General features: G+C 43.8%; 1 protein-coding gene and 1 non-coding gene across 2 annotated transcripts; one reads left to right on the top strand and one right to left on the bottom strand.

The window, feature by feature from the left end:
• Positions 1 to 96,923: 96,923 nt before the first annotated feature.
• LOC124775793 lies at positions 96,924 to 254,253 on the bottom strand. Its single transcript, XM_047250624.1, has 8 exons — positions 254,133 to 254,253; positions 223,756 to 226,032; positions 191,978 to 192,311; positions 188,627 to 188,805; positions 156,147 to 156,280; positions 153,995 to 154,102; positions 129,239 to 129,496; positions 96,924 to 98,278 (listed from the first exon to the last, which is right to left on the bottom strand). Exons 1-8 carry the CDS (start codon positions 254,251 to 254,253, stop codon positions 97,511 to 97,513), a joined length of 4,179 nt encoding a protein of 1,392 aa, XP_047106580.1. The 3' UTR covers positions 96,924 to 97,510.
• Positions 254,254 to 261,714: 7,461 nt separating this feature from the next.
• LOC124778100 lies at positions 261,715 to 261,869 on the top strand. The gene has a single exon (XR_007015832.1). It is a non-coding gene; the product is annotated as a 5.8S ribosomal RNA (ribosomal RNA).
• The last annotated feature ends 26,489 nt before the right edge of the window (positions 261,870 to 288,358 follow it).

The following is a 288,358-nucleotide window of genomic DNA, read 5'->3' as shown; positions in this document are numbered from 1 at the left end:
TATAATGTGATTTATGCTGCCTTTCTACAGGTTCTCTTCTGTATTCTTTCTTCATTAGGCCTTCAGGAAGGAATATGTATATTGTTAAAAATTATAGATTTTATTACAGTATTTGTTCTGCATTTGTGTTGGGCTTATTATAGAGGACACACTTTTAACACTTTAATTGAGCAGATGTTTCTCTCAATCTCAATATGACAGGTAATAATTGTGTACAAACATTTTCAGGTGACTAACCTCATGTGGAAGTGTTTGTCCTAATAGGTAAGGAGGCATTGTCGTGTGAGAAGTCCCCACATTTGTTTCAGACGTAGAAAACATCTTTTGTGGCATACCATGATCTATAATTTCCACAGACTCTGACTGAGTACTTTCCACAGGGATGTGTGTGGTACCGACTGGGAACATTTCAGTACTACTTTCTGATAGTATCAACATTTTGGTGGTCATGTTTGACAATACACTCTCTGAAGATGATTCATGTTCTCTTTTAACTGTAGAGACATATGGGTCATCAGTGCCATAAGAAACATCTGTGGTAGACAAAAGAGGAGCTACAGCACTTGAGTCATACCATATGTCTGAGGCAGTCTCTTGACCTGATGGTGTTGATATGGTGACTGGTATACTTTGATGTAAGTTCATTTCAGTTTCACTGATGTTCAGTGCACTATTAGATACAGCTTCAGCAGTTATTTTTCTGTCTTCCATTGGAACAGCAGATGTGAATAAAGCAGAATCAGGAAAGGTGGTTGGGATACTGAAAGTACTTGACATTATCCAGTCACTGTGCTCTGGCAAGAGTTGCTGAGAGTCTGGTCGAATGCCTGCAGCAGATACGTTGTGAAACTGCTGTTCGTGTTCAGTTTCTTGAATTATTTCACCAATGTGTTTGCTGTGAAACGATATTGTTGTGATAGTGCTTGGAAACTCTGAAGTTGTACTGTAACTGCTCACATCAGATGTAGTCATCCAAGTATTTTTTGAACTGTCTGTGGAAGTAAAGCCAGAAATATGCAACATCTCATTATCTAATGTAGATGTTTCTTGAAACATTTCAGAGGTTACTGTTGATTCATTAACAACAACATTGTAAGCCGTCATATTTAAAAACAATTCAGTTGTTACTTCTGTTTCTCCAGATTTGTATTCTGTCATTGATTCTGATGTCTCTAGAATACTAATTTCTGAATATTGGTTGTCAGATGTGCTTGACACATTATAAGAATCTTCATTTGTTGTGCTAAAATTTGTAATATTGTAATTTTCAAATAATGTCTCTGAGGATATAGGTTTTATGCTAGGCATTGGACTTGACTTAGTTCCTGTGTCACTACCTTCAGTACTGGACAAGAGATCCTCTGATGAAGTGTGGTCAGATGATACAGCCTTTTCAGTGTCTGTTATTGTAGACTGGAGGTCAGTTGTGCTTACTGCTGTGCTTTCTGTATTGCTTTCAGAAGATGAAATCGTCATTTTTGAAACGAAATCTTGAGAATCTGTCATCCATTGGTATGTGTAGTCTGTAGAACTGTCATGTGTGTGTGCGCTAGTGACAGGTAGTTCGCTTGAAGTAGTCTCATATGTTTCAGGAGTCTCAGTTATTGCACTTTCTGGATATGGGACAGAGCCAGAAACATCTACGAATGGTGTACTTGATTCAGTTGTAGAGAAATCAGACACAATTGGGCCTAAAGTAGTATGGTCAAAGCTCAGTGTTGCTCCTGTGTTCACAGAGGAAATTAATTCTATGCTATCAGTTATTGAAAGCAGAACAGTTGCTTCTAGTTGCCTGTCAGTTGTTGAACGTGGCACAGTTTCTTTTAATTGGCTGCCAGGTGTTGAAAGCAGACCAGTTTCTTCTAATTGGCTATCTGAAAGTATATGAGATGTTGCAGAATGTCCAGTTTCGTTTTCTGTGTACGACAGGCTTATTCCTGATTCAGTTACACTTCCATTCATTGAGTAAGATGACTCGTGCAAAGTTACATCATTGGAAGCTGACTGTAGTAGCATGTCAGGCGTTGTTTCTGTTGTAGCAGTAACATCAGTCGTGGAATCTAAATTTCCTTCCTCATTTGCTTCGATAGTTCTGTTTATCTCTGATTGATCCCCTTCTGTATATGCAAACACATCTGCTGTAGTTGTTGAAGGCTGACCCTCACTAGTCTGTTGGTCTCTTACTGTTGACAAGGAAGACAGTTCTCCACTCTCGGAATATTGTAGTACTTTTGCTGTAGTTACTTCCAATGCTGAAACACTAGCTGCTGACTCATCAGTCCCAAGTGTTTGACTTGGCTCTATTGTACTTTGAGCCATATTGTTTACTGTAATAGAGCTTGATGTTCTTATTGTGGAATGATGCCCAACAGTTGTGATCCCTTCTTTCTGTGAAGCAGTATAAGAGAAAACCTTTTCTGGAGTGTGGTCAAACTGGAATTTTTCACCTAGTCCTTTCATCATAGCCTGTACTTTCGGGGCATCCATCACAGATGTAGTCTCAGTGAGACTGCCAGTCAGATATGTAGATTCATCTGTAACATCTGTGGAATAACTAGTGATGGAAGGAGAGACTGTGGAAACGAAAGATATCCGAGACTGCGAAACAACATCAGTATCCATTTTTTCTACTTGTGAGACTTCTCTTGACTGGTCGGTTTTTGATGGAACAGTAGTGGCAACACTGTGGTTAATGCAGTCGTATTCGCTGATCAAAGATGGTGTTGTTCCGTGGGAGGCAGCACGAGCTGCCGAGTGCGTGTGGTTGGCTCGGGCACGCGCCGCCTTGAGCTGGCGGAGGTCTGTGATGTCAAGATCTGCACGCGCCAGTTCCACGGCCTGCTGGTAGACTGCCGAGCAGCCCAGTTCGTCCTCGGCGGCCAGGCAGTCGACGACGCGATCGCAGCGCTGGTGCATCGGCAGGCAGGTGCCCGAGCCCAGCTGGCACGTCATCCCGGGGCACTGCTGCAGCGGCCGTGTGGCCGGCAGCCGCCAGTCCTCTGCGGCAAAAAGGAACAGGGGACCACTCGGTTGATATGCATCATGACTTTCTGATACGAAAATATCTTACAACTGTTCCAGCAAAATCCTCACGGAGATAGTTCAAGAAACAGTAGTGTAGTATCATAGTGAGTAACTTGAAACTTTTTAATATATCCAATACCTTCTGTACTGCATTATATTTAAATTTACTTTCAAATGCACAAGTACTGCGGTAGCAATATCTTCATGTGAGTGACTGCCATCCAAAGAAATTGTATGCATTGATCAGCCAGAACATTATGACCACTGATGTATTATCGATATAAATCCATCCAGGTTATAGCTGCGTCCCCTGGCGAGGAATGACTGCTAGTCAGACACACACGGTACATGCAGTGTCAGTGAGCGTGCTGTTTGTTTGTAGAATGGGGAAGGCACATGATCCGTCTGAGTGTGATCGAGGGCAGGTTGTGAAGGCCTGGATGCTCGGCACGAACATTTAGAAAACTGCACGCTTTGCTGGGTATTCAACGAGTGCTCTGAGGAGTGTCTTCAACACATGGCGAAACCAAAGTGAAACCACATCCAGACTTTGTCGGGTTGGGCAGCCACCCCTAATTAAAGATGTTGGACATCGTAGGCTGGGCAGACTGGGAAAACAGGACAAGCGGCGAACTTTGCCGGAACTAACATTGGACTTTAATGCTAGGCAGAGTAAAGTGTATCTGAGCACAAAGTGCACTGAACACTCCTACCGATGGGCCCCTGCAGCCAACAATCCGTGCATGAGCCAATAGTAACACTACAAGATCAGAAACTACGATTGTAATGGACACGCGGCCACCAGAGCTGGATACTGACACAGTGGCAATGTGTTGCATGGTCTAATGAATCTCGATACCTACTTGGACACGCCAATGGGAGGCTGCGAATCCGTCGTCTCCCAGGTTCAAATGGCTCTGAGCACTATGGGACTTAACTTCTGAGGTCATCAGTCCCCTAGACTTAGAACTACTTAAACCTAACTAACCTAAGGACATCACACACATCCGTGCCCGAGGCAGGATTCGAACCTGCGACCGTAGCGGTCGCGCGGTTCCGAACTGTAGCACCTAGAACCACTCGGCCACTCCGGCCGGCCGTCTCCCAGGGAACAGTTCCTCGACTCCTGTACTGTGGGACAGAGACAAGCTGGCAGCGGCTCCGTTATGCACTGGGGAACATTCACGTGGGCATCCATGGGTAGAGTGGAGCTCGTGCAAGGCACCGTGATGGCCAAGAAGTATCATATGGTGGCTGCAGACCACATATACCCCTTCATGACAATCATGTTTTCTGCTGGCATTGGCACATTTCAGCAAGATAAAGTGCCATGGTACAAGGCCAAGATTGTAATGGAGTGGCGAGTTCCAATTGATGTGCTGCCCCCAAACTCGCCAGATCTGAACCTGATCAAATACATTTGTGATGTGATTGAACGTGGCGACAGAGCTCATCGCCTCCCTTCTCGGAATTTACGGGATTTAGGTGACCTGGGTGTGCAGGTTTGGTGCCAGCTCCCTCCAGCGATCTACCACGGGTCACCACTGTTATCTGTGCAAAGGCGGACATACCGGCTATTAGGTAGATGGTCATAGCATTCTAGCTGATCGGTGTATAATGACAATGATAAGTTTCATGCTGCTAATAGCGCGGACTCGCTGGTTCTTTACGTGTTATGAAATAACACCTATCAGGACGTGTGACCCCACTTCTCTTTCACGTCTTGTTGTAATCAGTTTTGTACTCACTTCTGAAAGAATACGATTGTGATTTTTCAGGTATGATATTTGAAATTATAGTAAAAAGTGTTGTCTCGTGTGCGTGTTCTTAGTAGAAAATGATATATCAACTTTAAATCATATTCTAAAAACTGAGCTGCAATATCATCTTCTGTAACAGATTAAAAATCTCCAGCTATCGGAATATAAATGAAGTAATGAACCTACAGCTCTATTTACAATTTCTTTTGTAGTATGCTTTGTTTCATACTTTTATCTGGTGCGCGTAATTGATAACTAAAGTCAGTTATCTGGGTGGTTTTTCCGACCCTGAATTGTTTGTTACGAAGTACGATTGTCAGACTTTAATTAATAATATTACAGCGAAGTGGAGCGACACTGTCACTTTCAGCTCAGGACGGGAGCAAGTACAGGAACTATGTGGCTCAAGCTTAAAAGAATAGTTTACCATGCACTGGATAGATATGTACCCAGTAGAACAGCTTGGCCGGCCGGTGTGGCCGAGCGGTTCTAGGCGCTTCAGTCTGGAACCGCGTGACCGCTACGGTCGCAGGTTCGAATCCTGCCTCGGGCGGCATGGGTGTGTGTGATGTCCTTAGGTTAGTTAGGTTTATGTAGTTCTAAGTTCAAGTCACTCTAAAGAAACTCCCAAAGGAACAGGCTACTGCACAACAGTTGTTGAAAAATGGTTCAAATGGCTCTGAGCACTATGGGACTTAACTTCTGAGGTCATCAGTCCCCTAGAACTTAGAACTACTTAAACCTTACTAACCTAAGGACATGACACACATCCATGCTCGAGGCAGGATTCGAACCTGCGACCATAGCGGGTGCGCGGTTCCAGACTGTAGCGCCTAGAACCGCATGGCCACCGCGGCCGGCGCAACAGTTGTAAAACAAAGCAGAGGGCCCTATCTATAGACCCGCTGAATGAAATGTTTGCCTGTTAATGGCAATGCCTACTGCTTCAATGCCTACTACCGTAGTAAAATATAGCTGAAAGGTCTTTCACAAACCCAAGAAAGTTCTGGTGGTACGTAAAGGCTGTTAGCGGCAACAAAGTTAGTGTCCAGGCACTCGCAGACGGGGAAGAAACTGAAACTGGAGGTAGCTAAGGAAAAGCAGAAATGCTTAACTCAGTTTCCAAATATACCTTTACAAAGACCTTTACACGAGACTAATGTCCCAGATTAATTCTCGTACCACTGAAAAGATGAGTGAAATAAATATTAGTGTGACGCTGAGAAACAATTGGAATCGTTAAATTGAACGAAGCTCAATGGCCCAATTGAATTGCTGTCAGATTCTATACCCAATTTTTGGCCGAGTTAGTCTCTCTTCTAACAATAATCTACCGTAGATCACCTGAAAAACAGAAGAAAACGTGCCCAATTGTTGAAAGACACCAAAGGTCACACCAGTCTACAAGGAGGATGGCTGAAGAGATCCACAGAACTACTGTCCAGTATCCTTGATACCCCATTTGTAGTAGAATCTTAGAGCCTATTCTGAGTTCAAACGCAATGAACAACTTTCTTCGTGCCAACCAGCATGGATTCCGAAAACATCGATCATGTAAAACGCAACTTGCATGGCGTCTTGAAAACCATGGATCATGGCAGTGAGGTAGATGCAATGTTACCCCATTTTCGGAAAAGTTCAAAAAAATGGCTCTGAGTACTATAGGACTTAACATCTGAGGTCGTCAGTCCCCTAGAACTTAGAACTACTTAAACCTAACTAACCTAAGGACATCACACACATCCATGCCTGAGGCAGGATTCGAACGTGTGACCAGAGTGGTCGAGCGGTTCCAGACCTAAGCGCCTAGAGCCGCTTGGCCACACCGGCCGGCTTTTCCGAAAAGCGTTAGACTGAGTACCACATCTACGCTTATTAACAAAATACGATCGTAAGGGGCAACAAGCGAAATTTGTGACTGGATTGAGGATCTAGCCGAGCGGTCTAAGGCGCTGCAGTGATGGACTGTGCGGCTGGTCCCGGCGGAGGTTCGAGTCCTCCCTCGGGCATGGGTGTGTGTGTTTGTCCTTAGGATAATTTAGGTTAAGTAGTGTGTAAGCTTAGGGACTGATGACCTTAGCAGTTAAGTTCCGTAAGATTTCACACACATTTGAACATTTTTGATTGAGGATCTTTTGCTCGGGAGGATGCAGCAAGTTATCTTGGATGGAGTGGCACCAAGAGAGGTGGAATTTCGGGTGTGCCCCAGGGAAGTGTATTAGGACCCTGTCTGTTCATGTTATATACTAATGAACTTTTGGCTAACATTAATAGTAGCCTCAAACTTTTTGCAGACGGCGCAGTTATCTACGATGACTCCCTTCTTTTCCCTGCTATAGCACGACATGCCACTCATATGAGAAGAACTTTACGGCTCAGTAAAATTTTGATTGTTTACTTATGTGAAGTTGATATTAGGCAAAACTAATTTTACATATCATACTGGACTGAAGGTGCACAAAAATTTTGCATTCGATTCAGTAGTGCAAAAAAGGAGTTCTCAGAATTCTTTTCATGATAACAGAGATACTTTACAGTATATTTCTCCGTGCTACGTCACTCCATTAAGAACGTTTTCGCTTCACGCTAGATTTCACGTGCGTATTTTACGTGTATAAATAGAATAACTTTGAACATCTGTATCTCGGAGGCGGATAAAGATATAAACAAAATTTTAAAGGTCCGACATCCGGATCTTAGGAATACTCATACATCGCAAAAATTTCAGCTATTTGCTGTGCATAGCCATCTTGGAATCCACTGCTCGGTTTTGATACCCAAAAACCATGTTTTTGCGATGTTTCTCGCTAAGTGCTAAAGATTTTTGAGAACAGGAAGATGGTACTTCTATGCCTAGAGAATATACCCTTAAAATTTGTGCAATTTTGTGCGGTTAGTTATTTAGATATCCGCTGCTGACGGCGAAAAAAATGGTGGATAACGCTTTTTTCGGATTTTCTCAGGAACTGCCCAAGGACTAAACAGTGCCTCCATAAACCACTTAAGACACACCGTCGATCACATCTAATGCAAAAAGAACCAACCGATTTGCTCCATTTCCCTAAGCTAGAAGAAGTATGTAATATTTAAACTTTGACCCTGCACCGTAGTGTAGTTACAGTAAGACGAACCTTCTATTGGGTATAAAACAGTCCCCAGCCCAAGGGCTACACAAAACACTTGACCCTATCTTTCTGTCACCAACAGAATTCCAAGTATGACTCCCGGAAAATTCCCGTTTTTCTGCGCGGCGTTTTGGAACGTATTGGTAGAGGATGCTGTCGTTTGCGTACCGATAGTTACTTATGGTTCACAGCTCGTTGGAAGTAATAACGTACGTGCTTGGCTACTTAAACTCATTATATTTCCTATAAGTCTATCTTTTATTTATCTTGACTCTATTTTCAGGCAGTTTCCATTGGGACGCTTGGGCCTTGGGCCTTGGTTTCGACGTCATTCCCGTATACTCATGTTTCCAATCAGCTATTATAACTTTCTTTAGAAGTCCTATATCGTTTTTGACTTCATTCAGCAATTCCTGACCAATGTCTATGCGACATCGTTTTTGGTCGAAATTCAGCAGTTTTGGGACAAACTTCGCTGCTAAATATTTCAAGCCGAAAACATTGCTTGGCATGAGCCAAAGGATATGTAGATATCATCAGTAGCCCCTTTGATAGGATTTGGCGATTTCCCAGAACTATTTTCTTCATTCCTTCCACATTGTCATCAGTGATTGATGTCCAGGGCGTCCAGGGCGGTTGTCAGCTTCAATGTCCTCTCGACCTTCTTTGAAACGCTTATACCACTCGTAAACTCTTGTCTTACTCATAGTAGGTTTGCCAAAAGCCGCAGTCAACAAATCGAATGCTGTGCTGCACTTTATGCCACTTCTCAAGCAGAATTAAATGCAACTTTTTGGATCCATCTTTTTCGAAAGTAAAAATGCGCCGAGCACTCGAAAAGACATACAGAACAATCTTTTCGACTGTTAACAACAAACTAAACATTCAAAACAGCTGAAATTGCAAATGTAAACCAGGAAAATGTGTGACAACGAGACGAAAAAAGTTGAAAATCGAGTGTATAAAGCCTCCGAAATTAAAAAATTCCCGTTATTCTTTGATCACATCTCATATTATAAAAATGTGTGTATGAATGTATGTCACACATCTCCTCCTAAACCACTGGACCGATTTCGTTCAAACTTGGTACACATATCACTCACTGTCTGGAAATCACTGCTGAGGGGATAAGAACCACCTACCTATCAAAGAGGCGGGGATGAAAAAGCAGTGAGCCCACGATGCCCAAATACCCATACTTTGGTCATCTAGTGTTGGTGAATGTGAGCACATACAACTTGCAAAAACTTTTGCACTTAATCGCATACCTCTACGACACATTTTCTCGCTGACGGCTCCCACAAAATGACGAAAGGATAAAAGTTTTCGATAACTGCATTTTCACTGTTCACGCAGGAAAACTTGTGTATTACTAACAGTATTCGCGCCAGATTTGGTAGACAATATTCATATATACTATTGAACATACCGGAAAAATTATACCATTGTACGGCACACAGTTCAAAAGATATGACGTCATAAACACGGCAACGCGTGAAAAGCTGCCGCATCACGCAAGACGTTTAAATTTATTACTTCTTTACTACTAACTCTGTTCACAAAACATTTCGCAAACAGGAGTTACGTAGACCACTGGAGTACTGTATCATCGTACAGTACGTAGTTCAGGAGAAACGACGTCATAAAAATTGAGCCGTGTGAAAATGAAACTGCAGGGCGAAATTCTCTAGAGACACAGGTGAACTATGTGTACAAATACATGTGATATATGATTAATATAAGTGAAATATAACTGCCATTATGCGTACGTGGTCAAGGCCACGGGTGAAAAGCTCATCCTAAACACCTGGAACGATTTCACCAAATTTGGTACACATATTAGTAACAATCTGGAAAGGAATAGTATGGGGGGAGGGGAGTTATGTAGTCTTTTTCGAAGGGCTGGTGTCTACAATTCCTTCAAATCTGTTGTCATGACACCATGTCGTCAGTAGTCGTTGCACTACTATCAACTACACTGAAGAAGCCAAGAAACTGGTGCTTCTTCCTAATATCGTGTAGGGTCCCCACGAGCATGCAGAAGTGCCGCAAAATGACGTGGCATGGACTCGACTAATGTATGTAGTACTGCGGAGGGTACTGACACCATGAATCCTGCAGGGCTGTCCATAAATCCATAAGAGCACGGGGGGGGGGGGGGGGGTGGAGATCTCTTCTCGACAGCACGTTGCAAGGCATATGCTCAATAATGTTCATGTCGGGGGAGTCTGGTGGCCAGCGGAAGTGTTTAAACTCAGAAGAGTTCCTGGAGCCACTCTATAGCAATTCTAGACCTGTGGGGTGTCGCATCGTACTGCTGGAATTACCCAAGTCTATCGGAATGCACAATGGACATGAATGGATGGAGGTGATCTGACAGGATGCTTACGTACGTGTCACCTATCAGAGTCGTATCTAGACTTATCAGAGGTCCCATATCATTCCAACTGCAGACGCCCCACACTATTACAGAGCCTCCAGCACCCTTAACAGTCCCCTGCTGACATGCAGGGTCCATGGATTCATGAGGTCGTCTCCATACTCGCACACGTCCAACCGCTCGATACAATTTGAAACGAGACTCGTCCGACCCCCAGGCAACAGGTTTCCAGTCATCGACAGTCGAATGCCGGTGTTGACGGCCCAGGCGAGGCGTAAAGCTTTGTGTCGTGCAGTCATCGAGGGTACACGACTGGACCTTCGGCTCCGAAAGCCAATATCGATTATGTTTCGTTGAACGGTTCGCATGCTGACACTTGTTGATGGCCCTGCATTGAAATCTACGGCAATTTGCGGAAGGGCTTCTGTCACGTTGAACGATTCTGTTCAGTCGTCGTTTGTCCCGTTCTTGCAAGATCTTTTTCCAGCAGCAGTGATGTCGAAAATTTGATGTTTTACCGGATTCCTGATATTCACGATACACTCGTGAAATGGTCTCACGGGAAAATCTCCACTTCATCGCTACTTCGAAGATGCTGTGTCCCATCGCTCTTGCGCCGACTATAGCACCACGTTCAAACTCACTTAAATCTTGATAACCTGCCATTGTAGCAGCAGTAACCGATCTAACACTGCGCCAGACTCTTGTCGTCTCATATGGGCGTTGCAGACCGCAGCGCCCTGCTTTTTTACATATCTCTGTATTTGAGTATGCATGCCTATACCAGTTTCTTTGGCGCTCAGTGTATCTGTGCGATCGATCAGTATGATGTCAATGATGCGAATCAACCGACCTTTCTCAAGAGTTTGAAAGATAATCTGTTCTCGGACACTATCTGGGCCTGTTGTGTATAATCTCTACCTTAAAACTTCCACTTATGTTAGACGCATGTAAAAGCCATCGTGGTTTTACCCATTATTCATGTGTAAGAACAGCTTTTTTGCATACTTCAAATAAGTTCCAGTAAGGATGAAAGTTTAAAAAATGTGTGCCACGGCCAAGGAAATACTGGAGTATCGGTTTGGTAATGTTTGGCCACAGGGAGCGAATATTTTCCATTCAAGGCCATATACTACTGACTGTATTTTCCTGGCAGAGACAGCGGGCCAGAATAAAAAAATCCTAAAAATACAATGTAATACTAATGATTGAGAGAATTTCACACTTTGTGAGTCCAATGTTCAGCAGCCAGAACGGTATGGTCCTTTGTTACAAACAAGCCAAAGAGTTCGCTCTGATTACTGAAAACGGAGAAGTGTTCATAGTCCTGCGTTGCTCCACACTCTAGAATCATCGTCACTGACATCCCACTTCTTCAAATTAGTCTTGAAACCTGTCGCTATTTCTGTTCTCAACTTGTTGAGGGTCTTCCCAAGTCTCGTATTTTACATGGCAACCTGGTGGTCAATAATCCTCCAGGAGACTTCGTTACCCACAGCTCAGTTCGGCGAGCCTTTGCTGCAGTCGAAATTTGTGCGGTTGTGAGGAGGAATCTTTTTTTGGATTTCAGTCGTGATGGACAAGCATGATTACCAAACAATGGATGCTTTGGATCTGTTTCTTGATTCTTCTATTCAATCTCTGCTGCTGCCTGTCTTCTTAGATCTGGAGGTGCTACTCGCATGGGTGGAAAGATCTTATTGACTAGAGTTGGTCTCAGGCACCCTGTGACTACGCAGCCTATCTCATGAAGAGCCACATCAACATGATTAGCATGTGCAGACTGGAGTGGCGTATTCCGCAGCAAACAAACATACAGCAAGGGAGGATACATGGAGGGCGCTGGGTGGAGCTCCTCGCGTGGTGGTGGTTGTTGGGATGTTTACGGGGGACTAAACAGCTAAGGTCATCAGTCCCCTCCTCACGTGGTGTTTGTCAATATGCAGCTGAGGTCGTTCCTGGTGCATACCTTCTGTCATGCGTCCGTAGTGTTATTTTTAAGTTAAGGTACAATCCAGTTTGAACCTGAGGTGTGTGTGATGGACACAGCGATTTAAATTGCGCCCTTTCTAGGTGATGTTCAGCTTTCTTTTTTCCTCCTTATTGCGTACCTGAAATGCACACCCTTGAGATCTGCCCCCCTCCCGCCGGAGGTTCGAGTCCTCCCTCGGGCGTGGGTGTATATGTTATATGTTGTTCTTAGCATAAGTTAGTTAAGTTAGTTTAAGTAGTGCGTAAGTCTAGGGACCGATTACCTAAGCAGTTTGGTCCCTTAGGAATTCAAACACATTTGAACATTTATGAGATCTGCCCATACTGGATTTCAAATGGTTGTCGTCATAGTAGATACTAAGTAGATGTTAGCTTGGAATCTAATTCTTGTAATGTCGCTCCTCAAGCAGCGGCATCTGTGTCACCTGCGTAGATGAGGGCCAGGTTCCAGTGATGATTGGCTGACCAGCGGTATATACTGGTGTATGTGGTAGTGGTACATATGTTGCATAATGCGAGTGACTGACCTGTGTTCTCGGTGATCCAGGAGAGGTAGGAGGCGACCCTGGTGTAGGCGCCCGGCTCTCCGGGCCTGGCGCAGCCCTCGCCGTGGCTCACGACGCCGCCCACGTACCAGCGGCGAGGGTCCTCCGGGCTCCTGTGGGCGAAGGCAAGCTTACTAACCAGTGATACGTGCTCACTGCTCAAACACTACTTGGCGCCAAAAATTTACACTTTAAATATACTCTCGGAAAAAAAACACTAATAGAAAAACAACTTTGTGTCACTCGTAAAGATATGAATGCAATTACGGTCATACATTAATTGGGTCCCAGAGCTGAGAGTGGGACAAGCAAATTCCCTGTTGTAATTGTTTGAGAGAAGCTTTCCAGTTCAAACGTCTTACAGCCAAGACAAACAGTTCGGAAACTGGTTGACGTTGGAACGGGAGGCGGATAGAGTTAATTTTAACCAGCGGAAGAAAAGGTGATATGCTCCTCTCCTCCCGTGTCACTGCAGTACCACGTTGGGCATATTTCTATAGGCGTGGGTGGTCATTATACAGAGAGAGTGCGTCATAAAGTTATATTAGTGAAAAAATACAGACTGAAAACATAGTTTGGTGACTTCAGAGCCCTTGCGATGACCCTACAGCCCTTGTCATGTGTTCACCACGTTAGTTAAAACTACACTACTGGCAATTAAAATTGCTACACCAGGAAGAAACGCAGATGATAAACGGGTATTCATTGGACAAATATATTATACTAGAACTGACATGTGATTACATTTTCACGCAGTTTGGGTGCAGAGATCCTGAGAAATCAGTACCCACAACAACCACCTCTGGCCGTAATAACGGCCTTGATACGCCTGGGCATTGAGTCCAACAGAACTTGCATGGCGTGTACAGGTACAGCTGCCCATGCAGCTTCAACACGATACAACAGTTCATCAAGAGTAGTGACTGGCATATTGTGACGAGCCAGTTGCTCGGCCACCATTGACCAGACGTTTCCAATTGGTCAGAAATCTGGAGAATGTGCTGGCCAGGGCAGCAGTCGAACATTTTCTGTATCCAGAAAGGCCCGTACAGGACCTGCAACATTCGGTCGTGCATTACCCTGCTGAAATGTAGGGTTTCACAGGGATCGAATGAAGGGTAGACCCACGGGTGGTAACACATCTGAAATGTAACGTCCTCTGTTCAAAGTGCCGTCAATGCGAACAAGAGGTGGCCGAGACGTGTAACCAATGTCACGCCATACCATCACGGCGGGTGATACGCCAGTATGGCTATGACGAATACACGCTTCCAATGTGCGTTCACCGCGATGTCGTCAAACACGGATGCGACCATCATGATGCTGTAAACAGAACTGGGATTCATCCGAAAAAATGACCTTTTTGCCATTCGAGCACACAGGTTTGTCGTTGAGTACACCATCGCAGGCGCTCCTGTCTGTGATGCAGCGTCAAGGGTAACCGCAGCCATGGTCTCCGAGCTGATAGTCCATGCTGCTGCAAACGTCGTCGAACTGTTCGTGCAGATGGATATGGTCTTGCAAACGTCCCCATCTGTTGACTGAGGGATCGAGACGTGCCTGCACGATCCGTACAGCCATGCTGATAAGATACGAGGCCGTTGGGATCCAGCACGGCGTTCCGTATTACCCTCCTGAACCCACCGATTCCATATTCTGCTAACAGTCATTGGATCTCGACCAACGCGAGCAGCAATGTCGCGATACGATAAACCGCAGTCGCGATAGGCTACAGCCCTACCTTTATCAACGTCGGAAACGTGATGATGCGCATTTCTCCTCCTTACACGAGGCATCACAACAGCGTTTCACCAGGCAACGCCGGTCAACTGCTGTTTGTGTATGAGAAATCGGTTGGAAACTTTCCTCATGTCAGCACGTTGTGGGTGTCACCACCGGCGCCAACCTTGTCGGTTAAATTTCGCGTCTGTGGCACGTCATCTTCGTGGTGTAGCAATTTTAATGGCCAGTAGTGGAAATTACGCCTCAGACCGGATATTACACGTATATTTTACGTGCGTTAGTATGGTTACTTTGAACCTCTGGGTCTCGGTAATGGGCAACGATACGATGCCGTCGAATATCGAGCCAAGAGTGGTGTACCGACCACCGCAGAACACTGCAGAGCAAAGCCATGACACGAAGCGTCAGCGAGATGCTAGGAAGAAGCCGTGCCTCCTGTAGTTCCGAGGCGCCACCGCCGCGCCTCTGCCGTGCAGCAGCGTCGCCAGACGCCAGAGAGCAGTTCTGTTCAGTATCGGATCCTGTCCACTTCCAGGAAGTTCCTGTCTGAGTAACGTCGTTGTGCTGCCTAGTCGCCGTGATGGAGCCCGTAACAATCGTCAGAAGGTGCGTTTGCACTTGTGCACCGTGCGACTATACTTACCCCACACCCGTGTGGGTTGCTTGCCTCTTCCTGAACACGTGCGTGCGTGTGATTCGATTCACACCTCTGTTCACGCCTGACGCCCTCGATTGAACTGTGACTATGCGCCAACACTATCAGAGCTGTGTCAAGTTTCCTCGTAACTGCAGTGAAGCCACAGTACGGCTATTCTGAATCTTTATCAATTCGCCACTCAGTGATCGTGGCTCATTTAGTGTGTTCTGAACTCTAAGTCCACATGTGCAGTTTCTTAGTTACAGCCGAGCTTAACGAGCAAAGATAAGTTTTGTTATAATTAATAAAGTATTACTTATTCATAGTGTTCTAATTGACTGAATTATTGCTAGCCACCTCAGTGTCCAAGAAGTCAGCCACAACAAGTGAAGTAACGCCGAGAATGCAGCTCACGATTTTCTCACTGTGGCATATTGTGCAACTAACCCTCTCTTGCAGCAGGGTTACTTTTCTGTTTGTGTTTGCTGTTATATTGACTGTTCACGAAGTCTCTTCCGGATGTGTCTCTAACGCAGGCTATACAGTTGCAGGAACAAAGGATTGAACAATTATGTTTGTTTACATTGTGCGATTGTATTGCGACGGTCCTGCCATATATTTCATGAGAGAAGACGAGAAGTTAGAAATTAATACTAAAAACAAAAATACGACTTGAATAACGCAGTGTGGAGATGGAAGGTGTAAATATAATAAGACTCTTGATTAGTGTATGGATTCCGCTGACGTAATAACCTCAAAACTGAACTTGTTAATTTTATAACACTTATTAATGAAAGAATATTTTAATATTTGTGATGAATAATTTTAATGAATATGATATAAACGTTAAATATAAATTACTATTTGTGACCAAATGTTGTTGGTCATAAACGGACTTTGACTAAGGTAGTTGGTCACGTGACTCGCTGAGCTGAGAGCATGCAGAGGTGTCGTCGGGGTCTTTTGCTGGAGGATGCCGATCTAGTAAGGTCATTCAGGCGGCGAAGCACCGCTCGGATATGTGACCTAAGTAAGGCATTTTGGGAGTCTGTTTTAACATTAGAACTGAAATACGTTTCAGTGCTTCTGAAATACCAGTAGTCAGCTATCTTTTGAGTAATACGTAAGGTTTTTTCGTACATAATTTGCCTGCAAGCTGCTTTTCATGCTCTGGTAGACACGTGGCCAATGCAACTTGTTCTTCAAATAATATCGTGTTGAATCTCCTGTTGACTCACCGCTCGATTGTGAAGTGCTGTCATTGTATCAAGTGTTTCAAAAGCGTTAACATGTTTGTCTTCATAATTCACTGACTGTGATTCATTGGCCACTTCATAAACTAAAACGTGCACGTAAGGGCGTAAATACAACGGTGCACAAGCGTTCCCCGTGGTAGCCGAACCATCTGCTAATTTTAGATTGCTCACTTGCCCATTCGGTGGGAAAGTAGTTTTGGTTCCTGTTATTGTAGTGTGACAGGTTCGACACGTGTTTATTAATGTACGATATTTCCCTTGTATGTTGCACTTCCATGTCCAAACTATACGGTGTTCAAGTGTCAGGTGCTTCACCCTCTATACGCAAATGTCAGCATTTGAGAGAAGACGTATTGTTGGGCTCAGAGAAGCGGTTGGAGTAATTGTGGATCGCTCGCCATTTGAATAAGAGCGATGCCGCTATTCGACTATGTCGGCAGGAATGGGTGAACCGTGGCCGAACATAGCATCAAGAAGGAAGTGGTCGACCGAGATAGACGACAGAAACTGAGGACCGTGCAGTCGTCAGAGAGACACTCAGAGCCCCAGATTCATCATTATCATCGATCCGACGTGCAACTGGTGCTTCACTGGCCACAAGGACCATAAACAGACGGCTCACACAAAGGCGACTGACCTCACGTCGCTTCTTGCGCCGACCTCCATTGGCCTCTGTACGCCATCATGCCCGTTTGTTGTGGTTTCGGGCACATTCGGGCTGGAATCTCATTGACTGTAGTAGAATTGTCTCCAGTGATAAGTCTCGCTTCGAATTGACCCCTGATAACCAGCGAAGACGTGTCTGGAGATGCCCCGAACAGCAGTGGGGTACTAAGCTGCCTTTCCCCCGCCATACGGCCCGACAACCAGAAATGATGCCACTTAATTTGATAGCAAGACCCCTTTGGTTGTCATCCGCTGCACCCTTACAGTACAGCGGTACTTCGGCGATATTTTACACTCGTTTTGTTGCCCTTCATGACAAGCCATCCTTGGCTTGCATTTCAGAATGATAATTCCCGACAGCACGTGGCGAGATTTTCTACTGATTCTCTTCGTGTTTGCCAACCCCTACCTTGGCCAACAAGGTCGTCGGATCTCTCCCCAAGTAAGAGCATATGAAGTTGTGAACAGGGCCCTCCAACCAGATCGGGATTTTGCTGATTAACGAGCCAATTGGACAGAATTTGGCACACTATCGCTCAATAGGGCATCTAACAGCTCTATCAATCAATGCCAAGCCGAATAACTGCTTGCATAAGGGCTAGAAGTTAACAAATGCGTTACTGAGTTGCTCAATTTGTGAAGCTATTTTTCTAAAATTGTAATCATTTGTTTGCCTGTACATGTACATCACGTCTACCAATTTCCGTTCCATTCTGATTTTTTTTTGTGTACTAGAGTAAAATGAACAAGCGGAATTTTACAATCTATTCACTGTGTAGGTGCATGTGGTTGTCAACAATGAGTAAAAGGCATAAATCTAGTTATTTCTGGGCCATTTTTCGGCAAGAGACGAAAGTAAAAAAATTGCACAGTGCGCTGTTTGTGGTCAATCATTATGTTTTACCTCACAGTTTAAGCACGGAAAGCGATCGAAGGAATTGGCGTTGAGAGCAGACACACCGGAGAAAGAAGTGACAGTGCTGACATAAAAGATGACTGATCGTGGAAGCAAAATTTTAAAGTTGAATAAACCAGCGGTGTGCAAATTATGCAACACAACTTCCAAAGGCGAAAACCGAATGTCGTAAACGAGTTAAAGCCTTAATCAATTTTGCAAATCCGGTCAGATATTGGTTTTCCGATCGTCAGTTGTTATATATGTGAAATCAGCTATTTTAATTTTCGATTTATTCACCACGATGGATGTTTCTGTTCAGCTAAATAGAGAAGGTAGATAACTTCTGGCCCAGTCTAATATTTCTTTCTCTTCTTCGCTGCACAAAAAGTCGCTCCGACCATTTGAAAACAAGACGGAATCTAAAAACTCTAGCACGTTTGAAAATATATAGGTCTTACATAAGAACGAACACGGATTGTTGAAGAGGAAATCCGGCAGCCACAACTGCATTCCCAGAATTGTTATTGATGTGTTTACTTGATCAAACTGAAGTAGTATTGGGAAATCGTTCAAGGTAACCAAATTTGGGGGTCGCCTTGCAAAAATAGTTCAAATGGCTCTGAGCACTATGGGACTTAACATCTGGGGTCATCAGTCCCCTAGAACTTAGAACTACTTAAACCTAACTAACCTAAGGACATCACACACATCCATGCCCGAGGCAGGATTCGAACCTGCGACCGTAGCGGTCGCGCGGTACCAGACTGATGCGCCTAGAACCGCTCGGCCACACCGGCCGGCTGCAAAAATAGTACCGAGCAGAATGAGATTCAAGTATCTACTTTTTTTTCTTCTTTGGGCTGAAGTGCTCACAAGAAGTGTCCCATTGACAGCATGGACAAATGGGTTATTAGCCAGTAATTTATGCAATAATATGATCAATTCAAAGAAATAGCATCTTTGCGAAAACTTCAGAGATCTTTGCCTTACAAACATGAACTTCAAGGCTAGCAAAGAAATGCTGAGAAAAATTGTTGTATCAGTAGGGTTCAGTTTTAAAAGGTGATAGTAAACGAATCGTCGTAACCTGCTAATCCAAAAAATTTCGAGGCTGAATGCACAGAACGTTCACACAATCATCTCATAGGTTATGTCCTTAAAGGATGACTCGTCATGTGGAATTCTGCACTTTATTGTTTTGTGGCAGGTTCGCATTGATAATCATCAAGTCTCGTCAACCGTGATGATTTTTTAGGGAAGAATTGTCCGCGCCTTGCATTTCAATCAAGTCGCGTAGGCGTCCACACATCTCCTGTTTGGGAGTCGGGGTGTGCGGGACAAACTTTGCAGACACTTTTATCCTCTTCAAAACATTCTGGAGATCGTCTTGAAGAGTTGATTTAGAGATGCTAGATGCTGCTCTATTGCGCTTTGTGACACAGAAACGCTGACAAACTACGTTCGCACGTCTACTACTTAACACTACCTGCTCGCAATTGGCTAGTTGAATAATCTATTGTTTACAATTGCTAGTTCAAGCTGCCACTGAAACGTCTGGGCTGACGTCGCTTGTACATCAGGAATAAAATTAGTCGCGGAACTTTTTGGACAGACTGTTTATGTAGACCGAGGACATAATTTCGTAAAAAGGTATATTACGTTATATTTCTTATGAAAAAATGGAATCTCAGAACTGAAGCGGCAGTTACTTTATTCAAACAGATTGCACTGTGAACAAACGTTGTTACAGTGGTAGTGCGAAGAATAAAAGAAAAGTGCCTGTCGATGTTTAATCGTTGTGCTATGCAGGTCATTGATGTGTAGACGTGTAAACGTGTAGCGAGAAGCAGAGGTCTCCTTGTAAGAATACAGGAGTGTAGGGCGTTACTGCATCCTCTAAATGTTTATAGGGCATAGGCACGACAGTGCTACCACCCTTCTTAGGTTCAAAATGGCTCTGAGCACTATGGGACTAAACTTCTGAGGTCATCAGTCCCCTAGAACTTAGAACTACTTAAACCTAACTAACCTTAGGACATCACACACATCCATGCCCGAGGCAGGATTCGAACCTGCGACCGTAGCGGCCGCACGGTTCCAGACTGAAGCGCCTAGAACCGCTCGGCCGCACCGGCCGGCACTCTGATTAGGTCTTCAGTTCGCAATATCGGATGATAACTAACATTATTTATAGGCGTCTCTGTACCTGTGATCAGGCAGATGCTTTCAACTGTAATAAAGAGTCCTTTTAAGCATTCATCCACTTTTCGTGTTTCGTAAATGTCAAGGTGATACATGATTCACGTTCACGGCATACGTGAAACCTACTAGATGAGGGGAAAAAAAAACAAACAGTGAAGCACCCAGAAGGGGATTGGAAACGAAATGAAACTTCAGGGGCTGAGAGGCGTGTGATATTATTCCAGTGTTACAAAATCGAGTTAAGTTTCTAAATTGTCAATATAACGTTGCATACCCCCTCTGGCTTGTATGCATGCACTGATTTAGTTTGAAGGGGAGTCATGAGACCGTTGTATTTTCTTCTTAAACAAGCTAGCCTACAACTGCTGCTAATGGTGATTGATATCCTGGTTATTGACGGTAGAATGAAGTTGACGGTTGAGCTGGTCCCACACGTTCTGTCAGGACAGATGTGGGGATCTTGCCGGCCACGACAGTACCCCAACGTCATGCAGACAATTTGTAGACACACGAGCAACGTCCTGTCGAAAAAATTCACGATAATGAAGCCACATGAGAGTAACACATGAGTGCGCAATATGTCAGTGATGTGCTTGTGTGATGTCAGAGTTCCTTCAATACCAGCGATGACCTGCAATCATACCCCATGGTTCCCCCAAGCCATTGCACCAGAAGCGAAATCACTTTGACTCTCCAAAACAGTCGAAGAATGGAACCTATTCCTATATCGCCACCACACTCGCTGACAATGGTCATCCAGGGTAGTGCAGAACCGCGGTTCATCGCTTAACACCATGTGACGCCAATGATCAACAGCTAGTGCTTCCCGGACACAGTACCGCTTTAAAACGCAAGCTTTATGTGTTGTGGTATTAACGGTAGCCTATGCGTGGCAACAGTAATTCCCTAGTCCGGCTACTGCTGAAGTCCTACCAATGGTGCGGGATGACAGAAAGTGTTTCAAAGAGTCCATTACTTGTTCGAGGATGGCAGGCGCACATATGAAGGGGCACAATGTGCTTGGTACACAACATGGCAATCATTGTGGTGATCAGATGTGGTCTAACGGAATCTCGCGTACCTGCCCTCACGTTCCGACGCAGTCAAACATCGGTCTACTATCACATCTGAATGCCCTAAATATCTGGATATTCCACGATTCCACCAGACGACGAAACGGAGATACAGAATGAGTTTCAAACCCTGTCAGATGCCAGTAAAGCTTCCTCTCCCGAGTACACGGCACAGCCGCGTCCTTCACAGTGATCGCTATACGCCCGACGCTGTTCATACCTAATGTGTAGGCTATTAGGCCTGGCAACAAAAGTAATCTCGAACAACACTAATGCACATCCGTGTCGCCGGCCGGAGTGACCGAGCGGTTCTAGGCGCTACAGTCTGGAACCGCGCGACGCTACGGTCGCAGGTTTGAATCCTGCCTCGGGCATGGATGTGTGTGATGTCGTTAGGTTAGTTAGGTTTAAGTAGTTCTAAGTTCTAGGGGACTGATGACCTCAGAAGTTAAGTCCCATACTGCTCAGAGCGATTTGAACCATTTTTGAACTCCCGTGGCAGAAAGTTGCAACTCTAATCGTTTATAAAACTCGCCGATGGTGTGTACATGTACGAAGTTTCATTGGGATTCGATCTTGTCTTCTGGCTGTTTCTCTCTTTTTGTCAGGTACCGTAATTAACAGTTGTCTGGAAGTTACGGGGGGAACTCAGTAGATAATGCAACACATTTTTTTTCCTCGACCAATTTTAGTTGACAAAATGTGGAATTTGTTGAGGGACACCGCCGAATAATACCGCATCAGCCCCATCATCTCATGAAGTTCCGATAGGTGGAGGCGCTATACGTAGTCTTCAAAATGTCGTCTGTAACGGAGGTGCGTTCCAAGCGGAGAGCAGTGGTTGAGTTTCTTTTGGCTGAAAACCAGATCATCGCAGATATTCATAGGTGCTTGCAGAATGTCTATGGAGGTCTGGCAGTGAACAACAGTACGTTGTCGTTGGGCGACGCGTCTGTCATCACAACGTCGCTACAGCTGTCCGATCTCCCTCGTGCTGGCTGGCTGCACACAGCTGTGACTCCTCGTTGCCAAAAAAGTGTAAACGAACTTCTTCTTCTCCATCCCAAAGCAAGACCTCACGCAAGTCTGCGCACTTGAGAGGAACTCACGAAACTTCACTGAACTGTTCTTCGGCATCCACCCTATAGCCCGCATGTCGCATCTTCCGACTTCCATCTCTTTGGTCCAATGAAGGATGCATTCAGCGGGAAACAGTACGTGGATGATGGGGAGGTTACTGATGCAGCAAGTCGTCGGCTCCGACGTCGACCAGTAGAGCGGTACCATGCGGGCATACAGGGCCTCACAGTAGGATGGTGTAAGGCCGCCCCATCACATTGATTGGAGATTATGTTAACAACTACAGTTTTGTAGCCAGAAGAGTTGGGAATAGTGTGGTGTATTACACTGAAGCGCCAAAGAAACTGGTACAGCCATGCTTATTCAAATACAGAGATATGTAAACAGGCAGAACAAGTGCCTTGTACAGTTGTTAGATCGGTTATGCTGCTACAATGACAGGTTATCAAGATTTATGTGAGTTCGAACGTGATGTTTTAGTTGGCGCACGAGCGATGGGACACAGGATCTCCTAGGTAGCGATGAAGTGGGGATTTTCCCTTACGACCATTTCATGAGTGTACCGTGAATATGAGGAATCCGGTGAAACATCAAAACTCCGACATCACTGCGGCCGGAAAAAGATGCTGCAAGAAGGGGACCAACGACGACTGAAGAGAATCGTTCAACATGACAGAAGTGCGACTCTTCCACAAATGGGTGCAGATTTCAATGCTGGGCCATCAACAAGTGTCAGCGTGCGTACCATTCAACGAAACATCATCGATATGGACTTTCGGAGACGAAGGTCTGCTCGTGTACCCTTGATGACTGCATGGCACAAGGTTTTACGCCTCTACTGGACCCGTCAACACCGACATTGGACTGTTGACGTCTGGATACATGTTGCCTAGACGGACGAGTCTCGTTTCAAATTGTATCGAGCGGATGGACGTGTACGTGTATGGAGACAACCTTATGAATCTATGGACCCTGCATGTCAGCAAGGGAGTGTTCAAGCTGGTGGAGGCTCTGTAATGGCTTGCAGCTTGTGCAGTTGGAGTGATGTGGGAAACCTGATACATCTAGATACGACTGTGACAGGTGACACGTACATAAGCATCATGTCTGACCACCTGCATCCATTCATGTCCATTGAGCATTCCGAAGGGACCTGGGCAATTCCAACAGGACAATGGGTCACCCCACAGGCCCAGAATTGCTACAGAGTGGCTCCAGGAACACTCTCCTGAGTTTAAAAACTTACGCTGGCCACCAAACTCCCCAGACATGAACATTATTCAGCATATCTGGTGCCTTGCGACGTGCTGTTCAGAAGAGATCTCCATCACGGCGTACTCTTACGGATTTATGGACAGTCCTGCAGGATTTATGGTATCAGGTCCCTCCATCACTACTTCAGACACTAGTTGAGTTCATGACATGTCGTGTTGTGGCACTTTTGCGTGCTCGCGAGGCCCCTAAACGATATTAGGCAGGCGTACCAGTTTCTTTGGCACTTTAGGGTACAATCGTGAATAAAACCATCATGTTGTTGTTGTGATCTTCAGTCCTGAGACTGGTTTGATGCAGCTCTCCATGCTACTCTATCCTGTGCAAGCTTCTTCATCTCCCAGTACTTACTGCAATCTACATCCTTCTGAATCTGCTTAGTGTATTCATCTCTTGGTCCCCCTCTACGATTTTTACCGTCCACGCTGCCCTCCAATGCTAAATTTGTGATCCCTTGATGCCTCAGAACATGTCCTACCAACCGGTCGTTTCTTCTTGTCAACTTGTGCCACAAACTCCTCTTCTCCCCAATTCTATTCAATACCTCCTCATTAGTTGTGTGATCTACTCATCTAATCTTCAAAATTCTTCTGTAGCACCACATTTCGAAAGCTTCTATTCTCTTCTTCTCTAAACTATTTATCGTCTATGTTTCACTTCCATACATGGCTAAACTGCATACAAATACTTTCAGAAACGAATTCCTGACACTAAAATCTATAGTCGATACTAACGAATTTCTGTTCTTCAGAAACGCTTTCCTTGCCATTGCCAGTCTACATTTTATATGCTCTGTACTTCGACCATCATCAGTTATTTTGCTCCCCAAATAGCAATAGTCATTTACTACTTTAAGTGTCTCATTTCCTAATCTAATTCCCTCAGCATCATCCGACTTAATTCGATTAAATTCCATTATTCTTGTTTTGCATTTGTTGATGTTCATCTTATATCCTCCTTTCAAGACACTGTCCATTCCGTTCAACTGTTCATCCAAGTCCTTTGCTGTCTCTGACAGAATTACTATGTCATCGGCGAATCTCAAAGTTTTTATTTCTTCTCCATGGATTTTAATTCTTATTCCGAATTTTTCTTTTGTTTCCTTTACTGCTTGCTCAATATACAGATTGAATAACATCGGGGAGAGGTTACTACCCTGTCTCACTCCCTTCCCAACCACTGCTTCCCTTTCGTGCCCCTCGACTCTTATAACTGCCATCTGGTTTCTGTACAAATTGTAAATAGCCTTTCGCTCCCTGTATTTTACCCCTGCCACCTTTAGAATTTCAAAGAGAGTATTCTAGTGAACATATTCAAAAGCCTTCTCTAAGTCTACAAATGCTAGAAACGTAGGTTTGCCTTTCCTTAATCTTTCTTCTAAGATAAGTCGTAGGGTCAGTATTGCCTCACGTGTTCCATTATTTCTACGGAATCAAAAACTGATCTTCCCCGAGGTCGGCTTCTACCAGTTTTTCCATTCGTCTGTAAAGAATTCGCGTTAGTATTTTGCAGCTGTGACTTATTAAACTGATAGTTCGGTAATTTTCACATCTGTCAATATCTGCTTTCTCTGGGATTGGAATTATTATATTCTTCTTGAAGTCTGAGGGTATTTCGCCTGTCTCATACATCTTGCTCACCAGATGGTAGAATTTTGTCAGGACTGGCTCTCCTAAGGCCGTCAGTAGTTCTAATGGAATGTTGTCCACTCCCGGGCCCTGTTTCGACTCAGGTCTTTCAGTGCCCTGCTTTCAGAAAAAAATTGTGTAGCATTATTTATTGAAGCTCCCTTGTATAACCTTGTTGGAAGTGGAGCGCTGTAAGCCGTTGCTGTTGGCTAATAGTGTTTTGCAATTATCTGTACTATGCCTGTTAAAAAAACATATCGATACATCGACGCATTTCCCATCGATATATCGATATACAAACAAGTTCTCCGATGTTTTCCAGAGTCAATAAGGATATGTTTTTGAATATCTACATATCGGACCCCCGACATCGACAGTGCCGGTGTGCGTGTACCTGCAGAGCAGCGGCCCCCCGCTGTCGCCCTGGCAGGCGTCGCGGCCGCCCTGGCGCAGCCCCGCGCACAGCTCCCCGCCGCGCTCGTCCTCCGCGTGTGTGCAGCGCTCCAGCACCGGCACCCTCACCTCGCGCAGGTGGTCCGCTGTAACACAACACCACACTCACACACACACACACACACGTCTCTTACACAACTGGCATCGTCGCGGCACAAGCAGTAGCAGCTGGCAGGCATGGCGCTACACCCAAAACTGACGTCGTTTGCCCACTTACCACACGTAGCTTGGACTCGGCCACTTACACTACTGGCCATTAAAATTGCTACACCAAGAAGAAATGCAGATGATAAACGGGTATTCGTCGGACAATTATATTATACTGGAACTGAAATGTGATTACATTTTCACGCAATTTGGGTGCACAGATACTGAGAAACCAGTACCCACAACAACCACCTCTGGCCCTAATAACGGCCTTGATAAACCTGGGCATTGAGTCAAACAGAGCTTGGATGGCATGTACAGGTACAGCTGCCCATGCAACTTCAACACGATACCACAGTTCATCAAGAGTAGTGACTGGCGTATTGTGACGAGCCAGTTGCTCGGCCACCATTGACCAGACGTTTTCAATTGCTGAGAGATCTGGAGAATGTGCTGGCCAGGGCAGCAGTCGAACATTTTCCGTATCCAGAAAGGCCCGTACAGGACCTGCAACATGCGGTCGTGCATTATCCTGCTGAAATGTAGGGTTTCGCAGGGATCGTGTGAAGGGTAGAGCCACGGGTCGTAACACATCTGAAATGTAACGTCCACTGTTCACAGTGCTGTCAGTGCGAACAAGAGGTGACCGAGACGTGTAACCGATGGCACCCCATAAATCACGCCGGGCGATGACGAATACACGCTTCCAACGTGCGTTTACCGCGATGTCGCCAAACACTTAAGCGACCATCATAATGCTGTAAACAGAACTTGGATTCATCCGAAAAAACGACGTTTTGCCATTCGTGCACTCAGGTTCGTCGTTGAGTACACCATCGCAGGCGCTCCTGACTGTGATGCAGCGTCAGGGGTAACCGCAGCCATGGTCTCCGAGCTGATAGTTTATGCTGCTGCAAACGTCGTCGAATTGTTCGTGCAGATGGTTGTTGTCTTGCAAACGTCCCCATCTGTTGACTCAGGGATCGAGACGTGGCTGCACGATCCGTTACAGCCATGCGGATAAGATGCCTGCCATCTCGAATGCTAGTGATACGAGGCCGTTGGGATCCAGCACGGCGATCCGTATTACCCTCCTGAATCCACCGATTTCATGTTCTGCAAACAGTAATTGGATCTCGACCAACGCGAGCAGCAGTGTCGCGATACGATAAACCGCAATCGCGATAGGCTACAATCCGACCTTTATCAAAGTCGGAAACGTGATGGTACGCATTTCTCCTTCTTACAAGAGGCATCACAACAACGTTTTACCAGGCAACGTCGGTCAACTGCTGTTTGCGTATGAGAAATCGGTTGGAAACTTTCCTCATGTCAGCACGTTGTAGGTATCGCCACCGGCGCCAACCTTGTGTGAATGCTCCGAAAAGCTAATCACTTGTATATCACAGCATCTTCTTCCTGTCGGTTACATTTCGCGTCTGTAGCAGGTCATCTTCGTGGTGTAGCAATTTTAATGGCCAGTAGTGTATATTGTGCATTTCCTAGTGCTAAAATTAAATAGCAGCACTGTCCTTGTTTTCCGCTTGAGAAACACCAGGTAAGGTATAATGTATGTTTTAAATATGTAAACTTATTTCTGTGATTTTTGTAGTGAAATGTTGGTATTTTCGGTTTGCTTCATGTTGCACGGAGGAGATCCTGACAAGTGATACGTCGGTGTTCCAACGGCGCAAGCAAGTCGGCAGTGCTTGTCACTATCCCGTGAGAGCCGACGGTCCGCGGTCTGCGTGAACATTGGGGCACCATTGTCAGCATCATCTCTGCGCTTTGTTAAAAATTGATTTTGAAATGAGTATACAAAAATGTATGTTATACATAAGGTCTTGAACTTGCATGACTGCTGTATGTTTTCAGCAATCGTAAAATAAGCTGAATGTAAACTTAATGTGTGTCAACTACGTCTACTGAAAATATACTGAAGTTAGTGAAGTTCGATTTCTTACAAGAAAATTCTAGAAGGCCTCAGACTGATGTTTCTTCGAAGGTTATCTCTTCTGTTTCAATCCGATAGTGACTGATGAAACCAATTTTGAAGTTGTTGATGGATAAGGTAATTTCGATAAAATACCGCTCGACGTGATATGGACCCTCCACGGTAGCCGAGAGCGCTAACGCGCTGCTTCCTGGACTAGGGTATGCGCGCGGGCCCCGGATCGAATCCGCCCGGCGGATTGACGACGAGGGCCGGTATGCCGGCCAGCCTGGATGTCGTTTTAGGTGGTTTTCCACATGCCACTAGGTGAATACCGGGCTGGTCACCCAGTTCCGCCTCAGTTACACGACTCACAGACATTTGAAAAACGTTCGCACTATTTCATGACTTACACTAGATGCAGACAGCTGGGGTACTCTATTTCCGTCCCGGGGGATTCGGGGTGGCGGCGGGAAGGTCATCCGGCCACCCTGTGCAACTAACACGGCCAAATCCGTCATAGCAAAGGAGACCCCGCGTTCGAGCGGGACAAAGGCCCGAGAAAGAAGGAAAGAAAGAAACTGCTCGACGGGATATAGGCAACAGTGAAGGGTTTCCTCATTGTGGAAAGTGCCCGACTTAAGTTTAGAAAGCGTTATATCACCGAAAACAGCTGCCTGCGTCTAGTGTAAGCCATGAAATAGTGCGAACGTTTTTCAAATGTCTGTGAGTCGTGTAACTGAGGCGGAACTGGGGTACCAGCCCGGTATCTGATCTCGGTGGTCATTTAAGTAATCGATATCGTTATGCAATGTTTACCTTCGTCTTAAAATCTGTGAGGCTTACTGACCAAAATTTTGGATTAAAGAGATATCTGACTGATAAGTGAACATAGGAACTTACACGAATAATAATTATTACTGTTTCCCGTCAGTTAATGAACAGTATTTAAGAAGAAAGTAATCGGAAGTGATATATTTTGACGTTAAGCATGAGAACTGTTAAATAATATCCCTAGTCAATCAGATTTTATCTAGTGGATGTGTCATTGTTTTAGCGCAGCGAAAGGCTATTCTTACACGACGAAGACAGTTTATTAAAAATCTGAAAAAATAGTCACTTCTCATCTGAGGAGATAAAACGAGCCTGATATCCATGGATTTAACGGGAAGTGGAATATATTTACGACAAAGGAAGATATAAAATCATTTATGAAGTCATTTTCTAATGTGGTGTAGTTCCGCCTATAAAGGTCATCTACAGCGTGGGGCAAATAAAAGTGGCACGGAGAACACAGCAGAGAGAAGGAAATAAAGTAGTAATCTGACAACAGCAGCTGTTGAAAGTGACCACCACTCCGCTCTCGAGTTATAAGACGATTTATGAAAAAGTCTCTCCGAAGACCATTCACAGCGGGAAAAAAAGTAATCGACACTGCCGCCAATTTGGTAGCATTTAACTTCAACGACTGCCTAAAAGGCATTATAGAAGTTACAAACGCTCTCGAACTAGAGATCGGTTAGCCTGTTACAATTTCTGCACAAAAGCTGACGAAAAGTATACCCAGCGAGCAGAGTAGCAGATGACAGAAACTGCCAAACAGGCCCACAGGACCACCATGGCAACGAAGAAGATGGAGGACCTTCTTTTGGATCTGGAAGGTTTATTGCATGCTCCAGGGATCGATGACTAGACGCATGTGTAACTTAGCTACAAAAAAAAAGTAACCCAAAATTTTAAAACTTTTTTCCCGAAGCTGTATTTTTCAAATTGGCTGGAAATGAAACTTGAGAGCGGTGCATACAATTTATTCGGAAATTAATGCCGGAAGCTAAACTCCATTCTCTTATCAGTGTACGTAGCCGTTTTGCGCTACCTTTAAAAGTCGACATTTTCAAAAGTTGACATTTTAGGTGCAAGCTTTTCTCTACATTTTATGGGCGAAGAAAATGACATTTTTTTGTTTTTGACAAATGACCTTCTTCTTATAACTTATTATTTTCAATTTCCATCTGACTGCTGACAGAAAATACATTGAAAATATCTTATACCAAATATTTTTGTTAAACGTCCAGTAGGAGTGCATCGGGAATTTCCGCCGATAACTAATGTTTAGGCTGCAAAGGTAAAAGATTTCATAAAGACAAAACTGTGCGGAATATAACTTTATAATCAGATTTAGCGTTTATTTTATATTTCACTTGAAAAAAACTCACGAAAATCACCTATTTTTCTTGGGTTAAAAGAAGGCTACCCTCACAAACGTGGTTTACACACAGGCGAACTTGCGTCAACGAACGAGAATTACCTCTTGTGTAAACGGTAGGCGAGTGCGAGCGAACTGAATTTGATTGTGTTCGGTTCGCATTCACTCGTGATTCACTGGCTGTCGGCCTGTTAGCGAAACATCAAAAGATGTTCTTGTCCTCTCCGCTTCGGCTCTAACTGTACAGAAAACTTCTGCCTGGTACCTTGCTACTTCTGTTGACGTGGGTTGCGTGAGCAATGCAGTGTTATGAAGAGAATGCAATCTTGCTGACAGAAAAATATAGATATCATAGGTACTATGGGAGGAGTCATAAGCACTATATTTCAGATTTCATTACTCGTACTTGATTGACAGTATTTTGCTTTTAGGTACTCAAACAAAATTCTTGAAGTGCTTTGCATATGTCACTGCAGACATCAGAAACTATACGTGATATAGCTGCTAGTGAAATGTGAAACCATCACTAACGTAAATGACTCCAGTTGCTAAAAACCACAGTGTAAACGTTAGCCTTTCTTCAAGTTATGTTGATCATAAAAAATTAACGTTCTACTTTTAAATATCCTCCTCAATTGCGACGGGAAGCTAGCGAAAAGCGCCCATTGACATATGCTCAGACTTTAGAATCAAGGAAACCAGGAGCTGCAATTCAGTGTTAAATGCATACCGTCCACGCATTTCACGCTTACTTACAAAGTCAGACACTTTATTCTTTCTTTTCCTGTTCCTCTTTGCTTATTCCCTCAATATCAGTGCGTTCGCCACGCAAAATAATCCTTTGTCAGTATCAAAGTTTTGCATTATCTCTCAATCTATAATATAATCCTGTGCGACGATTATTAGCGAGAAAAAACATTAATGAAGAGTTCATAGGCTATGCTTCGATCGTGTTGTCCGTTCTTTCTTCACAGATACAAGCGAATGGTAGTTAATACAAGCGAGTTGTTTCCGAATCCTCATTCGCTTCTGTTCGCTTCCATTCACTTCGGTGTAAACCAGGCATAAGCACGCCCCTTATCCCTTTGAGAGCCTCCACACAGGACAGACTGGTCGCAGCAATCCATCATCACGACACGTGCTCTATCCGCGAATCGCATATCGCAACGGTCGATCGCTGATTGCTCCTAATTCCCAAGCAATCTAATCAATCGCATACGATGTGTGGTAACATGTCTCCATGGCTAATACACGTTTGTCTACCTAATAAGTGAGATTTTGTCTTGTTTCGTTTCGTTATGCCCTCCTGGAGTACGAACTTATGTTGAAATTTATTGTTATTTAGGGAGCCCGAACCAGTCTTAGTCACGAAGCAGTTACCACTTAAGAAGGAAAACAAATGTTAATGCTGTTAGAATTTCCAGTTCTTAGCATATTCAAGCTTGTGCAGTAGAAGTAGCAAGTCACTGGAAGTTCATAGTACATACTGGACGCCAGATGACGATTTTGAATTATTTGTGAAACAATAGACGGATTATAAACGTTCTAAACTCCGAAACAGAACGAGGTAATGTTAAACCGACTCCCGCCCGGCTAGCCGCGCTGTCTAACGCGCTGATTCCCGAGCGGGAAGGAGCGCCTGGTCACCGGCACGAATCCGCCCGGCGGATTAGTGTCGAGGTCCGATGTGCCGGCCAGCCTGTGGATGGTTTTTAAGACGGTTTTCCATCTAGCTCGGAGAATGCGGGCTGGTTCCCCTTATTCCGCCTCAGTTACACTATGTCGGCGATTGCTGCGCGAACACTGTCTCCACGTACGCGTACGCCATAATTACTCTACCATGCAAACATTTGGGGTTACACTCGTCTGGTATGAGACGTCCCGGGGGAGGAGGGGGAGGGGAGAGGGGGTTCACTGGGGGCCGAACCCCACAATAACTTTGGGTTCAGTGTGGGGTGGCGGTGGGGTGGGTGGACTGCGGTGGCCTGTCTTCGGGTTGGGAACCACTGAGGGCTATGGCGGGACGACATTTTAATATAAATGTTTAGGACATACCTATTCTACGCCTACTTAAGTGACTCTTATTTCATATAATCTAATTCTCCCTCCTACAGTTTGCAACAAGAGTCACAGAAACCAGTAGTGCTGTTATCATTAAAATTTCTATACAAACAACGATATTGCAGTTCCATTTTACAGCTTATTATTTAAAATTAATTGAGATTTCCTCATTACAGGGTTTTTCCTTCAACATAAACATAAGCTTGTAAGTTTTAACATCTTAATACAAGTATTCAACAGTCTTCCTTAAAAATATTCTCACACAATTAACGGGTCACTTTTTGAAACAATGTAATTGTGTCCCATTGCGACGCAAAAGATTGAAATTTGGGTCAAAGGTGCCTATAACCTATCTCTGTAATGGGACAAAAGCGTGGCGTTCTGCAATGTTACTCTCGGACACGGCGACGCTTCAAACAGAAAGCTGACAACACACGCGAAGAAAAGGCCAGAGCTGAAAAGTTTATCTGGGGTGTAAGGTGGGTTAACGATGTCACACTGGCACCAAACTTCACCACAACTCTGTCCAACTGCACAGGGGACGTGTCACACGATGCGAAGACAGTCACCCCCGCTGTTGCCCACATTTCACCTCATCTTTTGACTCCTCTGTGATGGAGGTCAGAACTGCGACGCCCACGTTAAAATCACCCAGTTTTCTTATGGGTGGCCGACGGAAATATTTCACACACACTGCCGCTGAGAATCGACACGGAAAGGCCTCAGAAGGTGGCATAAAAAGCGTCAATGAAACAACCCCTTCGCTTGGAGCGTTGATTTGCACACATTCCGTGCTCGAAAACGAGTTTTCAGTGTCGCGAGCAACAGGACGACGTTCTCGACAACGTTTCGCACTGCTGGCACCACTTCCTCGCGAGGGTGTCTATCTTATACTTTCGGCGTCGTTTAAGAAGGGATTTTTCGAAAGTTCATCTCGGAGAGGGTGAAATATGGACTGAAAGGTTTTTTGAAAACATGTCGCTAGTAAGGCAATTTTGAAGCTAAACTACGAAAATCGGTATCTGGTTTCTCGGTCAGAAAAAAAGAAATGCTTGTTTCAGCATTTTTTGAAATTTAACCCCTGTGGAGAGACAACAGTGGTTGAAAGATTTTTTGAAAATAATTCATTACTAAAGAACTACTAATGTATTTCTAAAGCTGGATGGTATTTGAGTTCTCTGTAAGAAATAAAAAAAAGTGTAATAGTGTTTTTGGAAATTCAACCCCTACAGACAAGTTTTATGAAATATTTGATTAAGAACGTATTTTTAAAGCTACATCTATGAAAATTTGAATTTGGCGTATTGGTTGAAATGAAAAATACGTGTTTCACTTGTTTTAGAAATTGAACCCGTATGAGGGAATGGGGGTGAAAGAGAGGATGAAAGTTTTACAGTTTTAATGGAAGAATTTCATTATGGAAGCATTTTTGAAGCTACAGATGTGAAAATTTTTATTTGGCTTCTCTGTTAGAAATAAAAAAAATACGCTTTTCATTGTTTTTGGATACTCAACCCCTTAGGTGGTGAAATATGTTGTTGTTGTTGTTGTGGTCTTCAGTCCTGAGACTGGTTTGATGCAGCTCTCCATGCTACTCTATCCTGTGCAAGCTTTTTCATCTCCCCGTACCTACTGCAACCTACATCCATCTGAATCTGCTTAGTGTATTCATCTCTTGGTCTCCCTCTACGATTTTTACCCTCCACGCTGCCCTCCAATACTAAATTGGTGATCCCTTGATGCCTCAGAACATGTCCTACCAACCGATCCCTTCTTCTGGTCAAGTTGTGCCACAAACTTCTCTTCTCCCCAATCCTATTCAATACTTCCTCATTAGTTATGTGATCTACCCATCTAATCTTCAGCATTCTTCTGTAGCACCACATTTCGAAAGCTTCTGTTCTCTTCTTGTCCAAACTATTTATCGTCCATGTTTCACTTCCATACATGGCTACACTCCATACGAATACTTTCAGAAATGATTTCCTGACACTTAAATCAATACTGGATGTTAACAAATTTCTCTTCTTCAGAAACGCTTTCCTTGCCATTGCCAGCCTACATTTTATATCCTCTCTACTTCGACCATCATCAGTTATTTTGCTCCCCAAATAGCAAAACTCCTGTACTACTTTAAGTGCCTCATTTCCTAACCTAATTCCCTCAGCATCACCCGACTTAATTAGACTACATTCCATTATCCTTGTTTTGCTTTTGTTGATGTTCATCTTATATCCTCCTTTCAAGACACTGTCCATTCCATTCAACTGCTCTTCCAAGTCCTTTGCTGTCTCTGACAGAATTACAATGTCATCGGCGAACCTCAATGTTTTTATTTCTTCTCCATGAATTTTAATACCTACTCCGAATTTTTCTTTTGTTTCATTTACTGCTTGCTCAATATACAGATTGAACAACATCGGGGAGAGGCTACAACCCTGTCTTACTCCCTTCCCAACCACTGCTTCCCTTTCATGTCCCTCGACTCTTATAACTGCCATCTGGTTTCTGTACAAATTGTAAATAGCCTTTCGCTCCCTGTATTTTACCCCTGCCACCTTTAGAATTTGAAAGAGAGTATTCCAGTCAACATTGTCAAAAGCTTTCTCTAAGTCTACAAATGCTAGAAACGTAGGTTTGCCTTTCCTTAATCTTTCTTCTAAGATAAGTCGTAAGGTCAGTATTGCCTCACGTGTTCCAGTGTTTCCACGGAATCCAAACTGATCTTCCCCAAGGTTGGCTTCTACTAGTTTTTCCATTCGTCTGTAAAGAATTCGTGTTAGTATTTTGCAGCTGTGACTTATTAAGCTGATAGTTCGGTAATTTTCACATCTGTCAACACCTGCTTTCTTTGGGATTGGAATTATTATATTCTTCTTGAAGTCTGAGGGTATTTCGCCTGTTTCATACATCTTGCTCACCAGATGGTAGAGTTTTGTCAGGACTGGCTCTCCCACGGCCGTCAGTAGTTCCAATGGAATATTGTCTACTCCGGGGGCCTTGTTTCGACTCAGGTCTTTCAGTGCTCTGTCAAACTCTTCACGCAGTATCATATCTCCCATTTCATCTTCATCTACATCCTCTTCCATTTCCATAATATTGTCCTCAAGTACATCGCCCTTGTATAGACCCTCTATATACTCCTTCCACCTTTCTGCTTTCCCTTCTTTGCTTAGAACTGGGTTTCCATTTGAGCTCTAGATATTCATACAAGTCGTTCTCTTATCTCCAAAGGTCTCGTTAATTTTCCTGTAGGCGGTATCTATCTTACCCCTAGTGAGATAGGCCTCTACATCCTTACATTTGTCCTCTAGCCATCCCTGCTTAGCCATTTTGCACTTCCTGTCGATCTCATTTTTGAGACGTTTGTATTCCTTTTTGCCTGTTTCACTTACTGCATTTTTATATTTTCTCCTTTCATCAATTAAATTCAATATTTCTTCTGTTACCCAAGGATTTCTACTAGCCCTCGTCTTTTTACCTACTTGGTCCTCTGCTGCCTTCACTATTTCATTCCTCAAAGCTACCCATTCTTCTTCTACTGTATTTATTTCCCCCATTCCTGTCAATTGCTCCCTTATGCTCTCCCTGAATCTCTGTACAACCTCTGGTTCTTTTAGTTTATCCAGGTCCCATCTCCTTAAATTCCCACCTTTTTGCAGTTTCTTCAGTTTTAATCTACAGGTCATAACCAATAGATTGTGGTCAGAGTCCACATCTGCCCCTGGAAATGTCTTACAATTTAAAACCTGGTTCCTAAATCTCTGTCTTACCATTATATAATCTATCTGATACCTTTTAGTATCTCCAGGGTTCTTCCATGTATACAACCTTCTTTCATGATTCTTAAACCAAGTGTTAGTTATGATTATGTTGTGCTCTGTGCAAAATTCTACCAGGCGGCTTCCTCTTTCATTTCTGTCCCCCAATCCATTTTCACCTACTATGTTTCCTTCTCTCCCTTTTCCTACACTCGAATTCCAGTCACCCATGACTATCAAATTTTCGTCTCCCTTCACAATCTGAATAATTTCTTTTATTTCATCATACATTTCTTCAATTTCTTCGTCATCTGCAGAGCTAGTTGGCATATAAACTTGTACTACTGTAGTAGGTGTGGGCTTCGTATCTATCTTGGCCACAATAATGCGTTCACTATGCTGTTTGTAGTAGCTTACCCGCATTCCTATTTTCCAATTCAATATTAAACCTACTCCTGCATTACCCCTATTTGATTTTGTGTTTATAACCCTGTAGTCACCTGACCAGAAGTCTTGTTCCTCCTGCCACCGAACTTTACTAATAATGAAATAGAGGGTGGTGAAATGTTTTATGAAAATATTTCATTGTGAAAGCATTTTTAAAGCTATATCTATATATGACAACTGATATTTCGTTTCTCAGTTAGAAATGAAACAATACGTGTTTCAATGTCTTTGGAAATTCAGCCCCTAACGGGGTGGAATAGGGCCAGACTGAGGCCAGACTGATTCACTGACCCATCAGCGCCCAGCCCAAGCCCCTAAGAACAGAAACTTTAAATCTGCCGAAATACTGTAAGCATCTTTCAATAAGGGATTTTTCAAAATTATATTTCTTGCCCGATGAAATTGGAAATGATAGGCTTTTTGAAAATTTGTCGCTATTAAGGCAATTTTGAAACTAGAACTACGCTAATTGCTATTTGGTTTCTCAATCAGAAATAAAAAAATCCTTTTAAAGAAACCGGTATTTCACTTCTCGATTAGACACAAAGAACTATGTCTCAGAGGTGAAGTTTCTATGGGAACACCACCACAAGAACGCAGAAGGCGCGAATGATTAATAAAAACCTTGGACTCCAGCTGTCAGACGCGCTTCTTGGTCAGAATTACATTCGGCAAAAACCACACTTCTATGACCTTATTTAACGTGAAAAGTTTAGAAGATGTTGCAATTTGTGAAGGGCTTAAAAAATCGACGAACGAAAAAAAAGGTTGTGCAGACCATACAGTCTACGCGAGAGAAGCAGTGGGCGCTAAGCTTATATATATGTAATATTAAATAATGTTGGTGAAAGGACAGCGTTGTAACAGATCCTGGCTTATTGTAAATTTCTGCGAAAATATGCATCGATTTTAATTTGGCATGTGTCATCTTTATATTTTTCTTATATTATTTTAATCAAGAGGCCGTCTATATTTGCCACATATAATGCTTTCCAATCTAGATTCCTTGGAACAGTGTCACGTGCTTTTTTTTTTTTTTTTTTAAATGAAAGACCATCCACCTGAGGCCGAACAAATCTACGTTTCACCGGCTGTTGGGAAATGGCTGACTATGACACCCGGGCAGCTTGGAAACTTCGAAGGCATCAAATAATACGTGCAACTTCCTGTACGCCTCTTTATTATGGAGATTACCTCTGTTTTGTTAGTGTTTGGCTAATGTCTCCGTTTCCAAAAGTTCTCATTCAATAACGTGAAGTCACACACAGTCCTTGCTATCTTTGTTCTGTCACATTAATGCCAGGTTTCCTGTATAGGAGATTTTCTTTGAGCTAGTGGGCGGCATGTCACCCATACAGAAATTTAACAGAATGGGAACCAGGAGTGATCCTTGAGGCAGGGTATTGTTCAAGGTTCTCCGCATGTCCTTAATCCGTTTAGAAGCGACAAAACTGTTGTCAAAACTTGAGTAACAAATTCCACTTAGCCGTACCTGGGGGACATTTTTCTGTCGTTGTTAACACATCACCTATCGATGCTAAAGCATTTCTTCTTGCGCTAGTTGTTGAGGCATTTGATAGTACGCAGAATCCTAGGTATATTCGAATGTGTACAGAAATCCTTGTGATAGCGAGCAGAAGACTGCCCTCAGGCGGAAGGCCGCTACTTTCAGTAAAGCTTTGTAAACTATTCGTAAAATGTGGCAGAAGGTAAGCGCAATAAATATTTACTTCAGCTCACTACTGTGGATGATAGTCTCATAACAAGAAAAACAAGTGTTTTCGGCACCACGGTCATACTACTGCTTCTCTTGTCTGAGTAAAAGCGGGTAGCAGGAGTGGATGTATGTAACAACCGTCGCACAGTCCGTCTAGTATCACATCCATGAAAAATACAGGAATACGTTATCGGGAACTGGAAGGGAAAACGGAAATTCCATCTTTATATAGCACCTGTAAGTGCTTAAAATAGAAAAAAAGTATTATGCTTTACCTTAAAATCTTGTATGTTAGTAGAATAATACATTTAACAAAATATAAGAAGTGAATAGGGGCTCCGCAGTTCATGCGTTCTAAGGGCTTTGTGAGACGTCAAACCGGTTCTGCGGCGAGACGCTTTTGTACACTACCAAAACATATCTTCTTTAAGACAAAAGCAAAAACCACTATGAACACCTATAAAACACATGAGAGTGCAGGAAACGTAGGAAATGGTCATTGTTAAATGACCTTTTCGTGAAATACAGACCAGTGACCACTCTGAATAAAATGTTTTCGAACTTCCAGCCTCGTCAGGTGGTTAAAATACCACGAGCTTTCGACCAAGCTCTCCTTCGCCATTGTCAAGTGGAATGACTGCCGATTCTGGTACGGATAGACGACGATACAGCGCGAAGCCCTTTAGTTCCAGCTGTTGCAGACCTCTTTATGGACAGTTTTGAAGTATTACCTTACACGCGGCCCCATTAAAACCAGTTTGTTTCTTCCGACTGGTTGCCGAAAACTTCTCGAATTCTGAGAACATCTCAGCAGCATTAACAGTAACATCCAACACTCTACGAAAGTAGAGAAAGACAATGCACTGCCCTTCCTTGACGTCCTTGTCCGCCAGAAACGCAACAGATACCTTGGCCATAGCGCCTACAGATCGATCCCTGCACGCCAGCAACCATTATGACCCAGCATAGAAGCGCGTAACGTTACAAATATTGGTAATGATGCAAAAACGGTTGGTTGGTTAGTTGGTTGGTTGGTTTGGAGGAAGGAACCAAACAGCGAAGTCATCTGTCCCAACGGATTAGGAAAGGATGAGGAAGTAAGTTGGCCGTGCCTTTTAAAAGGAACCATCCCGGCAATTGCCTAAGCGATTTAGGGAAATCCCGGAAAACCTAAGTCAGGCGGGCCGGACACGGGTTTGATCCGTCGTCCTCCCGAATAAGAGTCCAGTATGCTAACCACTGCGCCACCTTGCTCGGTATGCAAGAACGATATCAGATGCCAACAGCTTACCCCATGAGCTGAATCACCTACGCAAGGTCTTCAGGAACAACGCCTACAATTTTCGCCGAATAAATGAAGTGATCTCAATCAAGAATCGCAGTAAGTGGGGCAGGAAAAGGAACCCCTTTTTTACCGTTCTGTAGTTTCGTGTCGGTCAGTATAAGCCACCTGTAGAAAAGAGACAAAATCAACCCTATATCTAGGCCCACATCAAAAATTTGGCAATTACTGGGATCATTTGAAGATGCGGCAGGTCTCAGAATACCTAGTGTCTACAAGATATCATATGAGTATGGCCAATCTCACGTCGGACAAACACTGCGCACTGTAGAACAATGTAGGGAAGAGAGTGCGAGATTTTATCGTATATGCTATCCCGAAAATCCGCTGTAGTTGAGCGTGGTCTAGAATACGTCGCCGAATCAAACTTGACGAAAACTCTGTCGTGGCTCGCAGTAGCGGCTTCTGCGTTTCTGGGTCTGTGTAAATAAAGAAGGCATAGAAATAAAAATCACTGACAACACCATTACAAGACACGGCGGATTGCAGCTCAGTGCAGTGTTTATCGACGGATGACGTGTTTGAAGCGGGCAAGTAGAGTGCAGAGTCAACGTATGCGCATACATGGCGACTCCGTGAGCATAGCCGGCAGCTAGAGTATGTAAGGGCAGCCCATCAGCGGTCATTCCACTTGACATTTTTTTTATTTTATTTGCTGCCACTTACAAATGACCTGCCACCTTGTTACTAAGACATCGTATTTTCACGATATGAAATTTTACATGCATTCTGTGTGTCGTATGTGATATTTATTATTTTTAATAAGGTTTCATAATGTTGTAGCTTTAAATACTTGCAGACTTGAAAGAAATTAAAAAAACAGAAAACGTTGAAATTGATGATTTATGTATAAAAGATAGGAATTTAATAAGAGTTTAGAAAGATAGAAAAGATGTTATCAAATTGTAACTTTATTACATATTATAAATTCGGAGAAATTTTCTAAAATACCAAGATTCTTGTATTTAAGAAGTCTGAATAAAAATAGTAAGAAAGTGCCTATATTTGTGCTATATATCCCACCACATATCTGCCTCGGATCTGAGGGCTCGGCAAAGCATGAAGCCTGTCACATTCGAGGTAGCGTACAAAATACATCTTTAATACTCATTTGAGACATTTATGTGTACAGATGTGCATTTTATTACTCTTATATTACATTTGTTACAGGTCGTATGTGCTTTTTGCAAGGCACAATCGGTACGTTATTTACGCTTTTTCGGCTTCCTTATTTCTACTCATTGCGTGCATTGTGTTTGTGTTCACTGTAAGGCAAAACTTTATCTAAGATTAATAACCATTTATGTCATTTGCACTACAGGTATTACTCTACCTAAGCTTAATAAACAATATCATCACTTACATCTATATACTAATCACACTGTCTGTATCTGTTTCAGGATCTGAGTCTGTTTCTGTGTTTGTGTCGGTGTCATTCCAAGAATGCTTTCCAGTGCTTGTGTGTTTGTCCTTATTTGTTTATATGATTGTTCTTGTTTATATATTTAATGTAAAGTTATGCCATTCAGTAGGTACCAATCGTCTGGCTGTCATAGAATTTGTCCTGTGTTGTGACACTCAGTTCGGGTTGTATGTGTGTGAGTCTGTCAGTGTAAAGTAATGTTTTCAAGAGTTCCTAATTCTCCACAAGAGCACCCGGCTGTTCGGCTGAAACCAAACTGATGAAGATGTTCTGGGTATGGACAGTGCTGTGTGCAGGATCTATATGTTTTAGCCTCATTGGTTTCTTCATGATTGGAAAAAAGGTATAGATGCAAGGTTCCTTTTCTGTCGAAACTCTCTCGGGCAGGTATCATTTCCCTAGTGTTGAGACCTTTCTGTGACAAATGCCAAGGAGTGCTTGGTTGAAAGGTGGTGGCATTTTAAACACTTGACGCAGCTAGAAGCCTGAGAACGCTTTTTGCAGTGTTACTACCGAGAGACAAGGAAATTTCCTTGGCTGTTCTGTAGTGTTCCCTGATCATGTTACCCGGATTCGTCTCCCTGATGAATATACCGTTTTCGCAGCGGAGCTCCACGCGATCCTGAAGGCACTGGAGCAGATGAATCGTGTTCGGGGCAATCGATTTCTCCTCTGCTTCGAATCTCTTAGTGTCTTACAATCATTGCAGAATCTGTGCCCAACTGAGGAGATGGTCTAGCTGATATATGACCAACTGTACTTGCTCCAACGGAGGGGTAAGGAGGTGTCCTTCTGCTGGGTACCTGGTCATGTAGGAATATGGGGCAATGAACAGGCCGACTGGGCTGCCAAGGACTCCTGCAGAGAGCAAGATGTGGTCCAGTGTCCTATTCCCTTGCAGTCTGTCATTTCTGCACTCCACAAGAAGTGCATGGAGTTGTGGGAGGAAGAATGGCTGGCGGTGCCAGACATTTTAACAGGCTGCATTTCATACCACGATGCAAGGGCAGAAGCACACGTTGATGGGGATCTGCCCTGTGTTTTAGCTAATGATGAGATGTGTGTATCAAAGGTTTTAAAGTTTTGTGGTGTGTCTGGACTCTGGCCTAAACTTTTAGGCTGGAGGTTTTAGTGTATTGGAGAGTGGCTGGCTCCTCCCTTTTTTTCCTTGCGGTCAGCCAGCCACTTCCATCTGCTAAATTGTTTTACCTCCCTCTGCCACTTTCTTCCTGTGTTGTCCATGTTTTACTGCTGACGGCATGCTTCGTCACACGCTTCGGTGTGGGTAGGCACATATTTTTCCAAGCTTGTTACCTGTGTTTTAGTTCTGTTTTATCTTACTGTTCTGAGTATTTTCTTGACACCCGTCTCAATCTGTACTGAGCGGGCGCTGGAGACCTTGCCGTCGTGCGCCCATACAACCCTTTCAATCTCTCTCCATCACTACCGAGAGTCTGCATTCTTACAGTGGCACTTCTGTTCGTTAGTTCTGAAACTCGGTATGTTGTTCTTTGTTGTTGTTGTGGTTTTCAGTCCTGAGACCGGTTTGCTGCAGCTCTCCATACTACTCTATCCTGTGTAAGCTTCTTCATCTCCCAGTACTTACTGCAACCTACATCCTTCTGAATCTGCTTAGTGTATTCATCTCTTGGTCTCCCTCTATGATTTTTACTCTCAAACCCCTCCTCCAGTACTAAATTGGTGATCCCTTGATGCCTCGGAACATGTCCTACCAACCGATCCCGTCTTCTAGTCAAGTTGTGCCACAAACTCCTCTTCTCCCCAATTCTATTCAGTACCTCCTCATTAGTTATGTGAACTACCCATCTAATCTTCAGCATTCTTCTGTAGCACCACATTTCGAAAGCTTCTATTCTCTTCTTGTCCAAACTATTAATCGTCCATGTTTCACTTCCATACATGGCTACACTCCATACAAATACTTTCAGAAACGACTTCATGGCACTTAAATCAATACTCGATGTTAACAAATTTCTCCTCTTCAGAAACACTTTCCTTGACATTGCCAATCTACATTTTATATCCTCTCTACTTAGACCATCATCAGTTATTTTGCTCGCCAAATAGCAAAACTCCTTTACTACTTTAAGTGTCTCATTTCCTAATGTAATTCCCTCATCATCACCCGACGTAATTCGACTACATTCCATTATCCTCGTTTTGCTTTTGTTGATGTTCATCTTATACCCTCCTTTCAAGACACTGTCCATTCTGTTCAACTGCTCTTCCAAGTCCTTTGCTATATCTGATAGAATTACAATGTCATATGCGAACCTCAAAGTTTTTATTTCTTCTCCATGGATTTTAATACCTACTCCGAACTTTTCTTTTCTTTCCTTTACTGCTTGCTCAATATACAGATTGAATAGCATCGGGGAGAGACTACAGCCCTGTCTCACTACCTTCCCAACCACTGCTTCCCTTTGATGCCCCTCGACTCTTATAACTGCCATCTGGTTTCTGTACAAATTGTAAATAACTTTTCGCTCCCTGTATTTTACCCCTGCCACCTTCAGAATTTGAAAGAAAGTATTCCAGTCAACATTGTCAAAAGCTTTCTCTAAGTCTACAAATGCTAGAAACGTAGGTTTGCCTTTCCTTAATCTAGCTTCTAAGATACGTCGTAGGGTCAGTATTGCCTCACGTGTTGCAATATTTCTACGGAATCCAAACTGATCTTCCCTGAGGTTGCCTTCTACCAATTTTTCCATTTGTCTGTAAAGAATTCGCGTTAGTATTTTGCAGCTGTGACTTATTAAACTGATAGTTCGGAGATTTTAAGATCTGTCAACACCTGCTTTCTTTGGGATTGGAATTATTATATTTTTCTTGAAGTCTGAGGGTATTTCGCCTATCTCGTACATCTTGCTCACCAGATGGTAGAGTTTTGTCAGGACTGGCTCTCCCAAGGCTGTCAGTAGTTCTAACGGAATATTGTCTACTCCCGGGGCCTTGTTGCGACTCAGGTCTTTCAGTGCTCTGTCAAACTCTTCACGCGGTATCGTATATCCCATTTCATCTTCATCTACATTATTTTCCATTTCCATAATATTGTCCTCAAGTACATCACCCTTGTATAGACCCTCTATATACTCCTTCCACCTTTCTGCTTTCCCTTTTTTGCTTAGAACTGCGTTTCCATCTGAACTCTTAATATTCATACAAGTGGTTCTCTTTTCTCCAAAGGTCTCTTAAATTTTCCTGTAGGCAATATCTATCTTACCCCTAGTGAGATAAGCCTCTACATCCTTACATTTGTCCTCTAGCCATCTCTGCTTAGCCATTTTGCACTTCCTGTCGATCTAATTTTTGAGACGTTTGTATTCCTTTTTGCCTGCTCCATTTACTGCATTTTTGTGTTGTCTCTTTCCATCAGTTAAATTCAGCATCTCTTCTGTTACGCATGGATTTCTACTAGCCCTCGTCTTTTTACTTACTTGATCCTCTGCTGCCATCACTATTTCATCCCTCAAAGCTACCCATTCTTCTTCTAGTGTATCTCTTTCCCCCATTCCTGTCAATTGTTCCATTGTGCTCTCCCTGAAACTCTGTACAACCTCTGGTTCTTTCAGTTTATCCAGGTCCCATCTTAAATTCCCACCTTTCTGCAGTTTCTCGGTAGACCGCCAAAAATACTTATTTTCAAAAAATTTCTGTCTCAGTATAGGTTACCTATCGCATCGGGAAAACCTGTGCAGGAGCTGCGTAAGAAATGAACATAGGGTGTAAGAGGGGAGAGGGCTGTGCTACTCACGGTCGGGCCCGTGCTCGCGCGTGGCGCCCCAGCCGACGACGGTGCAGGAGGTGCCGGGCAGGGGCCAGCCGGCGGCGTGGGCGTGGGCGTGGCCAAGGGCGGGGGCGGGCGCGGGCGCGGGCGGCCGCGGCAGGCAGGCGGGCCGCACCCAGCGGCTGAGGCGCAGCGCGGGCTCGAGCCGCAGCAGCGACAGGTCGCTGGTCATGGTGCGGCGCGCGTACCGCGGGTGCACCACCACCGCCGACACGCGCGCCGTCTGCTCGTGCGGCGAGAACGAGAAGCGCCGCAGCATGCCCGCCTGCACCTCGTAGAAGTGCCGCTCGTAGCTGCAACGATCCGTAACACTTCAGCACCAGTCCTATTCTCTATAGGAATGTACAATGAGTACAAAATAGCCTGGCCAGCAGCTTCGCAGTTGGCGTGGCAGAGATCGTGGGGCGAGGGGCAATTACAGTGGTCGGGGTTCCATTGTGAACGAACATTGGGAGGCTGGTGTGGGGCGTTTAGATGGCTGAAGCCTATGCACAAAGTTATACACTGAAGAGCCAAAGAAACTGGTACACCTGCCTAATATCGCGTAGGGCTCCCGCGAACACGCAGAAGTGCCGCAACACGACGTGGCATGGACTCGACTAATGTCTGAAGTAGTGCTTGTAATGGTACTTGAATGTAAGCATTATGGCACCTCACCTTAACCTCTCGATACCAGCAATATTCTACTGTGTTTCTGTAAAATAGTTAACATATTTCTGTGACAACACTCAAGATTTGATTTCATTAATGTAGAGTACCGAGCGAGGTGGCGCAGTGGTTAGCACACTGGACTCGCATTCGGGAGGACGACGGTTCAATCCCGTCTCCGGCCATCCTGATTTAGGTTTTCCGTGATTTCCCTAAATCGCTTCAGGGAAATGCCGGGATGGTTCCTTTGAAAGGGCACGGCCGATTTCCTTCCCCATCCTTCCCTCACCCGAGCTTGCGCTCCGTCTCTAATGACCTCGTTGTCGACGGGACGTTAAACACTAATCTCCTCCTCCTCCTCATTAATGTAGAGGTACTTCGATACATCGATATGTTTATATTACAATGATATTATTCTTATGTGTATTCTTTCTTTTGTCACTATGATCTTTGACGTACTTGTAACTCAGATTTTAGGGCGCGTAAGCGGTTATTAGAGAGTCAAGCATTGGTCGTCATGTTAAAAAGACGCAAATTGTAGTCAGTTTATGAAATGTGAACTTTAACAGTGAGGAAGATATTTTCAAGTATGTTTTATATTGTGAAGTGGTGTTTTGCAACGAGTTACGTGATATTGCAACAAAAGCAATAAAAAAAAAGAAGTGTAACTTAAATTCGGAGTGCTGATTACTTTGTTAGATCACCATTGTCCTAACTTGCAAAAGTTTCATCTTCAAGAATGATTTATGAAACACATCTATAACACTTTTGAATATCGCAGAATAACACCTAGACCTCTTTGCATCCGAGCTTGGAATCATCAATACCTAGATTTTCGACGATTGAGCCATGAGTTCACAACGAGACCAGTGTGGGAAACACGAAAAGATGAGTGACTAGTTTATCCATTATTTCAAGAAATGACTTTATTAACTGTGCTCTAATGACACCTGCCACATAATATAACATTGTTGTTGCCCGAAAATGCAATATTTAGCAGCGTGAGCAACACTACAATCATAATTAATTCTTGACCTTTGTTGTGGTAGGGTTGTTAGATGCCGGAGGGAATTGATGCCATGAATCCTACAGGGCTGTCCATAAATGCGTAAGAGCACGAGATCTTTTCTGAACAGTACGTTGCAAGCCATACCAGATATGTTCGATAATGTTCGTGTCTGGGGAGTTTGGTGGACAGCGGAAGTGTTTAAACTCAGAAAAGTGTTCCTGGAGCCACTCTGTAGCAATTCTGGACCTGTGGGGTGTCCTGCTTGAGTTGCCCTTGGAATGCACAATGGACATGAATGGATGCACGTGATCAGACAGGATACTTACTTACGTACTACCTGTCAGTCGTATCTAGACGTACCAGGGGTCCCATATCACTCCAACTGCACTCGCCTTACGCCATTACAGAGCCTCCACCAGCTTCAACAGTACCTTACTGAAATGCAGGACTCATGGACTCAGGGGGTTGTCTCCATACCCATACATGTTCATCCGCTCGATACAGTTTGAAACAAGACTCGTCCGACCAGGCAACATGTTTCCAGTCATCAACAATCCAATGTCGGTATTGATGGGCCCAGGCGAGGCGTAAAGCTTTGTGTCGTGCAGTCATCAAGGGTACATGAGTGAGCCCATATCAATGATGTTTCGTTGAATGTTTCGCATGCTGACACTTTTTGCTTGCCCAGCACTGAAATCTGCACCAATTTGCACAACGGTTGCACTTCTGTCACGTTGAACGATTCTCTTCAGTCGTCGTTGGTCCCGTTCTTGCAGGATATTTTTCCGGCCGCAGTGATGTCGGAGATTTGATGTTTTACCGGATTCCTGATATTCACGGTAGACCCGTGAAATACTCGTACGGGAAAATCCCCACTTCATCGCTACCTCGAAGATCCTGTGTTCCATCGCTCATGCGCCGACTATAACACCACGTTCAAACTCACTTAAATCTTGATAAACTGGCATTGTAACAGCAGTAACTGATCTAACAACAGCGCGAGACACTTGTTGACTTATATAGGCGCTGCCGACCTCAGCGCCGTATTCTGCCTGTTTACATATCTCTGTATTTGAATACGCATGCCTATACCAGTTTCTTTGGCGCTTCAGTGTACCTTACATGTACGCTACATCTAGTGAGTTTGCAAACGATCCTATTAGCAGGTTACGTCAGTATCTATCTTCTATTTGTACATAAATTAAAATTGCTCGCTGCATTTTCTGTCTGTATGTTCAAGCTAATATCAAGATTTACTGTACGGATTTTCTAATATATTCAGTCTCTCATGAAGAGGGTTTCTAGGCGGAGTGGGTAGCTGTAACGCCTGCAGGCTACACAGCCAGTTTGGTGCGAGCTAACGCTACTGGGAGTCTAGTGAGAGCCGCCACCAACTTCCTAAGCGACCTATGACAAAGGACGTATCAGGTTTTGAGCTTACAGAACAGATTTTTTCATATACGGTAAATGTTTAAGCGGACTGAAGGGAAATGGTTGAGAAGTTCAGACCTAAAATGCAGCTCGCGCCGGAATGACGCTGGAGTTGGGCTGTTAGGTGGTGGCCATAGCTTCTGCCAAACTGGCAATGCAGTCAGGTGGACCAGAGGGCCCATTAGCGCAACTCCTGTCATTTCTAACAAATGTAACGCCAAACACCAGTTAAATATGGAAAAAATAATATTCGTGCTTCCTGAGCGCTTTCCTGCCATTTGTTGCTTACATCTTTTAAGTTATATGAGAATGATTACATTCAGTTACCTAAAATTGTACTCGAAATTTTAATCTTAACTTTACGCTGTGGCCCCTAAATAAAATTATTGCTATGCCTGTCAAAGCCTCTGGTCGTAAATACTTAACGCTCCAAGTGCAAAGCCAGGGTTGCTTGCCAATTTACGCTAAAGGTAAGAAGATCAATGTATTCATCTCTTGTCACTTTGCCGCTTTACCCATTTACGTATTTACTTACTTATTTATTCTTCATAATTACAGCCTATTACCTGAAAAGCTAATATAGGCTGTACAAATCACATTCCCTTAGATAGTAATAAATTATGTATTAATTATTTATTTCTGCTTCTAATAATTATATATATATGTATATATATATGGGGTGGTCCATTGATAGTGACCGGGCCAAATATCTCACGAAATAAGCGTCAAACAAAAAAACTACAAAAAACGAATCTCGTCTAGCTTGAAGGGGGAAACCAGATGGCGCTATGGTTGGCCCGCTAGATGGCGCTGCCATAGGTCAAACGGATATCAACTGAGTTTTTTTTAAATAGGACCCCCATTTTTTATTACATATTCGTGTAGTACGTAAAGAAATATGAATGTTTTAGTTGGACCACTATTTTCGCTTTGTGATGGATGGCACTGTAATAGTCACAAACATATGGCTCACAATTTTAGACGAACAGTTGGTAACAGGAAGGTTTTAATTAACGTAGGTACGTTTGAACATTTTATTTCGGTTGTTACAATGTGATACATGTACCTGTGTGAACTTATCATTTCTGAGAACGCATGGTGTTACAGCGTGATTACCTGCAAATACCACATTAATGCAATAAATGCTCAAAATGATGTCCGTCAACCTCAATGCATTTGACAATACGTGTAACGACATTCCTCTCAACAGCGAGTGGTTCACCTTCCGTAATGTTCGCACATGCATTGACAATGCGCTGACGCATGTTGTCAGGCGTTGTCGGTGGTTCACGATAGCAAATATCCTTCAACTTTCCCCACAGAAGTCCGGGGGCGTCAGATCCGGTGAATGTGCGGGCCATGGTATGGTGCTTCGACGACGAAGCCACCTGTCATGAAACACGCTATTCAATACCGCTTCAACCGCACGCGAGCTATGTGCCGGACATCCATCATGTTGGAAGTACATCGCCATTCTGTCATGCAGTGAAACATCTTGTAGTAACATCGGTAGAACATTACGTAGGAAATCAGCATATACTGCACCATTTAGATTGCCATCGATAAAATGGGGGCCAATTATCCTTCCTCCCATAATGCCGCACCTTACATTAACCCGCCAAGGTCGCTGATGTTCCACTTGTCGCAGCCAACGTGGATTTTCCGTTGCCCAATAGTGCATATTCTGCCCGTTTACGTTACCGCTGTTGGTGAATGACGCTTCGTCGCTAAATAGAACGCGTGCAAAAAATCTGTCATCGTCCCGTAATTTCTCTTGTGCCCAGTGGCAGAACTGTACACGACGTTCAAAATCGGCACCATACAATTCCTGGTGCAGAGAAATATGGTACGGGTGCAATCGATGTTGATGTAGCATTCTCAACACCGACGTTTATGAGATTCCCGATTCTCGCGCAATTTGGTTGCTACTGATGTGCGGATTAGCCGCGACAGCAGCTAAAACACCTACTTGGGCATCATCATTTGTTGCAGGTCGTGGTTGACGTTTCACATGTGGCTGAACACTTCCTGTTTCCTTAAATAACGTAAGTAGCCGGCGAACGGTCCGGACACTTGGATGATGTCGTCCAGGATACCGACCAGCATACAAAGCACACGGTCGTTGGGCATTTTGATCACAAAAGCCATACATCAACACGATATCGACGTTTTCCGCAATAGTAAACGGTCCATTTTAACAAGGGTAATGTATCACGAAGCAAATACCGTCCGCACTGGCGGAATGTTAAGTGATACCACGTACTTAAACGTTTGTGACTATTACAGCGGCATCTATCACAAAGGGAAAAAAATGGTCCAACTAAAACATTCATATTTCTGTACGTACTACACGAATATGTAATAAAAAATTGGGGTTTCTATTTTAAAAAACGCAGTTGATATCCGTTTGACCTATGGCAGCGCCATCTATTGAGCCAACCATAGCGCCATCTGGTTTCCCCCTTCAAGCTAGACGAGTTTCGTTTCTTTGTAGTTTTTACGTTTGATTCTCATTTCGTGAGATGTTTGGCCCGGTCACTATCAATGGACCACGGTGTATATATACTTTAACTACTACAAAACTACGTTAAACATTTAACCAATTACCAGCTACTATCTACTACAAATAATAAAGAATTTGTTATCTTTTTGTTCATGTATATTGGTGCATTTCACTTGGATGTGGTTGTCTCTGCTACTGGATCCGCCATCACACTATCCCGGTCAACAGCCATAGTCTGCTGGATTCCTCGGGCGTCGGGCAGTACCTCAGCAGCGTTTCCACAATTGCAAGTAGTTCACCCATCACTGTTACTTCCTAAGGCCCACGTTTCCATGATCTCTTGCACCAATGCAATGTAGATTCTTCTGACAATATTTAACTCGGTGGTTGCCGATATCAGTTATGTTCTCTCCATCTACAGAGTTCGGTGTCTAGCCTGGACGGTAGCATGATGACTTATGGTCTAATGCCTCGTGAAGTCTTCCTTGACCTTCCTGGATACTGCGGCTGCAATATCGTCCGAGATGCGCCAGGTCCACTCACTCCATAGTGCTGCTTTGGGATCCGATATCCGTAATGCCTCACGTCTATTACCCGCTGCATCTTCATAGAGCGTGAAATCCCACAATGTGTGCTCTGGTGTGCCATAGTGCCGCAGGCGCAGCTGTCATTCATCTGTTTTCTGATTTTGTACAGACACGTGGCATAAGGGCCATGACCAGTCGGGTAATGCGTCAGTCCATTGGATGAGTTAAGGAATCTCGTTTTTAATCTCTCATTGATGTTAAGGAGAAATTCGTATGTTCTCCTGTTTGTGACTGAAGTGTCCCATTCATTTTGCCACAGTTGCAATATGCGATCTTTTATTGCCTTTTTGGAATTTGGCTCAGTTCCAAGCGCCCTTCGTACTTCCATTTGATTACCTTTCTTTAACCAGTAGAAGGCTCCCAATTTCCAAGTCCAGTGGGCATATTCCTAGAGTTACTAACAAAGCATCATCCGGGGTAGTGCAGAAGGCACCCGTTAAGATCAGTAGCACGCCTCGTTGAACTCTTCTCACTACTAGGTTGGCTTCATCAATTGCAATCCATGAGCCCAAACGCTCGCACCATGTCCTACGACTGATGCCGATATAGATTGGTGGTATACTCTGTGTTCAAAGGAAGCCGAAATTGCCTTTTTGCAATGGTTATAATTTTATTCAACAGGTTTGCACCTTTCCTACTTGCTACCTCCATATGATGTGGAAAGTTACGACGTTCGTCCAGAGATACCGTTAGATATCTCGTTACTACATTTCTCCCTAACGTTACAACATTTATTTTAATGTTTCCTATTAGATTCCCTTTCAAAAGGAGGTGCGCTGTTTTGTGAGCAGCCGCCACTGTTAACACTAGGCTTCTGGGATTTGGTCAGGTGTACTGGGCTTGGAACAAATCCACTTGGCGGGTTACTGTTGATGACCAGTGTGCCATTCAGCCTGGATATGGCTTTCAGGCAGTGTCAGCACATCTCACAAGGTGAATGCTAGATTGGTACCCGTGGCCCACATCAGGTACAGGATTTGCAAACATTTAGAGAACGTTTGCATTTTTTCAAATGGACAACACTGCACCACACAGACACTTAGTTTACACATATTCCCTATCGTGAAGGGAGGGTGGAGTTGTGGTGTGGTGACAGGGTGGCTATGGATGCGAGACATAGGTAAAAGAAAAGGAAGAAATCGGTTTGCCGCTTTCTGTGCTTTGACTTTTGTCTCCTTAGTCAACATTACGTAACTTGCCTTTTATATTTAAAAGTGAAACTGAGTGCGTAAGTTGAAGCTGAACGTGATCACCTTAAGTCGGGGATTAGCCAGAAACCCGACAAGTTTTAAATAAATTGCCTTCAGCTGAAATTGGTAGTAGGTTTTTTTCAAGATTCCCCTTTAATGCAGGCCTGACCAACAATTGCGCACCCAGAGCGTGCTGGTGCTCCGCGAGCGCAGTAGTCTGCCGAGTGCTGCAGCTTCACCACCACTGCACTACTCCGAGCAGTGTTTGAAACACAGTGCAGCTACTTTTAAGAGGCAAATACTACAGCACAACTTTATAAGAAAGAGTTTGTCACATGCGTCTGTTTTCAACTTTGCCTTTTTCTGCCAAAACGATAATTTGTATTGCTGATTGAATAAATACGTTAAATATGCTAATACAGTGAGCAGGACTACAAAAGGCATTACATACAGGCATTTAACATTATATTTTGATGTTTATAAACTTATACACATTTAGGTATTAGAATTTTTAATGTATCTGAACTATGGCTTGTGATGTAATCAAACACATATTGCTTGCGGAATAAAATTTTTTAAAAGTCTTGCAAATTCCTGGACTGGAAAAACAGATCGTGGAGATGGGTGCTCCATCGTACGTTCATCACCTCTTGTCGGATGTAATGAGGTACATTAGCAGTGAAAAGCCAAAGGGGCCTTACAAATACATCGAAATCCGTCTTCAGTCATATTATGTCTTGGAATCTCTTTGAGAACTCGTAATGAAATATCTCAACCACTGAAACGTATTCATTCATGTCTGATCCACAAATAAGTGCCTTGAATTATGGGAAATGTTTCACATTACGAACGTGAAAATGATTTTTTTTCAGGATTAATTTTTGTTTTATAGCATCAGTCTTGTCCACCACATATGTTACCAAATGATCCTTCCCTTGCGTTAAGACACTTAATGCAATGAAATAATTTGAGATGCCAGTAACTAAAGATTTTGCCGCCACTCTGCTTGCTCTGAACTCAATTTTATTCCGCAGTGGTCGCCTTCAATTCAGCCAGCATTCACCATCGTTCGCCAGAAAAAAAGCGCATCATATCAGCTTTCTTGCTGGTGTTGCAATGACGTTCCAATAAATGTTATTCCAGCTTATAATAGTGTGATAGTGCATTAAGTCCTTTTCTCAGCCTCTAAACGATGTGAAAAGTAAGACAATTACCATTTGGCATTGAGTGATTGGCTTCTCCATTTTTCCTTCTTAGAACAAGTTCGTAGACGCCATGGTTCTCCTAATACAGAACGTAAGTTTAATTTAAAGCAAGTAGTACTGTCAGCAGACTGCTTGGCGTCTGACAAGTCGACTGTCCAGCTGTTGCGGCGTCTGCCTGCAGCAGCGTAAATCGGACTCTTCCTCCTCCCCCTTCCCCTCCCGCCCACTCCTCCGCAGTAGCGCTCAGAGCGCTAGGCAGGAGCGCGGGTGGAACCCTTGTACTCGCGGAACGCTATTTGGCCAGGCCTGCTTTAAAACAATAGTAGATTTCATAATGGAGAGCAGTGTTTGGTGCAAAAATTCTAGAGGGAGGTAATAATGTCTGTGCACTAGGAACGTTCAGACACAAACTGCAGGGATGGATTCCTGGCTGGAAATGGAGGAAAGAAGATCCTATGAACATTTGTCCAGAAGTGCATCGTTGCCACAGTAGATGGTGCTAATGAACGAAAGTTCCTCTGACCAGATACCGTACTGTAAGCAGCAGAACAGTCCAGTATTCATGTCGGGAACAAGCCGAGATGGTGTCTGTGTACGGTCAAGCAGATGGAAACGGTCGAGAGTCAGCATGGCTATAGAAAAACAAGTACCCTCACAGATATCGACCACATCACACAACATTTGGAGCCTTTTTGGGAGTTTGTGTGATCATGGTTCCTTTCAGATAGACGAACATACAGGGAGACGGTGGACTGTGCGTTCACCAGATCTGGAGGACCTGGTTCTACAGGAAACTGAGAGGAACACTAGTACGAACTCTAGCAAGTGGCCCGACAACATGGCGTAAGTCAAAGTACAATTATATGTATCCTGCATGACAACTACTACGATCCCTATCACCTGCAACAAGAGCAAGGATTATCAACAGCGGGTTTCCCCCTACAGGAAGGATTTTGTCAATAGTTTTTGCACCAGACCATCGCAATTAAGGGATTTGTGTCACCAGTCCTGTTTACCGACGAAGCAACCTTTAACAGAACTGGCATCATAAATCTGCATTATCGTCATCTGTGGGCTACAGACAGTCCTCGGGGAACGGTTGCCGCATCTCATTAACATGAGTTAGCATCAGCGGGTGGGCAGGGATTCACGGTGACCATACGCTTGGACCGGTTATTATTCTGCAACTCCTCGACAGAGGAACGTACCTGGTCTTCCTGCAGAATATTCTGCCTGGGCTGCTTGAGAAGGTGCCTTTGGCAACACGAAAGATTGAGTGGTTTCTGCACGACTGAGCACCAGCCCGCTTTCACAGTACAGTACACCTAGACAACATCTTCCCCGGATGTTAGACAGGATGCAGTTGCCCTGAGGCATGGTCTGCTGGATCACTGGGCTTAAACCCCCTTGATGCTTACCTCTTGGGGCATTTGAAAAATACTGTGTATGCTGAACCAGATCATGATGTGCAGACCCTTCAATAGCTCACGACACCTGCCACGCTATTCGCAGAGAGGCTGGAACGTACGAAAGAGTGCTGCAATCCATGATGCAATATGCGAACGTGTGCACTGCTTCCCACGAAGGCCCCGTTGAACGTCTGTTGTGACGTGGATGTCATGCAGCTCTGTACTGTGTTCTGGGACGATTTGTTGTCGTCGCACGCACACTCTCTATTTCTCGACATGTGTTCCAGTCAGCAATCCGACCCCTACAACCTGTCGGTTTTATTAACGTTCATCCTGTATGTGTAGATTATAATAGCTATGCAGGAATCGAAATACTTGTGCTCTGATACGCTAGTGTGGAGAGATGCATGTAACCAGCCTTTGCACTAAGACTGCATAGTGAGCGGGCGACAGTAGTTGCTGTGGCTTTGCAATGGTGAGGAGAGCAGCTGCAACTGACCTGTCGACGCAGTGTGCGGCGGAAAGCGCCCAGGCGGGGTGTATGAGCGTGGCGCCGCAGTGGAAACTGCCGTCGCGGTACACGGCCAGCGCCCAGGGCCAAGCGCGCGGCCGACTAGGCGTGCCGCCCACCACGCGAGCCTCCTCCTCCTCCTCCCCCTCCCCCTCCAGGTAGGCGCTCTCGTCCTCCGGACCCTCCTTATCCCTCTCCACACCGTCGCCGTCAAGCCGGCGTGAGCCGCAGGCGGGCGGCGGGCACGTGACGTAGGTGGCCACGGAGTGGACGCCCATACACAGATGGCGCACCACTGCGCCCGACGGCGACGTCGACGACGGCACCAGGAACGGTGGACGCCGCTCGCCGCCCTCTCTCGCACCCTCCGGCAGGTTCAGTAGCAGCACGTCAGGATTGCTGTTCGTGGCAAAGAACAGCACTGCGTTTCATGTCCGACATCGTGGAGACGTGACAGAGCACAGCATTGCCTTTGCTGTCAGACTTCATTAATGTTAAATACACTGAAGCACCGAGGAATGTGATACAGGCGTGCGTATTCAAATACAGAGATATGTAAACAGGCAGAATACGGCGCTGCGGTCGGCGACGCCTATACAGGGTGTTACAAAAAGGTAAGGCCAAACTTTCAGGAAACATTCCTCACACACGAAGAAAGAAAATATGTTATGTGGACATGTGTCCGGAAACGCTTACTTTCCATGTTAGAGCTCATTTAATTACTTCTCTTCAAATCACATTAATCACGGAATGGAAAAACACAGCAACAGGAAATGTTCAAAATGTCCTCCGATAGCGAGGATACATGCATCCACCCTCCGTCGCATGGAATCCCTGATGCAGCCCTGGAGAATGGCGTATTGTATCACAGCCGTCCACAATACGAGCACGAAAATTGGTTGGTTGTTTTGGGGAAGAAGACCAGACAGCTAGGTCATCGGTCTCATCGGATTAGGGAAGGATGGGGAAGGAAGTCGGCCGTGCCCTTTGAAAGGAACCATCCCGGCATTTGCCTGGAGCGATTTAGGGAAATCACGGAAAACCTAAATCAGGATGGCCGGACGCGGGATTGAACCGTCGTCCTCCCGCGAGCACGAAGAGTCTCTAAATTTGGCACAGGGGTTGCGTAGACAAAAGCTTTCAAATGACCCCATAAATGAAAGTCAAGAGGGTTGAGGTCAGAAGAGCGTGGAGGCCATGGAATTGGTCCGCCTCTACCAATCCATTGGTCACCGAATCTGTTGTTGAGAAGCGTACGAACACTTCGACTGAAATGTGCAGGAGCTCCATCGTGCATCAACCACATGTTGTGTCGTACTTGTAAAGGCACATGTTCTAGCAGCACAGGTAGAGTATCCCGTATGAAATCCTGATAACGTGCTCCATTGAGCGTAGGTGGAAGAACATGGGGCCCAATCAAGACATCACCAACAATGCCTGCCCAAACGTTCTCAGAAAATCTGTGTTGATGACGTGATTGCACAACTGCATGCGGATTCTCGTCGGCCCACACATGTTGATTGTGAAAATTCACAATTTGATCACGTTGGAATGAAGCCATACTGACGAAACTAAAATGAGCTCTAACATGGAAATCAAGCGTTTCCGGACGCATGTCCACATAACATATTTTCTTTATTTGTGTGTGAGGAATGTTTCCTGAAAGTTTGGCCTTACCTTTTTGTAACACCCTGTATAAGGCAACAAGTGTCTGGCGCACGTGTTGGATCGGTTACTGCTGAGTGAGTTTGAACGTGGTGTTACAGTCGGCGCACAAGCGATGGGACACAGGATCTCCGAGGTAGCAAATGCTCAAATGTGTGTGAAATCTTATGGGACTTAACTGCTAAGGTCATCAGTCCCTAAGCGTACACACTACTTAACCTAAATTATCCTAAGGACAAACACACACACCCATGCCCGAGGGAGGACTCCATCCTCCGCCGGGACCAGCCGCACACTCCGAGGTAGCGATGCAGTGGAGATTTTCCCATACGACCACCATTTCACAAATGCACCGTGAACATCAAGAATCCGGTAAAACATCAAATCTCTGACATTTCTGCGGCTGGAAAAAGATTCTGCAAGAAGGGGACCATCGACGACTGAAGAGAATCGTTCAACATGACAGAAGTGCGACCCTTCCGCAAATTGCTGCAGATTTCAATGCTGATCCATCAACAAGTGTCATCGTGCGAACCGTTCAACGAAACTTCATCGATATGGGCTTTTGGAGCCGAAGGCCCACTCGTGTAACCTTGATGACTGCTCGAGGCATAGCTTTACGCCTCGCCTGAGCCCATCAACACCGACATTGGCCTGTTGATGACTGGAAACATGTTGCCTGGTCGAACGAGTCTCGTTTCAAACTGATCGAGCGGATGGAAGTGTACGAGTATTGAGATAACCTCATGAATCCATGGATTCTGTCTGTCAGCAGGGGACTGTTCAAGCTGGTGGAGGCTCTGTGATGGTGTGGGGCGTGTGCAGTTGGAGCGATATGGGACCCCTGACACGTCTAGATACGACTCTGATAGGTGACACTTACGTAAGCATCCTGTCTGATCACCTGCATCTACTCATGTCCATTGTGAATTCCGACGGACTTGGTCAATTCCAGCAGGACGATGCTACACCCCACACTTCTAGAATAGCTACAGAGTGAGTCCAGGAACACACTTCCACTGGCCACCAAACTCCCCAAACATGAACATTACTGAGCATATCTGGGATGCCTTGCAACGTGCTGTTCAGAAGAGATCTCCATCCCCTTGTATTCTTACGGATTTGTGGACAGCCCTGCAAGATTCATGGTGTCAGTTCCCTCCAGCACTACATGTCGTGCTGCGGCACTACCGCGTGTTCGCGGGAGCCCTACACGATATTAGGCAGGTGTACCGGATTCTTTGGATCATCCGTGTGTAAATTAACGCACATTACTTACCTCAGTTAGGTGCATTACCGAGGTGTAAGACCATCTGATGAAAAATATCTGGACGTCTATCAGCGGACATTCATATGGGGCGTATCAACGTTTCTACTTTATAATGGTTCGAGTTGTGCTGGGAACACTTTCAACGAGGTGTCTGAATGTCTGTCGAGGACTGGCAGCCCATTCTTCCTCTAGAGCCAACCAGAGAAACTAGTAATGTTGACGCAAGGTTCTGGAGAGAAGTCTATGTTCTAACTTACTCCAAAGGTATCCCATGGGGTTCAGGTCGGGACTCTGGCAGGACAGTCCATGTCAATAATGTTATTGTCCACAAACCATTGCCTTATACGTGCTCCTTCGTGACAGGCTGCATCGTCATATTGACACGATCTGTCACCTTTCGAACTGTTCCTCTATTGTACGCAATAGACAATGCTGTAAAATGTGTCATTTAGCGTCTTCGTAAGTGCAACACAGGAACCACACTCTAAACACGAAAAGCACTGCCATGCTTGACAAAAGCCGATTAAGACAAGATACAGGCTGCCAAAACGAGATTCTAAAGAACAGTAAAAGGATGAACGCTTTCAAATAATTCAAACGAAGAAATGAGGAAATAACTAGGAACAAAAGCTCTTTGGAAGAAAAGTTGTAAACTACCTAAATGACTAGAGAAAGCATGTTGATAGAACGTCAAAAGAGAGGCTCGTAAAAAGAGTGTTGTACTATAGGCCTAAGGGAAGAAGATATCTTGGAAGACCAAGGAGACGGTGGTAAGATACACTGAGGCGCCAAGGAAACTGGTACAGGCACGCGTATACAAATATAGAGATATGTAAACAGGCAGAATACGGCGCTGCGATCGGCAATGCCTATATAAGACAAGTATCTGAAGCAATTCTTAAATTGGTTACTACTGCTACGAGGGTTGACTGAAAAGTAATGCCTCCACCTTCGTAACTCTTCAACAGTTGGCAGCATTTGTATGCAGCAGGTACTGGCTTGTTCCGTAGCCTCTGCTCTGCAGCTCCAGCTGGCGGGGAGCCATAACACTGAACGATTGTGTCGTTACAGTGAAAGTATGGAACCCTGCGCAGACGGTCGATCAAAGTGATTTAAGCAACGTGCAGTCATTGAATTCTTGACACCAGAAGGTGTCACCCCATTCATCAGAGAATGCAAGCAGTTCATGGTGATTGTGTTGATGTTAGTACTGTGCGTCGTTGGGCGAGTATAAATATGTTGAGAAGGGAACATCTGACCTGCGTGACAAACAAAGAGTTGGACGTCTTGTGACAGCAGCCACCGATTTTCACAAGCAAAATGTTCACAGACTGATTCAGGACGATCGTCGTATCATTCAGGGAGAAATTGCAAGCACAGTCGGTATTCCACAAGAACGTGTGAGTCATTATTGGTTTGTTTGACTATCGGAAGATCTGTGCATGATGGGTACCCCGGGTGCTGACTCCTGAAATGAAAGTGCAGAGACTTGAAATTTGCCAGGAACTCATCTCGCGTTACGAGAATGAAGGTGACGCCTCTCTCCATTCAATTGTGACAAGAGACGAAACGTGGGTACGCCGTTACGACCCGGAGACGAAATGTCAGTCTATGGAATATCGACGCAAAGACTCGCCCCAGAAAAAGAAATTCAAGACGCAGCCCTCAGCTGGAAAAATCATGGCCACGGTGTTCTGGGAACAGATGGTGTCAACCATGTTGTATTCCTTGATCGTGAAACAAAAATAAATTCAGATCGTTACATCACAACGCTGCGAAATCTGAAGCGACGGCTAACAAGGGTCCGAAAGGAAAAGCGAAATGTTTTCCTGCAGCACGACAATGCCAAACGACACACTTCACGTGCCACCACAGCAGAACTTCGGAGACTGAATCTCACCACCGTACGGTATCCTCCATACAGTCCAATTTTAGCACCGTCTGGCTTCCATTTACTCCCGATGATGAAAGACGATCTGCGGGGACATCATTCGGCTTCTGATGAAGACGTTGAGAGAACTGTGAGGCTGTGGTCGCGGAAACAGAGTTTTGACTTCTTCCGTGACAGTTTCAAAACAATTGTTCATCGTTGGCAGAAATGTATCCAATTGGCTGGTGATTATATGGAAAAGTGAATATTGGTAATTAAAGATCACATTATAAGGATTATTTCTGCGTTTGATTTATTAATATATTACCATCCAAACCCAATTAACAAAGGTGGAGGCATTGCTTTTCGTTCAACCTTCGTACAATGGCAGATTATCAAGCATTAAGTGAGTCTGAACGTGGTGCTATAGTCGGTGCACGAGCGATGGGACACAACAGCTCCGAGGTATCGATGAAGTGGGGATTTTACCATACTATCATTTCACGAGTGTACCGTGAATATCAAGAATCCGGCATAACTTCAAATCTGCGACATCGCTGCGGCCAGGAAAAGATTATGCAAGAACGGGACCAACGATGACTGAAGAGAATCGTTCAACGTGACGGAAGTGCAACCCTTCCACATAATGCTGGGCTATCAGGGAGTGTCGGTGTACGAACCATTCAACGAAACATCATCGATATAGGCTTTTGGAACCGAAGGCCCACTCGTGTACCATTGATGACTGCACGACACAAAGTGTTACGCCTCACGTGGACGCATCAACACCGACATTGGACTGTTGATGACTGTAAACATGTTGCCTAGTTGGGCGAGTCTAGTTTCAGATTGTATGGAACGAGTGGACGTGCATGGGTACGGAGACAACCTCTTGAATCCATGGACTCTACATGTCATCAGGGGACTGTTCAAGCTGGTGGAGGCTCTGTAATGGTGTGGGGCGTGTGCAATGGGAGTGATATGGGACCCCTGATGCGTCTAGGTACGACTCTGATAGGTGACACTTACGTAAGCATCCTGTCTGATCACCTGCATCTACTCATGTCCATTGTGAATTCCGACGGACTTGGGCAATTCCAGCAGGACAATGCGACACCCCCACACTTGATACAGAGTGGTCCCAGGAACACTCTTCTGTGTTTAAACACTTCCGCTGAGCACCAAACTATCCAGACATGAACATAATTGAGCATATCTGGGATGCCTTGGAACGAGATGTTCAGAAGAGATCTCCACCCCTCGGACTCTTGTGGATTTATGGACAGCCCTACGGGATTCATGTAAGCCAATTCCCTCAAGCACTACTTCAGACATCAGTCGAGTCCGTGACACGTCGTGTTGCGCCGCTTCTGTGTGCTCGTGGGGACCCTACTCGATATTAAACAGGTGTACGACTTTCTTTGGTTCTTGAGTGTGTGTTATGAAGCCGGAACAGGCAACACTGCCTACTCCACTGAGTGCAGAAGAAGGAGGAAACACTTGTCCCTTGGTGTTGCACACTCCTTGGTTTGTGTACGTGCTCTGCTGACACGCACCTGGTGAGCACGCCCACCTCCTCCTCGCAGGCGCGCTTGGCCCACTCGAGCTCCGCCGTGCAGACCAGGTACCAGGTGCCGCGCCAGTTGCGGTGCAGGAAGCCGCTGTTGTACGACACCATCAACGTCTGCAACACACACAGCCTTCGTTAAAAGTGCATAAATGCAAGGTAACGCCCGTAACAAAGAAAAAGAACTGATAGTATCCGATTACATGATTAGTCGTCAGCATATTGAGAACTTCACATGTATAAGTATTTAGCGGTAATATTAAGAACGATATGAAATGAAATGATCTCGTAAAATCAGTATTTGCGAAGGGGAATGGAAGAATTAGATTTGTTGGAAGGGTTCTAGAAAAGGGCGGTGTATCTGTAAAGGAAGTGTTGTGCAGGATGCTGGTGGGACCAATTCTATTGTTCCAGTGTTTGAAGTGCTCTTCAAGCAGGCGTAACAACAGACGTTGTACCAATTCAAAGATGCGCTGTTAGGATCGCAACAGGTCGGTATGGGCCATACGAAATTGTAGCGGAAATGCTCAGGTAACTTAAAACGGACTGCCTAGAAGAAAGACGAGGTATGAAACTTCCTGGCAGATTAAAACTGTGTGCCCGACCGAGACTGGAACTCGGGACCTTTGCCTTTCGCGGGCAAGTGCTCTACCATCTGAGCTACCGAAGCACGACTCACGCCCAGTCCTCACAGCTTTACTTCTGCCAGTATCTCGTCTCCTACCTTCCAAACTTTGCAGAGCTTTGGAGAGCTTCTGCAAAGTTTGGAAGGTAGGAGACGAGATACTGGGAGAAGTAAAGCTGTGAGGACTGGGCGTGAGTCGTGCTTCGGTAGCTCAGATGGTTGAGCACTTGCCCGAGAAAGGAAAAGGTCCCGAGTTCGAGTCTCGGTCGGGCACGCAGTTTTAATCTGCCAGGAAGTTTCATATCAGCGCACACTCCGCTGCAGAGTGAAAATCTCATTCTGGAAAGACGAGGTAGCTCACGCGAAACTGGTATATTTCGAGAACATGTATTTGATGAAGGGTCTGCTACCATTACGCAGCGACCGACATCTATCTCGCTTAGGGATCATGAGAAATACGTAAAAGATTAGGGCTCGCACAGAGGAATACAGGCAGTAATTTCAATCTCATGCAATACGCTAATAGAAGAAAACTGGTCATATAGAAACCATGTAACCTCCGCCATGCACTGCACAGTAGCTTGTTGACAGACACCTGGTGATCCCCCGCAGCCATGGGCACACTCTTTCAGCTTAATCTGTAAAAACAGTGCGTGTTCCTCCAGATAAACTTCTTGGACGGTGATCATGATGGAAACATAAACGCAGATCATTTAGATGTGCTCAAACATTATGGTTGAGGTTCTCTTGCCATCTTTGGAAACGCAGAAATCAATAAGTTACCGTATGTTGCATACTCTCATTCCCCGATATTCAACTAGATAGTATTTTGGAATAATTCTTATCTGAAGAAAGGAGTATCCATTAAATTTTGTAGGTTTTCTGTTTAACCAGCTGCTAGAACTGACCACACATCCACAATGCATATATTTACTTATATTTTTTTCGAACAACCAGATTTTGAGAGGAATGGTTCAAATGGCTCTGAGCACTATGGGACTTAACTTCTAAGGTCATCAGTCCCCTAGAACGTAGAACTACTTAAACCTAACTAACCTCAGGACATCACACACATCCATGCCCGAGGGAGGATTCGAACCTGCGACCGTAGCGGTCGCACGGTTCCAGACTGTAGCGCCTAGAACCGCTCGGCCACCCCGGCCGGCTTGAGAGGAATGTTTACAATTGTAAAAGTAGAATGGAAAGTTCTCGCCTAGAGAGAAGCATGAAGCAGAGATTCTAACTTTGTGTTCTACATTTCGCAGTCTGTATATAGCCCAAAACCGCCTACAAATGTAATATTGCTCTTTCTGTTACACTGTATAAGCACGACAAGTAAAATTTCATTATTTACCATCCTTCCGGTCTTTCAATTATAATGGCCAGCTATGTGCTTTAGTTTAAATTATACCCAGATCTGAGTCCTGTTCCCGTGTATCAGACTGAGATAACAAGAATGGATACCGGATAACTAGCTACTAATACATAAATATCAGTGGAGCAAAGGCAATTTGTCGGCTTAAACACTATTTTACCACGAAGCAATGGAAGAACGGATTGAGATGTCAAATGGATAGTGAATATATTTAGGAATGAATGGACGCAGTGTGTGCAGCGGAAGCGACAATATATACCCAGACACTTATTAGTGGACTTTAATATGCGGTGTGACCGTCCTTTGCATTTATGACAGCGTGAATTCTGCTCGGGACACTTTCAATGAGGTGGCAGAACATCTGTTCCAAAGGTGTTCCACTGGTTTCAGTTCGGAATTCCAGGCAACCAGTCCACTTCAACCCCGTTACAGATAAAAAACCATTGCCCCGCGGGGTACAGCGTCATTCATCACTCCAAATTACTCGTTTTCAGCCGTCAACTCAACAGTGACACCACCTCAAGCGTCACTTAGCACTGTCTGCAGCAATGTGTGGCTTATGAGGAGCTGCTCCACCATTGTATTCCACTTCTTAACTATTCAGACGCAGCCATAATGCTAGCTGGATTGCTGGTAGTACTCGTGGGTGATTCCTTTATGTGATTTCTTGCTCGACGGTCTCTACCCGTCATGAGATGGAGTCTGCGTGGTCTCGGTTTAACTGGGATCGTTCTTTCGCGTTTCCATTTCACTGCCACATCACCAACAATCGACGGGGGCAGCGTGAGAAGGGTTATATGTCCCTGATAGATCTGTCATTCATGTGTCATTCAGTGACTAGTACACGTTCGAAGTCACCGAGCTCTATTAACCTACCACTTCTAGTGCTACTCCTTCTCTACTGAGAACACGATACTCTACACCTCCTTTTATATTGGCGGCGTGGCCTTTCGCGGCATGGAGCGATCAATTCCGCATTACACTGAGGTGATAAACGTCATAGGATAGCGATATGCACATATACATACAGCTGCCGGCCAGTGTGGCCGAGCGGTTCTAAGCGCTTCAGTCCGGAACCGCGCGACCGCTACGTCGCAGGTTCGAATCTTGCCTTGGGCATGGATGTGTGTGATGTCCTTAGGTTATTTAGGCTTAAGTAGTTCTAAGTTCTAGGGGACTGATGACTATGGGACTTAACATCAAGTCCCGTAGTGCTCAGAGCCATTTGAACCATTTATACAGACAGCGGTAGTAACGCGTGCGTAAGGTATTTAAAGGGCAGTGCAGTGGCGGAGCTGTCATTTGTGCTCAGGCGATTCATGTGAAAAGGTTTCCGACCTGATTATGGCCGCACTACGGGAATTAACAGACTTTGAACGCGGAATAGCAGTTGGTGCTAGACGCACGGGACATTCCATTTCGGAAATCGTTGGGGAATTCAATATTCCGAGATCCACAGTGTCAGGAGTGAGCCGAGAATATCAAATTTCGGGCATTAGCTCTCACCACGGGCAACTGAGTGGTCGACGGCTTCACTTAATGACCGGAAGCAGCGGCATTTGTGTAGTGTTGTCAATGGTAACCGTCAAGCAGTACTGCATGAAATAACAGCAGAAATCAATGTGGGAGGTACGACGAACTATCCGTTAACAGTGTGGCGAAATTTGTCGTTAATGGGCTACGGTTGCAGACAGCCGACGCGACTCCCTTTGCTAACAGCACACTGTCTCCAGCGTCTCTCCTGGACCCGTGATAATTTCGATTGGACCCTAGACGACTGGAAAACCGTGGTCACATGAGTCCGGATTTCGGTTGGTTAGAGCTGATGGTAGGGTTCGAGTGTGGCGCAGGTCCCAAGAAGCCATGGACCCAGTGTGTCAACAAGGCACCGTGCAGGTTGGTGGCGGCTCCCTAATGGTGTGGGCTGTCTTTACATGGAATGGACTGGGACCTCTAGGCAAACTGAACCGATCACTGATTGGAAATGGTTATGTCAGCTACTTGCAGGCCATTTACGGCCGTTCATGGACTTCAGGTTTCCAAGTAACGATGGATTTTTTACAGATGACAGTGCGTCATGTCACCAGGCCACAATTGTTCGCGATTAATGTGAAGAATGTTCTGGAAAATTCGAGAGAATCATTTGGCCATCCATCGAACATTTGTAGAACATAATCGAGAGGTCAGTTCACGCACAGAATCGTGCACCGGCAACATTTTCGCTGTTATGGACGGCTATAGAGACAGCATGGTTCAATATTTCTGCAGTGGGCTTCCAGCAACTCGTTCAATCTATGCCACGTCGGGTTGCTGCACTACGCCGACACGACATTAGGAGGTATGCCAGTACTTTTCTCAACTTGGTGTACATAGGGGTGCCGGGATGCTAAATGCTTTTGACGAGCCAGTGTACACAGTGGGTGGTGCTCACCTGGTTGTAGCGGGCGGGCTCCCCTATGAGGAGGCACTGCGTCTCGTCGGCGCCGCTGGGGCAGTCCCTGTGTCCGTCGCAGCGCCGCTCCATCGGCACGCAGCGCTCCTCGCAGCTCAGTTCGTCGTAACTGCAGCCTGCAACCACCGCAAACTCCACGTATCGCTATACGTTGCAGCTCACAGACGAAGCGGACAAGTACTCTTCCTTCTGTACACAAACTACGGAACAAGAAAAGTTCCAACTGCCAAATTGTAGGTTCCATATTTGTAGCTAAAACATTTCCTTATGGCAGCCCCGTTAGCAACTGTGATAGACTAAGATATTGCATGATCCGCCTCAGTTGCGCAAATTTTCCAGTCTTTACCAGGTTTCGGCTAGAATAATCCAGCCTTCTTCAGAAGCATAAAATTACTATAACATGCCAGAGTAAGGCACAGTCAACATTAAAAATTAAAACCTATAGTACCGTGGTACCATGTCGAATTAAAACTACTTAACTTAAGTCCAGCCCCGGCATCACTTCACCACGCGGTCGGTTGGCAGCGGCAACTGCCCTACTCTGGCTTCTGAAGGAGGCTGGATTATTCTAGCCGAAACGTGGGTAAAGACGACAAAATTTGCGCAACTGAAGCGAATTTTGCAATATCTTAAAACATTTGCACTTAGAAAGGCAGTCAAATATTCATTTTTACATAATTGGGAGAGTAATGAACTAAACAACCAATTCTGTTATCTTCCTGAAATTCCCCAAAATAGTAATAGCCAGCGACAAACAATGCGGTCTGAAATCAGTCAGTTACAGAAACTGGAACGACACAATAAGGTAATACATTCTGAACCTGGTAGATCAGTATCATCAGACGTAGAAGACTGCAGTATTCGTATAAATCAAAATTTGTACTGGCATTAAATACTACGAAACCGAGGATTAAGTCGTGAAAGGTGCAAACAGGAGTGGAAGACTCTTAGACATGAAACTCCCCTACACGGATAACTTTCTGAAAATCAGATTCTCTTGTGGCTATAAAACTCCAAAAACAAGATCTATAAGTACAACTTTGTGTTCTGCCTTACGGCAGATCTTGTCATGGGGGAAGCCTCGACAGAGAGGTCTATCGCATGAGCGTCTAGGGAAGCGATTCCAGTGGCGGTTTCCCGTTGCCTTCCACTGGTGATGATGAAATGATAATAAGGACAACACAACACCCAGTCACTGAGCGGAGAAAATCTCCAACCCAACCGAGAATCTAACCCGGGCCCCTTGGCGTGACAGACCGCCGCGCTGACCACTCAGCTATCGGGGCGGATTATGAGTACAAGGGATGGACAAAAATAAAGGGATCACCGTGCGAAGTGCGTACTTGCACATAAATGCAGATGCTGGTCAAGACTGCAGGTTGCACTGTTCTATTTGACCACGAACGTTACTTGCGCAGTGTCCTCAATACGTTGCAATTTTCTATTGTGCTCCGAACAGTATTCTGTATAGTGATGAGTCCATAATGTCGGAGCTCAGTGCATTCGAACGTGGGAATATTGTGGAGGAGTAGGAGGATGAGATTAGTGTTTAACGTCTCGCCGACAACGACGTCCTTAGATACGGAGCACAAGCTCGGATAGGGAAGGATGAGGAAGGTAATCGGCCGTGCCCTTTCAAAGGAACCACCCTGGCATTTACCTGAAGCCATTTAGGGAAACTACGGAAAACCTAAATCAGGATGGCCGGACGCGGGTTTGCACCGTCGTTCTTCCGAATGCGAGTGCAGTGTGCTAGCCACTGCGCCACCTCGCTCGGTAGCCAAGAAGCCCACATGCTTGAAACGATCGCTCCACACGGGACCATTTTCTCGTTAAACTTTGCTGCTAATGAATCATAAGTAAGTGACTGATTAACTATTACCCAGACTTGTGATTTCAAGTGAACTTCATATTTCTTCTTGGAACTCAGAGTGAGAAGAAAATTAATTTCTTGAGTAAATTAATTTTAAGTGGTGTGGATTTTGCATTCGACTAGTGGTCGTATTGTGATTAAGAGGAGACGGTTGACAAATGGGTTTCAAACATTCGATTTTTAGATTTTAGCATATTTGAAATGCCTGGTCTTTCCTGCGTGAAACAGTTTTTGTTTTATATAAATACGACAATTTTTTGGTGAGATATGATGGTTTTCCTGACTCTGTGCAATCTGGGGACAGTGACAGCAAGGCTTATGACCGGGTATGTGCAGAACAACCCTATGGTCCAAATGTCACAATTTCTAAATTAGAGTGCATTGGGAATGTCCAGAAAGAATGGGGTTCAGGTTGAGAAGATTATTGAAAGAAAAGTCAAAAATAGTATTGGAAGATGGTAAGAAGATGGGTGGTAAAGGTTGCCTGACAAATGTTGAAATAGATGGATTACAGAATTATTATGGCTTGGCCATAAGAAGAAATGTAGGGAATTTAGAAAAAGCTGTATCGGCTCTCTTTTTCGATAAGCTTTTCACAAATGAAAAAAAACTTTATGCAAGTACAGGAGAAGTGCCAGATATGACCATAAACATTCTTTATCTGCATCTGTAATGAATGAAATTAAACCCATGTTTAGAGACCTTTGTAAAGATAGCTTGTTGACGAAATGTCTTCATGGGAAAACCCAAAATTTAAATAAGTGTGTGAATTCTGTCATTTGTAACCGGTTACCGAAAACTGTATTTGTGCAGCTTACAACCCTCAAATTTGATGTTTATGATGCTATTTTATGCTTCAATGATGGTGTAATTAGAAAACTGGATGTTTTGGAGTTATTGGGCATAAAATCTAGTGGAAATACAGCAAAATCCTTAGTGCAAATAGATAAAGAGAGAATCCGCAAAGCAGGTATTGCTAATTTAAAATGCACAAAAGATGACACAGAAAATAAGAGGGACCAAGAGAAGAAAAGATCAGTATGATTCAGATGATACTCAGTATGGTGCAGGAAAATATTAGTGGTCAGTAATTCTCATCAATAACTATACTAGAATTGCAATATTAAACTTTAAATGGATTTTTCTCAAAACTACATTTTTTTAGTTTCAGGTACCATTATTTGATAAACTAATAGGGTTAGAAACATGAAATTTGGTCAATTTGTATTGCAGATAGTAATAAGTTATTACAAGTAAATTGAGAACCACCAAACAATCAGAAAATGTTTTATAATAATTAATGTACAAAAAAGTTAAATTTTACTAGTGAGAAAATAAATTTTTTTCTTCAAAACTATAAGAGGTATTATGTTCATTTTACTTGTAAATTGAGGCATATATGTTATTATATATATGCAGTAAAAATTTCATTGTTTAACACTTATACTTCTTTTGAAAAGTGAACCTATTCAAAGGGTAAAATAGAATTGGCAGAACAGGGGTAAAAATTGCCTTCCGTCTCCTCTTAACTGTACGTACAGTGACTTTAATAAAAGTGTTTTTTTTTACTTTTTTTTACTCGCTGCTGCAATATTAGTGCGTGTTGTTCCGCTTCCAGTCAGACCATCTTGCCTATGCTAGTAATTTGTAGTGAGGCAGTGTCGCCAGGTCTGGACTTCGTTGCCAGCATCAAAGGGTGCTCAGTCAGTTCGAGCCTGGCTCTGCAACTACCAACTGCTAGATTGGAACGTGAATGTCGGGATGCTTCTGTGAACACCGTAAGTTTTGCTGCTGTATCCATGGGATACTATGAAGAATCTTGTGGAAGTATTTTTATAGAAGAGAATTGGAACTTGTAATAATTTAAAAGTGCTGTTCCTAGAGGGATAGTGAGTGCGTGCACAACCATGAATTGTTGTAGAGGTATCTGTGGCGTTATTATTGGAGGAAAGCATGAGTACCAGTACTAAAATGATCTGTGCTTTAGGTGCAGGTACGAGTAAACTGACAGCACGCCTCCAGTACTTGTAGCATTTATTTACGAGATCGCAAAACATTAATAGTTTACGTGTTCAGTAATTAGTAATCAATAATATACCCTGGCCTTACACATGTCTACGGTAGGTGTAATTATATTTACATGAATCTTGAGGTTCATTAATTCTATTGTAGTTTTGTCAGGATATACTCAAGTATATTTCTGAACTTGAGGACTTTGTAATCCTTCAGGCTGGCTGGCTGGCTCTAAGCACTATGCGACTTAACTTCTGAGGTCATCAGTCACCTAGAACTTAGAACTAATTAAACCTAACTAACCTAAGGACATCACACACATCCATGCCCGAGGCAGGATTCGAACCTGCGACCGTAGCGGTCGCTCGGCTCCAGACTGTAGCGCCTAGAACCGCACGGCCACTCCGGCCGGCAATCCTTCAGGATTTGCCGGCGATCTGTTACCCATTCCAATCTACTTGCTGTCTCAGATAGCACCTGATGAAGACAAAGAGTCAAGCAGAACGATCCTGGAAGATTAAAATTGTGTGTGGAGCCGAGACTCGAACTCGGGACCTTTGCCTTTCACGTTTTCCAAATATTGTCCATGGATGACAGAATACCCGACACGTCAAGGTGGTGCTCTGAAATGTTATTCGAAATTTGCCCTACTGCATGTGTAGTTAGAAATGTCTCGCAAATAATTGTTACGTTCAGCGTTAAGGAAAACTTTAGTTGTAGGGCTGAACGATACATATCGTTTAAGAAACAGTGTGTGCTACATATTATTCGGCGGATAAAAATGGGAAAAATTAAAAGAAAATACACTCAGACCTGAAATCGAGCTCTCGGACTCGACTATCATAACGCAAAAACCTATCCAATATATAAACTGGGCAGCACAGTTGGATAGTACTGAAACAACATGTTTATTGTAGATGTGATTACACGTTGCTAAAATGCCTTCTTTTGTCGTACTTTTTCTACCGAAAATATTATCCGAGCGAAAGTTTGTTACACACATTTTTGTATTGTAAGTATCCAAGGAATCGCACTGTAGATTTCGACTGGGCTAATTTTGGATCAGTGAGCGAATTTTGGTTCACCCTATATAGATTCACCCCCTGTCCTCTCTCTCGTACACTACATCCGATTGAAGATCATGTGGGTCGCCCGCGCGCCAACTAGTGTGAACCAACCACCCCTCTTAAAAGCCGCACAGATCGTTTTACTCCTTCTGTGGCCAAAAACACTATTCCTCCCCCACCAGCGATCATGTGAACCACCGTTCAGACGATCCGATATGATATCTCCGTATGCAAACATCGAACTATTTCTACAGTGAAACTTCCTGGCAGATTAAAACTGTGTGCCGGACCGAGAGCCGGCCGGGATGGCCGAGCGATTCTAGGCGCTACAGTCTGGACCCGCGAGACCGATACGGTCGCAGGTTCGAATCCTGCCTCGGGCATGGATGTATGTGATATCCTTAGATTAGTTAGGTTTAAGTAGTTCTAAGTTTTAGGGGACTGATGACCTCAGAAGTGAAGTCCCAAAGTGCTCAGAGCCATTTGAACTATTTTGAACTGGACCGAGGCTCGAACTCGGGACCTTTGCCTTTCGCGGGCAAGTGCTCTACCAACTGAGCTACCCAAGCACGACTCACGTCCCGTCCTCACAGCTTTACTTCTGCCAGTACTTCGTCTCCTACCTTCCAAACTTTACAGAAGCTCTCCTGCGAACCTTGCAGAACTAGTCCTGCAAGTCTGTAAGATGAAGGTAAGATCCTCAGCAAAGAAGATACACCTATATTCATTCACTCTGCCGACTCCATAGTACTCGTCTACGTACTGCCAAAAGCGGGAGACGCATAGCCGTACGTCTGCAATAAAGGGCAACTATTCTCATCCCGCGAGACAACTTCTAAGGAAACTAAAATTCCAGAGGCAGCTGCAAGCAGTGCAGCCATCTTGCAGATGTATTTGGATTACATCGTGCAGCGAAGGCGTTGTTACTGTTGGTCGATATTTTATTAACCTATAGCAAACGTTTCCTTTTCAAACCCGTGAAACAATATTTCGTGGCACATTCGGCACTGTTGAGACTGGTCTACTAGTCATAACGACACAACCACAGTTCGAAGACGTTAACACTTTCCTTTCGGTACAGTGCACCGCTTTTCGTTACATATTGGCTGTACAGAGTATTCCTTTCTACACATGTGAAACCCGCTTTGTACGGAAAATCTTTGCGGTAATTTCCAGTCATTTCCACTATTTTCTACCCGTTTTAAGCTATCACATTGTGCTTAATTTTATCAGGATATTGTTGGTGAAGAAATGGAATTTGTGGTTAACCAGCGCTTAAATGCATAAAGCGCAAACATTTTTTTTTCTAAATGCCGAATGTTAATATCCTCTAAAGGATGTTAAGTTGTTGTATACAATATGAGATTCTGTTCGCAAAATTGTCGTTTTGCTCTGCAGAAGAAGAAAAAGCGCAACTCTGCTAAACGTAACAACTGGTTTAAATATGTATGAATATAATAAGAAATAGACCAGAGATCGAAAATTCTGAACCTTTTTTCTACGCAGCTGTCTCATGAGTCTGGGAGCCTGTGAGAAAAAAATGCAACTATTTTGTACTTCTTTGTGTTTTAACTTGTTGTCATTGACGACTTGACGAAAAAATCCTATTTCATATAGTTTGCTTTCTGGAACGCACGTTGAAACCTGTCGGAAAATGTAATGTCAGGAAACTACCTTATACTAGCAAAAACTTTTTTATGCATTATTAAATATTGTTGATAGAAAAGGGACTAAAGCTGTAAGCAACATTCCAAATATGTCGAAAGATGTATATGGTGCAACCATTTTATACTCTTTGAAACCTTTGTGTTTCACTTCGTTTCTCGTTACACAATTATGAAAATACGAGTATTTTAATATAGAACTTTTTTGGGACCCAGACAGTTAGCAAAACTGAAGGTGAAAATGCGTGCAATGTGCGTCGTGCCTAGGTTTTACTGATACTTATTCTAAAGTTTGTTACTTATATAGAACTTTTTCACAAAAATGAAAACTATAGTAGTACATATAACAATAAATAAACAATTTTTTGAGTTTATCTGTACAAAAACTTGAGAGAAGACAAATTACTCTCTCGCCTATTTTTCGCATACAGAAAATTATTAAAGATTTTATTACCATCTGACGCACCTTGAGCGAGACTCCAGAAAGTTAATGGCCTGAGCAGACGTTGATGGAGCCTGGTAGGGAACTAAAAGCATGAGGTATTTTTATGATTCTTAGCTCATAGAAATGGTTTGTTGGGAGTTGAAAGCAATTGGTCGAGCACATCCCTTAGTAAATCTTGCCGGACAGACCCACAGTCGTACAGGGCAGACAGGGCAGCCCCTCATCAAGACAGGTCTCCAGCAGAACAATGGCGCGATACCTGCTGCGGCGCCAGCAGAAGCCTGGGCTGGGGCGACGGTCTAAAGAATGCATCAACCCACTGGAGTTGTAAGCCAGGCATTGTGTGCAGAGCCACGTGTAATAAAAATTCACATGTCTTCGTGTTCACCGATAGTGGAAGTAGGCCAGTGAACCACTTCCCTCGACCGCCTCTGTTGTGTAAGATAACTTTGTCATCTGAGAAAGGTTGGAGATAGAATCTTTATTATACCTCATAGCTAGGGCTAACAAGCTCCAAGGCACAGGCAATTTAGATCAAGATCTTTGAGATTGTATCTGTTCGCTTGTTGCTGTGGGAAGAGAAACAACTTCGGAGATAATCATCTCTTCCCCCTCAGCGAAAACTTAAAAAAACCAGCAACTGGCGGTTTCTTTTATTTTCTTTTTTTTTTTTTTAGTGACACAGGTTTCTTAACTCTTGCCCTGGTTCAACATGAGTTTGTGCTGTCGTGTGGGAGGGGAGATTTATTGCCTCTAGGGCCTTGTGATTGGCTCAAGACGGGATGAAGGCGGTGTCGTTTGTGTGCTTTGCAGGAAAATGGAATTTTTTTTCCGGAGAGGTTCGAAGCACTGGCGTGTGGGACTTTGGTCTGGTAAGCCTCTGCCGCACGCATCTCGCCAACTGCAAGTCACGTCGGCACACGAAGTAAACAGGGTAACGTACTGCCGCTCCGGCATTGTCAGGGCGTACAGATCTCAATCGCCTCTTACTCTCAGCTGCATCTATGTAGAGAAACTTCAGTAGATTTGATCAATCAAAGTATGCTCAGCGTCAGATCAATTCAGTTTGTGTTATCCACATTTTTAGGGCCAGAGTACTTGACTCACTGATCACCTAGTTAAACCGTTTTGCCAACCAGGATCCACCCAGGGGAGCATTAAATCACTTGTTAGTTGCTTAGGGTATTCAATCTATAACTTTCTTAGTATAATTTATTTGTTTGGGAAAATAAATGTTGTTAGTATACTAAATTTTGCATACATTCTCAATCAATTAATTAGTCCAAACAAGTTTCCTTGCATTGTGGCGTCCCATGCCAGGATCCCTGATTGATGGCACCTTCTACGACCGTCAGATCGTGTTGCCTAGCGTAGTCATTCAATTTGACGACCCTTGCGCAAAATTTTGAACTGATGGCACCTTCTGTGACCGTCAGATCGTAGATAGTGTGGCCTAGTGAGGTTTCTGTTTCCCATGTTTAATGTGGTGCACTGGGTAGAGTAGATTCGCGTTGCTGGCGCCTAGACATAGTACTAATACTTAATTATTGTATATTTTCATGTTGTGGTTGTGACTTCTGTGTCACTTGATTGTTCGTTTCTGACGGCGAACGGATGTTAGGATGGATTGAGATTTTCGTTTGTTAGCGTAGACAAATGTGCTGTTATTTGAATTCGTTGTCAGGAACTAGGAACCAACAGCTCACGGGAGCGTAATTTAGAATAGAATCTGTGTGGCACAGGAGTGTGTAGTGTTTAAATTCGTTTGGGTCTGAATCAGAGTGCGTGCTTACAAGAAGCAAGGCACGCTTGCTACAGAGTAGCGGAAGGAATTGTGTTTTGTTAACCATGAATCGATGTCAGATTATTAGTGGTGATCAGACAGATATTACATGGGATTCTCAGGTAAATGCGGTTACAGACCGGGCAGAAATGTCGAACGTAGAACCTGCAGGGTATGACGACATGTCTCAGTCAGGTGACGAAAGTGAACGGGAGACTGCAGCAGAACGACTGTTGGTACGAGACGCACCATCAGTAGACCAGAATCACGAACGAAACGTCACAGAATGATGAAATGTCGTTCATCTAGTCCTGGAGGTGTTGGCGGTGGATCTCAGTTTGAGGCTCTCATGCAATTCATGCAAGAGGCAGAAAGGAAGAGGCAAGAGGCAGAAAGAAAGAGACAGGAAGTAGAAAAAAAACGGGAGGAAGAGGAGGAAAGACACAAATTAGTCATAAGAACGGCCACAGACGTTATAGATGGAGTCAAGAGAGAGATTGTAGGAATCCAAGAAGAGCTAGAAAATGTCAAGAAAACGTCAGCAGAAACGCGTGAGGTCCCTGGCCAGGCAAAGTGCGATGCCAAAACAGCGGGATTGGTAGCGCAAGTAGCACGAAAGGACGCATCAGTGGCCAAAGAACAAGAGGGGTGTAAGACAAGAAAGGCACTTGCAACTCTCCAAAAGCAAGGCAAAAAAATAGTCCAAGAAACGCAGGAAAAAATGAGTGAAGCTGCGAAGCGAATCGAACAGATAGAAATCAAACAGACCGAAATCTCTGAAGTTAGAGATCAGCAGAGCCGAGTCGCCGCGCAACAAAACGAGTTGGCTGAGGACGTTCGGCAGGCACATGAGGAGGTCGCGCAATTGCAAACAGAATTTCGTCCAGTAGAGCGCCATCGAGAGCACCACAGAAGTGAAGAAAATGTTTTGCGAATCTCCGAACCGCTATATGAGGACACAGCCCCTGCACATGGGCGAATGCAGGAGGAATATGCTCCTGCCGCGCAAAACGCGCAATACTGTAGAACACGCTCCGTCTGTAACACGCAGCATGTCCGAGGCCGAGCCGGAAAACAATTTTACATGCCTACGGAAGTCAGAAACGTTATTACGCGAATCTGACAACACGTGGGGATACTATAACAGTGCACGAGGCTCGTTTGGGCACGGATACGTGGAATCATGCGCTGCAGACGAGAGCGAAAATTCGTACGGCGGATACGCCGAAACTTTCGACCACAAACGTTTCTTGACCATCCAGAATTTTCAAGTCTACAAGGAGGCAAACAGTGCATTGCATCCAAAGACCTGGATAACACAGTACGATCACGTGATCACGTGGGCCATGGAACAGCGGTTGTGTTTCGCCAAGACTGTTGTCCACAGAATTGAGGAACAGGACCTTGATGTGAACATGGTTTGGTTTAGCAACGAAGCCCACTTTCATTTGGACGGGTTCGTCAATAAGCAGACTTGGCGCATTTGGGGACTGAAAATCCGCATTTCGCGATCGAGAAGTTTCTTCACCCTCAATTGGTGGTGTGCAATGTCCAGTCACGGAATAATCGGTACGATATTCCTTGGTGGCATGGTGACTACCAAATGGCGCGTGAAGGTTATGGAAGATGATTTCATCCCCATTACCCAAAGTGATCCTAATTTCGACAATATGTGGTTCATGCAAGACGGAGCTCGACCCCATCGAAGCAGGAGACTGTTTGAAGTGCTGGAAGAGCACTTTGGAACAGCATTCTGGTTCTGTGGTACCCAGATGCCACTGGCATTGGCCTCGACTGGCAGCTATACTCTTCGGATCTGAACACATGCGGCTACTTTTTTTGGGCTATATTAAAGACAATGTGTATAGCAATAATCCCAAAGCCATTGCTGAGCTGAAACCACCCATTCAACAGCACCGACGTTGAGACACTTCTGCACGTCATGCGGAATTTCGCTATTCGTCTGTGCCACATCATTGTAAATGAGGCCAGGCATATCGAACACGTCATAAACTAAAGCCGAATATCTGTAGTGACGTTTAAATGTTGAATAAAGTGTGTGCACGCTGTAGTTTGTAAGTAATTTGCGTTTCTTGTCATGCTGTTCAATAATTGTCACCCTATGAGAAATGTACCACAATCCAATTTCTAGATGATATTTCATATCCTACGGCTAATTTGTTTAAAAAATATTACATCATTAGATTCTTTTCCACCAATAACGTCACGAGATTCTCTTTGTACTTAATAAAAAGCCTCCAACTGACACATTTCCCAGTTCTGGGGTATAACAAATACAGTGTAACATATATCCGAGTTTTTATAGGACGCATTGGAAGGGCATTTAAGACCTGTCTCAACAAAGACGGTGAAAATTCAAGTAAGTCAACTTCCGCAGAACATCTCAAAATCGAGTTGAAAATGGCTATAAAATGAACTTTTTGGAAGAGTTTGAAATATATAAACATTTGTACCTAAAATTCCAGGGATTTGTTGAATGACCAGCTTGCAAAAGCTTGAAAAAGACACTATTTCGAATGTATATCACCTCTAATAAAATGATAAAAAGTAGTCCATATTATACATAGATTCCATTATACTGTATACCTTATGTACTTTTAAATATGTTCCTTGCTGCTACCACAGTTTTACTACATTCATAAAAGTGATACACTTTCTGTAAATTATCAATCTGTGGTTATGACTGTCACACACAATACCTACATTTTTGGACACGAAACGGTGTTAGGCGTATGTGGAGAAGATATTGACATCTGCTAAACCAATATTAATAAGTTTTTATAATACACTTCTTGCACTTCGCGTAAATGTATGCCCAATTCTGATAATCTATATTACACCAAATTTCGTAGGCTTCTGAACATGACAAATTGATCTGTCGGAACCAGCAAAGCAATTGGTGACTAAATTTTTTGTTCTGAAATATATAGCATAATACAGTTGCTGAGAAAACAATAGCTAGGAATAAAATCATGAAAGTACATTTGGCTCCACTAGAGTTCAAGAGATTGCACAGCCACTATGAGGGGAGGGAGGAGGGGGGGGGGGTGGAGGTGCAGTCCAAGTTAGGTAACTTTCATCTTCTCATGTGAAGGACGTCACACTTTTTATTGTTCGGGATCAATTGCTTCTCTTCGCACCATGTAGAGATATAGTCTGACTCACTTTGTAACTGGGTTTTATCTCACTTTTAATGTTTACCACTGCGCTGTTAGTTGGGTGACTCTTAAGTTAGCAGCAGAACTGCACGACAGGAGTGATTGAGGCTAAACCAGGCCGGTACAGCTCATGCACGATACGGTGGCTGATGCAGAGTGACCAGTTTTCGTCCAAAGCACTGATCGAGTTCATTCGTTTGTTCGGAAGGGGAGGCCGATAAGTGTTTTCCACCTTTCGGCTGGTCAGTGATGACAGAATCGAGGCGCGCACCTTGCAGTCTTTCTCAAACGATTTTACAGAAACTATTTGTTAAAAAAACTTTATTTTTGCTTCAATTATAATTTTATATGTCAGGTTCATGATGATGTGCCCATAATTTCGGTCATGTGATATTCATGTGAAAGTAAGAGAGTGCGTGTGCAATGAGAAATAGAGATCTCTATGATTTTGCGTTTGGTGCATGTTACATAATATGTTGTTGTGCATTAAGTTTTTCTAAGAGATTGAATTTTTCTTTAGACTTCAGTAGAGGTGTCCGTCACCAATCTAAAGAAAATTGTTCTGATGTAGCACACTCATTTGCGATCGCACTGCGCCAGCAATAAAGCCAGAGTGAAATATCTATAACATTCCTCAGTTTTCATAAATGATTTCAGATATCACAATGAGATTTTAGCAGATGGTAGCACACAAAGAGGAGAGTATTTTACCATATCGTTACTACGTAAAACTTCATTATTTACCGTGTTATTCAAACAACGACAGATTTTTCCGGTGAAAGAATGTAATTTTTAAGGGCCATCGATAGCTGGTAAAACGAGAAATGTTATGGGTTTTGGAACAACGTATGTGAAGACATTACACATTTTTTGTGCCAACAATGTTGCTTTTTCATAAGCTACTGACTTTACTTTTCCTCAGTTCCTCACTTAATAAACTTAATAAACCACTGTTTGTGAATTCTCTCGCAATTATGCCTGCACAAAAAAAGGTTCAAATGGCTCTAAGCACTATGGGACTTAACACCTGAGGTCATCAGTCCCCTAGACTTAGAACTACTTAAACCTAACTAACCTAAGGACATCACACACAGCCATGCCCGAGGCAGGATTCGAACCTGCGACCGTGGCAGCAGCGCGGTTCCAGACTGTAGCACCTAGAACCGATCGGCCACACGGCCGGCTCTGTACAACATGTTAGTGAGGTGAGACAGGGTAATCTCCTCTGTCTTTTGGAAAAAAGAAGCAAATTTTGACATGGCAACCAGAGAAATCTGTAGATTTTACTCCATCTTCGTCACCCATGGCGCTTCTCTGAAAGTCACAAATGGTTAACAAGCCAGGCGAAAATAAGCGAAGCACTCCGTCTTCAGGCCACGAGTGGCCTACCGGGACCATCCGACCGCCGTGTCATCCTCGGTGGAGGATGCGGATAGGAGGGGCGTGGGGTCAGCACACCGCTCTCCCGGTCGTTATGATGGTATTCTTGACCGAAGCCGCTACTATTCGGTCGAGTAGCTCCTCAATTGGCATTACGAGGCTGAGTGCACCCCGAAAAACGGCAACAGCGCATGGCGGCCTGGATGGTCACCCATCCAAGTACCGACCACGCCCGACAGCGCTCAACTTCGATGATCTCACCGGAACCGGTGTATCCACTGCGGCAAGGCCGTTGCCTATCAGGCGAAAATAAATCGCTACATTTTCGGGAATTCTTCTTAGATACTAACGAAAACAGAGACGACAGAAGGTCTTTTTGAATGGTCATCTTGCATGAGTGGGTGTGGAGGGGCCCCACTTAATATTTACAAAAAATGTGAGAGTAGGCTTCAGTTTAGAACGGCACTTCGCCTCCAGCGTTCGGCATTTCTCCTACAGCGATCCGCCCCACCACTGCCGCTCTCCCCGCACGTACTCACCGAAGCAGCCGAGCTCGTCCTCGCCGCGCGGGCAGTCGACGACGCCGTCGCAGACGCGCTCCTGCTCGAGGCGGCTGGGGCAGCCGCAGCCCGCCTCGTCGCTGGCGTCGCCGCACTGCACCGTGCCGTCGCACCGGCGCGCCGACGAGACGCACCGGGAGCCGTCCAGGCACCAGAAGCTGCCGGCAGGGCACTCGCCTGCAAAACACCCACAGTATCTGTCAATGCCAATGACATCTCTCATTCACAAACACTTCCAATATGTCCTAAGCTTATTTGTTCGATCTACGTTCCTATTCTGCAAACCACACTGAATTGCAAGGCAGAGAGTACGTCCCAATGTATCACTTATTACGCTTCTTTCTGTTCCACTCGCGTACGGAGCGTGGGAACAATGATGTATAAATGTCTCTATGCGTGCTATACGCAGTCTGATTGTGTCCTCTCTATGGGAGCGATATACAGGGTGTAAATTTTAAGTTGACAAACCAGAATAACTCGAAAATAAGCTTCACACTTAAAAAAAGTGTAGAATCCAAAGTTGATTATTTTCGAGGGCGACATCTGCTAGTGCTACAAATTAGCCCACCACCCCTGCCCCCTGAGGTTGGGGGTGGGGAGGAGCAACTTTAAAATTTCACATGGGAACCCCCATTTTTGATTGCACAATCTGATTCTACATTAAAAAAGTACGCACATTTTGTCTTAAACATTTGTTTTGATTCTTGGTAGTTGGCGCTGTAATTCAAGAAAATCCATGTTCTCATTTTTGCGTGGAAAATGGTTACGGATAAATAAAAAATACTTATTTAAAAAAAATGGTTCAAATGGCTCTGAGCACTATGGGACTTAACTTCTGAGGTCATCAGTCCCCTAGAACTTAGAACTACTTAAACCTAACTAACCTAAGTACATCACACACATCCATGCCCGCGGCAGGATTCGAACCTGCGACCGCAGTGGTCTTGCGGTTCCAGACTGTAGTGCCTAGAACCGCTCGGCCACCCCGGCCGGCCATAAATATTTACTTCGTAAATTTTGATTCACTAAAACTTTCCCTCTCTCCCCATAGGGTGGGGTTTGAGAGAGAGGAATCAGAGTTTTAAAAATGTTGACCCAAATATTATTTTCTTCAGCAGATTCGGATTAGTTTTGTTTGTTTGCTAGTCATGAGGCTACACAACTTTTAATTATCAAACAAATCATCTGGCTATCTAACTAAGTAACCAAGCATCCTACTTACTAACGAGTGAAGTCATTTTTTATTTATCCATAACCATTTTCCACACAAAAAATGGGAACATGGATTTTCTTGAATTACAGCACCCACTGTCATTTCAGATAATGGAATGTAGTCGAATTAAGTCGGGTGATGCTGAGGGAATTAGATTAGGAAATGAGACACTTAAAGTAGTAAAGGAGTTTTGCTATTTGCGGAGCAAAATAACAGATGATGGTCGAAGTAGAGAGGATATAAAATGTAGACTGGCAATGGCAAGGAAAGTGTTTCTGAAGAAGAGGAATTTGTTAACACCGAGTATAGATTTAAGTGTCAGGAAGTCGTTTCTGAAAGTATTTGTATGGAGTGTAGCCATGTATGGAAGTGAAACACGGACGATAGATAGTTTGGACAAGAAGAGAATAGAAGCTTTCGAAATGTGGAGCTACAGAAGAATGCTGAAAATTAGATGGGTAGATCACATAACTAATGAGGAGGTATTGAACAAAATTGGGGAGAACAGGAGTTTGTGGCACAACTTGACTACAAGAAGGGACCGGTTGGTAGGACATGTTCTGAGGCATCGAGGGATCACCAATTTAGTATTGGAGGGCAGCGTGGAGGGTAAAAATCGTAGAGGGAGACCAAGAGATGAATACACCAAGCACATTCAGAAGGATGTAGATTGCAGTAAGTACTGGGAGATGAAGAGGCTTGCACAGGATAGAGTAGCATGGAAAGCTGTATCAAACCAGTCTCAGGACTGAAGACCACAACAACAACAACACATCAAGAACCAAAACAAATGTTTAAGACAAAATGTATGTAGTTTTTTATGTAGAATTTGATTCTGCAATAAAAAATGGGGGTTCCTATTTGAAATTTTAAAGTTTCCTCCCGCCCCACACCCAGGGGGCTGCGGTGGCGGGCTAATTTTAGCACCAGCAGATTCCCCCCTCGAAAATAATCAACTTTGGATTCTACACATTTTTTCGTGTGAAGCTTATTTTTCGAATTATTCTGGTTTGTCAACTTAAAATTTACATCCTGTATAGAGGGTTGTTGTATATTCCTAAACCCATCATTCAAAGGTCGTTCCTGAAACTTTGTAAGTAGGCTTTCTCGGGTTAGTTTACGCCTATCTTAAAAAGTCTACCAGTTCAGTTCTTTCAGCATTTCTGTGACACTGTCCTGTAGGTCAAACAAACCTGTCACTATTTGCCCTGACCTTCTGTGCAACGTTCAGTATCACCTGTTAGTCCCGTTTGGTACGGTTTCCATACACTTGAGCAGTATTCTAGGATGGTTCGCATTAGTGATTTGTAAGCAATCTCCTCTGTAGAATAATTGTATTTCCCTAGTATTCTATCAATAAATCGAAGTCTGCCACCTGTTTCGCTGACGACTAAGCCTACGTAATAGTTTAGTTTTGTGTCCCTACAACGTGTGACACCCAGGTATTTGTATGACTCGACAGATTCCAGTTGTGACTCACTGATATTATAGACACAGGATACTAAGTTTTTTCGTTTCGTGAAGCGCACAATTTTACATTTCTGAGCATTTAAAGCACGTTACCAATCTTTGTATCACTTTGAAATCTTGTCAAAATCTGACAGTATCTGTGCAGTTTCTTTCAGACTGTAGGTCATTTACAGATAAGTGTATCCGCTAAAAGTCTGAAGTCACTATTGCGGGAGCGCGCTGAAAAATAATACTTGCGAATTTCTTATAAAGTTCTCAATATCGGTCGAGGTATTACATTTTATGCGTATTATCGTTCGACTTTCCTGCTTCTACAAAGCAAGTTGCAACCCTCTGCCACTAGAGGGCTCCGAATTGTAGCGTGTAACTTGGCGGTCTGTAACATAACCATGCCGGTACGTTAGGAACAGTGTGCTGTAACCGAGTTTCTAACTGCAGAAAATGTGCCTCCAATTGAAATATGTGGAAGAATGACAGTTGTGTACGGCGATGATTGTATCGACATCATTAATGTGCGACGTTGGATTGTTAGCGCCCGTAATGAAGGAAATGGTGGTGCTAGCCTTAACGTGTGTGAGAGAGCTTCATCTGTTTCCAAAACTTAAAGAACACCTTCGAGGACTTCACTTTGATAGTGACGAAGCGCTGCAAGCAGAGATGAGGTTTCAGCTCAGTCAACAGAGTGAAACATTCCATTGTGAAGGTATCAACAAACTGGTCTCTCCCTGGGAGAAACGTGTTCGTCGCCAGGGCGACTATGAGAAAAAAATGCGTAGACACGAAGAATAAAGATATATAATGTTAATAAAGTTCTCTTTATTTATAAATTTTTACAAGTATTTCCATAAAACATTCTGGGGTTTTAGTTTTCAGCACGCTCTGGTAATATTGTCCACAAAATCATTAGCACGTAACATTAAAGGCAAGGGGCCCAAATGCTTCCTTGTCGTACATCCGAAGTTACCTCTTCGATGAATCTTAATATAACTTGCTACGTCCTCTCTAACAGGAAATTCTCAATCCAATCAAAAATTTTGTTTGATATGCCTTACGATCGTGCTTTTGATAATAACCGTAGGTGTGGTACTGAGTTAGATGCTTCCCATAAATCAAAAAAACACTGCATCCTCCTGACTGCCTTAATCTATGGCTTTCAGTATGTCATGTGAGAAAAGTGCACGTTAGGTTTCACGTGATCAGTGTTTTCAAAATCCATGCTGGTTGGCATGGAGGAGGTCATTCTGCTCGAAATACCTCATTATGTTTCAGCTCAGAATATGCTCTACGATTCTACAACAAATGAATATCAAGGATGTTGCAAAGCGTTTTTGTGAATCACTTCTGCTACCCTTCTTACAAATCACTAATGCAAACCATCCTAGAATACAGCTCAAGTGTATGGGAACCGTACCAACTACTTGGCGCGGTTTTTTGGTCGAGGGATCTATGATATATTATAGTTAACAGACAGGCTAACTCAGCTGCAAATTGGGTATAGAATCAAAGGGATTGCATTGGGCCTAGGTGCTTTGTTTAGTTTCAACAATTTCAGCTGTTTCTCAACGCCAATGAGACTAATACCTATTTCACTCTTCTTTTCAGCGGTACGAGAGTTGAACTGGGGCAATACTCCTGGATCTTCCTCCGTAAAGAAACAGTTGTAAATATAGTGAAGCATTTCCGCTTTTTCTTTGCTATTCCTAGTTTTGGTTCGCGCCTTGCTCATGAGTGACTGAACATTAACTTTGGTGCTACTAACAGCCTTTATGTACTACCAGAATTTCTTTGGGTTTCGTGGAAGATAATTCGACTGTATTCCGCTTCGGGAGTCATTGAAGGCATCACGCACTCCTCTCTTGACAGCCAAACGCGAGCGGTGAGCGCAAAATGAACGATTTGACGCTATGGCCTTACGCGGAGCATGAAAAGGAACCAAATACATCTTGAGATCTACATCTATGTGTTTATCTACGGATATTCGCACCGTAATTACTTTTTGGTTAAACGTTAAAGGACAGAGTCAATACTATGATGATCTATTTTAGCATACGCGATCGATAAGAATTATTTAAGTCCTTTGATTCGGAGTGCCATTATTAGGGTTCCGTGCCTCAGTCCGTAAAAACGGAACAGTTAAGGATATCTTTGTTGTGTATCTGTCTGTCAGTCTGGCAGACTGTCAGTAGCCCATTTTCTCGGGAGTGGGTAGACATACCAAGTTGAAATTTATGTCACGTGTTGAAGTCAGGTTGGTATCCCACCACTGTCTGGGCCGTCTCCAGACTCCTCTTCGCTGGACATCGGGGCTCATGTCGAAGCGGTACTCATCACTGAAGACAATTCTGCTCCAGTCAATGATATTCCAGGCTGAAGACGTGTCTCGAAAATAAGCCGGAGGTGGACCAACGCGTTATTCACTTGCTGAATATGTGAAGCTCTTTCTCTTGAATAAGTCGGCCAATTTTTCTGATATTGCAACCATTTGTTTGTCGATACACGTACACCATATCTACCGACTTCCATCCCATTCGGATAATTCCTTCGTCCTTTATTTTTTCTTTACTTTTTTGTCCTGTAGTGTATTAAAAAAATTCAAAAGATAGTTTTTAATTGCAGTTAATCTGAGACAAATATAACATTGGTAGGTAGACTCTTACGTGTAAAGTGTAGTGTATGTGATTACCAGCTGATGATTGGTCATTCGGCAGCAGCTGGCTGAGTACTGGAGTCAGAAAGCGTTCCTGAGCAGCTCCACGAAGGCAGCGGGCAGTGCATGTGTTACAGCAGCGGCCAGGGCTGTGCATGAGTATGTGTCTACCAGCTGTGACTCTAGCTGGTGGTATCGCGTACACACACAAGCAAAGTCTTTAGCGACCTCCAGATGTGTGCCTTACATAATGCCTAGCAGAAAAAAGCACTATCTCATCAAAAGAAACCGGATACCCGTATATAATGCCCAGCTGACCACCAGATGTCACCAGCGACAGACCCAGCTGTACAAAAGGACGCAGTGAGTATTGCGTTGTCAATAAAGAAGCATTAACAGCAGACTGGATCAGTCAGGAGAGTTCAGTGACTCCGAACGTGGGCTAGTCATTAGATGTCACCAGAATAACAAAACCATCAGGAACATTTCGACCCTCCTGAAGCGGACTAAGTCAACTGTTGGTGATGTGATTGTGAAGTGAAAACGCGAAGGGACAGCCATAGGTAAATCGAGGCCAGGCAGACCTCATGTACTAACGGACAGTGACGGTCGAGCTTTGCGGAGGGAAGCTGTAAAAAAATCGCGTAAAACCAATGAAGGAATCACTTGTGAATTACAAGGTGCTACCAGTACATTTGTGTAGTCAATACTAAGCGACCCCTGAGGCAGTATAAACTGCGAGGCCACTGGACAGTGGATGACGAAAGTGAGTGATCCGGAGCGCAAAGTCACCCTGTACCCTGTGGCAATCTGGTGAAAGGGTTTGAGATTGTCGAATGTCTGCAGAACGTTGCCTGCTAACACGTGTAGTGCCAACAGTGAAGCACGGAAGAGTGGTGCTGAGGTATAGGAGTGTTTTTCGTGTGGTCTCTTGCCGGCCCTTGGCGAAGAATGGACTGCGATTCCTCCACAGAAGTTTAGACACCTCACTGAAAGTGTTCCTAGCGGAATTCAAGTCGTAATAAAGCCAAAGGGTGGACACACTCCATATTAATGTCCAATAATAGCTAGTCGGATACTTTTAATCAGATCGTGTATGAGGCCTCACATCAAAGTCCCACACAAAGATAATCTCTCCCAGAGCAGTTTGTAAAATGTGTTTCCATCCGTCTGAGCGGCCAGTTCAGATTCACCATCTTGCCAATCAAATTAGTTAACAGCAACTTTTGTAAGTTGCGTAATGCCAACTTTTTTTCTCTCACTAAAAGAGACTTACTTAGCCCAAGAAAGTTCCACTCTGAACGAATGATGATATTATCTGAAATTATGTTTTGCTTCTCTGATACCTGAAAGCTCTGCATCTGGTTGTGCCATGCATCTGTCAGATGTTTCTGATAAGCGGGATTGTGCAAGAATTGCTTCCGCTGCAGCCCAGTTATACACCTTGCGTCAACGTCTGGTTCCCCTCCGCATATACGAACATAGCGTTAGTTACCCAAACTGTGCCGGCTTTCATAGCCACTCCGCATGTGACACAAGGTGGTTAAAAGGTCCGCGGAGTAGCTTAATATTGCCTCACCGAACACGAGAAGTATACGAGATTCATTTTAAGCTATGGCTCCTTACGTTACAAATATTGCAGCTCGTACAGTACATTGCTGTCTGTTATACTGCGGTACTAGCCGCTCTTCTGGCTGACTCTACACTCGCTCATGAGCATATCATGCTCTTCTCAATAAACGTTTCTTTGCACCATCATCCTTCCAGCTACATCTCACGCTACATGTGTGTGGGTATCTCACCTTCCAGCGACGTGTGTTTGATGGTCGTACTTGACACTCAGGATTCAACATAGGTGCTAATTTGTTCTACGGAAATCCTGTGATCAGAAACAGCTGCTTGTCACATGCAGCACTCTGCTAATGAATTTGTATACTTTTGTCGTCAAGAACCATGTTCTTTCTCGGACGATTGGAATCAACACTGACATACAGGGGAAAAAGTCACATCCAATGTACTGGGTAACAATTTGGAAGGGTCATCCAGCCTCATGCAGACCTGCAATGAGCTTTCAGTAAATTTACGTGGAATACATAATTCTGGTATGTCTACAACGTCTACCACCTCAGTATGATACTCAAACCAACAGACCACTGCATGTCAATAATGTACAGTTGTTAGTTCCTTAGCACGTTCATAGTCATTAACGAGATACCCACTGTATACATGGGAGGACACTGCGTCACTGCCCTTACTGTCCTATCATTCCTTTGGAATGAGTCGGCCAGGGAGAGAGGATGGAAGGGGGGCTTCTAGCCACCTTGAGTCATAGAAGGTATCAGATTCAACACAGAAAGGTTCCCAAAATTATTTTAGCGTCTGGATATGGGAACTGGACGTAGACCCAGTTCTCGTTGTCGGGCTGTAGCGAATGTGATACATGCGCAATAATCGCATTTGGCAAAGGCATTTGAAAAATGGGTTACAACCAGACACAGAACTGGCAAATATCAGGCAAATAAACATAACTGGAGATTAGTTATTTACAGAGTGTTCTAGCATGACATACTGACGCTAGACATCTCGGCACACACTCTCTTGCTATGTTTAATATAAAGTACTTCAACATTTGTTAGTACGTCATCCGAGACTGGTTATTTGTGTACATGACGTTCATCAGAGAGAATCCTAAACAGCTGACGTCTGTCCAAGTTCATCTCTGGCCGCAGCTGCAACTGCAAAATATCTATCGCCCACTGCCTTCATGTAGCTGCCTACAATATACCAGTGACACATTTCCGACGTTGGGCAAAGGTGATATAAAAATAAAAAAGGTTACATGGTGTCATACAGGTTTATTTTTCTTTGGGATTGGGGGGTTGACCTCGTCAAACCAAGCTACAGTTTTCCACCTACAAAAGCATGCAGTACAAGTTATTTGTGGTGTAGACTCAAGAACGCCCCGCAGATGCTTTGCACGGAACTGTGGTTTCGAAGTACCGCTTCCCCGTATACTTACTCCTTGAAGAAATTTGTCATAAACATTGGGTTGGCGTATGATTTCGTAACATTTTTCCTTAAGTTTAAGAGATACACATAACAGAGACTTTAGTCACCAATAATATATTCTCTTCCATTATTTACAAGTCTGCGAAAAAGAAATGTTCAAATGTGTGTGAAATCTTATGGGACTTAACTGCTAAGGTCATCAGTCCCTAAGCTTACACACTACTTAACCTAAATTATCCTAAGGACAAACACACACACCCATGCCCGAGCGAGGACTCGAACCTCCGCCGGGACCAACTGTAACAGTCTGCGAACTCTGGGTAACTTTTCGATGCCGCGACTGCAGGAATCACGTGGTTTGGAAGCGAAGAACTGGTTGAGAGAGCATTTTCATACGGAAAGTGAGTTCCTCGAATGTTGTTTGATAGAAAGCGGAAAAGCTTACAATCTGCGGGCGCATGATCACGTGAATGAGGTGGATGCGGAATGACTTCCAAACCCAACTCCTGTGTAGTATTTTTTGAGAGTCTTGCAGAATGCGGACGGGAGTTACCGTTGAATAGCATCGCTTAACGCAGTCTTCCTGGTCGTCGTTCTTGGACTGCGTTTGCAACACGTCTCAGTTGTTGACAACAAACGTCGGCAGTGATGGTTACACCTCGGGGAAGCAATTCGTAGTGCACCACACCGCCGCTGTTCCGCCAGATGTGTGACGTTATCCTCTACGGATGAACGCAGTTCTTTCTACGGGGAGCTGCAGCTTTGTTTGGGCTCAACAATTCCTTACTTTTCCCTTTTTTTAGCACAAAGAAACCTATTTCCTGACACCAGTAACGATACAGGATAGGAACGGTCGGTGTTGTTCACAGTTCAAATGATGAATAAACAGATGCACATTATGACAACCCGCTGATTTTTTGTGATTTTGGCTTAGAGCATACGGTACCGATACATCCGATTTCTGAACATTCCCCATTGCATGCAAATGTCACACGATGGTGTAATAATCACACTGCATCACATCCGCCAGTTATCGAGAGCACTAACGTAGGTCATTGTGGATTAATGCGTTGAAACGATCTCCATCAAACCCTGAAGGTCTTCCCGAACATGGAGGGTCACTATGTCAAAACGACCGTCCTAAAAACGAGAAAACCATTTTCTCGCCGTGCTCTGTCCAATAGCATTATCCCCATAAACGGCGCAAATGTTTCTGGACGCCTCCGCTGCTCTCAACCCTCAACTGATTTCAAACAGAAGAGTATGTTGGAAATATTCCGATATCTCCACTTGGCACTCCATTTTCTAGTGCCCGCAGCTCGATTCACTATAGAGAAATGACAATGTGTAAACTCAAAGGGCAATACTGAACTGTGGATAAAACATGACAATCGATTAATAAACCCAGTGCAACCGGAATACCAACATGAAAAATAAAATCGCTACGAACTTAATGCACCAACCTAATAATCTCTCTCTTTTTCAAACTAACTCATCAGTTCATGGAATCTATACCAGCAATGAGAATAACCTTCACAAAGATTTGTAGTTACTTTCATGCAGAAAGGTGTCCGTTATTTAGGAACATACGTTTGCAATAACTGGCCAACAGGAGCAATAACTTCAACTACTTGACAAGTTCAGGTTAAAAGGAATCTCAAGAATTTGTGGACGCTCAACTCCGACTCCATCGATGAGTTTCTTAGTAGAACCGACTTTTTTGTACATGTTTCCAATAGAACCAAATAATGTCATATATAAAATGTGATCTCTATATATCTTCAATGAAGTTATGTGAGCAATGTAGGTAATGTTGTAAAATGGTTTTTCTGATTGAGGAAGCGTATCAACAACAGCTTAAGAGTTATATCCACCTCAGTGTATTGTACGTTTACATGTTCCGTGATAAGTTTGCTATCTTTTAAATGAAAAAGTAAATGTTTAAGACGTTGGCTGCCGCACATGCGTGAAGACCTCACACGGCGTTGCGCGTGCGGTTCTGATGTGGCCGCCTCAGCGTGTTAAGATTGATTGACTCATTCCACATTCTTGTGGACGATTTCACTTGTGATATTGGAAGGTACATTAGCAGAAGTTTTATTTGTAAGTAAATATTACATTTTCTTGTTAATGACACGCTGATATTCATGAGGATTACCTCAGTATGCATTTATGGAGCAAAAGGTGCGTCTAATCTACTACTATTCCCTTTTTCTTCACGTAACAGTAACTAGGAGAATACTACCCCAATCATTTTCTTTAATATCCTTAGCATCTTATTGTTTCTTATTTTAACAGTGAGGGGAAGATTGTTTTGTAATTTACTTTTGTGAATACTGACTGAAATTAATTACCTGTGGTCTAAATTATAAGTTTTTCTGGAAAGAAAACTGTTGTAACGTACTCTGCCTACTCTCCTGCAACTGGCACAGCTAGTCCCTATATACAGGGTGTCCCAGCTATCTTGTCCACCCAAAATATCTCTGGAACAATAACAGCTATTGGGAAACGACTTTCACCGGTATCAATGTAGGGCTGGGGCCCATAAGTGTACATATTTGGAAACATTCTAAAACGAAAGCATATGTGTTTTTTAACACAAACTTATGTTTTTTTAAATGGACCTCCTAAATTTTTTCTTCAGCAATCCATAGCATGACAAAGCACATACACAATGGCGTCGATTGCATCGCAATATTCCCATTACATCCCGAGATATTAAGACGCGAAGTTGACGCTTGAAACACCCGACATGCGCTGCTAGCGCACGTCCTGAGGCTCAGGCGTGAACCCCATGGTGCCCGTAATCGCGATGTGATTGACATGCGTAATCATACTTCCATACCTATCAAGAGGTCCGAAACGAATAATACGGTCTGCTGCCATCCTGCATTAACGTCGTACATTCCAGCAGGTATTTATCCCATAAGCTACGGGTGATGCGGTTCTGTAACATATCTGTGTACCGCAACGTTAGTCACGGTAAAGCAAGCAGGCAACCATGCCACGGAGACGCTCGTGCTCCTACAACCATACGAGTGAGTTTAAAGGGTCAAATTGTGGATGGTCCTTTCGGAGGACTGTCACCCAAATTGAATGTGTTGCGTCAGTTGTGAAACAATGCTGCTATCAGTGGTCTCGTGATCATTATCACACCCCCTAGACGAGATTCTGGACGTCCATACAGCGCAGACGCTCGTCAGGATTGTCCTGTTGTGAGGGCAGCAGTGGCGGCTCGTACAGCCACCAAAACACAGATAAGAGGGCTTGTGAGCCCAGGCATGTCAACACGAACTGTTGCGGTCCGGTTGTTGGCAGTACGACTACGGGAAAACAAAACTTGAGCCCATCTTCCACTCCTGCAGTAGTATCGACGAGGACGGCTCGACTGGTACCGCCATAGGATCAGTGGGAACGGCACACCGTTGCCTTCAGCGATGAAAGCAGATTCTGCTTGCTCACAAGTGATGGTCGTTTGCACTTACGGCGTAGACCTGGTGAGCGCTGTCTGGTAGAGAGCATTCGGTCAAGACACACTGACCCCACCCCAGGCCTCATGGTGTGGGGTGCGAAAGCTAAAACTCTTGTTCACCTTTGGTGTTTCTGGAGGGGACGCTAACCAGAAGAATGTTGTTGGACCCTTTTTTTGCCTTTCGGGTAACAGGAAGGTGAGGTGTATTCCAGCAGGAAAATGCTCGCTCACAGACTGCGGGTAATACTCAATGTGCTCTGTAAGACGTGCAGCAACTTTCTGCTCAGCACGATATCCGACTTAGCGGCAGGCGAGCACGTGTGGGGATATAATGGGACGAGAAGTGACTCTCGCGACTTGTGAACCAACAACACTTACAGAACTACGTGAACAGATCGAGAATGCGTAGCATAACGTATCCCAGGACACTATACACCATCTGTACGATCGACGGGATGCCGGAGTCAGAGGCTGCATTGCCGCTCGTAGAGGTTACACCACGTATTAATATGTTTCAGCATAGGTCGACACGTGTTACCTCACAACAATTTGTGCTATTTATCTGTAAATGTAATCATTTCATGTACTCCATATTCCCTGTTGCAACATACTTCTTGCGTGAACTGGAAACCTCTGAAAGGTCGTACTAATCTTTGTTACTTTAGCAATGATATATTGGTTCCGAAAGACGCTATGCGAATATCGTCAGGTCGGGAGAACATTTCTAACTGGTACGATGAAGAGCACTTATCTCTAAACAGAAAGAAATGTAAGGTGTTCACTTCACTAAAACTACCGACTGATGGACAGCTGTGTCAGACTATATACCACGGAAGGTACCTGAAACGCAACGATGACGTATTTCCAGTGCCGAGGCCTCATTAGCTGCTACGATACTTGGAATTTTCGATTTGTCTCTCAAGGAGGAAGTTTTGTAACGCTAATATGCACTGGACTGGGATTGGGGAGTTCCATCACAGAGTAGACTGACAAAAGGACACAGCAAACATAATTATCCGTCATTATAGTCTTCCAGCCATTATTTTAACAAAAGAAGGATTGACATTGTGCGTTCTAACAGGTCGCCGAAAGCATGGCGAACACCTGCGGACTGTGATACAAAATAAAAGACAATGGATAACCTTATTGTAAATGTGAATGATGCTCTTCGTCTGATCGCTATGTCGTGAGTACCACTTGATAATGTTTAAGAGTACGTTTGGTATATTTGATCCGAGAACTACTGTGTGGTATTGAAGGAGTTGAGAAACCATTTGAATTTGCATTTAAAGGCATTGTTGCAATGTGTAAGGGATTTTATTTTCGTCGTTAGATTTCTAAAAAGTTTTATACCTCTTATTTAAAGTTTCAGTTCTACTTAATTTATACTATTGCCGCATTCTCCACTTTCTACTTACTGAGATTGTACGACAAATATATGAGAAAGTTGGAAAACGCCGGGCTGTCTTGTATATTAATTTGGATTCTAGACTGTACTCTATCCCACGCATAGTCGCTTCCTATACAAGCTGCAAGCTTATGTGCAATATTACCTCGGGTTGCAGTACAGTGTCCATTTATTCTTAATATGATATTTCACTTCATTTAAAGTCTTTACATGGCGATCAGACGAAGAGGATCATTCACATTTACAATAAGGTTATCCATCGTCTTTTATTTTGTATCACAGTCCGCAACAGATCCTCAGGTATTTCCTCTATCTTTCCCTTGCTCGGATTTGCGGCCGCTTTCCTCTGGGAACAAAAGTGAGAAATTTTATAGGTCATCGTTGGTGTCTGAGTGATGTGGGCTTCCTAACAAGGTCAATAGTGTTCAGACTCTTGCGTATTTCATCCAGTTCACGAGTGTACAGTGAGCGCCATTATCCAGTACTTCCATCGTAACTTGCCCGAAGATGCTGGAGTTTACGCTCAAAAACAAGATGGTTATAGAAGTCCTGTTTCTGCATACTACAATCCCACAGCCATACAGTATCACTGGTACGATGGACGCCCCGCATATCTCGAGTTTGAATTTTGCTTGACAGACAGTGTGGCTCTGAGCACTATGGGACTTAACTGCTGAGGTCATCAGTCCCCTAGAACTTAGAACTACTTAAACCTAACTAACCTAAGGACACCACACATATCCATGCCCGACGCAGGATTCAAACCTGCGACCTTAGCGGTCGCGCGGTTCCAGACTGTAGCGCCTAGAAACGCTCGGCCACTCCGGCCGGCAGACAGTGTGACTTAAATGATAGACTAACAATATCACTTGCCGACTTGACTCTGATCTGCCTGGCATAATGTGCCCTCCGTGAAAACTTCAAGTTGCTTGAGTTCTTAGATCGTTTGAGAGCACCATCTTTCCACTATCGGTGGCTGGAGTGGAACTCTGGCCCCTGGCATGGTTACTGCTACTGAAGTTTTCTGTTTACTATCCATTTGTGGGGAGACCAATTCAGCACATTGTAATATCAGAGATCTTACTTGTACATGTTCTTCCTAGGATCTAGACAAAGTGGATGATCATGTGCTAGAAAGTGACGTTCGTATCTCCGACTTGAGTAAAATTGAAATTATTAAGAATGCTTCTGTAATTATTCTATTTAGGCACAAGATCACAATGCTAAATACTGCCCTTTGTATTATTTAGGTATACTGGCTGGTTTAGTAAGTTTTTTTTAGCTATTTCGGACTTCATCAAGTTTGTCATAAAGCTTTTCTGGTGAATACTGTCATATGTCTTTCTGAAGCCAAAAATAAAACAGAAAGAAAACGCAGGCATTTGCCATGCTTTCGGCGACCTGTTGGCACACACAATGTGTCAAACCTTCTTGTTAAAATAACGGCTGGAAACCTGTAATGACAGCTAATTATGTTTACCAAAGATTTACGAACAAACCTGTTTGCTTTGGTTAATACTTTCCGTTTCCATTACGAGTACATATCATACTATACTGTTTCAATATCTTTAATGATTACAAAATGCTTCCAACGGGTTATAGATTATTTAATGGCTACTTAACTATCCCAAAATATATTCCTAGAGAAAAATCATGCAACATCATTTTACAAAATATTTACAAGATATAATCTTAAGTACCCATAAAGATGTTAGAAGACAGTTTATTAGAGACAGTTTATTAGAGACAGATAAGAAGGCGTTAATTTCTTTGGTTAAGGATTCACCCACGAAAGCCAGAGTTAAGCATTCACATAAACAGTTGAAACCCGTTAAATTTTTACAAATATACATTAACCCGGTGACATCGTTATTTTAATTTCTTATTGTTACTTCCAAAGTATCTAGTTCAAGCTTTCTAACTGTCTTTCTGTCTTTTTAGCGACGTATTCCCAAAAACTGTTGCCACTATACCTTTCCCTGTAGACGTAAAATGTACTTAAAAAGTATATTTCTTTAAATAGCTGAACATGTATGATGGGCGCTTGTGTTTGTATGGACGAATAAACGATCTGTTTTCAGTCCTGAGCCACTTGGGTGATTTCATACATGCCATGAATGACGTTATACCTCGTCTTCATTCGTAGTATCACCCCCCCCCCCTCCCCCCACTGCTTAACTCACCATTCTCCTTTGAGTAATTAACGCTCCTTGGCAATTTCTTGCGAACTATTGTAGAAATTATTGCAGCTGTCAGTGGTGCAGCGGGGGACTAATGAGTGTTAATTTGGGATTCGTTTAATGCTGAACGAGTCTTTCGCTGTTTTATTATATAATAGTATGTGTAATCATTCATATTGACGTTTCAGAAGCATAATTTCGCTAACCGTCGAGGTGAGTTTGAAGTCAGTGTATCAGAATCTGAAGTAGATTTCATGAATATAACCTAAACCACTTTTTCTGTTACTAGCAGCTCAGAATAGCGTAACTTGTATTATGAGTTGAAAAGAAGTTGGCGTTTTTCTAGTTAGAACGAATTTAATCGTTTATCACTTGCCTTTTGATCGCATTGAGAAGTTATTCACTGAACTGTTGAAAAAGAAGACGGTTAGCCATAAACTTTTAAGAATATGTATTTTACTGTCAAGATCCAGTATGGATAAAATAGATTAATTCCTGTTTTCAGTTTTGATCTTTTCCCAGATGGATGTAGCGATTTACAATTTATTTATTGAGCAGATGATTGTCGTTCACACCCATTATCTAGTATTTTTACGACAATGTAAATACAGTGCCTACCCTTGATGTAAGCCACTCAACTGCGGCCGGAACTGCTTTATAAAACATGGCCATACATCCGGAGATGTCTCACTGAAGATGAGAATAGTCACGGGAACCTGCACTCGCAGATACTGATCTTAGTCTTAGCCCTTTTGACACATACTTTTTGGTGTGATCTTTAAAGGATAGAAAGTTTTCTGTTTAGTTCCACTGTCTTGTACGTAAGCAGTTTGTTCTGCAAAACTTTGAAAGCCGGACCGTTGTCAGTTTAGTTACAAGTGATTGGTGACGGTTCTTCAGTTTCTGAGCGTGTTTATCAAATATTAAACATTATCGTTCCCCAAACTTCCATCCCTGGTCTACAGTTTTTGAACACTATTATGGATTCAGTGTATGCGATTACAATAAAAAAGAGACAATAAAGGTAAATGAAATAGTATCATCACACTTGAATATGTGAGTGGAGCCGCAACTGTAATCTCAAAATGGACAACTACGGTCAGCATTAAAATACTGACAAGTTAACGACCTGTTTCGACCCCATGGGAAGCCATTACCAAGTCTTTATCCTTAGACGGGGCTGAAACAGTTGGTAGCTTTACGAATAAAGTGTTCGCACCTGGGGTGTATTCATCGTTAAATGAAGTAGTGTTACTCCCCGTCCTTTGAGAGTTTCTTGTAGGTGTGTAAGGTAGAGTCGTTGGAATTACAATTACATTGCATCCTTTAGCTGAAAGCTTTGTGTTTTGTCAAAGTTATCCGTACGGCAGCACTAATTAAGCTGTCATTATTGAACCAACGCACTACATGGAAGGGAAAGGTATAGTATGCATACCTAGACAGTGGATCAGATAATATTAGGCGGAGCCAAAAGTAAGGTAATTTTACTTTTTTCAACATATTTATGTTAACTGTTTCTATCTTCAGTCTAGAATATGATCCACCCTCTTGGTAAACAACTGACGGAATGTGCAAACAGTAAGTTGACAACAGTGTGAAGTAACATGAAATGTATTTCAACTAAGGACATTACAAGCAATCCAAACAGTATTAGTCACACAAAGTCCACATGTAGCAGCCCATAAAATATATCCGGTGATATTTTTACACATCAAGATAACATTGCACGTTACATGGTGACATTACTATTCACACTTGATAAAACACACAAGATAATCAAATGCATATTGCATTGTAAGGATGAAAGCAGTATCACGTTAGCACTCGGTAGATTATGGCAAACGAGAATGAAGATCGTTCAGAATACCACTAGAGGTAGAAAGTATGTTTCTGCCACTTGGTGACTGAATAATACCAATTCGTACATTGTTCACATTACGCAATTTAGCTTTCTTGTTAAACAAAATTTTATGTACAGAAACAATATGATATTCCATCCAAGATGCATACCTTTTACTATTTTAATATTTTTCGCAAATTTAATTAAATACAATAAAGGCATAGGCATTTTGTGAAGGTATTTACAATAGTGAATAAACACGAAAAACAATCACTAAAAAATCACAGATTGCATGAAATTTCTTACGCTTGTGAGCACTGTTCATTATGAACAACAATGTAAAAAATACGTAATTTAAACTAACGCCTCGAAAAGGCTGTGGCACGTAAATAGTTTGGGTGTTGCGATATGTCACCTGCTTCTAGAAGCATTGCCGCCGGTGCTAGAGAGAACAGGCACGGTTGTGGTGACAGCGAGGCCCGACAGAATAGCGGCGTGCGTACCTTGCAGAGGGCGGATCTCACTCGCGAACCGCTGCTTGTCTTCGGTGTCGTGTTTCTCAGAAGCGGCGTTGACCCTTTGACTTTGGCCAGCGGCGTCCGTCGTTCCGCCACAGCAGGGATCGCGAGTTGTCGCGTTTTGGCGGTGTTTCGACCCAGTGGCTGGAGCCTGCCACTCTCTAGTGGAGTTTGCAGGTGGTGCAGGCGCCGACGTAGGCTGATTCTGCGATTGCTCGAACAGCTGGCTGTCTCCGGATGCCTCCCCGAGTCCGCTCTTCCCCTCGCCCAAGTGGCTGTCCCTAGCTGACGAAGGCGGAGCTTCCACAAGAGGCTTCTGTGTGAACACAGCTTCCCCTACGGTGGTTCGTTGCTTTACACCTGCCTCTTCACTTTTTGTCGTTTGAACCTGCAGCACCGCACTCTGCTGCAAGTTAGTTGCTGCGTCGACTCCAGCTTGACCGTGGAGCCTCCAGTTGAGGTAAGGCTGGAACAGAGCTGTGTGGGAGTGTAGAGGGATTTGCTGTTCTGGAGAGGGCGGCGCCCACCCGCAGATGACAGGCTGCAGTAGTGGCTGCTGCTGCTGTTGCGCCGTCTGCGGGCGCGAGGCGTGCTGCCAAGGCAGGCCTGCGCCGCTGTAGTAGTTGTACACGTTCTGCTGGTGGTGCAGCACCGGCAAGTCCTGCAGCACACACACCAAAATGTCACGTTAACGACTTTAATAAACACAAAGACCAGTTGCTGTAAACATAAAACTTCTCGAAATACACTGCCCAAGCACATTGAATTTAACACGTTTCTTGTAGTGACCATTTTCGCAGCAGCTGTATATAAATTGCAGTTGTTTCAAAGAAAATGCCTCTTTGCATGCTGCACATCGAAATTTTTAATTATGCACCCAGACGCGTTTCGCCTTTTTTTACAAGGCATCTTCAGTGGGTGTCTTGAAATATTACATGATTTGTCCAATTTTACACATAGGTTAAGGTTTCACATCTAGGTTATAGATTTAAAAACAGTTCCTTAACTTTTTTTTATGAAACGGAAAGGTACTTACAGGTAACTTCTAATTCATTGCATCCAAGCAAACTCCTTTTTCTCATCTGGCAACCAGGTGGACATCTTACAGTTCACTGTTTACGTTACACATCACTGTAACTGCCATCTTTTTAATACAGAGTTTTATTTGTTGTTCTAAGTGTTACCAACAGTTTTCTGCATTCAACTGTTTCGTGTGTGTGTGTGTGTGTGTGTGTGTGTGTGTGTGTGTGTGTGTGTGTGTGTGCGCGCGCGCGTATTAGAGAGGGAGAGAGATTTATTTTCTAAATAAATATTATTTAAAAAAGTTATTTTGTTAAAAAAATAATGAAACGCACACACGCGAAACAGTTGAATGCAGAAAACTGAGGATGTTGGTAACACTTAGAACAACAAATAAAACTCTGTATTAAAAAGATGGCAGTTACAGTGATGTGCAACGTAAACAGTGAACTGTAAGATGTCCACCTGGTTACCAGATGAGAAAAAGGAGTTTGCTTGGATGCAATGAATTAGAAGTTACCTGTAAGTAAGTACCTTCCCATTTCACAAAAAACGTTAAGGAACTGCTTTTAAATCTATAACTTAGATCTGAAACCATATCATAACCTATGCGTAAAAATGAACAAATCATGTAATATTTCAGGACACCCACTGAAGATGCCTTGTAAAAAAGGCGAAACTCGTCTGGGTGCATAAATAAAAATAAAAAATTTCGATGTGCAGCATGCAAAAAGGCATATTCTTTGAAACAACATTAAATATGTTCGACGTCAACGTACGACAGCCACTCACAGACAGCAGGTGGCAGATCCAGCAGTGGAGGATATATGAAGTGTGTCAGAGGACGCGGGAGACGGTGCAGTAGTTGTGGTAATGCAGGAACGGAGCAATTTATCTGTCGTCCATAAGGACATGATCAAAGGCTTCCGGGCCAATGGTGGAAGCATTTCCGAATCGGACAAGTTTGTAAACTGTTCACGTGCAGCAGTGGTTAAAGTATACCGTGCATGGCAAAATGGCGCTATCCAAATCCAGGGCTGAGCAACCGTTGTGCACCAGAGAGCATATACGATAGACGTGAATCTCAGTTGCAGAGATGTGCATGGACGAATAGATGTGCAACTGTTGACCAACTGACTGCCTAGATGAACCAAGGTGCTACCAACAGTGTCTCTTCAACGACCATTCAGCGAACATTACTGCGTATGGGTCTCTGCAACAGACGCCTGGTTCATGCATCCATACTCACTGCCATTCATCGGCAACGAAGGCTCGAATTTCCACGCCAGTACAGTTTTTTAACTGTACGTCCAATGAGTGGTGACAGCTGGCCTTTTTCACATGAATCAAGTATTATGCTCCATCGGACAGATAGCTGTGGCATATACAGCGTGAAGCATCTGGAAGTTAACACCCTGTAACAATCTTCTAAAGGGTCCAGGCCGGAGGACATTACTTCGGTAATCTCGTCGTTCTAGAAGGCACACTGGATCAACTCAAATATGCATCTATCCCTGCGGACGAAATCCGCCCCTACATGCGGTTTGCTTTTCCTTGACACGATTTCATCTACCAGCAAGACTATACAACGTGTCTCGGAGAGTACGTGCGTGGTTCAAAGAGCGCCTTGATAAATTTCTCGTGCGCCCCACCCCCCTTCCCCCCTCGGTACCAAACTCCCCAGATTTAAACCCAAATGAGAATCTGTGGGACCCTCGGTCGAGCTGTTCACTCCATTGATCTACAACCAAGAAACCTAGCGCAGCTGCCCACGTCACTGAAGCCTGCGTCGGTTCACATCCCTGTTGCTACCTTCAAGAACCTCGTTGACTCTAATCAGGCTTTCACAATGTGACTGAACAGTGTAGTAAAAAGAGAACATACAAGACAATACCCTCAAACTGTCGTCGACCTCAACAGACACGGCCACAGTTCCGGTTCGTCACTTATTCTTTCAAATTTCAGTTTTCGTACTGGGTCCATTATGTTTCCTTTGAGCTAGCACTTTTAAGGAGCTGTTCTCAATGGCACTCCCACGGTCGAAAAGTGACTGACTATATTACGCCATGTGTGGAGAGAAGGTGGATAGTCACACTACACATCTTGAGCAAGTTGTGTCTTTACTCCCTTAAAAATAATCAGATACCCAGACAGACACTAGGCCATATTTTTGTCTCGAACATATTGTACTGGAAATAACATTTTCATCTAGCTGCGATGAGACTTACTATGTATTTACCTTGGTTGTAACGCAAATACCCGAAATTCCCTCTCAAACATTCCCAAGTGTTACCCCTTGTGTTCCAGTAGCAGCTCGCCTGGTAGTTAAAAGAATCGGAGTGCGCAGTGGATCAGATTACAGTCTACTCTGCTCTCTGAAATAAACATTGATACGAGCGTGTGCGCAGCTCACTGAACAAAACATTAGTCACCTACTTAAAACAGCAGCACGCTGGTTGCTCTGTGGTGCTGTAATTGATGCAGAACTGGTACCACACGGTTACGCGACTCCCATCGGTAGCGACTCTCCATCGGTAACGTAAACCATGACAGTCAAATGGTGTGTGTGTGTGTGTGTGTGTGTGTGTGTGTGTGTGTGTGTGTGTGTGTGTGTGTGTGTGTGTGTACACCAGGCGGCTGTGTGGAAGCAGCGCAGTAAGACGAGTCGATGAGGATACGAGACAGAATGGGAGAGGGGACCCATTGTGTTCTGAGATTCCTATGACCACACCGTGAATCAGGTTGCGTGATTTTTTTCGTGTATCAACGCGGACTGTCCTAAGTGTCTACGACAAGTTGTGCACCACTCTGTCATATAACACCACCTGATAACAGTGGTCGTAGAATAATCCTACCTGACGGACTGAAGACGGGTGTTATGCCCTGTGAATGACGAGTTTCTAACCAGGGAAGAACTGCCGCTGCCAGTGAATGTACGTCCATGTCAGTCAGTTTCCGTGGGGACATCGCGAATAGAGAATGATTTTTGAAGTCTAATAGTTTGCGAAAGTGCACTGCTCACAGCGGTATATAAATCTACGCCTTCCATATGCCCAGGACCGTAGTAGCTGACTAGGAACGTGTAGGGTGGTCCGAAGAGTCGCGGTTTCACCACATCTCAAAAGCTGCACGGCGTCGACTGCACTAACGGCCCAATGAGGCGTTTAATCTGCAGTGTCTGGAGGGTGTAGTTCAGGACAGAGGTGGTTTTGAGATGTTCTGAGAATTGTTTTTAGTACCATGGTTTGGACCTTGTAATGGTACTTGAATTACGTAACCATTACGGCACCTCACCGCAACCTCTCGATACCAGCAATATTGCACTGTGTGTCTGTAAAATAGTTAACATATTTCTGTGACAACATTCAGATTTGATTTCATTAATGTAGAGGTACTTCGATATGTATATATTGCAATGATATTATTCTTGTGTGTTTTCTTTCTTTTGTCACTATGATCTTTGACGTACTTGTAACTCTGATTTTTGGGCGCGTAAGCGGTTATGAGAGAGTCAAGCTTTGGTCGTCATGTTAAAAAGACGCAAGTTGTAGTCAGTTTATGAAATATGAACTTTAACAGTGAGGAAGATATTTTCAAGTATGTTTTATATTGTGAAGTGATGTTTTGGAACGAGTTACGTGATATTGCAACATAAGTAATAAAAAAGTGTAACAAATTCGGAGTGTTGATTACTTTTTTTACATCATCATTGTCCTAACTTGCAAAAGTTTAATCTTCAAGAATGGTTTATGAAACATATATATAAAACTTTTGAATATCGCAGAAAAACACCTAGGCCTCTTTGCATCGGAGCTTGGAATCATCACTACCTAGATTTTCGACGATTGAGCCATGAGTCCACAACGACACTAGCGTGGGAAACACGAAAAGGTGAGTGCCTAATTTATCCATTATTTCAAGGAATGACTTTATTAACTGTGCTATAATGACACCTGCCACATAATATAACTTTGTTATTGCCCGAAAATGCAATATTTAGCAGCGTGAGCAACACTACAATCATAATTAATTTTTGACCTTTGTTGTAGTAGGGTTGTTAGAACCTACACATTCAGCTTACAGTGGACCATGGCGTTTGTTCTCACATTCTCCATTACTAAGTGTTGCCCCTTCTACATACATGTTCATAATTGTGTTATGAAAATGGTGCCGTACTAATAGTTTGTGCTCAAAAGGGACACTCCATCACAACAGCATACTACTGATACCACCTGAACATGTTACAGGAGCGTCATGGGGAAAACGCTACCAGCCATTCTGCAGACGACACAGTCCAATGCCGTCCTCTTGTGTCATCACATTTTGTTCCACACCCTGTATTATCCTGAAATGTTATCCAGTGACTTGTTCCTCTTTCCTCAGATGATGAAACTGTTGCGTGGGGTGCATTAACAGAATTACGAGGTGATTTCCTAGGTGGAACGTTTCCTTAATAGCCAAAATACACAACCAACTCTTCACGAAGTCGTTCTCGATGGGAAAAATATGTTGTATCGACGGGTGAATATGTAGAGCACGGTTAACCCGACCACCAAGCTTCACGTTCACAGCTTCATTTTACGAAGGCCATAATCTAAACTTTACGACTACCCATCATAGCTGCTAGACAAAGATTTATGTTATCTTAATGAATCAATCACTCGCTATCCTATGTAAAGAATTGGAGGAGGTTCGGCAGTGCAATGCCCCTGAAGGGCCCGTATTGGGTTTTGAACCCCATCTCACAACATAATTTACATTTGTTATGTATTATCAATACAGCTTTTACTTCGCAAAGAGAAGAACAATTCGACCTTGTTGTTACCAATTGTGGGTAAACAGGTATTGCATTATTCCACAAAAGTTACTGATTTATAAGAAACTTTTCTGTTGCTAAGCAAATTTAAGGCAAAAAAGAGAATCCGAGGTTATTTTCTTTTAAGAATAATTTTTATGCAGGAAGTTACGCTCTTTCGAAGTTATACAGAACGTCATGAACTCCTGAGGCTGCCAGCGATGGCACGCAAGTATTCAGTCTGAGAGCCTGTGACGCGATGGAGGACCTACGGAGACGTCACTTCGTCGATTACTTGTATCAAGAATAATTAATGTTAGTGATGTAACTAATGTAGTGAGTTTATTATGTTCTGGAGGCTGGGACTATGCATTACGTTAATGGCTATTATATAGCAACCTCACTTCATGTTTCAGAAGGAACCTGAACCCACTAGCAGACAAAGCGTTAGACAGTCCACACCACCTCTAGATCGCAAATTCCTCGTAACTGTCCGTCCCCTAAGCTGACTGGTCAGTGGGTCTGACTGCCAAGCAGTGGGCTCAGATTCGTTTCTGGCTGGATCATAGATTTTTTCTGCTCTGTGTCACCACCACCACCACCACCACCACCACCACCACCACCCACGAGTAGCCCAATGTGGCATCAACTGGAAAGACTTGCAACTTGGCAGCTGAACGTCCCTAGGTGAGGACTCCCAGCCATCAGTCTCGTGCAATCATTTCATTCCATTCCCCTCTTAACCGCCCACTATGTGAAGAAGTAGTCCAACCAAGATTTTCGGGAGGTTTCCTTTGGTATTGACGCGGATGCCAGAGTTGGAAATCACTTCCCATACATAGTCATGTTCCCTCTGACCCACTTCCACTGCTGGAACTAAGTTCTACAACAACCGATCCTGCTCTTACGAATTGGGAATGGAAGATGTAAATCATCTATGCATACTTACTCATAAACAAAATTTTAATTTTATCTGGGACAATGATCAACATTATTCCAGAAATAAGTTAAAGCAGTCCCAATCCTCCAGTTCCGAACAACGTTTTTGGGAGGTTTCTCTTGGTTATGTAGCGAATACCGGAACTGGAAGTCCCTTCGCAACTATTTCCAATTGCAAACTCCTGTGCTCCATTCCAAGCTTGGGGAATATGTGGCTGGAAAGAACAAAAGTTTACGTGCCACGCAAGTTATCGACTTTACTGTGTAGTCACTAACAAATACCGCTATATCTACATTCCACTTTCGTAATATATATTAGGGACTTCGTCTCTGAATTAAGCTGATTTTCCATTCCCCGATTCTGACCGAGGTTTTTTGGCGGATTCCTTTTGTTATAAGGCAAATATTGAAATTGGAAATCACTTCCCGAATTTTACCAATTAAGACTGCCTTTGTCCCACTACCACCTCATCGGGTATTTGGCTCCAATGTCCGTAACTACAATGGATCATTACTCGATCAGTCCATTCTACTTTTAGGGATTGGGAATGAAAAATAATAAAAGAGACTTGTCTGTAAAGCACCGATCATCTTGCAGTCCATTGCAACGAACACTGTCCTGTTCATTTTTCTGGATATTTTATATTTTTAACTAACACACAAAAAAAAATTATGTGCTTGTCTTTTCAGCTCTTCAGTTGGATAATTTGAATCCCCAGTGTACCAATATGTCCAAGTGTTTATACCAAACGATGACTTAGCTGAGCAAATCACCACCCACAAGTTTCCGGGATGTTCCATTATCATCAATGGTTCCCCACATTCTTCTCACTAGGACATTCGGCTGTTCATAAGTCTTCTCGCCAGTACAGCTGATATTTAAGTACAGCGATATTTCTTGTGGTTTCCGCACTGTCAAGACTCACATTGTATTCCCAAACTTGCACTGTATCTCTGTTTACTTAACATTCACTTTTACCACCATCTCATAGGCTTCACACATGGCCATTCTTATCAAATGCGTGAAGTACTATTAACTTTCCTCTGTCACTCTTCTTGCTGTCTTTTGTAGACAGAGTTCAGTGATCATTTTCGCAACATTTTGCGAATGGTGCAATTAAACCGAGTTGAGTCTAAAGGGTCCTATTACTTTATTTGGAACGTAGTTATCCATTTCATGGTTTATAACTTGATTCTACTTTAATCGTAATTATTCTGCGTTAGCCGAATCTCTACTAAATGTTCTCAGTTCGTCTTTTAAATAAGTTGACGACGATTAATGATGTACTTCCGGATGTTCGGAAGAGTCTGGATTTCCATTTTCGCACAAAATTACGCGACCGACCCAGTCATCGTCTTTAGCCCCACTCGAGCCCAGGGAGCGATTACACGTTACAGCAAAATTATCAGCTCCTGAAGAAGACGACAGGATCGGTCGTCGAAATACTGTGCGGAAATGGAAATACAAACTTGGCTCAACACCCAGATGTATACTGTTAATCAAACACACTCGAAAAGTACAAAATTGTTGAAAGTTTCTTGGCCGCTTGACGTCCGGGATCTTCGGCCTACTTTTAACGATTTTCCTAACGTTTCGCCAGCACGAGTGACTGGCACTGTCAGTGGTTCACCCTCTATTACTGGTGCAGATTGGAATCGAGCCCGCGACCGGGGATTATATGTACCAGACACGCCAACGTCTGAGGATTCATCTCTGATCATTGTCAACTGGATCTCCGCTTGCTACCTGCAACAGCTGTTCGCTGCAACACTGGGATCCAGGACCCGTTTACATTGAGGCTTTCTTCCTGCGTCGTCGTCGTCGTCGTCTAGGCCTTTTGGTCTGTTCTGTCTCATTGTTCACGCCATCTCGTTAAGAGACGTCCAAAGTTTCCACAACGGGACTCAAGCCGCAGGCAAACTCCACAAGAGTCTTGCTTTTCGCCAACACTTATAATGTGACAATAAGTAGATCAGAAGGAGAGCTTCTGTAAAGTTTGGAAGGTAGGAGACGAGGTACTGGCAGAAGTAAAGCTGTGAGTACCGGGCGTGAGTCGTGCTTCGGTAGCTCAGATGGTAGAGCACTTGCCCGCGAAAGGCAAAGGTCCCGAGTTCGAGTCTCGGTCGGGCACACAGTTTTAATCTGCCAGGAAGTTTCAAAAGTAGATCTAAGCTTGTGACTGTGGGTCTGTCATCAGACTGTGACTTTGCTTCGGTAATACAAGTGAAAAACGCACAACACATTGCTGCTAAAGTTCACTAATCATGGTACGAGTGGGGATGTGTCTTTAGCTACTCACAATTTGTGGATGTCACGATGTTTAAAAAAATGTCGTTATTCTTACTCCATTACGTGTGGGAAATCGTACAACCTTCTTTCCATTGTTATTTAGTGTATTTTCTTCCTCTGTGCCTACTATACATGTAACAGGCCTCTTATCCACTCGGGTGCGTAAGTTTCCGCCTTTTTAGAATATTTTTCCTGTAGTGTTCTGTAACAGGCCATAAAATTCACTAGTACACTACTGGCAATTAAAATTGCTACACCAAAAAGAAATGCAGATGATAAACGGGTATTCATTTGACAAATACATTATACTAGAACTGACATGTGATTACATTTTCACGCAATTTGGGTGCATAGATACTGAGAAATCAGTACCCAGAACAACAACCTCTGGCCGCAATATCGGCCTTGATATGCCTGGGCATTGAGTCAAACAGAGCTTGGATGGATGGCGTGTACAGGTACAGTTGCCCATGCAACTTCAACACGATACCACAGTTCATCAAGAGTAGTGACTGGCGTTTTGTGACGAGCCAGTTGCTCGGCCACCATTGACCAGACGTTTCCAGTTGGCGAGGGATCTGGAGATTGTGCTGGCCAGCGCAGCAGTCGAACATTTTCTGTATCCAGAAAGGCCCGTACAGGACCTGCAACATGCGGTCGTGCGGTATCCTGCTGAAATGTAGGGTTTCGCAGGTATCGTGTGAAGGGTAGAGCCACGGGTCATAACACATCTGAAATGTAACGTCCACTGTTCGAAGTGCCGTCAGTGCGAACAAGAAATGACCTAGACGTGTAACCAATGGCACCCCATACCATCACGCCGGGTGATACAATTGTATGGCGATGACGAATACACGCTTCCAATGTGCGATCACCGCGATGTCGGCAAACACGGATGCGACCATCATGATGCTGCAAACAGAACCTGGATTCATCCGAAAAAATGACTTTTGCGATTCGTGCATCCAGGTTCGTCGTTGAGTACATCATCACAGGCGCTCCTGTCTGTGATGCAGCGTCAAGGGTAACCACAGTCATGGTCTTCGAGCTGATAGTCCATGCTGCTGCAAACGTCGTCGAATTGTTCGTGCAGATGGTTGTTGTCTTGCAAACGTCCCCATATGTTGACTCAGGGATCGAGACGTGGCTGCACGATCCGTTACAGCCATGCGGATGAGATGCCTGTCATCTCGACTGCTAGTGATACGAAGCCGTTGGGATCCAGCACGGCATTCCGTATTACCCTCCTGAACCCACCGATTCCATATTCTGCTAACACTCATTGGATCTCGACCAATGCGAGCAGCAATGTCGCGATATGATAAACCGCAATTGCGATAGGCTACAATCCGACCTTTATCAAAGTCGGAAAGGTGATGGTACGCATTTCTCCTCCTTACACGAGGCATCACAACAACGTTTCACCAGGCAACGCCGGTCAACTGCTGTTTGTGTATGAGAAACCGGTTGGAAGCTTTCCCCATGTCAGCACGTTGTAGGTGTCGCCACCGGGGCCAACCTTGTGTGAATGCTGTGAAAAGCTAATCATTTGCATATGACAGCATCTTCTTCCTGTCGGTTACATTTCGCGTCTGTAGCAGTTCATCTTCGTGGTGTAGCAATTTTAATGGCCAGTAGCGTATTTTGAGTTCTTCCATCATCCGTCATATACAATATGCATAAGTATCCTCTGTCAACTTTAAGAATGCCGTGAGGGGTAGCTGCGTTGTCTGGGTGCCTTGTCTTGCCACGCCACGCCACGGTACGGTACATCACGATCCAAATTAAGTTGTTCTGATATCGTGCACACAGGGTGTGAAATCCGGTGACCGTGGAGTCCAGCTGAGACATGCTAAGCCGCCAGCTCCTTGACGACCAATCCAACGGTTCGGTAGAGATTCATTCAATTATTCACGCACTTCACTTCATAACCAACCGATGTCTCAAAACACGCCAAATTGTTCTTGTAGGCAGTTGCAACTACCGACTGGCACGACGAGTTGGTTTTGAAATACTAGTTGGTAAGCAGTTTGACCTCAAGCAACATTTTCTTGAGGCACAGGAAGGCGGCCAGGATCCTTTACTTTACGTACACATCCTGTACCTAGAAACTGTCGATACCATCTGCGAATGTTCCACCCATTCGGAGGATCAATTTGGTACCTCAACCTGAAACGTCTTTGCACTGTAATCACGGAATTGCACTTCGCAAACTCGAGAACGCAAAATGATTTCTGCTGCGAAGTAGCCAGTTTAAAGATATGACGGTTATCAAGCAAAACACAAGACAACTGACACCTTGCGGCTATTAATAAACTCCTGGAAATTGAAATAAGAACACCGTGAATTCATTGTCCCAGGAAGGGGAAACTTTATTGACACATTCCTGGGGTCAGATACATCACATGATCACACTGACAGAACCACAGGCACATAGACACAGGCAACAGAGCATGCACAATGTCGGCACTAGTACAGTGTATATCCACCTTTCGCAGCAATGCAGGCTGCTATTCTCCCATGGAGACGATCGTAGAGATGCTGGATCTAGTCCTGTGGAACGGCTTGCCATGCCATTTCCACCTGGCGCCTCAGTTGGACCAGCGTTCGTGCTGGACGTGCAGACCGCGTGAGACGACGCTTGATCCAGTCCCAAACATGCTCAATGGGGGACAGATCCGGAGATCTTGCTGGCCAGGGTAGTTGACTTACACCTTTTAGAGCACGTTGGGTGGCACGGGATACATGCGGACGTGCATTGTCCTGTTGGAACAGCAAGTTCCCTTGCCGGTCTAGGAATGGTAGAACGATGGGTTCGATGACGGTTTGGATGTACCGTGCACTATTCAGTGCCCCTCGACGATCACCAGTGGTGTACGGCCAGTGTAGGAGATCGCTCCCCACACCATGATGCCGGGTGTTGGCCCTGTGTGCCTCGGTCGTATGCAGTCCTGGTTGTGGCGCTCACCTGCACGGCGCCAAACACGCATACGACCATCACTGGCACAAAGGCAGAAGCGACTCTCATCGCTGAAGACGACACGTCTCCATTCGTCCCTCCATTCACGCCTGTCGCGACACCACTGGAGGCGGGCTGCACGATGTTGGGGCGTGAGCGGAAGACGGCCTAACGGTGTGCGGGACCGTAGCCCAGCTTCATGGAGACGGTTGCGAATGGTCCTCGCCGATACCCCAGGAGCAACAGTGTCCCTAATTTGCTGGGAAGTGGCGGTGCGGTCCCCTACGGCACTGCGTAGGATCCTACGGTCTTGGCGTGCATCCGTGCGTCGCTGCGGTCCGGTCCCAGGTCGACGGGCACGTGCACCTTCCGCCGGCCACTGGCGACAACATCGATGTACTGTGGAGACCTCACGCCCCACGTGTTGAGCAATTCGGCGGTACGTCCACCCGGCCTCTCGCATGCCCGCTATACGCCCTCGCTCAAAGTCCGTCAACTGCACATACGGTTCACGTCCACGCTGTCGCGGCATGCTACGAGTGTTAAAGACTGCGATGGAGCTCCGTATGCCACGGCAAACTGGCTGACACTGACGGCGGCGGTGCACAAATGCTGCGCAGCTAGCGCCATTCGACGGCCAACACCGCGGTTCCTGGCGTGTCCGCTGTGCCGTGCGTGTGATCATTGCTTGTACAGCCCTCTCGCAGTCTCCGGAGCAAGTATGGTGGGTCTGACACACCGGTGTCAATGTGTTCTTTTTCCCATTTCCAGGAGTGTATAAACTAGACTATGTATTCGTTTCTCCAATAGCCGAGCCGAGGGGCAGCGATCGATCGTTTGGACAAAATAATACTTTGTAATTCGTATATTCTCTTTGAAACACGCTGTAATATTCCTAGCGGTTAGGTGTCTTGAATCTATCAGCTCATGGTTCAACAACCTTCCTATCGTTAATGGTTCAAAGCTATCATATATCGCGAGGCGGCGCATTTCGCCTGCGCGGGGAAATATTTATTCCTAGACTTAGCGTTGCTCCATGACGAGCGAAGAAATGTAAGAAAAACGGTATGAGATCTGATTTTGGTGCAAGACAGGGTAACGAGAGGATGTGAATGAACTGTGTGCAATGAAACAATTATTAGCCGCCATATTGTATACCGTGTTTTTTGAGATTCACGAACGATATGTAACGTTAATGTGGAGTTTAGTAACAGCCATAATGCACTCTGGTGCATTTCAAAGGTAATTTCACGTATTTATTTGTGATCTAAGGATTCTGTGATGAACTGTAATGTAGACAAGCTTGTATAGGACTTCGAACATTTGATGGTCGATGTTTGCTGTAGAACCTGCTTCAGTATCATGGCCAGGAGCATAGAGAAAGGTTTCCCTGCTAAAACGAACTCTTTCACTCGCAGCTAATCATCGAATGACCTAACGCAAATGGCAGTACCCCAATTCGAGAAAATCTTATGTAAGTTTTCTTTCTCTTACATTTCAAGAATTTTACAGGCGACCGTCGGATTCGGCAGCTGTTCTACACCACGAGAGTAGTTTGTCTACGTGTACGGAACTACCTACGTACGCTGTGGGAGTAGTAGACGTCGCTCTAGATATTGACATTGTCCGTCACAGACATATAAACAGAGACACTAAACACACTATTTCAATAACAAAAACAGTAACTGTTTCTTTTGAGCCATAATATTATAACGTTCGCATCGGTATGTTACTGAATCTCTGCGCTTAACGAAACCTTTTGTGCCACCCGAAAGCACGACTTCTTGAAAGTGTGTCCCTTGCGTGTGATTGCTTAGTCACTGTTCACGATCCACCAATGGTTTTTTTTTTGTTTTGGTTTTAGGGCGCAAAACTGCTATGGTCATTAGCGCCCGGTCCGTGACTTAGGAAACAGTAAAAAACCGAAATTGAAAACCAGCAGCAATGGGAACGAAAGTCATAAAATTGGAGAAACTAAACGCAGAAGGAAGGCTTAAAAATCCACTACAGAAAGGGGTTGGTTATCCCCAACAAAAGCTTCAAATGACTGACGTCATCTCACTGGTACTAATAAACTCGAGAACGCGATCGGCTGAGCGCGTGTCATCTGCTAAAATCGACGATATATCAGGCGATAGCTGCAGACGGGAGCGTAACGGGTTAAAATAGGGGCACTCAATTAAAAGGTGTCTTACCGTCCACAGCTGAGAGCAGTGGGGACAGAGTGAGGGAGGATCGCCGCTTAAAAGATGTCGATGGCTAAAAAGACAGTGCCCTATCCGGAGTCTAGTTAAAATTACCTCCTCCCGACGACGCGTTCGGGAGGAAGAGGTCCAAGCACAAGGAAGAGCTTTCATGTCCCGCAATTTATTATCGGTAAGTGTCGACCAATGCGTGTGCCATAAATGAACAACACGTCGACATAGAACGCTCCGTAGATCGGCGAAGGGAATCGATTGAATAGCTGGCCGAAGAAGAGAGACTGCAGCCTTGGCCGCAATATCGGCCGCCTCATTTCCACAGATACCAACGTGTCCCGGGAGCCAGAGGAACGCCACCGAGACGCCCCCCAGGTGGAGCAAGCGCAGACAGTCCTGAATCCGGTGGACCAGAGGGTGCAAGGGATAAAGAGCTTGGAGACTGAGGAGAGACCTGAGAGAATCTGAGCAGATAACGTACTGTATCCGCTGATGGCGGCGGATGTAGTGGACAGCCTGGAGAACAGCGTAAAGCTCCACAGTATAAACCGAACACTGGTCGGGAAGCCGAAAGTGATTTGGGGTGTCGCCAACAATATAGGCACTCCCTACACCTAACGATGTTTTCGAGCCGTCGGTGTAAATAAATGTGGCGTCCGTCATTTGTGCACATAGAGCAGCAAATGCAAGACGATAAACAAGTGAAGGAGTACCATCCTTGGGAAATCGACAAAGGTCACGGAGCAGGCAGATCCGGGGACGGAGCCAAGGCGGTGCTGTACCCCAAGTTGTCAAGAAGGTTTTAGGAAAGCGGAAGGAAAGAGAATGGAGCAGTTGACGGAAGCGGACTCCCGGTGGTAGTAGGGAGGAGGGGCGGCCTGCGTACCCTACATCAAAGGAGGCGTCGAAAAAAAGGTCATGGGCTGGATTAGCAGGCATGGAAGACAGATGGCTAGCATAACGACTCAGAAGGACTGCTCGCCGATTGGACAGCGGAGGTTCAGCAGTCTCAGCATAAAGGCTTTCCACACGGCTGGTGTAAAAAGCTCCAGACACTAAACGTAATCCACGGTGGTGGATAGAGTCGAGACGCCGAAGAATAGACGGCCGAACAGAGGAGTAGACTATGCTTCCATTTCGAGCGCACTAAGGCGCGATAGAGGCGGAGAAGGACCACTCGGTCCGCTCCCCAGGAGGTACCATTCAGGACACGGAGGGTGTTAAGGGATCGCAGACAGCGAGCCGAAAGATAGGAAACGTGGGAGGACCAGCACAGTTTTCAGTCAAACATAAGACCCAAGAATTTAGCGACGTTTGAAAACGGAAGGTTGACAGGACCTAGATGTAAGGAGGGCGGAAGAAACTCCTTACGTCGCCAAAAATTAACACAAACGGTCTTACTGGGAGAAAAACGGAAGCCGGTTTCGATGCTCCAAGAGTGGAGGCGATCGAGACATCCTTGAAAACGTCGTTCAAGACGGCTGGTCCGGTGAGAGCTGTAGTAGATCGCAAAATCGTCCACAAAAAGGGAGCCCGAGACATCAGGAAGGAGACAATCCATAATTGGATTGATGGCAATGGCAAACAGTACAACAGTTAGCACGGAGCCCTGGGGTACCCCGTTTTCTTGGGAGAAAATACGGGATAGAGTAGTGTTCACCCGCACCCTAAATGTGCGCTCTGCCATAAATTCGCGAAGAAAAAGGGGCAGCCGACCTCGAAAGCCCCAAGAGAATAGTGTTCGGAGGATGCCTGTCCTCCAACAGGTATCGTATGCTCTCTCCAGATCAAAAAATATTGCTACTGTTTGGCGTTTCCGGAGAAAATTGTTCATGATATAAGTGGAGAGAGCAACATGTTGGTCAACTGCAGAACGATGCTTTCGGAATCCGCATTGAGCAGGTGTTAAAAGACTGCGGGATTCCAGCCACCACGCTAAACGGTAATTCACCATACGCTACAAAACCTTACAGACACTACTCGTGAGAGAAATGGGGGCGATAGCTAGAGTGGAGATGTTTGTCCTTTCCAGGTTTTGGAACAGGAACGACGATAGCTTCCCGCCATCGTCTGGGAGAAGTACTGTCGGTCCAAATTCGATTATAAAGGCGAAGGAGGTAGCGCAGACTATGGATTGATAAATGCAGCAACATTTGGACGTGGATACCATCCGGTCCTGGGGCGGAGGAGCGAGAAGAAGAGAGTGCATGTTGGAGTTCCCGCACGGAGAAAACAGTATTGTAGCTTTCGCGATTTTGAGAGGAGAAAGCAAGAGGTCGCACTTCCGCTGCACGTTTCTTCGGGAGAAACGCTGGCGGGTAATTTGAAGAGCTCGAAATCTCAGCAAAGTGATGACCCAACGAGTTAGAAATTGCGACGGGGTCCACTAATGTATCATGCGCGACAGTGAGCCCAGAGACCGGGGAGAAACTAGGCGCGCCTGAGAACCGTCGAAGCCGACTCCAAACTTCCGAGGAGGGAGTGAAGGTGTTAAATGAGCTAATAAAGAATTTCCAGCTTGCCTTCTTGCTATCGCGGATGACACGACGGCATCGCGCTCGGAACTGTTTATAGCGGATACAGTTGGCCAAAGTACGATGGTGGCAGAAACGCGGAGAGCACGTCGCCGCTCACGTATTGCATCACGGCATGCATCGTTCCACCAAGGAACTGGGGGGGGGGGGGGGGGGGGGGGGCGCCGGGGCAATTCGGAGGTGCGTGGTATTGAACGTTCCGCAGCTGCAAGAATAACGTCGGTAATGTGTTTGACCTCATCGTCGACGCTGGGAAAGTGACGGTCATCGAATGTCGCTAGAGACGAAAAAAGTGTCCAATCAGCTTGGGCAAACTTCCAGCGTCGCGAGCGCATGTATGGCAGTTGAGGCTGCAGTCTAAGGACACATGGGAAGTGGTCACTCGAGTGTGTATCATCAAGGGCGAATCATTCGAAGTGCCGAGCTAGCGGAACAGTACCGACCGCAAGGTCTAAATGAGATAAATTTGTCGTGGAGGCAGACAAAAATGTAGGGACCCCAGTGTTGAGGCAAACTAGATCCGCTTGGTGGAAGACGTCTAGCAATAGTGAGCCACGTGGACAAGGATGTGGAGATCCCCAAAGCGGGTGGTGGGCATTGAAGTCCCCAACCAGCAAATAGGGGGGTGGAAGCTGACCAAGAAGATGAAGGAGATCAGCTCGTGCCATTGGTGTGGACGATGGAATGTATACAGTACAAAGAGAGAACGTGTATCTGGAAAGGGAAAGACGGACGGCGACAGCTTGGAAGGAAGTGTTTAAATGGATTGGGTGATAATGGAGAGTTTCATTTAGAAGAATCATGAGTCCTCCATGTGCTGGAGTGCCTTCAACAGAGGGGAGATCATATCGGACGGACTGAAAATGAGGGAGAACGAAGTGGTCATGGGGACGCAGCCTTGTTTCCTGAAGACAGAAGATGACCGGCGAGTAGGATCGTAAGAGGATAGACAATTCATCCCGATTGGCTCGAATACCACGGATATTCCAGTGGATAATGGACATAGGGTGAACAGAAAATGGAGGAATGTGACCAAGGTCGCTGTCAACTCAACGACTGCTCAGAGCTTGCGACCGACAGCACGGAGTGGCATTCAGCCGAAGGCAGAAGATCCTGATCCATAGGTTGTTCAGGAGCAGCTTCTGCCACCAGCGATCGGCCGGTTGATCGGCCGCCAGCAGCGCGCCTCGGCGACACAGAAGACGGTCGAGGGCGATTTCCGCCAGGTGGTGCTGTAGATGGGACACGCCTTGGTGGAGAAGGAGAGGAACTGGGTTTCTTTGTAGCTTTCTTGGAAGTATGATGTTTAGATGGAGGAGGAACCAATGGTTGGGAAGTTGCGGTACGAAGTCTTGGTGTCTGACTTTTGGGCTCGAGATTTAGCAGAACCCGACGAAGGGTGAGCCAGAGAGTGGGCAGGCGAAAGTGGTGAGGTTGAACGGGCGATCTTTGCGCTGGCCGATCTGACGACCGTGGCACTAAAGTTGAGGTCGCAAGTCTGCGTGGCCGGCTCCTTTGTTGGCCGAGGAGACGCAAGGACAGTGCTGTATTTTCCTGTCTGAGGCACGGTGGGCTGTCGACTGGCGAATAATTTTCGAGCAGCAAAGGTCGACACCTTTTCCTTCACCCTAATTTCCTGGATGAGCTTTTCATCCTTAAAAACGGGGCAATCTCGAGAGGAAGCAGCGTGGTCACTCATACAGTTGATGCAGCGAGGGGATGGAGGTGGACAAGCACCCTCATGGGCATCCTTGCCACACGTAACACATTTGGCCGGATTGGAACAGGACTGGCTGGTGTAATTGAACCGCTGACACCGATAGCAACGCGTAGGGTTTGGGACGTAAGGGCGAACAGAAATTATCTCATAGCCTGCTTTGATTTTCGATGGGAGTTGAACTTTGTCAAATGTCAAGAAGACAGTGCGGGTTGGAATGATGTTTTTGTCAACCCATTTTATAACCCTATGAACAGCCGTTACGCCCTGGTCAGACACGTACTGCTGAATTTCTTCGTCAGACAATCCATCGAGGGAGCATGTATAAACGACTCCACGCGAGGAATTTAAAGCACGGTGTGGTTCCACCCGGACCGGGAAGGTGTGTAGTAGTGAGGTACGCAGCAATTTTTGTGCCTGGAGGGCACTGACTGTTTCTAACAACAGGGTGCCATTCCGTAATCTGGAACAAGACTTTACAGGACCTGCAATTGCGTCGACACCTTTCTGAATAATGAAAGGGTTGACCGTGGAGAAGTCGTGACCTTCGTCAGACCGATAAACAACAAGGAACTGTGGCAACGATGGAAGAACTGTCTGTGGCCGAGACTCAGTGAACTTACGCATGTGAGCAGACATAGTGGAAGGTGAGGAAACCATTGCAGAAGAATCCCCCATGATTACTGGCGTCTCAGATGGCGCGCTCCTCCTTGTGGAGGCCCTCTCTGAGGGCACTCCCGCCTTAGGTGATTGTTCGCACCTCAGGTCACACCTCCCGACAAACGGATGGAGGGACCAATCGGCACTTTTGGAAGGTATCAGCTCGGGTAATCACCCCTCCCCTGGCCGTTACCAGGGGGTACGTACGTGTCCTACCTGTCTACCCGGGGCGGGGAATTACGCGTTACCCCGTCACCGGCTACGCACGAAAATGCGTGGGCCGGCCTTCAGACACGCACAGGGAGGAAAAAAGGGAAAGGGAAACGAAAGAAGAGGGGTCTCAAACGCCGCAGCGGAGAAAAGGGCAAAGAGAAGAGGGAAGGAAAAGAGAAGGACAGAGGAAGGACGAAGACTTGCAAGTGTAGAAAGCAAGGAATTTGTAACAATTTCGAGCGTCCGTCTCCGGACGTAGGCACAAACCATACTCCCAGAGGGGGAGAAAGGGAAGGAAAGAGCCACGGGTGAGGGGGGGGGGGTGAAGATGGGGGATGGGGAAGGGTGCGGAAAGGGAGGGTATGCAGCCCGGAAAGGAAGGAGGGCCACATCAGCTCGGGGTCCCGTGCTTGCTACGCACATATCCACAAAAGAGTTGTGGACCGCCTGGGGGGACCAATGGGTTTCCCGAGCTTAACACAAAACTTTATGTTCGCTCTTTACTCACATTCGGCATCCATTGTGTCACCGTGACTAACACACAAAGAATCCAAACAATATGTTGCTAAACACAGCCCTGCCACCTAGCGAGTTTGCGCGTAAACATGACCAACATTATTTCAAGGACACTCACACATACCACGTAACAAGAAACCATTTATTTCGATTTAGTACTGCAAACTCAGAAATAAATATATCTGTACTGGAATTTTTCTCACAAAGAGGGTATTGATGTTGAATCTCAGTCTCTTACAATTTTTGGAAGGATTTCTTATTCCACACTGACTACGGTTGTTACAGTATCTCCACTATTGTAGTTTCGGCCATTTAGCCATTTTCAAGCAGTTGACAGATGCTGAAAACCCAGCATTAGTTAAAGCATAAAAATAATGTGAGCCTGTACAAGAGGTGTCATTTTTCTGCTTTTTAAACATGTTGACTACTGCTGTGTTTCCAGGAGCTTGTAACGCGTTTCGTATGATGTCGATCTCTGCACTTTATCTTCAACCCAGCAACCGAACAATAAATCTCGTCAGACATGGTATCAGTAAGTCCGGTTGACAAGTTTGCACTATAAAATAAAGATTAGCATTCGTAAATTGAATAATAACGATTTCAATACTATCTGAAATGTCTACATGTGCTTACTGAGGTAAAATACTAAGTAATCTTTTTCATATAATGACAAGCCATAATCGCTTCCATGCTTTAATCTACGTGAAAAAAAACTAACATACAATACCACTCGACAGCAAAGCGCAATGATGCTCGATCTAGCCTGTGATGCACCGAAACTCGTAAACAATCCTTAAAGCCACTAAAACGCGGAAGCAACAGTTAGTTTCAAGTGACGACAAGAACTACAGAAATTCATAATTCCAAAACTAATTACCTTTTCTGAAGTTTATACATCATTAGAAAGTTCTGGCGACAGAGAACCCGGTAAAACTTTTACTTTCCTGCAAACTTGCCAGATTGAAAATTATTCTCTATAACACGAATTATATTCCCCCATAAATAACTTATTCAAAACGCAATTGATTCACACTTTTGTCATATTCAAAACACCATCTATAATTTTATACTTTTAAATTAGATAACACGAAAAACACCACATATTTGAGAAACATTCATCAAATTATTAATGTTGACGGAATCACTAAGTACAGTATGCTAGTCAAGTTTTATGTACTACTTAAAAAGAGTTTATAAAACCATACCTACATACTTAAGCCATAACATCTTATTTGTGTACAAAACACATCAACATATACACTAAACCTTAAGCCTGTTTTAAATTTTATGTAACACTTGCACTCAAAACCATTACTGTAAACTATTGGACATGTTCAAAAGACTTCAAGCACTTCTGAAGGCAGGCGCACTTCTAAGGTGCATTTACTTGAAAGCAGATGTATGTGTGCTTGGTTCTGTAACACAATATTGAGCAATAATAACTGAAGTGTTGCAATGTGTAGTTGGGTAGTTATCAACTAATAAAGTCTTATCTACCAAATTAAATTGCATTTGTTACTTAATTAACCATCAGAAACAATTGCCACCAGAGACTTTGTGGAATTAATGAACTTGGGAAACGAAAAAAAAGAAAAAAAAGGCAAATCTGAAGAGACGATGCTCCAAAATCGAAGTACTAACTTTACTTTTATCTATGTAATCACTCAGCCATCTTGTGACATCAGGACCACGGAGTGCAAATCTTATGTCTAATGAGGGCACATTAATTATCCAGGGAAGACCACTGAGTGCAGTCTTCCATACTGCAACCACTCGAAAACGACCAAAGGTAGAAACAGTAGTGAATGTTCTAGTAAACATACAAACGACGAATAGAAGTCTGTTAAAAAAGGCAACGTAAGTGTAGTTTTCCCAGTTGATACTGGACAGACCAACTGTTACTATTGTATGAATGAAAAGTTCTCGGGTTTCCAAGCGTGTCAAGTAATTAAAATTACACGAGCTTTCGGCCAAGAACACCTTGACCATTGTCAAGGGCTGTCTCTGCTGGTGTCCGCGGCATCTCCATATATGGGCATATTTTCACTATGCCTTTGAGGCGCCCGCTTCAACCGCGCCATCGCTGGATCCCACGCCTTGCTGAGCTGCAGGCCACCATCTCTATTCAGTATGTTAACGATGATTTTTGTTTGAATGCCTTCTTTTTTTACACAATCCCAGGGGCCGTTTGTGCAAGCCACGACGGATGTTTCGTCAAATTTTATTCTGTGTCCGTTTTCTAAAGCATGTCCAGCTAAAGCAGATTTCTTGTCGTAGCGTAGGCGATAAAACCTCTCATGCTCCTTCCTGCGTTGTTCCACAGCGCCTACTGTTTGTCAGGTGCAAGACTGGCCACACTTACCAGGTATCTTGTAGACCCCCCAGGTGTTCTAAGACCTGCTGCGTATGTAGCTGGTTTCAGTAATTGAATTTTCGTCGGAGGCCTGAAGATCGACTAGATCTTGCGTCGTTTCAGCGGGCGACTTATCTTGCCCGACAAGGAACGGAAAGAAAGAAAGTTTCTTTCCCTGCTCCTGGTCGGTGATCTTGCTGAGAATCTTATTTGAAATTAGCTCATTTATTTGATGGACGTCCTGAAGCAGCTCATGGAGCAGGTTATCAGAGTCTGATATTCTTGGAACGCCTCAGTGGCATTAACAGTAAAATGCAGTTAACCATGGAAGTAGAAAACGAGGATGCATTGCCTTCCTCGACGCTCTCGTGGGCCGCAAACGAAATGGATGCCTTGGCCACAGCGTCTGTAGAAAGCCCACCCACACTGACATGTACTTGCACGCTATCAGCCATCACCACCAGGCACAGAAGCGCTGTTTCACAGGCACTGGTGCATCGTTCAAGAATGATATCAGACGCTGGTAACTTGCCATGGGAGCTGAACCACCTACGCCAGGTCTTCAGGAACAACGGCTATAACGTCCATCAAATAAATGAAGTGATTTCAAACAGGATCACCGACAAGGATCAGGAAGAGAAACTTGCTTTCTTGCTGTTCTGTGGCTTTGAATTGGGCGAGGTAAGCCGCCTGTTGAAACTACGCAAAATCAAATCGATTTTCAGGCCTTCGACGAAAATCCGTCAATTATTGAGACCAGTTAAAGACGCAGCAGGTCTCAGAACAGCTGGGATCTACAAGATGCGACGGTACCGAACGGTTACTGCATGTGTAGCTGCTCTTCCAAATAGCATCCGATAAGAGCAAACCAACTGCGTCTTTACTTGTGGCTACTCGTACTTTAGGTACTGTGCCTATGCACGGCTCAGTTTAAAAAGAGTAGCTCGATGCAGTCACACGGTCGATCCGTGCCCGTCTCCTTTTTGCCTCGCGGGCGACTGGTCCTGCAGCCAAAAGCACTGGCTAGGGTTGCGAGTTAATAAAATACACAGAAATATGAAATAACGGTTAAATGAATAGTAACAAGTTTTCTATTCTAACGTCTGTAACTGATGCAGTCCACAGAGGATTATGTTGAATAATGTTTATTCAAAAAAGGACGTCTCAAACAAGAAGTTGTCCCACCCTTCTAAAATGTAGTAAAGTTACGTTGAGAGCGTTAGGAGAATGGTAGCAAAATCCCCTAACTAAATAGTCATCAAAGATGCACGATAACTAAGTCCATCTGGTGATCACAATACACAGAGATTCACCAGCTTAAAATAGTTCGGAGTTCAACATGATTCACAAATTAACAAAAGCGATGCAAAGAACAGTAACTCACACTCTCTCTGTTCTCTGTTTCGTAAATCAAACGGCAGAAGTTATTCCTACTCTGAAGCACATTCAGATCTCTCGAAATATGAAATCCCTTTAGAAGTTAGAGTGTGTAGCAGCCATTCACCGCCCACCCACACGAGTGAATCACGCACGTTACTGTAGGCAGATCTGCCTTCTTCCAGTACTCCACGTTAAGTGTCCAGAATCGCTCCCCTGAGCTCTTCACTCGGGAAGTCCCAGGCCCCAGCTGATTCCAGCAGTGTTCCGCCATCGTCCAACTCTCATTGGCTGAAGGCCGTCACCACTAAAAATACGTAGTTCTCAGGTTCCACATACATAGGTCTCATCTTGACCACTTACCCACACTAATATATTACAACAATATTAAAATCAAAAAGGTTATAACATTCGGTTGCATTCAGATCATTCACAAATACAAGTATATTGTTGCACAAGAGCACTCACGTTAAATGATTACATATTATCGCTAAATATTATTAAACAATTATTATGCCTTTCTGACAGGGGCGTCCTTCGGTTCTCTCTTCAATTGTGGTGTCTGTTGACACATGCGATCGACCACTTTTAAATGAGCAGTTTTTTAATAGCACTTGTGGAGAATACGATATTCTGACAAATACTTGCATAATGAAAAGATGTAAAAGACGTCATAAATCAATAAATAAAATAGATACAGATATGTACGGTACCTTTCAGGGACGATAGCTATAGTGCAATGCTGTGATCTGAGATAATGTTACTTGGAATCGCATCAAGCGATTAACATTTTTCAGTTCGGAGGGTCACTGTGAAAATGTTTATTTGCTTTGAAATATTAACTTTTGTTGCTTTAAAGATACTGAGATAATATTTTATACTGAGATAATATTTTATACTGAGATAATATTTTATACTGAGATAATATTTTATACTGAGATAATATTTTATACTGAGATAATATTTTATACTGAGATAATATTTTATACTGAGATAATATTGTATCACTGGATGCACCTCATTTTAATGAGGTCTCAAAGGTATTCAAATTTGCATTCATATTTCATGTGAATTATAATCGAATGTTAAAGAACTGTAACTTTGCCATCTTTAAGCGTGTCTGCCCAGGGATTTACCCGTTTCCGGTTCTGTGCTAACGCACTGAGTAATACCAAAACAACTAGTTCCCAACATCATACCGTTTATTTTTTCTCTCGTTATTAAATTCTATGAATGTTTTTCTTTTCCTCATTAGTAATAAGAAATTTGTTCATTGCCGCAGAAGGTGGCAAAGATAGGCTGATAAAATTATCTTTGTAACAAAAGAGCAAAATCCGGAGAATATTAAATTTTTTTGTTCAGTGTCGCTTGAGAATATTTATGTTTTAGATCTCTCACAAAAAGGACGTGTAAATTTTACTCGGGCGTCAACAATGCGTGTAGTAAATGATGTAAATGTAGTATGATAAAATGCAAGAAAACATGTATATTTAGAGTTATCACAGACGCAAGAATATTTTTATTTTATTACGCCAACATTCGTTCACAAGCATGGCTTTTGCCTGCAATCGTAAGAAGAAACAGTTTCTTCCAACTTTCAGGACAACGTAAAATTAATATCGTCGAATCAAGCGGATGCGAATGATGTATTCCTTCGAAGAACAAGTCGACATGCTTCTCATTTACGTCGAAGAAAATCTTAATGGTAGGAAGTACACCGCATTCCTGAAAGAAACGTTAGGTCCGTTATTGAAAGAAAAACTTTTAGGAACAAGGAACAGAATGTGATACAACACGTTGGGTGTCCGGCACATCTTTCTCTGATAGCTAGAAATGAGTTGCAGAGACAATTCGCAAATCGTCGGATTGGACGCGGACTAAATGCGTCGTGGCCGTCTCGTTCGCCAGACTTGACGCTTCTAGATTTTTTTCCTTGTAGGGATTCGTAAAAGACATTGTTTATAAAGACGTTGCAACTACACTTGAAGATGTGCGAGAGAGAATTGTCAGGGCATGTGCTTCGGTAAGTGCCGATGTGATAAACAATACCACTCCATCCATGATAAGATCACAGCGCTGCTTTGATACCAATGGTCATAATTCGAACACCTTCTGTAAAGGGACGTTCATGCCACCTTTGTGACCTTCGTTGACCTTCAAAGACCTTACTGTTACACATCACTGGATTCGTTTCGGTGGCCGGTATGGTATCAGAAAATAAATGCTTATCTGCAGCATCCCATAAAAAAAGCAATGTTGACATTCTTATCTCTGAAGCGACCCCATCTAGCAAAAAGAAAAAAAAAGTGTCATATTATGGCCTCCGTTGTCCCATGCAACTTTTGTCCCACAAATTTTTCAGATCCTATGATACTTTCGGAGATATTCTTGGTGGCAATAGTTAGTGACTCACCCTGTATATATGCTATTCATTATGATTTAGTGGGTGGACTGTAAGATCGGCAACCACAAAAAATTAGAGGTAAATTAATGTCAGTGTAAAATATATATATATGTGTGTGTGTGTGTGTGTGTGTGTGTGTGTGTGTGTGTGTGTGTGTGTGTGTGTGCTGCTGGGCTGCCTCCCAGCATGGTGATTCCACCATCGACCAACAACCTAACACAGCACGTGACTCGCCTGGAGCGGCCATGGCGGCTTGCTCGGTCCTGGGACCACTTCATCTTACCCTGTACCAACTCCGCGCGGCCTATTATCTCGCCTAAATAGGCGTAACGTTACAAATATACCTTGCGAGTGTGATCAGCGTTACGTCGGGACAGACAGTACGCGCTGTGAAAAACGCAGGAAGGAGCGTGAGAGGTTCCATCGTCTACGCTATCACGAGAAATCTTGCCTTAGCTGAGCGTGCTTTGGAAAACGGACACTGGATAAAACTTGACGAAACATCCATCTTGGCTCCCACAAACGGTTTCTGGGATTGTGTAATTAACAAAGCTATTGAAATAAAAATCACCAATAATACCCTGAACAGAGACTGTGGCCCGCAGCTCAGCACGGTTGAAGCGGACGCACCGAACGCCGAGTCAAAATACGCCCGTATACGGCGATGGCGCGGACGCCAGTGACGTCACAGCCGGCAGCTAGTGTACGTAACGGGTGTACCAGCAGCCTACTGGCAGTGTTATCACTTGACAATGGCCAAGGGGTTCTTGGCTGGAAGTTCGTGTAGTTTTAATCACTTGACGTGGTTGAAAACCCTAGAACTTTTATTCAACGTCACCACCGCGAGACTCTGCATTCTTACGTTACTACAGTATGGACTGAGTATTTCTGTGCTAGGTATGTTCGGTTATCTTTGAATGACTACGACCGATCTGTATTCATCTGGTGGTGGTAGAAAGACTCAATTATGAATATAAGTCAACCAATTTCTGTTACTTTTTTATCAGTTCGCAACCGTATTAATTTTGGCGTTCTTTAGACCTAATGCTTCCGCTTGTCGCTATATAAACACTCGTCAGTGGTGTGCTTTTGGGTGTCCAGCCGGTCGAGTTACGTTTTACTCACCGCCTATGTTCGTCATCAACGTTCAATAACCACTCAAAGATGGCAGTGGCAGCACTAGCGTGTCGTGGGAACGCGGCGAAACAGTGCAGTCGTCGTCGTCGTAATGCAGAAAGAGAGCGATTTATCTCATGTTTAGAACGGCATTATCATTGGCTGTCGGGCGAAGAGTGGAAGCATTTGCAATCGGCTAAGTTCGTAAGCCGTCAGCGTGCTGTCGTGGTTGAAGTAGAAGTTGTCCCAAAAAGAATGACCCGATTTTAAATATTATTAGAAAGAAGGGCTTAACACCAACAAATTGCATACTAAATTACTCAGAAAGACAGACGTTTATAAAAATCCATCATAAATGTTCAGTTCATCCCAAACTGAGCGCCAACCGGGGTGGCCGAGCGGTTCTAGGCGCTACGGTCTGGGACCGCTACGGTCGCAGGTTCGAATCCTGCCCCGGGCATGGATGTGTGTGATGTCTTTAGGTTAGTTAGGTTTGTGTAGTTCTAAGTTCTAGGGGACTGATGACCTCAGAAGTCCCATAGTGCTCAGAGCCATTTGCACCATTTTTGAACCAAACAGAGTAAGGTGTCTTCTGTCACTGAAGCTACGTCAGCTGATATTCTGCGTTTTAGTTTATCAATGTCACGAGGTAAGGGAGGAACGTAAACATATTGTTGAACATATCCACACAGGAAGAAATGAAATGGTGTTAAGTCAGGGTTCCTAAGAGGCCAAGAGTGTAAAGCCTGGTCTCTTAATCCTGTACGCGCTATCCAACGTTGAGGCATTCAGGTCAGCGGCCATAGCGACATCCAGCAGATTTTTTCTGAAACTCTAGACCATGGCGATTACATCTAGCGCTGTTTCAGTTACCTAGTGACATTTATGTCAGTATTATTACAAGTTAGAATCGGGTCATTATTTTTGGGACACCCTCTATAATGTGCATGGCAAAATGGTGCTATCCAAAACAGGCGGCGAGGCAACTGTGGTGCCCCACTGGCCATATACGACAGGGGTGAACGGCGACTGCGGATACGTATACAGGCGAATAGACTTGCAGCTGAGCAGCTGACCACCCAGGTGAATCAAGGAGCTCCCCTCAACAACCGTTCAACGAACGTTGATGTGTATACGCCTCCACAGCAGGTGCCTGGTTCATGTGACCGCTGTTCATCGGCGACAAAGGCTGGACTTTGCATGTCAGCACCGCAACTGCACGTCCACGGAGTGGTGACAGCTAACCTTTTGAGATAAACCACATTTTAAGCTCCATCGGATAGATGGCCGTAGTCATGTATGGCGTGATGCGTCTGAAAAGAAACACCCTGGATCAACACAAATACGCATATATTATTGGGGACTCTATCAAACCCAACATCTAGTTTGCTTTACTCGGCACGATTCCACCCATCAGCACGACAACACAACGTGTCACACAGCTCACAGTGTACGTGCGTGGTTTGAAGAGTACCAGGATCAGTTTACTGCTCTTCCCTGGCCACGAAACTCCCCGGATTTAAGCACAGCCGAGCATCTATGGGACCACCTCGATTGGAACGTCCCCGTCGTGGATCCTCAACTGGGAAACCTAGTCCATCTGGCCATGGCACTAAGGGCGGCATGGTTCCACGTCTCTGTCGGTACCTTCCAAAATATCACTATCTTCTCCTGTATCTCTTGCAGTAGTTGTGCAGCAAAAGATGGCTATTCAGGCTTTTGACAGGTGGTCACATTAATATGACTGGACAATGTATAATGAAGAATTAAATTTTGGAAATACACTAAAATAAAATTGAGAAACGATGTAACTGAAGACCTAAGTGACAAACTTTCAAGTTAAATCACTGCATGCCTGACTGGCCGCTGCCTTGAAAGAGCTGAAGGGTTGCCTAGTAACTACAACTGTAGCTACAACACTGAGGTGACTAAAAATCATGAGATAGCGATATGTACATACAGATAACGTGGTAGTATCGCGTAAACTATAAAACGGAAGCGCAGTTACAGAGCTATCGTTTGTACTCAGGTGATTCATGTGAAAAAATCTCACAAAAGAGGAATTGAGACTGAACACGGAAAGATTCGAGCTAGACGTAGGGGTCATTCCATTTCGGAAATCGTTTGGGAATTCAGTATTCTGAGATTCACAGTGCCAAGAGTATGCGAGGAATACCAAATTTCACACATTACCTCCCACATGGCTTTCACTTAATGACCGAGAGCAGCGGCTCTTGAGTAGGGGTGTCATTGCTAACAGACAAGCAACAGTGCGTGAAATAACCGCGGAAATCAATGTCGGGTATATGATAAACATAGCCATTAGGTCAATGGCAGAAGATGAGAGACACGAGTGCCTCTGCTAACAGCACGACATTGCCTGCACCGCCTCTCGTAGGCTCCTGACCATACCTGTTGAACCCTATACGGTTGGAAAACCGTGGCCTGTTGAGTGCCGATTTCAGTTGGTAAAAGCTGAAGATATGGTTCGAGTGTGGCACAGCCCCCACAAATCCACGGACCCAAGTTGCCTACAAGGCACTGTGCAAACTGGTGGTGGTTCCATAAAGATGTGGGTTGTTTTTACCTGGAATGTACTGGATCCTCCGGATATTCAGCTACCTTGAGACCATGTGCAGCCATTGTTGGACGTCATGTTCCCAAACAACGATGGAATTTTTATGGATAACAATGTGGCATGTGGTTTAAAGAAAATTACGGACAGTTCGAGCGAATGATTTTGCCACCCAGATAGTCCGACAGCTATCCCATCGAACATTTCGCGGACGTAATCGAGAGATCAGTTCGAGAAACTCCCGCACCCGAAACACTTTCGCAGTTATGGACAGCTATAGAGGCAGCATGGCTCAATATTTCTGTACGAGACTTCCAACGACTTGTTGAATCCATGCCGAGTAGCTGCACTATGCCGGGCAAAAGGAGGTCCTAGATGAGATTAGGAAGTATGCCATGACTGTCACCCCAGTGTATTACTACTACAGTATTCTACACTGGCATATGGATGCTTCGGCAGTCCTGGAATCTACGCACGTGGGTGGCCACTATACTTCTTTTGGTAAGATTTCTGTAACTATTTTTGATAATGGCTACCATTCTGTACCATATTAGTAAAATTTTGTTACTCTCCTACTTGCTCTTCGAACCAGAGATGGATCGTTTGTCAACGAACTGGTCCAAAGGAACGGTTCACCAAGATGAACGGAACGAGCGAGGAGTGAATTCTAAGGAACGGTCTTTCATAGTTCACTTCGGTCGCGGCTTTCTACTTATAGTTCCCGGGAACGGGAAACGGCCGGTCTCGTTCCCGCGGTCTCACGTCAACCGGTCTCGTTCCAGCCTCGGTCCCGTTCTTGTCTGTCTAGGTCTCGCTCGGCCGGACTCTTCCTCCTCTGCGTGGCCACTCGTCGCAGTTCCACTGCCGACTGCTAATAGTTACTTCAGTATCGAGCTGTTCGTTTCGTTCGCTTCGCACGCTCATTCTAGATTTGTTTCAAACCTTTTTTGAACTCTGAACTTCTGGTTCTTTTTCGTATTCCATTCAGCGTCCTCGACCCGTAATTAAAATGTATTTTATAATTACGTAAACTACATAAAAATTACATAGTATGTAATACATACATCTTTTCAGGTAACAAAACTGCGTATCAGCTCACTTCACTATTTCGATAAACAGCAGAAGAAATACTTGCAAAAAGGCAAGATTTGTTATTACACATGCAAAGGTCGTCGGCACGGTACACACGAGTGGTCTTTTCCGCCTTTTTCTGATCCAAGGTGAAAGAGCATGTTCATTGTTATGGAAGGCAGACCGACTTACAACCGAATGAAGCCCGCGCTTAGTGATCGAGTGTCTGGTGTCACATTTTGTAAAGAGAATATGATAGCTCCTGCAACGTTATTTCAGTGGCACAGGGTGGCGCACGAAAAATCGACCCCGAGTACTAGACTGCTCACTGTCTCTTACCAATCTTCATCTATTGTTTAGAAGTTGTTTGCTTTAGCTTATTTGTTATTTCTTCACTGCCCAATTATTACATGTTTATCTATTCTGCACGTAGCGGTCAACAAATCGTCCGTAACTGGCGAGCAGTCTGTACTCGGGGCCGGTTTTTCGTGCGCCACCTTATATTATTTCACTGCGATCAGCCACTTAACGCTACAGTTCACTAAACGAGATGTTTCGCAGAATCATGAAAATTAAAGTGTATGAGAATTTTGGTATGAATAAAAGCTCTGTACTCCAGGGGGGGAGGCAAGTCCCCCTCTTGGCGTCTTCCATCTTCAGTCACCTATGGTACTAATTTTCAATTTTTCATAAGAACCATATACCAAGCACAATGAACGGTGAGCAAGTAAAAATCAACGGTTCCCAAAAAAGAGCGATCACCAGTGAATTAGTTCCCAAGGATGAACGACTTGGCCCATCACCACCACTTCGAACCTCTTGACGTTAGTTTGACAGATCGCACCGCTGAAAACAGAAGTACTGGAAATGGTGCTTCAGCATACCTTGCCCTCGACTTTGTCGTCAGCCTTTATCAGCTGCGGCTGCGGCACGATCGCCACCGCTGAGGCGTAAGCGGCCGCCTGCGGCGGCGGAGGTGCCTGCCTGTATAGCGGCCAAGCGGGCACCAATGGCGGCGGCGGCTGCTGCTGCTGCTGCTGCTGGTGGTGACCGTAGATACAGAGGGGCACGTGCTGCCCGCCAGAGTGGATCGGCAGCGCCACCACCTGTCCACCGTCCAGCGTCTTGTGCGCGCCACCGTTCTGCAACGGTAAACAGGACGCGCCTCAGCAATTAGGTGTGTACTAGTTCTCCTTCCAGCTACCTGTCCCTACCTCCGCGCAGCGATTACTACAGCTCAACCCGCCGCTACGGCGACACATGGGTACGTGTGTACTAAAATGCTGATGGTAAGCTCGTAGGGGACCAAACTGCTGGGGTCATCGTTCCCTAGGCTTACACTATTTAAAATAACTAACTTACGCTAAGAACACACACACACACACACACACACACACGGGCGCGCGCGCAGCCGCCCGAGGGAGGGAGGACTCTCAACTCTGACGGGGTGGGGAGGGGGGAGGGGGCGAGGAGGGGGGAGCCGCGCGAACCGTGGCATGGCGCCTGAGACCACGTGGCTACTCCGCGCGCCGTGTGTACTTAAGCACAGCGGTTAAAGCAGTCTAATTTGGTCTCCGCTAGCGTGGCGAGCATCACGAAAACCTTTCAGTCTGCTGCACCCGACGACAGGTTGTGCTATCAGTTCAACAGGAGCAGCCATGTTTATATTTGCGGCGATAGTTTCACTGCAGTATTTATGATAACGGCGGGAGCAGCAAAATGAACAAACCAAACTTAAAGGAGACTGAGAAGAAATTATGAATTGAGGAATATGTACCACTCACGAAACAGAGCGCAAGTCCGGCAGGGGAAAGTCTTAGCGTGTTTATGAGGCAGCTTTAAAAAAAAAAAATTATAATAATCGGTGTCAGGAAGTCGTTTCTAAAAGTATTTGTATGGAGTGTAGCCATGTATGGAAGTGAAACAAGGACGATAAATAGTTTGGACAAGAAGAGAATAAAAGCTTTCGAAATGTGGTGCTACAGAAGAATGCTGAAGATTAGATGGGTAGATCACATAACTAATGTGGAGGTTTTGAATAGAATTGGGGAGAAGAGGAGTTTGTGGCACAACTTGACTAGAAGAAGGGATCGGTTGGTAGGACATGTTCTGAGGCATCAAGGGATCACAAATTTAGCATTGGAAGGCAGCGTGGAGGGTAAAAATCGTAGAGGGAGACCAAGAGATGAATACGCTAAGGAGATTCAGAAGGATGTAGGTTGCAGTAAGTACTGGGAGATGAAGCTTGCACAGGATAGGGTAGCATGGAGAGCTGCATCAAATCAGTCTCAGGACTGAAGACAACAACAACAACAACAACAACAACAACAACAGATGTCTCACAATGCAAATTGTGTAAAAAGTTACTGTACGCACATTCAGGAACACGTGGAGTATGTTACGACATGTTTGTAAATTTGACCAGCAGTTTTCTCACTCTAGAAGTATTTTGAAAGAGGAAAAAGCGGCTGACAAGTGTGTGAAATGTGTGTGCTAAGGACTTGAGGTCGTTTAGTGGCACTTAGGCTTTGAAAATCTGGGGCAAACATTGATTTAAACAGGAAAAAATATGGCTCAATGGACATTAAATACCACATTCTGATGGTATACAAGCTAGTGCGAAGAAAGCTTAGTATGAATGATAAACTTATTCCAGATGTGAACATTTTAGATTAACGTAACACGGAAAACTAACTTCATGTTTGCTAAACTGCATTTGGGGAATTTAGAATTAACTATTTTGGCAACTTGGAGTGAATTCAGCGAAGCCGCAATACACATCCTGGAAAAGTAACTGAATTGGTTTTACGGGGGTAACGTATGGCTGGAACACACAAAGGTTACAGAAACTAGTCTCCCAAGTCCTTACCTTAGTTGGCGTTGCAGTGTAATAGACATCTTCAGTTGCTTAGAAGCAAAGGATCTCGACATTCAGAAATGCATTACAGGTGACATGATCGATCAGGTGACATGATCGATGATGATTCGGATTGAGAATAACCAGTTCTAGTCTAAAGAACGTGAAGGTGCACAGAAAAAGGTTCCTATAGAAGTAAATAAGCCAGAAATACGCTGAAAAGGGGAAAAAAAAGAAATCCGCTATTTCCTGGCCTATAAAATGACTCATAATGAATGTGTATTTCATTGAGCCTCGTATTGTGATACTCTGGTATTTTCATCAACTTCCGGACCCTACTCAAAACACTGCAGTGAAAGCTTACAGAGTAAACTGCTACGGAGCCTAGCAGAGCGGGAAGACTGTCCTGCTTGGGTTGGGCATAGCTTGGCTTGGATGGGTGTAAAGCAGCCTGCCCGTTCGTTGATAACGTGCGACAGCTTGCCTGCCTAACAGGCCAGCACGGGTAGGTTAAAACCTGAGTGCGTACACCTGTGATAGCAATTCTCTGTTATCACTGTATCTGTCTACTCAGAAAAGCAACCGAGCCATGTAACGTAAGCACCACAAAAGAATTGTCAAGAAGAATGTGACTTTCCAATGGTAGTTCAAACATAGAAAATATTCGAATCTTCAATCAATAAGGTTCTCAACTGAGTCGATCCAAAACATAATCGACTTACTAGAAAAACTGCAGCCTAATACTGGAAAAAAATTATCTTGGTGGCAGATGACGTTCATTGCAAAATAAGAGCAATATAATCAACTCAATTTCATATTTGGCGTTTTCTTCCGTAAATTGGTGGCAGTGTAAGACATAAATGACTAGTTGTGAACTGCCTTTTATAGATGGTAAACCAGAACTTCACGAACTTCTGCAGATTGCCGACGGGTATTTCCTATGTTTTACTGTGAACGATCCGTGGTCTCCGGTGGTTTGCTACAAAGTAATTCTATTTCCTTTTCTTTACAACCCACATTTATCTTTGCATCTGTTTTTCTCTGTAAATATCTGCACAACAGTTCACATATCTATGGACTGTTCGTCAAACTGCGATCCGAGACAAGTATTGAAGCACCCCGCTGTTCTCAGCCGTCATCTGTAGTAAATTTAACCAGCCAAATCGAAAGACGTTAAATAATGGTAAGACCACCTTGAAAGTGTAGTTTTCCTGTTCAGTAACAAAAAGACAGCGAAGTAACGTTTTAAGATGTGCTTACTTTTAATTGACTAATGTATTCGACGATGAGAGAGTTAAATATGACTGCTTACCTTACGGCTCCAAGCACTATGGGACTTAACATCTTAGGTCATCAGTCCCCTACCGATGGTAGGGTATGGTATGGTAGGGTAGGGTAGGAGTACTGACACTGAAGTAACATGTATTCGTGAATGCTCATTACAGAGGCTGTAAGGTTTAAACGCAGTACTTACACTACTGGCCATTAAAATTGCTCCACCACGAAGATGACGCGCTACAGACGCGAAATTTAACAGACAGGAAGAAGATGCTGTGATACGCGAATCATTAGCTTTTCAGAACATTCACACAAGGCTGGCGCCGGTGGCGACACCTACGTGCTGACATGAGGAAAGTTTCCAACTAGCAGTTGACCGGCGTTGCCTGGTGAAACGTTGTTGTGATGCCTCGTGTAAAGAGGAGAAATGCGTACCATCACGTTTCCTACTCTGATAAAGATCTGATTGCAGTCTACCGCGATTGAGGTTTATCGTATCCCGACATTGCTGCTCGCGTTGGTCGAGATCCAATGACTGTTAGCAGAATATGGAATTGGTGGGTTCAGGAGGGTAATACGGAACGGCGTACTGGATCCCAACGGCCTCTTATCACTAGCAGTCGAGATGGCAGCCATCCGCATGGCTGTAATAGATCGTGCAGCCACGTCTCTATCCCTGATTCAAAAGATGGGAACGTTTGCAAGACGACAACCATCTGCAAGAACAGTTCGACGACGTTTGCAGCAGCATGAACTATCAGCTCGGAGACCAAGGCTGCGGTTACCCTTGACGCTGCATCACAGACAGGAGCACCTGCGATGGTGTACTCAACGACGAACCTGGGTGCACGAATGGCAAAACGTCATATTTTCGGATGAATCCAGGTTCTGTTTAGAGCATCATGATGGTCGCATCCGTGTTTGGCGACATTGCGGTGAACGCATATTGGGAGCGTGTATTCGTCATCGCCATATAGTTGTGTCACCCGGTGTGATGGTATGGGGTGCCATTGGTTACACGTCTCGGTCAGCTCTTGTTCGCATTGACGGCACTTTGAACAATGGACGCTACATTTCAGATGTGTTACGACCCGTGGCTCTACCCTTCATTCGATCCCTGCGAAACCCTACATTTCAGCAGGATAATGCACGACCGCATGTTGCAGGTCCTGCACGGGCCTTTCTGGATACGGAAAATGTTCGACTGCTGCCCTGCCCAGAACATTCTCCAGGTCTCTCACCAATTGAAAACGTATGGTCAATGGTGGCCGAGCAACTGGCTCGTTACAATACGCCAGTCACTACTCTTGATGAACTGTGGTATCGTGTTGAGGCTGTATGGGCAGCTGTACCTGTAAACGCCATCCAAGCTCTGTTTGATTCAATGCCCAGGCGTATCAAGGCCGTTATTACCGCCAGAGGTGGTTGTTGTGGGTACTGATTTCTCAGGATCTATGCACCCAAATTGCGTGAAAATGTAATCAGATGTCAGTTCTAGTATAATATATTTGTACAATGAATACTCGTTTATCATCTGCATTTAATCTTGGTGTAGCAATTTTAATGGCCATTAGTGTATTACTGGGCAAGTGATCAAAACGTTGTTACAGCGATGTGAACTACTGTTTGTGATACGGACCACTCTGATGTGGCGTAATGAACTTCATATTTTCTTCTAGTATTGTAATTATGTACATGATTGTTCCTGTCGAAGCGCAATGTACTATTACATCAAACTTCATAATGGGATAACAATAATGTGAAGTTGATACGACTGCTACTCACACGTCGTGGTGCAGAAAAGCACAATGAAAAGTGTGTTCACGTAATTTTGGGTCAAGAAATTCTTCAGAAAGGAAGCAAGGGCGGCGCACGCACGCACACCCTGTCTCCTGTTGTTCTAGTCAAAATCTTTTTTTTTAAGAGGGAGGAAATTTGAATAGTGGCTAATAACCGGAGGGAGGCGTTTAGGACATGAGATGCTGCACCAACAAGTGCTGTCACGTAGCCTTGTGTTGTGAGGGGAAGATGTCGTTGATATAGTTTACTACATTTTTTTACCTCCATAGTTATCGATGATCATATCTCTGGAGTGTTGCAAAGACTGTACTGACGTCGGTTCATGGTAGTTTGGTGTGTTGTCAACATTGTTATTTCAGTTTGTGCTTTATTTCTTTAGAAAATACATTTCCGGTGGTCGTCTAAATTTTGGTTGAGGTACGCGCAACGCATGCCACCTATATGATCGTCGAGACTAACAAAGAGCGCAGACGACGTTTGAAGACAATTCGAATAAGAATTATGCAATAAAAACTTTCTGTTAAACAGACTGCAAGAAAGAACTTGCTAAACTTTGCTGTGAAAATGTGCGGTATTGTTTTCCTTTTCGCTGTCATTCTTAACAGAAAATAAGTTGTGTTTATAGTTGACTTCATACTCCTACCTGATCGTAGACTGAAAACGTATAAATTACGGTCATTAAAGCTACTATTCACACAGATCCAGCAGCTGGAAATGTTCTCTCATATCCCGTGTACTAATGATTCCAACCGATTTACCCATTCACTTCCACTTATGTCCCAATCAAGGTTTCGTTTGCAATAACAATAAATAAGGTCACAGAAAGGGGGACGCAAAGATGAACAGAGAAGGAGGAAACGGATTTTAAGAAGGGGAAGGAGGATATGGACAGAGGGGTGAGGGAAAAGGAGATGGATAGATAGAGGGGAGAGAAGATTAGTACGTATATCCAATTTTGCAATAGCGGAGCATTAATGCGTTTGCTAGTTAATGGTAAGATCGGTACATATGCGACCCTAGATGCAGCCCTACAATTTCTATATTGGCTCTTGAACACAAAAATTTGACGATCTCTGGTCCGTGGTATGCACTGAGTGTCTCGCTCGGAAACAACCTCGTTCCATACGCTCACGGCAGTTGCTCCGACAGCAGTAATGCCCATTTCACTCATCGCCCTCTAGCTTCCTTTCAGTGCTGTCTGCTTGCGTCTTGGCTTTTCTTTTCCCACCATTTTCAGTTGAATCTTAACAGTGATACACAGCATCATGTATGTGTTTACTACTGAAGAGATGGCCCATATGCACCTGGCGTATGGGCTCATCAAATGCAGCACAAAGACACTATAATGAGATTTTGTCTCTGTTATATATGAGCCTAAGAGACATCAGATGCTTCCATGTTGGTATCGAAGATATTGCAGCTTTTTCGCTAATGTGGAGGTATTTTCACAGAAAAAAAAGGCAGTTGGGGTAAAAACCCTCATAAAACTGAAATTGTTTCTGTGGTACGAGCCATCAGATGCCAGAGATACCTAGTATTAAAACATTCATGAAAATGCCTGAACAATCTCCAAAATTGTGTTCCATTCACCCCATATAATGCTTGTACAGCGTATTCAACGTCAGTGCTAAAGAAAAACCTCACACTCACTCATCCACGTCAATCATTGTATAGCTAACAGGTTTCTATGCACTACAGGTACAGACAAGTCTACTGTTGTCCGACATAGGCTTTAATTTGAGGAAGAAATTTCTGAGAACTTACGTTTAGAGCACAACATTGTACGGTAGTGAAATATGGACTGTGGGAAAACCGGAACAAAAGAGAATCGAAGCACTTGAGACGTATTGCTACAGAAGAATGTTGAAAATTAGGTGGAGTTATAGGGTGAGGAATGAGGATGTTCTTCACAGAATCGAAGAGGAAAGGAATAAATGGAAAACACTGACAAGATGATGAAACTGCGTGACAGCACGTTAAGACATCAGAGAATAACTTTCATGGTAATAGAGCGAGCTGTAGAGTGTAAAAACTGCAGAGAGGTCGAGATTGGAATACATACAGCGAATAATTGAGGACATAGGTTGCAGCTGCTACTCTGAGATGGAAATAATGGTATAGGAGAGAAATTTGTAATGGGCTGCTTCAAAATAGTCCGAGATTATATATATATATATATATATATATATATATATATATATATATATATATATATATATATATATATATATATATATACATACTCACATGTCATTTCCAGTCCTCAAATTGCATTAAAGCAGTGCCTCTGTTTTGCAAACCATAAATGGTTAAACGGTTTACAGTTTTAGAACGAATAAATACTCTGATCTCCCGTACAGGCGGAAAAGTGACAAAATAGTCATTGATGACATTTTATATGTGGAACGTGACAAATTTCCAATATGTATGAACATACTATGTAGGCCCCTGTCATTGACACCGAAATTTATATCATTGCATGAGGACCTGAATCGGTTTCAAACTGAGATGATATGTGTCGCTGGATTATATATGCTGATGCCTTGATTTACGGCATGTCAATACTTTCATGAAAAGTGAAGAACAGTCGTCTAGAGTCCGCACGGAATTCCATGGCCGGTAGATGCGCAGACGGCAGGGCACGCATGGGGAGAGCGGTACTGGTGAGGGTTGCGGGCAGGCGCTGTAGGGGAAATGCCGAGTGAATTCTGAGTAAAACCTACACATATCTCTGGTTGCATTAAAATTGCTTCTTTTGCCAAAACACTGCAGAATTGAAACAGTCTCACCTCACTAACTTCTTGTGCAGACATAATTGCGAGAGAATTCTGAAGCAGTGGTTTATGAAGTTTATTAAGTGAGGAATTAAGGAAAAGTAAGGTCAGTAGCTAATGAAAACGTACGTACTCGGTGCAAAACAAATGTGTAATGTCTTCCATAGCATCTCTCATTTCACCAGCTATCGATGACCCTTAAAATTACATTCTTTGATCTAAAAAGTCTATTTAGTGGAATAACACGATAGATGATGAAATTCTGCATAATAATCATAGGGCAAAATACTCTCCTCTTTGCGTGCTATCAGTTGCCAAAATATCATTTCGATATCTGAAACCGTTTATGAAATGTGAGGGATATTTCGCACATTTCTCTCTGGCTTCATTGGTGGCACAGTCGAAATCGCAAATGAGTGTGCTACGTCAGATCAGTTTTCTTGAGACAGGTGACAGAGCTCCACCCAAGTCTACAGAAAAATTCAATATGCTAGCTGACCAGTATATTTGTTAAGTACATTTGTTGTGTAATTCGCATATTTTATTTTTGGTTCCAAAAGCTGATGGACTCCAATTTTTGAATTTGAACATAACAGCACTCTTAGAAATCTCAGCATTCGAAAACCAAATGCACACAGTATTCAGATACAGTGGAAGTTAGCAGGGAGGCATGAAAATAAAAAAAAGTTAGTTGTAAACGCAGTAACGTATGTAATATGCATCAAACGCAAAATCATAGCGACCCTATTTGTTACTGCAAACTTTTTTCAAATTTCGCGCAGAGCGTTACTTCCATGTAAACATCACAGTAACTATGACCATTAACCAAACGATGCGCGCATCATCACGAATATGACTTATAAAACTACAAATAAATCAAAAATTAAGTTTTTTACCTAGTAGTTTGAAAAAGATTACAGGGCGTGTGCCACCATTCTTTCATCGCGGACTGGCCGAAAGGTAGCATACAGTGTCTGCCTCCCCTTCTGAACAAACTAATGAACTCGCCTATCGCTTTGAACGAAAATTGGTCACTGCACATCGACCACCTTATCCTGCGCGGACTCTACACAATGGTCCTGTGAACTATATGAAGACAAAGGAGGAAGTAGACACATGTCCATCACAATCCAGCGAAATACGAATTCGTTTACAATCGTGATAAGCGTAATGTGGTACCTCACATCTGGCTCGCATGCTAAAGCACAATCTTTTGCTATGTTCAAAAAGAACTGAAACGGTTTCTATGGAAAGCAAGAGTTCAGAATAATGCAACAACGTTACAAAATTGAACTCTTGAGCAGTCTAATGTTTTATTAAGGGGAGTCGTACCGCCCAAATTGACAAAATTTGACATTTTTACTTTTATGGAAATTATGAAAATATGCATGTTTATGCTTAATTTGGTGTTGGTTTTATTTAAACATTCGATTATGTACTATTTTAAATAAATATTTGAAAATAATCATGCAATGACATTTCCGAAAATTTTTGTTTTCCATCATTTCGCATATTGGCATTTTTCTCTGGAACTATATAATGTAGAAGGCTGTGGTTTCTTTTGATTTATAGAGAACTGTCCATTTCATAAGTTGCCTGCACTGGCGGTACTTCGCAGTAAACTCTTTCAACTGTACATTTGTTTATGTTCGACAACAACAGTTATCCACTAGCCGCGTTTTAGTCTCTGTTTCCTGCGATAGTTTTCGTCATGACTAATTCAAAACGAGTGTTTAAAAAAATACGAAACAAAGGAAACAGATACTACGGAACAAATATAGCAGCAGTAAAAAGAGTGGTTAGCGCCGAAAGGCGTGATAATTTGGTTGTAAATAGTGACAGTCTTTCTACTCCTCCGAGTGCTTCCAAGAAAAAACTGCTGGGTAATGATGTAAAATACAACGCAGCTTTAGACAGTGAAACAAACTGCAATATCATTATTAATCTCCATATACTTATTTCAGCTTTGTGTGAAACAGTATGTTGTATATGTGGAGGCGAAACTGAAATTTCTGAAAAGCTATCTCAATGAAATGGTGTGGTGTGCACTTTACAAATAATGTGTTTGAACTGTAAAAGCGAAAAGACTTTCAAGACGTCAGAAGTAAGTGTAAAGAGTGGACTTTTTGACACTAATCTAAGATACTTCTATGGACTTAGATGCATAGGAAAAGGTCATTACGCTGGTAAGGTTCTTTGTGGCTTACTGAACCTCCTTAGTCCCCCTACAAAATCTATCAAATACAACTCTATAGTAAGAAGTAGTGTCAAGGCGTGTACTATGGAGTGAATGACTACAGCAGCAGAGCAGGCTGTAGCAGAAAATGGTAGTTCAGACATAGCAATATCATTCGACGGATCCTGGCAAGAAAGAGGTTCCCAGTCAAAGAATTCATGTGCATCTATTATCAGCATCGACAATGGGAAAGTGTTGATGTGTTGACCATGTACTGTCAGGGTTGTAGGCAAGCAGGCAAGAGTACTGAAAAGCAAACCAAGCATGAAATGAATTGTCAGAGAAACTATGAAGGAACTAGTGGAGGGATGGAGGTTGCATCTGCAGTGAAAATGTTCCAACGTTCCCAGCATGACCGTGCTGTTCGCTACATGAGTTTTCTTGGGGATGGAGACTCACAATTGTATAAGGCAGTGGTGGAGAGTAAACCCTATGGTGATTTGTCAATTACAAAACTAGAGTGCATTAATCATGTGCAAAAGAGGATGGGCACAAGACTACGTAGACTCAAACAGTAGTTGGGAAGTACCAAGTTTTCTGATGGTCTAAGTATAAGATGGAATGACTGATAAACAAATTGATCAGATTACACAATATTATGGTATGGCTATTAGAAGTAACAGAGATAATTTAGATTGTATGAAGAGAGCTGTTTGGGCAATTTATTTGCACAAGCTGTCTACAGATGCTGAACCAATGCTGAACACAACGTGTGTTCCACTGAATGGTATAAATACTGAAGGCAAAAGAGGAGGATAAAGTAGACACTTTCTCTCACAAAATTACTATACCAAATTTTGTTATGCTTGCCATGAAACCTGTGTTTCAGGATCTTGCCCAACCAGAGCAGTTGAAGAAATGTCTCAAGGGCAAAACACAAAACGGGAACGAATCATTTAACAATGTTGTATGGTCAAGAATACCAAACAATGAGTTTGTTGGAAGGTCAGACTTTGAACTTGGTGTTTTGGATGCTGTTCTTACTTTTAATGATGGCTATTCTGGAAGACTACAGGTTTTGGAATATCTTGGCATTCATAAAGGTTACAACACCATTAAAATGTGATGGACTTGGACCTAGACCAACTGCAAATCATGAAGGCAGAGATTGCAACAATATGTCAAAAGAAGCCAGATCGAAGAGCAGGGGGGCAGCACTGGGTTTGGAAGATGGAGGAGGAGATGAGGACTACCATCCAGGAGGATGATAACATTTTTTATGAATCAGTTGGCTGTATATTAAAATTTTTTCTTTCAACGCAATTTTCACAACGTGACATTTTTCAGTATAAAAGCCCCTTTTTCTCAGAAATTTCTGAATCTACATCAGTGAATTATTTACCACATAACATAGATAGTACAATGATGTAACTCTACTTTAGAAGTATTTACAGTAATAATTGAAATTCAAGAAATTAAAATTGTAAAGATGTAGGCCAAAAAATTGTGTTTAGGAAAAAATCGTAACTTTTTTCCAGTTGTTATTTTAAAGTGATTGTAGAGCAATACAGTCTCAAAACATGGGAGAATATGTGATAAAAATACCACATTTATATACTCAATTCCTGAGAAAACGGGGAATTTATATAGCCAATTTAGCATTTTCGAGGTAGGGCAGTACGACTCCCCTTAAATGACCTATGGAATGACCCCTCTACATTGTCGAATCGCTTATATCAATTTCGTATGTTACAGCTATCGTTACTTACACTTACTGAAATAGTAAAACAGTTTGTTATGAGTTGAAAAGCAACGCATTTCAGTGATAACCACATGCACTGTGGCAGTATCTGTGACTTTTGGAGATACGCTTTTAGTGTTACTTTGAGGCAGCAATCTTAGAAGTTGTTGCTTTGTTAAGTGCAAACACTGTAGGAATTAATTCGTTTATCCAGAAGTATGTCAGAAACTTGACATGTTTTTGCCTGCATGTGATCCCAAATACTTTAATATTAATCTTCTCTGTAAGTACAGTTCATCCTCCATCAGCTACAATGTAATGCCCACAAAAAAACCACACACACTTTTCGTTTTTATTTGGAGAATACCAATTTCAGGTACGGTTGCCAATACTCAGATTATACTTAATTACACAGCAACCTGACTTACATGAACACCATTAGTTCCGCTGATTCTTAAAAATCTTATATTATTATTTCTCAAAGTTATGGCACCAGTAGCTCAGACAATATATTAGAAACTGTGTTAAATGAACACACTCGGCAGTTAAATAAGGGAAATTTCGAATCTGTAGTGATAATTGTAAAGGTTTGTCAACAATTTATTCCTTAAGCCCATATTTCTCACGGTGGAGAACTACCGCAACACATAATCGCTTAAGGAACCTTCACTAGGCGTTTAAGACAGACTATTTTACTTTCATGTGCCTCCGCAGTGCACGACCCATGCATGTGCCAATGTTAACATCACCACATCGCCAACTACGACAAGTCCCATTTCCGAATATTGTGTGCATATAGTTTTCGAATTTTAATCGAGATTTCTAAGAACGTTGTTACGTTTAAATTCACGAACTGGAGTTCCTCAGTTTTTTGAACCAAAAGTTAAATCTACGAATTAAGCAACAAACGTACTTAGATACCCTGGTCAGCCAGAACATTATGCTCACCGACCTAGTACCAACATAAACTCATCAGGCAATAGCATCAACACCTGGCGAGGAATGACTGCTAGTGAAATACACGCGCGGTGCATGTAATATCACAGTGAGCGTACTGTCCGTGTGTAGAATGCCGAAGGCGCGTGATCTGAGTTTGACTGAGGGCGGATTGTGATGATCCGGAGGCTCGGCATGACCATTCCCGAAACTGCACGATTTGTCAGGTGTTCCAGGAGTTTTGTGGTGAGCGTCTTCAACACATGGCGAAACCAAGGTGAAACTACGCCCAGACGTCTTGAGGTTGGGTGGCAACCCTTCATTGCAAATGTCGGACTGGTAGAACAGGACAGGCGGCAAACTGTGGCGGAACTAATATCCGACTTTAATGCTAGGCAGAGTGCAAGTATGTCTGAAAACATAGTGCACCGAATAGTCCTAACGATAGGCCTTCACAGAGCACGACCCATGCATGTGCCTATGTTAACGCCACCACATCGCCAACTACGACTGAAACGAGCATGTGACCACCGGTAGAGGATGTTGGTGCAAGGGCAGAGTGTATTATGGCCTGTTGAATCCAGATACCCCCATCATGCCGATGGGAGGGTATGAGTCCGTCGTCTTTCACGAGAACAGCCCCTTGACACCTCTACTGCGGGATGGAGACAAGCTGACAACGACTCCATTATGTTCTGGGGAACATTCACCTGGGCATCAATGGGTCCAGTGGAGCTCGTACAAGGCACCGTGACAGCCAAGGAGTATTGCAGACCATGTACTCTCCTCCATGACGATTACCTTCCCTGACAGCAGTGCCATTTTTCAACAAGATAATGTGCTATGTCACAAGACCAGGAGTGTGATCAAGTAGTTCGAAGAACACAGTCACAAGTTCCAATTCATGTTTTTCATTTTTACCTAAAAAATTAAATTATTGTTTTCATAATTTAAGCGACCTTTGTTAACAACCTTTCACAAAAAGGCAATAATTGAGGACTTTTATTTGAAATGAAAACAGGAATTTCGCGTGCAATCTGTAATCGAAAACAAGAAGACCTGCGTTATTCATAAAAATGATGATGAAGTTTACAATTACGAGATGTAGGCAACTGAGATTCAACGAGAAAAAATTGACTGATGCAATGCACTGTAATATGCCAATAATATATTACGCTACGTTTCCGCTGTACATTAACTTATTTCATGATGAAAATGTATCTTATACAGTCCCTCGGAAAACTTCAAAGCCGTTTATCTCTGTTACTTTATGACAAACATTAAGAACTACCAATTTCTCGATACTTTTTAACCGTCTTCCACACACGATGTGTCACGCGCGTTTCACTACGGAACAGGAACTTTCTTAAACTGTTCCTCATTCTGTACTGCCACAGTGCAGTGAGAAACAGTTTAAGAAAGAAAGTCAATTACAAATAGTGCAGCGCACGAAATACCGCAGAATGCCAAAAATTGCCAAGTGCAGATGTGAAATGAGGCTTGTTGACTCCAAACACTGCTAGCAAGGAGGCAAGGAGCAGATTATAGAAGGAAGCACCAATAACCAAGGAAGATGCGTTGTGAATAAAAGCGAAACGAGTCTGGTGTAATTCTCTTCAATTAGATTGCAGTCAGCTCAAGACGGATAACCTACAGTAAAAGATACTTTAATTTACAACCATGTCACAAAAATAAGCACTACCAATAATCACCAAGGTTATCGATACATTTAAATTTCGATTGCACTGGCGGCTATCGCCCGTTCATTTTTTATCCAAACCCAACTGCTATATACTGTTGGCCTTACTTGAGCTCAGTTATTGTTATGTTAATCAGTTCAGTTCTTACTTCTTATTGAATTTAAGTGCTACCGTTTTTTTGTGCTGTGTGTGTGCTGTTATGATAGTTTCTAATCATGGATAAATTCGTGGCAGACAGACGACTGTATAGCGATGACCAAATGCCAAATGAAATAAAAGTTCGTGGCAACAAAGACGGGGAATACCGATTTTCGTTCTCCACTAGTGTTATGGTACCGTACCTAAGGTGCAAATATGTACTCACTACTAAATAACCTAATTACCTACCTATGGGAGTTAAGTGTTAGCAGTGGAGTCATTTTGAGACTGGCAGAACTTTGGGGTTGTAATATTTCAGTATTTCACAAGGCAGGGGAGCGATAGACATCATTACTAATAACGTCAAATTGAAATCACTACGAAAAACACGCATGGATCTGCCTGTGCCGCGCAAAAACCGGGTTGATCAACACAAATATCACCCAAACGGCAATGGTTGCATTTCTTTACAAAAATCCTCAAAATGCTATCATTAGTAGCCTGAATGGGAAAGTATCGCCCAATTTGGTCTCCTGAACGGAACTCCATTATGAAAACCAGTACTGACATAGAACGTTGGGGAGGAGGTTCTGGAAAGAGGAAGGGTATGTGGTGATAGTAAATTACACAGTTAGTTCGTTTCTAAAAGAGTTTTACAGCGGGCTGCTTTAATTCGTCCGAGCCGATTGCGCCCTGGGTAATTTCCATGAATGTTTGGCTACCGAAGCCACGGTCCCAAAACGATAGCTATCGAACGCGCGTTCTTAAATCAATCATGCGACTTTGCTGGTGGGAGCCATGATGAATTATTTGTGAGCTGAAACAAAAACCTATACGAAATATGGCGGTGGTGAGTTGGGATGTATGGTATCGTAGATGTTTTTGATATTGTCCACCGAGGATAGCATTGCCATCAGCGAATATTGTCACTGATATCCTTTCACATGGAATTTTAATCTCACTCTTTAACCTTTCTTTCATTTCTGTGAATACATCTTCGATGTGTAGACTGAACAGTAGCAGTGAAAGACCGCACCCTTGTCTTACACCCTTTTTAAATTGAGCACTTTGTTTCTGGCTTCCAGTCTTGGTTTTGGTTTTTGTTCGTATCATATATTACCCATCTTTCCTTGTCCTTGTAGCTTACCCTCATTTTTCTCAGAATTTCTAACATATTGCACCATTATACATTGTTGAACAATTTTTCCAGGTTGACAAATCGTATAAATGTTTCTTGCTTCCATTCTCAACCTCATCATCGGAACTGCCTCTCTGGTATCTTTTCTTTTCCTAAAAACAAACTGATTGCCATCTAGCTGACCCTCAATTTTTTCCCCATTCTTCTGTATATTATTCTTGTCAGCAACTTCGATGCATGACCTGTTAAGCCGCTTGTGAAATAATTCGGGGAACACCAGCTGAGGTTGCAGCCAGAGAAGTGTGAATTTCTAGTTAAGGAAGTAATGTATTTGGGACTCAGAATAATCAACACAGGAGTACAGCCAGGCGAGTGGAATATAGAGATATTCCCAGTGTCAAAGGCAAAGAATTAAAAGTATACTTAGATTTAGTAGAATTTAGAAAATTCCAAGAAGATATCAACAAAACTGCACTATATTTGCATAAGTTGCTAAAGGACACCAAAAATTACCCACTCTTGAGTACTCTGACATGAGAAATCTTTCTATTATTACAACAGTCACTAGCAGAATGGCACGTGGTGCAATATTAATGCAAGGCAAGGGCAGGAGCAACTACTATTAGTGTACACATCTAAGTTGCTGAATAACGCAGTGAGAAATTTTTTATCTACGAAGCTGGAGTGTTTAGCATTAGTATGGGCAACAAAACGATTTTGATCATTTGTATGGAACGAGGTACACAGTAGTAACAGATCACAAGCAGTCAACATGAGTGGTCAGAGCAAAAGACCTCTTCTCACGTTTATTAAAATGAAGAAAATTAGAAGAATATTTATAGGACATTATGTATAAGCTAGGCAGTTTGAATGTCTATGCAGATGCATTAAGTAGAATGCAGCGAAGTGATGAAGCACAGGTAAGAGGGAAACGATGAGCCCATAAGACAGACAACAAACAATAATAAATTAAGTGAAGACAAGGCAAAGCTAAACGAGAAACAGAAACTGAATTATGAAAGGGAAGTACATGATAACCCATTAGGTGAACAATGAATCACCGAACACATGATTGTTTAAAGAGATGTGGTTTGTGGCAGGTAATGAAGAGAGATGTTGAGGACTACATCAGAATGTATGAATAATATCAATGAAATAAATTTACTCAGAGTTAAACTAAAATACCATTAGTTATTATGGACGCAGCAAGACCTGTTTTTGACAAATATTATATGGACATTGTCTATTAGATGTAAGTGCAAAAGGAAACGGATAAACATTTCAGAACGATTTGAGCAAGTTTACCACAGTAGTCCCACTACAGAAAATGCAGAGACAATAGCAGAAGAGTTCATAGCAAAAGTTATATTAAGATATGGTATTCCTTCGATATTTTTCACAGACCAAGGTTCGAATTTTTTAAGTCAAGTGTTTGATAGAGTACGCATATTATCAAGAAAGAAGATGATACAGACAACAGTGTTTCACCCCAGATGAACAGACCATTAGAAAGGACACGGTGGACATTAGCGAACTATTTGAGGCATTTCATAAATGGAGATCATAGCAGTTGGGAGACATGGATTTCCTACAGTACTTCTGTTTTCAAAACCACACCACACAGCAGCAAAGGGAATACCCCTTTTGAATTAATGTTTGGAAGAAAAATAAGCTTACCGGGAGTGTTACAAAAAGACACAGCTGCAAAGAGAGAGAGAGAGTTGCAAAAATTTATAATTGTGATGATTATTTAGGCCTATATCCGTTCAAAGCTAGGACGAAGAAGCACATTGAGTAGTGAGAGAGAAAATTAAAATAAAAGACGTGAGCAAATACATTATGACAACAGAACATTTTATTTCAGGTAACGGGAGATCAAGAAAGTTGGATTCCTAGTTTAGATGCCCATACAAAGTGATAAAAATAGAATTGCTTAATGTAGTGATAAAAATGAATCATATACAGGAATTTAAAGAGTATGCTAACAGACTGAAGCCTCACTACTATGACGAAGTTAGAAATTTCGAGGAGTAAGATCAGGTTTGTCTTACAGACCAATCATGGTACCTTGAATCACAATGATGTGCATTTTGATTATCAACAGCGGACTGTGGACCTACAATTGTCAAGTGTACAGAGAGATGGATCATGGAGAGTCACATGATAGAGACATCCCCAAGAATATATTACCACAATAAAGGCAAAATCAAGATGACCAGTATGGAAACTTGTAATCTATGTGAATCTGAAGACACCAGATAAATTTCACACTGTGAGAAGAGTAGGAGTAAGGACATTACAGCAGTGTAAGGACAGAGTGGAGCAACTAAACATTTGTCAGAATGTAATATGCTAAGTAAGAGGACTGTGCAAAATGTAGAATAATTACAGGAAACCAAGTCCCTAACACGTCAATTAACAAGACCAGTAAGCAGACAGAAAAGGGGAATCCTCATCTTTCTACGGAGGGGGTGGGGAGACAAATCATCAGTAAAATTTTATTTGGAACCTTGGATGAGGCAGATGCTGCTTATTAAAAAGATGCACATTGGTATTGTGGATTGTAGATAGGACAGTTGTTGAAATTTTCTGAAGAACAAGTCACTGCAGTCAGGGTTTATATAGAACAATAGATCTAATCACCACAAATGAGCATTTGTTCAAAAAACAAAGGCTAAACTAGAACAATTCATTATCTAGTCTCTGAGGACTACAGATCACAGTCTAAAAAGTACTGCAACACTCATTACTATCAATGAAGAACTTGTGCAGTTACAGATTTTATTTAATGAACTAAGTATTGAGTATTAATAATTAGTAAGTGTGATCATTCTCACTCAGAGGGGTATTTTTGCCCCTCATTGCAAATATACTTCAAATTGTGAAATATCTAACACAAATTCAAAATCAATTAAGAGAAGTAAATTTTCCAGTACGTCTAATTGAAGAATACGGATACATTTTACTACAAGTTATGGATCTTTATGTATTTGTAACCAGAGGAATATTAGGTTATGTAATTATTACTCCACTAATAGAGAAAAATGATTTTAATCTGTACAAAATGTTACGATTATCAGTTACATTGACTTCTGGTTTTTTGGTTTTGTTTTGCTTTAGGGTGCCAAAAACAATTGGTGTCATACGCATCCAAGTCAAAACTATAGAACACGAAGACAGAGAGGAGTTAAAAAGCTACTATACATCAGTCCCAATTAATCTAATAGAAGGTAGTTAATACAGGCACATGGAAAAAGAGCTAAAAAGAGACACCATGCAGAAACCGAGGTCCAAAACTAAAAATTAAATGGCCTTCGACATATTGCTTTGGCAGATAAAAAGTAAAATGCAGTAGACAGCCCGCGCATCATTTGCTGAAACAACTGATAAATGAGACGGCAAAACCAAGTGGGAATGTAAACAGTTAAAAAAATGGGCATTCTGTCAAGAAGTGGCGGACAATTACAACTTGGGTGCAGTGTGTACAAAGTGGTGGGGTAGTGCCACTCATCAAATGATGATGGTTAAAAAGGCAATGCCTAATACATAGCCCAGTTAAAATGACCTCCTCCCTGTGGTAGGGCCGAGAGGTGGTTGTCCAAGCCGCTGGGAGAGGCTTAATAAGCCGGAGCTTACTCCTGTGAAGGAAAGACCATTGGCGATGCCAAAGCGACACCATCTCCTGACATACGGTAACACAGATATCATCGGAGGGAATATAGGAAATCACGGGCTGAGATATGGCTCAAATAGACTTTGAAGAGTTCTGAGTGAGTCTGAATAGAGGTCACAATTGAAAATGCTGTGTTGCTGGATGTACTTCGTGGTCTTAGGGTGAAGAGCTCGGCTGTAAATACAGAGCAGTGTGCTGCAAGCTTATTTCGAAAGACACGGGTTCCAATGACAAAGGCACACCCGATTCCATGGTCAGTCCGAGAGCCATCACTCTATACAAAGATACTACCATGAAGTTCCATGTGAAGGTCTTGAAACTAAAGATGATAGATCGAGACTGGAGTAGTGTCCCTAGGAAATGAATGAAGGTTAAGGTTAATATGGGTTGCTTCACAAAGATAAGGTGGTGAAGGGTTCACACCCACTGGGAGAGTTGCAGGCGGTTTGAAGTTAAGCCATCATAGCAAGTGCTGAAACTGGACTCCAGGAGGTAACAGAAGAGGGACGCACCCCATACTGGCAATCAAAGAAATCATCAAAGACGGGGCATAGGATGGGTGGCAGACAAACGGCATGCATACTTGCCGAGGAGAAAGTCAGAGTGGTAGGACAGTGGTAGTTCAGCAGCTTCAGCATACAGACTCTCAACCGGGCTAGTGTTAAAGGCAGCTGTTGCCAAACGGATGCCATGATGGTGGATAGTGTTGAGGCGGCATAAAAGGGATGGAAGTGCAGATGCATAAACAAACCACCTGTAGTCAAGTTTCAGGCGGACAAAGGACTGGTACAAACGGAGGAGGGTCGTTCGATCGGCACCCCAGAAAGTACCATTGAGGACAAGGAGGACATTGAGGAAGCGAGTACAGCGGGCTGCCAGGTAGGACACATGGGAGGACCAAAAGAGATTCCTATTGAGCATGAGCCTCAGGAATGTCTTAGTTTCAACAAATGGAAAAGCAGCAGGTCCAAGATGTAAATATGGTGGGCGAAACCAATTGAGTCGCCAGAAATTCATACAGATGGTTTTGTCAGTGGAAAAATGAAAGCCATTGTCAATGCTCCTGGAGTAAAGATGATCAAGACATTGCTGAAGACACCGCTCAGTGAGACAGATCCGTGGAGAACTGCAATAGATGGCAAAACCATCGACAAAAAGAAAAAGCGCCAGAGATGCCTGGTAGGAGACAGGCCATTGTAGGGTTAATGGTGATAGCAAAGAGGACAAAGCTCAGGATGGAACCCTGAGGCACACCATTTTCCCAGATAAAGGTGTCCGACAAAGCAGAACCAACATGTACCTTCAAAACTCTCTCTTTTATAAGCACCTAAAGGAAACAGGGCAGGTGGCCATTTAAGCCCCACATGTAAAGGGTATGGAGGATACAAGTGCTACAGCACGTATCGTAGGCCTTCTCTAAATCGCAAACACAGCCACAGTTTGGTATTTCTGCAGAAAACCATTCAGGACATTGGTGGACCAAGTAACAAGATGGTCAACTGCAGAATACTGTGCTTGAAATCCACACTGTGCGTTCGTCAGTAAATTACGATAATCTACCATCATACCGGCCGAGCGTGAATCATACATTCCATCACCTTGCAAACACAGCTGTTAGATAAGGCAGTAGCTAGAAGGAAGGTTATTGTCTTTACCGGGCTTAGGTATGGGTATGACAATGGCTTCATGCATCTGGGAAGTGTCCCATCTGTCCAGATGCGGTTGTAAATGTTAAGTGCCAGCCCACAAGAGAAAGGTGCTGCAACATCTGAATGTTGATGGCATCTGGCCCTAGGGCAGAGGATCGGGATGAACTGAGAGCATGATCTAGCTCCCTCATGGCAAAGGTGGCATTGTAGCAATTACGATTTGGAGAAGAGAATGGTATCGTCTGAGCTTTCTCTGCTTGTTTCTGAAGCAAGCAAGTAATGCAAGAAGTAGCCAGCTTTCATATGCGAGATCGCCTGCGTGCATGACAAGGGATCCAAACAGGATATCGGGTGTAGATAATGCTTCCCAAAGCTGCTGGATGCTATTTTGGTTCTTTGAGGCTGGTCAAACATGCCAGCAGGTAATACATTTGACACCTCAGTATCAGCACCAGGGGTCAAGGTCAATGGAGTGACAGGAAACTTTCCCAAGTGCACAATCGTTGAATCCCAAGCTCAATTTAGAGTGGTAATCAAAAATTAAGGAGACCACATGTCAATGGAAGGACCCAAGGGAGTTTTCCAAAGAGATTGAGAAGAGCTGTGTGCAACAATAGTCAATTAAGACAATATAAAATGATCACATAGCAGAGAATATAGAGTGTATTCAGTTTCACTACCAAGCATGCAGAGGGCAGTGATGCTCTGAAGCAACACCTGGGGGAGCAGTAGAGACTTCAACTACAAGATGACAAGAATCTGGTGGACACACAGCAACTTCAAGTTAGGTAGCGTTTTACAATATTCATTCAAATAGTGTTGAACAGAGTGTCTCAAAGAGAATCTCAGCGAATAGCAAGAACAAGTTACTGCTTGGTACTTTTCTCTTGTACAGTAGTCAATCTGGCATTTGAGTACCAGTGTAGCAGTTCATAGGATAGTTAATTCATTACTTAAGCCAGCTGGCCAGTAGTTAGCAAACTGCACGACAGTACAGCACTCACCTCCAATAAAGATCTGGAGATCTTTTCTATTACTTGTTGAAAGCATCTGATGTTCTGACAAGTGATTTTAGTCTGACACCTCATTGAGTAAATGTGTGTTTTAGACCAGTAAATTAATTAAAGAAAGAGTAATAATTTGCTACTTCAGGCAACTATTCTGCCAACTCTGCAAAAGTTACCACTCTTCTGTAACCTAACCCTTTCCAACCAACGAGATTCTCCCCCTCCATCTCTGCTGTCAGAAACAAAGCAAACTAAACTGACAATGTCATTAACTACCTGATTATGCATGTAGGGATAGGGAACCTGCACCAGGGCACGTTATCTTTTTTCAAGTGTCATTGATTGCATGAAAGCGCTATCAGAGATTCTGATGGTAAAGGATGTCAAAGAAAATGTCCACTATAATGCCGTCAGACTTTTTCATTACAATTTTATGCTGTATGATTTACACAACATTGCAGAGACGTAACAGATTTAAGCATAGTATGTTATGAAATCTCCTTTTCTAAAACCTTGCAAGAACATTTGTAACATTCGTGCCAACTCTTCCGAAGTCTTGAAGACTTTGGTATCCTTATCAATGCAGAGAAGTATGCATTTGTAAAAAATAAGGATTTATTTTTTGGGATATGAGGTTTCCTCCACTGGATTGGAACAGAGACGTGATAAAATTTTAGGTATTCAGAATACATCATGGCCTACCACATACAAGGGCCTTACACATTTCATTGGCATGGTGAATTTTTACTGTCATCATTTAGCACACATTGCAGTTGTGTAGTGGCCCCTTTATCTTCGTCTCTCCAGTATAAACACTTCCAGCAACAGAAAAATCATGTGGTCTGTAGAATCACCTAGACCTTTGAACATGAAGACAGCACTAGCAGATGCACCGTTCACACACCTGAAGCCTGGCACACCTATCAGGCTTTTTATCGACACCAGTCAGGTAGCACTGGGCACAGCCTTACAGCAAAACACACAGTGATCTTGGCAACGCATGGTGTTTTTTCTAGGCAACTTACAGAGCCACAAATTAAATGAGCACTATAAACATGGAGCTGCTTACTATGTACCAGGCTGTCAAACATTTCCATCCAATTTTGAGGAGTGAACGTGTTGCCTGCACCCCCCCCCCCCCCCCACTCTTCCCTCCCCTCCCAGACCACTCACTCACTGGTGGGCACACAGGCAGATCACAGAGCAATTTGTCTGTGAGCTGTCTAGCAGCATGGTAAATTTTTGTACAGAACAGCGATAATGCACCTAGAGCTGTGTGTGAAACAGCTAAGTATTTAGCACAAGTAGTTTTTCAGTGATCATAGAAGTAATGTTAGGGAAAAAATTAGTTTATTTGACATATTGCTAAAATTGTCCTTTTTGGGAATGGGAGCATGGAAGTATTTATGATGTTAATTTCTAATGATCACAGTCTTCCAGTAAAGCTCCATGATCTGTAAATGACCTAATTTGTTCCTGAGCTTTAATTGTAAATTACAATATTTTTATATATCTGTTTATTTACCCTAGCAAGATTAGTGCCATTGGGCACACTTTTACATATATCCAGGCATTCTAGATATTTTACATTACATATATTATGATAAGCATGTTATAGTATGTTAGAAAACTAAAAGTAACAGTATTACAAATAAAAAGCATGCAGTTTAAATTTGTACTCGATAAGTATGACAATAAATAGAAGTAATGGGAAGGTAGGTTTTAATTACAAGTGAAAGTAGCAATGGGTATGAGAGAGGGCAATGGACAAGGGAGAGAAAGGCAAACTTAATAACAAAGAGGTAATGGATATAAGGGAACAGAAAGTGGCATGACTGAGATAAAAAAAGAGAAAGAAGAATAACTGGGAGAAGATGGGAGCATTGGCTTTGCTATTTGACATGGGGGAAGTTCACCCAATGGTTTAATATTTGGGTAAACATTGTGAGAGTGAAAGAAAGAATTGCTTCTGTTTCCCCTTAAAATAAAGTGCATAATGAGTGGTGCACTGATTACAGGCAGCTTGTTCCAGAGGCAGACAGCAGCAACAGCAAAGGCATTTGCAAATGTTTTTCTTTTATGTATGGGCACAGTTAGGATACTAAGTAAGTGGGACCTTTGTATTATGATTAGATAACAGAATTCAATAAGAAAAGCAGCCTGGTGTTACTGGAAATGAAAATATCGAGACATACTTCTTGTACTACCAGCAAGGCTTTATTACTATACAACTTCAGTTAATCTAGTCACAGCACTCTTTATGCAGTATGTGTAAAACATGAAGTGGTCGATTTCTGTCATTTAAAAGACACGTACAGTAACAGCAATTTAACCTATCTGTACCAGAGGTGGGACTAATCTCTGTCTCACCATTTTACGACACATCGACACACAGCAAGACGCAGATTCTGGAATGTGACTTGCACTTTCTGAACATATAAATCTGGCTTTTATGGAAGAATGTTGGCAGAATGATAACATTGTTTTGCCTGAAAACACATTAATGCAGAGGTGAGAACCAATTTCCTCTTTGAAGGGATCAGGACTTAATATTTACAAGAAATAAATTTTTATGCCAAATTGTGTGAACCATCTTTGTGAGGCAACCATCCTTAAATCAGCATCTAATTACTTCAAAAATTTAGAGACTATGTCCCACCCAACAAAAGGATGCAATTCAGTCATCACTGTCACAACCACCACCACCACCACCACCACCACCACCACCACCACCACCACCACCATCTGAAACTTCCCTTTGAGTGGCGGTTACCTGAAATGCTGTCCCAGAAGGTTGAGAAGGGAAGTGAATGCCAGTGTTTGGTTCTGGAACTGTGATGCCTGGTTTGGCAGTTAGCATGTACTGTCCATGTGCCCAAGTCTGGAAACACCAGAAGCAGGTGGTCACTTTACATTAGGAAGCTAAGTGGGAATAAAATGTTACACTGATAACAGTAATTTGTTTTTAATAGAAAAGGGAAGTACTGAAATAACAAAAAGATTCATAGCTTCAATTTTGAATTGGAGCCCCCTTTTAATCACTATGCCTTCCATTAACAAAGAAAAAAGTAAACTATACTGATAATGATCTACACATTTCCTTAGCATTTCCCTGTTTAATCTGTTACTGAGTTGATTTTATAGTCATAAAAAACATTGAAATTTGTCACCTTCATAAATGTAATAACACATTAGGCCATTAATACCTTGTCAATTTACTAGGTATTTAAATCAAATTGCCACTATAAAAAAACTATTTTCCATCAAATTTATGGCAACAAATGCCGATTGGTTGCAGCAGCAACCACATACTTATCCTATTCTCTAACCTTCACTTTTATTGAACACTAATGACAATGTTTGCATGCTTCTTCCATGATGCTTTAATGAGCAGCACATCAAATAGCATTACTTTCTTTTTGCTCAAAAGTGAGTTGTCTCCCATTCTGTTTACGAGATGGCAAGCTAGCAAACAACCGCCCATTGAGTCACAGTAGAAGACTCAGTTGATCTTGGGAATCTGTATGTTTCACTCAGCTTACATAACATACAAAATACTCAACAATCACCTATTCGTTAAGAAGTAAAACACTCAGTTCCTCCATGCACGGGAATGCCAAATGATTCTGTGTATTCTTGTACTTTACTGAAGTTCTAAATGCCTACTATGAGCTCTTTAAATCTGGCAACAACTTGTGGTAATCCAACATTTTAGTCTCATATTTTTTCCCAGAAACTTGTCTTTAGGGTTGCTCGAGGTTTTAAGAATATTTGTTTTTGTTATCCCTCTACAATATGCCAGCAGCCCCACCTTTGGATACAAACTTCCAATTCCTGGTTATATTGATAATTTGAGAGAAACTCTCACTATTGGGTATCACTGTGCCAGCAGAAGACATTTCATTTTCCAGCAGCACTTTCATCAAGTTCAGTGTTGCGATAAAAATAGTGAAATGCTTCCCCATTGCCAATATGCTGCCAACTTCGAATAATGCTAATAACAACATGTTGGCCTAGAGGTGTATTGCCTATTGAGAATTGATCAGTACATTTTCTGCAGGTAGATACCAACCGAGATAAGAAATGGTGACAAGATTTACTGTGGACACACTACAGTCCTTAACCATAGAACACTATAGGAGGGAAAATGTCAAATTGCTACTAAACCAGAGTGAAGTTTACTGCTTCACATTTTATTCAAAGGAAGTCATAATTTGTAGGTTATGCATTAGTTAGTTACAATTGTCAGCTCTCCAACAGTACGTTATGTACCAAATTAAATACAAAGTGTCCTGTTTTACACCCTGCTGCAATCATCAATTTTACGAGGATTACGTTGGGAGAAACCATATTTCCCACATGACCTTGGAAATTGGTCTCACATCACAATTATATGTCTAAAAGAAAGTGAACCAACATCCATTTAAGAACAAGATTGGAAACTAAGCACTAGTTCAAAAAAGGATGAGGAAAGAAATAGGCTGCATTCCAATTCAAAGAACCATACTCTTTATTCACCTTCAGGAATTCAGAGGAATCACCAGAAATCTAAATTAGATGACCACATGTGCAGGTCCAATGTCAAGCACAGCTGAAAAGCTGTCTAATACGCAAACTAAGATCTGAAGAGGCATGCACACACTGGCATGCAGCTGCTTTCCCCAGCAAGCTATGTGGACGTTATGCCAAAATTGCTGCTACTGAGTGCCCATGAAAGTAGTTGTGTCACATTTGAAACTATGACGTATCAGCTGTTGAATTACTTAACTGCTACTGCAGTTTTCATACTTTAACATGTGGAGCTAACTTGAAGATACACCAGTAAGTACTAAAGAAAATACATTCTGAAGTCTCATCTGGTTACATTACAGCAGTTTACTATTATAGTTCCCTAACAGACAAAATAGTTGGTTGAGAGTTGATACCTTAGGTGTGGTAGCATCCAGACCAGGACTAGTGACCGTGTATGCAGTTGATGCTGTGGCCTCCACAGCACCAGCGTAGTCTCCTTCCATGCCAGTAGGGTAGTCTGCAGCTATAATCTTGGGAATGGCATTCCCTGGAAATACAACAATACACATAACTTAGTACAAATGGATGTGTCCACATGTGGGATCTACTAATCCCATTTCTTCTCAACTGTAAATCCCCCTTCTCCACTACCATCTGGTGTGGCAATTTTGGTATTTGGCAGAAAACAACCAAAACACTCTAGTGAGCCAAATCTCTAACTACTCCCTGGAATATAGATTTAAAAGCAATAAAAAAAGAGCAATACTAATCATCTTCAGTTTACTGTCCAAGTAAAGAGTTGGGTAGCGAAGAGAATATGAGAATGAAGGGTTTATCACTCTCCTTATCAGCTAGGAGAAATGCCAAGGGCAGGAGCAGCATCAGGGGCTGATGTCCTGAGACATTTGCCCCCTTATCTTCAAGGTCACAAGTTAAAGTACTGAGGCAGTTGTCTAACTACAATGTCACGGGTCAAAGTCATCCTAGGACATGGATTCTACTGTTCTCCCAAAGTCAGCCATTTGCCTGTATCACTTTATTAATGATACATCACAATTTGTTGTCCAGTTAGTGTAACTAATGTCATAACTTCTTACCATTATTAATTACCTGTCATTTATCTTCTTTAGGTAATATCCAATTATATTTTAATGGTTAATTAAGCAAAAATAATTATTTTTCCCACTAGTACAATCACCAGAGAGACTCATCACTTGGTTTCTGTTCACCATAGTGGAAGGTCATGATAGGCAGTGAAGATTCCCTCACTCGTGTTCTGCCTATTTGCACATCAGACATATGTCTCAGTCTTTTAAATAATTTTGTTTCCTTTTGTAACTTGCAGCCAAGTATTGTTCCCAATGACATTTCTGCAATCACTCCATCATACAACTGTCTTCCTCCATCCTGTCTACAGTTCTGGATCTATTTCTTACAATTCTGCGGATTTAAAAAAAAATTAAAAAGCTGAGTTCGAGATCATAAATTCACAATTGTGCATTATTTAAACAATTCACACATTTTAACAATTTGACAGCCTACTATAGTTTTGAAAATTAATACTGAACATCAATAGATGTGTACAAATCCAGTCCTTAGGTACATTAAAACAATGGTCTACGTAAATGTTATGACATTGCCTAGGAGTATTAATACGACATGGCGACATTATTGTGGAGGTGTAAAATAATGGTGGCAGTTAGGAACTTTTCTACTGCCATGTCATACACACACAAAATGTTGTTGCTATCATTAGGATAGGAATATAGGAAGAGGTACACTGACTCCTTTATTACATGACACACATTTATGCTACGGTGCACAATGGAAGGATACAAAGTATTTATTACACTGACCAGTCTGCACGAGCTAGTGCTCTGTACATTTCTGCAGATGGTGTCTGAGTGAGTGGGTTCACTACACACCACTGAAGGCTTCCACCACACACATTAAGCCTATACAGAGAAGGGTGGCACGAATGGTCACAGGTCTGTTTGATCTGTGGGAAAATGTCAGAGATACTGAAGAAGCTGAACTGGAAGACAGATAGTCATTAACTATCCCGAGAAACCCTGTTGACGAAGTTTCAAGAACTAGCTGTAAATGATGACTTTAGGAGTATGCTACAACCCCTTGCATATCGCTCACATAGGGATCGTGAGATGGCAGGCTCTGTATTACATTTAAATACAGGAAAGTAAATTGGAGCATTTGTTCCTGGCAGTCAACAGTTTGATGACCAAACATTTGGTAGGAACTACTGTATTAGACCACATAAACACTAGGATCCACCTGTGGATTAGCTGCCATCCACATCAGTGTTAGATTGTGACATTGTCACCACCAATTTGAGTCAGAGTGATGTGGACCATGAGCAGTTTTGGCAAACATTAAAAATACAATACATTGGTGACATCACTGATGATAAACTGCTGAACACACAATCACTTGCTACATGCCCATTCACTGTACACCAAGCTAATGAATCTGGTTATCTCTATTACACTGAGAAGTGAGTTGATGTTTTGCAAGAATTTGAAGCAGTATTTTAAGAGCAATCTTGAGTGTGTAGTGTCCCTTTTGCAATATTCACCATTATCGAGGTGAAACATAAATAAAAATGACAGTATGTGACTCAAAATGAATTGCAAACATCGATTTATCTGTGAAAGGTAATAACACTAACTGTAAAAATATACAATATGGATCGATAGATGGAAAAAAGACACTTTTATTGCATGAGATTATAATGTGTAAGTAATTAAAAGAAATATTATGTTTGTAAGAGTATAAAATACAATGCAATGCCATTCTTCTGTCTAGTCTGTTTTGTTCTGTTCGTTCTGGTGTTAGCTGGAATAAGGTACGCAAGCTATTGTGCTGCGCTAGCATTTGTTTCTGTCCTAACGTAATTGCAAATATTTAATGGTGTAAACTGTGTCCTAGTAAGAATATATTAGTATAAAGTGATCTCCATGTGTTATTTCAAGAACCTACGCCACATTTATCTTATGAAAAGAATATTTAATGAAAATTATTTAGTATGTTTCTAGCTGCTGCGGAGCGAGTAACAGTGATCTCTGACTGTTAACATATAGCCGCCATTACGCGGTACATTTAAAAATATTTTTTTCACAGCACAATGTCTGATAGCCGGAGCGGAAGAAATTATGTAAAAATATTCAGTGAAATTAAAGAAATCCAGTGAAATAATTTTATTAAAACTTGTCTATTTTCTGTGATAGTGAACTAGAGTCGAGTAAATACTACGCTATTGCATTTACAGTAATTTGTAGGGAGCCTGGCGCTCGATAAAACCAGATATAATACGTAATTGGCAACCTACGAAATTCATTATTTTGCTTATTATATCTCTTTTGTATTTTTTTAAAGCTAAACGTAAAAACTAACTTCACTAAAAATCAGTAACAGATCACGATAAATCAAAGGACAAACAAATTTACTAGGAGAGTGTTTCCTCTAAAAATAAATAGTTACATTATTTTTTTAAGAGATATTATAAGTGGTACACTAATACGAATGTACAATGGATGTATATCCTCACAAAGTATTGTCATTCTTCCTATAGCAACCTCTGGCAAAGCATTTGGCTATTACTAAGGAGAGCAGAAATATGCTATGTTGATAAATTTTTCAACCCTCAGGTAGCCATATTCTAGTCCATTATTAACAGTTTCTAAATTTGATGGAAGTGTCAGACTTGTTCAAGACGCACGAGATGTAAATAAAACTCTGGTTCCTATACAGACTCAGCCAGAAAACTATGTAAAGATTCAGTGTTTCTATGGTGTCAAATTCTTAACCAGCACTGACTTGTGATGATCATGCTAGTGGGTTCCTCTGGGAAGGGGTTTCTCAAATACAAATGGCTCTGAGCGCTATGGGACTTAACATCTGTGGTCATCAGTCCCCTAGAACTTAGAACTACTTAAACCTAACTAACCTAGGGACATCACACACATCCATGCCCGAGGCAGGATTCGAACCTGCGACCGTAGCGGTCGCGCGGTTCCGGACTGAGCGCCTAGAACCGCTAGACCACCGCGGCCGGCTTTTCTCAAATACACTGCTGTCATATTTGCTGATCACAGGTACCAGTAGAAGGTGCCAATGTTTTGTTTAAATGTTAGTTCTGAAGTTTTTATAGCCACCATGTACACTGTCTGTGGCCCTGACTTCTTGTCTCATGGTTTTTGTAGATGATTTGCTTATTGCAACACATGGCGAGAACATCTTGTATCATTGTTTAAGGTTCTGCCACAATTTGAGGACTCTTGAATTCCTGCCAACCTTCTGAAATCAAAATTTGCTGCACACAGTATCAACTATTTGGGACATATTATTTTACTGGAGGGTACACAACCTGACCAACGTAAATTGAGTGCTGTTAGGAACTTTCCTATTCCCAAGACTTAGAAACCAAGTCAGTTCTCAAGTTCGTGTCCTTTTATTAGCAGTTTTTTTGCTGAATCAACTACTCAGCAGTGCAGCTCAGTCAAATTTGCTTAAGAAATATGCACACTGATACTGGTTGAATGATAGTCAGAACTGACAGAAAGAGGAAGCTTTATGCAGTGCAAACATTCTTTGTCATCCTGACATGAATGAGGATTTTTGTCTGGCTACAGATGTGTCAGAATTTGGCCTTGGGGCAGGTTTGTTTCAGATTCATAACACTGAAAGCAAATTTGTGATGTGTACCGTAGTGTTGTCAGTCACTTCCTGACCAGCTGCTAGTGACCATATTGCAGCACTGAGAAGTGCTTGCCATTCCTCTATTACATTTATTAGTACACTGTGCCACCAAGCCTTTACATCTCTGTTTAATTAGACCATTGCATGAACATTTAGCACATTCAACATCAGTGTTAAAGCAATGTACCTTTGAAATTATTCATGTTCGAGGCAAACTCAATTTGCCAGAGGTATTTCCTGGACTTGTTCAACTACATGGCCGATATGCAAGGTGCCGATAAATTTTAATAGGTAATAAAGGAACAATTGCTTCACATCCCAACCATATCTCTGACTGCACACTATCAAATATTTAATACCGTATTATTCTTCTGACAACACCTAAAATCAAATACATGGTGTGTTCGCATCCTGACTGAAGCTGGAGACCGTCTGATCTGATATACGCAGCAGGCTTATGGTCACTTCAATGCGGTAAAATGTGGGAAAAAAATTGGGAGTATTGTTACTTCCCAAAGATGCATTGTGAAAGTACAAAGCGTTGTACATCTGTCTTGTGTCAGAAGATGAAGCCACAGTATGTCTGCATGAAAGGTGAGTTACACCTGTTTCTACCAACCAAGCCACTACAGCTAGTGTCAATGGTTATGGCCCTTTCCCTCAAATTAGAACAGGTGTAAAATATGTAATACTTCTTTAGGATATATTTTCTAACTTTGTAAGGATGTACGGGACTTGCATGGATTATGAAAAATGTATTCAACGATTTTATACCCTGATTCAGTAAATTGGAATCCATTTTGTCAGACAATGGAAGTGCAATGTCAGCAATACTTTAACTGTACAGTGTCTGACAAACTCCATACGAATAGGTAACTACATTTTAGTATGCAATTATCTGAAAGCCATTTGTTAAGTAAAAGGAATTGCTAATGGCAATTACTTTGCACTGAGCCATTTGTAATTGCCACAATACGGAATGCTGAAAGTTATTTGTTGTTCTATCCAGATTTTGGTTGAATTAAAGGCCTATATGCTCATCGGGATGTGAAGATATTTCAAAAATGGAAACTAAGCAGTGCAGCAAAATATGATACCTCATTTGTGGAGAAAATAATAGTACATTGTTTACATTTGCCTTAGGATTAGTGTATGTGTACACATACTATTCTGAACATAATGCACCATAAAAATTATGTACAGCAGAGGTAATAGATAACTGCAAAAGTATAATAAAGCAAAAAACTATTGACATTAGAAGTAGACAAGGTACCCTCTATGGGCTCTTTTCAAACACATTTAGGGCAAGGATGGCTAAAAAATGACAACACCGGTGACCATGGTAACAGCATAATGTTACGTTCTGATTACAGGGCGAAGACACAGAAGTATAGTTGGCTTGTTATTACAACTTTGATTTTGGAATGCTACATGCACCGTATTAGTATTACACACAGCAGAAGTGATGGGTGCAGCAGGAACACCCCCACTGATGCTACACTACTGGCCATCAAGCAGCGATGGTCTCTGAGGGAATGCCACTGGTAACAATGGTAACTAGATAAAGACTGATGTGCTCAAATTACACAAATACTGGCCTGTTATCACACCTTGATCCTGCAAGACATGCAACATGATATACAATGAAAATAAATAGGTACATTAAGTACAACAAAAAATATTAGTTATTATACTAATGATGATACACTGTAATGCTAAGCGTATTTAGACAAGTTAATCTGCTGCCTAGAACTGATACAACACCAACAATTTGTTTGCAAAGCTGTGCAGCCCCAGGGCCGAGATAACTTCATAGCCAGGCGGGCTGCTGCGGCCGCTCCAGGGAGCCAAGTGTATTAGCAGAGGACCAAATGCGGGGAAGATCCCATAAGAGGTATATGGACAATGCAGTGATGGCTTAAGGGGGCTGGCTGTGCTCTGAGCTATAGTGGGCTTTGAGAAAAACTGAAAGATAATTTCTCATAGCTCTTTGAATGTGTATAATACCCACATCAAAAAAAGTCTTGCATCACCTCGGTTTCGAGAGTTCCAGAACCCGTACAGAAAATTGGAATAGAGATCAACATAAACATTATTTCCACCCTTTTATTGTACATGAAAACCACACATTGCTTCTTGTACCACCGTACAGCAAGACCTTCAGAGGTGGTGGTCCAGATTGCTGTACACATCAATACTTCTAATACCCAGTAGCTCATCCTCTTCCACTGATACATGCTTGTATTCGTTGTGGCATACTATCCACAAGTTCATCAAGGCACCGTTGGTCCAGATTGTCCCACTCCTCAATGGCGAATCCCTCAGAGTGGTTGGTGGGTCATGTCGTCCATAAACAGCCCTTTTCGATCTATCCCCAGCATGTTTGATAGGGTTCATGTCTGGAGGACATGTTGGCCACTCTAGTCGAGCGGCGACGTTATCCTGAAGGAAGTCATTCTACATCTATATCTACATCTACATGGATACTCTGCAAATCACACTCAAGTGCCTGGCAGAGTGTTCATCGAACCACCCTCACAAGATGTGCACGATATGGGCGCAAATTTTCATCCATGAAGACGAATGCCTCGCCAATATGCTGCCGATATGGTTACACTATTGGGAGAAGGATGGCATTCACGTAGTGTACAGCCGTTACGGTGCCTTCCATGACCACCTGTGGCGTACATTGGCCCCACATAATGCCACCCCAAAACATCAGGGAACCACCTCCTTGCAGCACTCGCTGGACAGTGTGTCTAAGGTGTTCAACCTGACTGGGTTGCCTGCAAACACATCTCCGACGATTGTCTGGTTGGAGGGACATGCGACACTCATCGGTGAAGGGAATGTGATGCCAATCTGGAGCAGCCCATTTGGCATGTTGTTGGGCCCATCGTACCGCGCTGCATGATGTCGTGGTTGCAAAGATGGATCTCACCATGAATGTCGGGAGTAAAGTTGCGCATCATACAGCCTATTGCGCATTGTTTGAGTCTTAACACGACGTCCTGTGGCTGCACGAGAAGCATTATTCAAAATGGTGGCGTTGCTGTCAGGGCTCCTCCAAGCCATAATCCGCAGGCAACGGTCATCCACTGCAGAAGTTGCTCTTGGGTGGCCTGAGCGACGCATGTCATCGACAGTTCCTGTTTCTCGGTATCTCCTCCTTGTCTCAACAACATCACTTTGGTTCACTCCGAGACGCCTGGACACTTCCCTTGTTCAGAGCCCTTACTGGCAAAAAGTAACAATGCGGATGCGATCGAAGCACAGTATTGACCATCTAGGCATGATCGAATTACAGACAACATGAACTGTGTACGTCCTTCCTGGTGGAATGACTGGAACTAATCGGCTGCCGGACCCCCTCTGTCTAATAGGCGCTGACCATGCATGGCTGTTTACATCTCTGGGCGGGTTTGGCGACATCTCTAAACAGTCAAAGGGACTGAGTATGCGATACAATATCCAGTCAACGTTTATCTTCAGGAGTTCTGGGAACTGGGGTGATGCAAAACTTTTGATGTGTGTAATTTACAATCAAATATTAATGCAAATCTGAGTACATCGGCAGTACCAGAAAATACGTTGCATCCAATGGCCCAACAACGTTTCAATATATTCAGAACTACAGACGCTAATATTTCACAGTGAATAAACAATTATATAATGTATCTTTGAATTAAAAACTTTTAATCGCATCATATGATTTCAACAAAGAGTATCAAATAAGATAGCGTTGCACTATAGCCATTATCCCTGCATATTTTTGTTGTTGATTTACAACGTCATTTATATCTTTTTCATTGTGCAAATGTGTGTCAGAACATCGTATTCTCCACGTTTACACAGCAAATGAACACAGCATACAGTACGATACCTCATATTTTGTCATCTTGTGTTTCTTAATTTAAAGTTTAAGATTTTGCCAGTAAGTTTATTTAAATGTTGATTCCAAGTGCTATTAAAGAAGTGTGCTCATAGAAACGTCGTCAATCTCATTTGTTAGCGGACGCCACACTTCAAAACAGAACCAAAAGCTGCTTCTTTCAAGAAGTCTTATTACTCGCGCAAAGTTGACACTCGGCGCGGTGGCTGACGGGAGCTACTGTAAATGAGAAATGCCTTTACGGTCGCTCCCATCAGCCACCGCACCGTCACAACTTTATCTGCACGTGTAACAAATAATGTTTAAATAATATTCGGCAACAATTCATTGTCGTTTAACCTGAGCGCACTTGCGAAAGAATCTGGCATATTTACTTATGGACAAACCTCATTTATAATGAATGTAAATTATCTGAGTGACAATGTTGATAACATTTCTTTATTTAAATGTCGTTGTTAATATATTAGTTTAGTCCGGGAAGCGATCACAAATCATGTCTGCATAGCTTAAGAACAACTTATTTTTTGTGAGGATGGCATTCAGTAAATGGAAAAGCAGATAGTAACGGAACCCCTATGGGAGTCAAGTGATGGGTGGGACTTGACGAGTGAGGAGCTCAAGGGAACGATTGTGGACAATTTATGTGAAGTTGGAAAGAGGAAGGCATGCCTATAATAACGAGTAGAATCTGACTGCGAAGATGTGACGTTCTGGGCAGTGAACGTCGGCTACCATACTTTAACTTCTGATTGGACTTGATATTTCGGGAGGTATGACTGTGCTCCAGAGTAGGACTAACTATTTCCGCTTGATTTACGGAACTGTGAATGAATAAAATAGGAGTTACTATTCTTTGCATTGCGCGTGTCAATTGTTAATCGTCATATTGAGCCCTTTTGAGCTAGTGAATATTTCGTGTACTGTGATAACGAAATCTACATCCACGTCCATACTCCGCAAGCCACCTGACGGTGTGTGGAGGAGGGTACCTTGAGTACCTCTATCGGTTCTCCCTTCTATTCCAGTCTCGTATTGTTCGTGGAAAGAAGGTTTGTCGGTATGCCTCTGTGTAGGCTCTAATCTCTCTGATTTTATCCTCATGGTCTCTTCGTGAGATATACGTAGGAGGGAGCAATATACTGCTTGACTCCTCGGTGAAGGTATGTTCTCGAAACTTCAACAAAAGCCCGTACCGAGCTACTGAGCGTCTCTTCAGCTGAGTCTTCCACTGGAGTTTATCTATCATCTCCGTAACGCTTTCGCGATTACTAAATGATATATAGCACTTATGGGTATTTTTTTTTGTCTATTTCAATTCAATATCGTAGAACCACTTTCTGTTTATTTGAAATGGCTTTTCTTGAATAAAAATTATTAAACATTTTTTGTCGTCTTCATCAATTACTGGCATTAGAATAGAACTCTTTTTGTTATTGATTTAACTTTTATTTTGTATATATTAACTCGCAATTCTAGCCAATGCATAGGCTATTTGACTGCAGGGTCACAGCTACGGGTTATGATTTGCGTGGCTCGACCCTGTGACTACACCGAGTTATTCTTTTTAAATGGAGCCGTGCATAGACCAAGTACCTGAAGTACGAGTAACCACAGGTAAAGACGCTACTGGTTTACTCTTATGGACTGTTGTTTGGAAGAGCAAGTACATATGCAGTAAGCATTAGGTACTGTCGCGACACCTAGATGAAAAGTGTCATCTGTAGGGATGTGCACAAAGCATGTGCAAACTAAAGACATGCTCGAAAAAGGATGCCACCAATAACCAAGCGAATGGTGTATATATTGTTTTCCTATCATCAGAATATGAGAGCACTGGCAGCGCATTGAAACTGACTTAACAGATATATAATATTATAATATTGTCAACTACTTACATCTTTCAATTACATACAGTGAATGAACATTCTATGATTAGTATAGCTTGGATCAACCATTGATACAATTAATATCTTAGTTGTGATGTAAAAAGTACACATGTGTCCTGATAAGTGTTCTGTTGCCAAGACTTTCACCTGGAATAATGTGTCATTTGAAGTAGATTATTATTAGTCTTAATAGTCATTAGGTAAGCAATGATAAAAACTAAGAGCATTACGGTACATAATTAGTTTCATTATGTGAAAAATACAACTAAATGGGTCTACATCTAAACTCTGCAAACCACCGTGGGGCGTATGGCAGAGGGTACGTCCCTTTGTGTATTTATTAGGGTTTCTTTCTGTTCCATTCACGTATAGAGCGCGAGAAGAATGATTGATTGAATGCGTGTGTGTGTGTGTGCAGTAATTATTCTAATCTTATCACAATCCCTACGTGAGTGATACGTAGGGAGTTATTGTATATCACCAGAGTAATAATATAAAAACGGTTCTTGAATGTCCGTATGGTAATAGATTTTCTCGGGATAGTTACGTCTGTTTTCAAGAGTCTTCCAGTTCAGTTACTTCAGTATCTCTGTGTCTGTGAGACACTCCCACGGATTAAACAAACCTGTGGTCAGTCATGCTGTCCTTTGTACACGTTCAATATCCCCTTTTACTCCTATGTGGTACAGATCCCATAGACTTGAGCAATATTCCAGGACATGTAGCACGAGTCATTTGTAAACAGTCTCTTTTGTAGACGGATTACACTTCCTTAGTGTTCCATCCATAAACCGAAGCCTACTACCTGCTTTACCAACAACTGAACCAATATGATCATTGTAATTCATACCCCTACATATTACGAGGTACGTCCACAAAGTAAGTTCCGTTTGGTTATATGAAACAAACTTTTACAGATACAGAAAACATATTTACTGTACATAAATCTGCAACTGTTAAACTACTTTTCTACATAGCTTTCTAAATTATGTAGGCACTTGTCATAGCGTGGCACAATTTTTTTGTATGCCTTCTTCATAAAAGGTTGCCGCCTGTGTATTCAACCATGTGGTAGCATGTTCTATCAACTCGTCATCATCGTTAAAGTGTTGACCAACAAGGACAGATTTTTGGTGTAAGAAGAGATGAAAGTCACTAGGAGAGAGGTTCGTGCTGTACGTAGGATGATCAAACGCGTCCCAGTGAAATTCCCGTAAGAGTTGTTTGGTCACATTCGCCGTGTGAGGTCGGGCATTATCGTGGAAAAAAACATCTTTTGACAGTAATCCTCGGCGCTTGTTCTGTATTGCACCGCGCAATTTCTTGATGGTCTTGAAATAACCATATGCATTGATTGTTTGGCCTCGTGGTAAGAAATCGATCACCAAAATGCCTTTTCTGTCTCAAAAAACAGTGCACATGACTTTTCGAGGTGTCAAGATTTGCTTAGGCTTAACCTTTTCTGAGTATGAAGTGTGCCTCCATTCCATTGATTGCCGTTTGGTTTCAGGGGTGTCATACGATATTGAAGTTTCATCCCCCGTGGCTATCCGAGAAAGAAAACCATCACCTTCTTCATTGTAGCGTGTCAAAAACTGAAGTGCACTGGCCATCCGTTGTTTTTGTGTTGCTCAGTAAGAATTTTGGGTACTCTAAGTGAGCATAGTTTTCGAAATTTCAGTTTTTTAGTAACCATAACATGAATTAGTGATTGTGAGATTTGCGGAACTTCCATAGCAAGTGTAAACCTACGGTTGTGCTTAATCTTCTCTTCAATTGTGTGAACCAGTTCATCAGTAACTACAGACGGCCGCCCACTTCATTTATCATGCACTTTATCACGTCCTTCACTGAATAGTCTGACCCATCTTCCAACCACATAATCACTCATAGTATTTTGTCCGTAAACCTCGCAGATTTGTCGATTAATTTCCTTTGGTTTAACTTTCATTGCATTTAGAAAACGAATCACAGATCTGATTTCACACGCGGCGGCATTTTCAATTACGGCAGACATTAAAAAGCACTACAAAGCACGTGTCGGCCGCAGCGATCTGAAAGTGGTGGCGTACATGTCTTCTCCTTGAGTCAGAGTAACTGCCGCGCATGCTCCGAACTGCAATCGTAGCGCTGCCGCGGATAGAAATAGAAACGGAACTTAATTTGTGGACGACCCTCGTATTACACCCAGGTATTTGTAGGAGTTGGCCGAGTCCAACAGTAACTCACTGATACTATAGTCATGGGATACTATGCTTTTTTCGTTTTGTGAAGTGCGCAGCTTTACACTTCTGAACATTTAGAGAAATTTGTCAAAGTCTGACAATATTTATGCAACTTCTTTCAGTTAGTACTTATAGATAACCGCTTCATCTGCAAAAAGCCTGATTTTACTATTAAAATTGTCTGCACGGTCGTTAATATACAACATGAACGGCAAGGGTCCCAATACATTTCCTGGGGCACGCCCGAAGTTTCTTCTACATCTGTCTACATCTGATGATGACTCTCCATCCAGGGTAACATGCTGTGTCCTCCCTGCCAAAGAGTTCTCAGCACAGTCACAAATTTCACTTGGAACCCCCATACGATCGTACTTTTGACAATAAGCGTAGGTACGGTACCGAGTCAAATGCTTTTCGGAAAGAAACAAACACAGCATCTACCTGGTTGCCTTGATCCAAAACTCTGTGAGAGAAGTGCGAGTTGGGTTTCACATGATCGGTGTTTTCAAAATCCATGCTGGTTGGCACCGAGAACGTCATTCTGTTCAAAATACTTCCTTATGTTTGAACTCATAATATGTCTAAAGATTCTACAACAAATCTGTGTCAAGGACGTTGGATGGTAGTTTTGTGGATCACTTCTACTACCCTTCTTGTAGGCAGGTGTGACCAGATCTTTTTCCAAGAACTGGGCGAAGTTTTTTTGTTTGAGGAATCTACGATAGATTATAGTTAAAAGTGGGGCTAACTCAGCTGCAAATTCAGTATAGAATCTGATAGAGATTCCATTGGGGCCTGGAGCTTTGTTCAGTTTTAACGATTTCAGTTGTTTCTGAGTACCGCTGCCGCTAATACTTATTTCATTCATCTTTTCAGTGGTACGAGGATTAAATTGCAGCCATTCTCCTGGGTTTTCCTTTGTAATGGAACATTTAAAAACGGAGTTAAGCATTTCACTTTTTGCTTTGCTACCCTCAATTTCAGTTCCTGTCTCATTCGCTACGGACTGTACACTAAACTTGGTGCCACTAAAACCTTTGCGTATGACCACAATTTCTTTGGATTTTGTGAAATGTCATTTGACAATATTCTGCTACAGTAGTCACTGAAGGCATCATGTATTGATCTCTTGATAAACACATTTCATTCAGCATCTATCTATATCCCTACGATTTGTTTTACATCTATTATGCAGTAGTCTTTCTTTACAGTGGCTGTATACCATGGAGGTTCTCTACCATTATGAACTGTTCTACTGGATACATATTTATGCAGTGCATAGTCAACTATTCTTTTAAACTTGAGCCAGATTTCCCCTACATGCTCTTGACCTGTGCTGAAAGTTTTAAGCTCCTCACTGAGATATGACATTACTGATTTTTATGTAATTTACTAAACATACATATATCTTTCCGCTTGTTTTAGTTGTCCTTTGTACTTGTAATCATTGTTGCCACAACTGCATCATGGTCACTGATACCAGTTTGGATGTGGACATCCTCAAAGAGGTCAGGTCTATTTGTTGCCATTAGATCCACTATACTTCCATCTTGAGTGGGGTTCCTGACTATCTGTTCTAGGTAGTTTTCAGAGAAGGCATTTAGTGAAGTTTCACAGGCTGTCTTATTATGCCCAACACTAACACAACTGTAATTTTTCCAATTAATTGTTGGATGATTGAAGACTCCATCAATGATTAAAGTATTATGGGGTACTTACGTACAAGTGAACTGAAAGTTTCCCCTATAGTTTTCGGTTACATCAGGAGACGAGTCTGGTGGGTAATGAAAGGATCCATTTATATTACGCCCACCCATGATACTGAGTCTTGTTCCAACAGTCCCACATCCAGCTTCAGTTTCTATTTCAGTGGGTTTGAGTTTGTCTAATGCGGCAAATACACCACCTCCACTGCCCATTTTCCTGTGCTTTTGACACGCACTTATATTGTCCCAAAAACCTCACTGCTATCATTTCCAGGTTTCAACCAGCTTTCTGTAACTATTATTATGTGAGCTTTTCATGAGAGCTTCAAACTCTCGCACTTTGTTGTGAATGCTTTGGCAGTTTACCATTAGAATTTTAATAGTCTTACCTGTGGGAGGCATTTATTTCGATCGTACACTGATACTTTTGTTTCCTACAACTATCGTCATCTGGATTGGATGGAAAGCCACCTAATCTAAAAAGAGAAAAAAAAACCTGGGTGCGCCCCACACATGGTTAGCTAGCTGAGTAGCAGCCTCTGACGTCTAGTGCACACCAGAGTCATTTATAGGGAGACCCTACAGTTCTCAACCCTATGGCTCAAGTCCAGGAGGTCTCTAGTTGGAATTGAGTGGAAGGACTGAACAAAAGGCCAACGTCAGTTCTGGGGACAATGCTGCAAATTGTGAGCTTCGTTGTTTTTTGTTTTTGTTTTGGTTTTGGGGCGCAAAACTGCTTTGGTCATTAGCGCACGGTCTGTAACTTAGGGAACGGTAAAAATCGAAAGCGGAAACCAGCAGCAATGGGAACGAAACTCAAAAAATTGGAGAAACTAAAAGCAGAAGGAAAGCTTAAAAATCCACTACAGAAAGGGGTTGGTTGTCCCCAAAAAGAGCTTCAAATGACTGACGTCATCTCACTGGCACTAAAACTCGAGAACGCGATCGGCCGAGCGCGTGTCATCTGCTAAAATGGACGATATATCAGGCGACAGCTGTAGACGGGCGTGTAACGGAGTAAAATAGGAGCACTCAATTAAAAGGTGTTTTACCGTCCACAGCTGAGAGCAGTGGGGACAGAGTGGGGGAGGATCGCCGCTTAAAAGATGTCGATGGCTAAAAAGACAGTGCCCTATCCGGAGTCTAGTTAAAATTACCTCCTCCCGACGACGCGTTCGGGAGGAAGAGGTCCAAGCACAGGGAAGAGCTTTCACATCCCGATATTTATTATGGAGAAGTGTCGACCAATGTGCGTGCCATAAAAGAACAACACGACGACATAAAACACTCCGTAGATCGGCGAATGGAATCGATCGAATAGCTGGCCGAAGAAGAGAGACTGCAGCCTTGGCCTCTATATCGACCGCCTCATTTCCACAGATACCAACGTGTCCTGGGAGCCAGAGGAACGCCACCGAGACGCCCCCCAAGTGGAGCAAGCACAGGCAGTCCTGAATCCGGTGGATCAGAGGGTGGACAGGTTAGAGAGCTTGGAGACTGAGGAGAGAGCTGAGAGAATCTGAACAGATAACATACTGTATCCGCTGATGGCGGCGGATGTATTGGACAGCCTGGAGAACAGCGTAAAGCTCCACAGTATAAACCGAACACTGGTCGGGAAGCCGAAATCGATTTGAGGTATCGCCAACAATATAGGCACTCCCTACACCTAACGATGTTTTCGAGCCATCAGTGTAAATAAATGTGGCTTCCTTCATTTGTGCACATAGAGCAGCAAATGCCCGACGATAAACAAGTGAAGGGGTACCATCCTTGGGAAATTGACAAAGGTCACGGAGCAGGCAGATCCGGGGACGGAGCCAAGGCGGTGCTGTACCCTAAGTTGTCAAGAAGGTTTTAGGAAGGCGGAAGGAAAGAGAATGGAGCAGTTGACGGAAGCGGACTCCTAGTGGTAGTAGGGAGGAAGGGCGGCCTGCGTACCCTACATCCAAGGAGGCGTCGAAAAAAATGTCATGGGCCGGATTAGCAGGCATGGAAGACAGATGGCTAGCATAACGACTCAGAAGGACTGCTCGCCGATTGGACAGCGGAGGTTCAGCAGTCTCAGCATAAAGACTTTCCACAGGGCTGGTGTAAAAAGCTCCAGACACTAAACGTAATCCACGGTGGTGGATAGAGTCGAGACGCCGAAGAATAGATGGCCGAGCAGAGGAGTAAACTATGCTTCCGTAGTCCAATTCCGAGCGCACTAAGGCGCGATAGAGGCGGAGAAGGACCACTCGGTCCGCTCCCCAGGAGGTACCATTCAGGACACGGAGGGTGTTGAGGGATCGCAGACAGCGAGCCGAAAGATAGGAAACGTGGGAGGACCAGCACTGTTTTCTGTCAAACATAAGACCCAAGAATTTAGCGACGTCCGAAAACGGAAGGTTGACAGGTCCTAGATGTAAGGAGGGTGGAAGAAACTCCGTACGACGCCAAAAATTAACACAAACGGTCTTACTGGGAGAAAAGCGGAAGCCTGTTTCGATGCTCCAAGAGTGGAGGCGATCGAGACAGCCTTGAAGACGTCGTTCAAGAAAGATGGTCCGTTGAGAGCTGTAGTAGGTCGCAAAATCGTCCACAAAGAGGGAGCCTGAGACATCGGGAAGGAGACAGTCCATAATTGGATTTATGGCAATGGCAAACAGTACAACAGTTAGCACGGAGCCCTGGGGTACCCCGTTTTCTTGGGAGAAAGTACGACAGAGAGTAGTGTTCACCCGCACTCTAAATGTGCGCTCTGCCATAAATTCGCGAAGAAATAGTGGCAGCCGACCTCGAAAGCCCCAAGAGAACAGTGCGCGGAGGATGCCTGTCCTCCAACAGGTATCGTATGCTCTCTCCAGATAAAAAAATATTGCTACTGTTTGGCGTTTCCGGAGAAAATTGTTCATGATATGAGTGGAGAGAGCAACAAGATGGTCAACTGCAGAACGATGCTTTCGGAATCCGCATTGGGCAGGTGTTAAAAGACTGCGGCATTCCAGCCACCAAGCTAAACGGTAATTCACCATACGCTCCAAAACCTTACAGACACTACTCGTGAGAGAAATGGGGCGATAGATAGAGGGGAGATGTTTGTCCTTTCCAGGTTTCGGAACAGGAACGACGATAGCTTCCCGCCATCGTCTGGGAAAAGTACTGCCGGTCCAAATTCGATTATAAAGGTGAAGGAGGTAACGCAGACTATGGGGTGATAAATACAGCAACATTTTGATGTGGATACAATCCGGTCCTGGAGCGGAGGAGCGAGAAGAAGAGAGTGCATGTTGTAGTTCCCGCATGGAGAAAACAGTATTATAGCTTTCGCGATTTTGAGAGGAGAAAGCAAGAGGTCGCACTTCCGCTGCACGTTTCTTCGGGAGAAACGCTGGCGGGTAATTTGAAGAGCTCGAAATCTCAGCAAAGTGTTGACCAAATGACTTAGAAATTGCGACGTGGTCCACTAACGTATCATGCGCAACAGTGAGCCCAGAGACCGGGGAGAAACTAGGCGCACCAGATAACCGTCGAATCAGACTCCAAACTTCCGAGGAGGGAGTGAAGGTGTTAAATGAGCTAGTAAAGAATTTCCAGCTCGCCTTCTTGCTATCGCGGATGACGCGACGGCATCGCGCACGGAACTGCTTATAGCGGATACAGTTGGCCAAAGTAGGATGGTGGCGGAATACGCGGAGAGCACGTCGCCGCTCACGTATTGCGTCACGTCATGCCTCGTTCCACCAAGGAACTGGGGGGCGCCGGGGCAATTCGGAGGTGCGTGGTATTGAACGTTCCGCAGCTGTAAGAATAACGTCTGTAATATGAGTGACCTCATCGTCGACGCTAGGAAAGTGACGGTCATCGAATGTCGCTAGAGATGAAAAAAGTGTCCAATCGGCTTGGGCAAACTTCCAGCGTCTCGGGCGCATATATGGCAGTTGTGGCTGCAATCGTAGGACACATGGAAAGTGGTCACTCGAGTGTGTATCAGCAAGGGCGAACCATTCGAAGCGCCGAGCTAGCGGAACAGTACCGACCGAAATGTCCAAATGAGAGAAGTTTGTCGTGGAGGCAGACAAAAATGTAGGGTCCCCAGTGTTGTGGCAAACAAGATCCGCTTGGTGGAAGGCGTCTAGCAATAGTGAGCCACGCGGACATGGATGTGGAGATCCCAAAAGCGGGTGGTGGGCATTTAAGTCCCCAACCAGCAAATAGTGGGGTGGAAGCTGACCAAGAAGATGAAGGAGATCAGCTCGTGCCATTGATGTAGACGATGGAATGTATACAGTACAAAGAGAGAAGGTGTATCCAGAAAGGGAAAGACGGACAGTGACTGATTGGGTGATAATGGAGAGTATTATGGAGAAGAATCATGAGTCCTCCATGTGCTGGAGTGCCTTGAACAGAGGGAAGATCAAATCGGACTGACTGAAAATGGGGAAAGACAAAGCGGTCGTGGGGACGCAGCTTTGTTTCCTGAAGACAGAAGATAACCAGGGAGTAGGATCGTAGGAGGATCGTAGGAGGATCGTCAATTCATCCCGATTGGCCCGAATGCTGCGGATATTCCAATGGATAATCGACATAGGGTGGACAGAATATGGAAGAATGTGACCAAGGTCGCCGTCAACTCAACGACTGCTCAGAGCTTGCGACCGACAGCGTGGAACGGCACTCAGCCGAATGCTAAAGATCCTGATCCATAGGTTGTTCAGGAGCAGCTCCTGCCACCAGCGATCGGTCGGTTGATCGGCCGCCAGCAGTGCGCCTCGGCGACACAGAAGACGGCCGAGGGCGGTTACCGCCAGGTGGTGCTGTAGATGAGACATGCCGTGGCGGAGGAGGAGAGGAACTGGGTTTCTTATTAGCTTTCTTGGAAAAATGATGTTTAGATGAAGGAGGAACTGATGGTTGTGAAGTTGGGGTACGTAAAAAATCTTCACGAGTATTCTCTTTTTTGGAAGTCCGGATGTATGACTTTTAGGATCGAGATTTAGCAGAACCTGATGAAGGGTGAGCCATAGATTGAGCAGGTGAAAGTGGGTAAGTTGAACGGGCGATCTTTGCTCTGGCCGATCTGACGACCGTGGCACTAAAGGTGAGATCACAAGTCTGCGTGGCCGCCTCCTTTGTTGGCCGAGGAGAGGCAATAACAGTGCTGTATTTTCCTGTCTGAGGCACAGTGGGCTTTCGACTTGCGAATAATTGACACCTTTTCCTTTACTCTGATTTCCTGAATGAGCTTTTCGTCTTTAAAAATGGGGCAATCTCGAGAGAAAGGAGCGTGGTCACCCATACAGTTGATGCAACGAGGGGATGGAGGTGGACAAGCACCGTAATGGGCATCCTTGCCACACGTAACACATTTGGCCGGATTGGAACAGGACTGGCTGGTGTGATTGAACTGCTGACACCGATAGCAACGCGTAGGGTTTGGGACGTAGGGGTGAACGGAAATTATTTCATAGCCCGCTTTTATTATCGATGGGAGTTGAACTTTGTCAAATGTCAGGAAGACAGTACGGGTTGGAACAATGTTCGTGTCAACCCTTTTCATAACGCTGTGAACAGCCGTTATGCCCTGGTCAGACAGGTAGTGTTGAATTTTCTCGTCAGACAATCCGTCGAAGGAGCGTGTATAAACGACTCCACGTGAGGAATTTAAAGTGCAGTGCGCTTCAACCCGGACAGGGAAGGTGTGGAGCAGTGAAGTACGCAGCAATTTTTGTGCCTTGAGGGCACTGACTGTTTCTAACAACAAGGTGCCATTCTGTAATCTGGAACAAGACTTTACAGGACCTGCAATTGCGTCGACAGCTTTCTGAATAATGAAAGGGTTGACCGTGGAAAAGTCGTGACCTTCGTCAGACCGAGAAACAACAAGGAACTGTGGCAACGATGGAAGAACTGTCTGTGGCTGAGACTCAGTGAACTTACGCTTGTGAGCAGACATAGTGGAAGATGAGGAAACCATTGTGGAAGAATCCCCCACGATTACCGGCGTCTCCGATGGCGCACTCCTCCCTTGTTGGGACCCTCTCTGAGGGCACTTCCGCCTTAGGTGATTGTTCACACCTCAGGTCACACCTCCCGACAAACGGATGGAGGGACCAATCGGAAGGTATCAGCTCGGGTAATCACCCCTCCCTGGGCCTGGCCATTACCAGGGGGTACGCACGTGTCCTACCTGTCTACCCGGGGCGGGGAATTACGCGTTACCCCGTCACCAGCTACGCACGAAAATGTGTGGGTCGGCCGTCAGACATGCACAGGGAGGAAGAAAGAGAAAGGGAAAAACAAAGAAAGGGAAAGGAAAGAGGAGAGGTCTCAAACGCCGCAGCGGAGAAAAGGGTAAAGAGAAGAGGTAAGGAAAAGAGAAGGACAAAGGAAGGATAAAGACATACAAACAGAGAAGGCGAAGAATGCGTTACATTTATGAGCATCCATCTCCGGACGTAGGTACAAACCATACTCCGAGAGGGGGAGAAGGGGAAGGAAAGAGCCAGAGGTGAGGGGAGGGGGGGGGGCGAAGATGGGGGATAGGGAAGGATGTGGAAAAGGAAGGTATGCAGCCCGGAAAGGAAGGAGGGCCACATTAGCTTGGGGTCCTGTGCTCACTACGCACGTATCCACAAGAGAGTTTTGGACCCCCTGGGGGGTGTGTGAGCTTCGGTGAAACTCCGTGTGCAAGGCTGCTCTTCTCAACCTTCTCGGTCAGTCGCTGGAATGATCCAAGAATGACCTATGAGCCCAGATGAGAGGCGTCATTTGTTCCAACGTGCGCCACTATCCGCAATTGGTTGCACTCTGTTCCTCAATGGCTGCCAGAATAGTCTCTTCAACATGTTGAATTAAGCTCCCAGGCATACACACTGAGTGCACCTCTGGCGACTTTTCCTGCCTGTTGCTGCCATTTCTCCAAGGGGTAGCACCATTCGCCGTATGTTTGAATTTCCAACGATTAATGGAGCCCTACCCTTGTGTGTTTGCCTTCTACTGACACTGGACAAAACACGTTTCCGCGAAACAGGTGAAGTGAGTCCCGCTGGCTCAGTCTCAGCGAGAGACAGCACATCAAACTTATTGGCTAGGGGGATCAGCACAACATCCTGAGTCCTCCGTGGTCACTGTCCATCCTGTACAGGATGCCTAGATCTGTCGTTGACACACCACTCACAGACAAGTAGATGGGTAATGACAGGTTTTGCACATTCTGCAGAGGTGACAGGATGCACAGGAGAGGATAGTCCCTAAGGTACCTCTGGAGGTATCACAGATACCTAACTCTCGAGAGCTCTTCCAACACTTCGACTTACAGCAGCTGCCAACAGTTTGACAGTACTGCTTACTAACGCCAACAACCTCATCCGTCTTTGAGAACAGCAATCACAGTGGGGCTACATTTTGTCTGGTTCACTATATTACAAGACAGTGAATAAGTAACTTTTAATTTAAACTGCTGATTATCTTTAAATCTGTTGAGCTAAGAAGATTCCAATTCCCTATAGGAACTGAAGCAGATACACAAAACGAGGTTTCTATTAAGGCAACACAAAAACCCGTGGTAAAAATTACTAGTTTCCTAAAACGTTTTGATGTTAACTGTAGTTGTTAGCAAACTAAAAGTTAATTTATGATAAATGCCGGTAATATATAGGACTACTACTCTTTCAGAGAAAACTAGATGTAACAAAGTATGTTAGAAAATCTGCTACAGTAAACAAATCACAAATGCCAATTTGTTACAAATTGCTCGTAGATTATGCAAAGGGCAGTAGTAGCTTTCGAAAATTTAAAGAAAAACGCACGTGTGTGTTCGATGATATACAATGAAATTTAGGAGTAATGTATACTTTGCCTGAACTGTGAATCACAAACGCTAACTTGTTACGAATTAATTTACGAATCCAAAACACTCGACCACTAACTTACGAAAATACAGTTTTGCAAGCGTGCGAGAATTCCGAAACTAACCTATTTCTTTCGCAATTGTACAAATTAAATCAGGAAAAGATTGTGTTGAAAGAGGATAGGCCTACTGTCCTCAAAAATTTTAAATGAGCACAATTTAGTTTAAGCCTACAATTGACGATAACAGCAATAGTGTATCGCCGCTCTAGGGAATGTTCGAAATTCCAAAACGTATCACATTACAAGCGGGTATTGACACGATCAACGAAATATTAAGCAAAAGAAGTGACGCAAATAGGAAAATAGGCCTATGCGAATCTAGAACTTTAAATCGACATACGATCTTATACAAACGGTCTCTCACAAGGGAAAATACCTAAGTCGGCTTTTATATATAAACAAACGTGCATTGTACGGATTCTTTTGTTAGATGATTCCGTGTGCTCTTCTACACCTGCGTGCCGAAGGAGAACACTGCAGCGTAAGTTTGCCTCAATCAAAATCGCTAAAATGACAGCAGCAACAAAGCACATCTTATGTCCGTTGCAGCTAACAATGCAAGGTTATGGCAAAATTAGCAATATCATTTGGAAAGAAATTTCATTATAATATGACAAAATGCTTTTAAGGAAAACCCTGAAAATAATGAAAATGGAAGAGCAAGCAGTTTCAGAGAAAATCACCAGAGACATCGAAAAAAATCTCTGAAATCCAACTGTTCGTTAAGCAAACAATGGTTTTTTATGGTGAACATAAATTTCTAATTTTTATAAGATACTGATGACATTAGGACTTTTGGTGCATTGTGGAGGATTTTAAAGTCGTTGGAAGTAGATTCTACAGCAGGATTGTGTCATGTGTAGTCTAATTCTAATATTAATGGTTATTTCTTTATTATTCTTCTTGTGCATGTCACTGTATTAAATTTTGTTAGAATCTATTTTATATGTGAATGACTCGTCATAACCTAAATATTTCATTCCAAAATTTTAATTATACTGATTTTATTCTTATTTCACATCTATTGGCTACTATTAAAAAGTAATGCTGGAGACAGTGGGTGGCGCTCTCATTATTTATGTGACAGCAACCACATGTCATGCAGCTGTTGTTCAAGTGATCGTAGCACAATTCATGCTCTATGCCCACTACCTATATTGTAGTTACATCATTTCATTGTTATGTCTATTTTCGTGTGTCTTCTAATAAATTTCATGCTACTCCGTTTAGAGAGTAATGGTCTGAAGATGATCAAACACTGATCAACATCGGACATTCTTTTTAAAATAAAATTATTGTATGCAGCCGAGATTTTTCTGTCACGCAGTAATTTTTAATTTAAAGTTGTGTGTGAGTATTTTTTAGAAATCAGCAAAATTGTAGGAAATAGACCCCAAAACTGCAGATAGTGATGGAAGAACATAGTTATACAATGGAGAACTTACAGAAATGTCGTTAGGAACATACTCTGCTGAAAATTGCAAAAAGAAACGAAATTACATGTCAGGTGTGGAGACTGGCAGAAAACGAGTGAGGAATCTGCCTGCCTGTCTAATGGTTAGTCACGAACCTCCCACTGTGGTGAACAGAATATAAGTGACAAGTCAGTCTGATGGTTGGGTCTGTGCAGGAATGTCATTTTTGGGGTGATAAATCATTATACTATTATTGGGTATTAAATAATGGTGATAAATGACAGGTATTTAATAATGGTGATAAACGTAACATCATTAATCAGACTAATTGCACAATACAATTGAAGTCATAAGAGCAAGTTGCTGACATTTAGAGAACAATTAGCTCCTTGTTCCAGGGTAATTTTGACCTGTGACCTTGAAAGAGGACAACCGCCTCAGGAGTTTAACCTGTGGCCTTGAAGACAATGGGGACAACTGTCTCAGGACATTGACCCCTGCCTTTGACCTTTGACATTTCTGATAAGGAGAACAGTAGGCCCCTTGTTCTCACATTCACTTTGCCCTGTTGCTGTAAAGTACTACTTTTCGAACAAATGTGCAAAAATTGTTAATATGAGTAAAAACGCACTCAGATGAGTGTAAGAGATTTGGCTCAGATTTTTACTACTGAGCAAAAATTTCATAATATATGTGTCATCTGGCAGAATTTCTCTGGCGGTTAGGCAGATATTTGCAATTTCGTTTTTGCTATGTGTAGATGGAGTGCACTCAAACCAATACTGCTCTTCACATTTCATGAGAAGCCCTGCACTGATGGGATATACTGAATTGTTTCGCATTACGCACAAAAATTCGTATGTATTTTTGTTTATCTCCAAAATTAATCTAGTTTGCTATTCTGTTCAATGATACATAGTAAGAGTGACAGCAAAAGAAGAATGACCAGCTCTCCAGCAGTGCTGCACGGATATAGGAGACAGACACACTGTGGCATGGGTTGCCACACGAGACATGAAGGGGCAAGTCATGCAACGTCTTTAACGTGACAACCACGATTGACGGTATAAAAAAAAAAAAAAAAAAAACAGGCTACCCGACTTATGCTCTGTCAGATCTTCCTTACCGAATTGCCTCGTATGGTTTGTTAGTCCACTCCGCGCTGTCTCCTGCCGCTATGCATTAGTGTCACAGTCCTGTTAGAGTGTAGGTATTATTCTCGTGTTCATTTATGTCATTCAACTGAACAGTTCACTATACTAATTTGGGACTGTTTTATGGTATGGATATGTTAAATTTTATATTTCCTATAATGTTTGTAACAAGAAGCAAACTGAAATTTTCTCCCCGAGTACGGCGCCACATGGAACGCATGACTGGCAAGAAAAATTTGAGTTGACTCAAAAATTGCTAATATCGACTGAAACACGAGAAAATATTCATGGTAACCACGCTTAGGAATCACACATCGAACACCGCTACGTTCTCTATGATCAGAAGTGTCTGTTACATGTGCTATCAACATACTACGCAAACCAGAGGTTGAAAATACAGCTTCAGTTGTAAAATTCTTTTATTATCACACGACCGGTTTCGGGCTCTTATACGCCCTTCTTCAGGTGTCGTAACTTGGTGCTGTGACTCCCGAGCGCCGGGGTCACAGCACCAAGTTGACACACCTGAAGATGGGCGTATAAGAGCCCGAAACCGGTCGTGTGATGATAAAAGAATTTTGCAACTGAAGCTGTATTTTCGACCTCTGGTATAATGCTCAGTTGCGGATGTTCCTCCAGCAGGATTCATTATACTACGCAAAGTTGAAAAAAAATTGTTTTAGATATGACCATAACACAGAATAAAGCCATTATCAGCAGTTTCTCACCTCTTCTGTTACTGTTTAATGTTATTTCTGAAATCATTGTGGTAAGCGGCAACCAATCGAGTATTTAAGTTGGTGAGCAGAGCTTCGAAAAAGATGTGTTCCACATAACCCCTGAGATAACAAGAGCAGTTAAGTGTACCAACTAACACACAATCAGCTTAGTAGCTAATGAATCCAAATTGCTGACAAGAATAATACAGTGGAACATCGCTTAACGAGCACATCCCATAACGCAAGATTCGCATACCGAGCAAAACAAATTGCAAAAAAATCAATCGCTCAACGAGCGATGTTTCGCGTAAGGAGTGACGATTTAGTGTGACGTCACCAGCTGTTCGCGGGTGGATGGTGAAATGTTCACCTATGATTGTCGGCAGCGGCATATGAACAATGTCTTTAGTACGTACTGCGGTCTGGGTTTAGCGATCTTTCTGCTTCCATCTTAGTGATGCTTGTGATCACACATTTTTCTAAATTTGTGTTCACGCGGTATTTTTTGTGTGCACATTATAATAACATTCGTAGGAATGTCCCCGAAGATAAAGCCGCAAGAAGACGACCATAAGAGAAAGAAAATGATCTTAGAAAAGAAACGTATGTGATTGGATCAGTGAAGTGTTTGGTCCATCGGTGAAAATATATTTGCTTTGAATCTCTCGCTTGTTATGGACAACGCTCCTGCCCATTATCCAGGCCGATAAGACCACCACCTTGAATTTCAATTCATCAAGATCCAATTTCGGTCTCCCAACATTACTCCGTTACTCTGGCCTGTGGACCAGCAGTTTATTTCTAATTTTAAGAAACTCTACACTAAAGCACTCTTCGAGCATTGCTTTGAGTTGACTGAAGCTCTCAATCTCAGAGAGTTTTGGAAATATCACTTCAACATTGCTACCTGCGTTAAGATGACCGAAAAGCCGTAGGAAGGCGTTACCAAGAGAACCCTCACTTCTGCTTGGAAGCAGCTTTGGCAGGAGTGTGTTGTTGAATGTGACTCTGAGGCGTTTGAGTCAGTCCCTGTGGAGCCTGCAATCACCGAGATTATGTCTTTGGCCAAGAGCAAGGGACATGGGATTGGTAATGAATAACAATATCTATGAGCTTTTGGAAGATCACAGCGAAGAAATGACCACAGAAGAGCTTAGGGGGTTGGGGAGTTGCAGAGTGTTTCACAGCAGGAAGTTTTCGAGGGGCGTTCGGAAGAAGAGGAGGAGGAGGAGGGGGGAGCGGGTGGTGGTGGTGGTGGTGGTGGTAACAGCTAAGCAGTAATCTTCTGGCGCAATAAAAGATATGCTTGAAGTATGGGAATCAGTTGAATCATACATTGAAAATCATCATCCGATTAAAGCAGTGGATATGCGCGCTACAAATTTGACGATGATGTGTCGATTTTTCGCCAAGTGTTGAAGTGTCAGCAGAAGCAAATAACTATAGATAGCTTCCTAGTAAAAAAGAATTAGTTACGTATCATGAATAATAAAGTACAGAAAGCTGTACGTAAAATTTTCTTTGAATAAATGGCATGAATAAGAAAAAACTTTTAGCACTTTTTCTGCATGGACCGCCTTACTGTATTTTACATTAATTTATATGGGATAAATTGTTTCGCTTAACGTGTGTTTTGCACTATGAATGTGGTGACTAGTTTGGCTGTCGGAAATGTAAAGATATCTGAGAAGCAGTTCTGACATTGTACTCTATAATGGAAGCAAGACTCGAGAAAAATAAGGAGGATGTCACAGGATTTTGTGGACAGAGAGAAAGTCTCCAACAATGTAAAGTGGCGCAAGACGTCGGAAATTCTGCGAAAAATATTAGTAAGCTCTAGGGGAAGATGTAATATACAGAGTGTACAAGAGCCAAGAGGGAGCAATAAGACAGACCAAAAACGAAGTGCTCAGAGTAAGATGTGAGTAAAACAGGAATGTAGTCTTTCACTCCTGCTGTTCTGGCTGTACATTAAAGAAGCAATGATGGAAATAAAAGAAGCAATGATGGAAATAAAAGAAGCAATGATGGAAATAAAAGAAGCAATGATGGAAATAAAAGAAGCAATGATGGAAATAAAAGAAGCAATGATGGAAATAAAAGAAGCAATGATGGAAATAAAAGAAGCAATGATGGAAATAAAAGAAGCAATGATGGAAATAAAAGAAGCAATGATGGAAATAAAAGAAGCAATGATGGAAATAAAAGAAGCAATGATGGAAATAAAAGAAGCAATGATGGAAATAAAAGAAGCAATGATGGAAATAAAAGAAGCAATGATGGAAATAAAAGAAGCAATGATGGAAATAAAAGAAGCAATGATGGAAATAAAAGAAGCAATGATGGAAATAAAAGAAGCAATGATGGAAATAAAAGAAGCAATGATGGAAATAAAAGAAGCAATGATGGAAATAAAAGAAGCAATGATGGAAATAAAAGAAGCAATGATGGAAATAAAAGAAGCAATGATGGAAATAAAAGAAGCAATGATGGAAATAAAAGAAGCAATGATGGAAATAAAAGAAGCAATGATGGAAATAAAAGAAGCAATGATGGAAATAAAAGAAGCAATGATGGAAATAAAAGAAGCAATGATGGAAATAAAAGAAGCAATGATGGAAATAAAAGAAGCAATGATGGAAATAAAAGAAGCAATGATGGAAATAAAAGAAGCAATGATGGAAATAAAAGAAGCAATGATGGAAATAAAAGAAATGTGCACAAGTGTCATTAAAATTCAGGGTGAAAGAATAGCAGTGGTAAGATTCGCTTATGACATTGCGATTCTCAGTCCAAGTTAAGAATTACAGGCCTGTTGAACGAAATGAATAGTGTAATTAGTACATAATATGGATTCAGAGTAAACTGGAGACAGATGAAAACAATGAGTAGTAGCAGAAATGAGATTAGAAAGAAGCTTATCACAAGAGTTGATCACACAGTAGAAGTTACGGAATTCTGCTACTTGGGAGAGAACTCACTCATGACTGACGAAGCAGGGAGAACACAAAATGGAGATTAGCACAGCGAAACAGGGCATTTCATGCCAAGAGAAGGTCCCTAGTGTCGGACAGAGGCCATAATCTGAGGAAAAATCTTCTGAAAATGTATGCTTGGAGCACAGTGAATAGTCAACTATGGGAAAACAGGGAAAGAAGAGAATCAAAGAATTTGAGATGTAGTATTACAGAAGATTACTTAAAATTAGGTGGATTGATAAGGGACAGGATGATACAACATGTGTTAAGATTTCAGGGAATAACTTCCATGATATCAGAGGGAGCTGTAGAGGGTAAAAACTATAGGGACAGACTGAGATCGGAATACACCAAACAAATAACCGAGGACATATGGTGCAAGTACTACTTTGAGATAAAGAGGTTGGCCAAAGAGAAATTCATGATGGACCACTTCCAGCTAGTCAAAAGACTGACGAAAAAAGGGAAGACTGTTGATACTTTTCGTGCAAGTAACTCCTTAGTTTTACTCTCGAAGATGGAGTGCACCTCAGTCCTCCCATCAAAGAAATACTCCTGTTAGTTGCAGCAATTTAACGCAGGCCCTCCACATGGCAGTTGGACATGGTGACCACTCAGCTAAGAAGGCAGAATGTACAGTTGTTTTCCTTCGGTCATTACGTGAATGCGACAGTAGAGAAGATACATAATACTAGGTTCTCTCACGTAGACTGTAAAAGTCTGCGCATATTTTATTTATTCTGACCAAATAGCGATTCTGGAAGCTGGAGACGGAGTTCCGGAATTCTTTATTAAGTCTGACTTTTGAATTTTTGAGGTAATACTTCCATAGGAACTATACTACTCTAACAGGTTTTTTTAGAAGTCAAATGACAATTTTCATAGAAGTGGCTTTATTAGTACTCTAATAATAGCTTATTTTAAAAATCGTTCACCAATATTTTATCCCTTAGTGGTTAAAATTCCAAAAGTGCTTAAGTATGTATTTTTTCTGAATGAGAAACCAAATACGGATTTTCGTAGTTCAACGAAGGAACATCAGAAAGTAACGCACAATAATTTTACTACAAAAACGTTTAATAGACAACAAAACAAAATAAAATCACAAATGAACTTACATCTTTTACCTACTTTTCTACATAATCACCAACGTTTTCAGCACGTTTCTACCACTGTGTACCAGTTTCAGTATGTCGTGTTCGTAGAAGTTCGCTTGGTTGGAGGATAGCCATCTGTGGACTGCTGATTTCATTCCCACGTCTGTCGCAAAGCGTTGGCCAGTCAGGAATTTCGTTATGGGACCAAACAGACGAAGGTCCGACAGTCTAAGATCCGGACTTTAGGGTGGGTGCTGGAGCACCTCCCATCCAAATTTGGGAATTTTCTCATGAACAGGAGAAGCAACTTGGGTGCGAACGTTGTCATTAATTCTGACTCTGTCAGCATTAATGTTGTGGCGTTTGTCATGAAGGGCATGAAGCAACTTAACCAAAGTTTTAATGAAGGTTGCAGCATTCGCAGTGGAGCCGTGTTCAGCAAATTTTACCAACAACACACCATGCATATCCCAGAACACTGTCACAAGCATTTTCCTAGAAGATTGCGTCACCATTTTTTACTGGGGAACCAGCATGTTTCAACTCCATAGAGTCCTGCTTGGTTTCGTGTGGGTAGACGATTCCGTTCAGAAAGTCATGCCCTTCTATAGCCTAACGCATTAAGTGGTCCAAGCTTATTCGTTGGGGCTTGTCTGTCAGGTTTTTAGGCAACCAGCGAGCACTAACTTTAGGATATTTCAATGTACCATGAACAATATCGTACACCGCGCCATAGGAAATTTTGAATTGCTGCGATAAGGTTCAAAGATGCAAAGGCCAATCGTTCAAAATTGCTACTCCAATGGCTCCGACATTCTGAGGGCTTTAGCTGTTACCGGCTGCCCAGAGAGTGGCGAATCACCGAGGTTCACACGGCCCTCTTGGAAGAATGCACACCACTTCCAGTGATTCCTATGGTCCATACAGTCGTCCCCATATATGGCACACATGTCCCTGTGAATTTCACTCTCTTTATGCCCTTTGGTCCAGAAATATCGAACTATACTTCACTGCTCTTCACGTGTTAATGACAAACATGCGCGCCATGTTTGTTTCGTAGTTCAGGCTTCTTTCGCTAGAGATGAACACGAAAACAAGATGCCCTCTGCAACACAAGCTTCAAACTATATCGCCGTATTTCAGTATTCCAGTTGCAATACCAAATGAGAAAAAAATTGTGTTTCTTTCTGATCCTCCCTTGTAGCTTGAAGATTGCCCTTATAGCAACATATTTTCAAAATGATTATAAAGAATCCGCCTCGATTGCAAATAGAAACCGGATGTTGACCTAGGTTTCAGCGTGGGTAACCACGCCTTCTTCGGAACACACTAAAACTACAAACTGCCTAAAGAGGCATGGTCCAACATTAATACAGAACGCCCAAAAGGGCAAAAGACTCGCATAAAATGTAAAACGGTACGTATGTATCATGTCAATAGCTGTACTTAGTTCAAACGTCATAAGCGTGCTTCCTCACCCCAGCCAACGTTCGGTGGGCCGCGGGCTCACAGGAAAACGACTATTGACATGGTACACACGTACCGTTTGTTTTACATTTTATGCGAGTCTTTTGTCCTTTTGGGCGTTCTGTATTAATGTTGGACCATGCCTCTTTAGGCAGTTTGTAGTTTTAGTGTATTCCGAAGAAACCTAGGTCAACATCCGGTTTCTACTTGCAATCGAGGCGGAATCTCTAAATCATTAAATTATTCACGATTGCTGACGCGTTGCAAAGTTAAAAGTTCTCATATTTAAAAAAAAATTTCATCCTCGTTTCAATCTTTTTGGGTGAATTTCGAAAAATCCCTTCTTAAAAGGTGCCTATACTACAACATCAACAGACACTCCAAATTTCAAGTTTCTGTCCTTAGCGGTTTGTGCTGGGCAATGATTCAGTCAGGACATTTCCTTTTACATGTGAGATACACTGGTCAGTCAGAACATTATGACCACCGATCTACTATCAACATAAACCCCTCCAGGCGAAAGAAACGTCACCTGGCAAGGAAGGAATGACACGCACAGGTTATGTAGTATCAGTGAGCGTGCTATCCGTGTGTAGAATAAGGAAGGCTCGCGATTTATCTGAATTTGACTCAGGACAGATGCTGGTGGCCCAGAGGCTCGGCACGAGCATTTCGGAAGCCGCACGACATGTGAGGTGTTCGGGGAGTGCTGTGGGAAGCGTGCTCGATACGTGGCGAAACCTAAGTGAAACCGCGTTCCAATGTCGTGGGGTTCGACGGCAATCCCTCTTTACACATGTCGGATGTGATAGGCTGGGCAGATTGGTAAAACAGGACAAGTGGCGAACTGTGGGCGAATTAACATCAGGCTTTAATGCTACACAGAGTACAAGTGCATAGTGCATCGAACACTCCTAATGGTGGGTTTCCGCATCAGACGATCCATGCATTTGCTAATGTTAACTCCATGACATCAGCAACTATGATTGAAATGGGCACGTTGCCATTGCACTGGACGTGGAGCCGTGGCAAAGCCTTGCATGGTCTGATGAATCCCTATACCTCCATCATGCCAATGGGAGGACGCGTATCCGTCATCTTCCAGGGGAACAGCTCCTTGACATCTCTACTGCGGGACAGAGACAAGCTGACAGTGACTCCATTATGTTCTGGGGAACATTGACGTGGGTATCCATGAGTCCAGTGGAGCCCGTAGAAGGCACCATGGTAGCCAGGAAGTATCGTACACTGGCTGCAGACCACATACACTCCTTCACGACGATCATGCTTCCTGATGGTAGTGGCATTTTTCAAAAAGATAATGCGAAATGTCTGAATGTCAGGAGTGTGATAGAGTAGTCCGAGGAACACAGTGCACGGTGGCAAGTTCAAATTGATGTGCTGCCCCCTCCCCCCCCCCTCCCATCTCGCCAGATCTGAACCTGATCGAACACGTTTGGGATGTGATCGAACATGGCGGCAGAGCTTATCGTTCATCCTTGTAATTTATGGGAATTAGGTGACTTGTGTTTGCAGATGTGGTGCCAACTCCATCCAGCGGCCTACAGAGGTCTCACTGCTTCCATGCCACGACGCGTCACTACTTACCCGTGCCAAAGGTGGACATACCAGCTACTGGGGTAGGTGGCCATAATGTTCTGGCTGATCAGCGTATGTCTCGTATAGGGATTGGTTACCGACCGCGATGCAGCGCACGGTGATCTGTAGACGCAGTGACGCACCTGCCTGCCTGGCCTTGAGCTGGTCAGCTAGGTCTGGCAGCGCGGCCAGCCGCTCCCTGTCCAGAGGGGTGAGGCCTTTCCCTGATACCGCCGTGTGCTTGATGAAGGACCGACGTGCAGACTCCAGCTCTGCCTCCAGCAGGCTGGACCTGGCCGCGCCCACAATAGACATGTTGGAACTGCAAAACAACAGTAAGCGTGAACACACACACACACACACACACACACACACACACACACACACTCTCTCTCTCTCTCTCTCTCTCTCTCTCTCTCTCTCTCTCTTTCTGTAAATGTAAATGGAAGTGTCACATAATTTAGGAACAAAAATCGTGAATAGCTACTAAAATTGAAAAGCGCTTTACTTCCGCTTGTTTTCTGTCCTCACATGAACTAACAGTCTTGAAATTTTGTATACGCCCGATTTTGTGAAGACTTCAAAGGCACCAGCTCACTGCCCTCAAGGTCTGCTTTTTCAAACAATGTGAAAGTCATTTTTATTAAATTGGGATATATAACTATCGAGATTTTACGAACTATCGAAATTCTGGAATAATTGCAGGACAGCGACTTCTATTAATCAGTACAACTAACGACCAGCCAAAGTTGAAAATTTCACTTTTTATCTACTAAGTGACTAATTTCGGGCCAGTACCCATCTTTAAATCATCCTGACATAGTCGAAATGGTATTTCCAAAAATGCAAAACATGTCAAAAATTACGAAATTCGGCTATCTGTCACGAATATTTGAAAATAGGTTCCAGCTCGAAAGTAGACATTAAGTAAAAAGAAGTGAAATTCGCAACTTTGTCTGGTTTTTCGTTGTAATATCGAGATTTTGTTAATCAGTCCAGCACTTGTCAATAGACATTTCAATACATGCGGTTAAAATAATTTAATACTGGTTCAATTTTCTTGCTAATTTCAATTATTGACGAAATTAACTGGATTATTGAACTACTATGCGGTGTTCGGAAAAAATATTTCACTTTCTCATAATAATTTGCGTTTAGTACAATTCCGTTTATTTCCTCAGAAATCAGTTTTCCCCACTATGCACAGTCGTCATTTACAGTACAGACATTCTCATTATTCGCCGTAAATGTCGCATAGCATCTCCGAGCCATTTTTTGTCGATAGGAAACTGTCACAGTTCACCAAGAGACCAACACTGGTAAACTGGATGAGCAGTAAGCTATTTCCTGGTCAAGGGACAGTCAGAGCTTCAGTAACTGAAACCTTTAAAGTACATTATGGTACACGTGAATTTATCCTATTAAAAGAATTGAACATGAGAAGGATTATGGCGAATGCTCTAAGGCCATCAGGAGCAACTTCACGTGGACGTCTGCAGGGAACTTTAAGAACTGCTTCGAGACGATCCATACTTTCAAATGACGTAATTGGTGACGTCAGTTTCTTTTATGGCTATGAATAAGCAGCAATAGTCACAATGGAAGACTCCCTCACCTAGGCCAAAAATGGACAAGTGAAGAATAATAATTCTTTATGTTGATGGGATCGTTCATAAGGAGTTTGCCTCATGGCCAGAAGGGCAGAGTGTTACGGGCAGCGTTCAGAAACTAAGGTCACAGGGCCGATATTCTTGGAGTTTCATCCGTTACAAAGAAATTAGTTATTTTGCTACAAGTGGTTGGTAACTATAGCATTCAGCCACTTCACAGCTACAGCGCTAGTTATAGATAAACACAAATGGCGACATTTGGAAAACTGGTCTCGTGAAAAAATTCGCTCAGTTATTCATAAATTCACTGACAGCTGATAGAGATTTATGGAGACACTGTAGTCTCATCAGCATGTTGCAGGATATTGTCAAAAGTTGGCAGCCAGTAGAGAAAACGCCACCGAGAACAATGCAGTGGCTGACCCAGCACAGCATCAACATATTTCAACACAGCTCACGTGGAGGATCTGATTCAGGGCAACAGTAGAATTACATTATGCCTTATGATGGGAGAATTCGAAACGTCTTTAGAAGTAGTCGTCACATTGTTCACAATAGTCTGGAGCATGGAGAAGTTTATTCAAATGTGTGTGAATTCCTAAGGGACTAAACTACTGAGGTCATCGGTCCCTAGACTTCCACACTACTTTTACTTATGCTAAGAACAACACACACTCCTGCCCCAGGGAGGCCTCGAATCTCCCTCTGGAGGAGCCGCGCAATCCGTGACATGGCACCTCAAACCGCGCGGCAGAAGTCTGTTCCCCATGGGTTCAATGAAATTTGACAAACCAACACAAGGAGAAGCGCATGGGGGCAAAGCTGCAATTTTTGCTACAGTTCTCCACAAAAGGGAACAGTATTTTTCACTGCACTATTATGGGTGATGAATCATTGATCCACCACTACTCCCTCAGCACAGTAAGTGGCTGTTAATGAAGTGACACACCCCTCCTCTCCAAAGACAAAGCAGTTTAATGGGACACCGTCTGCTGGAAAGGTTATGGCCACAATATTTTAGAAAGAGTGGGGTTCATACTTGTGGAGTTTTTGGAGAAAGCGAAGACAGTGACTGCTGACTGATACTGCAAAAACTTTATTGATTGAAGAAACCAGGGGAAAACGGCCAGGATTCTCTCCGAGGGCATTATCTTCCTTCACGACAATGCGCGGTCTCAAGTAGGCAAGAAGACTACCATGCTGTTGAAGCAGTTTCACTGGGACATCATGGACCACCACCCCTACATTTCAGCAGGATAATGCACGACCGCATGTTGCAGGTCCTGTACGGGCCTTTCTGGATACAGAAAATGATCGACTGCTGCCTTGGCCAGTACATTCTCCAAATCTCTCACCAATTGAAAACGTCTGGCCAATGGTGGCCGAGCAACTGGCTCGTCACAATACGCCAATCACTACTCTTGACGAACTGTGGTATCGTGTTGAAGCTGCATGGGCAGCAGTACCTGTACACGCCATGCAAGCTCTGTTTGACTCAATGCCCAGGCGTATCAAGGCCGCTATTACGGTCAGAGGTGGATGTTCTGGGTACTGATTTCCAGGATCTATACACCCAAATTGCGTGAAAATGTAATCACATGTCAGTTCTAGTATAATATATTTGTCCAATGAATACTCGTTTATCATCTGCATTTCTTTTTGGTGTAGCAATTTTAATGGCCAGTAGTGTATTTAGATTTCAAAAGCGGATCGGTGTATTCGCTTCCAATGAGACTGCTTTAAAAGTCATTGTTTAAAATAAGACCTAGGTAAGATTAATAATTTTGGTATACAGTCCAGTAGAGTGTCGTAGTAAACGCGTGTTGCAAAAGCTCATGTAATTGTGCGGAGAAAGGAGGGAGACGTGAGTGGTAGATAACTAACCTAGCGAGCTGCACCCGTATCCAGTGGACGTCTTCGGCCAGTGCGGTGAGCGTGCTGAGGATGGCGTCGGTGGTGTCTGCACGGTGCTGCCTCTGTGGCTGGGGCTGGGAAGTAGCGGCCAGGACTGCGTCCAGGGGGTTCCCCACGTCCATCTCGCGGCCGACGCGCTGGTCCTGCACCGCTAGCTGCGACATCCCCGCTGCCGCCACGGGGCTGTTCATGGCCGCCACGGTCTGCTGCAGCAGGCCAGGTCGCAGCTGCTTCAGGACGAGGGAGCCCGTGCCGTTCCGGCGCAGGAACGATCGCGCGCTCTCGTCCCGTGGCTCTGCCTCCTCTGTAATACCACAGTCGGCGCTTCAGACATTTCGTTCCAGTAGCTACCTAAGCAGGCATTTGATAAACTCCAAACCCATCCTACTTTTAGTCTTTAGCGAAGTAGACGTTGCGCAGTGGCAGCAAGGGAAGCCGGGCCGCTTCACTTTTCTGTGCAGTACGGGTGGTGGTGGTGGTGGTGGTGGTGGTGGTGGTGGTGGTAGCAGTAGTAATAATTATTTTTACAATGAACCTTTATGCACATTTGTCAGTGGGCGCGATTGGCGTCAGCTGATTTTATTCTTTCTAAACCGCCAGCTCTAGAGAGCAAGACAAACTGCGAGAGCTTAAACTGAACCCTATGCTAGGGTAACCAGACGCCGCATATTTTACAAGAACGTCCCTTGTTTAGATTAAGTGTCCCGTTGTCCCGACAAAATACCTAAGGGACGTATAGTGCTCCGTTTTTCATCAATCTTTCAGTATATTTTGAAATAGCGTGTATATGAATAACGTGTACCATAACCTAACCAAATGAAGAGCAAATGTGATCACACCCAAATAATTAAACCAAACTGAACGAGGTCTGTCACTAATGCTACTGCAGAACGTGGGTTTTCGATCATAAAAGGTTATTGAATTAATGAAAAGAAGAGGTTTAATGTTTAAGCCATTAAGGAAATAGTTACAACTAAGACAAATTTTCGAGATACTTCATGTGTTGATTTTTATAAAATTCAGTTTCAAAATATTAGACTCATGGATGGCCTACATTCTCCTGCAAAATAAAACAGAAAAGATTTTTCAGAAGCAACCCACGACGAAACTTCAACTGAGACTGAAAAATATGTAACCTATGCAAATAATGATTTTCCACCCTAGTTAAAGACATCGTTATGTGTCTTTTTTTAGCCTGTGACAAACTATTTACTCGATTAGTAATGCAAGGTATTTTGATAACTTTTTCAGTACGAATTTTAAGATAATGCTACGATGACCTATGTGGTTGTAACATATACCAAGTATTTTAACACGAGTCTAGATGAAGTATCAACAAAAGTTTCCTCAAAATGTCGATTCATTCCAGCTTCTGATTTGGGTCCCATATTTTGATTTTGGAAATCTGGTGACCGTACCCTCGGTAGACGGAGGCGCGAAGCAAATGATGAGAAAGAGGAGGAGATTAGTGTTTAACGTCCCGTCGACAACGAGGTCATTAGAGACTGAGCACATGCTCGGATTAGGGAAGGAAATCGGCCCTGCCCTTTCAAAGGAACCATCCCGGCATTTGCCTGAAGTGATCGTGGGAAATCACGGAAAACGTAAATCAGGATGGCCGGACGTGGGATTGAACCATCGTCCTCCCGATTTCGAGTCCAGTGTGTTAACCAATGCGCCACCTCGATCGGTAAATGACGAGGCGGCTAGGTACACGCCGGGTAAACGCTCAGTTGCCGTGGTAACCATGACATCACTACTAGAAACAAAGAGGGGGGGAATACAGGCTGTCGTAGTCGTGCTGTTCTGCGCTTCTGTGGCATGCGAGACAAGTAGCTGTAGTGCCGGCTCTAGGTTTATATTACGTTAGTTGTCCCGTGGGCAATAGATGTCCTGCGTGCAGTGAATATGGATTAAGCCCTTTCTTGTACAGGTACTGATGTAACGCTTTGGAGTGAGGACATCGTTGCTTCCTTTCAGTAGCTGTCATTCTGAAGGATGTGTGAAACTGAACGGTATGAAAACCTGAAGAAAGGGCGTCCAACAGTGGCGCTACACTTTCCTCAGAAAGGTAAGCTCAAAACCCGTGCATTCAATTCTAATTCTAACTAAACTCTTTTTCAAAAACGATCGTAATTTTAAACATTTTATTTGAGTAATGTCTAGTGTCATAGACATGGAGCAATGAGTAAAACGAAGGTAATTGTTTAATGTCTCGTTGATATTCGTGTTTTCCGAGAAACCTGGGGACAAGAACAGCGGAAGTAGATGGGTAGGCCACGTTCCGAGGTGTCAAGGAATAGTTAATTAAGTGATGGGGTGGGTGCGCCCACACGTTCTCATGTCGCCAGGGCGAAATATTTTCCCCATTCATGTTATTTATAAAGGATAAAGATACTCTTATCTACTCATTTTATCTTACTCGTTTCTACAGTGCAATTTTTAGTTCGTAGTCAAAGTTATAAAACAGTTAAAAATATACTTTACGTTTCAGCCATTTATGCCATTTTCTGTCGATTCCACCGCAAACCCTATTCTTCCAGTTAATTGTTTTCCTGCTCTCAAAAATTTCGCGCGGGTAACGTTTCCCATGTTTTCCACTTTTGAACTATGATGCATGCTGAAGATCGATTTTCAAATCGATTTATGTGGAAACTACATTGTGTTCGCACCCTTATTTGACATATAGGATATGCATAACATAGAACTGTACATACAAATTTTTCCAACCCGTAGCAGGGATGGTACAGCAGCCAGCAACATGCGATGAGAAAAAAAAGAGTGTTGATTTCATGGTTTTAATTATTTATCTACTAATGACGCGTTTGGCCCGATTCAGGCGTCTTCATACTGGCTGATATTAAATGGTGTATGTCGAGCATACAAAACGTCCCAGTCAATAATTGCCTAGTCAAATATTCTGAAACATTGCACGGTATCTTTGCTGAGGTATACAGCTTAGTCCAATGAATACGAAACAGGACCAGGCCTATGTAGATCTGTCGCCATGTTGGATGTGTTGTTTTCTCATATGTACATGCTACGAAAACAATACTATTGCCGACTATAACCTAAAAAAGTCTTATAGAACTATTAGGAATCTCATTTGGGCTGCCAATCACTTCAGTTCCTAAAGGCTTCTGGTAATATTTGTGACGTGTCACATCCATAAATCGAAAAACAATCAGGAAGCTTAACACACATTTGTTTACGATTCTGTAAAATACTGCACCACGTAAGTTACTTGGTTACTGTTCTGTAAAACATAGCTCCAGACGTAGTGGAACACCATTGTGTATGCTGTTATCAAGCACGGAATGAGTAGTTACTGTTCGTGAGCAACTGGAAATCGCCCTGACTATTGTCTAGCAATTGGAAGCCGCTGTGAATGGGTGTGTTGTTACCGAGAGTTATACATTAGAGGTACCAAACGTACCTCAAGTAGTGTCATCTCCTGTGGATACTGTCTCCTGCAGCAAATGCAGCATGTATCACTATTTGTCCACTTGACTGAGTGGCATACGTGTGGTAAATGTAGGCATACTGTTGTGGGGAGAGAGGGACCAAGAGGAACTGGGATGTTAAACTCTTCTCCATAACTAGCAAGTTCGAAGTGCTGTCTCCCACTGAAACCGAAACTGAGCCGGTGAGACTGACTTCACCTCTTGGGAAGCGTGCTGCCATGTCAATGGGAGACAAACCTAAACAGTTGAGTCTGTTAATCGTCGGACATAGGAGAATAATGGCACCCTTTAGGGAAATGGCAGAAGGTGATGGGAAGAACACACAGAGTGTATGCATTGGGGCCTCATTCAACATGCTGAAGAGGCTTTTCCAGCATGCCATAGAGGGAACAGGATGTAACCAGCTGCAAACTGACGTACTTAGGAACAAACAGTACCTGTCATCTGGACTCTGGGGTCATACTTTCATCATTCCAGCGACTAACAGAGAAGATTGAGAATACCAGTCTTGCTCGCAAAGTTTCAACGAAACAATCTGCAACATTTTCCCAAGAACATATCGTGGTGTCTCCCTTGTTCTCAGTAGAGTGGAAGGTTTGAACCAGAGACTGCGAAAGTTACGTGACTAGATACGCTGTGACTTCCTGGACCTGCTCCACAGGGTTGACAACTACAAGGTCCCCTATATGAGTATTAATATAATTCTAACAGAAAATATTGTTTATGTACAAAGAAAGGTAGGGATATCGCCTTGACTAGTGATAAAAACGTTATGGGTCCTGGGTTCTAACCCCGCCGCTGCTTAAATTTTTTATAAAATTCAGCAATGGCTCACAAAGTCTTCCAGCACAAGAAGTCACACTCACGCTGCTAACGGCCTTGTCAAAGAGGATGAAGGAGAGGACAGAGGTTCAGAATACGCTTGTCCTTGGGGTGGCAAATTGCTCCTAAAAGGCGGAAGAATCAGCAATAACCAACACGAGGATGCAGGAGAAGATGGAAACCACTGCATTATAGACACACCATATATATCCACAGGACATGTGGCCTTTAATTGAAAGTGTAATGAAAACCTCTCGACAGGTGGAAAATTGCAGACTAGTCTCCCTTTCGGATATCCGGGATATGGGGGGGGGGACAGACTGCCAATTGGCCAATGGGGGGGGGGGGCAATGACCATGAGAAAAGGATTGGATAACTAGCAAAGATGTACCATTCCATGATTCGGGGTGTGAATTTTAGAAGTCTGAACGTAGTAGGGAAACTAAAAACTCTGGAAAATAAAATGCTAAGCCTCAATCTAGATTACATTGGCTGTCAGTGAAGTGAAACGGAAAGAAGACAAGGATTTCGGGCCAGACAGAGTAATAGCAATAGCATCAGAATATGTTATAAAGGGAATAGGAGTAACAGTGAGTTACTGTGAACAGTTCAGTTTCTTGGTATTGTTTTGCTTTAGGGCGCAGGAAACAACTGGGGTTATACGCCCCCACATCAAAACACTAGAAAACAAAGACTGAAGAGTTAAAAAACCACTATACATCAGTTCCAATTAACATAATAGAAGACAGCTAGAAACAGGCAAGTGGAAAAAAGGTTCATAAAGGCACCATACAGAAAAGGGTCCAAAACTAAAAATTAAATGTCCTTCGCCATACTGCTTTGGCGGATAAAAAGTAAAACGCGGTCGACAGCTTGTGCGTCATTTACTAAAACGGCAGATAACTCAGACGGCAAACCTAAGCAGGAGTGTAAACAGTTAAAAAATGGGCACACCATCAGGAAGTGGCGGACAGTTAAAACTTGGATAGCGCCACTTACCAAATGATGATGGCTAAAAAGGCGGTGCCCAATACGCAGCCTAGTTAAAATGACCTCCCCCGGGCGCGTGAGTCGGAAGGAGGTCGTCCAAGCCACTGCGAGAGGGTTAATGAGCCGGAGATTATTCCCGTGATGCCAGGACCATTGGCGATGCCAAAGGGACACCACCAACTGACAGAGCAACACAGAGATCGGAGGTAATATAGGAATCCGCAGGCTGAGGTATGAGGACTGCAGCCTTGGCAGTTCGAAGGACGATGTGAGTGAGTGAGTGAGTGAGTGAGTGAGTGAGTGAGTGAGCAGAGAACACAGTTGAACAGTCTGTGTCGTCAGATGTAATCTGTGGCCTGATACAGGGCCAAGAGCTCTGCTGTACATACTGAGCAGTGTGCCAGAAGCCGATATCGAAAGACACGGGTGCCAATGACAAAGGCATGCCCGACTCCACGATCAGTCTGAGAGCCATCAGCGTATACAAAGGCACTATCGCAAAGTCCCATGCAAAGGTCGTGAAACTGAAGGCGATAGATCGAGGCTGGAGCAGTGCCCTTAGGAAGTGAATGAAGGCCAAGGTTAATATGGGCCGCTTCACAAAGCCAATGTGGTGAAGGGTTCACACCCACCAGGAAAGTTGCAGGGAGTGTGAAGTTAAGCTGTCGTAGCAAGTGCTGAAAGTGGACTCCAGATGGTAACAGAGAAGAAGGACGCAACCCATACTGGCGATCGAAGGAATCATCAAAGAAGGGGGCATAGGATGGATGGCCATGCATGGTGGACAAATGGCATGCCATACCTGCTGTGGAGATAGTCATGATGGTACGACAGTAGTAGTTCAGCAGCTTCAGTATACAGACTCAACCAGGCTAATGTGAAAGTTGCCCTTGGCCAAACGGATGCCAGGATGATGGATAATGTTGAAACGGCGTAAGAGGGATGGACGTGCAGACAAACAAAGCACCCATAGTAGAGCTTCGAACGGACAAGGGACCGGTACAAACGAAGGAGGGAAGTGCGATTGGCACCCCAGAAAGTACCACTGAGTACATGTAGGACATTGAGGAACTGGGTACAGTGGGCTGCCAGGTAGGACACATGGGGCAAGAGATTCCTATCGAGCATGAGCCCCAGAAATGTCGTAGTTTCAACGAATGGAAGAGCAGCAAGACCAACATGTAAAGATAGTGGAAGAGACCAATTTCGTCGCCAGAAATTCATACAGGCCGTTTTGTCAGTGGAAAAGCGAAATCATTGTCGATGCTCCAGGAGTAAAGAAGATCAAGACATCGCTGAAGACGCTGCTCAGTGAAACAGGTCCGTTAAGAACTGCAGTAGATGGCAAAAGTGTCAACAAAAGGGAGCTGAAGATGCCCGATGGGAGACAGGCCATTACAGGGTTAATGGTGATAGCAAAGAGGATGACGCTCTGGACGGAACCCAGAGGCACACCAGTTTCCTGGATAGAGGTATCTGATAAGGCAGAACCCACACGCACCTTGAAAACTCGGTCTTATCAAAATGCCTGAATGAAACAGGGCAGGCGGCCACCGACGCCCCACATGTAAAGAGTACGTAGGATACCGGTTCTCCAGCAGGTGTCGTAGGCCTTCTCCAAATCGAAAAACACCGCCGCTGTCTGGGATTTCTGCAGAAAACTATTCATGACATGGGTGGACAAAGTAACGAGATGGCCAACTGCAGAACTCCACGCTCTGCGCATTCGTCTGTAAATTGCAAGATTTGAGCCATCATACCAGCTGGGCATGAATCATACGTCCCATCACCTTGCAAACGAAGCTGGCGAGAGAAATGGGGCTTTAACTAGAAGAAGGTTTTTGTCCTTACCAGGCCTAGGTATGGGTATGAGGGTTGCTTCTCGCCAGCTTCCGGGAAATGTGATATCTGCCCAGATGCAGTCATACATGTTAAGGAGAAAGTGATTGCCTGCAAGAGAAACGTGCTGCAACATCTGAATGTGCATGACGTCTGGCCCTGTGATAGAAGATCTGAATGAACTAATACCATGATCTGGCTTCCTCATAGTAAAGATGGCATTATAGCACTCGCAAGTTCAGAAGAGAAGGGTATCAGCCGAGCCGTCTCCGCTCGTTCCCGATGGCAAGGGGAGGGTGATAGTGGGAAGAGCCCTAAACTTCCCCAAAGTTGCGGCCCAAGTTGGAGATACCAATAGTGACCTGGATAACATCGTCTGCTACCATTAGGTCGGAAATTGAGGAATTGATCTTCGTCCCAGAGAGCCATTGGAGGTTGGCCCATACGACAGAGGAAGGGGTGGAACTGCTAAAAGAACTAGTGAAGGAAATCCAATGGTCTGGGACCTGACATGGTAAAGAGGAAGTGCGAGGAATGGAACGTCTTGCAGCAGTAAGGATAACGTTTGTGAGATATTCCACCTGGTCATCAAAACTGGAGATATCTTGTTCTTCGAAGGTCGCCAGGGATGAGCAAACCTACCAGTCATACTAAGCAAGCTGCAATTTGGGTGTGCATGTGGATGGGGTAGGAGTCAGCAAATGGATAGCACACGGGAAATGGTTGCTCGAGTAGCTATCAGAAATAACAGACCACTGAAGACGATGGATAAGCTGGGCAGTGCACAAGGATAGGTCCAAATGGGAATATGTATGCGAGGAGTCACAAAGTAAAGTGAGTGCGCCAGTGTTAAGGCAGAAGAGGTTAAATTGGTTAAGAAGGTCGACCAACAGGGCACCTCTCTGTCAGATCCTGGGAGAAGCCCAAAGGGGACGACGCGCATTAAAGTCACCAAGTAGCAGAAATGGCGGAGGTAGCTGCCCAACAAGTTGAAGGATGTCTGCCCTGGTGACATTGAATGACTGATGGACATAAATGGTACAGAGGAGAAAACGTCGTATGGGGAAGGAAAAGGCGAACTGCAACAGCTTTAAGATGTGTAGTCTGTGAGATGGGTTGACTATGAATGTCATTCCATGTAAGCAGCATGACGTCCCCATGAGATGGAATGCCGACCTCAGGGGTAAGGTCAAAACAAATCGTTAAGAAACGTGGAAGCTCAAAGCGCACATGAGGATGCAATTTCGTTTCTTGAAGGCCGAGTACAAGGGGACGCTAAGATGCTAAAAGTAGCTGTAAATCCACTTTGTGGGACCGAAGGCCGCGAACATTCTATTTGAGGAGATTCGTGATGAAGAGATGTAAGGGTGTCACCTCGACGGCTGCCGAATGTCAGGCAGTGAAGAGTTGCTACTACAGGGCACAGAAGCAGGAGAATGCTGCTCCATGTGGTCCACAAAGCATTGGCTTGCTTGTGCAGGCAGGTTGTGGATTCCAACACTGAAAAACGGTTGGTGTTACACATCAACGACATGTAGGCCGGCTGGGCTTTGGTATCAAGTGGCGACACTGTCGGAGAGGATCTTCTAGTTGATGAAGGAGAAGACCGTTGCTTTTGATGGACTTCTTCGAGCCTTTCCAGTTAGAGGAAGGCTCGGTGTTGTTTGGCTGGAGGGACAGAGGAAGTCTTCACGGTTGTGTAGCTGTTCGCTTCGCCCCTTGAGGCGAGAGTGAGGGCTTGTTGCACAACTGGACGAGGGGATTGCAATGCTACCTTGGCAATGGGCGATTTCACAACTTGAGAGCTGAATTAGAGGTCACAAGTCTGCGTGGTCATGTCGTTCATGGAGCGAGGGGTAACAAGAACAGAACTATAGGTGTCAGATGTGAGAACACAGCGTTTGCGTCTAGCCAGTAACTGAACGACTGGGTAAGGCACTTTTGCCCTTACCCGGATCTCTTTGACAGCCCACTCATCCAGATACATGGGACTATCCCGAGAGGGGGCGGCTTGGCGGCCATTGCAGTTGATACAGTGGGGCGGAGGAGGAGGCGGACAACAGCTCTCGTGCACATCCTTACCACAGGTGACACACTTGGCTGGGCGTCGACAAGATGTTCTAGTGTGATTGAAACGATGACTCTGGTAGCAGTGAATCGGGTTCAAAATGTACTGCCAGACAGTGATAATTTCATAGCCTGCTTTGTTCTTGGACAGAAGCACCACTCTATCAATGGTGAGAAAGAGTGTGGGTGGCAGGAAGAATCTGCCTTCATTACACGATGGCGGCAATAACACACTGATCAGAAGGTAAGATTGAATTTTGGATTCAGTTACACCGTCGAGCAGCCTGGTGTAAATTTCACCATGGGACGAATTCAAAGTTCTATGGGCCTCGACATGAAAAGGGTAGCCGTGGAGAAGCGAGGCAGCAAGCAGTTGTTGTGGTTTAGAATCAGAAGTAGTCTCCAAAATCATAGTGCCATTCTGTAAATGAGAGCAGGATTTCACATTAGCCTCATTACGTTTTTGTTTCATAGATGTTGATTGGGAAGTTGATTGACTCATCAGGAGGAAGTCCCCATGATTGCCAGCATCTTTGATGACGCACTCCTAACAACTGGGGGCTCCCTTCACAAGGAGGTGCATCCGCCTTAGGTGATTGTTCACACCTCTCTAACACCTGACGGAGGGACCAATTTGGGAAGGTTGCAGCTCAGGCAATCACCTCTCCCTGGGCGTGTCCTGTACCAGGGGGTACGTGTGAACTCTACCTGTCGACCCGGGGCTAGGAATTATGCGTTACCCAGTCACCTATTACGTGTCAGACGCGTGGGCTGGCCTTCAGGAGTGCACAAGGAGGAAGAGGAACCTCAAACGCTGAAATGGGGGAACGAGTGGAGAAGGGAAACAACGAAAGGAAAAGGGAGAGAAGAACAAAGGTGAGATTTTTCTTACATCAGCGACAGAAAATGCAGAACATTCCCAATAACATTCCAGACATATTCCCCAACGGAGGGGAAAAAGAACAGCAAGAAGATAGATAAGCAGCACGGAAGGGAAAAAATGCTGCAAAAGCTGGGGCCCCACTGGGGGGAGGGAGGGGGGGGGGTGGGAAAGGGGGGGGGGAAGGGGGGGGGGGACAGTTCAGTGGTAGGGTTGTTATCATGATTGACAGCAAACTAACACTGACAACAGTTCAGGTATATGTGCCGATGTCACAACTTTAAGATAAAGGGATACAGAAGTTATATGAGGATACAGAACAGGTAATTCAATACATCAAGGAAGACAATCTAATAGTCATGAAGGATTGGAATGCATTTATAGGGAAAGGAGAAGAAAAAAATTGCAGGAGAATATGGGCTTGGTAGCAGGTATGAGAGGAGAAAGACTGAGCTCTGCAATAAATTTCAGCGAATAATAGCGAGGACTCTATTCAAGAATAACAAGAGGAGGTGGTATACTTGGAAACGCCCAGGAGATATGGGAAGATTTCAGTTAGATTACATGGTCAGCAGATATTCCGAAATTGCATATTAGATTGTTAGGCGTACCCAGTAATAGATATCGGCTAAGATCACAATTTAGTAATTAGGATTATTAGGATGAAGTTCAGCAGACTAGCCAAGAAGAAACTGTGCATATAAAAGTGGGATATACAGTAGTGCTAAGGAATGAAGAGATACACTCTAAGTTCTCCGAAGATATAGCTATTACGATGATTAACAGTTCAGTAGGGAGTTTAGTCGAAAAGGAATATACAGCTCTAAAAGGTCCAATTAGAGAAGTTAGAAAGAAAAACATAGGTACAAGGTAGGTAACTGCGAAGAAACTTTGGGTAACAGAAGAAATACTTCAGCTGAACGACGAAAGAAGACAGTACAAAAAAGCTCAGCGAAACTCAGGAACACAGAAATGCTAATCACTTAGGAAAGAAGTAAATAATAGGAAGTGCAAAGAAGCAAGGGGAAATGGATATATGAAAAACTTGAAGCAATCGAAAAAGAAATGATTGTCGGAAGGACTGACTCAGCATATAGGAAAGTCCAAACAACCTTCGGTAAAATTACAAGCAAGGGTGGCAACATTAAGATTGCAACAGGAATTCTATTGTTAAATGCCGGACAGAGAGCGGATAGGTGGAAAGAATACACTGAAGGCCTCTATGAGAGGGAAGATTTGTCTGACGTGATAGAAGAAACAGCATTGGATTTAGAAGAGATAGGGGATCCAGTATTAGAATCAGAATTTAAAAGAACTTTTGACTATTTAAGATGCACTAAGGTAGAAGGAAATTCGATCGGAATTTCTAATCATTGGAAGATGTATTTATGTTGTTGGGTAGAATGTATGAGACTGGCGATATACCTTCAGACTTTCAGAAAATCATCATCCTCACAATTCGGAAGATAGCAAGAACTGACGTGTGTGAATTGTCGCACAGTCACCTTAAGAGCTCACGCATCTAAGTTGCTAACAAGAACAATACATAGAAGAATGGAACAGAAAATTGACCATCTGTTACATTACGAGTTTGGCTTTGGGAACGTTAAAAGCACCAGGAGAGGTAGCTCTGCCATTGCAGTTTATAATGGAAACAAGACTGAAGAAAAATAAAGACGCGTTCATAGGGTTTGTCTATCTGATAAAAGCGTTCGACAATGTAAAATACTGCAAGTTGTTCGAAATTCTGAGGCAAATGGAGGTAAGCTATAGAGGAAGGCGGGTAATATACAATAAGTACAAGAACCAAGAGGAAACAAGATTTGAAAACCAAGACCGAAGTGCAAGGATATAAGAAAGGGATGTAGTCTTTCGCCCGTACTGTTGAATCTGTACATCAAAGAAGCAATGACAGAAATGAAAGGAAGCTTCAAGGGTGGGATTAATATTAAAGGTGAAATGATATCAGTGCTAAGATTATTTGATGACATTCCTATCCTCAGTGAAAGTGTAGAATTACGGGATCTACTGAATGAAATGAACAGTCTGATGGATTGAGAGAAAATCGAAGACAGACTAATGTAATAAGAAGAAGCAAAAATTAGAACAGCGAGAAACATCAGGATTGGTCATCACAAAGTATGAAATTAACGAATTCCGCTACCTAGGCAGCAAAACAAGGTATGATGGACGGGGCAAGGAGGACATAAGAAGCGGACTAGCACTGGCAGAAAGGGAATTCCCGGCCTAGTGAAGCCTACTGGTGTCAAACATAGGCCTTAATTTGAGGAAGAAATTTATGAGAATGTACGTCTGAAGAACAGCATTCCGTTGTTGTGGTGCTACAGAAGAATGTTGAAAGTAAAGTCAGCTGATAAGGTAAGGAATGAGGTAGTTCTCCCCATAATCGGCAAGGAAAGAATATACGTGACAAGGAGGAGGAGCAGGATGCTAGGACGTCTTTTAAGACATGAAGAAATAACTTCCATGGTATTAGTGAGAGCTGTAAATACATAGAGGAAAACAGAGATGGGAATAGATCCAACTAATAATTGAGACGTAGGTAGCAGAGATGAAAAGGCTGGTAAACGAGAGCAGTTCGTGGTGGGTCACATCAAACCAGTCTGATGACTCAAAAAAAAGTCGGCACGGGAAGTCACAGGTTTGACTCTTGGGAGAGTCACGAAGATGCTGAGAGAACTGAAACGGCAAACGCTTGAAGATAGGGTCAAAGTTCCCGCGAAAACCTACATTAAAAGTTTCTAGAACCAACTTTAGGCGATGAATTTAGGGATATATTGCAACCGCCTACGTTACTGCTTGCAGAAGGATCACGAAGACAAGGTTAGTGTAATTACAGCACGCACAGAGGCATTTAAGAAATCATTCTCCATACGTACAATGGGATGCATTTCTTTCGTGCGCTTCACAGTGATACGTCGAGTATAGACGTAGATGTAGAGATAATGACAGCCAGTCCAATCGAAATGTTCCCTTATGTCATCTACATCATTCTTCAAATTATAATTTTTGCCATGTCACCATGGATTCAAAAAAAATTGTTTTACGGCTGTGTTTCTCAACTTTTTTCCTATGAAGCACACCAGTGCACTTTTCAAACTTTCGCAACACCCCTAGATGCTATTGTTCCCTAGACGCAAAAAAAACAAACACGAATACATACATTTTTTATTATTATGCGTATAATCAAGTACAATATTAAGGGTGATTTCTTGCAAATAGAGCTACTCCAAGAAACGGTTTTACAATAAAACTTTCTTCTCGATAATTTATCTGCGTGAGATTATAAGATATTAAAAATTTCGCGACACACCTCAGGTTTATTTTGGTCACACCAAAACGTCACGACGCGGCGGTTGAGAAAAGCGTTTTTAGGGAATCGTCAATTTTATTCCTGCAACGTGATGTTTGGCATCGGAAATACAGAACCTGACTCGCCCTTTTCTCGTGATATTTCATCACAGGTAGAATATTTTTCTATTACCTCACTTTCATTTTCAGTTTTTATTCGTTTATGAGGTATACTCACGAAATCTGTATTTTTTCACTCTGTGCATTATGATTTCGCTCCTCACAAAGCACAACACTGTAAATCAAGCTCAGTCATGCAGCACTTCTCACTTACGACACATGCTTACTACGGAAAATTGAATTTCAGTCACTGCCGGCAACACTCTCGGGCCGTAGCTATGAGCATTTATTCTCAAGAAGTGACTGGTAGTGTTACCAACTTCTGTCTGCAACCATCATGAACATTTATTATACGTATAGCCGTGAAAGAACCACATTATGGTTCCCTAGCGTTTGAAGTTCTGAAATTGACGAAAGTATTTGCATGAACATAACTTTAAAAAGTTTATGAGGGACTCCAGGGCAAGAAAAAGCAGAGTACCAAAATTAGAAGAAAAAAGGACAAATGCGGAAAAAAAGAGCATCTGGCAACCCTAGTTAGAGTGCAACAAGATGCAGTGTGTGACGTAACTATGTGCTTGAGAAACATCGTGCTGTAATCGAGTTTCGAATTCGAAGATTTTGTCCACACATGGAGCACCTTCTTCAGCACTACAATGCCAGACCACAACGAGCGCTGCGATATCTGCAACGATCTGCCGCCTTGGATTCACTGTCATCGATTATCCCCCATACAGTGCTGCTGAGGTCGACCAGCAAGGTTTGCCGAGAGAGCTAACGCGCTACTTCCTGGACTCTGGTAGGCGCACTGCCCCGCATCGAATCTGCCTGACGGATTAACGACGAGGGCCAGTGTGCCAGCCAGCCTGGATGTGGTTTTTAGGCGGTATTCCACATCCCCTTATGTGAATACCGGGCTGGTCCCCACGTCCCGCCTCAGTTACACGGCTCGCAGACATCTTAACACTTTCGCACTATTCCATGGATTACACTAGTCGCAGACAGTTGGCGTACACTAATTCCTTCCCGGGCGTGTACGGGGTGGCGGCAGAAAGGGCATCCAGCCATCCCTTCAACTAACATTGTATTATCCGATTAACCATGCCGACCCTGCACATCCGTGGGAAAGACGGCAAAAGCAAAAGAAAGACAGTACTGCAGAGGTTCCATCCGATTTTCGTCTGCTTGCAAAAGCGAAGGACACCTTCAACGACTTAACTTTGATAGTGATGAAGCGGTAGCTGCGCAAGCAGAGGTGAAGTCGTGGACACGTCAACAAAGTCAAACATTCTACAGTGGCGGTATCGAGGAAATTCTCTCTCATTGGGAGGAATGTTTTTTGTTTTGGTTTTAGGGCGCAAAACTGCTATGGTCATTAGCGCCCGGTCCGTGACTTAGGAAACAGTAAAAAACCGAAATTGAAAACCAGCAGTAATGGGAACGAAAGTCATAAAATTGGAGAAACTAAAAGCAGAAGGAAGGCTTAAAAATCCACTACAGAAAGGGGTTGGTTGTCCCCAAAAAAAGCTTCAAATGACTGACGTCATTTCACTGGCACTAATAAACTCGAGAACGCGATCGGCTGAGCGCGTGTCATCTGCTAAAATCGACGATATATCAGGCGATAGCTGTAGACGGGAACGTAACGGGTTAAAATAGGGGTACTCAATTAAAAGGTCTCTTACCGTCCACAGCTGAAAGCAGTGGGGACAGAGTGGGGGAGGATCGCCGCTTAAAAGATGTCGATGGCTAAAAAGACAGTGCCCTATCCGGAGTCTAGTCAAAATTACCTCCTCCCGACGACGCGTTCGGGAAGAAGAGGTCCAAGCACAAGGAAGAGCTTTCACGTCCCGCAATTTATTATGGGGAAGTGTCGACCAATGTGCGTGCCATAAATGAAGAACACGACGACATAAAACGCTCCGTAGATCGGCGAAGGGAATCCATTGAATAGCTGGCCGAAGAAGAGAGACTGCAGCCTTGGCTGCAATATCGGCCGCCTCATTTCCACAGATACCAACGTGTCCTGGGAGCCAGAGGAACGCCACCGAGACGCCCCCCAGGTGGAGCAAGCACAGACAGTCCTGAATCCTGTGGACCAGAGGGTGGACAGGGTAAAGAGCTTGGAGACTGAGGAGAGAGCTGAGAGAATCTGAACAGATAACATACTGTATCCGCTGATGGCGGCGGATGTAGTGGACAGCCTGGAGAACAGCGTAAAGCTTCGCAGTATAAACCGAACACTGGTCGGGAAGCCGAAAGTGATTTAGGGTGTCGCCAACAATATAGGCACTCCCTACACCTAACGATGTTTTCGAGCGTCGGTGTAAATAAATGTGGCTTCTGTCATTTGTGCACATAGAGCAGCAAATGCCCGACGATAAACAAGTAAAGGGGTACCTTCCTTGGGAAATCGACAAAGGTCACGGAGCAGGCAGATCCGGGCACGGAGCCAAGGCGGTGCTGTACCCCAAGCTGTCAAGAAGGTTTTAGGAAAGCGGAAGGAAAGAGAATGGAGCAGTTGACGGAAGCGGACTCCAGGTGGTAGTAGGGAGGAGGGGCGGCCTGCGTATCCTACATCAAAGGAGGCGTCGAAAAAAAATGTCATGGGCTGGATTAGCAGGCATGGAAGACAGATGGCTAGCATAACGACTCAGGAGGACTGCTCGCCGACTGGACAGCGGAGGTTCAGCAGTCTCAGCATAAAGGCTTTCCACAGGGCTGGTGTAAAAAGCTCCAGATACTAAACGTAATCCACCGTGGTGGATAAAGTCGAGACGCCGAAGAATAGATGGCCGAGCAGAGGAGTAGACTATGCTTCCATAGTCCAATTTCGAGCGCACTAAGGCGCGATAGAGGCGGAGAAGGACCACTCGGTCCGCTCCCCAGGAGGTACCATTCAGGACACGGAGGGTGTTGAGGGATCGCAGAAAGCGAGCCGAGAGATAGGAAACATGGGAGGACCAGCACAGTTTTCTGTCAAACATAAGACCCAAGAATTTAGCGACGTCTGAAAACGGAAGGTTGACAGGACCTAGATGTAAGGAGGGCGGAAGAAACGCCTTACGTCGCCAAAAATTAACACAAACGGTCTTACTGGGAGAAGAAAGGAAGCCGGTTTCGATGCTCCAAGAGTGGAGGCGATCGAGACATCCTTGAAGACGTCGTTCAAGAAGGCTGGTCTGTTGAGAGCTGCAGTAGATCGCAAAATCGTCCACAAAGAGGGAGCCCGAGACATCAGGAAGGAGACAATCCATAATTGGATTTATGAGAATGGCAAACAGTACAACACTCACAAGGGAACCTCCCCATCGCACCCCGGTCAGATTTAGTTGTAAGTTGGCACAGTGGATAAGCCTTGAAAAACTGAACACAGATCAGTCGAGAAAACAGGAAGAAGTTGTGTGGAACTATGAAAAAAATAAGCAAAATATACAAACTGAGTAGCCCATGCGCAGGACAGGCAACATCAAGGACAATGTGAGCTCAGGCGCGCCGTGGTCCCGTGGTTAGCGGGAGCAGCTGCGGAACGAGAGGTCCTTGGTTCGAGTCTTCCCTCGAGTGAGAAGTTAAATTTTTTATCTTCAGACAGTTATTATTTGTCCGTCCGTCCGATGCGAGGTAACTACTCCGCAGTATGGGGACGCTACACCTAAACAAACATCGAAACACACGACGTCAGTCGACTACAGCGACAGAGCACAGGGAAAACTGTGAAACTGTTGCATTCATTTGTTGCAGTTTATGTGACAAACTCTTATGTTTTCATCACTTTTTTGGGAGTGATTATCACATCCACAGGAAAACCTAAATCGGGCAAGACGGAAGAATCTTTATACCCATTCGCCAAGTGTACAAGTTAGGTGGGTCGACAACATATTCCTGTCATGTGACGCACGTGCCGTCACCAGTGTCATATAGAATGTATCAGACGTGTTTTCTTGTGGAGGAATCGGTTGACCTATGATCTTGTGATCAAATGTTTTCGGTTTCCATTGGAGAGGCACGTCCTTTCGTTTACTAATCGCACGGTTTTGCGGTGCGGTCGCAAAACACAGACACTAAACTTATTACAGTGAACAGAGACGTCAATGAATGAACGGATGGATCATAACTTTGCGAATATAAAGAAAGTAAACTTTTCACTAGAGGGAAAACTTGAACTAAGGACCTCTCGTTCCGCAGCTGCTCACGCTAACCACTGGACCACGGCGCTCGTGAGCTCACATTGTCCTTGATGTGGCCTATCTTGCGCGTGGGCTACTCAGTTTGTCTATTTTGCTTTTTTTTTTTTATAGTTCCACACAACTTCTTCCTGTATTCTCGATTGATCTGTGTTCAGTTTTTCAAGGTTTATCCACTGTGCCAACTTATAACTAAATCTGAGGGGGTGCGATTGGGAGGTTCCCTTGTCAGCACCGAGCCCTGGGGTACCCCGTTTTCTTGGGAGAAAGTGCGCTCTGCCATAAATTCGCGAAGAAAAAGGGGCAGCCGACCTCGAAAGCCCCAAGAGAACAGTGTGCGGAGGATGCCTGTCCTCCAACGGGTATCGTATGCTCTCTCCAGATCAAAAAATATTGCTACTGTTTGGCGTTCCGGAGAAAATTGTTCATGATGTAAGTGGAGAGAGCAACAAGATGGTCAACTGCAGAACGATGCTTTCGGAATCCGCATTGGGCAGGTGTTAAAAGACTGCGGGATTCCAGCCACCAAGCTAAACGGTAATTCACCATACGCTCCAAAACCTTACAGACACTACTCGTGAGAGAAATGGGGCGATAGATAGAGGGGAGATGTTTGTCCTTTCCAGGTTTCGGAACAGGAACGACGATATCTTCCCGCCATCGTCTGGGAAAAGTACTGTCGGTCCAAATTCGATTATAAAGGCGAAGGAGGTAACGCAGACTATGGGTTGATAAATGCAGCAACATTTGGACGTGGATACCATCCGGTCCTGCGGCGGATGAGCGAGAAGAAGAGAGTGCATGTTGGAGTTCCCGCAAGGAGAAAACAGTATTGTAGCTTTCGCGATATTGAGAGGAGAAAGCAAGAGGTCGCACTTCCGCTGCACGTTTCTTCGGGAGAAACGCTGGCGGGTAATTTGAAGAGCTCGAAATCTCAGCAAAGTGCTGACCCAACGAGTTAGAAATTGCGACGGGATCCACTAATGTGTCATGCGCGACCGCGAGCCCAGAGACCGGGGAGAAACTAGGCGCGCCTGAGAACCGTCGAAGCCGGCTCCAAACTACCGAGGAGGGAGTGAAGGTGTTAAATGAGCTAATAAAGAATTTCCAGCTTGCCTTCTTGCTATCGCGGATGACACGACGGCATCGCGCTCGGAACTGCTTATAGCGGATACAGTTGGCCAAAGTAGGATGGTGGCGGAAAACGCGAAGAGCACGTCGCCGCTCACGTATTGCATCACGGCATGCCTCGTTCCACCAAGGAACTGGGGGGCGCCGGGGCAATTCGGAGGTGCGTGGTATTGAATGTTTCGCAGCTGTAAGAATAACGTCGGTAATGTGTTTGACCTCATCGTCGACGCTGGGAAAGTGACGGTCATCGAATGTCGCTAGAGACGAAAAAAGTGTCCAATCGGCTTCGCCAAACTTCCAGCGTCGCGGGCGCATATATGGCAGTTGAGGCTGCAGTCTAAGGACACATGGAAAGTGGTCACTCGAGTGTGTATCATCAAGGGAGAACCATTCGAAGCGCCGAGCTAGCGGAACAGTACCGACCGAAAGGTCCAAATGAGAGAAATTTGTCGTGGAGGCAGACAAAAATGTAGGGACCCCGGTGTTGAGGCAAACTAGATCCGCTTGGTGGAAGACGTCTAGCAAGCCTGAGCCACGTGGACAAGGATGTGGAGATCCCCAAAGCGGGTGGTGGGCATTGAAGTCCCCAACCAGCAAATATGGGGGTGGAAGCTGACCAAGAAGATGGAGATCAGCTCGTGCCATTGGTGTGGACGATGGAATGTATACAGTACAAGGAGAAAAGGGATATCCAGAAAGGGAAAGACGGACGGCGACAGCTTGGAAGGAAGTGTTTAAGGATATTGGGTGATAATGGAGAGTATCATGGAGAAGAATCATGAGTTCTCCATGGGCTGGAGTGCCTTCAACAGAGGGGAGATCATATCAGACGGACTGAAAATGAGGGAGAACAAAGCGGTCATGGGGACGCAGCTTTGTTTCCTGAAGACAGAAGATGACCGGTGAGCAGGATCGTATGAGGACCGAGAATTCATCCCGATTGGCTCGAATGCCGCGGATATTCCAGTGGATAATGGACATAGGGTGAACAGAAAATGGAGGAATGTGACCAAGGTCGCTGTCAACTCAACCACTGCTCTGAGCTTGCGACCGACAGCATGGAATGGCATTCAGACGAAGGCAGAAGATCCTGATCCATAGGTTGTTCAGGAGCAGCTCCTGCCACCAGCGATCGACCGGTTGATTGGCCGCCAGCAGTGCGCCTCGGCGACACAGAAGACGGCCGAGGGCTATTTCCGCCAGGTGGTGCTGTAGATGGGACACGCCTTGTCGGAGAAGGAGATGAACTGGGTTTCTTTGTAGCCTTCTTGGAAGTATGATGTTTACATGAAGGAGGAACCGATGGGTGTGAAGTTGGGGTACGTAAAAAATCTTAACGAGTATGCTCTTTTTTCGAAGTCTTGGTGTCTGACTTTTGGGCTCGAGATTTAGCAGAACCCGATGAAGGGTGAGCCATAGAGTGGGCAGGCGAAAGTGGTGAGGTTGAACGAGCGATCTTTGCGCTGGACGATCTGACGACCGTGTCACTAAAGGTGAGGTCGCAAGTCTGCGTGGCCGCCTCCTTTGTTGGCTGAGGAGAAGCAAGGACAGTGCTGTATTTTCCTGTCTGAGGCACGGTGGGCTGTCGACTGGCGAATAATTTTCGAGCAGCAAAGGTCGACACCTTTTCCTTCACTCTGATTTCCTGGATGAGCTTTTCGTCCTTAAAAACGGGGCAATTTCGAGAGGAAGCAGCGTGGTCACCCATACAGTTGATGCAGCGAGGGGATGGAGGTGGACAAGCACCCTCATGGGCATCCTTGCCACATGTAACACATTTGGCCGGATTGGAACAGGACTGGCTGGCGTGATTGAACCGCTGACACCGATAGCAACGCGTAGGGTTTGGGACGTAAGGGCGAACGGAAATTATCTCATAGCCTGCTTTGATTTTCGATGGGAGTTGAACCTTGTCAAATGTCAAGAAGACATTGCAGGTTGGAATGATGTTCGTGTCAACCTTTTTCATGACTATGAACAGCTGTTACGCCCTGGTCAGACAGGTAGTGCTGAATTTCTTCGTCAGACAATCCATCGAGGGAGCGTGTATAAACGACTCCACGCGAGGAATTTAAAGTACGGTGCGGTTTCACCTGGACAGGGAAGGTGTGTAGTAGTGAGGTACGCAGCAATTTTTGTGCCTGGAGGGCACTGACTGTTTCTAACAACAGGGTGCCATTCCATAATCTGGAACAAGACTTTACAGGACCCGCAATTGCGTCGACACCTTTCTGAATAATGAAAGGGTTGACCGTGGAGAAGTCGTGACCTTCGTCAGACCAAGAAACAACAAGGAACTGTGGCAACGATGGAAGAACTGTCTGTGGCCGAGACTCAGTGAACTTATGCTTGTGAGCAGACATAGTGGAAGGTGAGGAAACCATTGTGGAAGAATCCCCCATGATTACCGGCGTCTCCGATGACGCGCTCCTCCCTTGTGGGGGCCCTCTCTGAGGGCACTCCCGCCTTAGGTGATTGTTCACACCTCAGGTCACACCTCCCGACAAACGGACGGAGGGACCAATTGGCACTTTTGGAAGGTATCAGCTCGGGTAATCACCCCTCCCTGGGCGTGGCCGTTACCAGGGGGTACGTACGTGTCCTACCTGTCTACCCGGGGCGGTGAATTACGCGTTACCCCGTCACCGGCTACGCATGGAAGTGCGTGGGTCGGCCTTCAGACATGCACAGGGAGGAAAAAAGAGAAAGGGAAAGGAAAGAAGAGGGGTCTCAAACGCCGCAGCGGAGAAAAGGGCAAAGAGAAGAGGTAAGGAAAAGAGAAGGACAGAGGAAGGACGAACACTTGCAAGTGTAGAAAGCAAGGAATTTATAACAGTTTCGAGCGTCTGTCTACGGACGTAGGCACAAACCATACTCCCAGAGGGGGAGAAAGGGATGGAAAGAGCCAGAGGTGAGGGGGGGGGGGGCGAAGATGGGGGATGGTGAAGGATGCGGAAAGGGAAGGTATGCAGCCAGGAAAGGAAGGAGGGCCACATTAGCTCGGGGTCCTGTGCTCGCTACGCACGTATCCACAAAAGAGTTGTGGACCCCCTGGGGGGGCGGGAGGAATGTGTTCGTCGCCAGGGTGAGTATTCTGAGAAATAAATATATCTGAGAAATAAATATATCTTATGGGACTTAACTGCTAAGGTCACCAGTCCCTAAGCTTACACTACTTAACCTAAATTATCCTAAGGACAAACACACACACCCATACCCGAGGGAGGATTTTAACCTCTGCCTGGACCAGGTTAGCATGTGAATGCACATTTTAGCTGTGGTGCAACTCTTAATAAAGAATAAGTAGGGTAATAAGAGGCGTGAGAGGCCAGAAATGACAAAAAATTTGGCATTTATTAATATGTGCGTTATTTGTTATTTTCATGTATGATGCGAGAGCAGACGAGAGCGTCTTGCTAATGACGACGTGTAAGTACAGAAGTATTTTTCCGTACTTTTTTCCACATGATTATTCGATGCCGTTAAGACGTTAGCAATTTTCGCCAAAAGCGTTGCCCATTAAAATTAAGCCCTTGCGGAAACTACAACGGGACCTCACCAGATAGGTGGTTTCAGCCGTTGGGAGACGTCATTGGGTGTATCCTAATGTGCCTGAGCAGCCTTCCCAAAAACAGAGAATCAACGAAGATAAACTGGGTGAAGGCTGACCTCTTACAAAAGACTAGGGTTAGCCAGCCACCCTTTGACGTATAAGAACATCTCCCTAAAATCTTGTTAAAAACGTTGGACAATTCACAAAACTTTAAAACCCTAACCACATTCGTTTGATCATTACATAAAATAGACGGCAGATCCGCCGGAGTCCGCTGGCCGACAAATAAACAGTGTAATAAAATGTGGCGCACCGTGATCTGCACATCACATTGGAGGGTCCTCTCGCCGGAGTAAGAATCCATGTGTCATAGGGGTGTGGCCTATGCTAAGATGAGTAAGAAGGACCTCGTCTCGCCGACGTTGCTGGAAGAAAGTACTCCACCATCGAGTTGTGGGCTTGATGACACGGAGCTTGTTATCAGTCACTACCAGCCACTCATCTTCCCACCGACAAATGACTTTGTACCTCAACAGCGAGGTGGTAACATGAAGGGGGATAGCACATAGAAATACCAGAGGATCAAGACACGCCTCCTTGGCTATTCGATTCGCTCTTTCATTCCCTGCAGTTCCAACGTGCACAGGTACCCAGCAGGACGACGCCTCCTTCTCCAGTCGTTGTAGTTGCAGGAGGGCATCCTGGATGGATATTCTGGATTACTGTATCTGCTACATACAAACGTTGGAGAGAGTAAAGGGCGCTCAGAGAATCTGAGCGGGCGAGAACTCTAACACCAGGAGAATGTCCCATCTGCTCAGAAGATCGCATATAATTCTGCGTCGAAGACGGTAAATTCTGGAGGCAGTCTGACCTTGACTACACGATCTGGGGAAACGACAGAACAACCAACAGAGTCCCTCTGCTTAGACCCATCCGTAAAAACAATACATTGTCGTGATACTCAGATAAAATCAGAGAATATCGCATTAAAAATGGAAGCGGGAGTGCTGTCTCTTCTGTACTGCACCAAATCTAAAATCACCTCTCCAGTAACCAGGGCGGTAGGCGGTTAAAACCCTGGATTTGTGGTCGTACTGGTTCCACATTGAGTGAGTCCAGCACATGCTGCGAGCAGATCCCAAATGGTATCGTGGCTTGTGAACCGTTGGAGGCATTCCAGAGGTGGACGAGCAACAGTATTTTGTGTGGGTGAAATTGGGGCTGCAAGGAACTTACACACCTGACGCACCATGAGGAGCTGGTGCCAGATGGTAAGTGGCGGTTCCCCCACCTCAGTACAGATGCTAGGTATGGGATGGTCCAATAAGCACCCGTGGCCAGCCAAATCACCTCACGATGGACAGCGTCACTGATCTGCAAGCAAGAGGACCTCACTGATCCACACACCGTGCAACCATAGTCCAGCCGCGAACACACAAAAGCCCGATGGAACTGAAGGAGACGTGCCATGTCTGCTCCCCAAGACCTGTGGCTAAGGCACTTTATGATGTTCAGTGCCATCAGGGTTCTGGCTTCCAGACCTCTCAGGTGTGGTAACCACGACAGTGTGGAGTCAGAAATGAGGTCCAGAAATCGCACTGTCTCCCTAAAATTTAGGATGGTGTCCCCTATGTTCAAGGCAGGCAAATTAAAAAGACTGAGAACGATAAAAGCGAACACACGCACACTTATCTGCAGAAAACTGGAATCCCATCTTTGCAGCCCACTTTAACCTCCGCACTGTAAGTTGCTACTGACGGTTTACGGTTGCAACACTGGAGGAGGAACAGAAAACAGCAAAATCTTCTACAAATAAGGAGCACTGTACAGGACCCCTTACCGTAGATGCGATACTGTTGATGGCTATGGCAAGAGAGTAACACTTAAAACACTGACCTGAGGAACCCCATTCTCCTGTTCAAATCGATCACTCAGCATGTCACCAAATCTGGTCCTTACACAGCTCGTTAAGGTGACACACTGATAACTAATGAGGCATGTGCAGTGCTTTCTTGGTTTGAGTTGGGTGAGTTGCCTGTCTGCCATATTAGATTAAAACATTCGAGGAGGATTTCCTTTGATGCCGCTGGTAAATGTCGAAGCATGCAGTACCGGATTTGGTCGTGACCAGGAGCTGTGTCACGAATCTCAGTCAGTGCCAATTCGAGCTCCCACATGGAGAAAGGGGAGTTGTAGGCCTTGTAGGTCTCTGAGCTGTGGAAGCTGAAGTCCATCTTTTTGCTCTCTACAGTTTCACGATAGCGACGAAACGCCGGATCCTAGCTTACATTGGCAGTAGTTTGTGCAAAATGTTCGACCAGCTTGTGAGCAATGTCTGGTTGTTGTTTGGAGGCACACCTGTTTCAGCACTGCTGCTATAAGTAAATGGCTTCATTTACCAGAAATCCTTTGGATGGCTTCCCAAACTTTTATAGAAGTGGAACGATTGATGGAGTCCAGGGACGCTTGCCATGACCTTTTCTTGCTCTACTAATGAAATGTCAAGCCTTGGTCCTTTTAACTCGAAAACCCCTTAGGTTGTCTGCTGTCGGCTGGCGTTTAAAATTTCGAAGAGCCGCACGCCTTTCCTGGATTGCAGAGCAGCACTCATTTGTCCACCACGGTGCTGGTCGCCTCCTAAGATGACCTGAGGCCGTGGGATGGAGAGTTCAGTGGCATGATGGCTTACTCGTGTGATGTGGTCCACCCATTCTTGGACACTGTCGCAGTGTTCAAACGCAGCCAGCTGGCTGAAATACGTCCAGTTAGCCCTGCTGACCATTCATTTTGGGAGCTTAACTTCAGTTGGTGAGCCATTTAGTACGAGGAGGCGCATTGGGAAGTGGTCACTGGAATGAAGGTCGTAAATGACCTCTCACTGAACGGAGTTGGCGAGGGGTGGAGAACAGGAAGAGAGGTCGATGACTGAGAATGACCCATTAGCACCAGAGAAATGTGTGAGATTACCCGTGTTGAAGATGCACAGCTCGTGAGACGTCAAGACGCCCTCCAAAACCCGACCCCCAGGGCAAGTATTGGTCAAGCCCCACGGGACATGATGGGCATTGTAGTCTCCCAGGAGGAGGAATGGTCGCAGGAGTTGTGCAATAAGATCCGTGAGACCCTCAGAGTCTACTGCATCTTGTGGAGGTAAATACAGTGAGCAAACAGTGATTCTTCGACACACGAATTTGAACTGCAGCTGCTTGAGGATCAGTAGCCAAAGGGAGGGCAGGAGTGGTGCGCATTAGTGACAAACACTGCAACACCTCCTTTGGCACTTTCCCCCGATAGGTCATCCTTGCGGTATAACATACATTCTTGTAGCACATGGACATCTGTACCTTTAAAATGCGTTTCTTGCAAACAAAAGCACAAGGGACATGACTGTGCTAAGAGTTTCAGTTCCTCCACATGAGTCCTGAACCCATTCATATTCCACTGTATTATGGAAGCCATGTCATCGATGCGGTTTTAATTTACCGCTATCTTTGCTCTGGGGAGGCGAAGCACTTTAAGAACGAGGGGGAGTGGAGGGGCTCCCTGAATCCAAGGTCTCTAACTCCATGATATCATTATCAGTCGGACGGGGAAGAATGACGTCTGACGGCGCTCGGGACAGCTTTTGACCCGAACGTCGTAAGCCTTTCCCTGCACCCTGTCCCTTCGAGGATGAAGGGGGAAAGGGGGCGTTGAGAGGCATTCTTCTTATCTTGTACCTTCCAGATGTTCGTTGTGGAACTGTTGATGTTTCCTTGTGTGGCTGCCTGGATTGCCTTTTCCTTACTGTTTTTTCCCTTAACATGTACATCTGCAAATACAGGCGCTTATGGTGGATACAGGCACGTTAGGCGTCGTCTGTGTCGAAGCGTCCGCCTTGGGAATAGGTTTCTACAGCATAGAAGAATATGAAGTGGCAAAGACAGGGGGTTTCGTCGCCTTATATTCTTTCTTGGCTTCGGCATGGATCCGCTTGGTCACTTTTATCTACTCTATTTTGCGTTCTTCAGCAAAAACAAGGCAGTCTCGGCTCCAGACTGGGTGGTTCCCAGGGCAGTTGATGCGGATCGCCGGAGACTGGCAGTCAGTCGCAGAGTCATGAGCGGCTTTTCCGCAGTTCCCGCAGATCGCTTCACCTCCACAACTCATGGTTGTATGGCCACGTACATAGTAACGCGTAGGGTTTGGAATGTAAGGCCGAAAATTAAGCCGAAGGAACCCTGTCATAATATGTTCAGGCAGTGTCGGAGGATTCAATGTGACAATGAAAGTAGCAGTCTTTTCAGTTTCTCCCTTATTCCTACGCGTTCGTTGCTCTACATCGACTATTCCCTGGGATGCCCATTCCTGCTTCAGTTCTGTTATGTCTATGTCCATGATATCTTGGCATGTGACAACGCCCTTACTGGAGTTGAGAGGTGTGCATCTCAACAATTATATATTCACACAGTTTCTGCAATTTCTTAAGAAGGGCTACCTGCTTTGACCTGTTAGTTACGAGCAACAATGAGCCATTGCGCAATAGTTTTATAGATTTAATGTTTCAGCAAGGCCTTCCAAACTCATGTGGATATAAAAGGGGAACACTTTTTCAAATGTCCCTCCTTCCTCTTATCACCAGAAACACATTGTTATTCAGGCCTTCAAGAGGTCAGTTACTGCAGTCCAAAGTATTTTTAGTATGAGGAGGACTAGCCCCCTATCGAAATAAGGGTCCACTTAGAGCCCCGCATGCCAGAGTAAGCCTTATACCACTGTGGTGCAGCAGGTTCCCCAGAGGTTGCCTGCTAACGATTGTTCCACCTCAACAGCCATGCATCCTATCAGCTCGCAGCGCACTTTGAGATTGACACTTTTTTGAGGTTTATTCCGTCCTCGCGATCCGGGCAGTCAAGCCAAGATCCCCGAGAGACACGAAGTTCCACCGCCGCGCCGCGCAGTGTTCGCTGAAGCATGCCCAGAGCTTACGGTGATAGGAGATTGGCGGCACTTACCATTCCCAATCTCAGGAATCTTGGGGTCGCCAAGCCCGTACCCAGCAAAGAAATGCTGAGCCCCTGAGGGCGAAAAAGTAGTGCCTCTCTGGGCAGTTGATTGTTTTCGTTGAATGACGAGGTTTTAAATAGGTCACACATCTTGCGGTAAGTCTCAGTTTGTTGTTGATGTGCAGGAAAATCGCGCCTTCGGCAGTTAATATAGTCAGACTCCAGGTCACATTGACCTACACTTTGGGCGCGATGTTGCAGTACTTTACGAGCAAATTATTTTCTATTTGCAGCCTTTTAAATTACATCGCAGAACACTACATTGCATTTAGCCGTCTCCTTTCAAAGGTACTCGAAACAGACTAAATGATTCACTTTTTGCTTGCTTTCTTAAGAGCAAATAAGGAAAGATATTTCTGTCGCAAATTAGTATTAGTGATAGTAAACGACAACTAATTTCAAAAACTTCACGGTTGTCATATATTCTGAGTGATTATGTCGCGTAGAAAGTTGGACTCTTCAGTCCCCACGAGCATCACGTAAAAACTTCGGACGAAGTTCCTAAAACTTAACTGGATATCGTGGATAATACAATGAACGCTATTTTTCAAGGCTGCACAGACGTCCCAAATCTTATCAGAGTATTTTAGACACGCTCATCATATCGACCGTTACGCCCAGAAGTTGACTCTGATGTTGATCATATCAACGATGCAAAACATAAATGATACAATTTTTCTTTTCGCTGATTAGAAATTCCTACTTATTGGTCAAAATTTTAAGCGGAGCGAAAGCAGGACTCCCTATAAATAACACAATAGATTTTTGTCCGAATTGCCAAGGCAAAACTAAAAATTGAAAGTAGGCAAGTGGGGTATCAAATTGACCACGGCGGGATATCGTTGTGCCAAAATATTTAATTGCTGTAAAGTAATCATGGTTATTAAGAAATAGTGATTAGAGAGAAAATTCAATATTTCGCAAACAAAATATAGTTGTTGAAATAAATGCTTGTAGCTCAGTCATGAGTTGCGTTAAGAAGTATCGTTTTTATATCTTGACGGTGACTGGTTTCGGAGACATACGTCCATTTTAAACCATTTGTAAGGTTTCAGGCAAATCCAACACCATCCATGAAAACCCTGACATGATAAGCAAATCCGGCAGTATGTCACACAGCTCCGAATAAATCGTAACATTAAATTAACCAAAGTAATACGAGTAACGACTGAGCAAATGGAACACCACAGACTAACACAAGAATGCCTAAATGCATGTCATACCTTCCCACCGTGAGACAGATGCAGTTCCGAGGGGAGAAACGAGGACATAAGCCGAGAGCAGAACCGTGTTAAGCTAGAAGGCCCTACGATAAGGGATGGACACCCACGTCGCCAGCTAATCACCAGGACCACCCCCCCCAGCCCATGTTAAAAGCTAGAGCCCTCCAGAAGAACAGTATAGATCTTACGATAACATTAAAAGGGCCACACCAGCCGCAAGTTTTAGCGTGAGACTTTTTCGCGTCTCTTACGTTGCAAACGTTAAAACATTGCCCCACCACGGAAAGTATAATGTTTCTCATTGGATAGACAATTTTTGTAGGCGGAGCTTAAGGTTAACATTGAGACCCTGATTGGTCAGATGAAAACACAGCCAGATAGTTTCTTTTAAACCAACTTCGGTAAATTTTAGTAAGGGGAAGTTAGGAGTAGAGTTGCTTCCGAGACGGCGAGCTGTATGGAGCTGCGCCGGCCGCCGTCCCCGGACAAACACCGACAAGGTAATGAACGCACGCGATGCCGCATTTTTGAGCGCATAAGGCTTCACTCAGAACTGCAGAAGTCTCATCTGTTACATCCCCTTTTTACGTAATACTAGTGTCGATCGTCAATTGAAGCTCATGGTATTCACATTTGCTACGTAAGTTAAAATCTGAAACGCGATGATTTTACTGTTATATAATTATTGAGAAGCACATCAGCCACTGTAATTTAGGACAAGTTAGATAAGTAATTAAAGATGATTGAGGGTCACTGTAGACCATTTTGATAGGTTTCTCTTTTGTGAAACTTAATTTAAACCTAGATTATAGATGTGATGTGGCACAGGTCATCCTTCGATCCATTGTAGAACTTGGAAACCCATTCAGGGAATATTCGTTCACATTTTTGTTCAAAGCAGTTGGTTTTTATCATCCTGTACTAAAACATTTCCTTTTATCAATAGTGCAATTTATGAACAATGTTTTGTGAGTAGAATAAAATTTCCAATGGTAAACTTAACTACTTTTTCGACGTTAATTTACCAGCTAACTAAAAATAGGAAAGCCTTGAACCCCTTCCACTAAATTTATTTAGTATTAAGATTCTTTTACAGGGAGTGCAGTGGAGCTGACGGTGAAATCATTAAGTATTTGGTTATATCATCGCTAGTCTCACTGAACTCTTCTGAACTCTGCATGTCATGTGTGGTCTGGCGTCTCCTTACCAGCAACAGGTCCCAGGTTCGAACTAGTCAATTCCCTAAGAAACACGCTCAGAGCGTCGTTGCGCGAAAGTGGTAGGGAGACACGACATAGAACAGACAGACACCACGCAGAATGTTAGACATTCTACAAAGAAAATTACAGATGGCATGACAGTTTTATACAAGCGAGGTACACATATTTGCAATCTAATTATGTTGTTGTTGTGGTCTTCAGTCCTGAGACTGGTTTGATGCAGCTCTCCATGCTACTCTATCCTGTGCAAGCTTTTTCATCTCCCAGTACCTACTGCAACCTACATCCTTCTGAATCTGCTTAGTGTATTCATCTCTTGGTCTCCCTCTACGATTTTTACCCTCCACGCTGCCCTCCAATACTAAATTGGTGATCCCTTGATGCCTCAGAACATGTCCTACCAACCGATCCCTTCTTCGGTTCAAGTTGTGCCACAAACTTCTCTTCTCCCCAATCCTATTCAATACTTCCTCATTAGTTATGTGATCTACCCATCTAATCTTCAGCATTCTTCTGTAGCACCACATTTCGAAAGCTTCTACTCTCTTCTTGTCCAAACTATTTATCGTCCATGTTTCACTTCCATACATGGCTACACTCCATACGAATACTTTCAGAAATGTCTTCCTGACGCTTAAATCAATACTGGATGTTAACAAATCTCTCTTCTTCAGAAACGCTTTCCTTGCCATTGCCAGCCTACATTTTATATCCTCTCTACTTCGACCATCATCAGTTATTTTGCTCCCCAAATAGCAAAACTCCTTTACTACTTTAAGTGTCTCATTTCCTAATCTAATTCCCTCAGCATCACCCGACTTAGACTACATTCCATTATCCTTGTTTTGCTTTTGTTGATGTTCATCTTATATCCTCCTTTCAAGACACTGTCCATTCCATTCAACTGCTCTTCCAAGTCCTTTGCTGTCTCTGACAGAATTACAATGTCATCAGCGAACCTCAAAGTTTTTATTTCTTCTCCATGAATTTTAATACCTACTCCGAATTTTTCTTTTGTTTCCTAATAATCTAATTATATTACACTAATATACATTTAAGGTATACAAATTTGTCCGCTTAATTTAGTTTTTGGGTGTTGCCTTACTAGTTACATACCGTATCGTAAGAGTGCAGTACAGGCGAAAGCTTATATACAAAATTTCCTTCTGCTGTGACGATCAACGCGGTACTATGGCCTACTCAACGACACTAAGTGGACAGCATAGAACAGGCAGTAGAGAACTTAAGAGCAGAGACACCAGTGGTTGCCAGCTAGAACGCTGCAGGGCGCTGACACCTGCGCGCGTCGAAGATAAAATGTTTACTGATTAAACAATACAATGTTTTATTTCATTAACTTAACATAGACTTAAAAACTCTACAGTATGACAATACAGTTTATGAGTACGCTCAAGTAGCTATGTTGTTATGCACTACACAAAATTTATGTCCAGTCCCTAGAAAGTTACATGTCTTTACTATAGATCAAAACTAGAAAGTGCGGCAGCCCGTGCTCCAAACATATGTAACTAGTAAGGCAACACACAAAAACTAAATCATTAGGACAAATTTGTAAACGTTACATATATATTAGTATAATATACGAGTAACTGTACTTCAAACACGTATGCCTCACTCTATAAAACTGTCATGCCAACTGCGATTTTATTTGTAGGATTTCTTGAAAATGGACATAAATGTCCGATACTAGTCACCATCAAGAAATAAAAAAGATATTTCTTAATGGAACTTACGACGGAGCTACAACCATTCATTTCGATTATAAAACAAGTTGCGGACCTATTTTTTATCTGAAGCTTGCTGCAAGTTCGTAAATATAATTGTATTTCGAGGACATACTGTTAGAAAAGTGACTAGAAAGTGGTTTTGCGTACCTGCAGGATCTTGCGAGTCAACCAGAGCAGCAACAGAGCTGCTTTCAGGCACCACAGTCAGTGGTGCGTAGGTGGACGCGCCAGGACCGCCATCACTGTAGTCCAGTGATGCCTCTTCAGAAGCGGCGCTGGTGAGGCTTTCGGGAACTTCCGTCGCTGTCTGTCCATATGCTGGTGCAGAAGTAGCGTTCGACTTTATCCCCAGTGTCTCCCTCACCTCCTCCAGTTCCTCTGGCGAGAACATTTTCTTAATAGCCTCGAGCTTCTCCGGCGGCAAACTATTTTTTATCTTCATTATTTCTTCTTTCGATAGCCCCTTCAACAAGTCAGCGAACGCTTCAGCGGATAATGACTCAATAATTTTCGTTATTGTGTCAGAGGGCAAGACGTTTATCAGCTTGACAATTCCGTCCGCCGTGAAGAGCTTCTCTAGACCCGGTTCAGCGGACCTTTCTACTGCCTCTTCTTCAGATGGAGACTCCGTACTCTCCATTTCCTCTGTATGTTGCTGAAACGCTTTGGTCGGTTGTTGCTGTGGACTATTTGCCGCAGAAGTCTCGTTCTCAGAGCCTGCTACCGCTGCAGCCGCTTCAGACGACCTCGCGATAAATGAATCGCTCTGAGGCTGACCCACAGTTTGCTCGTCCAGTGCAGACAAGACATTTGTGAAGCCTTCCAGCCGCCTCCTGTTCTCGTCCGGAAGAGACTGCCTGAGATTTGACATGTGTGTCTCCGACAGTTCCCGCAGATGTTTCGCAAATTCCGCTGGAGTTTCTGATTTTATTACCCTCGCGAACAGTTCTGGTGAGATATTCACAGGAGCGACAACAGACGTCTCTAATGCTTTCTCCATTTGCCTGCTTTGTGAATCCGCTTCTTCAGGCCCACTTACTTCACCACCTTCATAATGTCGCGAGCGCTGCTCGGTGTTAGTGACGTCCTGAAATGATCTGGCCTGGTAGAAATCTGGTTGTCCAATTTGGGCTCCATTCCGATAGTATGGTGAATGAGGGTGGTACCAGGACCAGTACTGTGTAGCAGGATATCCGTAAGGCGACCGTGCACGAAAAGTTTGAGGAGTATAAAACCAACTGTATGGGCTTCTCAAGTGGTCCACATCGTTGTCTGAGACATCTTCGCTCGAAGAGTCTTCCACGCTTTCAGTGTCAACGTGAAACCTGTTGTGAGGGTCATAGAATGGCCCCCAGTAGACTTGTCTCTTGCTTCGAAATGGAGTCCGCCTATTAAACCTTCTAGCATCACCAGTAATGGATCCCTTATCGTTTGAAGGAGAACTCTTTCCATTTAATTTCCGAAATAATGAGCCCAATATTGCATCACGTCTGCGCACCCGTTGGATAAGATTCTGATCACGCACATCAGATTCTGGTCTCACACCACGCTTCTGCCTCCTAATAACACCAGGAATCTTTATCACTGTTACTAATCGGTCTTGTCGCCCTAGAGGATGATTTAATGGCCATTTTCTTAAAGTCCGTACTACATTCTCCTCAGGCTCCTGAGGAGTTCCGCTTTGAAAGCTACTAGATTCCACCGAATTTGACTCGATACCAGTGACCTCGGACTGGTGTCTAGCATCGCTGCCCAGGATGTACTCTCTTGCATATTCCACAGGTTTCTCTGTCCCACCGGCTCGTTTTATGGTTTCAGAAACTGAATTTCCAATCTCATCCAACTCTATATCATAGGTATGATCGAACGGCAGTGCTGCCCACTTCCAAAGTTCTTTGACCTGTCCATTTGTTGACTCTGTAACTTTGATCACATTCGGTCGTGCGTCTGCCGATGGTCCCTCATTCGTTCTGTGGGCGTACGTGACATCCACAGCGCCTCCGCTAATGTGTGAACCCTGCTTAGAAGCAAGACCCTGCGGAGTACTTGGTTTGTCGGCGAAGCGCTCGACTGTGGGCGGGTCTGCGGCGAAGGAGTCGTCGGTGCGGTGCCTTCTGCTACGGGAAGGACTTCTGAAGGACTTGACGGCATCTCTCAGCACGGCACCGACCTCTGGCGTATGCTCCGGATTGCCCTCCTCCACCAAGCGAGGAACCGGAATGCTATCGTCGGCAACTCGAGGCTGGGTCTCCCCCCTCTCTACATCTTTCGGTGTCGGAGGCTCCACAATAGTGCCGTTGGCCTCAACAACCAACGGTCGCGACGTGTCGAACTCTTCTTCAATGACCCGGTGTCCCAATGACACCTCCACGTTCCCTGACTCCTCTTCTATATCCAGCTCGTAGTCTTCGGACACAGTTGACGCTGTGAACAATAAAAGGAGTCTACAATTAGAAGAAGATTTCATCTTTTAGCTTCGATAGTGACCTAAAAGATATGTTAGCTGCTAATATGTCGACGGCAGAAGATTAGTATTGTTCATCTCTCTATTTTCATATCTAAAAGCTGTATTGACTGCTTTCCAGTTTAATTACAGTCTATTTCAAAGGCATGACTCCGTGTTCAGACACCTAGATATCAATACAAAATATATTATGCACGTAATCACCACTATAGCTATCAGGATATCTATACTAGTAAGTGACTATCCTGGGGCACCGAACCCAGACCCAGTTGCACGTTGGCTAACAGCTTCCAGGGGAAACAAGAATTTGATCTTCAGTATTTCATATGAATACTCGCCGAATTAAAAAATAAATTTTCGACGATATACTCATTAACAGCTATAATCCTAAGTGAAAATTTCAACCAACACATATTACAGGGAATATAGAATAATAATCGCTACCAGTCACAACAGAAGGTGATTTTATTTCATACACGTCTGGTTTCGGGTTGTGCCCATCTTCAGGTGGTTTACATTCAGGTTCATGTTTCTATACCCAGTGTTGGAGATCACTGTTTAAATCACAAAAAAAATATTATGACCAAACACACACAAATGAAAAGTTTGGAAGGGGCTAAGCAACATGTGTTGCAAAATATCGTACTTACGTAAAGCTGCTGTATCCATATTGTTTTTGATTTAAACAGTGATATCCAACATTGAGTATGGAAACGTGTACCTCAAAGTAAAACACCTGAAGATCGGCATTAGACCGAAAGTGGACGTGTATTAAATAATATCACCTACTATTGTGGCTGGTAGCGGGTATTATTCTACACCCAATAAAGGAACAGTCACTGAGTTGAAGTGCAGTCATTATGGATAAAACACACACGGATATTATAGTTATAAACTGTGTACGCGTCTTGACGTAGCACAAATCTACTCGCAAATACGCAGCCTATATTCATACAGTATTTGAGAGTAAAAGAACTTCTTGACTAGCAGCAAACTTTACACAATTTCAAACTTATGTGAAACTTTATCGCTGACAGCACTCGCAAAATGATTATGGGAAAAATATTTATTGCTTGCTACATTTACATTGATCATGCTGCAGAACTGACTTATTACGTTTTAATTTGTTTTTCCTTTACTACGAACTGTATTCGCAAGACATTTCGCAGCCCATATAGTACTGAAGGTATCTGCCAAGTTATATCTCTTCAGTTATGTGTTTCAGGGGAGAGAATGCCGTAAACCTCGAGATGCGTGAAAGAACTAGCTTTTGTTTTAAACAGAGCACAAGTTACCCAGAATATACTCACGCAATGTTTGATAATTAGAGCACGTAACGATTTCGAGCAAACTTTAAACAATTTCAAACCTTTTCTAAACGTTTTCGCTTACATACTTAGAATGAAATTGTTGCACAGCAGAATAATTTTGTTATATTAAAAAAAAATTGAAGTTCTACCAGCACAGCTCAGAACAGGGAAGGATAGCTCTGCGCAGATACGCAATACGGAATGTCAACCAGATGTACCACCCATGTAACGGACGTCGGGGCATCAAGCGAGCATTGTCACACAACCTCCGAGCCTGGAAAGCAGAAACTTACACCTCGCAGTTCGATGTAACATTTCGTAACTTCAGCACCACTGCAAATTCAAACCCAGGCAGGAAGAACCCAGCTCGGCGACCAGAATGTAATTACTGAATGACCACAGCGATGTGAGGAGTACTGGCAGGAGCGAAAAACGAGGGCAAATGCGTTCACGCACAAAGGGCCACGGTATCGTAGGCACAGTTTCGGACATTTAAATAACGCGGCATTCCGAGCTCTAAGACACATCCAGTCGTGCTGCCATTCTGTCGGTGTTCTAAAACGAGAGAGAGAATGGCAGCATACTCAGTTTCAGTGGAATCACGGCAAGCTGATTGATGATTGTGTGCCTGCAATTTGCTTGTTGACCAACACAGAGGCGCAGCCAACCAAATGGATGCTATAGCCGTGGTTCGCCACTGCCGCCTGCTGAATCATCGCGGATGAAGAGACTGGTGAGCGGCCTCCTCTCCTCCAGTTTGGATTATCGCGGATGGTCTACAAGCTGTGATCTCTGCACCGCCAAGATGTGCGCAGCCCCCTGACTGACTCCTGAACATCATCTGCGGTCTTGGTCGATCCATAATGGATAACCAGTGCCTAGTCTTCACGAAAATCGACATCGTGGACCACAATCGGCTGTCCACATATCTGAGCGTGCGACGTGCTGCCTTCGAGAGCACTGAGATTGAAATCGCACTATATCACAGAATGATTGGCGGGCGAAGCATCCTCCTCCCTACACTGCCACAGCTCACTGACGAGGTGTCAACACTTCTGGTTATGCCTGGTAGCCGACCACTTTCTGGCTCCGTAAACACAATACGAGAAATTGATTGACTGATTGGGGTTGAAGGCACCAAACAGCAAGGTCATTAGTCCCTTATTTCAAATGTGGTCCATTGAGACAGACTGACATGTCAGAACGATAAAAGGTAAAAAGCTAAAAAAAGTAGAAGTGAAGTCGTGTTGTCAATGGTAAAAACAAAATGAGGGAAGTCTGCAAGTGAGCAACCCCTCGGCTATGTTAGAGGCAGGACATATCCCACCACTGATGCAGTACAAGCAAGACCACCTTCTATTAAAAAGCGTTCAACCACTAGAATGTAGAAGTGCGTATTGTAAAAGAAGACAAACCAATTCTAAAAAGTGATAAAAACAGAGTAAAAGGGAAAGAAAAGAGGATCTTGGCCAAGGAGAGGAGTCAGCAATCTCCAAACACAGCTAAGCTTACAGTGGGAGACACCCCAACCCTCACAGCCCTGCCCCTACTCAAGAGCGAGATTAAAAAACCTTTAACTAAGAATAAAAACCACTTTCACGGAAGAAATTGAGAACCAGTTCGATCATCCAGGAATCGTCTGTTAATATTAAAGGTAAAGTTCGGGGAAGTCTGTACTTAGCATGCAGAGCCAAGAGAAGGGGGCATTCCACCAAAATGTGGGCTGCTGACTTGAGGGCTCCACAACCACAAAGTGGAGGTGGCTCATTACGCAAAAGAAAACCGTGGGTCAGCCTGGTATGGCCGATGCGGCGACAACACAGGATGGTCGTGTCCTTTCGGGAGAAGTGGAAGGAAGAATTCCAGGGGACAGGTGTCACCTTAATTGCACGAAGTTTATTAGACAGGGAGGTAGCCTCCCAAGAGTTGGCCCATGATTGTGCGAAGTAGGATTTGATGTGAAGCCATAAATCCGCGGCATTCCGAGCTCTAAGACACATCCAGTCGTGCTGCCATTCTGTCGGTGTTCTAAACAGAGAGAGTTACAGAGTAGGGGGGGGGGGGGGTGGTAAGTGACCGCTCCCCCAGCCAAACGATCAGCAAGCTCATTACCTGGGATACCCACATGGCCAAGGACCCAAAGGAAGTCAACAGAACAAGCAGCATGGTGAAGATCAGTGAGACGGTCATGGACGGCCGAGACCAAGGGATAGTGGAGAAAAATACCGGTCAGTAGCCTGAAGCACACTCATTGATTCTGTACATAGCAAAACGCGGTGGAGTTGGGACTGTTTGATAAAGGTAAGAGCCTGGGAAATTGCCATAAATACCACAGTAAACACCCCACATGTAGTTGGAAGGAGATGATTTTCCGTACCAACAGAGGACATGAAGGCATATCCCAAACAATCAGCAGATTTAGAGCCATCGGTGTAAAAAACAACAGCATCCCGAAATTCCCATAAAATTCGGCGGAAAAAACAACAGAACACCATCTGGGGAATGGAATCTTTTGGATCTCGGCGGGGATCTTTCCGAATCCGGGGCCGAGGAACTAACCAAAGGGGGGTGTTAGGGAGGGAACACAAGAGACAGGACAAAGAAGGAAGACGAAAATTACGGAGCCCAACCGGTAAACCTGCCTGAGGGCGAGAATCAGGAGGGCGATGTCCTTTGGTAGCAGGATAGAATAGGAAGGATGAGCGGGAGGGGAGCGGACAGCGATTGCAAAAGAAACATGAAACTGGGACCGCCGAACTGAAAGGGGGGGATCCCAGGTTCGACCAGGAGACCATCAACAGGGCTAGTAGGGAAGGCACTGGTGGCCAAAGGGATACCACGGTGGTGGACCAGATCCAGGAGGCACAGTGTGAAAGGAGCAGTTGAACCATAAACTTGACAACCATAGTTCAAGCGAGACAGCACTAAAAGTGCAGAAGGATGGAGCGGTCCGCACCCCAAGAGGTGTGGCCAAAGAAGCGGAGGACATAGTGTTTACGGAAACATCCTACCTTCAGAAGTCTGATATGAGGCAGCAAAGTGAGTTTGTGGAAGAAAAGAAGACCCAGGAAACGAAACTGTGGGACCACAGGCAATCATTGTGGCATCGAGGTAGAGCTCTGGTTCGGGGTGGACAGTAGTACGACGATAGAAGTGGACTACCCGCGATTTTAAAGGAGAGAATTTAAACCCTTGTGAGAGGGTCCATGCAGAGGCATGCCATATAGCTCCCTGGAACTGGCGCTCTGCAGAGGCCATCGAAGAGGAACTAACCCAAATCATCCACATACAGAGCAGGGGTGACCAAAGGACCGACAAAGGCCACAAGTCCATCTATAGCAATGAGGAAAAGAAGTTCACTCAATACGGAACCCTGTCGGTTCCCATTCTCCTGTGTCCGTGAAGAAATAAAAACAGTACCAACCTGAAACCTGAACGACCGATGGAACAGGAACTGGCGCATAAAAATCAGGAGTGGGCCCTGAAGATCCCTCTCATGAAGTGTTAGTAAGATGTGATGGCGCCAAGCCATGTCATAGGCCTTGCGAAGGTCGAAAACTACAGTAACCAAATGGCGGCGCTGGGAAAAAGCCTACCGAACTGCAGATTCCAAGCGAAGTAAACGATCAGAGACCGTCCCTCTTGGAAGCCACACTGGTAAGGGGACAATATATCCCGAGATTCGAGGACCCAATTGAGCCAATGGGCTACCATCCATTCAAGTAACTTGCAAACAACGTTTGTCAGACTAATAGGTCGATAGCTTTCGACAAACAGGAGGCTCTTACCAGGCTTAAGGACAGGAACCACGATGCTATCCATCCACTGAGAAGGGAAGTCACCCTGGAGCCAAATACGGTTAAACACCCAGAGAAGATGTTGTGGAGCACTGAGATGTTGAAGTCCTGATGCCACCCACTCCAATCATGGGCTCTCCCCATGACCACAACCCAGCCACAGCAAGGGCCGTCTGGCACGGCAGCCATTGACGGGAGTTCCGATGCTCTAGGACAAGCAACCACTCCTAGGCTTTCATGAGGTGGTCACAGCTCAGGTAACAGAAGTGCGATCCCTGCGTTTTCAGGGGGATCAACCAAACGGGGACATAGCGACCACACCACATGGGCTGGCTACCATGCTGGCTATGCATCCTAGCGTCAGACAACGACGTGAAGGAAAAGGTGGAAGGAACTAGGAGGGCACACGTCGAAGACACTAGGTAAGGTGCTCTTCCCAAAATGGCTCACATTACAGAATAGAAATTTAGTAATGGAGGTCAAACCGCAGAGGCGGACCAGAGAATGCCAAAAGGATGAGGTAATTACGCAACAAAACCAAGCTGGAAAGCCAACATAACCAGGAGGATAGCGGGGCCAACATAAACAAGGACAGCAAGAGATGGGGAAATTGAGGGGAAAGGTGGGGAAATTGAGGGAAAGGAGGGGAAGGGCAAGGAAATGCACCACGGGAAAGAAGGGAGGCTGCAATAGCTCTGGGCCCCGTGCTCGCCACGCACGTACTCACCAAAGGACCGTGAGCCCCCTGGGAGGAACACGAGGAAAAAATGTTATTGCAGCTACCACTGTCACCTATACCTGTGGGCATAAAATAGATCAGTCACTCATCCACACTCCATGCCTAGCCCCCTGCTCACAATGCGATCCCAGCATTCAGGTCGAAACAAAATATTTAGCACACTGCCTCATATGTAAAGCAATCATAATTGCAACTGTTTTATGCATGGGAGTTCAGTTCTTTAAGGACTGAGGTTTATTGTCGCAGTACTAATAAGCCCACTGTACACATAAATACACCATACTGTCGTCTCATACGTCTGTTACATAACGTCACTCAATAAAGGTGAAATACTGGACCGTTCCTTTTGTCCAGGGAATGGAACAACTATGACATCAAGCGACATCCCAATCGCGGTCAGAATACACGCACTGATAGCTATGTGCAGGGAGCTAGACAAAATAAGCTAGGAATGGCTCTGCATTTTAAGTGGAAAACACTTATCGACAAACCCAGATTAATTCTCTGCACTATGTCAGAGGGATGCTAGCCTCGATATAAATCGTGACAGGGGGTTAAACCACTACTCATTTCTCCTAAATCCATAGTTGAAATTCCTCTAAGTAAGTGATCTCAGGAAGAGAGAGCGATTCAACCACTGGAGCAGAACGTATACTCCACTAAACGCTCATATACCACCAACTGACAACTAGCAACTTGCACTGATAATTTCCATAACAACGGGAACGAAGTTTAACGTCATTAGGCCAAAAGACGCTCAAATTTCAACGGACACAAATCTGATTTATTTTCCTCAATTGAACATCGTCAAGTCCGCTTCGTTTAGTGAACGGTTCCTCCACCTGATTAGTGTCTGTACGCTGTGATGAAAGAATCCAATCATAATCGAGCACCTGCACTCGCCCTATAAGATCAGTCACTCATAGAAAAAAGGGAAAGAAACAGAATTCCACGGCCTTGCACAGGGACCACACTTCAGATTCTTGTAGTACCTTCCGTATATGAAAATGACTGTCGGTCGTGAAGGCCGACTAACTACTGATCTCTGTTAAATGTTTGGAAACACTATGTCGTCCCTACAGGGCCCGCAACTTGCCAGGGCAGCAAAGCGAATCTTGCTTCAGAAGTTGCAAATTGCTCCACGAAATTGTTTAAGATTAGCCCTTTACACAATCAGAAACAGAACCTAGGCATTTCCATTGAGTGTTTTTACTCCTGAAAATAGAAACTACGTAGCCGGTGCTGCTTCTTACAAGGACTTGTGGAATATCCTTTCCCCGGCCACAGCCCATTGAGGAGGATTACAAAACGGCCGATTACTACCTAAAGGCCGAAAAAACCTTTCAATTGCTACCGGAAACTGGCCCTGACGACCACAACAGAAAACAGTGCTTTCATAAAGTCGCTGCCAGGAAATCATTTTACGGTAATTGGTTGAGGCGGGATATGGAACTAAACAGCGAGGTCATCAGGCCCGCGATTCCAAAGTTACTTGCGGAAGAGAGAGCGCCCGCTAGATGTGGACAGGTGCAATCAGAGTGGCAAAACTGTTAAACGAGGAAGTTGAAACACACAGTAGAAAGCATAAGAGTAGACCATATCTAAAACCTAGAAAAACTGAGGTATAAAAGAGCAGTCTTTGCACAGGGAAGTAGTTATGGGTTTCACACTGAGAAAGCATGAAGAAAAGCCCGACCACAACCACCCTGCCCCTGCTCCAGGAGTAAAGCAAAACCGTGTATCTGAAAATAAAAGACGCATTCATTGAGGAAACTGACGGCCAGTTCAACCATCCGTGAATCGTCTGCTAATATTAAATTTAAGAAATCTGGAAGACTACTTAATACAAAGGTCCAAAAGACGGGGCATTCCACCGATATATGGGATACCGTCAGTCTGGCTCCACAGCCACATTATGGGGGTGGCTCATTACGCAAGAGAAAACAATGAGAGTCTGGTATGAGCAATGCACAGACGGCATAAAGCAGTGGACTCCTTCCAAGAGCAGTGGAAGCAAGAGCGACAAACTTCAGCAATGTCTGACTGTGTGTAGTTTATTACTGGGAGCAGCAGCGCACCAGATGTCATTCCACTTTTAGCCAAAGATAGATTTGATGTAGATCCGCATATCTGCAGATGGAACCATGAAAGGGAAAGGGGAGTAAGTATCTGCTCCTCCACTAAAAAGATCAGCCAGTTCATTCCCTGGGATGCCCACATGACTTGGGACCCAGAGAAATACAACTGAGCTGGAGGCATGGCTAAGGGCAGGGAGAAGGTCTTGGATAGCAAATACAAATGGTAAAAAGAGTAGCATGGGTCTATAGCCTGCTTATTGAGCCTGAACATATTGAAATACTGCGGAGGGAGACCTAAGTAACAAAGTGGAAGGCCCTGTTAATGGCTAGCAGCTCTGCTGTGAACACACTACACAATCCTGGCAATAAATGGTGTTCTAAGCCAGCAGGAGATGTGAAAGCGTATCACACATTATCTGCCTTCTTAGAACGACCAGTGTAGAAGATGGTACCACCCTGCAACTCTGCAAGCATGGAATATACAAGACACCGATACACCATAAGACCAGAGGGACGACAGAGACGTTAGGACCCTTGAATGGGTCGGTCCTAATTCGTGGTCTAAGCGCCATCCGAGGGGGTGGGGGGGGGGGGGAGGGCGAGGTGTTGGAGAAAATACACAGGGCACATTCCAGTGAGTGGTGATGGAGATCCCGACAGAGGGAAGTAAGACACATTCCAACCGGCAATCCCACATGCAAGCAGGTATCAGGAAGGAGACATCTCTTGTTTGCAAGGACGACAGGGTACAAGAGATGGTCAGGTTATCGGCGAATGGTGATTATGTAAGAACCCAGGAGTTGGCTCCACTGTATTTGTAGAGGGGGAATCCCTTCTGCAAGGAGACTGTCAACCGCACTAGTGTAAAAGGCATCAAAGGTCTGACGCACCCCACAATTGCGAATAGGGTCAAGTATTTTCAGTGTGGAAGGAGACGCTGAGCCATAAACCTATCCACCACAATCTAGCCTGGACAAAACCAGAGGACAGTAAAGATGGAGAAGAGTAGCACGGTCTGCACACCGAGATGTGTAAGCCAGGAGGCAGAGAGCATTAAGCTTCTGCATGTATGTAGTTTTCAGGCGGCGAATATGGGGCAGTCACGTCTGCTTTTTATCAAAAGTAAGGTCCAAGAAACGGGAATGTGCTTCAACAATTAGGCGCTGGTAGTCTAAATAAATTTCTGGGTCGGGGTGTACTGTGGGTGTTTTGGAGGAAGAATGCTGGAAGCCATGGGGGATGCCCCATACAGAGGCCCATCGGATGGCGCCTTGGAGCCGGCGCTCAGCCGATGCTATCTAGTTGGAGCTGCACCAGATGCAATAATTGTCGACGTACAACGATGGGGTAACCAGAGACGCAACAGCGATTACAAGCCCATTGATGGCTATGAGGAAGAATGACAACACAGAACCCTGTGGGATACCGTTCCCCTGAATCCGAGGGGTGCTGTGGGAAGTGCCAACTCGAATCTGGAAGAGCTGGGGGGGATAAAAACTCGCGGATAAAAGCATGAGCGGGGCCGCGATAGCCCCAGTCATGGAGGGTAACTAAAATGTGATGACTTCAAGCCGTGTCATATGCCTTTGGAGGTCAAGTAAGACCGCGACAAGGTACCGGCAGTGAATAATAGCCTACGAGATTGCTGTTTCCAATATGACTAAATGGTCAGTTGGAGATCGCCCTTCCCAGAAGCCACACTGATACAGGGTCAGAAGGCCTCGTGATTCGAGTACTCAACATAATCTGAAGCTAATCATCCTCTTGGAAAGTTGAAGTATGTTGGTCAGACTAATCGGGCAGTAGCTGTCGAGGGACGTTGGGTTCTTCCCCGGCTTAAGGACAGGGATAACAATACTGTCTCGCCAATGCGACAGGAAGGCATCTGTGAGCCAAATGTGGTTGAAGACCTTGAGTAGATGTTGCCTCTGCGTAACGTCTAAGTGTTGGATCATCTGGTTGTGGATGGAAACCGGGCCTGGGGCTGTCATGTGAAGAGGTAAGAGCCTGCAAGAATTCTCATTAGTGTTACTTAAACATCGATAAACTATCGGTTAATCGATAGTGTTAGCGCTATCGTCACTATCGGAAGTCTGGTTTAACTATCGATAATCCTACCGCTTATAATGTAATTCTCTTTGAATTGGAGCCTGAAAAATTGTCGGGTCCTTACCTCCATGACGTTGGGAGTGCAGGGGGAAAGTAAATTGTGTGTAGGTATTTAATGAACAACAAATATGGTGGCGCCTAGCCCATCTAAGTTTTTTTTATTAACTATGTTAATACGATTGGTCGCTGTGGGGGAGGAGTCGTGACAGAGGGAATTTTTTTGTTTGTCTGGCAGTGATGACAACTCGCCGTCGTGCGCATCTCGTACCAATCTGATCCTTATGGTAAAAACTACACACGTAAATAATAATGATTCGTGAATGAGCATTATACTGATTTTCATCTTCAAACGTGTCAGCTTACTTACTTGCAGCAAGGAATACAAATGTAAATAAGGCTGTTGTAATACAACGCAGTTAGCAGAGGAAAAATGACATTTTAAAGATCTGTTAAGCGTTTCTGACTGTACTGTATAATGCATTTTAAAATATAAACACAATTATTGTCTTTATTAATTAAACACACCTGCTACTGTCCTCTTCTGTTTCTGAGTCTTCATTGTACATACAAGTATGTTCAGTTGTACATGTTAATGTGTGAAGTGATTCGAAAACGCAAAACACTGCCTCAGTCCTAATACCCTTGCGTCACTTCTGCTTTTGCAGAAGCACAAATATAATTCATATGTTGGTTGCCCATGTTGTGGTCGATTAGCGGACTCTTGTTCCTTCAAGGACACACCGGCTCTCGTAAGACTGAATATGGTAAAAGCACAACCCGTCAAGTGTTTTTATTTGTATGGTGGCTGAACATATTCATTAAAATATACCGCTGTATTTACATGCTATCTGCTTTCACAGCATTGCAATTCATATTCATAAGTAATTCGGGCGGAATGTGAATGTTTCAGTGGATGTGAGACAAAACTAATCTCTTCTTGCCAAGAGTTGACTGTGAATGTCCAGGAATGTATTTTCCCTAACTACAAATCCTGTAGATATTTCTTAAGCTCTTGCCACACTGATACAGGGTCAGAAGGCCTCGTGATTCGAGTACTCAACATAATCTGAAGCTAACCATCCTCTTGGAAAGTTGAAGTATGTTGGTCAGACTAATCGGGCAGTAGCTGTCGAGGGACGTTGGGTTCTTCCCCGGCTTGCCCCTTGTTTAAAACTTGTGCAGCAGGTGATTAAGCTCACAATTATTTTTGTTTTATCTTTTTCAGTTTACATCGTTCTGCAACCTGAATAATAATTTTTCGACCGTCACGAGGGAGAATTCTGCCTCTAAAGCTCTACGCACATGTGACTAACATTTTTAAAAAATTTCTTTCTTTATCTCGTCAATGCCATGCAGAGTTTCGTTTCATTCTTGTGGTCGGTACATGTCGATGTAAGTCAAATCGGCGTAACTTTTAAGGTAATTCTTGGCTGTTTCCCCCTCCCGTCCCGCCCCTCCCCCACTCCCCTTCTACATCTACATTTATACTCCGCAAGCCACCCAACGGTGTGTGGCAGAGGGCACTTTACGTGCCACTGTCATTACCTCCCTTTCCTGCTCCAGTCGCGTATGGTTCGCGGGAAGAACGACTGTCTGAAAGCCTCCGTGCGCGCTCTAATCTCTCGAATTTTACATTCGTGATCTCCTCGGGAGGTATAAGTAGGGGGAAGCAATATATTCGATACCTCATCCAGAAACGCATCCTCTCGAAACCTGGACAGCTAGCTACACCGCGATGCAGAGCGCCTCTCTTGCAGAGTCTGCCACTTGAGTTTGTTAAACATCTCCGTAACGCTATCACGGTTACCAAATAACCCTGTGACGAAACGCGCCGCTCTTCTTTGGATCTTCTCTATCTCCTCCGTCAACCCGATCTGCTACGGATCCCACACTGATGAGCAATACTCAAGTATAGGTCGAACGAGTGTTTTGTAAGCCACCTCCTTTGTTGATGGACTACATTTTCTAAGAACTCTCGCAACGAATCTCAACCTGGTACCCGCCTTACCAACAACTAATTTTATATGATCATTCCACTTCAAATCGTTCCGCACGCATACTCCCAGATATTTTACAGAAGTAACTGCTACCAGTGTTTGTTCCGCTATCATATAATCATACAATAAAGGATCCTTCTTTCTATGTATTCGCAATACATTACATTTGTCTATGTTAAGGGTCAATTGCCACTCCCTGCACCAAGTTCCTATCCGCTGCAGATCTTCCTTATCCTCTCTTATCTATAGAAATCTGAAACCGTCATGACATTGTTTTCTGTTTACCGACACTGCCAACCGTAAAAAATCACTGAATAATTTCGTTACAGCAGGCTTAATGTATTTTCTTATTCATTACTATAAATAAGAAACACATTTGAACACAGATGTCTCCATAATGCGCTTTCTCAAAACATTGTTACTTCCGTGCCTCAAGTTTTCACTTTAGAGGTCGTGCGATAGACTAACAAGTGAGAAACGAGCGCGAACCCCAACACCGTCTGAACCAAAATTAATACTGCATAGCAAAATCAGCTGGCAGTAGCGTAACAATTACTGTGTTTCTGTCTTCCGAGTATATACCTCGGAATGGTGATGGAAGTCCTTCCATTGTGTTAGCGAATAGGAACAGAATTAAAACTTTCGGTGTTTTTAAAACAATATCAATAGTAGTGAATTTTTTTGTGATTCTTGAGTTTCTACCGGCGTATTTGATAATCAAAATATCCACCGGTATGCTGCCGGTCTATAGTGTCCAACGGGCACAATATTTCGGCGATCATACATGTCGCCATCATCAGGTGAACTGACGGACTGACGGACTGAGCTCCTGTGAACGTGCCGGCACGGAGATCCGTACGCTATGACTGCTCAGAGGGAACTGGGTTCGGTCGCGGCGGAGGTCGAGTTAAATACCCTCCGCCCGCGGCGCGCTCCCTCCGCCGTCCGCGCCCCGCGCCACGGTCGCGCGGTGGAACAGATTGCGACGGCGTCTGAGATGACGTCGGTGTGGTGGCTCTGTCCGCCGTGGTCGTCACAACTATACGTTTGCTCGATTTACTCTTGATTAACCCGATCGCTGGTTCCCAAGCCTTGCTAAGATTATAGCCACAGTCACGGTTTATGAGGTCGTCATTGGTGCGAATTTCGATGGCCTCTCTAACAACGCTGTCCTAGTTTCTCAACGTCTGTACCAGAATCCTCGTGCGGTCATACTCCATGGCGTGATTTTCCGACAAACAATGTTCAGCGACCACCGACTTGCTCGGATACAACAGTCGAGTGTGCCTCTGGTGTTCACGGCATCGATCCTCGACGGTACGCATCGTCTGACCAATATACGACTTGCCACATTGACACGGAATCTGGTACACGCCGGCCTTCCTCAAACCGAGGTCATCTTTGGCGCTCCCCACCAGTGCACGAGTTTTATTTGGAGGACAAAACACAGTTCCGACCCGGTGTTTCTTCAGAATGCGGGCGATTTTCCCCGAGAGTGCGCCTGTGTATGGAATAAATGCAGTGCCTACCTCCTCCCTCGTGACTTCATCCATCTCAACAGGTTGTGCTGCAATGGTTGGGCGGAGAGCACGTTGAATCTGCCACTCTGAGTATCCATTTTTCGAAATACAGTTCTCAGATGTTCCAATTCCTGGGGTAGACTCTCTGCGTCAGAGATAGTGCGCGCCCTATGTACTAGAGTTTTAAGTACCTCATTCCTCTGTGAAGGGTGGTGGCAGCTGTCTGCGTGCAAATACAGATCAGTGTGCGTAGTCTTCCGATACACCCCATGACCTAGGGTGCCGTCAGCCCTTCTCTTGACCAAGACGTCAAGGAAAGGTAATTTACCCTCCGTTTCAGTCTCCATAGTGAATTTGATGTTGGAGTGTATGGAGACTATTCCTTGTGGTGACCTCCTCCCTCTTCTTCCTCTACCTGCTTTCCGCGTGCTTCTAAGACGCTGAAGCTCAAAGTAACATCGATAAGTAATGTATTGGCCTCTTTTTTATGAGAATTATTTTTTGTATAAGAGTAATTTTTCAGATAAAAAGACGTTGAAAAAAGAAATTTTTTGACATTATGCAAAATTTCGGACATACTGGCAGATTAACATTACATTTCTTTCACGTCTTCAATCAGATCTTACCAGAATACAATATCCATGTTAAGACAGTAATAGTGATTACAGACAACGCTGCAATTACGAAAAAGATGCCTAAATCTTAAGGATTCGACATTCACCCTGTTTTGCCCACTGCATCAACATAACAGCACAAGATTGTTTCAAAGCAGAAACATTTTCCAAAATTTTATTGAAAACTAAGGCTATTGTGACTTTCTTTCATAACTCTACACTAGCCAATGACAAACTGCGCTATGTTCAAAAAGGAGCAATCAAAAAAAGATCTGAGACTGATGCAAGAGGTGCCGACTCGGAACAGGTCATGGCATACGCTCAAAAGAATTGTAGAAGTGCGAAGTGAGCTTGAGATTGCGATCAATGAAAGTTCAAAAACACTGCCTACGCTCACAGCAGAAAATTACTTAGCTACACAAGAGACTAGATCTTTAACCTTTTTAAGTAGCAACAACAATCTCAGGGGACTCATAGATCACAACTTAATCATACCTCTTGTAGGAGGGAGTGCTGCATGGTTTTCAGCCTTGTTAAGCACCATAACAATTAATGAAGGACTAGATGTACTGGATTCCTTGATTAAGTCAGTCAATGAAAGAGTGAAACCTTTTAACACATTGACTGTTGATAGGCTTGTGACATCATTAGAAACTACGTTCAAAGAGCAGTGCTAATACATGACAGTTTGAAATCGGATGACCATTACATTTTTGTAGTGCCCAGCGACATCCGTTCTTGTAGAGAGGGTTTATCCAAAGCAGGATAAATAATTACTTAAAAACGCCACAGACTAAAGGAGAAGAATTTAAATAACTTACATGTATCTTTTAGTATTGTATTTTAAACAACAGACTAAAGGACATAATTTTAAATACCTTACTTTTTATAAAACAAAATTTGCATATTTTGTACTGTTTTATTTTAAGCAATGAAAATTCTTAGAAAGCTATTTTTCACTTGAAATACCTGCCAAAAACAATCGATAGTTTTTAAAAATACCACCGATGATATAGGTTGTGTCAGCTATCGATATTTAAGTAACACTAGTTCCCATTCAGTGAAGGGTTCATTGTAGGACTGAGCTTGATGCGTGTTGAAACAGAGGGAGGTCTGTCTACTGGATGAAGGTAGGAGGATAGAAAGAGGACGCCGATGCTGCTGCAAAGTGTTACGTGGTGTTCAGTGGATCAGAACACAGAGCACGCTAGAGGATAAGACTCTTGACAGCTGACTGTTGCTGGTGCCCCAGAAGGCTACGGAGCCTGAACCAAACTTGTTATGAAGAGGCATACGTCCCCAGGCAAGAAACATAGCGCTCTCAGCATTCCTTTTTACTCTGATTAGTAAGGAAGCAACTCTTATTACGGATGTGATTAAAAGCTATAGGCTTGGTCTGTGAAATTGCTGCAACGTCCATCGGCAGTCCTGGACAGCGACTAATGCGTCCTTGGTCCACTACAGCACCAGTCAACGACGAGGGGGACCAGTGTTTAGGGGGATAGAAGTGCCAGCAGCATGAAGAATAGCGGTAGAGACGCACTGCCCAATCATATCAATGCAATTCTAGAGAGAGGTGTTGATTAGTACAGCAGACACATAAAGGCCAATTGGCCCTGCAGAATGCTCAACGGGGGCCTGTCTGTGGCAGGGGAACGAGAATCACCGGTCACTGTCACAAAGATCATCACGGGGAATCCAATGAAGGGAAGCTACGAGAGCAGGGGAGGAGATCGTGAGATCGATAGCAGTAAAGATGCAATGAGCGACACTGGAGTGGATAGGGAAACCGTTATTGAGGAAACAAATCAAAGTGTGATAAGCTGGACAACTAGAAGACCCCTACCCATCAAAGTGGCACTCCCCACAAGGGGTGGCGTGTACTGAAATCCGCGAGGAGGAGATACAAGAGCGGGGATTGCTGTATTAAGGTAGGCCTCCCTCCTACCTGGTAGGAGGTAAACACTGCGCCTGGTAATTGCTGGGGGTCGTTTGCACACTAACTGCTAGTGCTTCCAGGCACTAATGACATCAGAGTCGACCTAAATGAAAACCCCTCCAGATGCTATCCCAGGGCTGGTACAGTTCTGACAGAATGCCCGATAACCACAAAACTTTGGAGAGTGGCCTTCACAGAACCGCGTTTCTTGAAGAGCAAGACAAAACGCAGAATCAGAAGAAACAAGTTGTACTTCCCGTTGGTAATAATAATATCCATTGCAGGTCCACTGTGGTGAGAGTCCAGGTTCGACATAAAGAAGCCAAGGAGAGCTCATGTCACTTGATCAGTGATCGTCACCAACAAGGATGGGGTGACATCCATAAATAAGACGTCAGACTCTGGTTGCGAGGGTGAGATGACACCTCTGGGCACACCGGGAAGGGGGAGGGGGGGATCTCCATGTCCTGCGACTTGTATTTCTTCTTCTTCTTCTCCTTTGGAGGTGGAAGAGGACAGGGCACAGGGGGAGTACAGGCTTCTGCAAGATCCTGAACTGAAACAGAGCAGGCGACCTTGGGACCACAGATCATTTGGCCGAGTCGTGGTAGCAGGCTTCCAGCCTGAGAGACGCCAGGGAGAAGGGTCCAAGGGGGAGCCCCATCCCTGGCAGACATCGAAGAACGGGGTCACTTCTTTGGTTGGGGAGGTGGAGCAGTGTTCAGAGAGAAGGGCATGGGAACTGCAGCGGTGGAGGAGGGGGATAGGGCTGTGAAAGGATGTGGTAGAAGGGGGAAAAGGATGTAACAGAGGCAAAAGTTGAAGCAAGTAACACTGGATGGAGTCAGTCATATTTCTGGTGAGCCTCGCAAGCACCGAAAGCACCTAATCGATGGTGGGACATATGGCTTCACTTCACGTCTGTAGCACATAACCTTGACCGTCTCTAGGAGGGTATCTCCCTTGAAAGACAGAATGAAGAAGCCAGTATCAGTGCTGTTGTCTTTAGGACCATTCTTCACACATCGAACAAAATGAACAATGTGTCGCTCCACATTAGCCTGGAGTTCCTCATCAGTTTTCATGATGAGGTCCCTATGAGAAATCACTCCCTGGACCATATTCAGAGATCTGTCAGGGGTAATGGACACTAGGACATTGCCAAGACGATCACAAGCACGAAGAGCTGGAGACTGGGCATCTGAAGAAGCTATAGACAACAAGGGGCTCGAACTCACTCTGCTAAACTTATCCTCGAAATTCTCCACAAAAAAACAATGGCTTTGTGGCAGTGAATGTGTGTCTGTCCTAGTACAGACGAGGTAGTGGGAAAGTGTTCCATCTCACAATGGTGAGCCTGGGCCTCCTCCCAGGGTGTAGCCAGGGAAGGGTAGGCTACTGGATCATATGGAGCATAATTCAATAATCGTTCACCATTTGAAGAGATGGCCATTCAAGATTTTGCCAGCTCAATACACTTCATGCACCAAGCATCCGCCCTCATACCACCCACTCCAATCAGGAAGGGGGCTGCAATACCTTGGGCTCTCATGTATGCCATGCACAATGTCACAAAAGAACCGTGAGGCCCCTGGACGGCCATTTTACGGTATTTGATGGCAATTTATTAACGTTCAAGTGCAAACTGTGCTTGAAATCCGTACTACAATTTGTAGAGAAGATCTGTAGAATGAGATTTGGGGAGAAAGAGGAATTTTTCACTTTATGATTGGTTTTGGTTTTGTTTTGCTTTAGGGCACAAAAAACAAAACAAGTCAAAACTATAGAACATGAAGACAGTGTTAAAAATAAGTACACATCAGTCCCAATTAACATAAGAGAAGATAGCTAAAAACACGAACGTGGAGAAAGGGCTAAGAAAGGCCATACAGAAACAGAGATCCAAAACTAAAAATTAAATGGCGCTCGCCATATTGCATTGCCAGTTACAAAGTAAAACACAGTCGACAACCCATGCGTCATTTGCTAAAATTGCCGATAACTCAAGACTGCAAACCCAAATGGGAAGGAAAGAGGTTAAAAATGGACATTACACCAGGAAGTGGCGGACAGTTAAAAATTGGGTGCTATGTGCACAAAGTGATGGTGTAGTGCCACTTATCAAATAACGATGCCTAAAAAGGTAGTGCCCAATACACAGCCCAGTTAAAATGACCTTCCCCCAATGGGAGGGCCGACAGGAGGTCGTCCAAGCCGCTGGGAGAGGCTTAATAAGCTGGAGCTCATTCCCATGATGCAAGGACCATTGGTGGTACCAAAGGGACCCCAACTCCTGACACACAGCAACACAGAGATCATTGGAGTGAATATAGGAACTAGCAGAATGAGGTACGAGGACTGCAGCCGTGACAGCAGCATCAGGAGCCTCATTTCGTGGCAGACCATGACCAGGAACCCATATAAACATCACAGTGGCTCCACCAAGAGTGAACAAGTGACAGTTTTCCTGGACCCACTGCATTTCGGGATGGACAGTGTACAGTGCACAGAGGCTTTGGAGGCCGCTGAGAGTCTGAGCAGAGGACACAATTGACAAGGCTGTGTCGCCAGATGTACTCCGTAACCTCATACAAGGCGAAGAGCTCGGCTATAAACACTGGGCAGTGTGCTGGAGGCCTAAATGGAAAGACATGGGTGCCAATGACGAACGAAGGCACACCCGACCCCCCCGGTCAGTCATAGAACCATCAGTGTATACAAAGGTATTATCGCGAAGTTCCATGCGAAGGTCGTGAAACTGAAGGTGATAAAACGATGCTGGAGTAGTGCCCTTAGGAAGCGAATGAAGGCCACGGTTACTATGGGCCACTTTATGAAGCAAAGGTGGTGAAGAGTTCACACCCACTGGGAAAGGTGCAGGAAATGTGCAGTTAAGCTAGCGTAAGCAAGTGCCGAAAGTGGACTCCAGGATGTAACAGAGAAGATGGATGTGTCCCATACTGGTGATCAAAGGAATCATCGAAGGAGGAATCATCGAAGGAGGAATCATCGAAGGAGGAATCATCGAAGGAGGAATCATCGAAGGAGGAATCATCGAAGGAGGAATCATCGAAGGAGGAAGCATAGGATGGGTGGCCACGCATGGCAGACAAACGGCATGCATTCCTGCTGAGGAGAAAGTCGCAGCAGTAGGACCGTGGTAGTTAAACAGCTTCAGCCTACAGACTCTCAAACAGGCTAGTGTAAAATGCGCCAGTGGCCAAGCGGATGCCACGAGACAGCATAAGAGGGATGGACGTGCAGACGCATAAACGAAGCACCCATAGTCGAGTTTTGAAGAGACAAGGGACCAGTACAAACGGCGAAGGGTGGTTCGATCGGCACACCAGGAACTATCACTGAGGACACGTAGGACATTGAGGAACTGGGCTGCCGGGTAAGACACATGGGAGGACCAAGAGAGATTGCTATCGAGTATGAGCCCCAGGAACTTCTTAGTTCCAAAGAACAGAACAGCAACAGGCCCAAGATGTGAAGATTGTGGGAGAAACCCATTGCGTCGCCAGAAATTCATACAGAAAAAACCGTCAGTGGAAAAGCGAAAGCCACTGTCGATGCTCCAAGCGCAAAGACGATCAATACATCGCTGAAGACGCCGCTCAGTGTTTCAGGTCCGTGGAGAACTGAAATAGATAGCAAAATCATTAACAAAAAGTGATCTGGAGATACCTGGCGGAAGACAGGCCGTTATAGCGTTAATGGCGATAGCAAAGAGGATGACGGTCAGGACGAAACAATGAGGCACGCCGTTTTCCTGGATAAAGGTGTCCAACAAGGCAGGCAGAACCCACACCCAAGCTGGAAACTCCGTCGTTTACAAATTCCTGAAGGGAACAATGCAGGTGGCCATGGAAGCCCCACCTGTAAAGAACATGGAGGATACCAGTTCTACAGCACATGTCATAGGCCGCCTCTAAATCGAAAAACACGGTCACAGTGCGGCATTTCCGCAGAAAACCATTCATGACATGGTTGCACACTGAACATTCATCAGAAAATTGCGAAACTCGAACCAACATACCAGTCGGGTATGAATCTTACATTCCACCACCTTACAAACGCAGCTGGTGAAGTTTTTTGTTCTTACTGCGCTTAGGTATGGGTACGACAGTGGCTTCACGCCAAAGTACAGGAAATGTGCCCTCTGCCCAGATGCGGTTGTACGTGTTAAGCAGAAAGTGCTTGCCCGCCAGAGAAAGGTGCTGCAACATCTGAATGTGGTCAGCGTCTGGCCCTGGAGTGGAGAATCTAGCACCCTCATTGTAAAGGCGGCATTGTAGCACTCCCGACTGAGAAGAGAAGGGTATCGCTCGAGCCTCCTCAGCTTGTGTCCGATCGAGGAAGGCATGGTGACAGTAGGAAGAGCTCGAAACTTCCGTAAATTGGCGGCCCAAGGTGTTCGAGATAGCAGTAGGGTCAACAATGACACCGTGTGCTACTGTCAGGCCGGAAATTGACGAGAGGACCTTGGTCCCAGTGAGCAGTCGGCCGTTGGCCTGCACGACAGAGGAGGGGGTGGAACAGTTAAAAGAACTAGTGAATGAAATCCAGCTAGCTTTTTTGCTATCCCGAAGAACGCAACGACACTTTGCACGGATCTGTTTATAATGAATGCAGTTCGGCATCGTAGAATGATGGTTAAAACGCAGAAAGCACGCCTCCCTGCGCGTATTGCGTCGCGGCACGCCTCAGCCCACCAAGGCGGTGGGAGACGGCGTGGTAAGGAGGAAGTGCGAATAACGGAACATTCTGCAGCAGTAAGGACAATGTTTGAGAGATTCCAACTGGTCATCACAACTGGGGAAATCTTGTTCTTCGAAAGTCGCCAGGGAGGAGTAAAGCCGCCAGTAAGGCTTAGTAAACAGCCGTCTGGGTGTGTACACAGGTGGGGTAGGAGTCAGCAAATGGATAGCACATGGGAAATGGTCGCTCGAGTGGGTGACAGAAAGAAGAGATCATTCAAGACGATGGGCAAGCTGGACCGTACAGAAGAATAGGTCCAAATGGGAATAGATGTGCGAGGAGTTTGAAAGGAAAGTGGGTGCTCTTGTGTTAAGGTAGAAAAGGTTGAGTAGATTAAGATCAGCCAAGAAGGCACCTCTCTGACAGGTTCTGGGAGAACCCCCAAAGTGGTGATGCACATTAAAGTCACTGAGTAGCAGAAATGGGGGAGATGGCTGCCCAATAAGCTAAAGGAAGTCTTCCCTGGTGACATAAATGACGAAGAGGGAAAAGGTCAGGTGGGGAAGAGAAAGGCGAACTGCAACAGCTTGAAGATGGTTAGTTAGGGACATGGATCGACTATGAATGTCATCCCATATGAGCAGCATAACGCCCCTATGAAATGGAATGCCGACCTCAGGGGTAAGGTCAAAACAAACCAGGAAGAAATGTGAAAGCTCAAAGTACTTATAAGGGCGTAATTTCGTTTCCTGGAGGCAGAGTACAAGGGGATGAGGCGATACTAAAGCAGCTGTAAATCCTCTTTGTGGGACCAAAGGCTGCGAACGTTCTATTGGAGGAGAGTCGTGAGGAGATGTAGGGGTGTTACGTCAGCGACTGCCGAGTAACAGCCCGTGAAGAGGCGCTGCTACAGGGCAGAGACGCAGGAGGATCGTGCTCCATGGGGTCCACAGAAGATTCGGCTTGCTTGCGCTGTCGGTCTGTGGAGTCCAACGCTGAAAAATGATTGGTGGTGCGCACCGGCGCCACAGAGGCTGGACGGGCTAAGGTATCACATGGCAACACTGTCAAAGAGGAGCTTCGAGTCGGCAAAGGGGAACACCATTTGCCTTTGGTGGACTTCTTCGAACCTTTCTGGTTAGCAGAGGGAGACTCAGGTGTTGGTTGGCTGGAGAGACACAGGAAGTCTTCATGGGAGTACTCTTGTCCTTTCTGGCCTACGGGTTGTGTAGCTGGTGGCTTCACCCCTTGAGGCGAGAATTTAATGGCTTGTTGCACAGCTGGACTGGGGGATGGTAATGAAACTTTGACACTGGGCTATTTCGCAACTTCAGAACTGAATTTGAGATCGCATGTCTGAGTGTCCATGTCCTTCGTGGAGTGATTGGTCACAATAACAGAACTGTAGGTGCTAGATGGGATAACACAGGGTTTGCGACAAGCCAATAACTTGAGAGCGACTGGGTAAGGCACTTTTTCCTTTACCCAGATCTCTTTGCAGCTTGCTCGTCAACATACATGGGACAATTCCCAAATCAGGCAACATGGCCGCCATTGCAGTTGATACAGCGGGTAGGAGGAGGCAGACAATCGCCTTCATGTGTATCCTTACCACATGTTACATATTTGGCTGGGTGTCAACAAGACATTCTCGTGTGGTTGAAACAACGACACCGGTAGCAGCGCATCGGGCTCGGAATGTACAGGCGGATTGTGAATTTCATAGCCTGCTTTCATCTTGGACAGAAACACCACTCTGTCAAAGGTGAGAATAGGAGTGCGGGTGGGCACTAAGGAGGACTCTACCTTTTTCGTTAGCCGATGGATAACAATCACACCTTGGTCTGAGAGGTAAGATTGGATTTCGGCCTCGGTAAGACCGTAGAGCAGCCTAGTGTAAATAACACCATGTGCAGAATTCAAGGTTCTATGGGTCTCAACACGATCATGGTAGGCGTGGAGAAGCGAAGCAGCAAGCAATTGTTGCGCTTGAGAATGAGAAGTAGCCTCCAAAAGCAAAGTGCCATTCCATAACGAGAGCAGGAAGTCACAGCGCCGGCAACTGCGTCAACACCTGTCTGAATAATTAACATATTTATCATGGTGGAGGACTGACCATCTTCAGTACATGACACCACGCGGAATCATGGTGCAGTGGGAAGGGTCTTTGAATCAATCTCATTACGCTTACGTTTTGTAGACGTTGATTGTGAAGATGATTGGCTCATTGCGAGAAAATCCCCACGATTGCCAGCATCTCCGAGGGCATACTCCTTCCAACTAGGGGCCCCCTTCACAAGGGGGCGCACCCGCCTTAGGTGACTTCACACGACAGGTCACACCTCCCCAACACCTGACAGAGGGGCCAATCGGCAATTTGGGAAGGTTGCAGCTCAGGCAATGAGCCCTCTCTGGGCCTGGCCTGTACCAGGGGGTACGTGCTAAGCCTACCTATCAACCCGGGGCTGGGAATTACGCGTTACGAAGTCACCTATTACGCTTCAGACGCGTGGGCCGGCCTTCAGGAGCTCACAGGGAGGAGGAGGAGGAGGAGGAGGAGGAGGAGGAGGAGGAGGAGGAGGAAGAAGAAGAAGAACCGCAAACGCCGAAGGTGAGGAACGAGAGGGGAAGGAAAACAATGATAGGAAAAGGGGACGAAAAATAGTGGTGAGACTGTTCTTAAATCAGCGACACACAACGCAGAACATTCCTAATAGCACCCTAGACATGTTCCCGAAGGGAGGGGAAAAAGAATAGCAAGAGGATAGACATGCAGCACGGAAGGGAAAAGATGCTGCAAAGGCAGGGGGGCCGTGGTAGCGAAGCAAGGAGCCGCCAAAGAGTGGCCAGCCCGTGGGGGGTTCGCTTCCTGATGTGAGATAGTCACAGGGACGGATCTATTCTGGACGGCGGTCACATTTTATTACTGTATGTAGCCCCCTTGTCCTGGGAGAGGGCGGAGAGCAGAGGGAGGGGAGGGGGCGAGGAGGTATAGAATTTTAATATAATAATTGGTTTCATCAATGTTTAGAACAGTAAAACTTCCAAAAAGCTGCAGTTTGAAATGCAGCAATTGTAAACCAATCATCCAAAAACTGAAGCAATACATGTCTCATGCAGTTGTTTTAAGAGGAACAGCAACGCCAAACAACTTTGACATGAAAATTTGTGGTATGTAAAATCCAAGTTTGGACTCCTCATCAATAGGATGTCACTTAGTACCAAGATTTTGAATAAAGGTCCGCACAGGCGTGAGCGGGGTAAGCGTGCGGTCTTCGGCGCCTTGCCACGGTTCACGCGGCTACCTCGGTCAGAGGTTCGAGTCCTCCCTCAGGCATGCATGTGAGTCTTGTTCTTGGCGTAAGTTACTTCAAGTTAGATTAAGTAGTGTGTGTGACTAGGGACCGATGACCTTAGCAGTTTGGTCCCACAGAAACTTATAAAAAAAAAGAAAAAAGAAAGACGTGTGAACGAGCGGAGTACTGGTTCTTTCAGTCGTTTCAGACTACGTTCGAGAAATTCAGTTTTTGTGTTATTTTTTCTTAATTGAGTGTCTTACCCTAATTCTCTGCGGTTGCAATTTCTATCTGAACTCAAGAGACATGTTGGATTTTTTGTTGATAGCAGCTACGTGCGTGCTAGTCTGGCTGCTAGCTCATCCACGTGGGCAGACCCTTGGTCAAGCAGCTGGCAAGTAACCAGCGGTAAACATAGTTTGTAATTTTCGGGATTTCTGTATTATTTTCAAGACACTTAGGTTTCATGACCCTTTATTATCCGCAAGCTAGATAAGAAATTTGTAAATTGATGAGTGTAAACGCTTCTTTTTTTTTTTGCACTGCTTGAAGGGACGGGGCGGTGTCACGGCCCCTCGTGTGCACGCCTGCCTGATAAAATATTTAGTTTTGGACATACGGGTCAATTATGTGATAAATATGAGAGGGGGGGGATGGATAAAAATATGGCATGAAACATTACCCATATTACTTTGCATAACATGGTGTACGAAACCCAATGGCATCCAATGCAGCTTTCAGTCCCCTCGGAATGGGTTGGGTTGTTTGAGGGAAGAGACCAAACTGCGAGGTCATCGGTCTCATCGGATTAGGGAAGAACAGGAAAGGAAGTCGGCCGTGCCCTTTCAAAGGAACCATCCCGGCATTTGCCTGGAGCGATTTAGGGAAATCACGGAAACCTAAACCAGGATGGCCGTACGCGGGATTGAACCGTCGTTCTCCCGAATGCGAGTCCAGTGTGCTGACCACTGCGACACTTCGCTCGGTCCCTCGGAATGGATACGTACAGTTCGTGTATGGTTTGCAATGGAATCTTACACCATTCTTCCTGTGAAACCTGACAAGTTCAGGTAACAATGAACGACGTGCATAGCGATCACACATTCTTCACTCGAAAGTAGACCACAAAGACTCTATGATGTTATTTACTCTAGTGGCCAGGGGAGATGCGACAACTCTTCTTGCTCATAATATCAGTCCTGAACGATGGGAGATATATGAAAAAGGGCCTTCTCGAATTTTAACGCAGCATCACCATCGGAGAACAAACATTGTACCATTTGATGGACATGATATAATAAATTGATCTGTTTTTTATGCTTCACAGATATAATTATACTTAGTATCTGTGTTGCTCCATAGTTGCCGTTGCTTTGGATTTCGATCTTCAACTTTGAAAATAGATGACGCGCGTATAGCTTCCTGAGTATCAGATTTCTTCTTCTGTTCGTTCATTTAAGGACGCATTTTCTTCTTACTTAAACTATCACAAATATAATACTAATAATAAATTAATTTAAGTGTATATTTTATAGTAGTCCATTAGAGATCCAAGATAGGGCCAGATATTTTTCCTGTATCAGTTTTTGGAAAGCGTTTGGTTTTGGCACTTTAAAAAGTAGCGCGCCAGTATATGCAATTTTCTATTCTATACAGATCGAACCTTGCCGTGAAAATTTGTTGTCACGAAGTCTGATAAATGCTTTTTGTGTAATGCAAAACATTTTATCGCATTATACTTCTTTTTATCACGGTCCGCCGTCACAAAGCTTATCCGCTCCCCTGCAACGTCTCTGAACATGAACGCTAGAAAACCAGATAAGCGGGTTTTGTTTTGGCGAACAGTAAGTGAATCTAATCAAAATTGAACTACTTATATTTTCTCGTTATGCGCCTGCTGTGGTTACTGTGATGTAGCCCGACTGCGAACAATATCTGTTCGGAGGATTTAAGTACGTTCTTTACTGTTCTGTCACATTTTTTTCGTTTATTTTGAAGGAGATAAATTACAGCGAACAGCCAAACGGTCATAAATCCTTGGCAGTACTGCGACTTTGCAGAATAAAGCAAGACCCATCCACCAAATGATTTTCTTGTATTGCTCTATAGTCCAGGTTTTTTGGCTTCGGCACCGTGTTTTCCCGTTACAGGCATTTGCATCACTGATGAATGGTCTTGGAATTCCAGCTAGTCTTGCAGTTCCCTACTTACGGAGCTTCTTTCGTATTTTTTGGTGCTGACAGGGTTCACGAGTGTGATATTCAAGTCCTGCAGTGACTTTTGCAGCTCCGTCGTCGTTATTTTTCGTCAATCTTCTCCAATGAGGACTGTAACAAGCATTTAACACACACTTTCGTTCGCCTTTGTAACTTACAAGGGAACTGATTTGACTCGTTTTGATGGGATGTTAGGCCACAACTAGAACTTCAATGTATTTAACCAGCAAGACGCAAGAACGAAATTTTACGGGTGCTTATTTACTTTGTACGATCACAAATATTCAAGGAATCCGCCACTTAGCGACCAAGCACTTTTCATTCCCACGTAATTCTTACAGCAGATTTCTTATTACTGTGAAAATTATCGATATTTAATGAGCCATTTATTATTTTCGTAATGCCTATAGCGAAAGAAAGAAGAAAAATTTTTCATAGAGAGACTGAAAAAAAGGACACAGAAGAACTTTCAATCAGATCAGTACAGTCATTTTATTTATCTTATTTTAGTTACGTTTGAGGCAAGTATGGGGCACGGCACGAATCACAGAAACATGGTAAACAATAATTATTGCAATATACAGCACTTGTAATGAGCCCAGAATTTTTGCGTGTTCATTGATTTTTCAGTGTATACTGAAAAACATACTTTGCGTTCACAAACAGTTCTCTGCTATCACACAATCTCATGAGGTACGACACGTCCGTTGCTAAAATTACGTGGGAATAAGAAAAATTATTAGCAACGATATTCGATCCAAAGACCTTGTGCTTGTGAAACTTAGCTCTTAGTCGTTGGCATATGAACTACTTAAATCCGAGCGACGATACAAAGTATACATGCACGTCAAAGTTTTTCAACTCTGTTTTCTCGAAAACGGTCGAGAGTTGCGTCTTCATATTTACTTAAGTTGAAGTCATAGTCTTGTCCTGCGGATCCTGTCAGTATGAATCAAACTGGTGAGTCTAAGTTCTTACGGTCCCTTTGTTGGCGGATAGTATTTTTTCCGCTTTATCTGTGTGCGTTATAAATCTTCTGTACGTTTCCTCCTGAAACACCAAACATTCCCCCTATCTTGGTTATGGGAGTACCCACTATACGACCACCAGCAATTCGCCCTTGTTCGAATGCAGTCACAACTATACAGAACACTTCCTCGAGCAGGAGTGACATTTGCAACGTACTGAGGACATGGCGCAGGTACCGTTCGTGGTTAAATAAAACAGCGCAACCTCTTCCGACCAGATCACCAATGTTATGCGCTGTCGAGCTTGACAAGCGCTTGGGTGGGTAACCGTCTGGGCCTGCCGAGCATTGTTGACAACATGGGTGCACTCAGCTATTGAGAGACCAATAGAGGAGCTACTCGATTGAGAAGTAGCGGCTCCGGTCACGAAAACTGACGATGGCTGGAAGAGGGGTATACTGACCACATGGCCCTCCATATCTGCATCCATTGACGACTGTCGGCTGAGGATGACGCGACGGCTGGTCGGCCTTCCGAGACCTGTTTGGACGGAGTTCAGTTTTTAGTTTATTCATTTCTCGCCGTGTTTCCATATTTTTGTCCAATCTCTGTCTCAATACGCTGTCTCCTAAAAGCTATGTTGATTGTTGGTAAGATTTTTTATTGATGTGGTGCCTGAAGATGAAACCTTGTGAAGTCATAAATAGGAGAATAAACGCAAGCTGATAAGGGAGTAAGCAGTACTGGGAGGCAGGCAGCAGGCTGGGACTCACGCGTGACGTGGTAGGCGAGGGCGGCGAGCAGCACTACGAGGACAGCAGCGCCCAGCACGGAGGCGGTGATCAGCACGGCGGGCCGGTGTCTCCGTAGCCAGCCGCGAGACAGCACCACCATCGGCGACGCCAGCGCCGCGCCTGGAAACGCCGGCTAGTCGTCATAAGGCTGTCCTCAGAGACAGGTCACGCAGGGAGAAGGTCCGAAAACAGACGATTTTGCATTAACTGGTTTAGCGAGTATGAGAGCCTGTGGTTCCCTGACAACTAAATTTGAGACGAAGTATACAATGAATTTCATATCAAATAATTTATCTGCTCAGTAGATTTAAGGTAGGTAACAACTAAACACTAAGCTTATTTCATTAGTATAAGCTGAGTATATCATTATGTATTATAAATAAGGATGCCATCTGTTCACTGTTACCTGTAAGCACTCAGCAGTTATTAAATTTGCACTACTTGAGAGGGCCCCCACGAATAAACTAGTGACTGTAGGACGATGAAACTGTGTCGAAACATCTGTAACATCGTGCAGAAGAAAAACAACAAATAAACCACTGAAAAACATTTTAATTTCTACATGAGGGGCTAACATTTGTTAATCGCGTACCATCTTTACATTCCAAGTTACAAACGTTCCTCAGTGTGACGACCATCTGCGTCCCACCAGAGATAACATTTCACAACTGTTCGAAGCACTTTGCAAATGGGGACCATGAGATGTTCATCTGTCATACCACAGCCCGTGCACTGTTCGAAGATCGTACATTGTGTCCAATACTCTTGCCCATGGCAACACTAACTTCAACAGTTTATGGTGCAACTGGCCGCCGGCCTCTCCCTGGAGCAATTCCCAAAGTGCAGGTTAATTTGCACTTCCAACTCATGTTCTTCAACCTCAGTGCAGAAGAAGGTCTCATTGCTTTACCAGTACTTTACCGGCGTCCATACTCGCGAAGCGCATCAACACGTTACGGATGTTTGCATAAAACAACTCTCCGACTAAGGTCCTGCTCACCTTGTGCAGACCCGTGTTGACTGTCTGCAGCTCTAATGCACATTGATACGGTAAATCGCTTTTTCGTCTAAAATGGCTTAACTAGTTAAAGTATAATAATAACCACCGAATACATCCTGGAATGAGGGTATCCATTCAGTCACGTAATGGAGTTAGAAAATACAAGGGTAGTTTTTAACACGACTCGTTTTGCTACAGCACACGAAATATTTTATTTATGAACACAACTTTTATGATAAATGGAAATATGAAAATTATTTTATTTTTCTACGTAATAACCATTAATGTCCGAACACCACTTCAACTGTGGCACCAGCTTTTGGATACCGCAGTCCTAGAACTCTGCCGTCAGTCCATTTAACCAGACAGTTACAGCTGCTTTCAACATATCATTCGCCAATCGTTGTCCACCAAGAAAGTCATCAAGTTTTGGAAAAAGAAAGTGATTGTGTTAGAGCAGAGCTGTAGGACGGGTGGTCCAGTAATTCTCACCGAAAAGTGTCAGGCTGTGCCATTGTCGTTGCTGCAAAAGAGGCCGAGCATTGTCGTGAAGCAGAATAATGGCCCTCGAGAGTAGTCCCCGCCAGTGGTTTTCAATTGTGAACCCAACCTCTAAAGAGCTTTCACAATATCTCTCAACATGTCACTTGTCTCGGCAGGAAGTGTATAAAAAATTAAAAAAGACCTTTTCTGACCCAGAAGCTGTGGCCATGATTTTTTGTTTGCGTCTGTTTGAATTTCTTTGGTTTTGTCGCAGAATTTTAATGATGCCACTCACTGGATCGTCGTCTATGAAGTATACGGAGCAATCTATCTTTAATCATCAATCACAATATCACTAAAGAACTCTTCACCATTCTTGCTGCAGCACTCCAAAAATAACGACTTGGCAGTAATTTTTGTTCGCTGTTCACCCGCATCATTCTTGGGACCCATCTCCCATATATTTCTTGTACTGTTGTTTGTCAGTAGTAATTGCATAAATTATTGACCTTGAAACAAAATGTTAGATCACCATTCACTTTAAATGATGCACACACTCCTTGGCCCTTAAACCATACAGTGACGGACTCACATTTATTTTACTATAATTCCTGGTCCTAACAACAAATTGCATATTAGACGTGAAATACGACCGACCCAAGTCATCTCGTTTACTTGAAAGGTGAGATAAGCAATAATATCTCTTCTATTAAAAGCCTCCAGTCCTGCAAGGGCCTTATAGACAGTCAGGCGAGAACACCTAAATCTCGTGTAGCGTGGCATCGCCGTCCGATGCTGTTGCACGAGCAGGTGCACGACGACTGACGCCGTCTAACCAGATTCACGTCTAATATTCCACTTGCAACGAGAACCAGGAATCATCGTAAAATAAATGAGAGTGTCCGTCGCTGTATGGTTGAAAGGCCAAGGAAATTGCGCAAAAATTAAAGTGACTGGTGATCTCACCTTTTACTACAGAAACTGAAATAAAGTACCTATCCTTACCTTATCTCCCGTGAGATTATTTTTTTAACAAACAAAAACTAAACATTTAATGCATTAATTTGTGTTGTAGCTCTCAGCATCTCCGTGCGCTCGAGCGCGTGACCTTGGAGCGGAATTACCGCTGCGCCGCAGTACTGCCTTTGACGTCATATGAGTGTTGACTGACTCCCGCGGCTACGTAGTTTCTTAAAAAAACTCTTTTGCAGTCACAAAAACATTTTTCTTCAAACCATTGGAGTGACCAAAGAAGAAAACAATCCCAAATTTCAGAAGCTGAAGATGGTATATCGGTTCTTCAAGGACTGCTGCAATACGAAATCCATCTCCATCAAAGCGAAAATTAGGCACTACAAAAAAGCTATGAAACTGCAAGTGCTCTTGTAATGTCTCTTGCAGCGGTCTCTCCACGATATTTTCAGAAATTTTAGAAATTATATAACTCAGTACATATCTCGAAATATCTCTTCTTATCTTACCGATTATCAATGCAAAGTAGTTTCAAGCCCAATTATTCCTTGGAGCGTCCATTTACTCCATGGAATAGCTTCTCTGCTATCTATGTTTTCTCTTATGAAAAGAATGAAAAACTTCTTGCCGATTAGTCGTAAAAGAAGGATCTATATGTACGTATTGTTGAGCGAGTCGCCATCTTGATGAGATTCTGTATGAGAAGGAATTTAATACATGAACTAAACTAAAGTAAGTGTGTTCGCGTATTATTTAACGGATTATTATTATTGACAGTGTCTGCTTACTACGCTGTGTTGCACGAGATCAGTGGGGAACGTCTGATTTACACTGGACGAACCTGCCGTTTTGAATGCTCAAGATATCCAGTTACTTCAAATAAATAGGCTAACACGGTCTTACCAGCAGATCTCCGGTCTTCCCCATGTGATCACCGAAAGTTAATAATTATTACAAATGTTTCCAGGAGATCGACTCACAATTTTCGTCGCACCGAGACTTCGAAATTGCTTCACTGCCTTATGGAATTTAAGTTAAGCTTAATTTAATCAGGACAGAACAGTATTGAACTGTGTGAATGTGATAAGCCTGCTTTGTCAATGAAAATTCCCTTAATATACGCATGTTTTTGATATCCTGATCAGTGAAGCTAAATCAGGCCGGTGTGAGAGAGATTCTTTAAATTTAAGAAATAGTAAACTCTCCTACTTAAATTAGGAGAAATAGAGAAAATGGAGAAAATGGAGAAGGAAAGAGTGTAGTTCTCCAAAAAATTCGAGGATTCAACGCAGATGAATATGACAACTATAAATTAAGAAGCAACAAAGAACTATCGAAGATTTACCGAACTTTCAGACAGTCGGGAGAAGGCAGTTCACCTTTCTGGAAACGTGGAAAAATAGACAAAAAATAATACATTAAGAGAATTCGAAAATTTCAGTAACGAAAAGAACAGCTGGATCAGAGATACTCAAAAACTTAGGAGAGATGAAGCTAACTGAAGCTATTCAGAACAAAAATTCTTAACCAAAATAAAAAATAAACGGTTTTCGAAAAAAAGAGGGAATGAAGTGCTGGAAGAAGAACCACCTTATTCGAAAAAACAATATCTAAGTAATTGTTTTACATGGTCCATAATTGGCGAGAGTAAACATGAAGCTGAAACCTAAAAATACAATTAGAAAAAACATCAAAACGATTGAAAAAACCAATGTTAGATATCATCAAAATTAACTAGCAAAAACTGCAACGTTAATACTATTATTCAATTGATGCGATCTATAACGCTGCCTACCAAAATTCAATTGTCAATTCAATCTTACCTTTGTATGTGCTGTATTTTGGTATAGTGGGAATGGATACCAATGCAGATAAAGAATTTCTATTATTTCCTCTGGTACCGTGTTTAAAAAAGAAAACAAGATGCTTGTCCAGGGAATGTATCAAAATGAGCAATATACAACTGAAAACCCTCTAACGGAAATATTACACTCAGAATCTGATGATTTTTAACTTTCCGCGGACAGTGAAACGTTTAATAACTTGTTCAGCGTTACTTCGCCCTCACATTGAAAAAGAATACGAACACGCGAAAAATTTTATTCTCGTCTACCTGGTTCTCTAATGACAGTTCATTAAAATACCACAACAAGGGAACATAGAGCCATCATCGCCCGTGGAGGAACCGGAGTTCCTCGATTTATTTTATTTCATTCCACTCCGCTTGTATGTTACTGTATGTGTAAAATATTGATTTTGTTAATAACCTCTTCATGCGTAATATATGGTTGGGAAAGAAGTGACACCTCTACATTTTCGCAATTGTCAGTGCTATTTTGTTTTTATACTTTATAGTAGTTTTCATCTACATCTACATCTACATTCATATTCCGCAAGGCAATTGACGGTGTTTGGCGGAGGGCACTTTGAGTACCTCTATCTGTTCTCCCTTCTATTCCAGCCTCGTATTGTTCGTGGAAAGAAAGATTGTCGGTATGCCTCTGTGTGGGCTCTAATCTCTCTGATTTTATTCTCATGGTCTCTTCGCGAGATATACGTAGGAGGGAGCAATATACTGCTTGACTCTTCGGTGAAGGTATGTTCTCGAAACTTCAACAAAAGCCCGTACCTAGCTACTGAGCGTCTTTCTTGCAGAGTCTTCCACTGGAGTTTATCTATCACCTCCGTAACGCTTTCGCGATTACTAAATGATCCTGCAACGAAGCGCGATGCTCTCCGTTGGATCTTCTCTATCTCTTCTATCAACCCTATCTTGTACGGATCCCACACTGCTGAGCAGTATTCAAGCAGTGGGCGAACAAGTGTACTGTAACCTACTTCCTTTGTTTTCGGACTACATTTCCTTAGGATTCTTCCAATGAGTCTCAGTCTGGCATCTGCTTTACCGACGATTAATTTTATATGATCATTCCATTTTAGATCACTCCTAATGCCTACTCCCAGATAATTTATGGAATTAACTGCTTCCAGTTGCTGACCTATTCTGTAGCTAAATGATAAGGGATCTATCTTTCTATGTATTCTCAGCACATTACACTTGTCTACATTGAGATTCAATTGCCATTCCCTGTACCATGCGTCAATTCGTTGCAGCTCCTTCTGCATTTCAGTACAATTTTCCATTGTTACAACCTCTCGATATACTACTGCATCATCCGCAAAAAGCCTCAGTGAACTTTCGATGTTATCCACAAGGTCATTTATATATATTGTGAACAGCAATGGTCCCACTACACTCCCCTGCGGCACACCTGAAATCACTTACTTCGGAAGACTTCTCTCCATTGAGAATGACATGCTGCGTTATGTTATCTAGGAACCCTTCAATCCAATCACACAATTGGTCTGATAGTCCATATGCTCTTACTTTGTTCAATAAACGACTGTGGGAACCGTATCAAACGCCTTGCGAAAGCCAAGAAACACAGCATCTACCTGGGAACCCGTGCCTATGGCCCTCAGAGTCTCGTGGACGAATAGTGCAAGCTGGGTTTCACACTATAGTCTTTTTCGAAACCCATGCTGATTCCTACAGAGTAGATTTGTAGTCTTCAGGAAAGTCATTATACTCTAACATAATTCGTGTTCTAAAATTCTACAACTGATCGACGTTAGAGAACACGTGGATGACCTGTGCCGTTTTCCAATCTTTTGGAACGCTACGCTCCTCTAGAGACCTACGGTACACCGCTGCAAGAAAGGGGGCAAGTTCCTTCGCGTGAAACTCACGATAGAGTGAGGAATTTTAACAAAACACTTTTTCACTAAACGTATGTAGCGACACATCGACACAAACAACATCCATCTTGCCAACCTTTCCGTCAATAAAAATTTGTCGCCAACAGGTCAAACACGATCTGTGCTTGACAAACACGTCAAACAGCATCGTACACGGTCAAATATTTGGCAAGCATAGTTACATTTGACAAAATGCTTCATCGTTTACGTGGTCCTAAAGGCGTCACACAGATTACATGGGACTCTGCACGTCGATGAACTTTTCAGGTGATAGTATTTTCGACCACTCTCGGCTGTATCTGCCACATTTCTTGCCATCTAGGACTTTCACAGGTGCTTAATGGTAGCCTTATTTGGTGCAGCCTTATCATAATGTTGCATCAAAGGCTGATTCATTGAACTTTACTGACAGACCAATTCTAACTTCATTTCACACAGTACTTGTTTACGAACTCCTTACATTACACAGGGTACCTCACATGAAACCGGTCTCACGCTCGAGATTCAATTAACAATGAACTAACTAAAAAAGAACATAACAGTAACGTTAAAAACATGTAGTTACACGTTTACTAATTGTGCTGGAAGTGATGGTCATGACATCCAGGCCACTTCATAAGCAATTCGACCAGAGATGATTAACCGGTACGTGGTACGTGAGGCGTAACAGTTGTGTGTATAATACTAAACTTGGATCAAATGAACAAGATTCATTGCTGAACTAAATTGACACAAAACACGTTTGGCAACAGCGGTAAGCAGTTTATCACGCTGTGACACCAGACGTTACTCTTATATCGTAGTTACGAGTATTTGCACTACTGTTTGCGAAAATTTCAGGAATGATCTGTATCACTCCAAAATCGAAAAATGTGGACAACAATGGATACGTAAGTGATTAAGACTGCAGAGGGATGCTGTGCGTGCTGGTGCAACACTGGTGCGCATTTCTACGCACGGTTGTAACCAACTGTGCTGGTTCAACGTTGAACACTACAGTGGGGTGTGGACATGTGCGCTGCATTCTGCAGAGTGTGCACGGATGCCTTTTGACGGTTTCCATTGATCGGAAACGACCAACACCTCAGAGTGGAATGGACACGTCAACACAGTCACTGGCGTGCCAAGTGGCAGAATGTAGTGTTTCGGACTTCAACTTGCCTTATTGATGGCTGTGTACGTGTTAGGTGCTACTGTTATGATCGCAATCGGCCAAACTACATTGTCGAACGGCAGAGTGAACAATAGCAGTGCGATAGTTTGGGGAGCCATTGGCTAGAACGTATGATCTCACCTCCTCCGTGTTGAGGGCAATCTGAATATCAACTGCTGCCCCAGAGGTTTGAGTCCGAGTGACGGTGGATCACTCGGCCCGTGGGTCGATGAAGAATGCAGCAAATTGCGCGTCGACATGTGAACTGCAGGACACATGAACATCGACGTTTCGAACGCACATTGCGGTCCATGGATTCCGTTCCCGGGCCACGTCTGGCTGAGTGTCGGCAAAAAACCAGACCAATTGTGTGATTGGATTGAAGAGTTCCTAGATAACAGAACGCAGCATGTCACACTCAATGGAGAGAAGCCTTCCGAAGTAAGAGTGGTTTCAGGTGTGCCGCAGGGGAGTGTCGTAGGACCATTGCTATTCACAATATACATAAATGACCTTGTGGATAACATCGGAAGTTTACTGAGGCTTTTTGCGGATGATGCCGTGGTATATCGAGAGGTAACAATGGAAAATTGTACTGAAATGCAGGAGGATCTGCAACGAATTGACACATGGTGCAGGGAATGTCAATTTAATCTCAATGTAGGCAAGTGTAATGTGCTGTGAATACGTAGAAAGATCCTTTATCAGCTAGCTACAACTGGAGGCAGTTAATTCCATAAATTATCTGGGAGCAGGCATTAGGAGTGATTTAAAATGGAATGATCATACACTCCTGGAAATGGAAAAAAGAACACATTGACACCGGTGTGTCAGACCCACCATACTTGCTCCGGACACTGCGAGAGGGCTGTACAAGCAATGATCACACGCACGGCACAGCGGACACACCAGGAACCGCGGTGTTGGCCGTCGAATGGCGCTAGCTGCGCAGCATTTGTGCACCGCCGCCGTCAGTGTCAGCCAGTTTGCCGTGGCATACGGAGCTCCATCGCAGTCTTTAACACTGGTAGCATGCCGCGACAGCGTGGACGTGAACCGTATGTGCAGTTGACGGACTTTGAGCGAGGGCGTATAGTGGGCATGCGGGAGGCCGGGTGGACGTACCGCCGAATTGCTCAACACGTGGGGCGTGAGGTCTCCACAGTACATCGATGTTGTCGCCGGTGGTCGGCGGAAGGTGCACGTGCCCGTCGACCTGGGACCGGACCGCATCGACGCACGGATGCACGCCAAGACCGTAGGATCCTACGCAGTGCCGTAGGGGACCGCACCGCCACTTCCCAGCAAATTAGGGACACTGTTGCTCCTGGGGTATCGGCGAGGACCATTCGCAACCGTCTCCATAAAGCTGGGCTACGGTCCCGCACACCGTTAGGCCGTCTTCCGCTCACCCCCAACATCGTGCAGCCCGCCTCCAGTGGTGTCGCGACAGGCGTGAATGGAGGGACGAATGGAGACGTGTCGTCTTCAGCGATGAGAGTCACTTCTGCTTTGGTGCAATGATGGTCGTATGCGTGTTTGGCGCCGTGCAGGTGAGCGCCACAATCAGGACTGCATACGACCGAGGAACACAGGGCCAACACCCGGCATCATGGTGTGGGGAGCGATCTCCTACACTGGCCGTACACCACTGGTGATCGTCGAGGGGACACTGAATAGTGCACGGTACATCCAAACCGTCATCAAACCCATCGTTCTACCATTCCTAGACAGGCAAGGGAACTTGCTGTTTCAACAGGACAATGCACGTCCGCAGGTATCCCGTGCCACCCAACGTGCTCTAGAAGGTGTAAGTCAACTACCCTGGCCAGCAAGATCTCCGGATCTGTCCCCCATTGAGCATGTTTGGGACTGGATGAAGCGTCGTCTCACGCGGTCTGCACGTCCAGCACGAACGCTGGTCCAACTGAGGCGCCAGGTGGAAATGGCATGGCAAGCCGTTCCACAGGACTACATCCAGCATCTCTACGATCGTCCATGGGAGAATAGCAGCCTGCATTGCTGCGAAAGGTGGATATACACTGTACTAGTGCCGACATTGTGCATGCTCTGTTGCCTGTGTCTATGTGCCTGTGGTTCTGTCAGTGTGATCATGTGATGTATCTGACCCCAGGAATGTGTCAATAAAGTTGCCCCTTCCTGGGACAATGAATTCACGGTGTTCTTATTTCAATTTCCAGGAGTGTATAAAGTTGATCGTCGGTAAAGCGGATGCCAGACAGTTTCACTGGAAGAATCCTGAGGAAATGCAATCCGAAATCAAAGGAAGTAGGTTACAGTACACTTGTTCGCCCACTGCTTTAAGATTGCTCACCAGTGTGGGTTCCGTACCAGATAGGATTGATAGAAGAGAGAGAGAGCGAAGATCCAACGGAGAGCATCGCGCTTCGTTACAGGATCATTTAGTAATCGCGAAAGCGTTACGGAGATGATAGATAAACTCCAGTGGAAGGCTCTGCAGGAGAGACGCTCAGTAGCTCTGTACGGGCTTTTGTTGAAGTTTCGAGAACATACCTTCACCGAGGAGTCAAGCAGTATATTGCTCCCTCGTACGTATATCTCGCGAAGAGACGATGAGGATAAAATCAGAGAGATTAGAGCCCACACAGAGGCATACCGACAATCTTTCTTTCCACGAACAATACGAGACTGGAATAGAAGGGAGAACCGATAGAGGTACTCAGGGTACCCTCCGCCACACACCGCAGGTGGCTTGCGGAGTATGGATGTAGATGTAGATGAGTATCTCTCCTGCAACTAGTTCCACATGCCATATTGTACTAGGACAATGTCTGGCTGCATGGGGCGAGGAATACGCAACCTTACTTTGAAGAACGACGAGTCCCACCGTTTCTTCCTTGGCCTGCCGTCTTACGACCAGCTACAGTACACGCGATTTCGGCGTTGTAACGCTGAAGTTGCTCAGCCAACACCACCGTGACGATCTTAGAGCATTCTTTTCATGGACAAGTGATTTGAAAGGTCTTTCGATCTTCTGATTTATCAGCAGCTGATTTTCTTGTCGGGATAGGGATGCTATTTAGAAGATTTTCCCTCAAAATATTTGTGAACTGCAGAAACAAATATTGCGGTTCTTGGGGGAAAGCACATTACAAGAGCTGGAACGTCGTATCCAACTGAGTAAATAGTTCAGTGGAGATCAGTTTCGACATCGTTGTAGTTTAGTCATTTTCTCTTAAGATGGAGTTACTTTTTCAGCATTCTGTGTAAACAAATCACGTAATATAATGAAGGATCGCATACGGCAAACTATCGGAGATCAGTGTATACAAGGCATGGCAAAGAAACTTCCCCGTGCTCGACATGTTGGAGGAAGGCGATGTAGTTACTCGAGCAAAAAGGGGGGACTACTAGATTTAAACACGTCAGAGCACAAGAAAGACATTTCAGTTACATGCTCAGCCCGTCATGTGGTCGTAATCATCTCGAAAGCCTTTTCACATTAATCGCCTGAGTCCAAATGACAGCTCTGCCAATGCAGTGCCCTTTCATACCTTGTGTACGCAACACTACCGCCATTTGTATGTGTATATATCGCCATCCTATGACTTGTCACTTCAGTGTATACCATACATCCGTCAAACAAAATAGCTGTGCTCAGTAGTTGGAAGAAATCACAGAAATGGCAGACAAAACTGCTGTTTAATATCCTTTACATCCCTCTGTTAACTGTTACAACTTAGTAGATGACCTCTATGTCAATGAGCATTGATTCCGAAAATATCCGAAACCAAACTCACTTTTTACGAATACCCTGAAAGCTACAAATCAAGGTAGTCAGGTAAATGCATTATTTATTGACTTCTGAAAACCATTTGGCTTGGTACCACAACAGTGCTAATTATCGACGGCGTAATCGTGGGGGATATCAAGATAACTTTGTGACTGAATTCATTATTTATTGGAAGGAGGATACAATACATTATCTTTGGTGTAGTCAGCAACATGTTTAACTTCAGGCATGCCCCTGGAAAGACTGCTGGAATGCTTAGCGTGTACGTTGTATAGTAACGAGCTAGCAGACAATATTAATAGTAACCTCTCACTTTTCATTGATTATGAAATTACAATGAACGGAAGTCTTAAGAAAGCTGCGGAAGTATCTTTCCGATCTCAACAAACTTTTGAAGAGATGCAAGGATTGGCAAGTTCGAGTAAATGTTACAAAAAGTAGAAGTGTGCGCTTCACAAAACTTGTAAACATTTTCTCTTATGACAACAGCAATTACACAGGCTCAGTAGTAGGTAGAAAGGTGGCAGAGATGGTCTCATACTACGAAAATTGAGTTAGTATACGAAAGAGATTGCTTTCAAAACACTGGCACGACTCTCGACCTCCACTCATAGATTACGCCTTAGGGTTGTTCCGACTTACCGACTGCTGCCTAGAAGGCAGGAAGAAGAGGAAGAGCGAGCTATGATCATTGGATATATCAGCCTCTCCAGCTATTATTGCGAGTAAATGAATCCTGATGGTGCTGCTGCTTTTACATTCAAGTAGCTCCCCCACTTGGTCTACGTGACTGAGTGAACCCGTTCCAGACCTTCCTACCGCACAAAAATCAGAGTGCCACCGGGAACTGAACCGGGTCCTCCCATACCAAAAATAACGACACTATCTGTTGGGCTATGGACACAGTCCTAACACGACCGGTTTTAGAATATTGTTGACGTTTGTGGTACGCATTCGAAATCGGATTAAGAGGGTATATTGAACATATACAAGGAAGCGGAGCACAAATGTTAACAAGTTTACTAATGGAAGGGCGTAACAGAGGTGGTTCTTCTGTTGCTGCATTCGACCGAGCCACTGGAGAGTGCTGCCCTCTCTGGAGATATTTCCACCTGAGGAGCAATGGTCGGTAGGTCGTGCCTGTAAGGGGACATGAGCGTACTCTCTCCTCGGCCACAGTAGAACAGATGTGAATGATTCTCGGTCGGTCGGCTGACTTCAGACCGTAGCTGCGCACCATGTAAAACGGGAAATATGTACATTTTGACTTTTGAAACCTAACTGCGTATAATAAGTGATTATCTGAACTGTTGTTCACTCCGAATGGATCCGAACCATTATACAGTCCTCCTAAATTCATGGTCTTCCGGTGCATTTACGCTTCACATTTTCATCTGCGGACGGTAATAGAGGTACTGAAGAAACTAAACTTGCAGGCACTTCAAGATAGACGCCAATTGTCTTCGAAAGCCTCTCTATAAAGTTTTAAGCAAAAACTGAGTCAATAATGTAGGAATATACTGAAATCCTCTGAATTGTTTCTGTATGGACCCCGACGACAAAAAGGGACTAATGAGAGCACGCATACAGGCGTTTAATCAGCTATGCTTCCTACGTTCCATACGCTACTGGAACGGAAAGACGCACTAGTAACTGATAGAATGGGACGAAATCTCCGCCATGCAATTCATACGTGCTTGCATAGATGAAAATGTAAGAGGGTCGCTCAAGAAAGCACAACATACCGGGTGATCAAAAAGTCAGTATAAATTTGAAAACTGAATAAATCACGGAATAATGTAGATAGAAAGGTAAAAATTGACACACATGCTTGGAATGACATGGGGTTTTATTAGAACCAAAAAAATACAAAAGTTCAAAAAATGTCCGACAGATGGCGCTTCATCTGATCAGAATAGCAATAATTAGCATAACAAAGTAAGACAAAGCAAAGATGATGTTCTTTACAGGAAATGCTCAATATGTCCACCATCATTCTTCAACAATGGCTGAGGAATAATGTTGTTAACAGCACTGTAAAGCATGTCCGGAGTTATGGCGAGGCATTGGCGTCGGATGTTGTCTCAGCATCCCTAGAGATGTCGGTCGATCACTATACACTTGCGACTTCAGGTAGCCCCAAAGCCAGTAATCGCACGGACTGAAGTCTAGGGACCGGGGAGGCCAAGCATGACGAAAGTGGCGGCTGAGCATCACCAAACGACGCGCGCAAGAGATCTTTCATGCGTCTAGCAATTTTTTTGGTTCTAATAAAACCCCATCTCATTCCAAGCATGTGTGTCAATTTTTACCCCTGTATCTACATTATTCCTTGGTTTATTAAGTTTTCAAATTTATACTGACTTTTTGATCACCCGGTATTTTCGAAGACTCAATTTTTGCTCTACGTCTTTGCTAATCACGGAGGATATAGACTCCAAATCATTTGTTTGTAGCCATCCACTGTCCAGTGACGTCGTTCTACGCACGACCTCGAATGTGTGAGTGAACTGACTGCAGAAATGTGTGGGTTGTGAGCAGCTGCTATACAACTAACTCCCTCCGCAAAGGCATTATGCTAGCTGGATCGCCGGTAACGTTTTGTAAGTCATGAATGATTCCTTACGTTGATCTCATGCGATTTTTACAACCACCATCCACTAAGTCAGTCGGTACACGACGTCGGCTGGTCTCGGTTATCTGTGGTTGTTACATCGCGTTTCCACTTCAGTCACATCAGCAATCGTTGACTTGGGCAAATGTAGAAGGATGCAAATGTCCCTGAGGGATTTGTTACGCATGTGGCATCCAATGACCAGTCCGCGTTCGAAGTCTATGAACTCTCCTGAAGGATCCATTTTGGCGTTAATGCTTCTCAACTGACAACGCCATACTCCCCGCCACCTCTAATACTGGCGGGCCCGCACTAGATAGGGGCGTGCAGATACTTTACATCAAATGTTACATAGTAAAAGTGTAGTTTTACTTTTGTAGGACTTGTGGCCGCACTTCCCATCCTTTCCAACGACACCATCAGACTGGAGGAAGTTACCTGGTCGGCGGCGGCGTGGCGTGGGCGGCGGCAGCTGCGTGAAGTACGGCGGCGTTGAGAGCGGCACATTCTCCAGCTCCGGAGACGTCACTCCAGCGCCCGCGGCCAGCGCTGCGCCTGCGCCGGCAGTCGTCTTGCTGCCCTGCAACACACAGCCCGCCGTCACCACTAGAGTTGAGTAACTGGCGTTTAAGTGCACGCTTAACTATTCCCTAAAGTGCGCAATATAGCGCTCCGAAGTGAACGGCAAAAATCGCGTGTGGCTAGATGTGCCACAAAGCGGACGTCAATATGGCATGCACGACAGCAAGCTGTCACGGCGTGGAGTGCTGAAAGGACATAAGCGAGCTTCGCGTTCTCTGTGGCAACTGCACCACATACAGTGACACGGAAAAACACGAAACTAAAAGGTCGTTATGAGTGAAAAATGGATGAGCACGCGGAAGAAGAGGGGAGCTTCACATTTTTCGAAAATACTTAGATGATACATACTTGTTTCGAAATTGAGAATGAGTGATTAGAGATTCGCACCGCACCTTCTGCAACAGTTTAAATAAACATGATATCGATAACAAAAACAATTGCTTTTGGCCCGAGAAGCTATCTGCTTCTCTAAAATCCACACCACTAGTGAAGCGAACTGTCAAAAAACTATACTTTTTGTATGTTCACCCTCCCGACACCACTTCTGAGATGCAATGTCTTTCTTGACAGTACAGTGACTTCAAAGTTTTTACTTTGTTTTTAATCTCATGCAGTGTTGTTTGCGCCCTACAGTCTTCGTACAACGTACTGCATTTAATTACTTATCTTTGTTTCTGTTGTGATAATTACTTCTGATGACAAAAGAGACAGCTTCACTTCATCTTATGAACAGTAACGCTTAAGTGCTCTTTGCATTAAACTGCCGTATATCTTCTGCTCGACAACACTTTCTCGGCGCTTTTTGGAAGCTAAAGTATGCACCTGTAGATGCCTTCACTGCTTCCAACAAGATGTGTGAGGAAACGCTTCGGCTTTTGACAGCAGCGTTGTGTAACATAATATACCCCTTCACGTTCAGATGTGGATTTCCCTTCATTTCGATGCAATATGTTTGCAGGCAGTCTGCACAACTCCACGGACTTTTCTTGTGCGCCAAAAGAACGTCTACTACAGGCACCAAGATATCCCTGATACTCTCTTGGTTTTTTGGTGGGACAAATCTGCCGTGATGGGGTGTGGCTTCCTTAAGTGCCCCATATTGCAACGAAATTTCGCCTTGGTGGCATCACACAGCTTGAAGACTTCTGTACGTCGCAGAGAAATTTCTTCTGCAGCTAATAATGATGCGTCGTCTGAAATAGACGAGACTAGTATACTGGTCAACAATCTTTCTGTCATTAAGAATGTGAACGATTTTTAGTACATTTGTAAGACCTGTATTCAAAATGAATTCAGTGTGTATGTAGCTCAGCTGTCTTGATATGTTACTCTCTATCGAAATGCTTGGAAACGCCGTACTTTGGTTTGAGTAGGCTTACTTATTGTACAAATGCAATTGTTGAAACCTCCATTATGTACGTATTTTGTCTCACAAAAATAGATTAACCACTTAAAAGAAAAATTTTGCAATATCCTAATTCCCTACCCGCTGTAATTCCCATTCGTCACCTTGAATACTTACCATTACCTGTGACGAACTGAAGATCGTGGGATATATGGGTACTGACGCAAATCTGTCAAACCCTTATTGTCCACAGAGACCACAAATGGAAGGAAAAATAGTCTACTACTGGCTTTGCAGAAAAATATTAACTGTACCAGAAAATGAATATGGACTGTTAAGGGAATGTGTGTCGACGTTAGGTTAGAAGCAATAGTGGCAAACTAAAAAGGTTTTAGATTAATGCTGACGAATTTGACATAAACAAGTTAGTTAGTGCATGAAAAATTTTGGAAGAAACCTGTACTAAAGACGAGTGATTCCGCGGCAGGGTGGTATAAATGAACTAGTTTTTTCTGCTTTAGAATGACCTATTATTTTGTTCAGTTTATGATCTTGTTAACGAAATTGCAAACAATACGTATCATGAATTTATAGCCTCCAAAAAATTATTTGCCGCTACCCTACATCACGTTAAATATCTAGTCTGCCACAGACAAGGAGTCTAAAGTGGATCATCGATTTTGATCACATTTTGCAAGGACATTCTATATTGAAAATAGAGACATGCTTCGGCTTCTTGCTGGGCTATTTTTGTTCTATGTATCAGGATGAAAAATAACTGTCAATACATTATAATATATGCTTATTTGATTATTAATCACACGTCCCGATGTTTTACTTCAAAAGAAGCAAAGAAAATTTTCAGGTTAACATCAGATATACCAAAAAATATTAAATGAATAACGCCACGACCAATAATCGACACAGACCATCAGCGTGGTAGTGTGATGCCTTGACAGCTTCGCCGCCGATCTCGCGCTGCTGTACAGACTGAATGATGGTTACCCAAGATATGCCACGAAAACACAAAACAGGCTAATAACATTGATTGTCGACCTTATATTACATTAATAAAAACTGTTGTTTTGAGTATCTTTCGATGTGTAGTATTGAAAATACGTTTTTCCGCCATCAACTTTGATGGTTCAAATGGTTAAATGGCTCTGAGCACTATGGGACTTAACATCTGAGGTCATCAGTCCCCTAGAACTTAGAATTACTTTAACCTAACTTAACTAACGACATCACACACATCCATGCCCGAGGCAGGATTCGAACTTGCGACCGTAGCGGTCGCGCGCTTCCAGACTGAAGCGCCTAGAACCGCTCGGCCACAACGGCCGGCCATCAACTTTGATCTCACTGTTTTTCGAAAACTAGCAAGAGTCTAGCAAAAACCCGAAACATGTCTATTTTCAGTATAGAAAGTCTTCGCAAAACTATCAAAATCGGTGACCTACATGTCAGACCCTCTCCTTGTTACTTTATCCTACGTAAACGATGTCACTAAAAAATGTCTTAGGTTTTCCTGTATCTTAATATCACTTTTCCATTTCATATTAGGCAGTGCACGTGCTGAACAATGTTTAAGTCTTCTACACTTCTTGCTTAAATTGTTCTACCAGCAACAGTTACTAGATGTTGCTTCGTGAATGAAGCTTTCATCCGGCATACAACAAATGTAATAATGTATAGATAAATATGCCAAGTAACAGAACTTAAGATTACCTGTGTCGCAGCCTCTAACACTATACTTCCAGTATACTTCCACTGCTTGAAATCTGTTTACTCCAAATAGATGACTGTTTATGGTTTTTAAAAGTACGGTATGTTAGCTACATTTCTTACGTAGCGACCTAATGTGCACCACACGACGTAGACAGTGACTACTTTTGCAAACCCTGCGATCAGATTCGTTAAATTTGAAGCGTCATTACTACGGCTAGTAAAGAAAATATAGTAAGTACACTATTAAGTAGCATCGCAATCCTAAGTTATAAAATTAAATTTTTTTAAAAACTGAACAGTTTCCACAGAATCGCTTGAGAAACAATTATTCTGTGTGCATCACGGACAGACGCATTTTACAGCGGCTGTGCGGTGAAAAACGCGCTCTCTAGCGGTCGGGTGGCACCGCAGCAGGGAGCGATGGGGGGCAGCCGCGGCAGCGTGGGCTGCCCCAGAAACGTGCGAGTCTGAACACGGCTGCGGACCCGGCACGGTTTGTGCTGCGTCAGTGTGGGAAACGCCTAAACGTCGATTCAGATTTGACGGAACAGAACTTCATTTCACAATACATTCAAATAGTGGTATTCACGTAGGCCATCGATAGAACGTCAGTACCGAGGTGTCTCTGGATAGAAATGTTGACTACTGTTGTAGGCGGAGGAGGGGAGGGGGTGACATACATGACGACTGTAAACTTCGGAAGTTAAGCTTTCTTACCACGCTAATTCATGTTGTAGAAGTGGGTTTTCTGTTGTTTTAGATTATTGCAGCATTAGCGGCAGCGCCTGCGAAAGTATTACAGGCCTAATGTATCCTGGTGAAATATACCAAGGAGTGTATTTGCAGTTTGCCGCATTCAGTGTGAGCAAAGAACTAATGATTTTGTGATAAAGTGCAGTAGGAGTGGTCTTCTGATATTGGTTGCTAGCGTGTATTTAATTAATTTAAAAGTAGTAGTATAAGAAATTTTCCGACACCAATTACGGCTGTCCCCTAATTCTAAGTCAGATGTGGCGCACCACGTCCTCTGAGGCTGGTATACTGGTTAGCTATCCAGCGTAAGTGGTATATATGCAGAATCAACGCTGTTAACACTGAGGACTGAGCGCGAGTGTGGACGCTCAACCGGCTGGTACTGAGCGATTTCACAGTTTTTCTGAATTTTCTACAGCAGATTCTATATCACAGAAAAGAGATTGCTCTTTTGCACTTAAAAACTACGTCCATTCCCTTCAGAGTACTGCAAAGAAATAAACATTTACGTTAGTGACAAGGGTTGTATATTAATTTGAGACTATGCTGTTTAGACAGTGAAAAAAAAATTTAGGGTTTAGGACCTCTAAGGGACATAGGGTTGAAGTTGTTGGTTTTAAATGAATAACTGTTGAAATATGAACTTATGTTTTATTAATAATCACACAGTTACATTGGCTTTTTTTATGAAACATTTCGAAACATTTCGGAAAACAAAGCCCTACATCACAGGTTTCACAATAATATCGCATGTCTTTCCTTGAAAGTTTACCATATCTGGCCATGCTTGTTTCTGCGCATGCTTTGCACCTTCTCTGAGGCCACTTAGACAATTTTGTGGGTGGAATTAATTTTGGAAAATGTCTTCCGCTTAGTCTGTTGATGGGTGAACTATTCTGAGAAGTGCATGAGTCTAAGAGGCCACCTTTGTGAACCAAGTTCCGTGCTAACTCTGTAATGTATTCAACCAGATGTTTGCTTGTATTTCGCGACGTTTTGTGCAAAATTTATGAATTTACAGTCATGAGCATCAAAATGTGAAAGAAAACTTTTTTCACCACTTAATTTGTTTTCGTTCAAAAGGATAGTATGCCATTAGCTGGTCGCTATGTTCCACACCAGCTTTTTTGCTATTGTAGTCCAAAACACAGTCTGGCTTAATTTTTTCCACCATTCCAAATTTAGTTTTTACACTGACATTTGTTGCTATCATTTCATGCTTTGTTGTCAAAAGAAAAACCGTCTCTGTTGTCCTTCCATTTTACAAACAGTAAGTGATCTCGTCTGCGAAACGAAAGTTCATTTTTTTTCAATTTCTGGCCAACAAGATCCCTTGGTAGACCTTTTCTATTTTTCTGCACAGTACCAACTGCCTTAGATTTTTTCCTTCCACAAAGAATCAAGTAAATCAGGGCTGGTGTAAAATCGGTCCATGTATAATGTATGACCTTTATTATGTAACGAATGACACAATCTGTCTACAATGTGTAAAATGCTGTTATCGGCATTAGGCTGTATCCCAGAATAAATTTCACAGTTGAGGACGTACCCACTTTCACTTTCACATAGCATAAAAAAATTTACGCCATATTTATTAGGCTTATATTTTATACACACAATAAATCTCAGTCTACCACGAAAAGGGCAAATTCCTTCATCTATAGTAATATTTTCGCCTGGGTTGTAAGCCTTTCCACTTTGGGTCACGCATCTGTCGAATATAGGTTTTAACTTATGAATAGGATCGTGACCTACCTGGCTTTTAGGAAAATATGTTGCGTTATCTACGAGATGTAACATTCGTAGAATTGAAAAACATCTATCTCTTGGTAGACACTTTGCTGCAAATGAGGACTGCAACACGGGATTTGTTGACCAGTAATCAGACAGTTGTGGTTTCTTGACTAAGCACATATGCAAAATAATACCAAAAAATTTATGCAGTTCACTGAGTTTCACTGTTGTCCACTTACGCCACACTGACTGAGGCTTCAGTTTTCCTGTAGCATTTGGTGTCTCTATTGTGATTCAAGCGTTGTTTGTCTCTCGTTTGACCAGTCTCACCAGTTCATCGAAAAAGTACGTGAAACAATCAAACACTGAAGAATATTGGTCAATCCCATCCTGAATTCCACAGGATTCAGAAAAAAAACAGGAAGCTGGGGAGTGATTGTATCGTCATCTGTCCACTGGCCAGAAGAATATGGCAAATTGCAATGACCAGTTGTGTTTGTTGTGGCACCGATGTCAACAGCCTCATCTTCAGGTCTTCCTGACGGTTCACCGTCCGAGGGATCGTTTTCATCTATAAGAAAATTCGTAAAAATTATCTTTTTTCTGACCAGGAATCAAACTAGAGAATTACGGAAAATTTGCACAAAAAAAAAAACTTACCATCACTAATGTCAAAATCTGCGATTTCTTCATCTAATTCTGAACCACTATTGTTCAATAAAAACGCTATTTCTTCATCTCGCAAGGCCATGACGAAAATAAAGCGCAAAGCTATCAGCCGACAACAATCTAAAGTTTCGAACTGCCACGCGCCTGTTGTAAGTCGAGCGTGAGCGCGGCAAAGCAAATGACTCAAAATATACTCCTGTACCACCTCCAACAGTGACATATGCTGCCACCTATAATTTTTTCTTGGTACTAGGATAACCAGAGAGTACTTTTAAACCTACAGAATATGAAAGTCATGCGCTGGGAGTCGTTAAGATCGCTGATAATCGGCCGACGTCTTTTTGGGGTACTGTCGCACCGACGTAGGAGCTACGTCGCTCGTCTCGAAAGTGTTAAGCTGGTCTGCTTCGAAGTATATCTATCTTATGGCGTCCTAAGCTAGTCAAGTTCTTCTGCTGCTAAAGTGCGCGTCATTTACAACAGCGGCCGAGTTTAGGTTCGTTCTGCGCATCTGACGTCACAAAACACAGTCAGTCAATGAACAGAGAACGACGTTCCCAGAGCTTGACTGCAGTGCAGACCACGGACGAGTGGCTTCAGTTTTAGAAACGTTCAGTCATAAATAAAGTAATTGAACAAAAGCAATGTCTTGATAGAGTTTGGAAAAAGCATTCTTTATACCAATTGCTTCATATTCTATTAATTAATTAAACCAAACAAGTAATAAGCCTCGTAATTCAGGCGATAGCAAGGAAAGGTGTTTGTACCATTCTCACGAACCGCTTTTTCGCAATAAAGGACAGCGGTAATCGTTTATTCCCTATTGTACTTCGACGAAACGTGAATAATTCATAGTCATACCAACAGTGTTCGTCGGTATTTTGCGTGATGTTTTAGAATCCTCTAGGAGTTTACTTAAGTGATGCGCTGCGTTAGCGTAATTGTTAAAGTGTGTGACTGCTAAGCGAAAGGCTCTGAGTTCAAACCTCATTATTCTATGCTTAATCCTACCCCCATGAACCATGGACCTTGCCGTTGGTGGGGAGGCTTGTGTGCCTCAGCGATACAGATGGCCGTACCGTAGGTGCAACCACAACGGAGGGGTATCTGTTGAGAGGCCAGACAAACGTGTGGTTCCTGAAGAGGGGCAGCAGCCTTTTCAGCAGTTTCAGGGGCAACAGTCTGGATGATTGACTGATCTGGCATTGCAACACTAACCAAAACGGCCATGCTGTGCTGCTACTGCGAACATTTGAAAGCAAGGGGAAACTACAGCCGTAAGTTTTCCCGAGGGCATGCAGCTTTAGCATCAAACCAGTCTCAGGACTGAAGACAACAACAAACATGCTTAATATTTTGTTTATATAAAAACAATATCGAAGTGTCTTACATCATGAATTTTATTCGTTTGAATGTAATTTTTTGAAATTTCTAGATCTTTGTCCCTTCATTATAATCATAATAAGTTTTCGGTTTTTCTAATTTTGTCCTCCAATATTTCTTTACACAGCAATTAAAAACAATGAAAAGACACACACACAATATTCATGTTATCTGTTTTGTTTCTATATCTTCTCTTTCGCAGTCGCTGTTTTACTATTCATATTGAAATATATTCTTTGTGACAGTATTTAAAGTATTATTTAGAGCAGAATTTCGGCTCGTACGTTGCCGATCTACTTGATTGTCTCACGCAATTCTTTGCTTCGCTACTTTGGCAACATCATCATATTCAATGTTTTCGTCAACTCATCTATGTTTTGACAAGTATTTGCTGTCCGTTGTGACAAACACAAATTTTTTTGCGCATTGCGCCTCACTGACATATTTTAGTATCTACGTTTTATTACGCCCACAATTCAGTTTTGTGTACTTCGCCAGTTTTAATCAGAACTTTTTAGAAAAAAGCGAAATGACTCTGGTATAAACAAAACTTTTATTACAGTCGCGAAAGACGGAATATTTCTCAATATTACATACGACACCTATCTGGTACTTAAATGAGATATTGTTATACAGTAAATTTTATATGAAATTTAGGTATATTGTCCACATTTCATTCTCAACATTGTGGCAACTAAAATCGACCATACGGAAAGTATACACTATGGACTTTTACCGCTGCAAACTCTTCAAAATTTCGTGCAATGGTTTACTACGTGTAACATTGCACAATAACTGCGTTGAACATCGAAACAAAATTAACTCATTTATGGGGGGAAGGTATCAGTCAAGAAGATGTGTAAAAAATCAAATTTTTGGGCCAAATAGTTTTTGTGAAATCGAATGGTAAGTGTGTCAAAGCAGTCGGAACACCATGTGTCAGCACAGGTGAGCAGTGCAGTGATGACAAAATCACGCACAGCGTGGAATGCAGGGAGCACGTCTCTGTAGCAGCGAAAGGGTTAATGCGGCCGTGGGGGATTTACTTCATAAACTGCGCGCTCCCCTTAGACGTAAGTTTAGGAACTATACTATGGCGCTGCTTCTCTTGGCGCGTACGTCGTTTGCAACTGGCAACGCAATCTCCCGCGTCTGGGCGGGCATGCGCGAGCCGCCAAGATAAAAGAATTCAACTATAGTTGGGCTGATGCTTTCGTATATATGAGTAGAGAGCTGTACCGGTAAGGTGGTGTGTCGGGCACTCGTAGTTGTGCTTTGTGTTGCCCTGTGGTGACTGGTGACCAAGAGGTTCATTAGCTGCTACATATGATGGGAATTATTGTGGTGGAGTAGCCGGCTGGAGTGGCCGTGCGGTTCTAGGTGCTACAGTCTGGAACCGAGCAACCGCTACGGTCGCAGGTTCGAATCCTGCCTCGGGCATGGATGTGTGTGATGTCCTTAAGTTAGTTAGGTTTAATTAGTTCTAAGTTCTAGGCGACTGATGACCTCAGAAATTAAGTCGCATAGTGCTCAGAGCCATTTTTTATGGTGGAGTAATTTCGTCGACAACAAATTCAATGAAATTGGAACTCATTGTTTTTTGAGTACTTTAAGGTGTAAACCTGTTAAATTAAAGCCAGTTCACTATTAATATTGATAAATTTATTTTTATTGTCAAATGAATCAAGTTTAATCTTCCTAGTAATGGTAGAATTTGGAGTCAGTTTTACATTTTTCATGAAATGAGACTGTAAATTTTAGAGTATTCTTATTTTAAAAGGTTATATAGTTTAGTTACTTTGCATTTATGGTATTTCAAAAGTAAAATCTTTTCAAAATATGTTTGATATAGAGCCGCTAATCTTTTGCTATTTACTGCAAATTTTGTGATGCCTGTCGAATTTGAAGTATGGTAACATTGTAAATGGGCGTTTGTTTTGTAATGCTTTCAGCAGCAGGAAGGCGTCTGTGGTTCGTTACTGGAGGACCAGTGGTGCCTGACGTCGGCACCTAACTTGATGGTCCTGTAACCACGACGGAAACGAAGTCTTCGATAAATGCTATTCCGTTCCGCTCAACCTCGCCAGTTATTAAAATCCCAGTCCCCCACTCCCAACCACAAAAACCTCGGTTCATTCTTAATCTTTATTTTAGTGTTCGCATTGTCACAAAAACAAAACAAAGGTTCAACGAGGACATGGATATTTTTCCTGTGTGTTCTTCCACAAAAGTTACCAAATCCCTGATACTGAAAACTGATCTAGGTACTACAATATCTGGACTAATAAAAAGCCTGCAACATGCATTAACAGATAAAATAATTTTCATCAAATAACCTTTTATAATTAGGAAAAAGCTCGTCTGCTGATAGACGAAAATACAGTTTTAAAATTATTTGGTTGCTAGGAAGGAAAAGTGGGTAACGTAAGAAGGCCTTCGAAATACTGATCTGATTGTACGTATTTATGTTGACTAGATAATAAATGTTGATGTTCTGAAAAGTTTGGTCGACACTTTTTCCTACTGTTTAACTTCAGAGCAATTTGCCAAATTGCCATTCAAACTCTGCCAAGAACAGCCGTTACCGTTCTTGCTTGGGCCATTAATACACTTTACCATTGCTAGTTCCTGAACTTTGATAACGTATTCTGGGTTAGGTTAGGTTAGTGTTTAATGTCCCGTCGACAACGGGGTCATTAGAGACGGAGCGCAAGCTCGGGTTAGGGAAGGATGGGGAGGAAATCGGCCGTGCCCTTTCAAAGGAACAATCCCGGCATTTGCCTGAAACGATTTAGGGAAATCGCGGAAAACCTAAATCAGGATGGCTGGAGACGGGATTGAACCGTGTCCTCCCGAATGCGAGTCCAGTGTGCTAAGATAACGTATTCTGACTTACCGAATCACGGATGGTGTCTAATAACCTCAAACTATCCCTTTTCGGTACTGGGCTAAGCGAAGTGTCATCATGCTAATTTTCCATCTGGTGTGGACATGACACGATTTCAAAGTGGCATCACTTTCCGTTCCCATAATGTCCAGTGTTCAGTCGGACTTACGAGGCCTACAAGAAAGACAGGCCGCGGTGCGTAAGTCACGAACGTAGTCCTGCGCTCGCTCGCTTGCTCAAATCAGCAGACAAACTACATTTCTACACCTGTTAACTCTTAACTAGGCGTGTCAGTACAAACTAAAACTGAATCTTCTACTGGAATATGCTGTTGTGGAGTCTTACTGTTGTTAGTCCTATAATGATGAGAAGTCCATGGGCCTACTTATAATTTGTTACGGTTGTACTAGCGTACAGTAAAATAAAATCATGCTAAAATGATTATCAGATGCATAAGGCACCAATTCCAGCATGTAATGAGTACTGTTCAGCAGAAGAGACTAAATGCTATAAACAAGCCGTTATACTATTTATATCGTATATTGATCTTAAATTAAATTTTACTGAACTACTGTTAATCAGTAAGACTTCATAATAGCAGATTCCAGTGGAAGATGGAATTCTCGTTAGTACTTACACTCCCAGCTGCGAGTTAACGGGTTTAGAAACGCATTTTGTCTGCTGAGCTGAGCGAGCGAATTCAGGACTGCCTTCGTGACGTACGCGCCGCGGCCTGTCTTTATCGTGGGCAACGACTTACAAGTAGTGACGTCATCCGGTTGTCTCCGATACTACAGTGGGAGGCGACGAGCCAACGGAGTATGCTATTTTCCACTGGAGTACAGTAGGTAGATTATCTGTTTAAATAAGTAAATCGGAGCTTTCGAGTGGTGCACTCCCCTGTTACATACAGTGCTGTCATGGGAGTTTAACAAAAAACGGATGAGGCAGTCGTTTGATGCAACATAGTGAACGTATCCTATATGGCCTATGACTCAGTGTGGTCTAATAGCTACTTGTTGATAACAGAGACAAAAATCCAAAATATGGAAGCCCATGTTTTGCAAGCTACGGCAACGACCTCTGCACGTTGTTCCTCTGAGGTGGTTTGTGAGAAGCCTTTCAATGGTGAAATGTTGGTTTTTGTTCTTGCGATGCAATTCTATGCTTGTAACATTTCTCTTATTCATTCGTTGAAATGCTTTTATACATTTCGTGCTGTATTTAATATTTACTTCGTGTTGTAATGAGTTAACAGTATTATAAGCTATCCTAAGTTTTCTAGAATTTTACAAAATCGGGACAATTATGACCTTCGCAGGCCTTACTGGGCGTATACATTATCGATTTTTATTCAGATTTCCTTACTTTCAGTTAAACCTTCATAATCTGCTAAGAAACGAGGGAAGTTGTGCCAGGATGATTCATCGAAAATTTTAGTCCGATTGTGAAGTCTAAAATTTGGTGCACCACGAAGGACCCTTTGCAGATATTTTTAAACCTGGTGGGAAAAACAAAGCTAGATTGAAACGCAAATTTAACTAAATAACAAAATTATGAATTATGCTCCTGAACTGTAAAGTTGGTAGTAGTAGTAGTAGTAGTAGTAGTAGAGTTTCCTTTAAGAATTAATATCCTAAAGTTGTGTGTTTATAAATTTTGCAAGAGAAAGAACATTAAGTATAAGTTTTCTTACCTAAGTCACAAATGGGCAAGAACATTTGTTTCTCTGTGATTCCTGTAAGGAAATCCCAAAATCTAAATCTGGCCCACGCGTTGAACCAAATCGTTGTCGGAGACCATTTAAACAATTTAAACCGGTTTGCTCAGTATAACAGTTTTGGGAAACCGTGATGACTAATAAGGACAAAAATATGCATATTAATTTTACACTAAGAGCCAAATGCAGTGCACGGTGTGTTCGTATCATTGGCAATAAGAATGGTGAATGTGTAACAATTGTGACTTGTGTAAGTGCAGCAGGCGTAGTTATTCCTCCTACGATATTATTTAAAAATAAATATACGAAACTAGAATATTTTGATGAGTTACCAGCAGAATTGTTCTGCTATATGATCGAAGGGAGATCCGTAACTAGAGAAGTCTTTGTTACTGGTTACTCAGTTTTGGGCATCAAAGCACCTAATCATTGGGTACTGATTTTTTATGAAGGTAAAAACCACTTGGGTTATGATATTTTGAAAATGGCTGGGAAGTGTGACGTCTGTTTACACTGCTTAGCATCGAACACTACGCACGAACTACAACTTGAGAACGCAGTGTTCTGTTCCTCTGAACATCATTACGATGTTCTGGCACAGTCATGTTGCAAGAACATTAACCAGACAGAGCTTTGAACAACCTTCACCAACGTTTGGGAAACAAATCTATGTCCATCTCCAACAAAGTCTGCGTTTGAGGCGACAGGGTTGTTTTCACACGATATAACGTGTGCAAAGAAGGCGCAATGAAAGATACGCGCCCGTGCATAGTCTGTTGTGATAACATCAATAAAGAATGCGTAACGGTTAACAAAAGAAGAAGTAGTTTCACTCGTCCAAGTTGCTGTTAAATGTAATAATTGTTTAATAACTTTTTCATAATATATGCTTTTTTTATGAAATCAGTTTATGTTACGGAATCCTCTAAACAGAATACAAGGGATAAATCATTAGAAATTTATAAATTTGTGCCTTTGCTTTAATGTAACCATTACTATGTTTGTAGAAGAAAGATTGTTTGCAGTAAAATATATTACACGCATTGCGTACTATGAACTGTGATACTAACAACGGAAACTCCCGATCGCACTTCCCTCAGATTTAGTGGTAAGATGGTCCATTGGATAGCCTGTCAAAAACTGAACACAGATCAAACATATAAACAGGAAGAAGGTGTACTGAATTGTTGAAAACAGAAGTGAAACTGTGAAAGGTCCACATTCGATATGTGCAACATCGGAAAACGTTAATTACCGTCGTGTCGTGGTTGTTGCAGTCACGGTGATGATACGGGGTGGGGTGGGGGGGTCCTGGTTCAAAGCTCCCCCCCCTTCTCCCCCACAAAATTACGAAGTGTGTGTGTGTGTGTGTGTGTGTGTGTGTGTGTGTGTGTGTGTGTGTTGCAATGTCCGATTGCAACAGCGACTTGTAACGAAGCTACCTCCAGATATACGTACCTCCTATTTGATCTGAACAGGTGCCCCATCTTATGGCTCTTGCATTCCGTTATGGAGGTTTGACTCTTAAATTCCTTCTTTGTAACATAGTACACACCCGTTTATTTTTTGTTTTCATTTCTGTGAGAGATTATGTGGCATTTCTCTGCCCTCACTGTTCACAACATATACTAACGACAATAATACAAAATTCATTCTGTGATGGATAGTGAGAGCAGGAGAGATGCCGTATAGACCTCACAGAAATGAAAAACAACAAACGGGTGTGAACTATGTTACAACGAAGGAATTCATGAGTCAATACTCGCAAAACGGAAAGCAAGGGGCATAACATGTGGTACCTGTTTAGGACAAATAGGAGGTACGTACTTCGCTACACGTTGCAGTAGAAAACTGACATTTAACAAGCACACCCACGCACACACAAATTTGAATACAGCGAAGACAGTCAATGTCCGGACGAACAGTTAGTAATTTTGGGAAAAAGAAAAATATGTAGTACGTGGGAGATTTGTACCCTGATCTCCCCCGTTGTGACCACACAACCACGACACGGGGCGGTCATTAACATCGTTTGAAATTGATAATATCAAATTTTGACGTTCATTGTTTCTGTTCTTTTTCCACAGTTGAGTACACCTCCTTTCTGTTTTCATGCTTGATCTGCGTTTAGTTTTTGACGGGCTATCCAATGAGTCATTTTATCACAAAATATGAGGAGTGTGCGATGTGGAGTTTCACTGTCAAGTTGGTGTGTAGTATATTACACATGATCTAACAAAAGTCTGTCAGTGCACTCAGCATGCCCAAAATCAACTTTCTGGAAATTCTGTAAATGACTTAAAATTTTAGTTACTTCAAATGTTTGGCATGAAAGAACTGGTCTCTACATTGAGTCAGAAATCCAACCGTCTGTTCTCCTTTAAAGATAGAGAATTCGAAATTAACTGCCATTTACAGCTCGTCCCCCTCGCCTCACCCTCACCCCCCCCCCCCCACCCCACCACCACGCGTACCTATCCCAAACCTAGGCGAAGCCCTCACTGCTTCCCACAGGAACCTATGCGGCGGAGCATAGGTAACCTGTAAGCAGTAAAACACACGCTTTAGGGAATGTGCTAGGAACTTCCAGTGGGACACTACTAATGACACGACAGCAGCAAATATTGGTTAATGTTTTCTAATATTTTAAGCTTGCTGCACACTCCCAAAGACACAAGAATTGTATGAATGTAAGATTAATGCAGTTGAGCTATCGAGGTTATTACAGATCCCGAATGTTGCTTAACTTAAGTGAAGAATCAAAGCTCGGTCAAAACTGATAATCGGATGCTGTTACAGACCGCCTGGGTCAGGAGCTGTAGTGGCAGAGGCGCTTCAGAGAGAACTTACAGTATACCGCTAATAATTTTCCTGACCCTGTTGTTGTAATCAGAGGTGACTTCAACTTTCCAAGTATGTATCGGGAGAGTCATGCTACCAAAACTGGTGCCAGAGACAGAGATACGTGTGACATCCTCAATGTCATGTCCGAAAATTATTTTTATCAGATAGAGGACAAACTCTTGAAGATAACACGTTAGACCTCCTAGCAACAGACAGACCTGAACTTATCGAATTAGTTAACGTAGAGGCTGGTATCAGTGGTCGTAAGGCTATGATAGTAACTGTGACTACGGCTTTTAAAAGGAATGTTAAGAAAGGTAGGAAGATATTTTTGCTTAGCAAAAGTGACAGGACACAAACTGCAGGTTATATTAATAGTCAGTACCAAATATGCAGCGATAAGGACGAAGATGTGGAGCACAAATTGGAAAAAACCAAATTATCATTCAATATGCTTTAGGCAACTATGTTCCAAGCAAGGTCTTAATGAATGGGAAAAGCCCGCAGTGATTTAATTTAATAGCCATGTTAGAAAACTGCTCCGTAAAGAACGAGATCATATAATATACAAGGGAATTGCAAACCTAGCTGACAAACAGAATGACCACATAAAGCAAATAGGAAAAGCAGATGTCACACTGACTCATAGGAAGAATCTTAAGGAAATGAAACTTATCCACGAAGAAAGTGGTTTATAAGGCATTAGTTCGAACGATTCGTGAATATTGTTCGTCAATATGGGATCCTTGTCAGGTAGGACTGATAGAAGACGGAAGATATGTACAAAGAGAGAGAAGAGTGGCACTATACGTCACGGGATCGTTTAGCCGGCGTGAGAGCGTTACCGAAATTCTCAACAAACTCCATGGCAGATGTTTACGCTTCACGGGGAGGATTCTACTGAAGTTTCACGAGAGTACTTTCCGGAAAGAATGAGAAAGTATTACTCCGCCCTGCATACGTCTCGCGTAATGAGAACGACGAAAAAATTGGAGAAATTAGAACCAATACAGAGGCTTACCGACAATCATTCTTCACACGCGCCATTCGCGAATGGAAGATGGTGGGGGTAGAATCAATCAGCAGTACCTGAAGTACCCTCCGACACACAACATGAGGTGGCTTACGGAGCATTACGTAAATGTAGAATCTGTTCCCAGAATGAATTTTCACTCTGCAGCGGAGTTTGCGCTGATATGACTTCCTGCAGATTAGAACTGTGTGCCGGACCGAGACTAACTCGGGATGTTTGCCTTTCGCAGGCAAGTGCTCTACCAACTGAGCTACCCAAGCATGACTCGAGACCCTTCCTCACAGCTTTACTTCCGCCAGTACCTTGTCTCCTACCTTCCACACTTCACAGAAGGTCTCCTGCGAACCTTACAAGAGTAGAACTCCTGGAAGAAAGGATAAAGCGGAGATATGACTTAGCCACAGTCTGGGGGATTTTTTCCATAATGAATTTAGTTTTAATCTGCCAGGAAGTTTCATATCAGCGCACACTCCGCTGCAGAAGAGTTTCTGTGGAAGGCAGGAGACGAGGAACTGGCTGAAGTAAAACCGTGAGTTGTGTTTAGGTAGCTCCGTTGGTAGGACACTTGCCCGCGAAAGGCAAAGGTCCAGAGTTCGAGTCTCGGGTCTGGTACACAGTTTTAAACTGCCAGGAAGTTAGGTTCTCCTGTCTTCTTCTCTCAGTCTTGAGATGGATTGGATTAGAAGTGGATGTCCAGACTACTCATCTATGCTTAACTAGTCTAACTTATAACCATTTGAGCCTGTTTTCTGTACTTAAGTGTTACCCTCCTCCTACCACATTTGCTTCCACTCGTCCTCTTATTTCAAAATTTGAGAAGTTTTGCTGCCTCAGGGTGTGTCTTATCATCCTATCCTCCTGTTTTAATCAAGTTGTGTCAACTTTTTTTTCAGACCGATTCAGTGCCATCTCATTAGTTATTCGATCTAACCAACAATATTCAGCAATTTTCCGTCGCACCACATTTCAGTAGCTTCTGCTCTTGTCTGAACTGCTTGTCGTCCACTTTCACTTCCGTACAAGGCCACAATCCTAAGAAACATCTTCAGAAAAGATTTCTGAACATTTAAATTTATATTCGATGTCAAAAACTCTCATCTTTTATTGCTATTGCCACTGTGCCTTTTTACATCCTTTACTTCGGCCATTGTTAGCTTTCTCGCTACCCAAATAGCTTGACTCACTACTTTTTGTGAGAGTCTTTCTTCAGCGTCGCCTGATTTAATTCGACTACCATCCATATTACCCGTGTTTTACTGTTGCTCATGTTCAGCATTTCTCTTTTGAAGATTCTGTCTATTGATCTTTGAAGAACGTTGCAGTCTCCCATAGATCTACAATTTCACTGGTAAAATTCTAAGTTTTTCTTTCTTCTCCTTCAACTGATTCACTTCCCAAATTTCTCCTTAGCTTTCTTTATACTTGTCCAATGTACAGATTAGAAATATCGGGGATAGGCTGCAAACCTGATTAGCTCCCTTCAGCTACTACTTCCCTTTCACGTCCTCTGACTTTTATAATTGTTACCCCTCTCGTGTAAGTTATGGACAAGCTTACGCCCACTATGTATCCCACTTACTGTCATAATTTCTAAGGTACGTGTTTCACGGTTCAAACTCTGATCCTGTGCCCATTGTAACCGTAATTTACGAAATCGTTGGTTCAACAAGGGCACACACAGAACTCGTCTGCTGTAGTGCACCACATTCAACATGAACTTGAATGTGTGAACGTTCCGAAACACTCTTCCTTGCACTAAGGTTTTACTCTCAGATCTATCACAGGTCACAGACTATCCTGTTGAGTCTGATGAGGCATAGACATATAACGCCCTATCTACTCCTTTCGCTGTCTTTTAACCACTATCCATAGATGCTCTCGGCAGTAGCACGCCGACAGCCGATCAGCTTCACCGTTTCTTAAATACTCATTCCCTGAAGCCGGGCCATAACAATCTATACTTTCTCAAGGTATGTTATATCGAGAAGATTTCCCGATTAGCGGCCCATATCGTCACTAAAACGATTTCCAATCCTCTCTGCTCATCCTATATCCAACACTTGTCGTAACAAGCGAAGGATCCAGAAGGGTAGAAGGAAACAAAATGAAATTCATGGGCTGGGAGCGTTGTTGTTGTCTTCACTCCTGAGACTGGTTTGATGCAGCTCTCCATGCTGCTCTATCCTGTGCAAGCTTCTTCATCTCCCAGTACCTACTGCAACCTACATCCTTCTGAATCTGCTTGGTGTATTCATCTCTTGGTCTCCCTCTACCATTTTTACCCTCCACGCTGCCCTCAAATGCTAAATTTGTGATCCCTTGATCCCTCGGATCATGCCCTACCAACCGATCCCGTCTTCTAGTCAAGTAGTGCCACAAACTCCTCTTCTCCCCAATTCTATTCAATACCTCCTCATTAGTTATGTGAACTACCCATCTAATTTTCAGCATTCTTCTGTAGCACCACATTTCGAAAGCTTCTATTCTCTTCTTGTCCAAACTATTAATCGTCCATGTTTCACTTCCATACATGGCTACACTCCATACAAATACTTTCAGAAACGACTTCCTGGCACTTAAATCAATACTCGATGTTAGCAAATTTCTCTTCTTCAGAAACGCTTTCCTTGCCATCGCAAGTCTACATTTTATATCCTCTCTACTTCGACCATCATCAGTTATTTTGCTCCCCAAATAACAAAAATCTTACTACTTTAAGTGTCTCATTTCCTAATATAATTCCTCAGCATCACCCGACTTAATTCGACTACATTCCATTATCCTAGTTTTGCTTTTGTTGATGTTCATCTTATATCCTCCCTTCAAGACACCATCCATTCCGTTCAACTGCTCTTCCAAGTCCTTTGCTGTCTCTGACAGAATTACAATGTCATCGGCGAACCTCAAAGTTTTTATTTCTCCTCCATGGATTTTAATACCTACTCCAAATTTTTCTTTTGTTTCCTTTACTGCTTGCTCAATATAGAGATTGAATAACACCGGGGAGAGACTACAACCCTGTCTCACTCCCTTTCCAACCACTGCTTCCGTTTCATGTCCCTCGACTCTTATAACTGCCGTCTGGTTTCTGTACAAATTGTAAATAGCCTTTCGCTCCCTGTATTTTACCCCTGCCACCTTCAGAATTTGAAAGAGTATTCCAATCAACATTGTCAAAAGCATTCTCTAAGTCTACAAATGCTAGAAACGTAGGTTTGCCTTTCCTTAATCTTTCTTCTAAGATAAGTCGTAGGGTCAGTATTACCTCACGTGTTCTAACGTTTCTACGGAATCCAAACTGATCTTCCCCGAGGTCGGCTTCTACAGGTTTTTCCATTCGTCTGTAAGGAATTCGCGTTAATATTTCGCAGCTGTGACTTATTAAACTGATAGTTCGGTAATTTTCACATCTGTCAACACCTGCTTTCTTTGGGATTGGAATTATTATATTCTTCTTGAAGTCTGAGGGTATTTCGCCTGTCTCATACATCTTGCTCGCCAAATGGTAGACTTTTGTCAGGACTGGCTCTCCCAAGGCTGTCAGTAGTTCTAATAGAATGTTGTCTACTCCGGGGGCCCTGTTTCGACTCAGGTCTTTCAGTGCTCTGTCAAACTCTTCACGCAGTATCATATCTCCCATTTCATCTTCATCTACATCCGCTTTCATTTCCATAATATTGTCCTCAAGTACATCGCCCTTGTATAGACCCTCTATATACTCCTCCACCTTTCTGCTTTCACTTCTTTGCTTAGGACTGGGTTTCCATCAAA

This window comes from Schistocerca piceifrons, chromosome 2, assembly GCF_021461385.2.
Source record: "Schistocerca piceifrons isolate TAMUIC-IGC-003096 chromosome 2, iqSchPice1.1, whole genome shotgun sequence".
In the NCBI taxonomy this organism is placed as follows: domain Eukaryota; kingdom Metazoa; phylum Arthropoda; class Insecta; order Orthoptera; family Acrididae; genus Schistocerca; species Schistocerca piceifrons.
The sequence above is the reverse complement of the archived record's forward strand: the minus strand, read 5'-3'. Positions and strand labels throughout refer to the sequence as shown.

Excerpts from the sequence above, each read along its gene's own strand:
- LOC124775793 (XM_047250624.1), bottom strand. The coding sequence starts at position 254,253 with ATGGTGGTGCTGTCTCGCGGCTGGCTACGGAGACACCGGCCCGCCGTG. Across the intron at positions 226,033-254,132 it reads CCTCGCCTACCACGTCACGC|CGTCAACTGTGTCCGAAGAC; the intron begins GTGAGTCCCAGC and ends TATTGTTCACAG. Across the intron at positions 192,312-223,755 it reads TGACTCGCAAGATCCTGCAG|AGGAGGCAGAGCCACGGGAC; the intron begins GTACGCAAAACC and ends GTGGTATTACAG.